This window comes from Pavona decussata, unplaced genomic scaffold, assembly GCF_977016875.1.
Source record: "Pavona decussata unplaced genomic scaffold, jaPavDecu1.1 SCAFFOLD_81, whole genome shotgun sequence".
NCBI lineage: Eukaryota > Metazoa > Cnidaria > Anthozoa > Scleractinia > Agariciidae > Pavona > Pavona decussata.
Window position 1 is genome coordinate 308198 of NW_028145499.1, and position 271803 is coordinate 580000.

Sequence of the window (271803 nt, forward strand, 5' to 3'; positions counted from 1 at the left end):
GAGAATGTCTTGAGCTGTTATCCATTTCACGATATAAATAGTGTGCAAAAATTGATTTCCAATTATGTTATTGAATTTTATTGCATGCTAAATTATTATTATTATTATTATTTAAATTATTATTATTGGTAATGGTAATGCATTTATATACCGCATTTTCTATTCATATATATTCAAATGCGGTTTTATATCAGCATATGTCCATTAGCGACCTCTTCCTACCCACCTAACCCATGAAATCATGAAACAGCACAAAGACCAGACCAACACACCAGGAGCTCCATGCCCTACTCTTTGCGATTAGTGCGTGGGTTCTTTAACGTCCCACAGGGTTATGACTGATTGAAGTGTTGTGAGACGGGGCCTACGGTTATCCGAGAAGACTAGAAAGTCTAACCATTTGCAGATGTCATTACAAAGGCAGCACTTTCTCCTCAGTTATTTAAAGACCCTGAGTGTTGGTCCGGCCGGGGTTTGAACCCATGACCTCCCGCACGGTACTCCGATGCTCAATCAACTGAGCTAACCGGGCGGCGGTTATTATTATTATTATTATTATTATTATTATTATTATTATTATTATTATATCACCTTTCCGTCATTTTCATGATAGCCTATTCATCTTAAGGCCCTACCCTTATAAACACATTTGAATACATGGGTGTTATCAAGCAACAATACTTCATACCTCATCCTTTTGCAATGTTCCATGCTCTTCAGTGCAGCTTTTGTGCCAGCCTCGTTTTCATGCAAGCATGGTCACGTGATAACCCTTACCATATAAACATGTTTGGTGACACGGATGACATCCATCTGCCATACTTCCTTCAATCTGTCTTTGTCAGGAGACGTTAAAGGGCTTTCCAGTGCAGCTTTTGCATGAGCCTCGTTTTCGTGCCAGCTTCGTCACGTGACCCCAATAATCTCTCAAAATCGCATTTTAATGTTTGAAACATTGATTTGCATAATTGTGGCGATTTTGGTTCAATTTTACGCAAATAATGGATAGCTATAGCAAATTTTATGTTTGAGCCTCGTTTCCATGTTGGGAAATACGTGTCACATTTTCGACCCCCATAAAACCCGTCTGAGCAAGTTCCAAAGTTGCCACCAAAACTTTTCATGCAATTTAGGGTCCCCTTAACACATTCGGAATAGTGGCTCGCTTTCTTCACGAAATTCCCACGGGACTTTATTTCATGACATTTACTGCCGGACTATACTCTAAGACAATCCTTTCAACGTACTTTAAATTGAGTGAAACGTGAGTGTCGAGAATAGTGGTGTATTTCAATCCCTTGCTACTGTGTATTCTTGGCCGTTCGCTAAACATGACTACCTTTACAAAACGTTTACTTTTCATTTAGAATAAGTCAATAACGACCTTCGTAACTGTTTTCTACACACTTGTTAGTACCCATGCAAGTTCATGGCATACAGTTGACCAAGTGCAAACGGGATTCTCCTAACTACCATAGAGGCAAATGATTTCACCAGACCAGCCCAAATATATACTTATAACTATAAAATGGCCCTAAAAACTTTTAACCGGAAAAAATAATTCTTAAGGTGATTCCGTTGAATTGCATTGCGCATCCTTGCTGCGCATAATTTTTCGCGTCATTTAGCGCGCGCACGAGCGCGCGCACGCACAACATTACGGGATTTCCTTGAGGTTAAGCTCGGCAGGAAAATAAATGGTCCTTTTCTTCTAAACGAGCACGGTGGCCCCCATTTTTTAATGCATCAATTTAAATGTCATACGGTTGACCACTATATATCGCGATTTAAAGAAAAGTTTAATACTCTACTTTGAGATATTTTTATTTGAATGCTTTAAAAAGCACGTATTAAGGTAGTGCTGCTTACGTGCACCCACAGCAAAATCTTTAATTTCTCTCATAATCTTTATTCCAGTTCAATTAAAATAGTTTGTTGTGTAAGATTAAAGTAAATTTTGTTGAACTGCTTCGATATTTTAATGCAAGAAATTAATTTTTATAGAAATGATAGTTCCCTTTTCTGATTACTAGCGTTCCTAATATAAACCTCGTGGGTCATCCATTTACTATAATAGCCATCCAGGTTGCACAAAAACGAGCACGGTGACCCCCATTTTTTATTGCACTTTTGTAATGCTCATAACATAGTCACGAACTGGACCAAGTCTTAGACAATTTTTAATACTCCTTCTTTTTTAACGGAATCACCTTAATCAACTCGTTGTTAAACAAGGACGACAACGTGTCTTCCTTGTTAAGAAAATAACTGATAAAAATATAAATTTATATGCAACCCTTTGGACTGAGAAGAAAGGCTGAAATAAAAACTCGATAAGTTAGATCCATCTTGTAACCTACTTGACAAGCGAGTGCTTTCCTTACTTATTCAAAGACATTCTTTAGAACTATCGCTATCTGTCGGAGTCTTACTCTATTTTGTGACCAAAATGCCGTTTTCCCGCCACAAAATAAAACAAATTAACTATGAAACCTACAAGACAACATTAAAGGAGAGAACTCAGATGGCTTGAGCAAAAATATTTGCCATCTTCTCTCCATTTGATGAAATGACGTGTGCAATTTTCGTTTGTCTCATCAAGTAGCACAATTGATAAAAAAAAAGGGACCTTGCCCTTACACTAACCTGAGTGGTTGTATTTCCTGCAATTGATGAACTTACGTGTGAAATTGCCGTTTGTCTTATCAAATAGCTCAATTGATAAAAAAAGGTTCAATTTTCATAAATTAACCTGAGATAGTCATATTACAAGCTTTTTCGCGGCAAGAAAGTTTGCGTTTAAAAAATTGGTGCTGCTATCTTAAAAAGGCACCGTGATTCGTCACAAATGCACTCACTCTTCGTTTTCCTATGCTACAGAAAAATGCCCCTCTTTGAAGAATATCAATGCGCCATGAGTGGTAATTTTTATAGACATGCATGAGGAAAAAAAAGCCAACATGAACATTCTCGTTTAGTTTCCGATGTTTGCCATGTGTATGTGTATTAAGTATGTGTAGTAAGAAATTTTATAGACGGAGGCAAGCTCGGTTTACAGTTAAATACGTCAATGTTGCCTACTGCACCTGACATTATTTATTTACCTCGTTTATGTTGATACAGAAACAAAACTAACCAACAATATCCTTCATTATTTTAAGATGCACTAACAAATAGGTGTATTTATATTGTATTTTTTAATTAGTTTACAAGAGCTGCTCTGAACTCTACAAAGCTGGTAAACGAACCAACGGTGTTTACACGATCAAACCCGACAATGGCGGTGCCTTTGATGTGTACTGTGACCACACAACAGACGGTGGGGAATGGACAGTGATTCAAAAGAGATTGGACGGCTCGGTTGATTTCTACCTCGACTGGGACGACTACAAACGAGGCTTTGGGAATCTGAATGACGAATTTTGGCTCGGATTGGACAAGATTCATCGCCTGACGAAAAACCCAAGCAAGCTTCGAATGGATCTTGAGGACTTCAGTGGCAATACAGCATATGCTGAGTACAGTTCCTTTGGTGTTGGTGATGAGGGAAGCAAATACAACATGACTCTTAGTTCATACTCTGGTAAGTATACTATAATAATTGGATGATCAGATAGAAAGCTATATTCAAACAGCATTATTTGTAAGTTTTGTTGAAAAAAAGTGTAACTATACTAATTAATGAGAACGTTCATTAATTCAAAATATTGGGGAAAAATCCAAACTCTCAACAGATACAAAAACTGAAGATAGCAATGTTCCGTTCATGAAAACGTGATCATAGACAGTATTCTTGTTACCTCTCTGATTTTTTTTAATTAACATTAACTGTCTGTTATTCATTTTATTTTACAGAGTAAGTCAATCTGACTCTTTGATACATTGATTGTTACTTTTTTTTCTCAATTCGGAATATGCTCTTTGTGTAGCAAATTCAACCAAAAAAAAAAAAAGCATATGAAATATAATATATTCTACTGAAAATGAAAGACATGGTAACCCAATTCACAGTTATGTACGCAATGTATGCAGTTGCAAAAAGAAAGTCTGGGAAACTTCAGGCTTGAATTGGATTCATACCTGTCTGAAATATCACAAAGATTTATTTAATAAACACAACAAAAGCTTACAAAGTCCGCCTTTAGGCTAAAGCACATGGTTCTCTTGTAATACGACACTGCGCATGTACCGAGTGTTACTAGGCAAAAATAAAATGTTATTATACCGCTGAATATCATGACAATACCCATGACTTGGAGTGGAGGATAAATAAATTAATGTAAAATATTTAAAATATCCGGTATATTGAATTGCTGATGAAAGATTTAAAGACCACTTATATGCTGCGACATTTTTAAAGCCATACCTTTTTTTTTCTTTTCTGGTGTTTTTTTTTTTTTTTCAAGGAACTGCTGGTGACTCACTTTCTTATTAAAGTGGCATGGCGTTCAGCACCAAAGATCGAGACAACGACATGTATTCTGAGAATTGTGCCACGCGATTCAAGGGAGCCTGGTGGTACAACGCCTGTCACAGGTCCAACCTGAACGGCCAATATCTTGAGGGCCAACAATCTTCTTTTGCTGACGGTGTAAATTGGAAGAGCTGGAAGGGTCAATACTACTCTGTTAAACGAGCTGAGATGAAAATCCAACCAATTAATGCTTAATTAAAACTCAGCACGCTTTCAGTTTTTGTGTTGGTTTTGTTGCATTCAGTTTAGAACACAGCATTATTTCGCTTGTCAGTATCGGCAGTTTTACTTCTTGCTTTTTTTTCATATATGCGTGGAAGGGTTATTGCTAAATCGGTTGAAATCTAAAATCAATCCAGTTATGTAAACGTAACGACACGTTCCTTACTTAGGTGATGTGGGATGTTAATGGTTTTCCTGAGCAAATGTAACAGTTACAAGAAGACTTAATTAAAGGGTTTGGTAATTTATTTACCGTCATTCAATTATCATTGAATTGTCATTCAATCCTTCTGCTCATTTCTAAAATCGTGTAAATTGTTTACATCCTTAAACTATCGGCCGCGTATACACTTGTTTTCAGGTTTGCTAAAAGATCAGTAGGTCATATATTGGGACTCAGAAAGTTTTTACGGCCAGTTCAATTTATTTAACAAATAGTTGATGCAACAACTGAACGAAGTTAGAGTACACGCTTTAATTAGAAGAATGGAAACCAATTAACAAAATTATATACTTGCTCTCCCGCCAAAACTAATCCTCCAACATTTACGAGAAACTTTATTCTTACTTCATAACCCCCAAAAAAGGCAGAAAATGAACCAAGAGTGTCTCAAAAAAGAATTACAGGCCTCCTTAATCTGCCGAAGCCTAACCATATAGCTTGATGTTCATGCATTTTTGTCCCTCGAGCGCTCTTAACTTGGGAGTGCCTCGGTAACCACCCGCCTGCGGTTCGTGATTCCGCCTTCGTTTTGAACATTTTGTGATGTCATTTTATGGTCTATAAAGCCTGGGCACAGTTGTTCAAAGCCCGATTAAGCTAATCCTGGATAAACTCAGACTTTGACTCAAGTTTAATTGCTTTATCAACAAAGGTTCTTCCAAAAGATTCTCGGCCGTCAGTTTGTGACTTAAACTTTTCTTTACCTTTAGCATGAAATTAGCCTTAAAACCCATTTTAACGAACGACGATGAAAGCCTCAATTAACTTTTAATCGTGGATTAGCGTGAATCGGTTTTCGAAGAAGCCGGCCCTGGACGCAAGCACATGCGCAAGTACAAGCAAAAGAGCCTCATGTCAAGTGAAATCTAACAAGACGGAAGCACAAGCACACGAGAAAGGAAAAAGTTTGATCTTTGTGCTTGTGCTACGCTTTTGCGTATGCTTGCGTCGAGGCTGTTTTCTCTGTTATGCTTGAGCTAGCGGTTGTGCTTGCGTCGCTCGGAGAGCCAGAATTAAGAGAATACTTTATAGAAAACTGCCTTCGATTTGTTAATTTTACAATAACTACCAAAATTATCGCGTGCTGCTCTGGCGTAGCTATTGTGTACAAGAGTACAATGGCGTCCGATTTAACGCTCGCGCTTTCCCAACCAAAACTATAAAAAAAATGGACGGCAGTTTTTTTATGGTTTATTCCTCGCGTAGCGAGGTTAATAAATTTGTCGGGCCGAAGGCCAGCGCTTGGGAGCTAAGCTGCGCGATTGCCAGCGGAAATATATTTACATATTTTTATATATGTATATATCTTTGAAGATGTCCGTGCTGTTGCCTGGCAACAGTGCGCAAACAAAGTATGAATGACGTCAGACAAAGGGAAGGTTGCTAGGCAGCAACAGGTTGGGAGACGTGCTGGCGTCAGAAGGAGTTTGTTGGAGCAAAATTTGTATACATCGGGAAAGTTTTCGTTCAGTGCCCGATTAAATTTCACTGGATGGAAATATCTCTGCAGAATCTTTTCCCTTTCTTCCAGAAATCTTTTTTGTGAAAGATTGCATAGAAGAAATTACACGTCTTGTGTCGGCGTGGTAAAAAAAAAAAATTCCGTTGAAAATAAATTCATCAAACATGACAACGCTGCACGCCCGTTGTACATTTCGTCGCGTCAGAAATAGATTTCAACCCCAAACGAGCCTGTGGAACTATGAAAAGACCATATCTCATCAAAATAGTTGCTTTGTTTAGAAACCTTTTAATCTCCTCATTTGATGCTGCAATACGAGTAAAGAGGGCTTTCCACCCAGCCCTAGCTTCGTGAGGTTTTGCGAGCGTTGAAGGTGTCCGCAATGTTGCCTGGCAACGGTGAAAAACAAAGTACGAATGACGTCAGACAAGAGGAAAGTTGCTAGGCAGCAACAGGCGGGAAAGTTTTTTCGTTCAGTGCTGGATCAAACTTCAACTGTTATGTTCATCAATATTCACTGAATGGAAATATCTCTGCAGAATCTTTTCCCTTTCTTCCAGAAATCTTTTTTGGGAAAGATTGCATTGAAGAAATTACACGTCTTGTGGCCGCGGTAAAATAATTTTCCGTAGGAAATAATATTCATCAAACACAACCGCACCGCACGCCCTTTGCACATTTCGTTGTGTCAGAAAAAGATTTCAACCAAGAGTTGCTATGTTCAGAAACCTTTTAATCTCGTCATTATTCAATGCGAGTATCAAAAGAGCCGCTTTCTACCCAGCCCTAGCTTTGCGGGGTTTTGCGAGTCACGTATTTCTAGTTTAAACGTCACTGAAATGTCACATTTGTCCCCCGTGTTCGGTTGGACGACACTCTTCCTAAAGGGCCAGTTTCGCCACTGGGTGTTTCAATATTCCAAACTTTGTCTTCACTTCAGCTGATCTTAAACATTGTCAGAACAAAGGAAAACTTTCACAATCCTGCCAAGGTTCCAGGTGCCCGTTTCTCGAAAGTCCCGGTAACTTACCGGGGCCGATAACTATATTTTTAAATGTTTTTCCGCCGATTACACAGTGATTACAGACATGGTACTTGGCCAATCTTTTCATAGAGTTTAACTGGCGATTTTCACATTTAGTGTTCAAAGCTAACAAAATTTGACTTCTGTTAAGAAATATTTATCACCAAAGACACTCATCGGGCCCGGTAAGTTACCGGGATTTTCGAGAAACAGGCCCCAGAACCCTTTTGGAGTTCCATAGTCAACTACAAGCACCAGATCACTAATCTTAACGTTAGGTGCAGCTTGGAGCCATTTCTTTCCGGAAGTTAAGCCGGGTAAGTACTCACGTTACCATGCTTTCCAAATGTGAGTGGTAATAACGTGCACTTATCGCCAACACTTTTGGCATGATATCTCCTTGTCAATGAATATTCCAGGTAAAAGGTTAAGTGTCGCTCTCCCAATGATGAAATGATTAGGAGTTAGCGCTTCAAGAACATCTGCATCCGAACTCACTTCATTTAAGGAACGACTGTTGACAAGGGATTCAACTTTCGCAATAGCAGTTAACAACACTTCCCATACTCAAACGTTCCCATACTCCCCTCATGAGGGTTGTAGCAGGAGGGTTGAATACCCATTAAATTTCTGTTTCCTGGTTTTGCTGGTCGGAGATTTCAAGCTTGAAATTTCCTTTTTGCCATCTTTCTTCTGAGAGGCTTAAAAAAGCGGGACCATTCAGCAATCTACTCTCTGATGTGATAGCTGTAACTGGAAGTCATTTGCTACCATCGTCGGCTGGATTAAGAGGACCAGGGCAATGATTCCACTGGATTGATTCAGTTGTGTCCAGAATCTCACCAACTTGGTTCGCAATAAAGGCAGGGTGACGCTTAGATTCGCCACGAATCCACTGGATCACAGTGCTACTGTCAGTCGATAGGTAGGTAAAATCTACCTTGTAATCATGTTCCTTGACTACGACACTAGAAAACCTTGCACTTAAATCTGCAGGTTGCAGCTCAAGTCTAGGGATGCTCAAAGGTTTCTTGGGCGCTGCACGCGTCTTTGCTAATGTTTAATGCTTAAATTGCGCTTTTTACATCTAAATATGATCAAAAGCGCATAACAGTAATAAAATTATACATAATAATCTAATAATAATATATAAATAACGACTATATAAGAATTGAAACCCTTATAATATTACAATATATCCATCGATCTTTTAAATACTTATAAAGAAAGGAAAAAGCTACAACCAAACTTCCACAACCAGAGACGTATATACCACCTACTGACGTTCCACAATTCACTTGACTCTGAAGATGACTTCCGCTCAGGTTGTCGAAACGTCAGTCAAAGTCACCACAAACAGTCCTTCTCAGGACTACACTCACCCGGATGATCATAATTTACGTACTTATGACATGACTCCTGGGTTCAAACCATTTACAACCAAACTTCTATAACATACTACTGAACGCCTCATTACAATAATAAGTCTTTAACATGGTTTTGAAGGTGTTGAAGTCAGTCTGACTTCTTCTCCCGAGTTGTCACGCGTCCCTTCGAGTATAAGCGGGAACTTGAGCGTGTCCCTAGTGGTCACGCGTTTCATTTTATAATTAACAAAACAGTTCTGCCATTTCCTCATCTTCAGGGGTGTATCAAACATAACTGTATGGGTACGTTTGGAAGGTAGAAGGATGAACCACGCGCTTATTATACACCAACTGATATTTCTTGACTTGGCGGGTTGTTTCAATGGCGTACAGTTTGGCGTCACGGACGATGTGATGGCTCCTGGTGACGTTGGTCTGGCACGCCACCTCTTCTAAGGGATTCTGGATGTCGTCCAGACGTTTTGGCCCAGAACCTGATAATTCATTTGACGGGACCCTTCACTGTTGATGGACAGACCGCGCACTTTACCCTCTTCTTTACCCTTTTTTTAGCTTTATTGTTCAATTAGTTAACAGCACATTATAACTATCAGAGAAAGAAATATGAAAAGAAAGACCAAAAGGGTTAGCACGAAAGGGATATGATACCCATGCGAGGCGTAGCTATTAATTGTAGTTCAAAATAGCACGATAAATTTCTTACATTTACTTGAGTAAAAGTCGTCGTTTGTTGCAGCTGTTGTTTGTACTTGCAACAATTCTTGAAAGAAACTCCGAAGTAGAGTTAAGCCCATGTGTTGACTTGGATGAGGTAGGAATCAACTTTTACATCGTTGCTATATATTGGACGTTAATAAAGCACTGTTCGCTATACGCCTACTAGTGCTCGTCGCGATGATCTTACAGCCACAAGATATTCTTACACACACCATATTCTGTCTAAGATTACGTGGCGGCCAAGGCCATGTAATTTGTGGAGGCTGTTGTCCTTAATCTCATTGAATAGTCGCTCCGTCAGCCATTGGCGCCGTTGATGGAGGGTGGTAATGTTGCACTCTTTAAAAGCCTCTTGGTAACCTAAGTCTGGGAAAATAATTCTAAGTGCAAGGCGCGGAATTTTCTCTAGCTCGTCAGAGAGATACTCAGGCAGACCATTTTGGAAAACTTGGCAAGCATATTCAGACACGTGCCGGATAAACGTAGTAAAGAAACAAAGTAGCTGCGCAGGATCTCCTTTTGCACGCTTAAGTTGCCTTAACAGATAAAGCCTAGAGGCTCCTTTTTTGATAACATTCTCTATGTGAGCGTTCCACTTTAGATTGCTTGAAATTGTGAGACCAAGAAGTTTTCCGCTAGTTACAACCTCCATTGGTTTGTTGTTAATAGTAACTGCTTCGAAGGGATCTACAGACTTTGAGAAACTTATCTGCAACTCTTTACACTTGTTCTCATTCAATTGGAACTTATCTATTTCGGCTTGCCTAACTAGGTCGTCTACAGCGCCTTGTATTCCACTTTGTTGGCCCTTGTGGACTGTCTCGGCCATCGATGTATCATCGACGTACTTCCAAAGGTTGACGCCATTGACACTGATGTCGTTTATCATGACCAGGAAGAGCCAGGGCCCCAGTTTGGTCCCCTGCGGTACACCAGTCCTGACATGCAGGACCCCAATCCGAGAAGCAATCATGGGCGAGTCTCACTCGTTGCTTCCTGTCAGAAAGAAAATCTGCAATCCAGTCCAGCACCCAAGGTGGGAGCTCATAATCCGTAAGCTTAGCCGTGAGAATGGTGTAGTCGATAAGATCAAAAGCTTTCCTAAAGTCGAAGAGCACCACGCGCACTTTAGAGCCGTTGCTGTCGGTATCCTTATACCAGTTGTGAAGCATGCTGATTAGGGAATGTACAGTGCTGGAGTTTGGGACAGTCACGTATTGGTTCTGGTCAATCTTTGCAAGGACGGCAGGCTTGATGTAACCGACAACAAAAAAATCTTCCCCAACTTTAGAAAGAATTGGGGTCAAAGAAATGGGTCTCAGGTGTTTGTTCACATTGCTAACAGGTGAAGTCTTCGGGAGGGGTGTAATGTCCGCTTTCTTCCACGAAGTTGGAAGGCGACGCTCCAAAAAGGAAGAATTCAAGATGTCTGCCACTGGTGCAGCCAATAAGTCAGCGTTTTCTTTTAATACCCACGAGGGGATTCCATTGGGTCCGGATGCTTTGTTCTTATTAAGCACCGATAGTTTCGTAAGACTGAAAACTCATATATAGGACAGGGAGGATCTTGTTGGCATGTATACGCGTGTGCGTGTGCATCAGGGGTGGCTAGAGGAGTAAAGGCGGTAATTGGTGACAAAAAAGCGTCGTTAATAACATTGGCCAAATGTTTAGGATCTTTCCCTTCATCGGCAAGATGTTGAAGGTCTGCGATGGGGCTCGCGCGCTCGACCTTAGAAAAACCACTTACCTGTTTGATTTCCTTGCACCACTGGGCAGGTTTAGAAGCCTTGAGATCTTTGACTTTGGCATCATAGTACTTTGCTCGACACGCTTTCCGATCTCTGTTCACTTTATTCTGGAGCTGGTTGTACTCAACCAGATTGTTGTTGGCCAATGCCTTTTGCCGGCGGCGAATAAGGCGTTTAATAGAGTAATTCATCCATGGCGCCTCGTTCGCTGATATCGATTTTACTTTCAGGGCATCATTGCGTCCATTCCGGAAATGATAGCTTCTTCCATCAACTGTGCTTTCTCATCACATGTATCTTTGTTCTTTACAAGGTCGGCGATGTTGACTTTTTCCAAGTATGAACTCAGAGCGACCCTGTAACTTTCTCGCTGATCTCTTGTAATGATAGATCGTTTTGGTGGTTGTGATTTACAGCGAGACAAGGGCTGGAGTTCAACAGATGCGCGATCTGACAGACCGAAGGCTGGGCGTTTTATTGGCTCCTCGTAAAATTCTTTGATGTTGGCCAAAACGAGATCTTAAGTCTGATTTCCTCGACAATTTGTGTCAGCTTAAAAGCGTTTCTAAAACTCAAAGTATCGAGCCTGTTAAAATCCCTATGATCAAAACTCCACAGTTCGAAAACCGCGATTCAATTGTAGACATTGAGTCGTGGAGATAGAGCAAGATCTCAGAGTCAGAAACGCCCTTGTCTGTCTGTGGATGGTAAACATTGGCAATAATTATACAAGCTAATCCCCAAGGGAGGCGTGAAGGTCGTAAATGAAGCCAAACTGCTTCAATTTTTTCATCGTGTAGATCTTCTAGAATGGCATACTTCAGCCCTTTCTTGATGTAGGTACAAACGCCTCCGTGTATAACGTCTATCCTGTCCCTCCTCACTAAGTTATACCCAGGAATACAGACGATATTGTCGTGAATGTGGTCGCGCAACCAGGTCTCTGTTATGCAGGCAATGTCCAAATTTGCATTTGTAATAACATCAGAAACTTCATCCATTTTGGGGGCCAAAGACATTACGTTCGAAAAAAAAAAAAAAACAGACGGAACGTAGACTTTCCTCGCTTCTTGTTGGTTTTGTTGTGATGGAGAAATGGTCACAAAATTAGCTATGCTTCGGTGTCATCGGAAACTTCCTGAATGATTGATACGGTTGGTTAACTGCACTTTGATGGGATAGCGATATTTGTTTGCTCTTTCCCTTACTTGGCGGCCGGCTCTTGTCCCTCTAAAACAGGGCCACATGTACCTAACATCCTTGCAAAGGTTTCGAAACCGGTAAAACACCATAAGACTTAAAAATAGAAACAAATTTCCGATAAAATAAACGGAGCCAGGAAGTGAAGCCAAGCACGGCGCATAACAAAGCAGAACATTTCATATCTGATGAACGTGATGGTTTCCTGTCATAAAAGACTTGTATGTTAAAGCAAATTTAAAATGGCTGAGTTCCTTCATATTTACAAGAACTGTTCATCAATGCAGTCCTACGACTAATCTTCGCTCTTTCTCCGACACCACTCGACTTCAAAATTCAACGTTAAATCTAATACGGGTATTGTTGTTTTTTTTCCAGAAGTGTGGAACTTAGTTGTTACCGATAGACATCCGACCTAATAAGAGCCAGGACAGTTTTAAATCAAGACTGAAAACATTCCCTTTTAAATAAACCTATATAAAAAAGTGTCAGTTTTTTTTATACAGGTGCAAAGCGCATTGAGTAGCAGCGGTAATGTATGCGCTGTACAAGAATGTTAAGGCTAATTTTTTTGTCTCCTGCAGAGTGCAAGAGACCAATTTTACAACACACCACTTTACGGAAAAGGAGGAACCACTACCTATATGGCGAGGGCGGTGGTCAACAAGCCTCTGAGAGGGAGCGCATGCGTAAACTCCAACCCTCAGTGTTAGGTCAGCTGAGGAGCAAAGGCGCATGCGTGTCATCCAACTGTTACCTGAAACACATGTGTACAGTTGAACTGTTATGTCAGCGAAAGAGAGGACGCGCACACGTGTCATCAAACTGCCACGTTTGCTGTGGGGATAAGACGAGTGTGTGTTATCCAAAGGTTAAATCAGCTGAGCAGCTAATCGTCCAATCTCCGAGAAATTAGTGTTTTAATAGTGAGCGAATTTCGCGATGTTCAGCGCTGTATATCATCAATACTGTTGTCTTTTCAGTAGCACAGGTTTTCAATGAAATCTTGGCACAGTTATGCGCCAAACTATGCTGTACCCTACGAGCATGGGTTCATTGGTCGCCCTAATGTGGCGGCGCACGAAAGAGAAACTACTGAAAACATCTGATTCAGCCGTCCACAAACCTAACGTATAAGTTAAATAATTCTGGTTTTTAACCGGCTGCTAACTGGTTTGACTGGCTTGCACAAGCTCGCCCGGAAAATGGCGGGAAAGAGATTTTGTTACCTAACTCGTTTTTGCATGAGCAGAAAGTTTGTTTGAAAAACGTTTGCAAACGCTTTATCCAACGGTTCGCTATTTGATCGGTAAGATCTGCCGTGAGGCGCTTAAGATTATTCGAAAGCTTGAATGTGTTTGTTGGCGTTTTTGGCGAGACATTCGTTTGAAACGTTCGGATGAGGTTGTTGACGTAACGTGCTAAAATGTTGGACTGGAAGTGACGATTCACATGACGTACGTCGCGAATGTACGATAGGAAATCGGCGAATGGTTGGAGCGGTTTTTTATTCGCCCGGCGACGGACAGGGTGACCAAGAAACCTCAGCTCTCAGGGTAAAGTGCTGCTTTCCAAGTCAGGGAGTTAAAGGTATTCATGTTTATAATCCATGAAGTAAAACTTATCTCGCAAACCATTCGTAAGCAAGCTGAGAAAAGAGGGATTTCCAGTAAACAGAATGTCACCCTCAGAACCTCAGATTCCTTTGCAGAAAGATGCAAATTTCCCACCAGAATTTGGCGAATATTTTCTTTTCCGATCGCGTGCTTTTTTTGTCCAAACATTTTCTATCACGTTATTAAACAAGAAAGAGAAACAGAGAAATGCAGTATGAGATAAAATGACCATCTGAAGATAGCCTAGGTCAATGGTTTCACCGAGTCGCTAAAACATAGCATTTTCTCAACAACCTCGCTAACTTTGGTTTTCGTGAGCGCGTGCATTGATTGCCCAGATTTTTTATTTCGTATTATTAAAGACGAAGATCCAAACTTTATCACAATGTTCCTCTCGAGCCGATACCTGACATACCAAGATTCATTTTAAACCTTCAAACTTACTCAATTTTCGCCTCATTGCAAAGTCCTCAAAATGTCAAATTTTCAAAGAACCATAAGCCCCTCAAAAGTTTTACAAAAGTTAACATAGGTCCCATTGAGAGAAAGTAGGTGAGTAATGCTCTTATTCAAAACTTACCTCGCTTTCTAGCGTTGCAGACTGCTTCAACACAAGCGTATTGAACTTGACTAATTTTGAATGAGATTTTTGCATAATTAACGAGGCAAAACCCCTACTGTTCGTTTCTCCACATTTCTCGAAAACTATAACTTTCCAGAACATTCAAATTATCTTTTTGAAGATAGTTCCCCAAAAGTAAACTTCAGGCAAATTATCAGGAGTTTCGATTTTTCAAGCTTGGCCAGCGATTCTCGAAAGTTACGGTCAGGCACTCTTAAGAGCGGCAATCTAGAAATTTCGCCTGGAGGTGTGCAAAATGAAAAAAATCGAAAATTCCCAAACTTTGCCAGGACATAGGTCTAGATAAAGTATTACTACAAAAAATACTTTGAGTTCCATTAGATTTTTATTTTAGGCGAACGGCGACAAAGTCAGTTTGGCTGCTCCCACATCGGTTTTCACGGCGTCCACACCATACGTTACTTGAAAGTCAACAGTGAATCAACAAAAAGAATGCATATGTAGGAACAGTCTGAACTGTTATTTGTTCAATTCCATCGCGAACTAAATATTTTTTGGATTTTTAATTTTTTTCCATATTTCGCCGATTTTGGCGGAGCAAAAACATGGCAACATTGGGAGGGTAAAATCGCTCCTTGGTACATGGCGTGGTTTTATATTAAGTACATCGAGCGAATGATTAAGGTTTCATCTTCAAAAATCTCCAATAACATTTTTTGGCTACTATTGTAACACAAAGCAATAAACAAAAACATGTGGCAGAACACAACTATGTATTTCAACTGTCCTCCATGGTTGGCGAGCACATGCTTTTCTCAGTCATGTGCACAACACTATAGGTACACAATGCGTATACAACATCCCCCCTCTTCTATGAAGGCATGGACGGGTAACAGAAAACAAAGGTTGCATGACTAAACTCAACTAGGCTCACAAATGAATTTGAATAAGCACAGTTTCTAAGAAACGTTCTAGCTCAAATGAAAGTCATTAAACACGCTGGGTATTTTTTAGTCAAATGGGGCCAAAAACTTTCTCCTCCTTAGGGTTTTGTGGTAGCAGCCTCAAACTTTGCAACCAGACAAAACAATATTTTCTCTACAACTTGTCCGATTCGGATTTTTGAATTTCATTTTTCTAACGGTAAAATGACGTCATCAATTTGGCGGGAATTTTTTTTTGGAGCTACGACACAGTTGTTCCTAACATAAAAAACAACACGAAATGAGAATAACAAATCTGAAAAAAAATTTGGAATACCTCATTGGAGTCAAGAGTTATGGGAAGTTAAGCGTTCAATTTAAAGCTATTTTTAGTAACAAAATGGCGGAAAATTCAAACTTCAGAAGCCCAAAACTTTTGATTCAGTTTAGATATTTCAAATCTTTTTTCAGTTTTGTAATCCTTAATGTATGTTTATTTAAAAAAATGTGATTGACCATGTCGAAGCTCTAAAAAAAATTTTCGCGCCAAATTGCTGACGTCATTAATCCGAATCGGCCAAGTTGTAGAGAAACCATTGTTTTGTTCGCCTGCAAAAATTGAGATTCGTACAATAAAACTCTAAAGAGAAGAAACTTCTTGGCCGAATTTGACTAAAAAAATCCCTAGCGTGAAAATAACTGGGAACACGGCGTTCTCGGAAAGGCCTGCCAAGATGTTCAGTGTTCTCTAAGGTAATGTTCACATGAGAGGGGACGCTCCCTCCTTGGGTGGGTCTTCCGACGGGTTCGGTGTTCCTTGCTGTGGGAATCACTTTCTTGACCATGGATACGTTTCTAGACAACCGTGTCCCTCCTCTCGCAAGTTCGACGCTGACTCACTTTTTTTTGACAACGGTAAAGGGCCTAGGGTCATATCTTGTGGTAAGCTTGTTTTGACGCTTCTGAAGCAGTAGCACTTGATCTCCCTGGCAAATGTCTGAAGGGGTTGCTTTGTGTCGTCTATCCATGTATGACTTTGCCTTTGACTTTCTCAAATTGTCATTGGAGCGTGCGATTTGGAGGAGCTTAGAGGGGCGAGAGAGATCCAAACAGGGAATCTTGGTACGAACATAACGATTTATCAACAGGGATGCAGACGATACCCCAGTGGAGGAATGGGGAGTATTTCGGTAATTCATTAAAAACACAAACAGTTCAGAACGCCAGTTCCTCCCTTCTACCAAAGCAATGCAAATGGTCTTCTCTAAAGTTTTGTTGAACCGTTCCACTTGGGCATTGGCCGCTGGCCACAGGGGTGTAATTTTACGATGCTTGATGCCTAATTGCTTACACCATGCTGTAAACTCCTCTGACCCGAAAGGGACATTGTCAGATGTAATGACTTCGGGGATGCCGTGTGTTGCGAACGTTTGGGTAAGGTGTGTAATGGCTGTGGCTGCCGAATTTGAGCGCGTGATGTGGACCTCTGGATACTTTGATGTTTCATCAACAGCAACAAAAAGATACTCTCCTGATGGAAATGGGCCACAGTAGTCAACATGGACTGTGTGCCATACTTGTTTAGGTGGATCTGTCATTCGGAGGGGCTCTGGGGGTGGGGTGGGGCCACAATTTGGCAACCAAGGCATTCGCGTACATATCTCTCAGCTTGAATGTCTATGCCAGGCCACCAAACTCTTTGTCTAAGATGCTGTTTAACTTTAGTGATGCCTTGATGCCCCTCATGTGCTAACTGAAGAATGCGAGGACGCAGTGCGTCGAGGATAACAATACGATTGTTCCGCAGAATCAACCCACGTTTCTGGCAAAGTTCATCCTTTACATCTGCAAAGGGCTTTGGTGCAGCTGACCAGTTGCCAGTGTCCAGGGCCTCCTTGATGGTGTTCAAAGTAGGGTCACCTTCGGAAGCGAGAAGAAGCTCTTGAAGAATGATGGCTGAAGGAAGGGAGTCAACTATAATGGAGTTAACGTATTCCTCAACAGGATCTCTGGGTGTGTTGGTTGTAACAGGTTTGTGCGACAAAAAGTCAACATCATTTTGGATACCAGGTTGGTAGACAATGCGTGGACTGTAGTTCTGAAGCCGTAACCACCAACGTTCGATTCTTGGGGAAGGGTTCCCACGGCCATTGAGGAGAACTTCCAGAGGTTTGTGATCGCCCACAAAGTCAAACTGGCTGCCATGGATATAAAAATGAAACTTCTCACATGCCCATATTCCGGATAAGGCTTCTCTTTCAGTTTGGCTATATCGCTATTCAACGGGTGACAGACTGCAGCTTGCATATGCAACAGGTCGTATAGAGCCGTCAGGATGCTTCTGAGTCAAGGCACTACTAATTCCAATTTTGCAGGCATCATGACGTACCTGGGTGGGGAGGGAGAGGTCAAAATGGGCCAGAACGGTGTCGCTAGAAATGAGGTCACGCAGTTTGTTAAAGGCTTCAGATTGCTCCGGGCCCCACATCCATGGGTGGTTCTTCTGTGTGATTCTTCGTATAGGCTCTGTCATAGCAGCGAGGTTTGGAACAAAACGGGCCACAGTATTTACTAATTCAAGAAAGCTTCTTACTTCTGTGGCTCTGCTGGGCGGTTGCATTTGCTTGATTGCCTGTATACGATCCTTGTCGAGGGTTACACCTTGTGCTGAGATGTGAAATCCATAATAGTCCAGTACAGTGACGCCAAATAGACACTTAGCTGGGTTGACTGTGAGGTTTTTCTCTTGGAGACGTAGCAATTTGTGGGTTTTAAGGATACCGTTTTTGAAGCACAGATCGCCTTATATGTTGCATAGTCAATGGTGTTCGCTGTGGCACCAGAATCAATGCAGACTTTGACTGGGGTACCTTCGATGGTAACTGTGATATCTGACTTTTCTTGGTTAGGGTTGAGTTGGAATGCTTCGTGACTTTCATCGTCATCCGAAGAGTAACAAACATACCAGGCCTTAGGTAGCCCTGCCTGTTTGCCATTTGGGCGACCTGGATGTGGGGTTCTTTTCATACACACGCGTCCAAAATGGTGTAGGATTCCGCACTCAGAACATGTCTTACGAAAAGCAGGGCATCTGGGGGTTCGTGGCTGGTGGTCGGGCTGGTTACCGCAATGTGTACATTGTTGCCGTTTGTCTGAAGTAAAATTTGCTTGTTCTTCTTCGCTGATGGTTGGTGTTGTCAGTTGGTGAGCGAATTCCGAGTGTTCCTGGGACAAAGCATTTTCAATGTTCGCCGCCTGAAAATTGGCTGACTCCATGGAGCGAGCAATATCTAACAAGGAACTGAGAGAAACAGTGGATTTTTCACAAAGGAGGCGTCGGCGAAGTGTATTGGAGTGACAATGTTCAATTAGCTGGTCCTTAATAACCTCATCGAGCGAGTATTTATCGAAGTCACAGTTCTCTCCCAGTCGACGTAGACGTGTTACGTATTGAGAAATCGATTCATTGGGCGCTCGATGAGCCTGGCGAAAGGTGTGTCGTTCGAATTGTAAGCTCTTCTGAGGAGTGAAGTAAGTGTTCAGCGCGGTGAGTGCTTCCGTATAGCTAGTCCCAGTGTCAGATAAGGAAGCAAAGTTGTCTTGGACAGCCGGCCCGGTAAGGTGAAGTAACAACGCTCGTTTGCGATTGTCAACAGTGATTCCACGGGCATCGATGTAATATTGTAGTCGTGTTTTCCATCTGTCCCAGCGGGGACCCACACTGCCGGTCTGTTCGAAGAGATCGAACGGTGGTATTGATGTGATCTCGGCCATCCTCGTCGCCAAAATATTGTAACACAAAGCATTAAACAAAAACATGTGGCAGAACACAACTATGTATTTTAACTGTCCTCCCTGGTGAGCGAGCACATGCTTTTCTCAGTCCTGCGCACAACACTATAGGTACGCAATGCGTATACAATAGCTCCGTTAAATATAAAATTTTAGAGCGCCAAACAAGTCACCCAACGGTCAAATTACGCAGTTCCTTGTCACGCATTTATAAGCGTAAATGAATGATATGCTCGGTAAAAGAAATAATGGGTCAATTTTCGCCAAAAATCACTCCTTTTGCGAAGATAATACTAATTTTGAGTATTATCTCCCTTAATTACTGCTTAAGCTGTTTGAAATTTCAACTTTAAGCGGCTACTTCGAAAGATTAAATTCAAATTCTACTTGTTCTGAACGTCCGAGAACCGATATAGTTATAAATTACCTGGTCTTGAAACAAGCCGTAAAACAGGATAATCAGTCATATTCACACTTCTGTTGGAAGACTGCTATTTGCAGATCTGTACATACCAAACTGAGAGCGCTTAGCATGAAGATAGGTATCTACGTTTTGCCTCGCAAGTTGCAGACGGCCACCCTCCGACGCGTTCAAAGCAAAGGAAAAGATTGCGTGACAAATACCCAGGCGTTCACGCGGCTACGCAGCCACGCGTCCAAGTTATGCTTTCTCTAGAAGTTTGTGGAGCTTGTTTGGAATCTTCAAATAATACTTTAATGTTTCTTTGTTTGATCATTTTTACGAGACTTTTTTGAATGTACCAAAGTTAAGCGGGTATATATAATATACAGATAATGCGATTCAGTGTGTCAGTGGGGGAGGGGGATGATTTAAAACTAGGAATACAGTTGTAGTTTAAGTGTTAAAAGTGGTGACTCGCAGTGTTTCTGAACACAAGGCCAGGATAACAAATAAAGTAACCAATAAATAAATAAATAAATAAATAAATAGAATAGAATAGTGTTTAAGAAAAAATGCGGACTTCTTTTGTTATTTGTCAAGTTTCATACCAGAAACAAATCGGACGTCAATAGATGCAAAGGGAAAAAAGGATAATCCTGTTTGTCTGTTCTTTCATATTTATATATTTTTTTGAATAAACTTTCAATATCAATGTTTTAAAGTTGGCGTAACCCCCGACAATCCTGTCCGTGCAAACTATTCTCCTACCCCACCCCCACAATCCTTTGTCTGTTTGTTCTGTAACGCATTACAGTGCATCCGATGACGCCTCCGGCTTAAGACTGGAAGCCGTTTCTCTTCAGTTCCCAGGTATTTAAATTTTACACATATATTTATTTCGGCCACCAGAAAAAAATTGACCTTTATGTTGTCTATTGTGATTCAGAAATGATAGAAATTCATTGTTCTTTACGGCTTACATGTATAAACCGTTCGGCCTTATCACGGTTTTCGACGCCATTTTGACGAGTAGGCAAACACGTCTGAAATAACAGTGTTTGTATGGGAATCCGATGTCAAATAATTTTCATAAAACATCGCTTCTGAAAAATTCATCAATTGGAAACGTTTAGCACTAGGAAAAGGATTTAAGAAAAAAAAAATTGGAGGGATGTAGCTGTGCCAGAAAGAGTCCAATCGTGTTTTGACCTTTCCATACATTTCCCTGTAATTTTTTCCCGCGAACTATTTTTAATAGTAGTTCACGGCTGGTTCGCTATACAGACAAATGTATGGAAAGTTAAAAACACGACTGGACGCTTTCTGGCACAGCTACATCCCTCCAATTTTTTTTCTTAAAATCCTTTGCATAGTGCTAAAAGTTTCCAATTCATGAATTTTTCAGAAGCGATGTTTTATGAAAATTATTTGACATGGGATTTCCATACAAACACTGTTATTTCGGACGTGTTTGCCTATACTCGTCAAAATGGCGTTGGAAACCGTACCCAACAAAAATTAACCGCTTGAACTGTAAAAAGTTCAAACAAACTAAGAAGTTAAAATGAAAAATAATGTTCAAAATTAGCATTATCTTCGCAACAGTAATGATTTTTTGGCGGAACGTTGGCCCACTATTTTTTAAGAGCACTCAGTGTTGATTTTACGCTTTTGAATGCGTGACAAGGAACTGCGTAATTTGACCGTTGGGTCACTTTTGTTTGGCGCTCTAAAATTTTATATTTAACGTAGCCCAAAAATTTTATTGCAGCTATTTAAAGATGAAACCTTGCTCATTCGCTTGATGTACTTGATATGAAACAACGCCATGTACCAAGGAGCGATTTTACCCTCCCAATGTTGCCATGTTTTTGCTCCGCCAACATCGGCGAAATATGGAAAAAAATTAAAAATCAAAAAATATTTAGTTCGCGATAGAATTGAACAAATAACAGTTCAGACTGTTCCTAAATATGCATTCTTTTGATTAAGATGTTTAATGATCGGATTCACTGTTATGTTTATTTTTAGGTGACTTTCAAGTAACGCATGGTGTGGACGCCGTGAAAACCGATGTGGGAGCGACCAAACCGACTTTGTCGCCGTTCGCCTAAAATAAAACCTAATCGAACTCAAAGTATTTTTTCTAGTAATACTTCATCTAGACCTATGTCCTGGCAAAGTTTGGAAATTTTCAATTTTTTTCATTTTGCACACCTCCAGGCGAAATTTCTGGACTGCCGCTCTTAAACGCCCCAGTCACTACTGTAAGGGAATTGTCAAAATTCCTGGGCCTCCTATCCTCTTCCATACAAGCAGTCTTTCCAGCACCGCCTTACTATCGCTATCTCCAACCACATGGGGCCCACACAATGTGTCTGTGTAGCCGATTGTTATTAAATGCACTGGATTTACCGTTTGCTTCACCTATAGCGATATATCGCTAACTATGTATATAAATCAATGATAAATAACGTTGAATTACCTTATCTGTGGTATATAGTCGTCCTTTTACCTAAAAAGCGGTTTTTTGAGCGATTTTGAAGGCGTTTGAGTCCGCTGTTGACTGTTCCAATGAATGAACAGCGATAGCGATAAATCAATTTCAATCACCGATACAATTCAGTACAATTGTACAATTCTGACTTTGGGATAAAGGGTAACTTACCAGACTTAAAGAGACACCAATATTTGGTCAAAATTCGTTCCAATTTTCCTCTTTTTGATAATGTTTCCCTCCTCGTTTGCGTTCAGCGTGGACATTTTTTTCTTTGCATTTAAAGACTATAAACCGATCAGTTGGAAATGGAGTATTTGAATACGAAACAATCTGTTCCCCTGTTCATTCATTTTCGGACGCGAACAATGATCGGAAATGTAAGTGGCTTCCGGTGACCGTCAAGACACACGACCCGAGTCTGGTGGGTAAACAGTTGAAGGGTTACTAAAATTCCTGTGGTTCCCAACCCTCGTTAAGTATTTTGAATAGGTGATTGTCTAACGTCGAACAATCAGAAAGGGGCAATCAGCGGGACGGTTTGTAGTTGGCACGTAAGGATCTTGCTACGCATTCCAGTCGCTCGGATACTGTGGGTAATTCAACGTTTATTTATCATTGATTTATATACATAGTTAGCAATATATCGCTATAGGTGAAGCAAACGGTAAATCCAGTGCATTTACTATATAATAACAATCGGCTACACAGACACATTGTGTGGGCCCCCTGTGCTCCAACAAGCAAAAACTTTTGTCCTTAGACTTCACAAATCTTACGCGGCCCTGGTCTGTCTAGACTCAGAGTGCCTCCACGAAGTACAGTGGTGGAAAGACAACGTAGTAGCACGGAATGGGAAAGCCCTCCACCAACAAACAACAGACTTGGTCATCGTCTTGGGGTGTCAACAGGAGGCAGGTGGCTTACAGAGAAGACTTCTTACCACATAAATTGCCTAGAACTGCTAGCCGGCTCACTGGCTATAAATGTCCTTTACAAAAAACAAAGCCAAAGCTCAGGTACTACTGTTGATAGACAACATTTCAGCAGTAACCTACATAAATAAAATGAGAGGGACTCACTCCCTCATGCTGTCCTACCTAATCAAAAATCTGTGGGATTGGTGCTTCACCCACAATGTCTTAGTGACAGCCCAATACATTCCAGGAGTACAAAATGTAGATGCAGACAGGGCATCCAGAGTATTTCTGGATTTCAGCGATCCATCGTCTTCTTCACAAGTGGGGTCCCCTGAACATCAACCTCTGATATGCCGATGCCTCCACCAAATTCAGAGCCAACGGGTGACACACATGGTGTTTGTAGCACCAGTTTGGCCAGCCCAACCTTGGTATCCTCTGCTGTTAGAACTGTGCATAGACTTTCCCCTACTGCTATCAGTACAGGAAGAGACCTACTAACATCGGGAATCAGACCAACCCTCTCAAACACCTTCAACTGGCTGGGTGGCTTCTGTCAGCAGAGGTTACCAAACGGCAGACATTTCTGAAGAGATTAGAAAAATTCTCTTCTCGGCATGGAGGAAAAACACAACTAGTGCCTATTCCTCCGCATGGACAAAGTGGAATAGATGGTGTAGTTAACGAGTCAATGTTGATCCCTTTCACCATCTTTAGATAGTATTTTGGATTTTCTTGTATTACAGTTCCGTGAGGGTAAAGAGTACAGAACTATTAATGTCTATGGCTCTGCCCTTTCAGCAGTTTTGCATTTAATTGACGGTCACAAAGCGGGATCTCCTGCCTTAGTATGCCAGATGCTCATAGGGGAGTATCAGCTCCGCCCACGACAAATATTCCCGCTATGCTACAACGTGGCTGGTATCGAAAGTAGTATAATTTATTGCTTCCTTGGCTTCAAGTGCCCAGTTATTCACAAAGCTTTTATCTTACAAGCTTGTTGGGTTACTTGGTCTTACTGCCCCAAACAAAGCCTCGGGTCTAGCAGCCCCTGATCTGCGCGTCAGATACTCTTATCCTGATGGAACTCAGTTTAAACCCCCAGACCTGACTAAAATTGCCAGACAAGGCCGTAACCAAATTCTTGTTTTCATGCTAGCTTTCCTGAAAACGGGCTCCACTGCGTATGTAAGTCTCTGTAAGAATATGAGGCAAGAACACTGCAATGGAGGCTACATGACCCCTCAAAACCTACCTACAGGGCCCCTCAGGATAACAGCCCCGTAGCTGATTGGGCCACCCTGTCTAAATAAAGTTCACTTACTTACTTACTTACCAAGCTTTTCGTATCTCATATTCGCCCTCATAGCCCAGTTACCCCTACAACATAAGCTAGGTGGTTGAAAGAGCTGATGAATCTGGCTGGCATTGACACTACTATCTTTAAGAGTCACTCTATGCGTGGAGCTGTTGCTACGGAGGTGGCTAGTCAGGGTTTCTCTACCCCTGAAATTTTGCAATTTGCTGACTGGCCTCAAGAGAGCACCTTCACGAAGGTTTATGACAGGCCTCAATATACGCTTCTGCAGGGAGAGCGGTTTTATCGAGTGCCACCCAGCTTTAATAGAAGTACGGCTTTGATCATGCATTGTTCAATTGAGGCAAGTATTTCGAAGTATTACCGGGCATCATGCAAGGGTGTTTACAGCCGAAGTATAATCTAGATTATACGAGACATAAGAGACGAGATTTAAAACAATGCAATCCCTCCCTTGCCCCTCCCTTCCCCTCCCCTCCCCCCGCCACTGTTTTATTTTATTCTGCTTTCTTCCAGGTTAGTTTTCCTTCATGAAAAAGACAAGAGCCAGAGGTGGGCCAGTGGCTGATATTTGTTAGAAGTTAGCGTTGTGTTATGTTTACTTTTAAATCACTATATTAAATTTGAGATTTTATACGGCAAACGCCAAACGGGAAACGTCAAGCCGCTGTTTGTTCTAAAATGCATAACGTGTGTTTCTCGTACTCACTGTCATAATGTGTTAAATACTTTCGAGTGCATGCTTCAATGTAATTTATGCAGTTTCAATTCAATTTATTATTCTGGAAAGGTGTTATAGCGTCAGTTGTAAGATAAAGGTTCGTAGTCAACATCTCAAGTATTAATATAAAAGGGTTTTATTCCGAGTTTACAACGTTTTCCTGTGCTGTTATAGCTTTGTGGCAGCGTGTGTTTAACTCTGTGTTCTTCGTCGACAACGTAAACCGTCTACGATGCCAGGAGATGAAGGAAATTCCGGTTCAAGCCTCGGTGCAACGGCTCAGCCTCAAACGTCGCAATCGACAATGTTTCACCAGATCTTGCCGCCCCAGCATTTAGATTTGAGGACTACAAGAGAAATCGCTGAGAATTGGAAGTTTTGGAAAGAGAAGTACAACAATTATTTCGTCATTTCTCGGTTGGAAAGGGAAAGTCCAGAGTATCAGCTCGCAATGTTCAAGCACGCAATCGGTGGCGGTGGTCTCAAGGTGATCAAAACTTTCAGTTATTCCGAAGAGGAGAATGCGAACGACTGGCGAGTAGTAATGGGCAAGATGGAAAGGCATTGCATCGGTGAAGTAAAGGAAATTTATGAGAGACACTGTTTCAGCAAGAGGGACAAGCTTCCAACGGAAACGGTTGACAATTTCGTCGCTGAACTGAAGAGCTTGGCAAAGACCTGCAATTGTTGCGATTATTTGCGGGACAGTCTCATACGTGATCGTATCGTACTGGGAATCAAAAGCGAGGAAACCACTAAAAAGCTTCTTAGGATAAGAGACCTTACCTTTGACAAATGCGTTGATGTACGTCGGAGCGAAGAGGTTACCGCGATGCCAATGAAGTTGACATCGCGGTCAATGAGGTTGACATCGCGGTTGACATCGCGAAGAGGTTACCGCGATGCCAATGAAGTTGACATCTCTAAACTGGTTGACAGCGTTAATCAAGTCAAGTCAAAATCGGAAATAATTTCAGATAGCAAGTCGAACTCGCAATCGAAGAAGATTTCTTGAAAGTTTTGCGGATATGAGCATCCAGCCCGAAAGAGAGATTGTCGGGCGCGGGAGAATGTGTGCAAACAGTGTAATGAAAAAAATCACTTTGCCAAGAAATGCACTAGGAAAACACCCGTTTACAACATTGAAAGCGAAGAAGAGCTTGAAGAGATCAGTTTTTTGAGGATCCAGGCCGTAAGAGAAAGAGCTGTATTCGCCGAGATGTTAGTCAAGCAGCAACCAAAACGATTCCAAATAGATCGTGGTGCAAGCGCGAATATCTTACCTCTCAGATATGCCGAAGGCGAGGAGCTCGCTACGTGTTTGCAAACTCTGGTTATGTAGAATTGTACCAAGGTTAAGCCCGTTGGCACCTGTGCTATGTTAGTCGTGAATCCCAGGAACAATGAGAAGTTCCAGGTCAGGTTCTTGATCGTTAAAGAAAATCTGACACCTTTGCTTGGTTTAAACACCACGGAGAAGATGAAGTTGTTGGCTATTCACAAGGAGAATTTCGTACATGTTGTGGAGAAGGTGAGCGGCGGTTCATAGAAAAGTATCCAGATGTTTTCGATAAGGCGGGCCTCATACAATACAATACAATACAATACAATACAATACAATACAATACAATACAATACAATATTTATTTTGCCATATACACAACATTTACAGATGGAAAGAAAATTGAAGAAAATTGATGAAGGAAAATAAATGGCGAGAAAACCAGAAAGAAACCACTAGGCTTATAACAAGTTAGGCTTTCATACTTAAAATAACTTGGAACACTTCCTGGAAAAGGGCGTCGCCAAGTTGATCCTGACGCTAAGCCTGTAATTCCTCCGGCCCGGAAAAGTGCCTGTGTCTATAGAGTGTGTGCGCGACGGCCATGTTGGAGGACCGAAACAATAGAATGATTTTCCTTTGGGAAATAAATTCTATTTTTATGCAACTATCTTCTATTGTTTTGGTCCTCCAACATGGCCGACGTGCACACACTCTATTTGGGAGAAGTTTAAGGAGGAGCTGAAAAGGCTGGAAGGTCTCAAGGTTATTGCTTCTGTAGAAGAACCGACCGAGTGGGTTAGCCAGATAGCGGTTGCTGTAAAGAAGTCTGGTGAGCTGCGTTTATGCATCGATCCGAAACCTCTAAATGTTGCTTTGAAGAGAGAACACTACCAAATCCCTGTCATTGATGATCTGCTGCCTGATCTCACAGATGCAAGTGGCGGTTCACTAAAGTCGATTTAGCGTCAGCCTTTTGGCATTTGGAGCTAGATCATGAATCTAGCATGCCCACAACTCTCGCTACACCATATGGGAGGTATCGCTGGCTTCGTTTACCCTTTGGTCTCAGCGTTTCGGGTGAGATATTTCAGAAGCGTCTCCACCAAGAGCTAAACGGTCTTCCTGGTGTTAAGTGCATCGCAGATGATTTTCTGATCCATGGTACGAATGAGGCCGTGACAGCAATCTGGAGGTGTTCATGAGCAGGTGTCAGCAGATGGGCATCAAGCTCAACAGTCAGAAGCTGGAATTTAAGTGTAAGGAGGTTCCATTCCATGGACATTTGCTAACCACCGTGGGCCTCAAACCAGATCCTGGGAAAGTAAGGGCGACCGTGGATATGCCACGGATATTTATGCCATGGATTGACTGAGCTGAATCTTCGTACGGTCAACAGCAACTTACCACGTGGTGTCAAGATGGCCGCGAGTAATCATGGCAGCGAAATGCTTAAACAAGAGGAAATATCTTCCCTAACAGTCAAACAACAACGCGAAGGCTTAACGAAAAGGGTTTGCCGACGACTGGAAAGAAGAAGGTCTTATTTGAACGGATAGTAAACGCTCAATATGTTTTGCACTCGAATGTTGATGTTAAGCCAGAATTGCAAGAGAGCTCGAATTTCACTGAGGTTTCGAAAGAGTCTCCTTGACCGGTTAATGAGGAACAAGCCCAGGAAATAAGTTCCATTAAACGAAAGGCTAAGACATTGCAAACGGATGTGGACGATTTGATTCGTGACATTGTAGAACTAATTTAAAACGCCAATAACAAGATTAAAGTACAGCTCAGAATCGAAAGATTAACCCAGTATCGAGAGAGAGCTATCTTCAGTTGAGAAATGAGATAATCGCTTTGATCGCAGATGAGAATGTTGAAGAAGAGCTTCGCAGTTGGAAGGGTCTTTTGGATGTCATAGATAAAGCTGTTGATTCCGCCCATGAGTAAGGAAAGTAAGGAAAGCAAAGTAAAAGATCAAAGCTTCCAAGAAAGTGTACATACTGAAAGTCGCCAATCATCAAACCTGAAATTGCCCAGGATTGAGCTACCAAAGTTTATTTGTGATGTGTTGAAATTCCAAAACTTCTGGGATCAGTTTGAAGCTGCAGTGCACAACAATGATGACTTGCCAAACGTTCAAAAGTTTACCTATCTGCGTTTAGTGCTGACTGGTAATGCCTTGCAAACTGTAGAAGGGTTTGAGGTGACAGGAGCAAACTATCAACCAGCGGTTGAATGTCTCAAGCACAGATATAGAAGAAAGCGAAATGTGAAATCTGTCATTAAGATGCATGCCAAGTCTAGTGTTAGTGCATCTTCAATCCGAGATCTCTATGATACACTAAAGAACAGAACTAGAGCTTTAGAAGTTCTCGGGGAAACCCAGTGAGCCTCTGATTTATCCTATTGCCAATGTTCGAGACAAAATTACCCCCTGTGTTACTGGAAAAGTGGGAGTTAGAGCTTGCAGACACCCCTGAGGACGAAATTGACCTCGATTTGTTCTTTAAATTTCTTAATCGACAAGTTGTGTCCAAAGAGGCAGGAGAGAGAGGCCTTCACAGAAACACTTAGCCAAATAATCGTAGTTCCAGTAAGGGTAGAAATGAAAGCAAGAAGTCAGCGTACACTCATACAAGTGACCGTGAACGAGTGTCAACTGCTTCTGCTTTGTTCAGTGAAGCACGACCACCATTAAATAATCCAAGTTGTAGTTTTTGTAAAGCAGATCATGGTTCACCAAACTGTCCATTATTTAATGGGAAGTCAGTGGAAGAAAGATGGAAACTAGTCCAGGAAAGCAAGCTGTGTTACAATTGTTTAAAGCCTAGCAACTACAAGCCTTTCTCCAAAATTTCCAAGTGTTCAGTTGCAAATTGTAGTCGACATCATCACAAGTTTATTGCATTGCCAGCCCCTAGCGACCACACCCCAGTACTCAATTACCTCTACACTTCAGCATGTACCCAGTACTTTACCCCAGCACGTGACCAATAGCACCCTCAGTGGATTGGCCTCAACCCAAACTACCTCGCATGTGAAGGAGACACTTCTTCAGACAGCGGTAGCAAGGTTATCTGTGAATGGTCAGGAAATGACAGTTCGTATTCTTTTAGATTCTGGAAGTCAACGCTCGTACCTACGCAAGAACATTGCAGAGTCTCTTGGCTTGCAAGGTCCCACAGAGTTATTGAGTGTCACAACATTAGGTGGGGAAACCAGTGAAACCAAGAGATTACAAATAGTACGATTCGCTCTCTTACCAATTAAGGGAGAACGAACAGAAGCTGTAAAAATGGAAGCCCTTACCATACCCAAGATCTGCAACCCCCTTGGTCCTGTCAGGTTAAATCTTCAGAACAATCCTCACTTACTAGGTTTAACTCTTGCTGACTCCTACCCTCGTAATTCAGTCCAAGTAGATGTTCTCATTGGTGCAGATTACTATTACTCATTTGTAACTGGGATACACAAGAGAGGATCAACTGCTGATTCGTTGATTGCCGTAAAATCTCACCTTGGCTGGATTCTTACTGGACCCATTGATTGCTTTTAATTATATTCAAAGTACTCAACATCTATGTTGACAGTGATAGAGAACAATAAAGTCACTGCGAGTTTAAAACGGTTCTGGGGACAAGAATCAATTGGCATTACTGAAGCTGAAAACCCAACCATGTCTCAAGAGGAAGAATATGCAGTTGCTGAGGTCAACAAAGGACTGAAATTTGATGGACAAAACTATGAAGTTCAACTGCCCTGGAGGAAGGATCACCCCAGACTGGAGAACAATTATGCACAAGCTGTGAGACGACTCGAAAGCATCGAAAGGAGGCTGAAACGAGATCCTGTTAAAGCTGAATCTTACCGTGCCACAATCAGCCAATATGTAGAGAAAGGTTTTGAAGAAGAAGTATCTGAGCAGAGAAATGAAGATGGTATTGCCGTTACTTACCACACCATGCAGTGTTCCGCGCAGACAAAAGAACAGCAAAGTGCAGAATTGTATTTGACTGTTCTGCACGAGAAGAGGGTGGAGTTTCTCTCAATGATTGCGTCCTTCCTGGTCCTGCATTACAGCCTAACCTGGCATCTGTTCTCATCCGTTTTCGTACCCACAGAATCGGCCTAATGGCAGATGTTGAGAAGATGTTTCTTCAAGTGAAGCTTGCGCCAGAGGATCAAGATGTACACCGGTACCTATGGAGAGATTTGCAGATCAATGAACCACCCAAAGTCTACAGAATGCAAAGACTGACATTTGGAGTGAACTCTAGTCCATTTCTTGCAATTGCAACTGTCCATAATCACGCCAAGAAGTATGCAGAGACATTCCCTGATGCTGCAAGGGAAATCCTACCAAACATGTATGTGGACGACTGCTTAACAGGAGCCGAGACAGACTGCTCTGCCTTGAAACTCCAACAGGAGATGTCAGAAATCATGTTTACAGCAGCGTTTAACTTGACAAAGTGGGCAAGCAACTCAGAGCTTGTAATGGATAGCATAGATCCAGCTAAGAGAGCCTCGTCGCCACTAGTAATGTTTGATACAATTGAGCCACTCAAGGCACTTGGTGTGTAGTGGGACTTAACCTCTGACTGCTTAGATTCCTGGCACCAAACGGCATCATCTCATGTCATGACCCAATGACGAAGAGAAGCGTACTGAGCCTAGCATCGAAAATGTTTGACCCAAAGGGAATGATATCGCCCTTCACTGTAAGAGGAAAAGTCCTTTTTCAAGAGCTGTGGCGGAAGGGACTACAATGGGATGACCCATTGGACAGTGACACCAAAGAGAAGTGGTCATCATGTAAATCAGATATGTAACAGTTGAAAGACGTTACCATTCCCCGTTGCTTTGGAAATGGTGTCACCCCTGACCATAGGATCGAACTACACGGTTTCGGAGATGCTTCCCCGAAGGCGTACGGAGCCACAGAGTACATTCGAATAACCGATAACCAAGGTCAGGTGTCATCACCGCTAGTTATGTCAATATCCAGAGTTGCACCTGTCAAGACAGTGTCGCTTCCAAGATTAGAGCTTCTAGCGGCAGTAGTGAATGCCAGATTGTTGAAATATGTTGCAGAGACTTTGCCAATCAAGATGGATAGCGTTGTTTGTTGGACAGATAGCATGGTACCTCTTCATTGGATCTGAGGACGGAGTTCTTGTTGGAAGCCATTCGTAGCAAACCGAGTAGCAGAAATACAGTCAACATGGAACCCTGAATACTGGAAGTATTGTCCTAGCAAAGAGAATCCTGCAGATTTGTTGACACGCAGATTGACCTGTGGTGATATGATTTCAAGCACGCTTCGGTGGAATGGACCCCCATGGCTGTTGCATCCTTGTGCGTCTCAACCTACTCAGCCGCGAAGTCAAGATACCGTTCCTGAATCTTACGAAGAGGAAAGAAGAGTTACCCATGGTTGTGCCGCAGTTGTAGTAGAGCCATTGCTTGATATGTTACGGTATGGAACGTGGATGAAGTTGATCAGAGTAACCGCTTACGTACTGAGAGCCGTAAAGTTTTTCAAGGTAAAACTGAGGTCTGAAGAGACCGAATTGTCAGCTGAGGAGATAAAACAGGCAGAGTTGAAGTGCTGTATGTGGATTCAAGAAGAGGTCTATAAAGAAGACTACGAGAAGTTGAAAGCCGGAAAAACGTTACCCAACAGTAGCCGCCTCCTAAAGCTAGACCCTTATTATGACAAAGGAGATAAAGTGATTAGAGTAGGTGGAAGACTACAGTTCACCGACCTTCCTGAAGAGAACAAGCACCAAATAATCTTGCCGCATGAACATCCAGCAGTTGCAAGGTTGATACAAGATGTACACAGACAGATGTTGCATGCAGGTCCAGAAACTGCATTATCAGTCTTACGATAGACGATTTGGCTTACATAAGGACGACGTGATGTCAAACGTGTTATTAAAAGATGTGTGCCTTGCCAGAGACAGCGAGTCGGACCTTGCACACAGAAGATGGGATCACTACCCGAGGAAAGAGTGTCAACCTCCTTACCATTTGTACACATTGATACTGACTTTGCTGGACCCTTATATGAAAAGAGGGCTCAAGTGTCAAGAAAGCATATGTATGTGTGTTTACATGTGCATCGTCGCGTATGGTTCACTTGGAGCTTACAAATGGCCTAACGACAAATGAATTTCTGCAAGCCTTCAGTCGCATGACAAATCGCAGAGGTCTTTGCCATACAGTGTGGTCAGACAATGCAAAAACCTTCAAAGCCGCAAGCAGAGAGATTAAGAAGTTGTATGACCAGCCAAAGTCACAGAGCTAGTCGCTGTGGAACACTTTGGATCAAGACAAGATCGAATCAAGTCAGAGTTATCAGCTAAAGGGATTAAGTGGAGATGATTCATCACAGAACCCTCACCATGGAGAGGTGGATGGTGGGAAAGATTTTGTAGAGCAGTTAAGGAACCACTGCGCAAAGTTGTTGGAAGAGCACTTCTCTCCTCCAGCGAGCTGAATACACTTTTCATCAAGATAGAAAGTGTAATCAACTCCAGACCTCTGACCGCAGTAAGTGAGGACAACAGAGATCCATTACCAATCACACCTGCTCATCTTGCCATTGGCAGATCACTTAAACAGTTACCTGACGCTGAAGATGATCAATTGGAATAGTCTAGTAAGCGAATAATGGAAAGATATCTCTATCTCCAACGATTGCTTAACCACTACTGGAGAAGGTGGAAGCAAGAGTACCTTTATCAGCTTACAGTGAAAAACAAGTGGCAGAAGGAAACAGCACCCATTCAAGTAGGAGATATTGTGCTGGTCTCTGAAGATAACGTTTCTCGTGGAAAATGGCCACTAGGTAGAGTTGAAAAGGTCCACCATGGCAAAGACAGACTTGTACGAACTGCAACAGTGAGAGTACAAAAGAGCATCCTAACTAGGCCTGTACAACGTCTGCATAGATTGGAAATAGAATCTGCCACCCTACAAACCAGTCAAGAAGAGGAAGTTCCTTTACATGGTGGGGAAAAACTGCAGTCGAATGTTGTTCCCGATCAGAATGTTCCTGTTCCTGAACCGAGACTCAGTGTTGTCCTCCCCGAAGGAGGACAAGGTGGGGAGGATGTTACAGCCCGTCGCACCAGATCAGGAAGGGTGGTCAAGAAACGTGAAAGACTGGACTTATGACTACCCTACCCTACCCTAGTAAATTAGCTTTCTAAGTCGCGTGCCCTTGTTCATCTCGCTCGTATATCGAAAGTGTTGTAATGTCGCTAGATCGGACGTCAAAAGGTTGTACATCAATGTCTAATAAGCATTAAACGTTGTGTTCAAGAGGAAAGCTGTGTTGGTCGAGTTTCCTAACACTGCTAGAGGCGAACTACTCAGGAGGATTCACAACTCACACCTGGGAGTTAATGGTTGCCTTAATAGAGCGCGCGAGTGTCTTTATTGGCCTGGTATGACAGGTGACATTAAGAATCATGTGTCGACCTGCGAAGCCTGTAGGGAGTACGAGCGAGACCAGACCAAGGAAATACTCAGGAGTCACGAAACGCCAAGTCAGCCCTGGCAGTACGTTGTAGCTGACCTTTTTGAGTTAGAAGGAAAGAGCTACCTGGTGACGTCTGACTATTTCAGTGATTTTTTCGAACTTGATCACCTCAGAAGCACATCGTCAGTGCATATAATCAGGAAGCTAAAAGCCCACTACGCAAGCCACGGTATTCCAGAACAGCTTGTCACTGACAACGGACCGCAGTTTGTGTTTCGCGATTTCCTGAAATTCTCAAAAGAGTGGGATTTTGATCATCGTACTAACAGTCCTCGTCACAGTCAGTCCAATGGAAAAGCAGAAAGTGCTGTAAAGGAGGCAAAGACGATCCTCGTGAAATGCAAGAAGGCTGGCTCAGATGCGTTTCTTGCTGTACTTGACCATAGGAATACACCGCCTACAGGAATTCAGATCAGCCCAGCTCAGCGTCTTCTTAACAGAAGGACAAGAAGTCTTCTACCCATGTCTGCTGGTTTGCTAAGGCCGTCAATTGCTGATGACCTGTACCAAGCTTCGCACACGCCAGCAACAGCAAGCTCGTTATTACAACAGAGGCGCCCGCGACCTAGATCCTTTGGAGAAAAGCGATCCTGTAAGGGTTAAGCCTTGGCAGTTTGGAAAGAAGAAATGGCAGAAAGGTGTGGTTAAAAAGCGTTTGGACGAAAGGTCGTATGAAGTGGAACGTCCCCAAGGAGGTCTGCGAAGGAACAGGATTCATCTTACGAGGACCTACGAATCTGCTCCTGCTGCAGCTGACACTCGAGATGCGCTGCCTAACGAGCCACAGCCTCAAGGCCTCGTGTCTGAAACCAATGAGTTGCCGTCCCAAACTACGACCGAAGCACCGTCTCAAGTTGCGACTGAAGTTCATCCGCCCGCTGCTCCTTTGGAAGCATCTGAGCTAAGAAGATCTCAGCGCGTCCGCCGAGTCCCAAAACACCTCGAGGACTATGTTTTGGCCTAAGTGCCTAAGTCGTGAACTGCTAGAGCTTTAGGACTCTCTTTCGTTATTTTACGTGTATAATTTCTTTTCTTTCATGAAAGAGAGAGTGTCATAATGTGTTAAGTTCCTTCGCGTGCATGCTTCAATGTAATTTATGCAGTTTCAATTTAATTATTATTCTGGAAAGGTGTTATAGCGTCAGTTGTAAGACGTAGGATCCTAGACAACATCTCAAGTATTAAAACGCTTTTCTTCCGAGTTTACAACGTTTTCCTGTGCTGTTATAACACCCACCTCTCTCTTTTTCGTGTTTGCTCGATAGCTGTCGCCGACTGGGTGGAGATAAGCTTAAACCAAAAAAGCTTCCCTGTTTTTCATCAAAGAGAAAATTTTAGCCTGGCGTTTGCCGTTTGCCGTAAACGCGATGCTAAATCTCTCTATTGCATTGTTATATTGAGGCGAGTATTTGAAAGTATAATCGTTATATTTCAGCTTTAAATAGTCTTGCATAACCCCGATTATTTACTACGAGTTTTGATTTTGTCGATAATTCTCCCTTAGCGCCTTGTAATTTTTCGTGTTAAAACTGCGCGCAGAAACCGTTTAAAAGGAAAGATGAAATTTGAAGTCTCCACTTTCATTTGTGTTCGAAGTGTTTTGTAATAGATCAGTCTACTATGTCTGGCATACACATTTTTGCATTGCCTAATTCTTCAAGAAATATTCTATTAAATATTTCATTCTTCCTACATTTTCTTTACATTGTACAGCTATTTCAATTAAAGTTGTCGGATCAAAGCATAAAACTACAATACAAGACCGCAAGTTTATATGGAATTTTTTATTAATAAATTAATCAAAATCAGCTATGCCTCGCTTGTTTACTGAAGAGCTACGCTGGCGAGCCATTTGGATGAAAGAAATGCTAGGATATCAAGTGGATGAGCTGGCAGCTGCTTTAGAGCTATAAAGCGTCATATCTTAAAAGTTTTAAATTTCGAAGAAGTGAAAGCAAACACCATTGGAAGACCAATAAAAAGTGTGGCCATGCACCCGCACGTGGAATTTTTTATTATAGAAGAAGTACCTAAACAAGCCGAAGAGACATCACAGAACTCTTAAAAGCAACGACGATGGCAACGGCAACTACCGGCCAATTGCCCTACACGTGCGTTTTAAATTTTCGTACAATTTGGTCCCTGGGTAGTTCACAATTTTTGTACAAGTTGGAGGGGTTGAAATAATCGCGAAGTAGCACAAAATTAATGAAATGGAGTTATATTTTCAAGTGACGTTTTCGTTAATGAAGACGTTGTCGTTACTTATTCCCCGCTGTCAGTCTGTGTATACTGCGACTCGCTGTTTTTCGCTTTAAAACACGCAAACAAACGTTTATATTGTTTTCTTTCATCCTACTTGTCGCGCCTCCAAAAATATATTGAGAACTACCTATATAACCTTCCGCCCTTGTTGCGACAACGTCAATTGAAATAGCGTATACATTTTGCGTTCAAGGTTTAAGCTACTGCATATAACATTCGTAAGCTCAAGTGTCCCAAATTTCTAGCGATGTGTTCTATGGTATTTCTGTTTTAATTTTTCGTTTTACCTGCTTGGCATTGAACATTACTTGAGGCCAGACGTGCACTTTCCTGTAACTGCAAATTTGCTAAGCCACACAGGAAGTTTCTGATGAACTCTCTTACCCTAAATGGAATGCACTGAAATGCTGTTCTCTGAGCATAACTTTCCTTCAGAGGTTCTTTGTTTTGATTTTTTTTTTTGATCATTTTTTCTCGACATTAAACATTGCTTGAGGCCCAATGGGGAAATCTCTTGAAACTCCACGTTAACGTAGAAATGGGCAGGGAATACGCTTGTTTAATGTTAACCAGGTACTTCTGTGTTCTACCATACCATTCCTATCGTCCGTAGAATTCTAATGAAATAAGCGCCTTACTCAGTCTAAACAAATAAACCCAGGCGCTCAACCTCAAAAAGAAACGCTACAGAAAGTTCTGCTAAGAGAACACCTCTTTCTCATTTCCATTCCCTTTGGGCCAGAGAAAAGCACGTCCACTGTTCCAATTTCTATTTTAGCAGCCAATATGCAAACTCAGTCAGTCACCACGACAAAATATCCATTATAATTCTGTTCCCTAGTAGAGTAGTTTAGAACAAAACTAAACCACATGTAAATTAAAACCTCCCGTGAGCCAACTGGTGAATGCAGAAGTAAATAATGGCATGGTATAAAACATTGAAAATTGCTTGTGTCTTTGGTTGGCCAAGGACTCGAAATATAAACCGTTAAGGCTTACTGAAGGGGCCTTAGGGGCATTTGATTCCGCATCCTACGCCGCTTAGACTATTTGCCGTCCTTTCAGCAAGATTGAGCTCCTTGAATAGTTTTGTATTTAAAATAAAAAGTTTTAATTTTGAAAATTATTTGGAGCCTTTAGGGGTGGTTGGCTTTTAAAGGTGTTTCTGTGAAGGGGGCACAATCAATACAATATCTAGTGTTTCTTGAGCGTGCGTTAGAATTTGTTCTCAGAGATGCGTTTATGATCCTTTTGTAGACCAGAGCACATCTATCGATATATACTTCATTGTAACTGAAGGGAAGCCAATTAAGGTGATTGATTTTTGTTACCGTTCACTCTATGAATTTGCCCTTATCTTAAATCCTCCAGTGTCTCTGCCGTATCAAATAATCTTTAGACTGACTCTGCTTTCCTGTGGTTTGACTTGATTCGGATCATCTGGCATCTTTATTGCGTCCATATTGGAGTTTATACTGCCCAACTTTTTGTACTGGCTTCTTCCCGACATCGTTGATTTTAATTCTTTGGCTAAATCCCCTGCATGGAAGAAAGAGAATATTCTAAGTTTGTATTCATTTTTTTTTAATCATTGTGGCTAACCGGTTAAAGGAAGCTTCTACACCATCGATCCTTCTACATGTTTCTAAGCTGCCGTGTTGCTTAGATAGAATGCAAATAAGAAGTCAGTGTTCTCGGAGTAGTATCACTTCCTTTGTTTTGTTTGGCGCCTTTTTTATTTGTTTTGACTTCTTAAAACAATGGTTTGGCAGGAATAGAAGCACGTATTTATGGCAATGCAAGGATGGGAATTGTTCAAATCGAAAAAAATAGTTGCAGTGAGCCGAAGGTTCCCACAAAAAAAAAAAAAAAAAACATTACTTACATTACAATGAATGTTTTGTCCTTGTGACTTACTTTTAAGCTCAAAGGCTTGCATATTGGCTGGTAAACTAGAAATTGGAACAGCGACGTGCTTTTCTCTGGCCCTTAGGAAATGGAAATGAGAAAGTGCCGTTCTCTGAGCAGAACTTTCTTGAGCGTTTCTTTGTGAGATTTAGCGCTTGGTTTTGTTCGTTTAGACTGAGTATGGCGCTTGTTTCAGTTAAATTTTACGGACGATAGCAATGGTATGCCAGAAACAGAATCACGCGGTTGACATTAAACAAGTGTTTTCCCTATATATTTTTCATTCCTGTATACACATTTTAACGATCGCATTCGGTTTTACGATAATCGTTGATTATAAACTAAGAGTTTTGATTTTGTCGATAATTCTCCCTCTACGCCATGTAATGTGGTTTATGTTAAAACTGCTCGTAGAAACCGTTCAAAATGAAAGATGAAATTTGAAGTCTCCACTTTCATTTGTGTACGAAGTGTTTTGTAATAGATCAGTCTACTATGTCTGGCATACACATTTTTACATTTCCTTATTCTTTCAAAAAATATTGTTAAATATTTCATTCTTCATACATTTTCATTACACTGCACAGCTATTTTCAATTAAGGTTGTTGGATCAAAGCATAAAACTACAAGACAAGACCGCAAGGTTATATGAAATTTTTTATTAATAAATTATCAAAATCAGCTATGCCTCGCTTGTTTACTGAAGATCTACGCTGGCGAGCCATTTGGATGAAAGAAATATTAGGATATCAAGTGGTTGAGGTGGCAGCTGCTTTAGGATGCCACCAAGACCTATAAAACATTATGTCTCAAAAGTTTTAAATTCGGACAAGTGAAAACAAACACCATTGGAAGACCGATAAAAAGTGTGGCCATGCACCCGCACGTGGAATTTTTTTTTATGGAAGAAGTGCCTAAACACCCCGAAAAGACATCACAGAACTTTTAAAACAAAGACGATGGCAACGGCAACTACCGGCCAATTGCCCTACGCGTGCGTTTTAAATTTTCGTACATTTCCTTGCGTCCTCTGCAAAACAACAAAGTGAAATGACCAAATTCAAGGTTCTGTGGAGAACGTGAACATACGACGGTGAATTTTTCATTCTTTTTCCTAATGCATCAGTCAATTCTAGCGATGCCCATCCCCCCTCCCCCCGGGCAACCCCGGGGCATTTGCTTACGTTGCCAGTCCCGGGGTTTGGGCATTCGCAATTTTATTGCGGCCCGGGGGCTGGGCGTTTGCCTACCCCGTGGCGACCCCCGGGCATTTTACACATGTGTTTTCGAAAGTGCCATGGAGGAATTCATCGGCAAAGACGAGGCGTTTGTTGAGGATTGGCTTGTCCGTCAGGGACTATACAAACTTGTGGATGTTTTTAAGGGTATGTTTTCTCAATTTTAGATATTTCTCCTTTTTGTAAACCACTTTTTAGTGAAAAAGTTTCCTCATTAAAGATTGTTATTATTATTATTATTATTATTAGTTGTAAGCATATAAATATAAAAAGCAACAACTTGAACTATATTTTGTTTATCGCATATCGAAAAATTGGAAACAATCAACGTGAACACGACCACAGCTTTATTTCGCATTTTGCATTCAAAACTAGCCTAGCATTTTTAAATTCACGAAAGTCAACCTAGAGTGCACTTTAAGATACTTTAGGTTTGCGAATTCAGATGATGCGATCTTCAAGACAGATCTTAAAATGCAATGCATCATAAATAAAAACGAAGCCTGCGAAAACAGGTGCCTATCATCGCTCGCGGCAGGAGGGACGTCCTGCAGTGGTGTTCGAAGGCGACGATCCCGGGGGCGGGGCATTTGCCCTCTTCATTCATCCCCACCCCGGGGCATTTACACAGCTTATGTGTCCCCACCCCGGGGAATTTGCCCATTTTTTTAAAAAAATGCTAATGCCCGGGGGTTAGCCCGGGGGAGGGGATGAGCACTGCTGGAATTGACTGACGCATAACTCGCATGACACGCCTACCAATTTGGTTCCTGGGTAGTTCACAATTTTTGTAATGAAATGGAGTAATATTTTCAAGTGACGTTTTCGTTAATGTCAGCGTTGTCGTTACTTATTCCCCGCTGTCAGTCTGTGTATACTGCGAGTGTTTGTTTTTCACTTGCAAACACGCAAACAAACGTTTATAGGGTTTCCTTTCATCCTACTTGTCGCGCCTCCAAAAATATATTAAGAACTACCTATATCACCTTTCGGCCTTGTCTTTAAGCTTGAAACTTTGATCCGACAACGTTAATTGAAATAGCGTGTACATTTTGCGTTCAAGGCTAAGGCTACTGTATATAACATTCGCGGGGTCAAATGTCTCGAATTTCTAGCGATGTGTTCTATGGTATTTCTGTTTTAATTTTTCGTTTTTCCGGCTTGACATTGAACATTGCTTGAGGCCAGCCGTGCACTTTCCTGTAACTCCAAATTTGCTAAGCCACACAGGAAGTTTCTGATGAACTCTCTTACTCTAAATAGAATGCAGTGAAATGCTGTTCTCTGAGCAGAACTTTCCTTCAGCGCTTTTTTGTTTTGATTTTGTTTTTATCATTTTTTCTCGACATTAAACATTGCTTGAGGCCTAATGGTGAATTCTCTTGAAACTCCACGTTAACGTAGAAACGGGTAGGGAAAACACTTGTTTAATGTTAACCAGGTACTTCTGTGTTCTACCATACCATTCCTATCGTACGTAGAATTCTACTGAAATAAGCGCCTTACTCAGTCTAAACAAATAAACCCAGGCGCTAAACCTCAAAAAGAAACGCTTAAGAAAGTTATGCTCAGAGAACACCTCTTTCTCATTTCCATTCCCTTCGGGCCAGAGAAAAGCACGTCCACTGTTCCAATTTCTATTTTAGCAGCCAATATGCAAACTTAAGTCAGTCACAATGACAAAACATTCTTTATAATTCTGTTCCCCCAGTAGAGTAGTTTTAAATAAAACTAAACCACATGTAAATTAAAACCTCCTGTGAGCCAACTCTTGAATGCAGAAGTAAATAATGGCAAGGTATAAAACATTGAACATTGCTTGTGTGTTTGGCTGGCCAAGGACTCGAAATATAAACCGTTAAGGCTTACTGAAGGGGCCTTAGGGGCATTTGATTCCGCATCCTACGCCGCTTAGACTATTTGCCGTCCTTTCAGCAAGATTGAGCTCCTTGAATAGTTTTGTATTTGAAAAACAAAAAGTTTTAATTTTGAAAATTATTTGGAACCTTTGGGGTGGTTGGCTTTTAAAGGTGTTTCTGTGAAGGGGCACAATCAATACAATATCTAGTGTTTCTTGAGCGTGCGTTAGAATTTGTTCTCAGAGATGCGTTTATGATCCTTTTGTAGACCAGAGCACATCGATCGATATATACTTCATTGTAACTGAAGGGAAGCCAATTAAGGTGATTGATTATTGTTACCGTTCACTCTATGAATTTGCCCTTATCTTAAATCTTCCATGCAGTGTCTCTGCCGTATCGAATAATGTTTAAACCGACTCTGCTTTCCCGTGGTTTGACTTGATTCGGATCATCTGGCATCTTTATTGCGTCCATTTTGGAGTTTATACTGCACAATTTTTTTAACTGGCTTCTTCCCGACATCGTTGATTTTAATTCTTTGGCTAAATCCCCTGCATGGAAGAGAGAGAATATTCTAAGTTTGCATTCATTTTTTTAATCATTGTGGCTAACCGGTTAAAGGAAGCTTCTACACCATCGATCCTTCAACATGATGTTTCTAAGCTGCCGTGGTGCTTAGATAGAATGCAATTAAGAAGTCGGTGTTCTCGGAGTAGTATTACTTCCTTTGTTTTGTTTGGCGCCTTTTTTATTTGTTTTGATTTCTTATAACAATGGATTAACAGAAATAGAAACACTCAGCTATGGCATGGATGGGAATTGTTCAAATTCAAAAAAGGAGTTGAGCCGAAGGTTCCCACATAAAAGAACATTACGTAGTTTACAATGAATGTTTTGTTCTTGTGACTTACTTTTAAGCTCAAAAGCTTGCATATTGGCTGGTAAAATAGAAATTGGAACAGTGCATGTGCTTTTCTCTGGCCCTTGGGAATGGAAATGAGAAACTGCCGTTCTCTGAGCAGAACTTTCTTGAGCGTTTCTTTGTGAGGTTTAGCGCTTGGCTTTGCTCGCTTAGACTGAGTTTGGCGCTTGTTTCAGTTGAATTTTATGGACGATAGCAATGGTATGCCAGAAACAGAAGCACGCGGTTAACATTAACCCGGGCATTAAACAAGTGTTTTCCCGATACGTTGCTACGTAAACGTGGAGTTACAAGAGAATGCAATGTCAAGGGAAAATGATAAAAACAAAGAAGCGCTAAAGAAAGTTCTGCTCAGAGAACAGCATTTTTCATTTGAATTCCATTAGGGTGAGAGAATTCATCAGAAAGTTCTTGTGTTGCTTAGCAAAATTGGACGTACAAAAAAATGCGCGGCTGTCCTCAAACAAAGTTCAATGTCAAGGGAAAACGAAAAATTAAAACAGAAATTCCAAAGAACGAAGTAAAGGCTGATGCCATGGATACTGAGAGACATAAAGTGGATAACATCTTTGCTTTGAGCGATCTTATTGCAGAGGACTGCAGAGGATACGGAGATTAAAAACCCGACACCAAGAAGCAGTTACTACAGATCAAGACTTCGTCCTTCGTCAAAGTGAGCTTTTTTTTTATTTATTTTTTTTTTTTATAAATTTTGAGGTATAAAGGTTTAGCTATTTAGGTTTTAATACAATTTTGTTGACCAAGTTGATCACTTTCGGGGCTCTATAAAGTCCACGTTTTCTCATTGTTGCCAGTTATGTAACCGATTGTCCTTTCAAAACAGTTTTTGTTTCCAGCTAGTTTTCCGTTAGCTTCTGTGCATGGGGTTTATCAGCTGAGAAGTTTGCTTTCCTAAACCGTTCGGGTTTCTCGCTGTTCCTACCAGTTTCTTTCAATTCCTGAGAAGATAGGAATCTTACCAGATTTGGTGTGTCTGGTGATGGCCACGAAAACATGGAAACTAACTTATTACTAGCGCAAGTGAGGGCCGTATTTTGCCTATTCGTTTTCTAATTTCAGATTTCATGTTATTGGTTTTTTTATTTTATTTTGTTTTTTTTTTTCACGGGGTTGCCAATTCCTATCTTCTCAGGAATTGAAAGAAACTTGTAACACTGGCTTATTGATTTGAGCCGTCGCTGCTAAGAACGATCACTCAAAACAACACGGCAGGAACAAAGTCACGCGTTTTTCTCCATTTTACTGATCGACTGCTTCATTTAAGAAGATAAAGGAGCTGTAAAGTTTGATTTGCACTACTTTTGCCTGCGATCTCGAAATGATATGCAAATTTGCTGCACAGGTTTCGTAGGCTAATTGACCGGAATAAATATATATTTTTAGAGCAGAATAGGAAAGAAATCTGGGATCGAAAGACATTGAATGGCTGTCTTCAGTCAGTCTGATTAGTTTTAGGGCCCAATGTGTGATTTTTGTAAAGATTCACGGGCTCCAGATGTCAAATGTTTGTGAATCGGTTTTGATCTCATAATTCGTGACGTGAATTGAGAGCCGTAAGTATCGCACGCTTATTCGATATTCCCTGAGTGGGAAAGAGTTTGAATCAGTTGTTTTTTAAGAAACATTTTTATTTTAATGAAAAAAAGAATTAGTTTCAAGGCCATTTCAAGTAGCGTGCAAAAAAACCTGCATGCTTTAGATAGTACCCAGCGAGTTTGAAATGTTTATTGTATTAATTATCTTGTTGGATGGTTGTTCTTGGTTTGTGTAAAGTTTAAATTTCATTGGGTTATTTTTCACCTTGATCTGAGTGGAAAAGACAACGGATTTATGAAAGTAGTCTTTTCATGTCTTCTTTTAATACCACTGAGTTACTCTAAGACAATCCTTTCAACGTACTTTAAATTGAGTGAAACGTGAGTGTCGAGAATCGTGGTGTATTTAAATCCCCTTGCTACTGTGTATTCTTGGCCGTTCGCTAAACATGACTACCTTTACAAAACTTTTACTTTTCATTTAGAATAAGTTAATAACGACCTTCGTAACTGTTTTCTACACACTTGTTAGTACCCATGCAAGTTCATGGCATACAGTTGACCAGGTGCAAACGGGATTCTCCTAATTACCATAGAGGTAGATGATTTCACCTAACCAGCCCAAATGTATACTTATAACTATAAAATGGCCCTAAAAACGTTTAACCGGAAAAAATAATTCTTAATCAACTCGTTGTTGTCTTCCTTGGTAAGAAAATAAGTGATAAAAATATACATTTATATGCAACCCTTTGGACTGAGAAGAAAGGCTGAAATAAAAGCTCGATAAGTTAAATCCATCTTGTAACCTACTTGACAAGCGAGTGCTTTCCTTACTTATTCAAAGACATTATTTAGAACCATCGCTATCTGTCGGAGTCTTACTCAATTTTGTGACCAAAATGCCGTTTTCCCGCCACAAAATAAAACAAATTAACTATGAAACCTACAAGACAACATTAAAGGAGAGAACTCAGATGGCTTAAGCAAAAATATTTGCCATCTTGTCTCCATTTGATGAAATCACCTGTGTAATTTCCGTTTGTCTCATCAAGTAGCACAATTGATAAAAAAAAAAGGACCTTCCCCTTACACTAACCTGAATGGTTGCATTTCTTGCATTTGATGAACTTACGTGTGAAATTGCCGTTTGTCTTATCAAATAACTCAATTGGTAAAAAAGTTCAATTCTCATAAATTAACCTGAGATAGTCATATTACAAGCTTTTCCGCGGCAAGAAAGTTTGCGTTTAAAAAATTGGTGCTGCTACCTTAAAAAGGCACCGATTCGTCACAAATGCACTCACTCTTTTCGTTTTCCTATGCTACAGAAAAATGCTCCTCTTTGAAGAATATCAATGCGCCATGAGTGGTAATGTTTATAGACATGCATGAGGAAAAAAAAGCCAGCATGAACATTCTCGTTTAGTTCTCAGGGTTTTTGCTCTTCACATGAGCAAACATTCAGCACCCCTAAGAGGGCTTCAAGAAGAAATCCAAGCAGTTGCTATGAAACATGTATTCAGCAATATCTATCAAGAATTGAAAATTGTTGCGTACATTTAAATTCACAAAAGTTATATTTTATTGCAAGGTTTAGAACGTTGTAAAATTGTTTTAAGTGTTCATCATTTAACAGTCCTGCCACAAGGTATTTTTAGGCCGGCAAAACATTCCATTTGATTGTTTTTATACAGGTTAAGGCGTCAAATAGACTACATAAGATATATCTCTAAATAATTATTAAGGACCTCTTAGACTCCTAAAAATACAGTCCAGAAATGTCAGTTACACATATCCTTCTCTCAACCCTTTGAAAAAGTGAAGAAATTAAGTCAGTGATTGGATATTATCTCGACACAAATTAAAATGCTACGTTTATGATATTGTTCACAAATAAACCGAATCAATAAAGCCATCAGTTTAATTTCGGCTAAAGGAGTGTATATTTTTGTTTTGTCGACCTAAACAAGTTGAAAGGACAACCAAGTAAGTTCTTCATTTTCGAAAAGGAATACTGTAATCGGAAGTCTGTAAAGAAATTTCTTTTAATTTTGTTTCGGGTGATTGGCTATTAAACGGGTATAAAATTACAGAGGCGTTCTTTCTGCCCGATTTCAACATAATACAAATTTAGAGACAAAATCCTCAGTCCAAAAGATTTAAATACCTGTATTGGGCGAATTAAAACCGCTGGTAGATTTTACCAAAAAAGGGCAACCATCGTGAAAATAATAATAATTCTTGCATAAAAAGAAAAGAAAAACAATACAAATTTCAAGAATGTTGAATTCAGGAGAAATCTGAAAGGTTCATTTCGATGCACATCGATCTGTTTTGAAAGACATTAATCACCTGGGAAAATTCGGATTTTGTATTACACCTTCTGAACTCACATGCCTCTCAAATTCAATGAACGCTCAGATATTTCTCAAATATGGCAGTAGCGACTTTGGAACTTCACATAATTCCCAAAACACAGCCAGATCAACCGTTGACGCTTCAGCCAGGAGTAGAGAGAAGTAATGTCTTTGACAAGAGTCGATTTTCAGTGAATTTGTGCTCGGACCAAGGTTTTCCTCCCTCAGTATCAGACATTGTTTTCTCCCAATGAGAAATGAGATGGTGCATGAGGAGACTTAGGAAAATATGGACACATTGTGCGTTTAAAGTAGGATTGTGTGCCTCTCCTTATCTGGTCAAAAATGGAGCTATTTGGTTAATTGAAGAAAGGGACTGGGGCCGAAAATAACACCATAGCAACGTTAAACACATGGTTGTCATTTTGTTCCTTACCTGGCGTATATTATTGGTGCCAAGTTTGAGCAGCATCAATCCAATATTTGCTGAGATATTCTTGATTTTGTGATTCATCTTTACCGAAACGATTTGTGACTTCATCAATTTTGAACAAAAACTTAAATATCTCTGGAACGAGAGAAGATATTCAAAAGAAGTAAATGCCATTCTTGTTCTCTTTGAAAGGCCTTTCAAATAACCTTAAGTTATTTTTTTACTTCATAGGCTCTTTAAATTACTCTGATATCTATATAAGCCCTCATGACGATTGTCCGAACATTTTTTTTTCTAAGAGTGATAGCTTTTCGTCAGAAACTGGTAATCACGGGGATATACAATAAAGGCGCGATTAGTTTTATGTATTTGTCAATCTTTCTTTTCGAAGTGGAAGTGAAGTGGCTACATTGGTTGTATCAAACATTTCAGTTAAACAGCTTTTAGATGAATTTGCTTTAAACAAATACCATGTCAAATCAGTATTTTGAAAGTATAAAAGAATACACATTTTGCCATGAGATAAGATTCGTTTCCGCTACTACATCATCCAAAATCATCAACATGTAAACCTTTTAATCTGTTTTCAAAAACTTATGTGAACACCGCGGAAATAAGCTGGCGAAGCTAATTCATTGGTGCCTGATCATTCATTTGCAGCAAGACGATTTTCCTGGTGATTGAAAAGCTGATCATGGCTAGCTTGCGTGGCGTCTGGAGCCTAGTTTATGCTCTGCTAGTGTTATCCACACTTGGTGCTCCCGAAACTCCCACAAAGTGTAAGGGAGTGTACGAGGCCGCCCAGGCACTACTTCAGGAAGTAGAGAACAAACTCGGGGAGCTAACAGAGGAAATCAAGTGTCTTAAAGGTATCTAAAACTTTGTTTCTAAGTTGACTAGTTACCGACGTTTGCCGTGTGTATGTATGTGTGTGTGTGTTTTTTTAAAGAAATTTTATAGACCGAGGCAAGCTCAGTTTACAGTTAAATACGTTAATGTTGCCTACTGCACCTGACATTATTTATTTACTTCGTTCATGTTGATACCGAAACAAAACTAACCTACAATATCTTTTATTATTTTAATATGCACTAACAAATATGTGTATTTATATTGTATTTTAGTTTACAAGAGCTGCTCTGAACTCTACAAAGCTGGTAAACGAACCAGCGGTGTTTACACGATCAAACCCGACAATTGTGATGCCTTTGATGTTTACTGTGACCAAACAACAGCCGGTGGGGGATGGACAGTGATTCAAAAGAGATTGGACGGCTCGGTTGATTTCTACCTCGACTGGGACGACTACAAACAAGGCTTTGGGAATCTCACTGGGGAATTTTGGCTCGGATTGGACAAGATTCATCGCCTGACAAAAAATCCAAGCAAGCTTCGAGTGGATCTTGAAGACTTCAGTGGCAATACAGCATATGCTGAGTACAGTTCCTTTGGTGTTGGTGATAAGGGAAGCAAATACAAGCTGAGTCTTGGTTCATACTCTGGTAAGAATACTATAATAATTGGATGATAAGATAGAAAGCTCTATTCAATAAGCGTTATTTGTAAGTTTTGTTTAAAAATGTGTAACTATACTAATTTATGAGAACGTTCATTAATTCAAAATATTGGGGGAAAATTCAAACTCTTAACAGATACAAGAATTAAAGATAGCAATGTTACGTACATTAAAAAGTGATCATAGACAGTATTCTTGATACCTCTCTAAATTTTTGTTTTTAATTAACATTAACTGTCTGTTCAGTATTCATTTTATTTTACAGCGTAAGTAAATCTGACTCTTTGATACATTGATTGTTACTTTTTTTCTCAATTCGGAATAAGCTCTTTGTGTAGCAAATTCAACATAAAATAAGAATAAGCATATGAAATATAATACATTCTGCTGCGAATGAAAGACATGGTAGCCCAATTCACAGTTATGTACGCAACGCATGCAGTTGCAAAAAGAAAGTCTGGGAAACTTCGGGCTTGAATGGGATTGATACCCATGACTTGGAGTGGAGGATAAATAAATAAATGTAAAATATATGAAATATCCGGTATATTGAATTGCTGATGAGAGATGTAAAGACTACTTATATGCTGCGACATTTTTAAAGCCTTATTTGTCTTCTCTGGTGTGTTTTTCTAGGAACTGCTGGTGACTCGCTTTCTTGGCATCGTGGCATGGCGTTCAGCACAAAAGATCGCGACAACGACATATCTGACGGGAATTGTGCCACGCGATACACGGGAGCCTGGTGGTACAAGGACTGTCACCAGTCCAACCTGAACGGCCGCTATCTTGAGGGCCAACACTCTTCTTTTGCTGACGGTGTAAACTGGAAGCACTGGAAGGGTTATTACTACTCCTTAAAACGAGCTGAGATGAAAATCAAACCAGTTAATGCTTAATTAAAACTCACCGCGCTTTCAGTTTTTGTGTTGGTTTTGTAGTACGCAGTTCAGAACACAGCATTATTTGGCTTGTCAGTATCTTCAGTTTTTTCTTCTTGCTTTTTTTTCATATATACATGGAAGGGTTATAACGTATCGACTGAAATCTAAAATCAAATCAGTTTTGGAAACGTAAGGTTCCTTGCTTAGGTGACGTGGGATGTTAATGGCTTTCCCAAAAAAGTGTAACAGTGACAAGAAGACGTTAATAAAGGGTTTTGGTATTCAGTTATTTACCGCGTTTATCATTCAATCCTGCTTCTCAGTCTCTACTGGAACGTATAAAATGCTTACATCCTTAAATTGCCGGTCTTCGAATACACTTGTTATGAGGTGAGCTCAAAAGATCAGTGGGTCATATATTAGGACTCAGAAAGTTTTTAACAAAAGTTGAGGCAACAATTGAACGAACTTAGAATACATGCTTTAATGAGAAGAATGGAAACCAATTAACAAATTAAATATAACTGCTCTCGCCCCCAAACTAATCTTCCAACATTGACGAAAAACTTTATCCTTACTTTATAACCGCAGGACAAAGGTAGAAAATGACAAAGAGTGTCTCAAAAAAGAATTACAGGCCTCCTTAATCTGCTGAAGCCTAACCATATAGCTTGATGTTGATGCATTTTGTTCCCTCGACCGCTCTAAACTTGGGAGTGCCGCGGTAACCACCCGCCTACGGTTCGTGGTTCCAGATTATCTTTAAACATTTTGCCACGTCATTTTATGGTCTATATTATGCTTTTATGATCCAAAAAAATATATAAAGAAAGAAAGAAAATAAAATAAAAATATAAAGCCTGGTTTTCACTAGCGACGCAGGCAGATGCGCAAGCACTAGCATAAGAGCCTCATGTCAAGTGAAAAATAACGCGACACAAGCACACGACAAGGAAAAATTTTGATCCTAGTCCTTGTGCTGCGCTTGTGCGTATGCTTGCGTCGCTAATGAAAGCCAGGATTAAGAATATACACTATAGAAAACTGCCTTCAATTTTTTAATTTTATTATAACTGTCAAAATTTTTCGCGTGCTACTTTGGCGTAGCTATTGTGTTTAAGAGTAAAATTGCGTCAGATGTAACGCTCGCGCTTTCCCAACCAAAAATAGAGCCAATTCTGCTCGTACTTTTTCCATGTTACTGTAAAAACAAAATCGACGTTAATTTTTTTTATGGTTTATAATGCTACTGTTCCCAAAACCAAAACAATGATAACCAGACCAGAACTAGGAACAATTTTTGGACTGTATTTCCAAATTAGCACTTATGGCAGTATACTGAAAACCATCCATAATACAAGAACCAAACCAAAATAACCATGTACTTACAAACGGGTTTTGACCAAATGTTAGTTTTATTTAAACGTCACTGAAATGTCACATTTATACCCCCGTGTTCGTCTACATCGGTTGGACGAACAGTCTTCCAAAAGGGCCAGTTTCGCCACAGGGCGTTTCAATTCTCCAAACTTTGTCTTCACTTCAGCTGATCAAACAACATTGTCAGAACAAGGGAAAACTTTCACACTCCTGCCAAGAGGCCAGCTGGGGCCCGTTTCTTGAAAGTCCCGGTGACTTACCGGGCCCGATAACTAAATGTTTTTCCGCCGATTACACAGTGATTACAGACATGTTACTTGGCCAATAAGTTAAAAGGGTTCAAAATTTAATGTTCAAATCCAACAAAAATTGACTTCTGTTAAGACGCTCATCGGGCCCGTTAAGTTACCGGGATTTTCGAGAAACAGGTCCCAGGACCATCTTGGAGTTCCATAGTCAACTACAAGCATCGGGTCACCAATCTTCACGTTAGGTACAACTTTGAAACATTTATTGCGGAAAGTTAAGCCAAGTAAGTACACATAACCATCTTTTCCAAATGTGAGTGGTAATAACGTGCGCTTGTCGCCAACACTTTTGGCATGATATCTCCTTGTCAATGAATATTCAAGGTGGAAGATTAGGTGTCGCTTTCCCAACGATAAAATGATTATGAGTTATCGCTTCAAGATCATCTGCATTTGAACTCACGTCAGCTAAAGGACGACTGTCGTCAAGGGATTCAACTTCCACAATAGTTGTTAACAACACTTCATCGGTCAGAACTTGATTCTGCAGGAAAACAATGAAAACCTGTAGGATCTCACCAAACGTTCCCATACTCCCCCCATGTGGGTTGCGGCAGGAGGGTTGAATACCCATTAAATTTTCTTTTTCCTTTTACTGCTGGTTGGAGGATTCAAGCTTAAAATTTCCTTTAGGCCATCTTTCTTCTAAGAGGCTTAAAAAGATAGGACCATTCAGCCATCTACTCTCTGATGTGATAGCTGTAACTGGAAGTCCTCTGCTACCATTCCACTGACATTCCACTGGCTTGGTTCTGTCAGCTGTGTCCGGAATCTCACCAACTCGGTTCGCATTAAAGGCACGGTGACGCTTAGATTCGCCACGAATCCACTTGAACACAGTGCTACTGTTAATCGACAGGTAGGAAAAATCTACCTTGTAATCATGTTCCTTGACTACGACACTAGATAACCTTGCACTTAAATCTGCAGATTGCAGCTCTAGGGATGCTCAAAGGTTACTTGGGCGCAAGACGCGTTTTTGCTAACGTTTAATGCTTATATTGCGCTTTTTACATCTACAGTGTAAATATGATCAAAAGCGCATCACAGTAATAAAATTACACATACTAATCTAATAATAAATAAATAAATAAATAAATAAATAAATAACGACTATGTAAGTACTGAAACCCTTACAATATTACAATATATCCATCTTATAAATACTTACAAAGAAAGGAAAAAGCTACTAACCAAACTTCTATAACATACTATTAAACGCCTCATTACAGTAATAAGTCTTCAACATGGTTTTGAAGGTGTTGAACTCAGTCTGACTTCTAATGTTTGCCGGCAGGGCATTCCAAGTCCTAAGGGGCAGACGCTGAAAAAACCCTATCTCCTAATGTACACTTTTAAAAAATCTTAATGAAGGATCTTGCAGCAATACCTCTAAATCAATTGAGCGTAATGAATAGCGCTCGCTATGTCTAAATTGTATAAGATTACACAAATATGCTGGTGTAGAAAAACGAATTACCTTGAATTACAAAGGCACACCTGACGGCACCATGAGCATAAATGAATCTGACATAGACTACAGAACAAAATGCCTGTTCACTCACGTCCCCAAACACATGCAGCTGTATAACTGACGGTAGAATTGAGGGACTAAGAATCTGAAAGACCATCCAACTCTTTCTCCCATTTCGACCACTCCAATAGGAATCCTTGTAAAGGCTTCTAATCCCAGCCAATACCAAATTGCTACACTTGTTGCAGGAAAAGTTTTGCTCTCACCAGGAATGGGGCCAGCCGGGAAATCAGTTGGATCAAACAATGACGCTATCAAACTCGGGTTCTTACGCCGCGTGTCTGCTAAATCTCTTTTCACCACTTTTTCAACAAAACAGTCAGATTCTGTGTCCCAAATGACACCAAGGGCACGTCCCACAGGCATAACAATTTTTTCTTCTAGCACCTTGATAGACTCTTTCTGATTCTGGGATGCGTTTTGTCACCTCTTTCACGTTCGAAACCCAGTTGGTCAAGATAAATCCAGCACGTTTCAGCATCGCAACAAGCTGCTGTTGCACTTCCAGTGCTTCAACGTACTGTCGTTTAAAAAAGAACAAATCGTCCATATAAAACTTGCGCTTTAGAACTCAAGCCCAAATAAGGTTTTCCCTATTAAGCGGAAATGGAAAGACTTTTTCCGCTATGCCACTTATTGGATACAGTGGTGTTTACGCGATGCAATTTCAAGTATTCATTGTCTACGATTAGATTAAATTTAGATTAGATTAAAGATTAGATTAAACAAATATTTGCGCAATAGCGGAACTACGTAAAACTTAAGTCATTGACCGTATAAAAGATGAAGCAAATGAAATAATAATAACAAAAAATAACAAAATAATAAAAGGAAAAAAGCTAGTAAATTTCTTCGCGAATATTGAGGCCATGTGGAAGACGTGTTCTGCCTTTTGAGATTAAAAAGGCTTCCCTGGTCTTAAGGATTGAATCTCGGTTAGAATAGACTTTTTCTATGGGGATTAATTGCATGTAGTTAGCGGTGTGGTTAGGAGCGGTGAGGAAGTGCCCTTCGGCTATGGTGGGTTTAGATTTACAGGTCAGGTTAGATTTGATAGGGCGTGTTTCACCGGCGTTAAAAAGGCGTAGTTAGTGAGACCATCGCAAATGTGTGGGCAAGTGGCGCAATTTTTACCGCAACGATAGGAGCCGGAAGGGAGTTGTAGGTGGGGAATAGCCGAGTTAGAAGAAAGTTTAGCCGAAACCAATAAGTCACGTAGGTTAGAAAAATCGTCTGAAGGCCACAACAGGTAAATTTGGAAAAACCTTTTTGCAGCGGTCAGACGAGAGCAGTAAATGGTAATGTTTTTTAATGATGTTGGAAATGTGAGGAAGTGATGGGTTAAAAGTCGTTATGAAAGGTACACGGTCTTGTAGGTTTGTTCACGTCTTTAGTTTGTAAAGCGAGTCTGCGTGGGATGTTGGCGGCACGTTGAATTTGTTAAGTGACAAAGTTTCGTTTGTAGCCTCGTTTGAGTAGGTATGTAGTAAGTTGAGCAGTGCGTATATTAAACGTTTCGTCAGTATAACAAATGCGTCGTAAGCGGAGTGCTAGACTGAAAGGAATAGCGTTTTTGGTATGTAGAGGATGGCAAGATGAATACAATTAGATGTTGGTGTTTGTCTGTAGGTTTAGTGTATAGGTCAGTACTGATGTTACCGTCGTTAGTTAGAGAAACATTAACATCAAGGAAAGATACGTTAGTAGAAGAGTGTGAGCTAGTGAATTTAATGGTAGGGTGAATGTTGTTAAGATAATCGATGAAGATTTTTAAATTATCCAGACCTTCAGTCCAGATCATAAAAATATCATCAATATAACGAAACCACGTGTGAGGGTGAAATGGGGCATTTTTCAAAGCATTCGCTTCGAAATGACCAAGAAAAAGGTTAGCAAAAGAGGGGGCCATTTTAGCACCCATGGCTGTTCCGTGGATCTGAAGGTAGTGGTTATCGTTAAAAGAAAAATTATTCATGGTAAGAATCATGCGAATGAGGTCACAGAGTGTGCTAGTGGGAATGTTATTATGAGGGCGAGTACGCAGGAAATGGTCACAAGCATTAATACCTTCGTTATATGTGGGATATTAGTGTATAAAGATAAGACATCAAGTGTGACTAACAATGAATTAGAGGGTAGCTTTCCGATGGTAAGGGGTTTGTTAAGGAAGTCATTAGTGTCTTTAACAAAGGATGGTAATTTGTGAACTAAAGGTTGACGGTGGTAGTCGACAACTCGTCCTGGGTTACCGGGTTTGTTTATTTTGGGTAGTATGTAGAAGTGTCCTGGTTTTACATCAGTTTGTATGAGGTATTTTCTAGTTTTCTCGTTGATAAGTCTGTCTTGATACATCCTGTTAACATAACAAATATTACACGTTTTTGTATGTCAGCAGTTATGTCTTCGTTCAAGCGTACATCACACCACAGTTCTTTTAAAAGATAGAGGTCTTCGTAGAGACGGACACGCGCCCAGGAGGTAGTAAAGCATGCCACGAAGAAGTTTAAATTTTGGGGAGACAGGATCGTCTTCAACTTGATTCTTGTAATGAATTTCCACCCATTTCCCTGTCACCTAAGGTCATGGCGGTCACTTTTGTGAAACTCATGGAATTTGACTGGGTCGATGAATTCGACGACTTGGGTCTTGTTGGTTTTTTTTGTCCGAAGTTGCCCCACGTGGGACACATGAACAGAGACCAGGACATCACCCACACGACCAAAAGGACCAATCAGAAGACTGGATCCATCTTGCTGTCTACTTCTTCCTTTTCCTCTTCCTCTTCTTCATCAGGGACCTGAGGCTTCTCGAAGTCTGTTCGACAAAATTTTCCTTTTATCCCCGGCTGCTTCCGCAGCTTCTTCATAACCCATAGTTTAGATTAGATAGATGTTAGTTCTTGCTGTTAGGTGATACCTGCGAAACCAGATTTGAGGCGAAGAGAAAGTAATACCCATACTAGCATATCCCTAAAATTCCTCCTCTTGTTATAAAGGAAAATCTATCAACAGCTATGGTTAAAAATAATTTATTACATTATTTTTTCCAGTTTTAAATTATGATGTCATGTATCCAAAAACAACTTCAGAAACCGGTCAAACCGGTGATACCGAACATGACGGACAACAGATAAAAATAGAGCATGACATCGTTGATAAACCTGTCAAACCGGTTAATAACCTGTTGATAAGGCTAAAATATAACATGACATCATCCTATTATAATGAATGTAAAAAATATGTTCTGATATTTCAGTAGCCATTCTGTGTTATTCGATAATCGCCACGAGAAAAAAAAACCATCGGCTTACACTAACATACTTTTACGCTATTAGAGGCTATTGTTTAGGTGAGAAAACTAAAAAACAACTCTAAATCTACGTACAGTATGTTTGATGAACTGTATCTCCAGGCTTAAAAATGCCGACATAAGTGAAGGTTTTAATTGGTGTGGGAAAACTAAAGGTAACGATTGCAGTTTCTTTTTATATACGATCCAATGGACTTCTGAGTGGAAAGTATTTAATCACGTTGCCCTCTAATACAGAGGTATAATTGTACAGTTTATGACTATGCGGGAAAAGATCTTAGCAAAGGCTATTGGGTCACGATTTTATAAGGGATAATTTTCGTAACAATAATTTTAAAAAGCTTAACGGTACATAACAATGGGTGGACGTTTTCTCCAAATTGAACCTTAATCGTCTCAAAAAATAGAAATGAGGGCTGTAAGTAATCGTCATATCAAAACCCCCAAAACACAAAATACAATAATAAACACCGCGGCGCCTGTTCAGGCAAATACAGTATTTAAACATAGCGACATTAGTTTCTTTGTACTGACACTGGAGCAATAAATATGCCGGTTTATCTAACAGAAAAAATATCTTTATTTTATTGGGCATAATGCGAGATGTACAGTGTTTAAGTGGAAATCAAAGTAAAAAGGTCTCAGCGATGTATTGTGGTCATAACCCCGGTGAAGCTGATTTTCGTTTCGTCTCAAACTCTATCACCTATAAAGACAAAATATAAGTTTCAAAATATAACCGCAGTTTTCTAAGGTCTATACTCCTATAGACCATAAAATGGCGTCGTAAAATGTTCAAAACTCAAGTTCGTGGTTTCACTGCCAAGTTTTGGAACGCCCTGAAAAAGTACGAGCGGAATTGGCTTTATTTCCGTTGAGAAGGCGCGCGCGTTACATCTGACGTCATTCTTATTGTCTGTACTCTTATAGACAAAGGCTCCGAGCCAATCAGCGCGTGGGAATTTTGACAGTTATTGTCAATTTACGATAGTGAGATAACGTTCCCTAACAACATAAAGGGTAACCAATAGCTTCGAGGACACGAGCTCCTTTAATTCTTTCTTGCCCTCTTCTTGCAACAATCGTTCGCAGTTATTCAATAATCAGTGAGACCACGTGACTTAGCTGCTCTTCAAGGAAGCGGATAGAGGACCCATTGATGGAGAATGTAAACTACGGCTTTACATGGAATTATTGCTCATATACCTGTTGAACGTTACTCTTTGCGAGTCTTTTCATCTCTTCGTTTAAACCATGAGAAGATCGAAGATCCTGATGGAAAGAAGCAGCAAATTCAGTTTAGAAATGATGAACTAATTGGACGGGAATAATATTGAGCGGAGCCGAATAGCTTATTTTTCGCCTGGAATCTGATTAACATTTGAATTAGGTTGGAGTTAGACATTTAAGGATAAAAAATAGCGAGAAAACACAACGTTTTGATGTCGCCATAACATCACGGTGCATGGCATGTCTCAAACAAATGAGTCCGCGTTATCGCTTCCTAGGTTTCCAACTAAAGCGATAACACGCTTAAATGGCCTTAAATCAGCAAAAGAAGCAAACAGACAGTAAGAAATACAGCGTAGAAGCAAGGTATCTCATTTTTATTTAGAACTTCCCAGTATTTCTATCTCCTAAACCCGATCGGTGAATATTCCCATACAAACTCTTATATATGCGCCGTGACCGCTAGTACGCTTACAGCTTGGCTTCGGCCACCTGTGCTGTATCGGACTCCCACACGGCAAATATATAAACCAGTTAATGGTATTATGTTCTCTATCGTAAATACTAATATTTTACCATGTGTAAATGATTTGTTGTTGTTGTTGTTGTTGTTGTTGTTGAGCGAAGGAGAACAACTCACCTTAAGGAAGCTCTTACACAGAGAATATAATCTGTCTGAGCATGATTGGTAGAATTCGTGATTACAGTCAATACCGTTGTCTTGAAGCGTTTTCTGTACAACTTGACGTAGGCGCTGCAAAATGGCAAAGGCGAAAGTGTGGTCATCTAAAACGACTTCTGCCCTCCAAACTATCGACTGTTCAAACGTAACGTTACGTTCGTGGCATTTCTAGTATAAATATTATCGGACACCAAAGCTCCCTATAAGGAAACAGTTCGCTAGGAGACTTCTAAGCAAGAGCTATAGAAGTAACCGCCCAACTGAAAATAGCATATCGACTTAAGAGTTAGGCACAGCTCGTCCGAAAACCAACTTGTTGAAGTCTACTACTGTCGATAATAAAGTTTTAAATTTTATTATAGACAACCCAAACTGAGTGATCTCGCATAGCTTCATTGGGAAAGTTCCTGTGTTCCCTCCGAGCCAAGCAGATTGAGCAGCTTAATGTAATCGATGAGAAAGGGATTGATGTTCAACTACGCATTCCCTCCTCCCCTCCCCGCCCCCCCTCCCCCCCCCCCCTCCCGAAATCGCTGCTAATCGAAAGTTGAGGCTTGTTACGCTTGCTAATCCCGAGTGGCATTAGCAGTTCTTCCCCATCACTGCTCATGCCAGTCCTTTCCGGTCAGAAATTACAACATCTTGAGCCTTTAAGATTCAACGAAGTAATGTACAGCAACTCTTTAAGCTAGTGATCGACTTCTTTGCCTTTCATTATGTGTTGACGAAATATAGTAAAAAATAAGGGACCATGCGACAACTACTTCATGTACTTACCCTCTTGTGTCTTTCGGATCGAGTTTCCTTTTGTGCGACTTCTGCCCCACTGAGTTTGGTTTCTATAATAAAACAAGACAGTACTTACCAAGGAAAAGATACGACCGTAAAACATTACCTTGGCTACACAACCGTTACTTTGTGGCATTCGTTTTTTCAGCATTGCGTGACCAGGCGGACTGAAAAATACTGAGGAAGCAGTAGTATAATGCACTGTAAAATGGTCAACAAACCTTCCACAGTTGGCTCCTCTCGTTTTCGTTTAATAGCAGCAGACGGCTTTTTCACTAATGGAGATTTCCTCTTAAGTGGCCTTCAAGGAAACAAGATAAAAGTATTACCACCACAAATCAATGTCCATCACAATTTCACGGCAATTTTCAATCTATTTTATTTAGAAGTTGTAAAACTCAAGCTATAAAGATAGTAATCTGGCCAACGTTCATCACTTAGAGACGAACTCAGAACTAACAGGTATTAAGCGCGGGAAAACACGCGTGCAACTCATGACTGATTCTGTTCCGATCAACACCAACTTTCTCCTTACACTGCAATCACATTTGATCAAAGATACAAGTCATGAGAAAAAAATTCTGATCATCACAGATGAAATGTCTTAACGTTTGCACATATTCTCTCAACGAGTATCACAATAATGAGGAGAATTTACTTGTTGATATTGGAGTTTTAACGGTGGACGGTTGAAAAAGTGTGTTTACTTTTGGCTGATTAGATCTTTCACAGATCCTGTGTTCTTGCAGCATTTTCGTCCGCGGTCTTTTGTAGTTAGGTATTCTTACACTTGAAAACATCTACAAATTTAAGGTGGCCCTTTTCACACATAAAATTATTAACAATACTACTAATATTCCTAACATTTTCAAAGGAACCCTAACTCTTGCTTCTGAAGTTCATAGCTATAACACCAGTTTTGTATCAAACCTTAATTTTCATCGGCCGAGGATAATGAATAACTACGGAGCTGCCACTTTAGCATTTGCTGGGTCAAAAATTTGGGAAAAAATTCCCACTAAATTAAAAAAGCTCTCATATAATAGCTTCTACAAGCAGTACAAATTGTACCTTTTAAATGCCCAATGAATATTAAGTATTTAAAAGGTATTGCCCTCACTATTAATTATCATTCCGATTGTTTTTTATGTAAAAATTGTAGTATGTTTCTATTATTGCACTTTTATTATTCTTTAATTTTTTTGCTGTTTAGTTGCACGTTATACGCCAGTTAATTGCACGTGGCAGTGACCAACTCGAAAGCCTAAGCTCCTTTGGTCACTGCGCACATTTTACTTTTTACATTTATGTAATTTAATGCTATCTTTATATTACTTTCCTTATATATTGTAATTTCCTTTTGTTGTGAGCCATTAAAATAGTGCACAATAATAAAAAACCTTAAAAAACCTTTATTCTTTGCAAGAACAGGCACGTGGAATTAGGGTCTAGTAGAAATTGAAAGCGCTCTCAGACAACAAGACGCGCGGACCCTCGGACATAAACAAATTTATAGCAGATATACGCTAAGTTGAACAGCTAGTTTACAGCTATTATAAGAGAGAGAAACAGATCGGGTGGCTTTTACAACCTCGTTTCTTTTTCTTATGACGAAAAAAACGTTAAAAATACTTTAGGTGATTGCCATTTAACAATTACTCCCCGATTTACGTGAAAAAGAAAAGCTTTATTTATTTGTTTCTCTAGAACTTAAGTTGTAAATTTGTTTACCGAAATCTAACTATTTTTATTGATTATCCTGAGATAACGTTTTCTTCGAATCACACATCGTATCACAAATGTGCCTTTTGGTTCATTCGTCTTACCTTGCTAAAACAGCAGGTTTTCCAGATTTTGCGACTACTTTTGTTCTAACAAGTGGCACGTTAAGCTTCATCAAATTGTGTTTTTGCTCGGCTTTTTTCGAGGCTCTGGTCACAGCCCTTGCGGGGCGGCTTTCCACTGCTTTGTGATCTCTCGCTACATACGATGATAAAGTCTCTAGTTTAACATGTGAACACTGAAGAGATGCGAGATGGGAATCTTTAATAAGGGACCCACGATCATCCAGGCAGTACCTTAAACAAAACACAAACATTTTCTACGTTAATGTACACCTGGATGTATCCTGTTTAATCGAGGAGGCTAAATAAGTCATAAGTCCTGTATAGTTTCCTTTAAGATTCCTTGGCACAGTGAAAAAAAAATTCTATGAAATGAGCTGTTAACTATTCTCTTCAGAAATTTTAATTAAAATTCCTGTTTTTGGCAAATGTTCCATAGTCCTATTTGTTCAAAAATACATAAATTACCATATTTCAATTCTTCGTTTCTAAAGAACGAGCATGGTGACCCCCTCTTTTTATTTCAATTTTGGAGCAAACATATTTAGATTGGTAGCTTGATGAAATATGACCAGAACACAGAGAAATCTTGGTTCTATGTTGCGGCTATACCAAAATGACACACTTTTGTAATCTCTGGGTGTCCGTGCTGGATCGATTCTTAGTAGGAATAGGTTTACCATAAACATATTAATGTGGTATGGCTGTTCGTAATGTACTTCTTGACAAAAATTATCTCGCAGCCAAGGGTTCCTTTTATCAATTCTAGCCTTATAACTCTCCCTGTAAATACACTCGTAAATGTTCCACACCTCACAACGGAATTAAAGTGAACACCAAAAGCGATAGCCTCCCTCGCGGACGCTCTTTTTGCTCGTCACGCAATCTTTCCTCCCCAACCAGGAAAGATTGCGTGACAAGCCAAAACTCCCAAAAGAGCATCTACGAGGAAGGCTACTATAACAGGGACCAAAGGAAAGCCATAAACACATTTTCGCGGCGTAATTGTTTAATGCGAAGAAGAGAAAATACTAAAAATCAAGAAGAGGTATATACTTACTCAATGCCGTGATATGACGCCGCAAGGGCCTCTGGGTAATTGTCTCCCCTTATGTCATCGACACCTAGAGAGATGATGGACAAGGGAGAGAATTCTTAATATTCTACCTAAATTGCTCTACGAAGCTCTTTAGTCTTGCAGAAATGTTTGAGACTGTGAAGAACAACAATTGCTCACATTTCTACAAAGATTTGTACAGTAAACTACTGACCAATGAAACAGGGAATTGTCAAAGTTGACCTGTAAGTTCTGGAACTTAATCAGCATGACTTTACGTATTGTGAATAAACACAAAAGGTTATTTAAGACGCTTCGGCGGCGACGGCAACGAAAACGTCACAAAAATAATAGGACTTATTTTAACGAGAAAAATAATCGTCTTGTGCGTGCATTGCCATACTCGGCCAAACAACAACGTGAAATGACCAAATTTAAGGTTTGCGGAGAACGTGAGCACACTACGGTAAATTTTTCATTCTCAGTCTCAACTTGAACGCCGTTTCAACCTGTTCTGTTACTGGATTGTTCGGCCACATTGTACAAGTTGAACGAATTGGGATAATTGCGAAGTAGTACAAGTAACGAGAACTTGTATTTTTTAATTGACGTATTTGTTGGCGTTGCCGTCGTGGTTTTTTAAGTTCCCCAAATAACCAACAAGTTCAACAAAACACTTACTTCTCGACGTATTCACTTGAATATGTCTGTCTTGCAAACTTTGTTTCTAAATGGTAAGAAGGCTAAAGTCATTTTTCTTTCAATCAGATTAGTTACAACTTAGAGTTAGAAGCTTGTAACCATAGAAAGATTGAGAAGGAAAACTCGCCAAGAGATGCGTGTTTTAACCTTTCTGAATAACAGCAAAACGTACTTATACTTACAATAGGCTGCACTGGACAAAGGTCACGTGTCACAGGAGTCCCATCCAAACGGAATTTCTCCACGATATCCTGAATACTCAGCGCTGATACTTGAAAGCAGAAGAGAATCGCTAAGACACGTTACAAAGGATAAGCAAAACAAACAAGAAATATATCGCTTACCTGAAGTTGATAACGGAAATTGCGTTGTGCCGCCTACAGTCGCACTGTTTGCTCTGTTAAATCAGACAAGGGAGAAATAAAAATACGCACAATAACAGCAAGTTTAAGGTGGCTCACAATGGTTTCTAGCACTTCCCAGAACTTATAATTTGATGAATCCTTATTACTACTTTGTATCGGTTGATACTACAATAATGGTATTAGACAAATGTCTCAACATTAATGAGCGAGCGAGGATCACTTTTTTCGACTTCATAGGTTACGATATCAACAATAATATAACCTGTTAAAATCAGCCCCTCATAAATGAGCACTTGAGGTGACCACCGCTTTTATCGAATAACGATCAACGTGATAAGACGTAGCTTTTGGCAAAGTTTAAAAATTTTGTAGGGAGGGGTTCAGAGCCGACAACCCCACACTGAATGAATTTTACAGCTGATCTTGGTACGCAAAACCACCGGTTGAGAAGGGAAGACTGAAACTCCGTCCTCCAAATTAGTGGCTACATGCATGTTAGTCTGTCCAATTGCAGAACTACTACAGGTTTTCCCAACTTCTCGACGTCCAAGGATTGAACATAAACTAGTGAAATGGAAAGCCTTACTTCCCCTAATCAATAATTCCAACTGTTGTGAGGCTACTGTAAGTTACATACAGGGGAGGAGGCCGTTAGTAGAGGTTAAACCCGTCGTAAGTCTCTTTTTCCATGCTAAGGTGTTCTGTGTGAACTACATTGTAAGAGAATCGAATTTCTTCACTTACCTTGCACTTGGATCGTTTCTAATTAACCAAGCTCTCTCTGGCCATCTGCTTGGAGACATCAATAAATCTGTGAATGCATCACAAACACAAGCCAGCAAAATTACTGGTCAAAATTTAATTGTTGAAGGGTGTAAATTAGAACGGCTTGTTAAAATACTGTAATCTATATCAAAGAGTTAAAGGGAAAATACGATAACAATACATTAAATTTTGGCAGCCATTAGAAAACTACAAATAGCTAAAGGTTTGAGTCGAATTTGTTGTTTTTCTTTTTGTCATTACCTGGTTTTTTGTGAAGTAAAGTTTCTCGTTTCACAACTTCAAGTTCAAATTCCTTTCCGGCTCGTAACAGCTTTTCTCTGTAATAAAGAAAGATACGCTGATTTTACGTTCTGCCAAAACTGAACATCTCTTAGGGTTCGTTCGATTGACCCTATTCCGGAATAGGAATACATACAATGATTACTAGAAATCCTTCATGAGAGGTTTTTGGAGTTACTAAAACAAAAAATGGCTCTTAAATTATCGTGAATCGCCAAAAGTTTGTGAATACGTCTTTCCTAATTTACCTAACATAAGAAATCTAACAGCTATTCCGTCTATTCTTATTCCTGAGTACGGTCAGTCGAACGCAAACTCAGTTAACAGCTTTCTAAGGGCTTATGAATTCGTGAAAGTCACGTGACATTAACAAAACCTGAGATTAATACAAAATTTCCAGCCATGAAATAAGTACTACTGATAACGACCTATACAATTTTCAAAACAACAGCTAACAGTGAGAGAAAGTACCACTCAATACTCTGTATTCAGGTAAATAAATGAGTAGGTAGAGCCAAAGTATTCATTCTGGCCAATCACAACAAATGTAAACAGCCCAATAAACCAATCAGAACTCGAAGCAAATACACGTAACAACACCAAGCGCGGGAAATACCGTGCGAGCGAATCACGATTGGTTATGGCTTTGCATCTTATTGGCTGAGAAAATGGCGTGAGTTTTGTTAACCAATCACAGATCTAGAAATGCAAAACCAAACAAAACTTCTCTAAAGTACGAGATCAAGAAACAGCTCAACAAGGTACCTTTCCTCTTGCAATAATTTCCACTTTGTTGAAACTAACTGATCCAAAAGTTGAGGATCCAATCTATAGGGATCAGGACAATTGCCTGAAACAAACAATTTTTAACATTAATTTATAGTTACAAAAAAAATATTTAAGTGCGTCGACGTCTGACCGGGACTATTTCATCAGAAAGAACATCAGATTTACTTCCATAAGCCACGATGACGTTCAAAAACGTTGCTTTGATTATAGTTCAACAAAACGTTCCCTAAAAGCAAAGCTCCAAAGAAACAGCAAACGGAAAATGGTTCGTTTCGGTTAATAACTGTTCGGAAAGACATTATCCGCCTTAGAAATTTGGATTAAATTGTGGGGAAAAAACTACGTTTTCTTTAGCGAAAGGTCACCTGAAACATAATTTTTTCTGAAAAAAACAAAAAAAAACACGTCCTCCAAAATGAGAAAATAAAAAAAAGGCCAGCTAGATGTAGCTCTTAAATTCGGGAAATAACATTCCGTTCCCTAAAATTTTCGGAAATTTAAATTTTTAGCTAAAGGATTCGAACGTATCAAACTGGGACTGAAAAAATTTGTCTTTTAAAAGGCCGTAAAATGACGTGGGAATGTAGGAAACAAAATTGTAAATACACTGTTTTAATGTTCTTGTTGGGTTCCCTGCTACAATCTACCTCCTTTCTTACATTAGGGAGCTTAAGCAACGACGACGGCGACAGCAACGACAACGCCGCAAAACAAAAGATTTAATAAGCAAAAAACAATCGCTCTGCACGTGCGTTTTACATTTTGGTATTTTTTTGCCGTCCTCTGCAAAACAACAACGTGAAACGACCACATTTAAGGTTTTGTAGAGAACGAGAGAACACGACGGTGAATTTTTCATTTTCTTTCTTAACTTGTACGCCACTGCAACCAATTTGGTTCCTGGATAGTTCGCCATTAATCGCGAAGTAGCACAAATGAAATAACGATATATTTTCGGGTGACGTTTTCGTTGCCGTTACCGTCGTCGTTGCTTAAGCTCCCTACTAATATCCCCGCACAAGACGCTATTCACATAACTGATCCGCGCAGTATGCAGGACGCAAGTCACATATTAACTTAGTAAACGGCCAAGCTCGCCACCACTCTCCCAGTATCTTAGTGGGTATAGCATCTGACCGGTGTATGAAAAGTCCTGGGTGCAACTCCCGTGTTCACATTTCATCCCTCTTATTTCTTCTGTTAAGAGTGGGAAAACGTTTAGCCACTTCTGCAAGCTCTTTGCTGGTTCTGGTCATACAACATTCTTGTCTTCAAATGATCAAGTATGATGGACTGGGGAATGCATGTAAATTGTTCACAATCGCATCACCTGTAATGCCTTTCACCATCCTTGCGAATAAATACAGCGTAGATAAGGGTATAATGATGGGAGAGTCCAAATAAAATACAACAGCGAGGGGGGGGGGGGGGGGGTCATTTTAGTGAGAAGATAGGGGAATAGGTAAACGCCTGGTGCAAAAACGCAGGCCTGGTGCCTCATAGATACCGTAACACTTTCAACCACCACATCAATTGACGTGCAAAAACTATTCTCCGAGAAAGGGAAAAGTTAAGTACATTGAAATAACTCACTAAGTTCTTTCTGCAGCCTGCACAGAAGGACTTCATTAATGTTCTGTTCTGTTTTTACGAAGCTATCTGTGAGATCAGGAAATCTTAAAGGTCCACCCTCTGCGAAGAAATCACAAACAAGTGCTGTGAGAAAAAACTTTGATATAATCTTATATTATATATACTTATTAGCAATCACCTGACCTGATTGGTCAACTAAGTCAAGATGTTGTTATTGCTCGTTTGCTAGATAAGCCGACCAATAACATCTCGACTTCGTTGACCAATCAGGTTGACCAACAACCAGAGACGTTTATACCATCTACTCAGACGCTCCACAATTTCCTTGACTCTGAAGATGACTTCCGCTCAGTTTGTGGTTGGCACCCGGATGGTTATAATTTACGTAGTTATGAACATTGGCAACGTGATGATTTTGACTGAAGCTTTATTGGGTGATGACATTACAACAGATAAAAACAGTTAGGTACCTTCTTGATCCTTTGAAATGGGGAGAGAGGAATGCACCACAGCCAAATCATGCTGTATTTTGCCATTCAAATGTTCAGATCCTCTCAGAACAAACAAACTGAGTTCTTTCTCAGTTGAACCACATATGAGACAGATGCGTCTATGGGAGTCAAGGTCGTCATCTTCAGTCTTAGAATCTACAGTTGTATCTGAAATACCGGAACAAAAACATACACCATCATCACTAGGACCAGTTCATCCAAGCTCGATGGGATTTTGCTCAACCACTTTCAGCTGGATTTATACCAAACGAAACCAGTGCAAGTGGTTAAAAAATTGATCAAATAATCAGAAAACGAATGTCTTGCAAACTAAGCAATCCATACCTGAGAAAGTTTCCGTTTTGACAAAGTCGAACCATGCTTCTTTAGTTTTTTCCTTCAAGCAGTTTGAAGAGGGTGCAATGAGTTTAATACTTCCAATCAATGCAATATCCTTCAAGGAAAAATGTATAATTTAAATCACATGGTACAAACAAAAATAGTTAACATGAGGTAATGTATCAGTAAAATAATTATGTCAATCGTGAACAGTAAATATGGGGGCGGGTCGAAATGGTACTCTACATAAATTCACATAAATTATACAACTAAAACACATGATTCTTGTTAAACAACTGATAAAGAATGACAGAAATGTAGGAATTCATGGAAGTTACGGACTAAAATTAATACAGTGACTTAAGCTGTTGAAAGTTATAACTTTGCGTTAAAGTGTTTTAAAAATAATAATGTTGTACAACAAACAATGTAGCATGTTCTGAAACTGACCTCATTATTTGCCTCAGAAAGCCATTCCACAAGCCTTACTGACAGTTTGGTTGACAAACCAGTTAGGTTACTGAGCAGGGAACAAACATCAGTTAAGGAATAAAGTCTTGCATTACCTCTTTAGGTCAATTCATTTGATTAAAATAAAAATTCAATCATCTGGTAAATTTATTGAGTCATAACAAGCTCCTTGGCTAATACCCTTTATTTACATCACTCTTTCCAAAGTTTGCTGAACTGTTCAAAATCTTAATGAAACCCCTACAAGCAAACACAGGTGTATTTCCAGCTGTAGAAACAACAGCTGGAAATACAAAAAATGTCTTCGTTCACAGGCTGTAATTAATATACAAAATTCAAATACTTAAGGTCCAATCATCCATATGCATCATCCTCAAGACAATTTGGTCAGTGTTGTTTCACCTGAAGGAATTTAATCTGTGAAATGACCTCATAGGGCTGAGGTTTATGTCTTGTGATTTGCATTGTTCCCTGAACACAGTTTGAGCTGATTTTTGTGGATTGTTTGTACTATTCTGTCCTGCTTGTTATTATTATTATGTTTCCACTAAATTGCTACAGTATTATATGGTGCCTGTTGGTAAGCTGCTAGGTTCCCACCCACAGTGTTGCTATGGTTACTTCTGTCCTGTGCTTGGACTGTGTCAGCAAGCTCATCTATAGAACCTGGCTATAATATTTTATTATATCTCTCAGTTAGTACATGTGGTGTAACTGGTGAATTTTGTGGGCAGCATTTCACAGTACGGCCTGCTAAATTTGAAAGTTTTAATCAATCTCAAAGATATGCTAAATATCTTACTAACCTCGTTTTCTCTGTTTGTAAGTACTGCAAGTTACAGACCCTCGTTTTTTCCCGTTAAGTTGTGGCTTGGGTGTTTCACGTTTGGGCCAGGAATCAATGGGGAAAAACTCAGACCGTAACTTAGAGTATGACCTCGAACTCAGTATATACACTGTACTGGCCATTTTAATTAATTACACTCACCACTATAATCCTTGTAAGTATATATTAATAAAAGAAACAACAATAAGGATACAGCCCAAGTTTTACAGGAACAAACATGAAAAAAGGAACTGTGGACTTGTGAACCTTGCACAAGATAGTTATCTCTGATCCAATGCAGAGATCAAAGCTCATGACTTCAATGGAATCTTTTTTCGGTCTGATCACAAAAAAAGAATGTAATAAGATTAGTGAACAATATTTAACTACCTGTAATTGAACGTAAAAGTACTGTCAAACAAGCTATGTATTAATTAAAAGTGCCTATGAAGCGAAAATTGTTTTTAGGTACAGTGTAGTTATAAAATTTACCCCTTCAAACACGCGATTCAGTTCAAGATTGCTGGGGTAAAAATTGCCGATTTTGTGAGCGTTCAAAGTTGGGCTATTTTACCCTCAAAAATTGTATTCAAATCGTGCGGCCAAAATGCCACATGACAATAACCGCTGACGACATGTTGGTGCCAAGAATTGCAATTCATCATGGCGGAAGAGAAGAAAGAATATTTCTTCATCGTTGCTGCTTGATGTGTCAGAGAAGCTGCTCATTTCAGAATCGCTAGACATGCTTTTCCCTTTCTACAATCCTCTTTGGCGGCAAGAACGGAATGAGAGTAAACAAACTTTTGGCACCAACGTGATGTCACAACTTGGAATTCAGCATAAAACTCGACCCAGTCCTCTGACCATTTTTTAACCCAGCACTCTAAAACTTTGGAATCATATATTTCAAAGTGCAAATACAAAACAATTTTCGCTTCTTAGGCACTTTAAGTTCCTCACTTTTTTTTTAACATAAAATTATTTTGGGTGACACAAGATACAAAAATTGGTACAAAAATTGAAAATTAAGCGTTTTATTATTTAAACCTCACTGGGATTATTTACCAGTACATGTATGTAAAAAAATTTAATGAGAAAAGAAAACTACAGCGAATTACAGTGTACAGTAGTTGTACACTGTAGTAAAATGCATGGCGCTATTTCATTATTATTATTATTATTATTATTATTATTATTATTATTATTATTATTATTATTATTATTATTAATGATGCTGCCTATTATAATAATATTATGTCGTAATAAAATTAAGGTTACCATATACATGTACCTTTAGAGGTGCGGCTCGCGTTTAAGCGATGTAGCACGTTTGGTTTAAACTGTAGATACCTAAACCCCTATATCAAATTAAAGCTTATAGAACTGGCCATCAAACTATACCAAGAATTTTGAAATAAAATGAATTGTCAAATTTCTTGGCGCTGTTATTTCAATTCAATTTTTTCACTTGAAGTGGACACTTTAAAGAGCTAAAACTCAAAGGGAATTTATTTGTTCGCCTTCAAATTTGGACAGTTTCTAGTTTAACATATAAACAACAAAAAGGTGTCTGTGAATTTTTTCATTTGGAATATTTTTTCTTTGAGAGCGATTTTTGTACGATCACTCCACATTTTTAAATCCTATTTCAAAAATATTCTGTAACTTTTCATTGCAATTGAATATGGCAAAATGCATGCAGACACTTTTTTTTTTTTTAAGAGCAATTCTCCAGGAAAGTGAAGCAAAGTTGGAAATGAAAATTTTTAACCCGCCTTCATTTTTTGTGTGGAGGTAGGTTACCTGGAGGGATGAACAAAAACAGCCATATTTGGATCGGCAGGTGCGTCGTTGCCATGGAAACCGCACTTGATCACGTCGGCCTGAGGTCTATGTTTTGACCGAAAAATTCACTCTCAAATAGTAAAAATAAACGAGTCTGGTTCTCAAGTACATGTGAGCCAATTCAAATGAAATTTAAACAGCTGGTAGAACCACTCTCCCAGTTTATAAAATTTGCTGTTAGAGTATTTTGGGTTCTATAATCAAGAAGACCTTGGTCGTATTACTATGTTGCCTGTCAGCCATTTTGACAAGAAGGAAAAACAAGCACAACCATATTCGTTATTTCTCCGAAAGTACTCCTTCCACATAAACCAAATTAGCAGCAGGGCTTACATAGATATTGAAGTTTATAAATATTATAAAATCTATTTGGGGAAAATTATATTCTGGCCATGGGTGTTGAAGACATCCGAGGCAAGTTGCAAAAAATTGCAAAATTGGAAATGTTGAGGGCTCCAGTATTTGGTTCAAACAGGCTTTAGATAGAGAATATCGGCTTCAGAGGTTTCTTCATTCATCTGATCTGTTATCTACATTTGATTGATTAGGTTTTGGCGAACGAATTTGATGAAATATAAATTAAAACAAAGCCTACATGTACCTTGCAACTTTTGGGAATTTCTTTAGGATGCTTTTGTCGTATAGGATGGGTCTCTCCTCACTTCGCTCGCTCCATTTTTTTGACCAAATCTTGCACAGACTCTAGCGGAAAGGACAAATCTAACTGCCTAGCCTCGCCGAACATCTACTTTTAGACCAAAGATGATGATGCATTAACCCAAATAAAGAACAGTCGAACAGGTCAAACACAGTCGTGTGTCGAGTATCGAAATAATTCATCAATACAATCCATCCAGGAAGTTACATAGATGCATCAAGATCACAGCTGAGCAAATGCATGTCTGCGACGATTCTGAATAACGTCTTTGGCTAAATCGAGCCATACATTCCGTGGTGCATGGTTGAGAAGCGAAGAAATCATTGTTTACGACCTGTTTACGACCAAACGTATGTAGACCGGAAATGCCAGTAGCAAAACTGCGGACCGGATGTAGTTTTAAATGCGATATACGCGCTTTTTGTTTGTTTGTTTTTGTAGCTTCGGCTAATTGTCGCAATGGCATTATCTCTTCTAGCCTCGCCGAACATCTACTTTTAGACCAAAGATGATGATGCATTAACCCAAATAAAGAACAGTCGAACAGGTCAAACACAGTTGTGTGTCGAGTATCGAAATAATTCATCAATACAATCCATCCAGGAAGTTACATAGATGCATCAAGATCACAGCTGAGCAAATGCATGTCTGCGACGATGCTGAATAACGTCTTTGGCTAAATCGAGCTGTACATTCCGTGGTGCATGGTTGAGAAGCGAAGAAATCGTTGTTTACGACCTGTTTACGACCAAACGTATGTAGACTGGAAATGCCAGTAGCAAAACTGCGGACCGGATGTAGTTTTAAATGCGATATACGCGCTTTTTGTTTGTTTGTTTTTGTAGCTTCGGCTAATTGTCGCAATGGCATTATCTCTTCTTTAGATATTTTTGGTACAACATATCATTGACAGGGGGATAAAAGGACGACTTTTGATCTGCTTTTATGACTGTTTTAAAGTGCTGAATAAAGAGGACAAAATAAAAGCGCTTCACCAGTCGTTTTACGCAACCACATAAGCCGCCCATGTTTCCTGGGTTTGTTTTTTAATTCATTGCTTATTGGATGTTAAGGATGGCCTGCATGTAAGATACGTCGCTGATCTGGGGCATTAGCGTACAGATTAGAAGTTACACATTCAAATTTTGGCATTCTTTCTGTTTATTTATTTTTTGCTGTTGTTTTTTTGGTGGGGGGAGGGGTGACCGGACGTAAATTTGTGCCGTCGATCAAAAACACTGTGAGGGAAATTTGCATATCGTCACACTGTATCGTCGTGCAAAGGAAAATATCCTGGTCGGGACAATGAAAAGTTGGTCTCTTTCAAATCCCAAAAGGGACGTTTCAGTTTGTGAGTGCAGTGGAAACAATATAAAACTCAGTCAATGTCAAAGGGATATTTCCAGGCACGTGCAAGCCTGCGGACTTAGTATAAACCGTGATGAAATCAGCAACGAAATGGATCTTATTCTTTGTCGTGCAGGTAAATAATTATAACATTTCCCGCGCAAATTTTTCATTCTCTTGTCACGAATAGTTTATCATAACTGAATTTGTAATTGCATTTTCACAGTCTAAAGCGCAATATAAATATTTTTTTCTTTTTTTTTTTTTTGGGGGGGGGGGGGGGGGTGTGCGGCTGTTATGATCATGCGTTCAATTTTCACCCAAGCTTCAGTTCAGCTTCATTTCCTTTGTTTTAATTTTCATTCAGTTATTCCGTTTTTTTTTTTTTTGGCTTTCTTCACCATTGCCATAGTGAAACAACCCCATTACAAGAGGATATCATTACACATACATCCGGTGTTACATCCCATTACATTGTGTTAGTCATCCGGTCAGCAGTCGTGCTTCTCGGACTTCCGGCCTATGCGTTCAGTTTATTTACCATTCTTGGCTTGTCGACTATCGCAATATCTGACTCGATTTTAGCCAAAGACGTTACTTTGGATTGTTGAAAGGCATGCATTTGCTTTGTACATCGATCTCGACACAATTACGTTACTTCCTGGCTGAATAATATTGATGAATTTAGGTGCTCGACGGCAGAAATCGCAAGCATTATGACCATGTTTTGGACTTTGTCAACTATTCTTTGTCAGGTGTATGCGGGCTACTTGTATCATCATCCCTGGTCTGAAACACAGCAAACTGGATATTCGATGGGAGTAACTGTTAGTCTGCGCTAGATTTGGTCAAAAAGACAGAACGTGCGAAGGAGAGATACAGGAGAGAACCACGCGACGAAAGCATCCTGAAGAGATTCCCAAAACCCTCAAGGTGGGTTTTGTATCAATTTATATTTCATCAAATTCGTTAGCCAAAACCTTATTTACTAAATGTAAGTAGCAGACAAGATGATAAAAGATACTTTTGAAGCTGATTTTCTCTCTCTAAAGCCTGTTTGAGCTAAATACTAGATCTCTCAAAATTACCAATTTTGCAATTTTTTGCAATTTGTCCCAGGTGTCTTCAGCACCCATGGCCAGAGTATAGTTTTCCCCAAATTGATTTTATGATATTTAAAAACGTCAATATCTATGTAATCTCTGCTGCTAATTTGGTTTATGTGGAAAGAGTACTTTCGGAGAAATAACGAATATTGTTGTGCTTGTTTTTCCTGCTTGTCTAAATGGCTGACAGGGAACATAGTAGGACGAGCATTTTCTTCTTGTTTATAACACCCAAATTATTGTAACGGAAAATTTTATAAACTGGGAGAGTGGTTCTACCATCTGTATGAATTTCATTTGAATTAGTTTACATGCACCCGAGAACCAGACTCGTTTACTTTTACTTTTTGAGAGTGGAACTTTTGCTCAAAACATGGTCCCAAGGCCGACGGCATGTAGTGCGGTTACCATGGCAACGATACATCTGCCAATCCAAATATGGTTGTTTTTGTCTATCCCCCAAGGTAACCTACCTACACACAAAAATTGAAGAGGGGTTAAAATTTTTCATTCCAACTTTGCTTCACTTTCCTGGAGAATTGCTCTTAAGCGCTTTGGCTTTGGAAACTGAGGGGCAAATTAAATTAGCGAAAAACAAAATTCGCTTTGACTGGTAACTTTCAAAAGGTCATTTGGACGCTCGCATTTAGAGGTCATGAAAAATTCAACATTTCCTTTTATATCAAAATTCTTGGTATAGTTTGATAGCCAGCTCTGTAAGCTTTAATTTGATATATAGGGGTTTATAATCTACAGTTTAAACCAGACACGCTACATACATTGCTTGGATGCGAGACACCTCTACAGGTATATGGTAACCATAACGATTAACTTTAGGAAGGTACATGAAAGAACTGTATTCACAAACCTTTTGAAATGAAGTTTATTATTTTTCTTGCTTTTTTCACTGCACAAACGGAAACCAGGTAGCTTTATTCTAGAGTGATCCTGGAAATAACAGAATATTCTGATAAGCAACACACTGCAAAATGTATCACAGAATCTTACTTTTCTCAACTTTATCCATTTACATTGACACTGAAAGAGCTATTAGTATGAAGATCAAAAACTAATTTCAATTATTAAAATACAGTACATGTACCTCATTTAAGACCAGAGAACCTTGCCAAACAACTGATGGACTGATAAGGTTCAAAGCTGCATCACTTCCACTGAGATGTGTTATGGATATTTTCAGACCCTTCTGCCAGGATTTCAAAAAGGAACTTCTATAGCTACAACATAAAAAGATGTTGTACTCTTTACATACCTGGTAAGCTTTTTCCAAGTCAATTTTACTTTAATTAGTAACAGAATGAATGAACTGAGTCAAATCAACTGAGTGAACATACAAGATAAAAGTGCATAACATTATTCTTTGCTACATATTCCCAGCCAAAGCTTTTACTGTTTTGTGAATCACCCTGCAATTACAATGTACCTGCAGTTTGCTCAGTTCGCTTTATAAAGTAATCGCGCCTCGCACTGCAACATTTTCCCCCATCGCATGATAACATTAATTTATGACGTCATCGCTTGAAAAAAAAAAGCCATTAGACTCACCTGCTAAATTAACACAAGACTGATATGCGACCGACAGTTCACCGATATACCACCAACAGCTGACCAATATAATTATTACCAACAGTTGACCGATATATCACTGACAGTTCACCGATATACCCCTGACAGTTGACTGATGTACCACCGACATATGACCGTTACTCGGTCGAGGTGAGTCTACAAATTATTGACCGATACTCGGCCGATAGCCTATCGCTTTCTCAACCGATTATCGACCGACTATCGACCAATTTTCAACCGCTACATGTATATCGGTCGACACTTCACCTGTACCTATAGTAAACATGATCCCTTATTTTTGTCCAAAATTTTACACTGATTGGATCTCTAATTAACATTTGACAAAGTGAGAGAAGCTTTCCTGTCTTCAGTAGCTTTAGGTTTCATTAATTTTGAGGTACAAGCATTAAAACTGCAACATTGTTGAATAATAACGTCCTTGCCTTTGCTCCCCCTGAGCTCCAGGTTATTTTGAACCTCTTCCCTAAATATCCTCACAAAGTTCAAGATAACATAACTCTACAGTAATGTTGATGGCAGTACATACAGGTAATATTAGTAAAATATAAAAGAAAACTTGCCTATCAGGGTCACTTCTATAAAGAACAGTAATGTTGGCATTATGCCACAGCTGCAGCCTCTTCAATGCTCCAAACAGATTCAAATGACACCTAAATTAATTATCAATTTATTAATCAAAAAATTATTTACAATAATACTGATTCACAGCTGAACAATTATTTTAATTTGTTTCATCCTTCTTTAGATGATATGATTTAATCAATTAAAGTGTATATGACAGATTTTTTTTATTTGCTTGATCGAATCTTCTTGTTGTTCTCGTATGAAAATCGAAAAAATAAATTCGCTATTGATTTTTTCCCCCTTGTTTGAGGCGGTCAAAGACATGAAATTTCACTTCCGGTTGTGTACAAAACCGCGCAAGGCGGGAGACTAGGGATAGTGGACCTGTGACATCAATACAAGAACGCTGCTTTCGCGGATTCTCTGTTTCAGTGTTTTTCTTTATGCAAAGGAAGAAAGATGGTGCTGCGGTGTGTTGTTTACGGCTGCAGCAATACGAAAGACGTAAAAAGAGCGAAACAGAGAATCGGCGAATGCAGCGTTCTTGTATTGACGTCACAGGTCCACTATCCCTAGTCTCCTGCCTTGCGCGGTTTTGTACACACCAGGAAGTGAAATTTCACGTCTTTGACCGCCTCAAGCGAGGGGAAGAAAAATCGATAGCAAATTTATTTTTTTGATTTTCATACGAGAACAACAAGAAGATTTGATCAAGCAAATAAAAAAAATCTGTCATCTACACTTTAAAGGGTTTCCAGTGAAAAGAGCCTTATATCACTTTTTTGGCCATTAAGAGTTGACCAGAAAATACTCCAAACTTGTTCAGTCTTAGCATGAAAGGAAATTTTGTGTCCTCAATGCGATACATACACTGTATTTTACATTTTCCCTAAAGGTTAAATTTTGAAGGATATTTTGCATTATAACATGAAACTGCCAAAACGTATTTAGCTTGCATTTGGCACATGGTGCACCACACTCAAGGCAAATAAGGAAGGCATCTGTAGACATGAATGCATATCTATGCACCTCCCTCTTTAAATAAAGTCATTGCATTAAATAATGTATTGACAAAGCAAGATGCTTATTTGATATTTAATAAATATTTGAGTTGACTATTTCAATTAAAAACTAACACTGGAGCTAATTATGCAGATTTAATTTACGTAAATGAAAATGTAACTGACTGGACTATCGAACTTAATTTAATCTCTTTAACTCAAGAAGCTCTTCCTGTTCACCTGATAGGCATGTTGTTTCTTCCACACATAAACCAAAAGACATCAACAGGAACCCCAGCTTTAAAAATACAATTATAATAATATTATTAAACCATAAATCCAGATCTACACATGGAGTTACATGCATCCATTTATAACGTTTAATTTACCAATAACCTACGTAAACCCCAACTGTGGCACACTATTATATTCTCAGCCTTGTTGAACCATGTAAATTATAAATAGAAACGTACATACATGTAATCATACATTTTAAAGATCTAACTTCATCAAAATTTTGATGTTGCAACAGTAGAAAAATACAGCTAAATACAAGTCAGACATGCACAAATGGAAAAAGTAGACAGCCAGAGCTCAACCAGTTCTAAAACAAAAATTATTAATAAATATAATTTTTTTAATTATTAATTTACTATGATGGAAAAGAGAAGGTATACAATGATGTTTACCTTGATGTGGTAAATTATCTACAAGTTCATGTAGCTTTTCTGAAATTTCAATATCCTTGTCAGACCTATTTTAGAAAAGAGAATAATGACTGTGTAAGAAACATCATTTAGCTGTACGTATAAATAATGCAGTTGCTACAAAACCTACATGTAAGACTATACCTGCCAACTTTCATGCCTTAGGCGTGAGTCTTGCGTCTGCAGGTTGAAAACTTTGATCTCACGCCAACACATGATTATGCGTCGGACCAATTTCTCATACCTGTTTGGAAAATGTGAGCTATTACATGCTTAACTGACACACTCTCCACAAACCAACGTGGGAAAATGAAAAGTCCACGTAAAATAAGTATTACTGTAAAATAAAGATACTTTCCTTGAAATCTCTGATTTTTGAAGGTTCGTATGGAGAATTATTCAGAACGTCTTCAGACGGAAATCTTCGGATGTACACTGTACTTGCATTGTCTTCGAAAATCATGGCACTCCCAGGATAAAAATCTCACGCCTTTGAGTCAGAAAAAGTTGGCAGGTATATACATGTAAGGCCCCTGATAACTAAGACCCAGGCCTAAGACAATTTTCTTTAAGACCTGGGCCTTATACATCATTTTTGTTTTAATCAGGGTCTTAGTTTTTTCGTTTTTGCAAAACCTTAGACCCTCTAAATAAAATAATTTTCTTCTCTTTTTCCATCTGCTCACACCAATTTTCCCCAAGACCTCTTTGGACCTACAGTACATGCAGCTCTTTGTACACCTGTTATAATAAATATTACTTATTACTTCTAAACTAGAGCATGTAGAGAGGATTGACTTACAATATCTTTAGACTAATATTAGTAAAAAAAAAATGTACCTTATTCCATTGGCATCTTTGTTCTGGTTTTGAACAATTCCCTTTTCAAGCTTACTTAACACTTCCACAAGATGTTCTCCTTTCTGCCACTTTGAAGAAAGCTAAAAAAAAACAAATAATAAGTGAAGTTCTTACTTTCACAATGTAAGGAACATGACTCATGCTCTAATGCCTTGAAAAATTTCTGACATTTTGAGAAATTATAAACTACAGAACTAAACTGTACGTAACACAGATCTCTAGCAGTCACTCATTTTGTACCTACAGTGTAAGGCTATCCTTTTGCCAAACTTTCTCCCTACACCTCTCCACATTCCACAATGATGTATAATTTATACTTAAAATAATAATTTTTTTACAGTATTGTCAGATCCAGTTGTAAGTAAAGGCTCTTTAGCCTGACATATTTACCTTGTTTCTCTATATAATACCCTTTACACGCCATTACTAACAGTCTGTACTTTTAGAATCAATCCAAATACAATGCACATTCAACAAATTTATCAAGTCAATGTGACGGAACAAACTGCCATGAAAATAAAAGCTATCAATTTAAGATCAACTTTTCTGTGTTGTTAAGGATTTTAAGCAAATATGGCTGACATTTTTATATTCTTTTGTCTGCATTCAAGTTACAGTACAGTACATGTAGCCCTACTAGACTCATTCTAAGCAAAATAATTTATCCTTTTGATTCTTGAACTCAAGGACGAGGCTAACAGAGCCAATTTGAATGTAAAAAAAATTATTAAAATGTCAGTATTTTGCATAGGGTCAGTATAAGCTGGAGTCATTTTTAGGGGAGTTAAATTATGATACATGTAGGAGGGTAATATGACACTGCTAATTAATATTTGGGAGGCTATAATGATGTTGCTAAATTGCTCTTTACAATATAAATCATTAATTTTGGAAAATTAAATTTATTCAGACCTTTAGATGCTGTCAGGAAATGAAAAGTTTAATGGCACTTGTATTACGTCCACACTAATTAATCCTTTTAACAGATCAACTCCAAAGAGCAGTGGTTGAAGATGAAGATGACTTCCACTGCATTTGTCAAAATGTCAGTCAATAATCCACCTGAAACAGTCCTTCTCAGGATGACATTCACACGGATGATCATAATTTACATATATACATGTATTAATGACCACAGCTACTGCACTGCATCCCAGAACTTTGAAAAATAATTACATGTAGATACCTCAGGGACATGTTGATCTGAAAACAGACTGTCCTCCACAATACTGAAGTAAACTGTAGGCGTTGCATCTTTTAATGCCAAAAAAGGATCTAAGATAAAAAGAAAATGGTCAACTTGAACTTACGGTATACCAATTGTGAAGAGTGCTTCTAGCAGAGAAGCATGAAACTAGGCCTCAACATTTAGTTTTCATTGTATTCTGTATTGTTGGTCAGTTTGACTTACAGCTTACTAAAACTTGATGTAATCTGACTGACTGCTGAACACTTTATATCACCCAATCAATCAATGATTCATTTGCTCTCATGAACAACTATCTTTAATAAAATTATAGTTTTATTTTTCACCACTGATTACATAATCTTTATTATTCAACGAAGCAATGTCAGATTTCACTCAGATAATTTCAAGGTCTTTGAGTTTCACACTTACAACACACTAAAATCTCACTAAACCATTACCCCAAGAACTAACAAAATAATCTGTAAAACATAATCTTCATTTGCGTGCAGTTAAGCCAAAGAATGGCCATAAAAATAAGTTAACAACAGTAAACTCACCAAATGATAGATAATGACTGTTCTGAAGATCTTCACAAGTGTTTTTATCCTGAATACAGAGCTCATGAATATTTTTAGCCAAACTCTGTAGATTGGGAATCACATCTCTGGGGCATTGGCAATCTTTGTGATAAACAAAATCAGATAAGAATTTGCTAACATTCAAGAATATTAACATGAAGCATTACTACTGCAGTAGGAGTGTACAGGTATAATTATATGTGACCGTGCACGGGAAAACGTACCTTAACGCTTATCCGTTAAACGGGCAAAAGCGTTAAGCATCCGTTAGTCATCCGTTAGAAAGTTTTCTTAAGAACGTTAGAGGCGTAAGCCCAACCGTTAGACATTAGCATCGGGCCGTTAGAATGGATAGTGTAGCTGTTAGCAAAAGACATGTATCCGTTAGCCGTTAGCATCAGACCGTTAGACTGGACAGCATAACCTTTAGCAAACAATCTGTATCCGTTAGCACGGCTAGAGAAGGCGTTAGGATCCGTTAGATAAACCAGCACCCGTTAAACGGGTAACGATTCCGTTAGAATGGCAAGACACGCGTTGAAGTAGAATGTGGTCGCCTAAACACAGTGTGAAATGAGAGCCTAACGGAGGGTGGCTCTTGTAGTTGGCTTCCATTTAGTTCAAAAAAATCATGAGATGTAGCTAGGAACGCGGGAACTACCTTTACCGCGAAATCAGACAGTTTTGTAAACCAGGAACGGAAGATATCGTAGCTCCGGATCCATGAAATTAAGTCACAAAAATAAATTATGATCCGGAATAAAATCAGTAAACTCAACAGACTTCTCTCCTCCAGCGCACTTCGGTTCATGAGCTGGTTCACACTGGTGATAAAATCAGAAGCGTAAGAAACCTTCCATTCCAGGCAGTGTGAATTATAGAAAAATGGACACCGAATCACAATCACTTTTATTATTTTTAGTGAATTATCTCATTTTCAGTTTCCATATAATTATGTTTATATGTATGTTCATTAATTTATTTCGTTCTTTTTCAATTTTGATGTTCCAGGATGTTCTGGAATGTTCCCAGACGTTCCCAGAGTGCAGTTTAAAAAAATGTTAATTTCTTTGCTTCTGGGCTTTAATTATTTTACTCAAATAAAAGCTTATTCATGCCAAACTAATTAGTCTCAGATAAGTCCTATTTGTCAGTATTGTGGCAGTGGCTGACATAGACATACTGTAGTCAATCTAGTTAATCTAGAATGTTGATGAATTTATCACTGAAATGAAGCAACAGTCAGTATACAACATAAGTGGTTTGCATTGCTGCCAGCCTGCCATGTTGGTGGACAAAAAAAAAAAACCAGGAAATTTGTTTACAAAGTTTGCATAAAAATGGCAGTAAACTCCCAGAGGAAAAAAATCTTATTGTTGATTGCACTTTTCATGGCCGCCATGACATTACATGCAAACCATCAATTGTGAGGTGAAAATCATGAGGCTGTCAAATTTACAGGGGTAGGCTAATTCCCACCCCCCCCCACCCCTCCAACCGTCAATGTTTAAAATCTGGCACGAGGGGGGGAGGGGGGGTGGTGGGGGGGGGGGGGGGGGGGACTGCTGGCCCCAAACCGTCTGATTATCGATACTCATCAATTATCTTGACTAATCGATTGACAATTATTATTGAGTAATATCGATTAATAAGGTTTTCGATGATCGTTTGCGGTGGATTTGTTTCATCCCGTTTTGAAAAGCCCGGTTGAAAAGCTGTCCTATCAACGAAAGCACAAGTTAATTAAAGCACTATCAGTGATCTTGATGTTTTATCGCTTACGCCTCAGTATGCTTGGTGAAAACCAGGCTTAAAATGGATTCAAACGCTTAGCAGTTCATGTAAGCTTAACAACTTTAGACCACGAAGACTAGCTTTATCATCCTTCATGAACAAGATGAGTATACATGTACAAGCTAATTAAGTCTTAATTATTAACAGCGAAACTTTTCACCAATAAAGATATTGGTAAACCACATGTAAATCTTACCTTCTCGCTTTACATCACCATGTACAACAAGAAACACAAAATATCGCTCCATATTAACATTCTGCAAGATGAAATTGCGATGGAAGCGCTCCTGCGTCAATTTCGCGGGCTTCTCAGTTATCCGCTGACCGCTAACATTTGCAGTGTTCCCGTGTAGCAACCGAGTTAGCCTGGGTCGAGCGGGTGTACCGTAATTCCTCTCAAAATGGCGGTGACCTCTCTTGTCTTCTCGGCTGAGAAAACTTCGTTTGATCCCCAAGCGAAAGGATGTTTGATTATTGGACAGCCTCGTCACCTTCAGTCTGTCTCATTTGATGATTTTGCTGAAAAGCTATCGCCAAGAGTCGACGCTTCGGTAAGAAAACGACTTATTTATTTAATTCGATTCCATTTGTATTTTATTTTCGATTTTATTTTATTGTCAGCTCAGAATAAGTCAGGAATCTTCAGCATATCTGTCATCGTGTAATTTGCAAAACTTCACATATATACTATCGTTATTTCTAAATTTATGCCTATGAATTAAGGTGCTTTAAACCTAAATTGATGTTTGCTAGCCGTAATTGAAACTTCGTTCAAATTTGGCTACTTGGTATTTTTAATCAGTTAAATATTTTACACTTTAATAAGCTTATTGTTTATGAGATTTAAACCCCTTGGACCGATTTTACTCGACCAGGCACTCAGTTACTTTCAATTTTTCTTCTTGCGAAAAAAATCAATGTCACAAGCGTCAAGTTAGACCCTTTTTTTTGGTTAAAGAGTAAAACAAATTTCCTGATTCAAGGCAATACAATACTTATTTAAAACATGACAACCTTGAGAGGAGTTACATGGAAACTTGTTTGACAAAATTAATGTTGACAAGTGTGTGTTCTGTCAGTCAGTCAGTCAGTCAGTCAGTCATTGATAAGATAAGATAAGATAAGATAAGGTAAGGTAAGGTAAGGTAAGGTAAGGTAAGGTAAGGTAAGGTAAGGTAAGGTAAGGTAAGGTAAGGTAAGGTAAGGTAAGGTAAGGTAAGGTAAGGTAAGGTAAGGTAAGGTAAGGTAAGGTAAGGTAAGGTAAGGTAAGGTAAGGTAAGGTAAGGTAAGGTAAGGTAAGGTAAGGTAAGGTAAGGTAAGGTAAGGTAAGGTAAGGTAAGGTAAGGTAAGGTAAGGTAAGGTAAGGTAAGGTAAGGTAAGGTAAGGTAAGGTAAGGTAAGGTAAGGTAAGGTAAGGTAAGGTAAGGTAAGGTAAGGTAAGGTAAGGTAAGGTAAGGTAAGGTAAGGTAAGGTAAGGTAAGGTAAGGTAAGGTAAGGTAAGGTAAGGTAAGGTAAGGTAAGGTAAGGTAAGGTAAGGTAAGGTAAGGTAAGGTAAGGTAAGGTAAGGTAAGGTAAGGTAAGGTAAGGTAAGGTAAGGTAAGGTAAGGTAAGGTAAGATGAGATAACTTTATTATATCACATTCAGGATATCTAACAAAAAAAAAAACTATTTACAAAATTATCACAGTCACAGGTAAAAAATAAAAATATATCAGTGTAAGCTAAGAAGATCTATAGGCTATAAAAAACAAGAAAGTGATAGAATTAAAACAAGATATTTTGCCACATGGTAACATCGCAATTAGCCAATAAGTAGTATTTACATGTTCACTTTTGTTGCTTATTCTATTAAAAATTTGTTCCGACAGTTCCCAGGTGATTCAGGCTTAGATAACTTAAAGCTGTTGAGTATTGCACACATAATGGTAACTGGTTCCAATATTTAATAACTCTATTATTAAAGAAGTCATGCGCTGATCTTAAAGGATGATGCGAAGTGACTATAAGATAACGAGTTTGATAAGCTGTATAATCCCAAACATGTGGTGACTTTGATTTTGAAAGACTCAATCAAGTCACCATGCATTCAATGTTTCAGTGACGTTGTTTATCTAACCTTCGACGATAAGGGAGTTAAGTTAAGGTCCAGAGAACATCCATCTCTACCCCTCCTTGTAAGGATTTTTTTAAGAGTCTCCCTTTCTCTGAGGGAAATTGTTATTTAGTATGCATTTATCATATTTAGCATTCATTTATCCTTGGTTTAAATTTCATCTTTTTCAAAAGCGTTCTTGGGTATGGTAATATAATGATGACGTTCACTATGAGTTTGAAAGAATGGAAAATAAGATTTAAACCATGGATAAAATTGAACCACAACATGTACATGATGTATATATGTACATGATGTATTTAATTTTTTGGCCTTAAAAATCTCCCATTCCTGTGGAATTTTAAATCCTTCTGTATAGAGAGGGGTATGGATATTTCCTGGAACCACACACACCTTCGTTCATTCATCCAGTCATTCATTCATTCACTCACTCACTCACTCACTCACTCACTCACTCACTCACTCACTCACTCACTCACTCACTCACTCACTCACTCACTCACTCACTCACTCACTCACTCACTCACTCACTCACTCACTCACTCACTCACTCACTCACTCACTCACTCACTCACTCACTCACTCACTCACTCACTCACTCACTCACTCACTCATTCATTCATTCAGTCAGTCAGTCAGTCAGTCAGTCATTCATTCAGTCAGTGAGTCATTCTTTCGTTCGCTTGTTGTTTGTTCGTTCATTCATACATACATCCATTTATTTCTTCATTATCTGTTTGCTCTTTAACAGCTTTGCGTGTTAAAGCAACCATCATCTAAATGAGCCTTTAATAAGACTGCCTTCAAACAGACGTTGGAGTGATAACAGCTCATTGTAAAGTGGCATGAGGACATAACTAAGGATCACTTGGAATGCTAACTTATTTGTTGATATTTCTTTCCATTTAACTATTTTCCACTATGCATCAAAGATAAAATTTCATACAGAGTGAAAAATCACCAAATTATCACATGATTTTCTAAATTTTATCAGACTTTCAATCTTGTCCTTCACACCATGGCCGGGTCAGATGCTTGTCCAGTATGGTTAAATCAAGTGGTTATTGGTGCCTTGCCTGTCTCATTCAGTCGACACAACTCCCCTGCCCACCCTCATTTCCTCAACAAACTTGTTTGCAGTCATCTACCAGGTGGTGATGCCTGTATTGTGGTGAGTGTCATTAACAATAATATTATATCATTAAGATGTTTATAGCAATAAATTATTATTCTTGTTTAATATTATTTTGTTTTATTGGTACAGCTGTAGTTCCGATCATATTTCCATACACCATGATAACCTCATACATTTTTGATAATTTACCGTTATTATAATAGTCATTACGAGTGTTTTCATGGCAGCTATATTGGTAGAGTGAAACAATACATGCAGATTGATTTTCCTTCAGAAAATAAATTTTATTTTTCTGCAAATACATGTACAGTATATAATTTTTTTGTTGTTGTTCAGTGCGTCCAGTATGGCCACCATTAAATCACTCTATATACATGTATATGCCAGGCTTTTAAAAATAAACACCATCTTGATCAGGCCATGTTTAGTTTACTAAATTAGACAACAAGTGAGAACCTTTATTTCTTCTCTCAAAGGATTTTGTGAACAGCCCTTAAGGCTGGTTGACACTGGCGATGGAATAGGAATCATAGAATTCGTTTTTCATTCGGATCTGTCGTCTGTGGAAGGATTTACCGCGTAGTTTAAGAGAATCAAATACCTTGTCAATTTTCCGTAAGAATTTGATGAACTTTTATTATGACAAGTTTAAAGTTGATTTCTTTTTTACTTTACATTGTATTTTACCTGAGTGATCCATTTGTGTAACTTTCAAGATAATTTTATTACTTGATTAATTCTATAGATTTGTTTATGACGTAATAATAGGTGGCTTATTTTTAAGGGGTCTGGTACTCTGTTTTAAGCCTACCTCAGATTGATTTGATTTGATTGTAATCTGAAACTTGATTAAATAAATAAATAAAATAAATAGTCAGAATCAGAAGTGTAAGGAACCTTTCATTTCAGAGTGAATAAAAAAACCAAAACAGAATTTACAATCGCAAGGATCAGAACATTTCCTTTTTCATCCAATAGCGCTTCTAATTAGGTCGCTTGCAATCAAGTGTGAATTGGTTGATCAAAATCGTAAGCACAAGTAGAAGAATCAACCAATCACATAGTTCCTTCCCAATCCCTTTGTGTGCAATTCAGAACAGAAAACGTGGCAGCCTTCCACCATTTCGAAAGTGACGCTTCTGTTTCTGCTTCCAGAATATCAATATTATTCACACTAGGTCAAAAGATACTTCTGATTCCAACTCTGTTTCCAAATTCGTTTCTATTGCTTCTGTCACTAGTCTGAACCAGGCCTTAGGCCAGGACAATATTAACTTGCATGTTCTCCTCATTGTTCTCTTGATAGTACTGTATATCATTCTTATCTTTTGTGATCATTTCCTTGAGGAGAAATGAGATGTTCGTCACTGTTGGGGCTTAAACAGGAAGTTTGGGTATAAAAGGGGCCTGGCCTGGCCATTCTCACCCTCAGTTGTCAATCAACCATCAGAGTGTAAACAACTGACAAACAACATGTGTCTTTTCTACGGCCCTTACCGATAAAATTGGCTTCGTTTTCAGAATAAACCCTGTTAAACAAATTAGAACTTGATATCTCGTAATGCTGTGGTGATATTATCAAATTTTGAGGCATACATGTATTTTTTCAGAGGATGCTTGAGTCAACAATTTGCCAAGACTGAGCGGCATCTTAATTGCATCTCACGCCCACAAAGGAGTGAAATGAAGGAGGGGCTTTGCCTTTTATAGCAGAACTTCTTGTTTAAAGGGAGTTGGAACCCAGTTACACTGACTAGCCATAAATGGGATTTTGTTTGCCTGCGTTGGGAATCTCAACCAAGCTTTTTCTTATGAAAGATTTAAGCTCAAAATATTTCCCCAACTGCAAAAATCAATCGCCATTCTCCTACATGCAGAAACCTTATTGAAACCCCTGCTTCAGGATAAATTCTTGTTTGTTTGTGCTAAGTACTAGTAATAAATTAATTCTTATTTATTTAGTTATTTTTTGTAACAATTTTTTTCATCACCATTGTACTGCACATTTGGTCATATTTACATGTACATTATGTCTATTTTATTGAATAACTTTTCAGTTTACAATTTCTTCTGAAACCTGCTGCGGACAGTGTCTAGGCAACAGTTCTTAGACTATTATTATTATTATTATTATTATTATTATTATTATTATTATTATTATTATTATTATTATTATTAGAAATAACAACGTGATAAGTTTTTGCATCAAATGGAAACTAAAAAAAATCTGAGCTCCAGATGGGATTTGAACCCACAACCCTCCGTGATCTACTGTAGTTGGATGCTCTAACCACTGAGCTACTATGATAACAAATAATTATAATGGTTTATTGATTTGAAGAATAAAATTATAATTGTTATTAATGATTAATTTTGTCTTCTTCCTGAAGGTTGTCTGTGAAAGGAGTAAAGCTTTTGCCTCTGCCTGTGCAATTGCAAGAGCCTTTCCAACATTTTCCAGAAAATCCTCCAAGGCCAAATTGCCATCAAAAACAGTAACTGTTGAGTTTGTTCTCATTGGAGATGATAATACACCAATTTCAAGTGAAGATGCCAAATGTATGTCAACAGTTGCAGACAGCATTCGGCTCAGTGCCCGACTGGTTGACATGCCATGCCAGGATATGCACACAAGTGCATTTGTTGAGGTGACAAATTATCACTTAACTATTAGTTTTGTAGCTCAGTTATTAGTTGTGGTTACACACACCTTGGGTTTGGGGCTTTCCAGAGGGTAAATGGCTTGGGTTCGGTTTAGCTCAGGTTTCATGTTTCCCTTGGGGATGCGGTTACACAGTGAAAGAACTCCCCTCGGGGTAAAATATAATTACATATGATTTCACAATGACCATGCAGTTTGGCGGGAAACGTAAAAGGAAACATGGATGACACGAATCGAGATCTTGTAAGCTTAATTTCAGTGATTCTCCTGATAATTATTCGACAATCCTCAATAAATATAGCAATCCAACAGTTTTTTGCGAGAAGACAGCGAAGAAGGCGCTTCCAACTACGTTACCTGCAAGGTTTGTCGGTGTTTTATTTATCTTTACGAGTTCGTCGAGAACTTGCTCGTCAGCCAAGAAGGGCTTGGGTATTTCCACGACCACAGAATTGGTTTGAGCAGCTTCTAAATAACAATGCACTCTATCACTGGTGGAAAGAAAACTTTAGAGTTTCTCGCGATACATTTGAATATATATGTCAGCTCGTTGGACCGGCGCTTCAGCGACAGAACACTAGGATGCGAGATACCATTCCAGTTCCAAAGAGCGTTGGTGCAAGTCTCTGGCGACTAGCGACTGGCGAGTGTTACCGCTCGTGCGGACTGATGGTTGGGTTGGAAAAACCGACTGTCGTAAAATGTTGCCATGAATTTGTCCAAGAAATCTGCCGACATCAAGACGAGTTTATCAAGTTTCCATCTACTACAGCAGAGATAGCTAAAAAAATTGAAGGTTTTGACAATAAAAGTAAAATACCTAATGTAGTTGGAGCAATAGACGGAAGCCATGTTCCTATTAAGGCCCCGAAAGTTAACCACGAAGATTACTTTAACCGTAAACATTTCTACAGTTTTTTAGTACAGGGAATAGTTGATGCCTCTGGCTTATATTTATCCGTTGCAACCGGTTTTCCTGGAAGCCTACATGATGCTCGGATGCTACGTTTAACTGACTTTTATTGGGCTGCTGAAGATGAGAATATCCTAATGGCACCCACATTTGACTTAGGCGGAACTGTAGTGCGCCCACTTATCGTGGGAGACACTGCTTATCCAAATAAAACCTGGCTTATCCGACCATTTAAGGATAATGGTGGTATTACGCGAGACCAGAGGAAGTTTAATCGAGAGGTATCTAAGGCGAGAATAGTATCCGAACACGCATTTGGTATGACCAAGGGAAGATGGAGGGTTTTACTTAAGCGCCTAGACGAAGACAGCGACAGAATACCCGACACTATCATTGCATGCTGTGTGCTGCATAACATTTGTATTTTACGAGGAGATGAAGTCGACATAGATGATAGTGATGATGATGACAGTGACGATGATGATAACGACAGTGGCCCCCCCTCCCAGGCCGCTGCTGCGGTTCTACAAGCCCTTGTTCGATACGTTGCAAATCAATAGACAGTACCCTCTTGATTTTGTTCTCGTTGCGTTCTAAATTATAGAAGGTTGCAAAATAAGTATATATTTTTGATTTGCAATTTATTTAAACAATTATATATTTGATCGGATTGATCCGAACTTGAAAGTAACAGGAGATTGAATATATAGTACTGTGATATAAAATCAACGAAAATAGCGTAAAATGTACAGTCACGGGATAATTACAGGAAATCAGGCTTGTTAAAAACTGAAACGCATGTTATACTAAAGAAACAGCAGATGTATAATTTTAGAACCTTATTGTGCTCTGTCTTTCGATTGTAATCATTTCACAGCACTCTGTGTTTCAGTGTCCACTGAATGATATTCAAGATCAATTAAAATTTCTTAATACAACAATCAATAAACTGTTCTTTTTTTTCCTTTGAATGAAAACTTTAAGTTAGAAGCTATTTTTTGGAAGCAAATATGTCCCCAAGTTTTCCTAATACAGACACAACAAATTCTTGGTGTTGTCGTCGCGCTTCTGACTGAGATTTGAGAAGAGCTTCTAAAACTCTCTCGTCGTTCTCCTCTGATTTTTTAATGGCTTCTTGCTGAGCCTTCATCATGTCAAGGATTCCTAGCTCCATGTCATCGCCGCTAAGCCTTTTCTTCTTCTTTTTGGGTCCTTTCTCCTCCTTTTGCCCAGTTTTTCCAGTTTTCTCTGCATCCACACTTTCGCTTTCAGCTGTGGTGGCTGGCCGTTTCTCTGGTTTCTTACCACAATCTTGATTTCCGGTCGATAAAATGTCGTCGGTATCCTCAGAGTTATAATTTGTTTCCTTGACAAATCTTGGATTGACTTTGTCTGACGAAGCCATAAATTCGTCTATGTCCTCGTAGTGTGTGAAAGTTTTCCGTTCCCTTCCCGTCCGATTGTTGTGGTCGCATACATTTTTGTATTTATCCAAGAGCGCCCGCCACTTCTCCTTTAGCTGTGCTAATGACTTTTCCGACTCCACACCATTGCTCAAGCACATACTTTGAAACTGTTTCAAGATATCTTCCCATATGTTTTTCTTGCCTTGACTGCTTTTTGTAGACTTAAGTCTACCGTAGTACTCCTTATAGGCGGCAATTAAGCATCTCTCTTCGGTTAACGACCAGCTACTGCGCTTGTTGCGATCGTTCGAGGTTTCACTTGGACTTGGACTATCACTGTCCATGTCTGGTTCAAACATGCTAGCACTGGGCAACGGGTTCTGGTATATGGGGTACGGATTTACCATGGCTGGATAGTGCGGATAGTGCGGTAGAGGCAGATCATCGTACAGGGGATTACCGGTAAGATTTCCCTGCTGCCTTGTTTGGTTTCTTGATTGAAATAAATACCCGTTGTAGTACGGATCTCCGTTTTGACTAGCGTTCCTATAACAGATAAACAAAAAGATTACAACTTGATCAACTTCGAAACTGATAGTCTGAAGAGAAAACTCGTGAAAATAGAGAAATCAATACTCACAGTGATGCGCGAAACCCTGCCATGTCGCGTTGTGGTACCAGTGAGCGCGAAATTAGCCAAGCGTATCAGAGGTCAACTTAGAGCATAGCAGGCGACTTCCTGTGTTAGCTACGTTCTGCATGATGATTGGCCAAGCCACCTCAGGGAGCAGATAAACCGTACTTTTCAGTTCGGGAACTGTCATGGGAAGTTCTTTTGTTCTCTTTGACGTATCCATGGAAATAACCCAAAGGCAGTTTCGGTTTGGGAAAAGCGGTTACACACAAAAACATTCTTACCTGTGGGAAAATGCTAGTTACCCACGGGTAAAAAGGCTAGTGTAACCACAACTATTGAATCTGTTCTTTTCTAGACCAGACAGCATAATTCATCACATCAATTCAACACTTTACTCCAGTTTGCAGTCATGCAATTGATTGAACCAAAATTTTCAATTAACAAATCAAATGTGGTTTAGCGTTGTCTGCACTCTTATCGACAACGATATTCGTCATCACAGTGGTCAAAATTTGTTCTGGACTCACGAGGCGCACACAACATTTTGACCACTGTGATGACAAATATTGTTGTTGATAAGAGTACAGACAACGCTAAACCACATTTGATTTGTTTTTTACCACAATGTCAATGTCAAAGAAAATTTTTACAATAACTGTCAAAATTTCCGTGCGCTGATTGACGTGAGCAGCGTTGTCTAGACTCTTATCGACAACGGAAAATTAGCCAATCAGATTGCGAGATTATAAACAATTGTGGTACAAATGGGATTACCAAATTTTGTCTGGAGAGTTTTTCATTCAGTTTGATCCAGAAGATTACAAAACCAGGAATTTGTTCAGTAGAATGGCAAATTATTAGTTGGTAATTATACATGTACATCTGCATCCCCACGTAATGCTGCTCCTTCAAGCTGCCTGCTTTTAATGTTATTTGCTCTGTAATCAAACCTTGATTTCTGCTTGCCCATTAACAGATGTATTAAAATTTGTTGTACTCTGTGCCCTTTATTACCTCTACTTTTTAGGAAATAACTAAAGTTGGTGAAGAGCTGGGTATCGTACCAGTGATAATCAGGGGAGATGAGCTTGATCAAAAGGGGTTTGGAGGTGTGTTAATTTTTTACACTTATTTTCAGAAGGAATGAAATTTAGAATTAAGCTTATTCTATCTCAAATTCTGTCTTGATATACATGTATTCAATGATTATTTTTGACATTAAAGAGATTTAGAATCGTTTACAGCAAAAGGCAGAAATGACCCGCTATTTTCAGTTTCTCAATAAATTGAGTAGCTAATGCAATTAATAATTTTTGCACTATTCTCATCTGTATACTATGTTTTTCAAGAAAACATAAACACATGCACTGTATCTCACATTTGCCATTTGCCGTAAACACAATTCTAAATCTGTCTATTTTCTTGCACTAAATGCAACATCAGAACTTACTTTTCTGTGGCCAGTAAAGTAGATCATAAGCCAAATTTTGTGGCTTTTTTTCTTTCTTGTTGTCTTAATTTGTTGTTTGTTCAGGACTCTTCGGAGTTGGAAAAGCTGCAGACAATCCTCCAGCGCTCGTAGTGTTAAGCCATACACCAATGTCAGCCACACGGACAATAGCATGGGTTGGTAAAGGCATTGTATACGACACTGGAGGGCTGTGTATCAAGGCTAAGGTACAATATATTTTGTTATTTTAAAAAAGAATTGCCATTACTGTAAGTGTCACCAAACACTTGTCACTCGAAAACTCATTTCATGTGGTCCAAATATGCTTACTTACCCAGCTATTTTCTTTTTTTTGGGGGGGGGGGAGGGGGGGTGGGGGGGGCGGTGCACAAAATCAGAAAAGTCAGAAATTGGCTGGGATTGAAACTATATCAGAATTTCAAAGGTTTTGCTCATGGAAGCTAGATTTTTTACTTTTTTTATTTTTTGTATTTTCTAAGAAATGGTGTGGAACATTGATGTGTTCTTTAAAATGCTTCTTAGACTCGATACTTTGGCTGAAAAGGAATGAACCTTAATATAATAATTAATTAATCGTCTTGCTTTGAAATTTTCTTAAGCTCCTCTGACTAATACATGTACATGTAGTTTAATATTAAAGTTAATATTATTTTATTCTGAATACATTTTGTTATTGACTATTATATTTTTGTACTTACAGACTTCAATGCTTGGAATGAAGAGAGATTGTGGAGGGGCAGCAGGAATTCTTGGAGGCTTTAGAGCTGCTGTCAAACAGGTTAGATATCTGTCAACATCCATGACAGTCCTAAAATGTTTGTCGTCATGTAGCACAAGCCACATGTATGATCACAGCTGTGCCATGACTATTATCGAAAAGTGCTCAGAGATCAACATAATGATTGCATACTGTACAAACCATGCTGTGTCTTAGTCATATATTATTATAACAACAGTTCATCTGTAATTGCTATCATTTCTCAAATACAAACAGTTTGCCATGTTTTGGCGCAATCATGTCAACAAATCTAAGAATTTTTTTTCACCAGTTGCAGGGGCCGCAGTACTAATTAAGATGGAAAACCTGCACAACATGGTTATACACAGTTAACAAACCTTTACATTTGTTCTCATTTGCAACCAAACTTCAGTCATACACTGTATTCAAATATTTAACAATTTTTAATTTAATGATTGATAAGAAATAGTTTTTGTTCATGAAGAATGCATATGAACCACTTCTATAGAACCAAAGTAATTTGAAATTTCATTACCAAATTACCATAGACTCATGATCAGGAAACATACATGTAGTGCTGTCTTTTTTCACTGACTTAAATTCAAAAAATTCTCAGCTAATTAAATTAGTTGAACTAACAAAAACTGATAGACTAATTCTTGAAAAATAGTGTTAATTTCTTGAAAGATCAAATTTTAAGCTAAATATGGAACTGTGATGATTCTAACATGATCATCCACCTGTATACCAAACTAGAACTTGTTTGAAGCAATTTGTATTTCACATCCAAATTTCCACTGAGCATATTCATCAACTTGGCTTGTGCCGCTGATGGAATCAACCGGCGCCAGTAAAAACTGTCTGCAAATTAGCACCAAAATCCTCTTGCTAGGCCCCCAACGAAAGGAAACGAAAATACTGAAAACACTTTTGAAATTGAACAATGATCTTCAAACTGCAAAGGCGAATTGCAGCGTGTACTCAGATGCTGGTACCCTGTTGGGGGTCAATAAGGATTTGGATGCTATTTCACAGACGATATTTACGGTCCCAGCGGTTGATTCTGTCTGAGGTGTAGGCTATCATCAACCATGCTCTTCATTTGTGTCTTGCTGTGCAGGGCTTCAGTGAGAACCTTCATGCTGTGTTTTGTATGGCTGAGAATGCTGTTGGTCCTAAGGCTACAAGACCTGATGATATACTGACGTTGTATTCAGGAAAGTAAGTACATCCGTCATTTTGTATTAATTTGAAGGCAACTTGGATTGTAATGAATTTGTTTGCTTTCCTGCAATTTGTCTCATTCGTATTTTTTATGTACTGGACAGTGCATTTTCAATGAATGACATCATAAGCCACAGAAAGTTCTCTTACTGTATCCCTTCTTCGTAAAATTTCGCAATAATAAAGGTGGAAGATTGTTAGCCCAATCACAAACCTAATTAGCTTGCGTTAGCCAATGGGCGTGCTCTTTTGTTATAGATCATAATTGACGTAATAAGAGCCGTGTAAATCATCGCTATGACGACTTTTGAAAACTGAACGTTTCTAGTTTTGTGCGGGATTCTATTTTGCTGTGGGTCTGTACTCTGATAACGCACAGAGGACGTCAAAACGTGGTAAGAACATCAGTCACGCTACTCGCCTGCTGCTCCTCGCGTCGTTCTTTGCTCCTACAAGGTTTTGAGGTCATCTGTCCATTATCAGAGTACAGACGCACGGCAAAATGAAACCCATTTGTTTATTTTATGAAATGGAGAGGAGCAGAGGTTTGGGAAGCTTGGAAGAGACTGTTATGAGAAGTGTAAAGTCTTCTATCACGCCTCGTCCTCCATTGTCAAAATGACCACACTTTTTTTCCATATTACAGTCTAGCATGTCATGTTGAGACGTAAAAAATGTTGCTACCAGAAAGGCAGTTGGCATAGTTTGTTTGTCTTCTGATCGATATAGTTATGAACACATTGCAGCTATTTTTGTGTCACTATAATTAGCTTGTCTTTTATTTGTTGTTAGAACTGTTGAAGTTAACAATACAGATGCTGAAGGTCGTTTAGTACTTGGAGACGGGGTAAGACAGTTTGTAGGCATTTGAATGACTCACGCTTTTCACCCCTCCCCAGTGGGGCAGAAGATGTACAAAGGCCAAATGGAATGTCATCAATTAACTGGCCACAGAAATTCATGAAAACGGGGAAGCGCCAAGTTGTTATTGCGTGCAAAATTCTTAAAGACAAAAAAAATCAACATAGAAGGCAGCATGAATTAGAAGGTGTAATAAGTTACAGACTGATTTAAAACTAAAGATATCTATGGAAAAGAATGTTTGGTTTTGTCAGCAGTCGAATCTCTTTACGGTGGCTAAAATACCGAGTATCAACTCTTGACAAAACCAAACATTTGTTTCCAATCCTCATCGACGCAGCACCACTAACCACCTTATCTAAAGATAACTGTGGTTTGGCTATATATGTTGGTTCTATCGTGGGAGCCACTGTGTATTTCTAATCAATCGCTATTCATGGATTAAATTGACACTGAAGCACTCCAAGCTGCCTCAGTTACGAGTTGTTAGTTACGCTACAAAACAATCCTTTTTGTCCCCTTATATACATCAACGCCTGATCAACAAATGGCTTCCGAAATCGCGGTAAAATGCAGACTATTTTGCAGTGTCACACATGGTGAAGCGTTTTCTTTGACACGCTTCTCAGTATATTTTATTTACATATTTCATCAAAAGGTTGCATATGCAAAAAAAGACCTGCATGCTGACGTCATTCTAGACATGGCCACTTTGACTGGTGCCCAGGGTGTCGCCACTGGAAGATACCACGCGTCTCTTTTAACCAATGATGAGGACTGGGAACCGGTTTGTGCTGTGGCAGGAAAAGCCAGCGGAGACCTGGTGGTGAGTGGTTGGCATGGGTCTTCCTGAATTATATATTTTACGAGCGTATTGAGTTTCGTATTGAGAGACATTGAAAGAGAAAAGGACAGACCGTATGGCCTCAAGATTGCGAGGACATTTTTTGAGGTCTTGCCTGTGGACCGACGTGTTGCTTTACTAGAGAAAAAAAATTAAATTGAACATTCCCCGTGCCTTTTTTGTCAAACCACGCAAATGGTCAATGAAATGTTATGCTAGGAACGTTTGTTTACATTGTTTCGCATCAAAATAGTTGTACAAGAACTTTTTGTAGCGTAACATCCCCTTCAATGGGCAATCTCTCGTTTACATATATTCTTGTTGCCGCATTTGTTTGACAACGTAAAAGCTATTTCTATTCTCACACCACTGACGTCCGTCGCAAAACGTGGGAAATGGCCGTTGCAGAATGTGTTGCGCGAAACATTAAGAGCGTTGCCAGGTGGAACATTCATGTTCCTTGAAACGACAAAATGTTTGCTATACAAACCGGTTTCATAGAGAAGAATCGTGTTGTTCTTTCTTATAGTAATATGTAGAATCACAGGAATTTTATCCAGTCCGGATACTTTGAAGCCAAAATAGACAACAACAACATCAACCTTAATGACCTCAATAAGACAAGTATCTCTGTATTAATTCTGTCACCGCCCTAACTAATTATGATGTTTTCTAAAACTTTACAGTTTCCCGTGCCTTACTGCCCTGAGCTTCATTTCTCTGAATTTTCAAGTGCCTTAGCAGATATGAAGAATTCCGTTCAGGTTTGTTGTACATTTCTTTCTCTTGCATGTATTTTTCTTCAGTAATTCACGTTTGCTTGTCCAAACTAATCGTGTTTTTCCCTTTTTTTTTTTCTTTTCTCTGGCCCGTACTGCTACGACAGTAATCGGCTATTATCACCATAAATCACCAACGTATTTTCAAAAAGCAGCAATAACCGCAAACTATAGAAAATGACTTTTTTTGTACCGTTCGACCTTTTCTGTCCATTTAGTTGAAAATGCTCGTGTCACGTGCTCTCACTAGCCAATCAGAGCAAACATCTTGGCTTGGCATGTTTTCTCCGAGCTGTGGTCATTCCAGTTAGTCAGACTTCTCAGACTTAAGACATTTTTCAAATAAACCCTGACGTCATTCTCCTTGAAATAAGGGCAAACAATTGTATAGTTTTGTGTATAAACTGTAGTTGCAAAGTGCATCAATAATTTTTCCGGATTCCCGCGACATGTTGCGCCGATTTCATGTTTCCTCACCCTTGGTACCTGTTGCTTGTCCAAATGATATTTTCGGTCTTCCAGCAGCCTTAATATGACCTTTGATTCTGTAATTATCAGCTCAACACCCAACAAATAAAGGGAATGACTGGGACGCCATCGTCATCAATCTCGCTCGACCCAGACTCCCTATACTCGGTCGTGCAACAGAGCGGTAAGACTTTAGCAGGACATAGAAAATGAGGGATTCAAGCGAATCTAAAAAATGTCTCGAAGAAATACTTTGAATAACAAATAGATTTATTTGAGCTGAAAAAAGTTGGGTGTTAGGTGCACTTAAAACAATCTTTATCAAAAATGTAACTAAAAGTGCATTGCTTTCTTTATAGAACCGTGATAATGCTCAAGTTTCCTGTGCTGGCCTGTTTATTGGTACGTAGTCATTGGTGTATTGGGGGCTGTATATATGGGTATCGGTGAAAAGGTTTTGGGGATAACCCTGCGGCGGACTAGCATTTCATCTAGGGAGAATAGTAGTTGCTCCAATCGTGTGGTCGGCCTCCTTTACGCCAAGGGCGACTGATGTTCCTGCAGTTCATGCTCGTATACTAAGGATCGTTCACACGGTGGATGCAGTCTTAATCTTTAATCTGAAAGAGTGACCACTAAAATTGACTTTGAAAAAGCCTTATCTGCACTGTGACCCTTTACTTTTGCCAAGGTCGCCTTCATTTCTTTTTGCTGTTGTTGTTGTTGTTGTTGTTGTTGTTGTTTCGTTTTTTTTTTTTAATTCTCCTCTTTAACCTCTGTCGCATACAGTCATGCAGCTCAGTTAACCATAACCTGCCCCTTGCAGTGGTGTCTGTTGCACAAAACAGCTTGCTAGTCGAGCACAAACTTTCCCTTACATTATACTCATGCCTGGATGGAGAGGAACAATGTGAGCCAAGTGTGTTGGCCTGAGATCAGACTAGAATCCTAAGAACTGTCCCTCAGATCCGATAGCCAACTCACTACACCATCAGCTGTCCTTATTTCTTTACAAGCATCAGAGTATTCCTCTTGCTTATCAAACCTTGACTCGTCCCACAGTTAGGTTTGGTAGCCATTTCTTTGACCTACTTTCTTTTAATCTTTTTATCATCACCCAATGTTTCTTTTGCCCATTTTGTTGCCTTTTTAGGTTCTCATTTAGGATTTGATTTCCCTGGAACTTGGCTTCATGTTGACATGGCCGCTCCAGTCCACATGGTAAGATATTAAGACATTTAAGAAGCTACTACAGAGTGAGCGCATAACGGTAAATTTTCCATTCTCAGTCTCAACTGGAACGCCGTTCCCACTTGATCTGTTACTGGATAGTTGACGGGCATATTGTGCAAGTTGAACGAATTGGAATAATCGCTATAAAGTAGTACAAGTAACGCGAACTTATATTTTGAGGTGACGTTTTCGTTGGCGTTGCCGTCGTGGCTTCTTAAAAGTTATCTTAAGCAGCGACGTCGACGACGCAAGCGAAAACTTCAGAAACTTTAGTTTTAACTGCAAAAGCAACGTGGTTGACAAAATTCAAGGTTTGCAGAGAAGGTAAACACACGAGGTGTATTTTCCTTTCTCTGTCTGAACTTGAAAGCTGCCCCCAGGAATTCATTTCCTAGTTAGGTCGGCACATTACGCCAATAAAATTAGTCGGAGTAATCGCAAGTTAGTTAAAAAAATTTAATTTAATTAATTTCATTTTCAACTTACGGTGACGTCGTTTGTAACGATCAGAGTGATATTTCTAAAGAAACGTTGTTGCTGCGTCGGTCGGGAGGGGAAACGAATGTTTGCGGGTTTTATCAACAGAGTAGTGATAAGGTAATTTAGTCATCGCAGAGATTCGAGTGCTGACGTTTCAAGCGTTAGATCTTCATCAGAGCGATCGTTCTCACGAAGGAGTAACGCTCGAAACGTCAGCACTGGAATCTCTTTGCGGTGGCCAACTACTCTGTTGTTAGGGAATTGGTCATAACAAGTTTGTTCGAAGAGGACCCACCTTGTCTAGGGTAGGAGGGTTATCGAAGGCACCACCTGTCTCAAGGACACTGCCGACAAAATGTTATTGGCTTTAAAATTTGAGTTGACACAGAAATAGTCAGCTTACAAGAGTCAACATAGCTGGATAAAAGAGAAAAGTGGGGTTTGAATCTCACTGTCATTTTTTACTGCTGGATAAAGGTGTAGCTATGCGATAAACACACCATCTATTGAGGTTGAGGAAAGGGGAGGGGGGGGGGGGGGTTTGCAGGCAGAGACTACCATCTATTTTGTGGTTTAGTGGGTCTTGCTCGAGTGTAGTAGTTTTGACCACTTCCCTTAAAGCCAATAATTTGTATCGCATGTGCAGAGCCATTTTTGTCATTAATCTTTTTCGTTTCCTGGCGTTGTAGTTGTTTTCGCCGTCCTCGCTGCTGAACTAGAACGCTTTGGTAGTAAAATAATTAATTCGTTAAAATGGTTCTTTGGTTGCCGTTGCAGGGTGAAAGAGCAACAGGTTATGGTGTAGCACTTCTGGTAACTTTATTTGGAAAAGCTTCCTCCAGCAAGCTTCTTCAGAGTATTTCACCAAACCTGCCGGCAAAGAACAATGGAATTATTTTCTGAACAAATTGGATTTTTCCTTGTCAACGGGCATGCGCAGAGAACATCGCTTGAGCAGACAGCAAGGAGACTAAACATACCAATTAGTCTAATATTTGGATTTAATATGAAAAAAAAATAGCATTCCATTTTAACGGAATATAATTCCAAATACTAATAGTCACTTCACCCGTGGAACTTCTTGTGTGTAGAATCTATAAACTGAAACATTAATTAACTAAGCAGTTTTAGTCAAAAACATACGGGGCGTGGTATATGACAAAGAAACAATAGCTTTTGCCAAATCAATGCCGTAGTGCAGGCTTATGAAAGAGTGTACAGCAAGTTGGTTACTCCCACGTATCCTTCGGCTCTCAAATAGACACTGACGCACATATACATGTAACAGTTAATGAGGCTCCAGCTGTACCTTGAGGACTTATAAGTCGTACTTTATTTCATCTTAAAATTGAACTACGGCATCAAAAGAAGAATCTTGAAACTTTTAGGCTTCCCCTCCCCCTTCCCCGTCACTTTTAAATAAAATTCCCAAGCATTGCCTGTTAGATTCAGCGATGGTTGATTCAGATGACATACTTCTGTCAAACCTATTTCGCCGAACAGTAATTAAAGTTACAGGGTAAACAGGGTAAGTTTGGTTTAAACTGGTTCACTTTTTTCCTAAAAAAGCAATTTTTACAGTCGAGAAATGTTTTGGATTAAACTTTTGCGTGGCGTTTTCTAATAATTTCACCCGTACTGAAAGTCCAAAGAAAATCCTGCGAAAAGCTGGCCAGCTCTAGTCTGGTGCCCAGGCAGGCTTCTTTCCTTCAGTCGAACGTGACTCGCTTGATTATCAGGCTTTTCGGGAGGTGGTTGGGGGGGGGGGGGGACGGGGGGTACTCAGGTAATTGGTGTTGTGAGGTTTCAATCCTTGAGTATTATTAGTTTGTGTAGGCATATATATCCATGAACTAAGACTCTGTATGTCTGCACAGTCCATTGTGATATACTAACCGACAATAACACGCGCTTGGATAGTTCTGTATTGGATGGAGAAGTTTCCACATCTGGTTATGTTCTCGAAAGGAAGGATCGTAATAGAGCTGGAGGTGGGGTTACAAATTCAATACATTTGTACGATTGTGTACACTTGAAAAGGAACCGCGCCGCAAATGATCCCCGACAGGCAATGATCCCCAAATTGAACCCGTGTGATCCCCTGAGTGGACGGAAAAATAATCCCAAAATTGAACTCGTGTGATCCCCAGAGTGGACAGTAAATAATCCCCAAATTGAACCCGTGTGATCCCCGGAGTGGACAGAAAATAATCCCCAAATTGAACCCGTGTGATCCCCAGAGTGGACAGCAAATTATCCCTTGAAAAAAGGAAGGAATGGCGTAGACCTTTTGTGATAGGAATGTTGGTGAGTGATAAAAAGGAACCAAAACTCAAATCGCGTATGAGTCAAAATAATATTAGGGGACATACGCCAAAGTTCGTATCTATTAAAAAAGAAAAAAAAAAAAACATTTAATTTTTCTCGAGTATATTTATAGGTGTTGCAGTATCAGTCACTCGCGAGAGCCACTGTGAAATCCGAGTCACATCCAACCCAGAAATCCATGCAGTCATAAAAGACCTAGCCCCTCGGTGAAAATGAAAAACAATGTTAACACTTTATCCGTGGTTTCATTTGTTTTTTCTTTTAATTATTTTGCCACACAAACAAATTAAAAGCAAAACATTGGACTTTATCCGTGTATATGCATTTGGAGATAATAACAAACACCCAAAAAGTGTAGGCGAAAGGAAAAACGAGGTAGAATTTGATCTTAAATAGATGTTCATCGTGGCTATTAAAGCACACGGCAGATTATAGTTGCAGAAAGCTACGCGCTTAATTTCACACATGGTGCACTGATACATCCTGAGAGATCGAGGACCCGGTCGACAATGTCTTAACGGCGGTGAATTCATAACTTGTGATCGAAAGGTTCTTTGACATGTGGCTATATAAGGTATATAAAACAAAACATTAAAATTCTAAGAAATATTTACCTTAAGGAAAGTTGGAGCTTTTTTTTTTTTTTTTTGCAAAATGTCAGCTTAGACTTTCGGAACACTCAACACTGGTGAAATAATTCCTTTTCGTTCACGAATGGGCAAATATGCCGCTAAAGTCAACTACAGTGTACCATTATTTTTCGTAAAACAAACAACAGCTCGTAAATTCAGTGAAAAAACTCCTTTTCCTAAAATTTCCTGTCATTCAAATTGTTGGCTAAAGCATCCGAACAGCTCAATCTGTGTTATTTTACCCTATTATGGCTTTAAAAGGATGCAAAACGATCTGGGAATCACAGGACATTCAACATTTTACGGATTGTAATTATTTTGCTTAAATTTTCCCGTTGGGTTCCCTGACAAATGAAATCACTATTTTTATCGCATCTACCAAGGTCCGAAGAAATGAACCGATATTTTAATAAATTAAATTTTCTCTGTCAACGTATCGGAAGGAATGTCTGATTTTCGCGGATTGCAGGTCGTGGAAAAATGTTGCGGAAAATCTCGAGCTAAATTTGAACTCATTAAATGTTTTTCCTGGTTCTTATTCTCCAGTATAACAATAACATGAAACAGTATAGCAAAACTTTAGCGGTCGAGGAAACATCAAACTGCTGGTTAGCAAACCGACATGTTAAGGAAATGTTAAATTTTCCTTCGGCAGATTAAGGAGGGCTGTAAGTTCTTTTTTCAGGCTCTCTTTATTGATTTTTTGCTTTTGTCTTGGGATTTTGAAGTAATAACAAAATTTTTCTTTTGATATTGAATGAAGGTTTATCACATAGTAGATGGGACAAATTTTACACCGGCTTTGGCGGAGATAAAGTTTGTGGGTTCTTTTATTTATAATTCTGTGTTCCATCTTCCCGTTTTTCTAACGCTGCATTAGCTGTTTGTCCAATAATTTGAACCGGCGGTAACATAAATAATCCATCTTTTTAGCACACCTCAAAACAAGTGCATGTATTCGCCAACCGGTAATTTAAGGATGTAAGCAATTTACATCGTTCTAGGACTGAGAAGCAGGATTGAATGACAAACACAGTAAATAAAACACCCGTACCTTTTATTAACGTCCCCTTGTAACTGTTACATTTGTTCAGGAAAACAATTAACATCCCACATCAACTAAGCAACGAACGTTACGTTTATAAAAACTGGTTTGATTTTAGAATTCAGCCGATTTAATAATAACCCTTCCATGTACATATGAAAACAAAAGAAAAAAAACTGCAGATAAGAAAAGCCAAATAATGCTGTGTTTAATTGAGCACAACAGAAGCATTACTGAACTGGTTTGATTTTCATCTCAGCTCGTTTAACAGAGTAGTGATAACCCTTCCAGTGATACCAGTTCACACCGTCAGCAAAAGAAGAGTGTTTGCCCTTAAGATAGCGGCCGTTCAGGTTGGAGTGGTGACACTTACTGTACCACCAGGCTCCCTTGAATTGCGTGGCACAATTCCCGCCATATCTATCGTTGTCTCGATCTTTGGTGCTGAACGCCATGCCACGTTGCCAAGCAAGCGAGTCACCAGCAGTTCCTAGGTAAACACAAAAGAGAAGTGTATGGCCTAATAAAATGTCGCAGCATATAAGTGTTCTTTAATCTTTCATCAGCAATTCAATATAACAGATTTTTCAGCTCCTCATTCACTCCTAGGTAGCTTAGTTGCACTTGCATCGCACAGCTCATAGGTTTGAATCCCACTCAAGCCTGAATTTTTTCAGACTGCTAAACGTCTTTCATTCGCAGTTCAAAAGATGATATTTCATATGCTAATTCTTATTTTGAATTAACGCTACTACACGCAGTCTTTTTTTTTTCTTTTAAAATACGAGAAATAAGTAATAATCAGTCTATTAAATAAGCAGCCTTTTGTTGCTTAATCCGCAAAATAAAGTAAATAACAGGTTTTTAATGTTAATTTAAAAAAAAAAAAACGTTCAGAGAGGCATCAGGAATACTGTCTATGGTCTATGATCATTTTTTCACGCACGGAACATTGCTGTCTTTAGTTCTTGTACCTGTAAATTTTTCCTTTAAACAAAGAGAATATTTTGAATTAATTAACGTTCTCATTAATAAGTATACATATTTTTAAACAAAACTTACAAATAACGCTGATTAAATATAGCCCTCTATCTGATTATCCAATTATTATTGTATACCTACCAGAGTATGAACCAATACTCAGCTTGTATTTGCTTCCCTCATCACCAACACCAAAGGAACTGTACTCAGCATATGCTGTATTGCCACTGAAGTCTTCAAGATCCACTCGAAGCTTGCTTGTTTCTTTTGTCAGGCGATGAATCTTGTCCAGTCCGAGCCAAAATTCCCCACTGAGATTCCCAAAGCCTCGTTTGTAGTCGCCCCAACCGCGGTAGAAATCAACCGAGCCATCCAATCTCTTTTGAATCACTGTCCATCCCCCACCGGCTGTTGTTTGGTCACAGTACACATCAAAGGCACCGCCATTGTCGGGATTGATCTTGTAAACACCGCTGGTTCGTTTACCAGCTTTGTAGAGTTCAGAGCAGCTCTTGTAAACTGAGAAATAAAGAAAATAAGGAGAAAGTTATCCGCACTGTACCGAGATTGTGTTACAAAGAGTAGTCAGGTTATTTCACGTACCTTTTAAACATTTAGTCCCATGCCCCAGTTTACTCAGCTCAAGTTTGATCTCACGAAGCAGACCTTTTACTGTGGTGTTTGATTCTACGGGGAAAAAAAGTTAAATACAGAGAAGCAACTGACTAAAAGCGACGTAAATGGTACGGAAGTTAAGAATGGTTTAACTTTTCCACAGTTTACTGTAATCTGACTGCGTAAATCCTTTACCAAGCGTTTTTCTTTTCTTTTATTTTTTTATTGTTTTTTATTTGCAAATTTTGAATTCCTTTCCGCAATTCACCGAGTTCTCTTATCAGAATATGAAATGGTGAATTGGATGGTGTCATTTGGACTTCCGCAAGAGTTTTCAAAAACTTTAAATTTTGACCGGTAAGCTAATTTCAACGATAATTAATTATTATAGACAACTAGAGAGACAGTAGTTATGGACCACTACGATTTTCAGAATTTAGGAAAAAAAATACCTGCGCTATTTCAAACCCAGCGCCTCGGTGGGATTTTACTCAGCCAAACATCTTCACCTACCTTGTCCAATTGTTTTGTTTTCTTTCAAGGATTTGATTTCATCCCTCATCTCTCGCAGTTCATTCATTACTCCATCAAGCAGTGTTTTGATCTTGTTGTTTACTGAGAAAGCAGGCGTAAAAGAAAACTTGGTTTATTAGGACTACAATAATTCTTAAGCAAAAGAAATTAAAGCGAGATCGAATATCTCATGATTTTTATGTCAGCAATAAAGCACTTTGTCATTTCTTGAATAAAATGACATTTGTGAATCCAAATCGATCAGCTAAATAAATTCTCTATACCTGTGTCGGCAGTTATGTTTTCCTTCAATGATTTGATTTCCTTCTTGATCTCGCCCAGTTCGTTCTTTATTTCAGGAAACAGGCCTTCGACCGTTTTGTTGGAGCCTGTATAACAAAGAGAAATACATCTAACAGTTTCAAGAATAACAAGCTAACGGTTAAAAAAGAGCTATTAGCAGAAGGCAAGTAATCGACAGCGATTGTGATTAAACGCCGCTACACTCGCTTTGTGCACCTTTGCAAAGTTTTGGGCTTCCATTCATTTCCTTTAGCTCATGTTTCACTTCACGAAGCAGGTTTTCGACTTTCTTGTTGAGCCCTGCGTAAAAGTTACTGTTGTAAGTGTAGGTGCTATGACATTTGGACACCGTCGGGCGGCCTATACCAGAGTTGTTAGAGTTGGGCGTTCGGTTAGAGTTGGCAGCGCGCACAACTATCACAAGAAACACGAATGTCAGAGTCAAGAGAGAACGTGGGCTCGCCATGTTTATCTTCACCAAATATCCCAAGCAATTTAGCGCCACTAAGAGAAGAGTCTCACTGAAACTGCGATGATAAAACTAATTTGTTTCTTTTAACGTTATTGTCGGCGTCAGGCAAGAGTTTTCACGTTTTCGAAATGAGCATTTTCAGAATGTGTTTTGCATAATATAACGCAGGAGAAATCACAGATCTAATCTGAAACAAAATATACTTTCAATTTCTGTTTTCATCAGCTCCTTTCCTATCTATCTCCTATCGAAACATTGTTTCTCTTTGTTGAAGTTTTCAGCCTCATAGAAGTTCTAAGTTGGAACCGTAAAGTTTGAGAAAGAACTGGAGTGGTTTTGGTTTAAATGGCGAGGTTTTCAACTCCTAAAACTGATCTACATTTCAATTCTCAAAACAGTATTATTGCAAAGTCGGGCGGTAGTTAGAACAAAGAAGCTCGTCATTCAAAAGATTGTGTTGATGAAACACCAAATTGACAGAACTACAAATATTATAAATGAGTGACAGCTACGTAGTAATAGGAGTTACTATTTTGAGCTTTACAATTTAGAACATGTACGTAAGAAGTCGCGGTGCGCTGAGCAAAAACTAAAATATTTTGTCCACAAATTGCTGAATTTTGTGAAATTAATTTTTTACGCAAATCATTGGGTTTGTGCCAGCACAAAATGAGAATCCCATGAGAATATTTGTTACGTTTTCTCGCATAATTGTGCGTATAGTTTCCTTTGAGAATGTTGCCGGTTTGACACTGTAATACTGTAATAGATTTGAAAAAACATTGACTAATAATTAATCTTCTTTTTTCCCGATAATTTATAGTCATACTACAGATTTTTTAAACATGACGACAATGTCTCCATCGAACTCCGATCAGTGGTAGTTTTACTGCTTCAATTAGTTCGTCCAACGCGATCTGTTTACGCTGTTTGTTGATTTCTTTTCTACTTGCTTTTGTTGTATGAAAACAGTTGTCAATGAACAAATTAGCATTGTGGAGTTCACTCATTTTGAAATGCTAATTCTAAAAAGCGATGTTTGATAGAGCTCATAGCGCGGGGGATGATTGTTTTCCGTTTTGAATAAAACATTTCTGCCCATGAAGAGAATTGGCGATCTGAACGGACATCAGTAAACTACGTATATCAGCAAGGAAAAGGAGTACTAGAACTCAAATGCCAGATCATAGCAATTTGTTACACAATTTGGTTTTGGCGTTAGAGTCGATCTACTCTCCGTTTATTTACTTACCGAACGAAGTGCCTGTGCCTACGCCTGCTGTTGGCTGTTGCGGTGGAAGCATGATTCGCACAAATGCTGAAGTATTAACTCATGTCGGCGTGGATGGAAATGTTGGAAATTCTTCTTCTTAGCAGTGCAGCCATAAATTTTTTTCTTGATGCTGAGCACAACCAGTTTTTAATGGTCGAGAGTGGCGGAAGTAGTGTTTACTTAAAATCAGACGAGAACCGTTTTCATGTTAGTAATATTAATGATCTGAGGATGAAAAATATTAGACAAACATTAAATTAGACATCAGTATATATAAACATTTAAATAACCAAGGAGTTTTCTCTGTATAGTCTGCTCAGTAAAAAGCAAAAATTTTAAAATCTTTTTACGGAAGCCAGGCTAAATTTGCGAATTGATGGCGCTTAATTTAACTGGCAAAAAATGCCTAACGAAAAACTGCCAATGATAACGTTGACATGTTTGTTATTCATTTTTCATTTCCATTGTGAGTCATAAATATGTGATATCATTGGCTCACTTGCTGGCCTTCAATAATGGTGGGAATCATTTTGGATGATTTGTACTGCGTCACTAGCTACAACCAGTGTCATAAGCAAGTAGAAAAAAAATATTTAAAAAAATTGCCGGGTGAAGCTCATCGCATGATAGCATCAGTGAAATAAACTATATAAAATATATTCGGATGAATCTGTCTCTGCGTGAAGAATGGCAAGTTAATTGCAACATCAAAATTCGTAAATTCCTAATGGTTATGTTTAAAAATGAGAATGACTTTATTGAGTGTACCACGATAATCAACAGAATAGCCATGAACGGTGCTCAAACCTATCGCTTCATTATTGTTTAATTTATCCGGTTTAATTTATTTTCTTCTTAGCTATTCTGTTATGTCTCTTCCATGCATCCTATTTTAAAATTCACGATTTTTAAGCTTGCCATGCGTAATAAAACTGTTGAATATGAGGTGAAAGATAGCCAACGAGGCGCGTAGCGCCGAGTTCGCTATAATCATCTCGTATTCAACAAGCGCGAGTTGAATAATTGTTTTATTGAAAACCGATCAAGAAATATCGCCAGATCTAGCTGAGTTTGCTTTTGCAAGAACAAATAGAAGACAATTTAATGGCCACTATTTCTCGGGCATGGTGTAATGGCTCACATACCATGGACGCGAAGCCAATCAAATCCCTGGAAATGCATTATAATGAAGATTCGCCAATCATGAACCAATCATGATATGCATATGCCTGGGTGATCTGTGGTCTATTTATCCAGCTGCGTGATTTAATTAAGCGAACACACAGTTTAGGAAGTATGAAGTTTCTGGCTAGAACTTATTTTTCCCTTTTTCCCTGCATTGTGAAATTATACGCTTGTCCCACAGGTCTTTTTAATAGAATTACATAACGTGATTACTACTTTGTAAATTATCTCTGACCAAAGTTATCTGCAAATCAAAGAGTTGGACGCCATGTTGTGGAGTCAGTGGAGGTCATTTTTGCGAGCTGTTGGAAAGGTAGGGAAACATATTGTAGTTACTGCCAAAGCCCTGCTATTCGAATTTACTGAGGCAAACGCCAACCTCACGGAACATAATGCATTTCAGACTGGTCAACATTCAGGGACCATTTTGAATTCAAGATGTTTTCATCGTCCACTTCCACTGATGTTGGTCCGAAGAAATGAACCGATATCTAATTAATTCTATCACCGATATCTAATTATATCTAATTATATATTATATATTATACACTATAATTAGATTTATGGACATTACTGAAAGGGAAAACATTGTTGACATAGGTTTGGCAATGTGTTGTTCTGATTGTTTTTTCAGTCACCACTATAGGCTCTAAGCCTGAAGCGCGCAATCAACTCGCAAAACTCTTCATTTTTATCGTTGAACATGTTGTTGATGAGCCACAAAATTCACACCACGAGAAACAAATTAAAAGTGTTGATAAGACAGTAATCCCAAGCCTAGCAATAAGTCAATGAGAAGCAAGACGTTTGACTGTCCGTAGATATCATTTTATGACATTTGCTTTTCTCTGTCAACGTCTCGGAAGGAATGCCTGATTTTCGCGGATTGCAGGTCGTGAAAAAATGTTGCGGAAAATCTCGAGCTAAATTTAAACGCATTGAATGTTTTCCTTGGTTCTTATTCTTCAGTACAACAATAATATGAAACAGTCATGTGTATATCGATGAGTATAGCAAAATGTTAGCGGTCGAGAAAACAGGTTTTTAGACTACAAGCGTTCATTGTAATTCATTACTTTGCTATAATAATTTTAGGTGTATACAGGGCCCCTCAGGATAACAGCCCCGTAGCTGATTGGGCCACCCTGTCTTAAATAAAGTTCACTTACTTACTTACTTACTCACTCACTCACTCACTCACTCACTCACTCACTCACTCACTCACTCACTCACTCACTCACTCACTCACTCACTCACTCACTTACTTACTAACATGAGCAAACTACAAGTTAGCAAAACACATGTTAAAGTTTTCTTCGTCAGATTACCGAAGGAGGGCTGTAATTTCTTTTTTCATACTCTCTTTATTTATTTTCTGATTTTGTCTTGGGATTTTGAAGTAATTATAAAGTGTCCTTCTGATGTTGGATAAGGGTTTATCACATTGTAGCTATAAGTAGATATATAGGACAAATTTTACTTCGGCTTTGGGAGATAAAGTGTGGGCTCTTTTGTACATAACTCTGTTAACTGGTTCCATCTCCCCATGTATTCTAACGTTGTATCACCTGTTTGTCCAGCAACTTCAACGGCGGTAAAAGTATTCTGAGTCGACATAAATGATCCATCTTTTTAGCACATTTCAAAACAAGTGTTTTCGCCGACCGGTAATTTAAGGATGTAAGCATTTTACACGGTTTAAGGACTGAATAGCAAGATTGAATGACAAACACGGTAAATAAAAACACCAAAACCTTTTATTAACGTCTTCTTGTAACTGTTACATTTGTTCATGAAAACAATTAACATCCCACATCAACTAAACAAGGAACGTTACGTTTACAAAAACTGGTTAGATTTAGATTTCACTCGATTTAATAATAACCCTTCCATGTATATATGAAAACAAAAGAAAAAAACTACAAATAAGAAAAGCCAAACAATGCTGTGTTTAACTGAGTACAACAAAACCAACACAAAGCTTAGTTTTAAGCATTAACTCGTTTGATTTTCATCTCAGCTCGTTTAGCAGAGTAGTGATGACCCTTCCAGTGTAACCAGTTCACACCGTCAGCATAAGAAGAATGTTTGCCTTTAAGATAGCGGCCGTTCAGGTTGGAGTGGTGACAGCCTTTGTACCACCAGGCTCCCTTGAACTGCGTGGCACAATTCCCGCCAGCTTTGTCATTGTCTCGATCTTTGGTGCTGAACGCCATGCCACGATGATCAGAAGAAAGCGAGTCACCAGCAGTTCCTAGGTAAACACAAAAGAGGAGAAGCGTATGGCGTAATAAAATTAGTGTCGTAACATATAAGTGTTCTTTTAAATCTTTGATCAGCAATTCAATATACCAGATTTTTCAGCTTCTCACATCCACGCCTAGGTAGCTTAATTGCACTTGCATCACACAGCTCATAGGTTCGAATCCTGTTCAAACCTGAATTTTTTCAGACTTCCTTTTTGAAACTGCTAAGTGTCTTGCATCCGCAGTTCAAAAGATATTTCATATGCTAACTCTTATTTTGAATTAACGTTATTACACAGTCTTTTTTTTTCTTTCAAAATACGAAAAATAAATAATAATCAGTCTATCAAATAAGCAGCTTAATCCGCAAAATAAAGTCAATAACAGACAGTAAAATTTATGTTAATTAAAGGAAAAAAAAAAAACGTTCAGAGAGGTAACAAGAATACTATCTATGGTCTATGACAATTTTTTCATCTACGAAACATTGCTATCTTTAGTTCTTGTGTCTGTTAAGAGTTTGAATTTTTCCTTTAAACAAAGTGAATATTTTGAATTAATTAACGTTCACATTAATATACATATTTTCATACAAAACTTCCAAATAACGCTGATTGAATATATCCTTCTATGTGATTATCGAATTATTATTTTTATACCTACCAGAGTATGAACCAAGGCTCAGCTTGTATTTGCTTCTTTCATCACCAACACCAAAGGAACTGTACTCAGCATATGCTGTATTGCCACTGAAGTCTTCAAGATCCACTCGAAGTTTGCTTCGTTCTTTTGTCAGGCGATGAATCTTGTCCAATCCGAGCCAAAATTCCCCATTGAGATTTCCAAAGCCTCGTTTGTAGTCGTCCCAGCCGCGGTAGAAATTAACCGAGCCGTCCAATCTCTTTTGAAACACAGTCCACCCCCCACCGGCTGTTGTTTGGTCACAGTACACATCAAAGGCACCGCCATCGTCGGGTTTGATTGTGTAAACACCGCTGGCTCGTTTACCAGCTTTGTAGAGTTCAGAGCAGCTCTTGTAAACTGAAAAACAAAAAAAACAAAAACAAAAACAAAAAAAAAATAAGGAGAGATTAAATTATCCGCACTGTACCGGGATTGTGTTACAGAGAGTTGTCAGGTTATTTTAAGTACCTTTTAAACATTTAATCCCATGCCCCAGTTTACTCAGCTCAAGTTTGAGAAGTTTGATCTCCCGAAGCAGACCTTTTACTGTGGTGTTTGATTCTACGTGGAAAAATGGAAAAAAGAAAGAAGAAATACTTAAAGCGATGCAACTTTTCAACTGTTCCTTAGTTTACTGCAATCTTACAGTGGAAAGTATTTACCGATTGTTTTCTTTTCTTTCAAAGATTGAATTCCCTGTCTTGTTCCACCACCGAGCTCTCTGATCAGAATATAAAGTGGTGAATACGACGGTGTCATTTGGCCTTGCGCAAGAGTTTTCAAGAACTATAAATTTTGACCGATATTTCAACGTTAAATAAAGTAAGTATAGACAACTAAAAAGAAAGTATTATGTATTAATGTGATCTTCAGCATTTCGGCGTAAAAAAGGTTTAAAAAAATCTTGTGCTATTTCGATCTCAGCGCTTCGGTGGGATTTTACAACGCAAAACATCACCTACCTTGTCCAGTTGTTTTGTTTTCTTTTAAGGATTTGATTTCATCCCTCATCTCGCGCAGCTCATTCATTACTCCATCAAGCAGTGTTTTGATCTTGTTGTTTTCTTAGAGGGCAGACGTACAAGATAACGTGGTTTATTTGGGCTATAATAATTCTCAAGTAAAATAAAGCGAGAACATCTCATGACTTTTATGTTAGCAATAACGTACTTTGTCATTTCTTGAATAAAATGACATTTTTGAATCCAAGTCTATCAGCTTTTATCCCGGCATTAAATTCTCTATACCTGTGTCCGCGGTTATGTTTTCCTTCAATGATTTGATTTCCTTCTTGATCTCGCCCAGTTCATTCTTTATTTCAGGAAACAGTCCTTCTATCGTTTTGTTGGAGCCTGTATCACAAAAGGAAAATATATAGTCAAGAATACTAAACAAGCGGCGAAAAAAGAGCTATTAGTGGAAGGAAAATAATCTGCGACAGCGATTCTCATTAAACATACAACAGGTCGTTTTATGCACCTTTGCAAGGTTTTGGGTTTCCATTCAGTTCCTTTAGCTCATGTTTTACTTCACGAAGCAGTTTTTCGACCTTCTTGTTGAGCCCTGCGTAAAAGTTACTGTTGTAAGTGTAGGTTCTATGACATTTGGACACCGTCGGGCGGCCTACACCAGAGTTTTTAGAGTTTGGCGTTCGGTTAGAGTTGGCAGCACGCACAACTATCACAAGAAAAACGAATATCAGAGTCAAGAGAAAACGTGGGCTCGCCATGTTTATCTTCACAAAATATCCCAAGCAATATAGCGTCACTAACTGGACGGTCTTACTGAAATTGCGATGATAAAACTAATTTGTTTCTTTTAACATTTTTGTCGGCTTCAGGCAAGAGTTTTCACGTTTTCGAAATGAGTATTTTCAGAATGTGTTTTGCATAATATAACGTACAGCGGAAGAAATCACGAATTCAATCTATTCCAAAAAATACATTCTATTTGTGTTTTACCTCAGCTCATTTCTTGTCTAGCTCCTAAGTAGTGGCCATTTTGTGGATTTTGACTCACTCAGTATTTTAGTTCAGCAATTCATCAATTCAGTTATAGAAACACAGGACACAGACAAGTCACGCACATAAAATATGCTTATAAAGGGCTTCGTGTGCCACTCTTTCAGTAATTCAGTCGTAACAAAATTGAAAAAGAGATTTAAAAATATACAAATGGACAAAATTGAAAACATGGTAGAAGTGTTGCCGACGAATCTCCACAGGATCACCATTGTTTAGTAGAAGAATCTTGCGATCAAAGACGAACGGATTCAAAGGTAGTCTCTGCAAGGCTGAACAAATCAGGCCTTGTCAAATTTTTGCAACAAACGTCATCACGACGGGAACATTGAGACAAAATCACAGCAACATATAAACACTAAAGCGATAAATTTTGATACTCTTTATACCTGCAAGATCACATGCAGTTGATCGCTCTTGCAAGAAAAGAAGGAGTGAAACATTGCGAATACAAAGCAAGGGACATGTAATGCGTGGGAGACTGTCGAGAGAAACTCGTTTTAAAACCTTCAGCATTGCGCGGAGATTCTTTCGAACTTACGCGTTCAGGTTAACAGATTTACATACCTGGAAAAACATGGGGAAATCGATCTTGATGGCGTTGTTTACATCTCGCCACAAATTCCGAAACTCTTGACATGTCAATCTGATTGTTTTTAGCCAACGCGCTACTCACGCGGAGAGAGAAGCAGTGGCGAAGTCTGACCTCTAAATGGTCTAAAATCGAGATTTTATATTCCATTTGAAATTAAATCACTCCTTGAAGTAGAAATTTTTGATGTGAATTAACATCTTTGGTTTGTCAAAATGCGTCCGGAATCGGCCTCGCAATCGCAATTTTTTAAGTTTATGTCGGCCGTGTGAAACATGTGAGCACGTTTCAACCGACATCAAGCGAATTCAACCGAAATTAGGCGAATTTGAGCGAATTAAAGTCAGATTCGAAGCAAAATATATTCTGTGTGGATTGTATTATTCAATGAAGCGTTGCACATCTCATTTGATCAATATTGTTGAAAAAACAATGGGTATGCATTCATGAAGCGTGATTTTATTTTATTTTATTTTTTTATTATTATTTGTCTTTTTTTGAAATATGGTTTACCACATGTGCGAGAAAAGCACAATTGTGTGAAATATAATATGTGATAAAAGTTCTTGGGTGTAAGGTTAGCCATCCTTTGATCCCGTTTATTTCCAGTATATGGCCGTATATTTCCTCGGGTGAGCCCGCCGGGCCCTAGTGGATAAACACAAATTAGTTTTCCAAAACAGAAATCAATTTCCTGACGCACAAGTCAATTTTGGACACAAATCCATATTGTTAAAAAGTAAGAGCCTCGAAACCAAAGGTGCTATAAAATCGTTTCCAGGGTTTTCCGCTTTCAACATGGCGACTGTTGTTCCATGTGGTTACTTGAATTGTGTAGCTTGTTGGCGTACTTCTCCTCGTTTATTTGGTAAAGTAACCATACAGACGCACGTATCTCGGACTGTAGTTCTTCTTCGCAAAAGTTCGCAATAATTAAGGTAGAAGATTGTTAGCCCAATCATTAGCCAATAGGCGTGCTCTTTTGTTGAAGATCATAAAGGACGTAGTAGAAGCCAAATTTGTCAAGTTAATACGATCCGTGAATATCATCACTATGACGAGTTTTGAAAACGTTTTTATTTTGTGCAAGATAACTGACATCAAAGTTATGTATAAAACAAATAGATTCCATTTTGTCGTGGGTCTGTACTCTGAGAACGCCAAAACGTGGTAAGAACATCAGTCACGCTATTTGCCTTCAGCTTGTAGCGTACATGTATTTCTTTGTCTCTACCGCGTTTTGACTTCAAACTTACGGCCAAATGAAATCTTACCAGAAATTTTGTTAACTTTATGAAATGAAGAGGAACAGAGGTGTGGGAAGCTTGGAAGAGACTGTTATGAGAAGTAAGGCCCGGTTCATACGTCGAACTTTACATGAGCCGAACCTAATCATTTGGTTCGGCGCATGTAAAGATCGACGTATGAATCAGTTAGGATCGACAGATTTGTATTTGGGTCGACCCGCCGTTCTATTCGACTGCACCAGTCGAATAGAACGGCAAAAGTTCGACTTCGATTCAGACGTCGAACTTTTCATGTGCCGAACTGTGCATTCCATCAACTTGGCATGTGCGCAAAGGACTTCATTCTGAACAAGATGGCGGGAAAAGAGGAATGTGCTTGTTCTTCTTGTTTCGAAACAACTAAATATACTTGTCTGAGATGCGAAAGATAAAAAAAATCTATTCTTGATGTGCACACGCACTTCTAACCGACAGAAACTTTCCAATACAGGCTATATCAAAGGCGAAGCGTCAAGACTTCTCAGAACAAAATCTTCAAAACCAACATTTGAAGAAAACATTACTCTATTCAAACAGAGATTACGCAACAGAGGTTACCTCGATAACCTTATAATAAAACTCTTTCAGAAGTCAACCTCCGCGAAAGAATGTCGGCACTACAAAACAAACTAAAAACCCGCAAAAACATTTTGAGGTTTGTTATGGAATATTGCCCTTCTGTGCCTAACCTAAAACAATTCAGATGAGTAAATACAGGAGCCATAATTAGGGATGGAGACCGTAAGCGTGGGGTCCACGCATCCCCATGAGTTGTACCAAAAAAATCTATATTTAGAAAAAATCCCCCCCCCACACATCATATACCCGCGTGAATACACGCAAATTTGCGTGGGGCTACTACCTTATATGTGATACAGAAAGCAACTGAGAAAAAATTCACTAAAGATAAAAAAAGTCCTTACCTGTCTGAGTACATGTCCGTAGAGTGTAAGCTTTTTTCATTCATTCAACAGTAGCAACGCACGCAGCGCCACCGTTTTGGCGCCTTTTTTACTTTACTGTGAGAGTCAAGTGATCAATTGGCCGCTTATTCAAACTTTTCCCGTCTTCTTTGAATTGTTACCTTTTCTTTGTGAGAGTTTAATTCCTTAAATGTGGGCACTGAGGAGATATTCCCTGTCAGAATTTTAAAATTTGGACGCCCTTTTGAACGGGTGGAAAAAAATTTAATTTCTCCACGCGCGATCCTGGCCGTTTACACGCGTGCGCGCACGCGCTTACGGCGCGATTTTTTTCTAAAATTAGATTTTTTTGGTACAACACATGGGGACAGGCCCACAAGTCAAAATGGCATCTCGTTACGGTCTCCATCCCTGATTATGGCTCCTGGTAAATGACACTTGATAGAAAATCTGCCTCTGCTAAGGGAGATCTACAAAGACCCTTCCTTACTTTCGTACAGAAAAGGGAGATCTTTGAAAGACGCACTCGTAAGAGCAAATTAGCTTTGAAGGTCATATTCTTCCTATCTCGACCAGTAGGAGCCGTGTTTGGCCTGTCTTTATTATTTTACCAAACAAGCTCTTCCATGTCAGAATTCATCTTTCCCGCCATTTTAAATCTTCTTGAGTAAAAACAACAGCCGCTGACCACGAAAATCTACTTTCTCACTTTAGCTTGAATTAAGTTCGACTTCAGTTAGGTTCAACGTCTGAATCAACTGCCGAACTTAATTATTTGGGTCGACCTTAATAGGTATTAGGTTCGGCTCATGAAAAGTTCGACGTATGAACCGGGCCTTAAAAGTCAAACACTCCTCTAACACGCTTCGTCCTCCATTGACAAAATAATCACACTTTTTTCTATATTCGCATGTTACGTTGAGACGGTCAACTGAAAAATGTTGCTAGCAGTGAGGCAGTTGGCATGGTTTGTTTGTCTTCTATTCGATATAGTTATGAACACATTGGAGCTATTTCTGTGTCCCTATAATTAGCTTGTCTTTTATTTGTTGTTAGAACTGTTGAAGTTAACAATACAGATGCTGAAGATCGTTTAGTGCTTGTAGACGGGGTAAGACAGTTTGTAGGCATTTGAACCCCAGTGGGGTATAAGACTGATGTGCAAAGGCCAAATATGGAATACCATCAATCTGACCACAGAAATGCTATGAAATTTTGGTTGTGTTAACGGAGAAGGGCTAAATTATGATTGCGTGAAAAAAAAAAAAGAAATTCTTGCAGAGAAAAAAAATCAACATAAAAAGGGAGCACGAACAAGAAGGTGAAATAAGTTACAGATCGATTTAAAACTAAAGATAACTGTGGAAAAGAATGTTTGGCTTTATCAACAGAATTTATAAGGTCACGGTAATTTGGCTACCGAAAAGAGATTTGATGAGAGCTGACGTTTCCAGCTTTCGCCCTCAGTCGTGCTTTGCTCTGACGAAAGGCTAACGTTCAAAACGTCAGCACTCAAATCTCTTTACTGTGGCCAGATCACCTTACCAACTCTGTTGATAAAAGCAGACATTCCTTTCCACTCCCCCACCGACGCAGCACCTCAGTTTCCTTAGAAACTAAGCCCCTTATGTAAAGATAATATGTTGTTTTCCAGTTGTCATGAGAGCCATTGTGCGTTTCTAATGATCTATTTATGGGGTAAATTAATAAACAAAGGAAGACTGAAGGACTCCACACTAGTTAGGCTACAAGGCACTCTTTTATTTCTCCCGTTATATCAACGCCTGATCAGCGAATGGCTGCTGAAATATACCTAGAGAAATCGCAGTAAAATATGAACTGTTTTGTAGTGTTATATCTAGTAGACAGCATATAGTAAAGCGTTTTCTTTGACACGCTTCTCAGTACATTTTATTGACATATTTTATCAAAAGGTTGCATATGCAAAGAAAGACCTGCATGCTGACGTCATTTTAGACATGGCCACTTTGACTGGTGCCCAGGGTGTCGCCACTGGAAGATACCACGCGTCTCTTTTAACCAATGATGAGGACTGGGAACCGGTTTGTGCTGTGGCAGGAAAAGCCAGCGGAGACCTGGTGGTGAGTGGTTGGCATGGGTCTTTCTGAATGATTTATTTTGCGAGCGTGTTGAGTTTTTACGGGAGACATTGAAAGAGAAAAGGACAGACCGTATGCCGTCAAGATTGCGAGGACATTTTTTGAGGTCTTGCCTGTGGACGTGTTGCTTTACTAGAGAAAAAAATTGAACATTTCTCGTGTCTTTCTGTCAAACCACGCAAATAATCAATGAAATGTTATGCTAGGAAACGTTTTGTTTACATTGTTTCCCATCAAAATTTCGACGCTACAGCTGGAGTTGTACAAAAACATTTCTTAGCGTAACATCCCCTTCAATGGCCAATCTCTCGTTTACATATATTCTTGTTGCCGCATTTGTTTGAAAACGTAGAAGCTATTTCTATTCTCACACTACTGACTTCCGTGGCAAAACGTGGGAAATGGCCGTTGCAGAATGTGTTGCGCGAAACATTAAGAGCATTGCAAGGTAGAACATTCATGTTCCTTGAAACGACAAAATGTTTGCTATACAAACCGGTTTCATAAAGAAGAATCGTGTTGTTCTTTCTAATAGTAATATGTAGAATCACAGGAATTTTATCCAGTCCGGATACTTTGAAGCTAACATAGACAACAACAACATCAACCTTAATGACCTCAATAAGACAAGTATCTCTGTATTAATTCTGTCACCGCACTAATTAATTATGACGTTTTCTAAAACTTTGCAGTTTCCTGTGCCTTACTGCCCTGAGCTTCATTTCTCTGAATTTTCCAGTGCCTTAGCAGATATGAAGAATTCCGTTCAGGTTTGTTGTACATTTCTTTCTCTTGCATGTATTTTTCTTCAGTAATTCACGTTTGCTTGTCCAAACTAATCGTGTTTCCCCCTTTTTTTTCTTTTTTCTATCCCGTATTGCTACGAAAGTAATCGGCTATTATCACCATAAATCACCAACGTACTGTATTTTCAAAAATAAGCAATAACCGAAAACTATAGAAAATGACTTTTTTTGTACCGTTCGACCTTTTCTGTCCATTTAGTTGAAAATGCTCGTGTCACGTGCTCTCATTAGCCAATCAGAGCAAACATCTTGGCTTGGCATGTTTTCTCCGAGCTGTGGTCATTCTAGTTAGTCAGACTTAAGACATTTTTCAAATAAACCCTGACGTCATTCTCTTTGAAATAAGCGCAAACAATTGTATAGTTTTGTGTATAAACTGTAGTTGCAAAGTGCATCAATAATTTTTCCGGATTCCCGCGACATGTTGCCCCGATTTCATGTTTCCTCACCCTTGGTACCTGTTGCTTGTTCAAATGATATTTTCGGTCTTCCAGCAGCCTTAACATGACCTTTGATTCTGTAATTATCAGCTCAACACCCAACAAATAAAGAGAATGACTGAGACACCATCAGCATCAATCCCACTCGACCCAGACTCCCTGTACTCGGTCGTGCAACAGAGCGGTAAGACTTTGGCAGGACATAGAAAATGAAAGATTCAAGCGAGTATAAACAATTACTCGAAGAAATACTTCGAATAACAAATAGATTTATTTGAGCTGAAAAAAATATTTAGGGTTAGGTGCACTTTAAACAATCTTTATCAAAAATGTAACTAAAAGTGCATTGCTTTCTTTATAGAACCGTGATAATGCCCAAGTTTCCTGTGCTGGCCTGTTTATTGGTACGTAGTCATTAGTGTGTTGTGGGCTGTATATATGGGTATCGGTGAAAAGGTTTCGGGGATAACCCTGCGGCGGACTAGCATCCCATCCAGGGAGGATAGTAGTTGCTTCAATCCAGTTTAAGCTCCAATCGTGTAGTCGGCCTCCTTTACGCGAAGGGCGACTGATGTTCCTGCAGTTCATGCTCGTATACTAAGGATCGTTCTCACGGTGGATGCAGTCTTAATCTTTAATCTGAAAGAGTGACCACTAAAATTGACTTTGAAAAAGCCTTATCTGCACTGTGACCCTTTACGTTTGCCAAGGTCGCCCTTATTTCTTTTTGCTGTTGTTGTTGTTGTTGTTTTCTTTTGTTTTTTTAGTTCTTCTCTTTAACCTCAGTCGCATACAGTCATGCAGCTCAGTTAACCATAAGCTGCCCCTTGCAGTGGTGTCTGTTGCACAGAACAGCTTGCTAGTCGAGCACAAACTTTCCCTTACATTATACTCATGCCTGGATGGAGAGGAACAATGTGAGCCGAGTGTGTTGGCCTGAGATCAGACTAGAATCCTAAGAACTGTCCCTCAGATCCGATAGTCAAACCACTAGACCATCAGCTGTCCTTATTTCTTTACAAGCATCAGAGTATTCGTTTTGCTTATCAAACCTTGACTCGTCCCACAGTTAGGTTTGGTAGCCATTTCTTTTACCTACTTTCTTTTAATCTTTTTATCATCACCCAATGTTTCTTTTGCCCATTTTGTTGCCTTTTTAGGTTCTCATTTAGGATTTGATTTCCCTGGAACTTGGCTTCATGTTGACACGGCCGCTCCTGTCCACATGGTAAGATATTAAGACATTTAAGAAGCTACTACAGCGTGAGCACATAACGGTAAATTTTTCATTCTCAGTCTCAACTGGAACGCCGTTCCCACTTGATCTGTTACTGGATAGTTGACGGGCATATTGTGCAAGTTGAACGAATTGGAATAATTGCTATAAAGTAGTAAAGTAACGCGAACTTATATTTTGAGGTGACGTTTTCGTTGGCGTTGCCGTCGTAGCTTCTTAAAAGTTATCTTAAGCAGCGACGTCGACGACGCAAGCGAAACCTTCAGAAACTTTAGTTTTAACTGCAAAAGCAACGTGAGTTGACAAAATTCAAGGTTTGCAGAGAAGGTAAACACACGAGGTGTATTTTCCTTTCTCTGTCTGAACTTGAAAGCTGCCCCCAGGGATTCATTTCCTGGTTAGGTCGGCACATTACGCCAATAAAATTAGTCGGAGTAATCGCAAGTTAGTTAAAAAAAATGTAATTTAATTAATTTCATTTTCAACTTACGTTTTCGGTGACGTCGTTTGTAACGATCAGGGCCCAGTTGCTCGAAGCATGGTTAGCGCTAACCTGGGTTAAATGCCATGACAACCTACAGGTTTTAATACCTCTTAACCAATGGTTAGTGCTAACCATGCTTCGAGCAACTCAGCCCAGAGTGATATTTCTAAAGAAACGTTGGTGCTGCGTCGGTCGGGAGGGGAAACGAATGTTTGCGGGTTTTATCAACAGAGTAGTGATAAGGTAATTTAGTCATCGCAGAGATTCGAGTGCTGACGTTTCAAGCGTTAGATCTTCATCAGAGCGATCGTTCTCACGAAGGGCTAACGTTCGAAACGTCAGCACTGAAATCTCTTTGCGGTGGCCAACTACTCTGTTGTTAGGGAATTGGTCATAACAAGTTTGTTCGAAGAGGACCCACCTTGTCTAGTGTAGGAGGGTTATCGAAGGCACCACCTGTCTCAAGGACACTACCGACAAAATTTTATTGGCTTTAAAATTTGAGTTGACACAGAAATAGTCAGCTTACAAGAGTCAACATAGCTAGATAAAAGAGAAAAGTGGGGTTTGAATCTCACTGTCATTTTTTACTGCTGGATAAAGGGGTAGCTATGCGATAAAGGCACCATCTATTGAGGTTGAGGAAGGGGAGGGGGGGGGGGGGGGAGGCAGGCAGAGACTACCATCTATTTTGTGGTTTAGTGGGTCTTGCTCGAGTATAGTAGTTTTGACCACTTCCCTTAAAGCCAATAATTTGTATCGCATGTGCAGAGCCATTTTTGTGATTAATCTTTTTCGTTTCCTGGCGTTGTAGTTGCTTTCGCCGTCCTCGCTGCTGAACTAGAACGCTTTGGTAGTAAAATAATTAATTCGTTAAAATGTTTCTTTGGTTGCCGTTGCAGGGTGAAAGAGCTACAGGTTATGGTGTAGCGCTACTGGTAACTTTATTTGGAAAAGCTTCCTCCAGCAAGCTTCTTCAGAGTATTTCACCAAACCTGCCGGCAAAGAACAGTGGCATTATTTTCTGAACAAGTTGGATTTTTCCTTGTCAACGGGCATGCGCAGAGAACATCGCTTGAGCAGAGAGCAAGGAGACTGAACATGCCGATTAGTCTAATATTTGAGCATGGATTTAATATGAAAAAAAAAATAGCATTCCATTTTAACGGAATATAATTCCAAATACTAATAGTCACCTCACCCGTGGATCTTCTTGTGTGTAGAATCTATAAACTGAAACATTAATTAACCAAGCAGTTTTAGTCAAAAACATATGGGGCGTGGTATATGACAAAGAAACAATAGCTTTTGCCAAATCAATGCCGTAGTGCAGGCTTATGAAAGAGTGTACAGCGAGTTGGTTACTCCCACGTATCCAGATTGTTAACAGGGATATATTAGGCTCTCAAATAGACCCTGACTCGCATATGCATGTACCATGCTTGGGTAGCCTTTGCCATGTGGGCTTTTGCTCCGTTCTGTACCAGCGTCATCTGCTTGTTAGAGCTGAACAGTTTTCGCTTGTCTACAGCTTCTGTTGTACTTCTGCGGTGTGGCAGAGGCTTTAGTTCTTTCTTAAGGATGTTTTCAATGTAATAATCGGCAGTTACAGTTCTATCTTGTGGTACAAAATGAAGAGCAGTCAAGCTGTTCTTAACTTGGTAAGCTGGCGGAACTTTATCCTCTTGTGAGCCCCATATAATGTCATTCTTGGGGTTTGGAAATTGAAAGAGGTATTTGGGGCATTCATCTGAAAATAGGAAATCCTCTTAATCTTCTGCAGTGAGATGTTTAAAGGCCTTTGCGGATTTCAGACGCGCGGTTCGCTGCTTTGTACTGAGAAGAGGCTTCTTTGGCCGTCCAAGTGCCCTCCATCCGTGGTTTTTCATGTACCTCCAGACAGAGTTTTTACCACCATCAAGGCTTTTTCTTTGGAGCTCTCTTGCAAGTTGTCTTGTCGAATTCCCTCTCTTGTATTTAGCTTTATTCAAAACTTGAATTGCTGCATCTTTGATTACCTTTGGCCTTCCACTTCGTTGTTTATCTTTGAAATTTGCGGCACTTCTCGCCGACCATTTCACAACCCAACGCTTAGATTTTTCTAGCTTTTTAGCGATTTCTTTGACTGTGAATCCGTCAACTCTTAGTGTATAAGCTTGGACCCTCAAATACGTAAGCTTTTTACGATTTAAAGGGTTCATTTTCCATACAAGAACAAAAAATGGTTCGATGAGAGCAGCAGCTCAACTAAAACTGAAACTGCTGAAAAAGTGATCACAGTTTTGGCGGAAAATTAGACGCGTGCGAGCAAATTTGGGGGGAAAATACAAATAAATTAAAAATTTTAGAAATAAAGTAGCGCAAATGTAAGGTAATAGTCTTGCAAAGTATTAGTCTTATTGTGTATTTGAAATTATTCGGTAATCGAGTAAAATTGCGTTTAAATGCAGGCTTTTAAAGTAGAGAAACGAACTTTTGGGACACCCTGTAGTCTCGTGCCCAGGCAGGCTTCTTTCCTTCAGTCGAACGTGACTCCTTAAGTATAAGGCTTTTCGGGAGGTGGTGGGGGGGGGGGGGGGGGGAGGGAAGGGACGGGCGGTAATCAGGTAATTGGTGTTGTGAGGTTTCAATTCTTAAGTATTATTAGTTTGTCTAGGCATATGTATCGATGAACTAAGACTCTGTATGTCTGCACAGTCCATTGTGATATACTAACCGACTATAATACGCGCCTGGATAGTTCTGTATTGGATGAAGAAGTTTCCACATCTGGTTGGTTATGTTTTTGAAAAGAAGGATCGTAATAGAGCTGGAGGTGGGATTGCCCTTTATGTTAGAAATTCAATCAATTTTGTACGAATGTGTACACTTGAGAACGAACCCGCGCCGCAAATGTTCCCCAAATTGAACCCGTGCGATCCCTGGAGTGGCCAGAAAATAATCCCCAAATTGAACCCGTGTGATCCCCAGAGTGGAACTGAAGCAAATAATCCCCAAATTGAACCCGTGTGATCCCTGGAGTGGACAGAAAATAATCCCCAAATTGAACCCGTGTGATCCCCAGAGTGGAAAGCAAATAATCTCCAAATTGAACCCGTGTGATCCCCAGAGTGGAAAGCAAATAATCCCCAAATTGAACCCTTGTGATACCCAGCGTAGACAGAAAATAATCCCCAATTTCAGTGAACCGGTGTGACCCCCAGAGTGGACAGAAAATGATCCCCAAATTGAATCCGTGTGATTCCCGGAGTGGACCGCAAATTATCCCTTGAAAAAAGGAAGGAATGGCGTAGACATTTTGTGGTAGGAATGTGAGTGATAAAAAGGAATCAAAACTCAAATCGCGTATGAGTCAAAAGAATATTAGGGGACATACGCCAAAGTTCGTATCTATTAAAAAGGAAAAAATAATGTCGGTCGACTATGTCTTAACGGCGGTGAATTCATAACTTGTGATCGAAAGCGTCTTTGACATGTGGCTATATAAGGTATATAAAACGAAACATTAAAATTCTAAGAAATATTTACCTTAAGGAAATATGGAGCTTTTTTTCCACAAAATGTCAGCTTAGACTTGCAGAACACTCAGCACTGGTGAACTAATTCCTTTTCGTTCACGAATCAAGAATGGGCAAATATGCCGCTAAAGTCAACTACATTGTAGCATTATTTTTCGTGAAACAAACAACAGCTCGTAAATTAGGTGAAAAAATTCCTTTTCCTAAAACATCCTGCCTTTTAAATTTTTAGCTAAAGCATCCGAACAGCTCAATCCGTATTATTTTACCCTATTATGCCTTTAAAAGGATACAAAACGATCTGAGAACAAATGAGACAACATTTTACGGATTGTAAGTATTTTGCTTAAATTTTCCCGTTGGGCTCCCTGACAAATGATATCTCTATTTTTATCGCATCTACCAAGGTCCGAAGAAATGAACCGATATTTTAATAAATTAAATTTTCTCTGTCAACGTATCGGAAGGAATGTCTGATTTTCGCGGATTGCAGGTCGTGGAAAAATGTTGCGGAAAATCTCGCGCTCAATTTAAACTCATTAAATGTTTTCCCTGGTTCTTATTCTCCAGTACAACAATAACATGGGAAAACATCAAACTACTGGTTAGCAAAACACATGTTCAGGAGATGTTAAATTTTCCTTCGGCAGATTAAGGAGGGCTGTAAGTTCTTTTTTCAGGCCCTCTTTATTCATTTCTTGCTTTTGTCTTGGGATTTTAAAGTAATAACAAAGTTTTCTTTTTGATGTTGAATAAAGATTTATCACATAGTAGATGCGACAAATTTTACCCCGGCTTTGGCGGAGATAAAGTCTGTGGGCTCTTTTATTTAGAATTCTGTTATTAAACTGCTTCCATCTTTCCATTTTTCTAATGCTGGATCAGCTGTTTCTCAAATAATTTGAACCGGCGGTAAAAATATTCTGAGTCGACATAAACTCATCTTTATAGCACACCTCAAAACAAGTGTATTTGCCGACCGGTAATTTAAGAATGTAAGCAATTTACACGGTTTAAGGAGTGAGAAGCAGGATTGAATGACAAACACAGTAAATAAAATACCAAAACCATTTATTAACGTCTTCTTGTAACTGTTACATTTGTTCAGGAAAACAATTAACATCCCACATCAACTAAACAAGGAACCATGGTTACGTTTAAAAAGCGGGTTTGATTTTAAATTTCAGCCCCATTTAGTAACAACCCTTCCACGTATATATGAAAACAAAAGAAAAAAACTGCGGATAAGAAAAGCCAAATAATGCTGTGTTTAACTGAATACAACAAAACCAACACAAAAACGGAAAGGTTGCTTTGTTCTAAGCATTACTGAACTGGTTTGATTTTCATCTCAGCTCGTTTAACAGAGTAGTAATGACCCTTCCAGTGATACCAGTTCACACCGTCAGCATAAGAAGAGTGTTTGCCCTTAAGATAGCGGCCGTTCAGGTTGGAGTAGTGACACTTATTGTACCACCAGGCTCCCTTGAATCGCGCGGCACAATTCGTGAAAAATCTGTCGTTGTCTCGATCTTTGGTGCTGAACGCCATGCCACGCTGCAAAGACAGCGAGTCACCAGCAGTTCCTAGGTAAACACAAAAGAGAAGAAGCGTATGGCGTACTGAAAATGTTTCATCAGCAATTCAATAAACCAGATTTTTCAGCGCCTTATTCACTCCCAGGTAGCTTAGTTGCACTTGCATCGCAGAGCTCATGGGTTCGAATCCTGCTCAAGCCTGATTTTTTTTAGAGTTCCTTTTTGAAACTGCTAAACGTCTTTCATTCGCAGTTCAAAAGATGATATTTCACATACTAATTTTTATTTTGAATTAACGTCATTACACGCAGTCTTTTTTTTTTTCCTTTCAAAATACGAAAAATAAATAACAATCAGTCTACCAAATAAGCAGCCTTAATCCGCAAACTGATAAAGTGAATAACAGACAGTTAATGTTGATTAAAAAAAAAAAAAACGTTCAGAGAGAGGTATCAAGAATACTGTCTATGGTCTATGATCATTTTTTCATACAGGGAACATTGCTGTCTTTACTTCTTGTACCTGAAAATTTTTCCTTTAAACAAAGCGAATATTTTGAATTAATGAACGTTCTCATTAATTAGCATACATATTTTTAAACAAAACTTGCAAATAACGCTGATTAAATATAGCCTTCTATCTGATTACCCAATTATTATTGTATACCTACCCGAGTATGAACCAAGAGTCAGCTTGTATTTGCTTCTTTCATCACTAACACCAAAGGAACTGTACTCAGCATATGCTGTATTGCCACTGAAGTCTTCAAGATCCACTCGAAGCTTGCTTCGTTCATTTGACAGTCAAAGAGTAGTCAGGTTATTTTACATACCTTTTGAACATTTAGTCCCATGCCCCAGTTTACTCAGCTCAAGTTTGATCTCCCGAAGCAGACCTTTTACTGTGGTGTTTGATTCTACGGGGAAAAAAGGGAAAAAAGAAAGAACAAATACTAAAAGCGATGCAACTCTTCAACTGTTCCTAAGTTTACTGCAATCTGGCAGTGGAAAGTCTTTACCAATCGTTTTCTTTTCTTTCAAAGATTGAATTCCCTGTCTAATTTCACCGAACTATCTTTTCAGAATATAAAGTGAGGAATTCGATGGTGTCATTTGGCCTTGCGCAAGAGCTTTCAAGAACTATAAATTTTTACCGATATTTCAACGTTAACTGATAAAGTAAGTATAGATAACTAGAGAGAGAGTTGTTATGAATTAATGTGATCTTCAAAATTTTGGGAAAAAAACTTGTGCTATTTCGAACTCAGCGCTTGATCGGGTGGGATTTTACTCAGCCAAACATCTTCACCTACCTTGTCCAATTGTTTTGTTTTCTTTCAAGGATTTGATTTCATCCCTCATCTCGCGCAGTTCATTCATTACTCCATCAAGCAGTGTTTTGATCTTGTTGTTTACTGAGAAGGCAGGCGTAAAGGAAAACGTGGTTTATTTGTGCTACATTAATTCTCAAGTAAAATAAAGCGAGAATATCTCATGACTTTTATAATAGCAATAACGTACTTTGTCATTTCTTGAATAAAATGACATTTGTGAATCCAAATCGATCAGCTTTTATCCCGGCATTAAATTCTCTATACCTGTGTCGGCGGTTGTGTTTTCCTTCAATGATTTGATGTCCTTCTTGATCTCGCTCAGTTCGTTCTTTATTTCAGGAGACAGGCCTTCGATCGTTTTGTTGGAGCCTGTATAAAAAAAGGGAAAGATATAATCAAGAATAGAAAACTAGCGGCGAAAAAAGAGCAATTAGTAGAAGGAAAGTAATCGACAGCGATTCTGATTAAACACCGCTACAACAGGTTGTTTTGTGCACCTTTGCAAAGTTTTGGGTTTCCATTCATTTCCTTTAGCTCGTGTTTTACTTCACGAAGCAGGTTTTCGACCTTCTTGTTGAGCCCTGCGTAAAAGTTACTGTTGTAAGTGTAGGTGCTATGACATTTGGACACCGTCGGACGGCCTACACCGGAGTTGTTAGAGTTTGGCGTTCGGTTAGAGTTGGCAGCACGCACAACAATCACAAGTAACACGAATATCAGAGTCAAGAGAGAACGTGGGCTCGCCATGTCTATCTTCACCAAATATCCCAAGCAATATAGCGTCACTAAGAGAAGAGTCTCAATGAAATTGCGATGATAAAACTAATTTGTTTCTTTTAACATTTTTGACGGCTTCAGGCAAGAGTTTTCATGTTTTCGAAATGAGTATTTTCGGAATGTGTTTTGCATAATACAACATGGGAGAAATCACGGATTCAATCTACTCCGAAAGATGCTTTGTATTTCTGTTTTACCTCAGCTCATTTGCCGTCTAGGTCCTAAGTATTGGCCATTTTGTGGATTTTGACTCATTCAGTATTTCAGTTCAGCAATTCATCAATTCAGTCATAGAAACATTGGAGACAAACAAGTCACGCACATAAATATGCTTAAAGTGCTTCGTGTGCCACTGTTTCAGTAATTCAATCGTGGCAAAATTGAAAAAGAGATCAGACTTAAAAATATACAAATATGGACAAAATTGAAAACATGGTAAAAATGTTGCCGACGAATCTCCACAGGATCACCATTGTTTAATTGAAGAATCTTGCGATCGAAGACGAACGGATTCAAAGGCAGTCTCTGCAAGGCTGAACAAATCAGGCCTTGTCAAATTTTTGGAACAAAAGTCATCACGGCGGGAGCATTAAGACAAAATCACAGCAACATATAAACCCTGGAGCGATAAATTTTGATACTCTTTATACATGCAAGATCGCATGCAGTTGATCACTCTTGCAAGAAAAGAAGGAGTGAAACACTGCGAATACAAAACAAGGGGTGTGCAATGCGCGGTTTTGGGAATTAATTTCAACCAAAGCGGTGACTGTCGTGGGAGACTGTCAAGAGAAACTCGTTTTAAAACCTTCAGCATTGCGCGGAGATTCTTTCGAACTTACGCGTTCAGGTTAACAGCTTTACATACCTGGAAAAACATGGGGAAATCCATCTTGATGACGTTGTTTACATCTTGAAGGAGACAACGCAGCAAATTCCGAAACTCATTCCAATCTGATTGTTCTCAGGTAACGCGCTACTCATGTGGAGAGAGAAGCAGCGGCGAAGTCTGACCATGAATGAAGATGTGATGAGTTTAACCATCGCCACAAGGTGAAAAATCCTCCAAATGGTCTAAAATCGAGATTTTATATTCCATTTGAAATTAAATCACTCCTTGAAGTCGAAATTTTTGATGGGAATTAACATCCTTGGTTTGTCAAAATGTGTCCGGAATCGGCCTCGCAACTGCAATTTTTTAAGTTTATGTCGGCCGTGTGAAACATGTGAGCACGTTTCAACCGAAATCAAGCGAATTCAACCGAAATCACGCGAATTTGAGCGAATTAAAGCCAGATTCGAAGCAAATATATATTTTGTGTGGATTGCATTATTCAATGAAGCGTCGCACATCTCATTTGAAAAACAATGTGTATGCATGCATGAAGCGTGTATTTTATTAATTTATTTATTCATTTTTATTTGTCTTTTTTTAAAATATGGTTTACCACATGTGCGAGAAAAACACAGTTGTGTGAAATATAATATTTGATTTAAGCTCTTGGGTGTGAGGTTAGCCATCCTTTCCAGTATATGGTCGTTTATTTACTCGGTTGAGCCCGCCGGGCCCTAGTGGATAAACACAAATTAGTTTTCCAAAACATAAATCAATTTCCTGACGCACAAATCAATTTTGGACACATATCTAAAAGAAAGAGCCTGGAAACCAGTGCTACAAAATCGTTTCCAGGGTTTTCCGCGTCCAACATGGCGACTGTTGTTCCATGTGGTTACTTGAATTGTGTAGCTTGTTGGCGTACTTCTCCTCGTTTATTTGGTAAAGTAACCATGTTTTGCCAATAAAATAGTATGATTACCATGATAAAGATGATAAATGAAATGATAAAGGATCGCAGACTGCATGGATTCTGCTTTTGTTCATGAAAAATAGACAGATTTTGTCCTTGAAAAGGTTTGTAAGGTTGTGAGTAAGGGAATAAATAAAACAGAATTGTACTGTGACCATTCAATAATTACTGTGTTGAAGCGAATCTCAGTGTTCACAACTCAGGCTCGTTACTATCAGCAGTGTACGCAGAGAGTGACAAGCCCTCTCGCACGTGTGGAAAGATGGATTCACCTGGTCACTCAGCTATCAGAGTAACTTTGAGGGGACTTGAAACGCTAAATGACAGCGGGCTCAAATAAACACGAAGGTGTGCGACCTACTCAAGAGAGTATTAATTGTTTTAGTGGGTATGTTTTAATGGCATACGTGGAAGCCTTAACACGCTAGCCAAATTTTTCGGCGCAAAGAAGCGACAGCCGAAAAGACGTCTGTGTTCGCAGGCTATAACACGCTGGTAGCGTCGTTTTTTAATTATGAGCTCACATTCTATTCAGTGGTTAGTCGGGTATGTTTTACTGACATACTATGGAAGCTTAATGACGATAATCTCAACTAAGATATTAACAGTGTCCGATATGGCGTCCTCATAGGATCAGTAATGATCCAGAAATAGAATTAACATGATTTAGAAGGCGAAAATGATCGAAATGGAATGAGAGTGATTTGGAACCTCAGCTCAAAAATGAGAGCGAAAAATCGAGTTACGCAATCGAACAAATAGTCTTGAAATGCGATGAAATACTATTTACATCGACTTGTCACATTCGAAATCTTGCTTATTTCATGAAATTAATTTTCCTATTCATATATGGAATTATGGAGCTCAATATTTTTACTTCGCGAAAATGAACTGTTTGCTGGGGTGTTACTAAACAGAGTAACGCAGTAACGAGTAACGAGTAACGGAGTAACGAGAAAGCGAGTAACGGCAAAAAAATTCCACAGGTTTAAAAATAATAATAATAATAAAAAATAAAGAAAAAATGGGTAGCGGGAAATAAAATTCGACGGGAAAAAATAGATTAGAAAAGAAAAATTTTAGAAAAGTAAATTAAATGTGAAGATCATTTTAAGATTGTAGCGCGAATCACTTTTAATTTACTCACATTCTTTCGTGTACTGATCAGAAGCCCCCAAGCATGCGATAGGCATGCGGTTACAAACCAAAAACTGCCGCCTCTTGAATGACAAATGTACTTTAGATATTGTAAATATTTTTTATTCGGACGACAAATAAAGAAAGAAATTTAAAAAAAGCAATAGGGAAAAATTTCACAGGTTAAGCGAAAAAAAAAAAAGACAAAAGAAGGTTTCAAAAGTGGTTTGACATTTTTGCTCGGTGTCATATGTAAAATTTCTAATTAAAGATCTCAGTCAAGTAAATAAGCGAACTTGCAGGCGAAATAAATTGATGTATATTTTGAATCATGAGTCAATTGGTTTTCTCCATTTCTACAATCACATACAATACTTCGATAACAAATCATTCAGCCGTGATTACAAGCCATATTGCGCTATATTTTTAGAACAAATTGAAATGGCAAAGTTCGATTTTTTTGCCACAAAATCACTGAATCTGTTCGTTACTTGAGAAACATTTTCTTGCTTTTTTGCTTCTTACTCTGTCTACTAAAAGATTCGAAAACTTGCCCGCAAATGTGTTTGTGCTCTATGAGAAAAACCTTGCCTTGAATTGTCCGAAATGACGTACGATATCGCACTTATCTGTTTGGCAGGAAAAATGCATAAATGAAGCAGCGAAAGAAAGAACAGCAACAAACAAACAACGTTTATAAGCTTACTTCTTCCGTAACCAAGGCTCCCTTGTTTTCAGTTATAGTTGCTGGCGTAGCTTTCCTCTGTTAAACAAATCAATGCGATACAAGAGGAAGAAAACCTCTCAGGGGCTTACCTTCCATGACACCAGCTGTGATCGAGGAAGGACCCCAGGAAGAATTGGCCACGCGATATTTTTGACGCGAAGATATATCTTCGATTCCTTTCCACGCAATCTACGTTGGCAATTTATGTTTAATTAATTTCTTATTTTTTTGTTTGTCTTGTATAATTTTATTTCCCGTTGCTCGTTTTCTCTTCATTTTTTATGACTTTTTTTTAGCCTGTGGAATATTTTTGCCGTTACTCGTTTTCTCGTTACTCGTTATTGCGTTATTCTGTTTAGTAACACCCCCGTTTGCTGCCCCTGACAAATCGGAGGCCGGCATCCAATGGTTCGGATGGCCTTCATCGTTTGAGGAATTAATAATAATAATAATAATAATAATAATAATAATAATAATAATAATAATAATAATAATAATAATTATAATGAATGATAACTTTATTATTTACAAGAATAAAATCTACTAGATACAGTTTGATTCTATTAAAACCTGAGTGATAATAATAATAATAATAATAATAATAATAATAATAATAATAATAATAATAATACACAATAGCTCTGCAGATACAGAAATCAGTTATCACAAGCTCACTCAACATTGCCAGGCGCTTTAAGCTTTTTAAATAATGGACAGTAGGCGTTTTATTATACTTTTATTTTTTTTATTTTTTAAGTGTTTTCATCGCGATGAACAGAACTTTTAGTATTTAGATTTAGGATTTTATGGATGATAAATAGTTTTAGCATTTAATTACTAGGATTTTTATGATTAGAAGTTCGGAGGTTAATTGTAAATTTGTAATTTGTAATTTGGTCGTTACATTGATTGGCTACGGCTGGCCGCCCAATCATTGTTTAAGTAATCTGGGCATCCAGAAGTTTTTACTGCCATTTTATAATAATAATAATAATAATAATAATAATAATAATAATAATAATAATAATAATAATAATAATTAAAAATACTTTATTAGTAGAAAAACACAGTTTCAGAGCGGAGCGACAAAAAAACACACAGCCGTAACTTAAGCGGCCTTTAGCCCTGAATTTAACGCATTGCATAGCTTTCAAAGAAGCTACAATGCTTAAGAACGGATCAAGGGACAAATAACCGTGATAAGAAGCACAGCATCTTGCAACACAAGCAAATAGCCGGGCCCGGCAATCTGACAAAAGCTCCAAGATAATGTATAGTTATTACACGGTTCAAATCCTATCCTTACAACGATAAAAAGAGAGGCTATACTGTCACCAGACGCAATGAAATGAGCCATACCAAGCCTAAACTAAATGCCACAAACGGCATAAGAACTACAGTCGCTAAACGGAAACGTAACAACAAGAGGTCAAAATGACCTTTGAGATCAATTACAACACATGCGACAGTTAAACACATGGCTTTGTTCAGTGTCTATCGCGTAAATCCTCCAAATCATAGATGGCATTTAATAAGAAGTAAATCCAGCGCTAAAAGAAAATTTTACCGGGAGCACCGCTCTTTTCATAGAGAAAAGGGTCTTCTTCGGAAGACATAACCCGTGAGGGCAAAACTCTTATTTAGGCTAAACACGCACGTGAGAGTCGCGCAGGCCTGTCAACCCCATTATGCCTAATAAAGTATTTTTAATTAATTAATTAATTAATTAATTAAAAATACTTTATTAGTTAATTAATTAATTAATTAATTAATTAATTAATTAAAAATACTTTATTAGTAGAAAAACAACCAACAAATACACAAAGGTAATAAAAATATCGGTATCGGAAAAAAAAAAAAAAAGAAAAACGCTTCATAATTCTGCAGTTCATGCTAAGAATATCCATACAAAAGCTTTTCGAAGACGTTGATCGATCAATAATATATACAAAGTTAAAAATCTTCCAAAAAAAAAAATAAAAACCAACAACAAATGGAAGGCTACCAAGAAAAATTAGAAAAAATAAGAAATAAAATTATGTCCTCAATGTTTTTAACGAATATTTGCATGTCCTTTCTCGATGTCAAAGTCAATGTCCTCCTTGTAGCTCGCGAACCTCTCCAGCATAGTAATACTGATCTCAGCAACGCAAAGGACACCCTTGCCCTGATCCATGACATAGTAGTCGCATAATAATAATAATAATAATAATAATAATAATAATAATAATAATAATAATAATAATAATAATAATAATAATAACAATAATAATAATAATAATAATAATATAAAGTTTTACATTATAATTCTAGGAAATGTTCACCTTAAGGAAAATTTGGAGCTTTTTTCCTGCAAAAAGTAACTGAGTCAACGCTGGAAAACTAATCCCTTTTGTTCTATGAAGGGCAAAGATATTAATAAAAATGCAGAAATAAGTCAACAAGTATTTTCGTAAAACCTTGAAAATCATTTCGTAAATTCAGGGGAAAAATTCCTTTTCCTAACATTTCCTGTCATTTAAATTTTTAGCTTAAGCATCCGGACAGGTTAATCTGTATTACCCTACCCTATCACGTCTTTAAAATTAACTGAGATCACAGGAGACAACATTTTACGGATTGTAAGTATTTTGCTTTGATGTTCTCGTTGGGTTCCCTGACAAATGACATTTCTATTTTTATCGCATCTACCAAGGTCCGAAAAAATGAAATAATTATATATTATAATTAATTTTGTGGACATAATTGAAAGGGAAAACATTGTTGAGATAGGTTTGGCAGTGTGTTGTTCTGATTGTTTTTTTTTTTTTTGTCAGCGCTTGGCTCTGAGCCTGAAACGCGCAATCAACTCGAAAAACTCTTCATTTTTATTGTTGAACATGTTGTTGATGAGCCACCAAATTCCCACCACGCGAAGCAAATTAAAATTGTTGATAAGACAGTAATCCTAAGCCTGGCAATAAGTCACTGAGAAGGAAGACGTTTGACTGCCTGTAGATATCATATTCGTTATGACATTTGCTTTTCTCTGTCAACGTCTCGGAAGAAATGGCGGAAATTGCACTTTCTTTTGCACCTCTGTTTACTTGTTTTTGTCTGCTAGTCGATCAATCTCCAGAATTTTTTACCTCAGTCTCCAGATTTTCGGTGTTTTGAGGTCGAGAGGTCTGGTATTCCCAATTTACACGGAGAAATAAATAAATTTACATCTTCTAATATCTTCTAATATTTACATCTTCTAATATCTCAATAGAGCTCAGTGTCATTTCCTTTTTTTACTTTAAAGTAGGTGGTGGTCAACTAGAAAGTCTTTGCTACTTTGACCACCACACACATTTTATAATTTGTACTGTATTTATTTTTATCTTGTAATTATCTGTTGTAATACTTTTCTTTCTATGTTAATGTTGTGTAAATAGTGTGAAATAAATGAACCTTGAACCTTGAACCTTACCCGGTTTAAGGACTGAGAAGCAGGATTAAATGACAAACACGGAAAATAAAATGTCAAAACCTTTTATTAACGTCTTCTTGTAACTATTACATTTGATTAGGAAAACAATTAACATCGCACATCAGCAAAGCGTTACGTAAACAAAACTGGTTTGATGTGAGATTTCAGCCTATTTAGAAATAACCCTTCCATGTATATATGAAAACAAGAGGGAAAAAACTGCATATTACTCAGAGACAAACGAAGTAATGCTGTGTTTAGCTGCCTACAACAAAACCAACACAAAAACTGAAAGCGCGCTTAGTTTTAAGCATTAACTGGCTTGATTTTCATCTCAGCTCGTTTAAGAGAGTAGTAATGACCCTTCCAGTAATACCAGTTAACACCGTCAGCAAAAGAAGAGTGTTTGCCGTTAAGATAGCAGCCGTTCAGGTTGGAGAAGTGACAGCCATTGTACCACCAGGCTCCCTTAAAGTCCGTGGCACAATTCCTGCCATATCTGTCGTTGTCTCGATCTTTGGTGCTGAACGCCATGCCACGATGATAAGAAAGTGAGTCACGAGCAGTTCCTAGGCAAATACAAAAGAGAAGAAGTGTATGGCGTAATAAAATGTCACATTATATTAGTGGTCTTTAAAATCTTTCATCAGCAATTCAAAAAAACAGATTTTTCATATATTTTACATTTATTTATTTCTCCCCCACTGATTTTTTCACAAACGTTACGTCACAAAAAGACCAGCTCCCCATTGACTAGGTAGCTTAGTTGCACTTAATCTCGTACCCAGATCTCAGTCGGTTCGGGAATGCCGAAATGTGAGATCTGGTAAAGTTCGATACAAGACCATTTCTGGTTGGTTACCAGAATTAAGAATGCCTCATTCTAATCTGTTCTGTGATTGGCTCTTTCCTTCTGTGTTTAGTTTTCGCTCAGTTCGGGGAACTAAAGCACAGTGGACGCTCTGATGAAGATTGTCAAGCGACGTTTTAATATGTACGTGCCGTTTGTGTGGGAAGAGAACAGTGAGAAATTTTCGGACGACAACAGCTGCTTTAGCCGAAAAGAGTTTGCAGTAACGTTCAAACAGCCTTTTCAAATTACACAAGTTTCCAACACGATGGATATGCTTACAGTACTTACTTTTGGGAAAAAATGGAGGTAGGTCATATTTTATTTTTTTTTTTTTTGTATTTCTTAGACAAAAAATGATTTTGTTAAGATTATCATTTATTTCGAAAACGCCAATTAATTTCCCCAAAATACTTTACCTTGGGCTCCTGAACACGCAATTGCTAGCATATTTTTAGTTTTTGCCTTCTGCTAAAAGACTATTTTTCTTCTATAAATTGAACTGGACTTTGAGTAAGAGACTTCACAATGTTAGTCCTTTCAGGCCAGCGTGCTTATTCCTTCAAGATCCATACAACATCTCTCATAGGACTACTTTGGAGAAATTGATAGTGTCCACACAATAATATTGTTCATCTGGTGATATCAATATCCCTCCCACCCGCCCAGCTAAGACAAATGAAAAATGTCTATGACTTATGACCACCAAAATAATAGTAATGAAACCGATACCACAAAAGAGAACACCTTGTCTGAACCGATTAGGGCTCTTTATGTATGTGTAATAAGTTTAATTTTATCCCCCCCCCCCCCCCCCCACCTACTGAGTTAAAAAGAATTTAGGACCCCAAATATAAAACCAGCCTACCTCTAAAATAAAAATAGGGACATTGGTTTACATGTCTGCACCACCTAATGTTTTGCAGGTCTACACTTGTGCTAGGCTTAAGAAAAGAAGTAGTCTTAAAAGGAGGGCATGCCTCTTTGGATTTGACATCACTTATGGTTTTTAGAATCTTTTTGCCATGTTCGTTTCTTCAAGGTGGGGGAGTTTCTCCATTATTATATCATTAATATGGAGTCCTTGAAGTGCTGAACACACTTCGTTTACTACTTCCATTGTTAATCCTGAGTACATTCTCTGATACAAATAGTTATCACTGGCCTCAGTATCTCCTTTATTTCTTGTTAGCTCTGACTTAATTTCTTCCACCTGAGTTCCAGAGAGAAGCAAGTTCCTGAAGTTCCTATCAGTGATGTGAATATCTTCAAGGGCTAAAACAGCTGGACACAGATCAACACACATGACAGTCCAAAGTGGTTAAGCAAAAATTTTCCCCTGCACAGATGTCTGGGTTGTTTACACTAATCTGTCACAATGGGTTGCATTTCTTCAATATTTGCACCAATATCATTGTTATTAAAGTAAAGTTTTGATGTAGCAGGCTTCCCATCTCTTCCAATTTCTTGGAAAAAAAACTTTCCATAGTTTGGGGAAGACCAAAATGAATAAACTATTATCCTTCCAACACAAGGAGAATCAAACCCCATTCCCAAAGCCGTTGTGGTAAATAATATTCATTGTGTCAGTCTGGTAGAGAATGAAGCTGAGTCAAAAGTCCATTTTGAGAAATTTGGGAAGTCGCAATGAGGCAGAACTGGTGATCCCCAAGCCAAAAAGGCATACCCAACTCCACACAGTACTAATGATGGGTAAATAATAGACAGGCTTAATTTTTAACATTGGTGGTGATAAGTTCATCTGCGATGGGCGAAAAGATTTCATCAAACTGGTCAATATTACTTTGTGTTAAGATAGGAGGGCCTTTGTAGTACTCCATAAATCTTTCATATTCAAACTTTGTGTGATTGTAGTTTGGTTGTTTTCTGTTGCTGTTGTTGTCATGACAACAATCTTAGCTGTAGGGAATACTGAGGAAAGTGTTGAGGCTGTTCTTCAACATAAGTCGCTGATCCGCTCCGTTCCAAGTTTTTGTAGTTGCGTAAGACCATAATGCCTTAGTAACGTGTCTCTTTTTCCCAAAGCATGTGGTCAAGCGCTCGTGAACAATGTGTTCGGGTTGTGATTTCTTACCACTTACCGTGTCGTCTCAATCATATGGTAAGGTTGTTAGCTTGTTTTAGGTTATCAGAATTTTGCTTTCGGAGAGTAATGTTAGCTGTTGTATTTTGTGTAGGTTATTACGGCTTGCCATAGGATGAGATTCGACTCGGTTTGTTTTGCTGTCGTGAGCAAGTGACATTAAACTCGTTGTGTTCAGTTTAAAGACTGGTGTTTTCGCTGTGGTTTCATCGCTTTGTATGTCCGACCCGGACAGAAAGTGTTCCTAGTTTGCTGTACTCTGAAGTTGTGCCCCCTGAACAAAGATGCAATTAATTAAGAAAAAACTGTAGTCATTCACTGGGACGTTGTTATTCTTTCCATTAGAATAAGACGATATGATTACCAGAAAATGGATAATGAGAAGGCTGAATCAAAAGGGATTCTCAAGTAACTAAGCCCTTTTTGACGCATGGGGTGGTGGAAGGACGAAGCATAAAAGAAGCTGTGATAATCACTAACAATATATTTATTAGATTTTAACCTTTAAGCCTCAGTGTCAACATACAGTTTCTCTTTACTGGTCTCTACATGTCCATTTTCGATAGTAGCATTATAGGGAGGTTTGCTGAAATATCAAGAAATTTCACCACTGGTGATCTCATGACCTCTCCTTGATTGTACATTGATATTATTAGGAGAAATTTGATACTGATCACTACTGGGACTTAAAGGTTAAAGGTTCACTCAATTTATGACTTGACATGGTTGCAACTATCAATACTTTTTTTTTTTTGCCCAAGGAATTTTCATCCAAGACAGACACCGTTTCCAAAGTTTTCTCCCCACCACTTTTCTGCAGTGGGTTTGTGTCTCACAGTTTGATTAGATTTTGTTTCCTGGCTATGGAAGACCATGGTTATAGAATACTTAGGGATTCATGGTTACTGAAGATCAGCTTACTGTGGAAGCTGTTTTGCTGCAGAAATGGGTGACAGTTCATTTGAACACAGAGACATGCACAGGAAAAAAATAGCGGATTTTTTTATTTCTTTTTTATTTATCTTCCATATTGCTACTTTTATGAGCCCAAAAGACCATCACACCTTCTATTATTTTTTTGCTGAAATCAAGGACCCCATCAGCGGTGAGTGTCCTAGCACCAAGATAGCTGCTTTGGACATTTAGAACCTTGTATTCTTAGTGTGTCATCCTCCATGCATGTACAAATGACAATGCTCAGCACAACAATGATTATTTAAGCAGCTCATTGTGCCTTGCAAATCAAATCCAGATAATGACCTTTGTTCTTCATATCAAGAGTCAAATATTATTAGACTTGTGTATTATGTGCTTCTAATTCCACTGAAATGGAAAGCTCATCACTACCAAATAAAAATCGAATGGGAAACTCATGCATAGGGACTCACTGTGTTTGCTCACATGTTGCAAGTAACCAAAACATTCTTCAGATCCCAAATCCAGATGTGGATTTCCAAAAAAAAAATTCAAACTTCCATCTTGGAGAAAAAAAAAACATTAAGGGTGTAGTCGGCGTTTCAACGTTGGACATAATTGGGTGCCTACCATTTACACGGACAGGTCTTTCTGTCTTGCTGGTAGATAACCAAGAGTATAGCATGGTGTTAGGGCTAGGAGGCCCCGTTTAGCTGGTTCATATACAATAATATCATTACAGTGCCCTGAAGTTGTGTCCTTTGACCTGTAAAAGAAACCTGCCACAATTACACGAGCCATTTGGGTTGGAAATTTAAACCGTTAACTTATGAAAAAAAAAAAACATTAGTGTGGTCAAATCAGCTGAAGAGACTACAAAGAAAAGTAATAAGTTTTATGTATAACTGGTAGACCACAATTTCTGAAGCTTGGCAAATGAAATTACAAGAACCATTTGACTTTCCAATGCGAATCTTAACAGCAAGATGCCAATCAGTAACTCTATTGTGTCTCATCTACAACAACGGCCACAAATTTTTTCTGATAAAGCTTCGACAAAAATAACTCTCTGCATTGTCTGGGGGGAGCGGGCGTCTAATGAGTGACTTTGCGCATGTATCGCAATAATCAACACCTTCAAAAGCCTATTTAAGGCTTCTAACACCTTTCATGCTTTTCAAGTTTTGATAAAGATGGCTGACAGTCATCGAAACTGTCAGCATAAATAAGACTTTAATACAAGACTGGCTATGTTTTAAGAACATTTAAATCGACTGTAATTGCTAACTGTTACATTACCTTGGGGTGCACAAAAATGATGTGACATTTTCCTACCTGTAAACTACAGTATCTTCAATACAGTTCCCATCTAAGGCAAAAAACTGCTACAGCTTACTCCGGTTGAGTTAAGCCTTTTTAATTGATCGTCGATAAGCTCGTTGATCTTGAGTGGAGACAGCACATTTACGATGGATTTGTTCTCGGAACAGTTTTCATTACAAAGATGGTCATAAAGGGTAGGAACTAATCTTAGTAAAACAGTGATTTACAGCGCTTGTTGATTGCAATCTCTCCTAGTGCCTTTTTTCGTTTTAGTTTAAGTCTCAAGTTTTGTTGTCCTCTGGACCGAAGAACGTTCCGAAGAGCACCCTCGAAAGCGAAAACTTCACCAGGTATGATCACAGTTATGAGCAGGCGGCCACTCACTACGGTGGACAAAGGATGATGGGCAGTCCCGTATTCCGGGACTCAAATCGAACTTTGCCAGATCTCCCTTTCGCCTGATCGTGGGAGATCTGGGTACGAGATTAAGTTGCACTTGCATCGCAGAACTCATGGGTTTCATCCGCAGTTCAAAAGATGATATTTCATATGCTAATTCTTATTCCGAATTACGTTACTACACTTAGTCTTATTTTCTGTCAAAATAAGAAAATAAGTAATAATCGATCTATCAAATAAGCAGCCTTTTGTTACTTAATCCGCAAAATAAAGTGAATAACAGACAGTTAATGTTAATTGCAAAAAGAAAAAAAAAATTCGGAGAGGTATCAAGAATACTGGCTCCCTATGATCACTTCTTCATGTACAAAACATTGCTATCTTTAGTTCTTGTATCTGTTAAGAGTTTGAATTTATCCTTTAAGCAAAGCCAATATTTTAAATTAATGAACGTTCTCATTAATATACATATTTTTAAACAAAACTAGAGAAAAAGCGTATGGCGCAATAAAATGTCCCAACATACAAGTGTTCTTTAAATCTTTCATCAGCAATTCAATATACCAGATTTTTCATATATTTTACATTTATTTATTTCTCCCCCACTGATATTTCACAAGCGTTTAGTCACAAATAGTCCAGCTCGTCATTGACTAGGTAGCTTAGTTGCACTTGCATCGCAAAGCTCATGGATTCGAATCCCGTTGAAGCCTGAATTTTTTTTCAGACTTCCTTTTTGAAATCGCTAAGCGTCTTTTATCCGCAGTTCAAAAGATGATATTTCATATGCTAATTCTTATTTCGAATTAACGTTACTACACGCGGCAATACTTTTTTCTTTCAAAATAAGAAAATAAGTAATAATCAATCTATCAAATAAGCAGCCTTTTGTTACTTAATCTGCGAAATAAAGTGAATAACAGACAGTTAAACATTCAGGGAGGTATCAAGAATACTGTCTATAATCGCTTTTTTCATGTACGGAACATTGCTATTTTTAGTTCTTGTATCTGTTAAGAGTTTGAATTTATCCTTAAACAAAGCGAATATTTTGAATGAATGAACGTTCTCATTAATTAGTATACATATTTTTAAACAAAACTTCCAAATAACTCTGATTGAATATAGCCTTATATCTGATTATCCAATTATTATTGTATACCTACCTTTGTATGAACCAAGACTCAGCTTGTATTTGCTTCCCTCATCACCAACACCAAAGGAATTGTACTCAGCATATTTTGTATTGTTCCTGAGGTCTTCAAGATCCACTCGAAGCTTGTTTGGGCTTTTTGTCAGTCGATGAATCTTGTCCAATCCGAGCCAAAATTCGCCATTGAGATTCCCAAAGTCTCGTTTGTAGTCGTCCCAACCGCGGTAGAAATCAACCGAGCCGTCCAGTCTCTTTTGAAACACAGTCCACCCCCCACCGGCTGTTGTTTGGTCACAGTACACATCAAAGGCACAGCCATTGTCGGGTTTGATCTTGTAAACACCGCTGAATCGCTTACCAGCTTTGTAGAGTTCAGAGCAGCTCTTATAAACTGAAAACCAAAAGAAATCAGGAGAAAGTTAACCGCACTGTACTGAGATTGTGTTACAAAGAGTAGTCAGGTTATTTTACATACCTTTTAAGAGCGCCTGTCCGTAAAAATCAAACTCATCGCGGCGAGGGTGGAAAATTAAATTTCTTTCATATTATAATGTTAGATAGGCTAGGATATAACTGAAATTACTGCCTAGTTTTTTTCTGTGAAATATCCTTTTATATCAAAGAAAAATGCAAATAACGAAAATCTGTTAAAATCGTCATTTGAGCGCTAAATTTTTATACGGGTTTGAGAGCCTCGCGTGGGAAAACAAATTATTCCACCGCCTTTAAAACACTCAAATATAAAAAAGGCAGCGTTTACACGAACGCGGTTTCATTTGTAACCGCATCGCTTTCGATGCGGTTACACTTTCTTTCTACACGACGCCGGTTGAGACTGTTACCGAAACTTGGTCGATTTAAAAACGCTGACAAAAGTGGAGCGTTTTCAAAACGATACGTTTTCATCTGTAGTGTAAACGGCGAAACCGCATCGATTTGAATACGGTTACTATTATGGCGAGAAATTTCACTTGGGCGCGAAGATTCAAAATGGCATGACGATATGTTTATGAATTAGTGAGTAACACGGACTGGTTTTACACCAATCTCCTCCCACGCGCTTTCCCCACCCCACTCCTTCCCCGGTCCATGAGTAGTAACATTAACTAGTCCGTAAGTGTCGCCCATCAGGTTGAAAACAGAGCACTCTTTCACATTTCATACTGCATTCATTAGTCAATAGGAACCGATTCTGCTCCTCCCTTTAGTTACGTTAACAGACCACCATAACCTGTTACTAGCCCTATCCACCCGTCAACAGACAGCACACTTACCTGCAGCGTTATGTCTATCTATCTATCTATCTGCCAGTATGTCCAGTCCATTAACTTACCGGTCAAAATTTATAGCGTTTGAAAACTCTTGCGCAAGGCCAAATGACACCATCGAATTCACCATTTCATAATCTGATAAGAGAGCTCGGTGAATTGAGGAAAGAAATTCAATCTTTGGAAAAAAAAAAAACATCGATTGAATCTTCGGAATCTTCGGAAGTCTAGTCGTGCCATGAGCCAAAACAAGCACATTGCACCTGCAACATAACTCGTGACGCATAATTTCATACGTGTTCCACATGATAAAAACTTTCATCCATTTTTCAATTGAGAATGAAGCTCCTATGAACAGTCTTTTATATAAGGTTTTCAAACTCAGTGAAACTACATTTGCAGCACTAACAACATAAGAGTTGCACAGTTTCAAGGTGAAATCAGTAAACAGTACAAGTGCGCAGCGTGAATCGTGAACTTGTAAACAAAGCCGGATATGAAACTTTATGCAAAGATTTTTCAATAAAAAACAAACGCGCATGATAATATCTCGTTGCATTCAGTCATAGTACATTTGAATAGCTTTATTTTGGTGTAAGAACGATAATTTTCCGTTGAAGAAAACCGTAGTTATTGATTTTAGAACATTTCCCAACTTAAGTATCACCATTGCACATTACCACATTGACATGGAGAGAGGTACACGCACTGGAAATGTAAGGAAATCTAAAAGTGTAGCTACTTTCGGTAGTATGTTTTCAAATAGTATAATAACTAAGGTTTTAGAGTGTGGTTTTGTCTTTCAATCCGTTCAATATTTCGAAAGATACGAATTTTCAACACTTTAGTTACACGTAAATGACTTTCGCCTCATTTCATATCCACGCAACATGATAAAAACTCGCTTCCAGTGTTGATATAAAAATGAACTTCTTATCAACATTATATTATACAACATTGAAACTAGAATATGTAAGGATTTCAATTTAATAAAACTATATTCCTAGCATTACAACGATGGAACTTAAAGACTTTCAAATTTGTATCAGTGAACAGTAAAATTCCGCAGCATGACCCGCGGAACTTTATGCATATTTTTCAATTAAAAAAAACTGCAACGCGCATTATAATATCTAATTGCATTTCATAGTAAATTACATTAGCTTTAGTTTGTTGTAAGAACGAGAATTTTAATATGATTCAAACCAGATTTATAGATTTTTGAACATTTTGCATTTTAAGTACCACGTAGCGCGCATCAACAGAGAGGCCGTTACGCGCACTGGAGATGTAAGGAAAACTAAAAGTGTAGCTACTTTCGGTAGTACATTTTTAAATAGTTATTAAATAAGGTTTTAAGGCATGATTTCCGTCTAATAGTTCAAAAGATATGAATTTTCAAGCTTTTGGTTACACGTTAATGACTGACGCACTATGTTAAGCCTGGTGAAAAAATGAGAATGATGAATGATTTTTTTTTCTCAAATCACCAGGCTTAACATTTTCCATCACATTATTTCCATTGCGCATATGCCACATATTGACATTCCAATCCTAGCAGTATGCAGGATGTTTGTCCCATGAACCCAGTTTAATGGCCTTAGCTCCCACGAGTCTCCTGTAGCTCAGTGGTAGAGTATCCGAACTAGTAATCAGAGGGTCTTAGGTTCGACTTCTGATAGGAGCACTTGGATATTTTCCGAGTATGCCTGTGTCATTTACTGATGAATACATCATTCTTATATGGAGGTTATTCGCTCAAGGATAGAGCATCCGAACTAGTAATCGGAAGGTCTTAGGTTCGACTTCTGATAGGAGCACTCCGATATTTTTCGAGTATGCCTGTGTCATTTACTGATTAATAATTAATTCTTATATGGAGGTTATTCGCTCAAGGACAGAGCACGACAAACTGTTACTCAACGACTACAACAGAAGTTTTCATTGTGGGAACCAAACAACAGTTATCGCAAGTTAATATCTCTCGTATCAATATGGGTAACTCTACTGTTTCTAGATCGCCAGTTATCAGAACCACTCCACTCACATAACTAAACTGTGTAGCGCATCATTCTATTATCTTCAAAACATTAGGCGAATAAGGAGATATTTATCACGTGACCCCACTAAGACTTTAGTTCATGCTTTTATCTCAAATCGATTGGATTATTGCAACACTTTTGCTTTTTGGACTGCCTCATTTACAAATTAAGAAGCTGCAAAAGGGTTCAGAACACGGCTACAAGGCTCATTTACAAACATTTAAAGTTCTGTTAGTTATATCACGCCGTACTGGCTACCAATTAAGAAGCACATCGAATTGTAAAATCTTGCTCGTTATTTTTAAGGAAATAAATGGTATTGCACCCAACTACATGAGACAGACGTATTAGACGTAAAACACCCACTTGATGTGAACTCAGGTGTAATCATAGTATTAGGTTGGTCATTCCGTCCGGTTAAATGCTTTCCACCCTAAGGGCTAGAACATTTGCTTCATCTGCGCCCAAACTTTGGAACAGATAGCCAGATCAAATATGTAATCTTCAATCCTTATGAGCTTTTAAAGGAAATGTTAAAACATACCTTTTTTAAACGCGCTATTTTAATATAAATTTATAATATATTCTCAATTTTATTTAATTTGGTGATGTAAAGCGCATTTGATCAATTTTAACTATTAACATTCATTAAAGTAAAATCTTATGGCCTGAGATTCTTACAATATAACAGACGTTAAAGCCTCAAGTAAAGGACATAGTACCAACCAACAGACAAACCAACAATCAAACAAATCATGCAACCTTAACCTTTACCGTTTTGTCCGTCTCCTGTCAATCCAGCTTTGCATGTGCAATTGAATCCTCCCTTGGTGTTATTACACACGGCATCATTACTACAGTTGTGTGTTCCTGTCACGCATTCATCTATATCTGAAATGAGGTGAAAAGGATGGCAAAAAATTATTTAACGGAATACCTCTCGCACCTGTGGGTCCATTCCCAACTACAGCATCTCCAACAACACTAAAGAAACATTACGTGTGATAGCGGTACCTAAAAATTACCTTCAAAGTTGAGAATGTATTAGCTGTAGCACTCGGGCGGACAGTGGGAAGTAATGCCAAGCCCTATCTCAGATGTTCTAAGGGAGATTTTGCAATTCACCTGACATTTTAAGCAGTCGTTTGACCGTCTTTTTAACACAATTTTTCTGGAAATTACTTGAAAGGTTGCGGAGATGTGTTTTGACAAGTAATATAAGGTAAAGTAATTTTTTGGAATCAAAGTGACACTATCATTAACTCGCGGATATGGCGATGGAAGTGGCCGCTGATGCTATGGGTTTAACTAAAATGTTGCTTTAATTTATAATAGTTTGGAATGGTCTTTGAAATGTAATAGTGACGGTGATGTACTTGCGGAGACGCTCTAAGGGATCTTCACGCGTTTGTCCCCCACGGGGAGTAGGGGGGGAAGTAATGCGTTATGAGCGCAAGGAGGGTCTTCACCATTACATTACCGCAGGAACGCTTGTTGGAAATTTTGAATGAAACGCCTAAACCAGCTGTGAGTGGCTTGAGTTTTGATACTATTTCTTATCCTTTTAAAAAATACATTTTAGATTTGATCGCGGGCAATCCTAAACGAAATCTTTACGAGCAAAAATACTGGCTTTTTAGCGCGGAAGACCGTAAGCGAGACCCAAATCTGGAATTTACACCCTAAGCGAGACCAGCAACGTAGCTCTTAAAGGAAATATACGAAAAATGCCGGAATCTTCACCTGTACAGTTTTGTCCTTCTCCGGTGAATCCAGGTCTGCACGTACAATAGAATGCCCCCTTGGTGTTATTACAAGCAGCATCGCTACTGCAGTTGTGTGCTCCTGTTAAACACTCGTTTATATCTGCAAGAAGTTGAAAAGCTTACAATTAAGAAAAAAAAATCTGTTCAGGACAACGAATTCCATCTCTAACGATACAAAAGACAAATAGTACATTACCGTATGTAATAAATTGCAACCGATTGGATGATACGTAAGTGTGTACGTATCTAATCTGTTTTCAGGAGCCACTCCTCAATCCCTTTCATGCAATTTCTATTAACGTCCTTCTTAAGTAGTTTGGAAGATATTTGAGATGAGTTTTAATGCAAAGGGTGAGATGAAGCGACTTTTGAAATATTAAGGTGAGTTTAAACCCATGTCAATGTAATTGAAAATGTGCCTGAGAAGTGCTAAAGTGATACATTGTGTGACTTTGGGTAATTTGTTTTTCAAAAAGGCGTGTTCTAAACTTTCAAAGCCTTTTATATTGGTTCAAAAAGTCATGCAGTGTTGCTAATGAAACCTTAATTTGGGATAATCTTTCTTTAATCAGGAACGGTGTTCCAATAACACCCAGGATGGATTGTTTGTTTTCTTTGAAGCTTTTCTAATTAAAAAATTGTCAATCTAGGGCCGCCTCTTAAAATATTATCATGTCATAGCGGCTGTACTTGCGCAAATACTAACCAAGGCTAAATTATTGGTAACCGACAACATCCCGAGATAAAGCAGTTGGAGGATAAAACTAACCAATGTAATGGCTGAAGAATTCTGTTGTCTAATAGTTAATAAAACTCACGTAGAAAGCCAGACTGGTTCTAGAAGATTGGATAAGTGTGTTGCAATATAACGATGGGACTCGGAAAAAGGTTTTAACTCGTTAAGGACAAATGTTATGGAGCCGACGCTCAGTGAATTCCAACTGAAAATTTATACACAAAGTGACAGTGAAGAAGAAAGGCCTTTTGAAATTTGGAATAAGATCTGTTTCTCAATTTTTTTAGCGTAGCAAGCGGGATTCTATATATCATACATTTGTCCACTGAAAATTTACTTAAATTATCTCCGCAAAGTGGCAGTTTGGTTTAGTGATTACAATTAATCAAAGTTTTACCGAAATATAGAAGAAAAAATCTTTTCGGAATCAATGATTCTGTGCGAGTAACCAAAAAAATGTTAAATTACACCATGCTTTTTCTTTCATCATTACATTTGTAAGAAAAAAAAATGAATGAGCAATGTTTGTCACTCCCTGACTTTATTTACAGAATAGTGAATAAGTAGCGCATTGAAAGAATGTCAAGCTTATGTTTCCTTGCTCAATTTTACATCCGTTAAGATATAATATTAAGTCCTGAGAATTATTACTTCACAGAAAATGAAGTCTCCTACAAAGAGCACAATTCTCAGGGGCATAACAAACAAATTATGGAACCTTAACCTGTACAGTTGTGCCCGTCTCCTGTGAATCCAGCTTTGCACGTGCAATTGAACCCTCCTTTGGTGTTGTTGCACACGGTATCATTACTGCAGTTGTGTATTCCTGTCACGCATTCATCTACATCTGAAACGAGATTAAATGGATGACGCATGCTCGCAGATAATCAAAAAGTGCACTGTCTTGCAGATCATCGAATATAGCTGTCAAAATGGATAATGCTCGCCCGGCTGCAGCAGAGAATTAGGTCTATTAACTGGGCAAGTGGGCAAGTCAAAATATTACCAGTAATCCCCAGGCCCAGGTTGTTTAAACAGCGGATGTGTCTATCAACAAAAACAACAGCAAAGTTTATCCAGTGGATAAATCACTATCCAGTGAAAAAAATGTACTCCAACTATAGGGACCTATCCGCTGGATGAAGTTAATTGCTCATTGAGCAACTGAGGCCTGGAATACTAAATAATCAGTAACGAAACGCAACTTGCAATTATTCTAATTTCGTGTACTAAAAAATGTAGGATAAATTTGATATTGGCTTTAATTATTCAGAAAGTGCAAAAATATTGTAATTATGCTCCAGAAGTGCTTTTATTTAACATTATGCTCGTTTTCTCCAATAAAGCTGGTGCGATGCTGTCTAATTTGTGAGTTATGTAAAATGAAACAAACAAGCAAACAAACCAACAACAACAACAACAAACTTTGCTACATTTGCCCGTTACGGAATGGACACTGGTTTTGACTTTTAATCCTTAACGAACAAAGTCCTGCCATTTTTACCTGAACAGTTGTATCCGTCGCCAGTGTACCCTTGCTTGCACGTGCAATTGAATGATCCTTGGGTGTTGTTACATACGGCAAAGTGGCTACAATTGTGTGTTCCCGATGCGCATTCGTTAACATCTGCAGTAATAAAGGGAAACACCGTCGTAGAAAGATGAAAACCGAGGGAAAAGAAAACTAGTAGACCATCAGTGTCCGTTTGGGAAATGAAATAAATTAAATCTAATTTTTTTTTTATTGCTGTACTAAATTGCTTTTTGTTAAGATTTATGAGTGGCTGGTCTTAGTTAATTAGTTAACGTATTTGTAGTAAACTTTTAAAGTAATAGAAGCAACAAGACTGTCAATTATGAGATCTTCAGGAGGAGCAATTTGCCCGACGGAATCCGGCTGTTTGCGTCTTTAGCGTGTTAGTTTCATTCACGTCACAAAAGCAATGATATTTCACTTCCATGCATGGCAAATTATCCAATATTTGCTACTATTTCTACAAAGAACGTGTTGGATTTCCAGAAGAAAACTACTAGATGATTGAGAAAATCCCCCCCCCCCCCCTTACCCTGTTTGCAGTGTGCAGACATAAATCCAGGCGGACACAAACACCGATATCCTTTGTCTGTGAACCCAGATTGGCAGGTACCACCGTTATCGCAATGGGCCCTATCACAAGCACTCTAAAAAATAATAAAAATAAAGTATGAATTGTAATTTTAACAGAGATGAACCATACTCGTTGCTCGATAAAAAATTGTAATGAGCAAATATTTAGGAGGAGCACTCTAAAGAATAAAAATACTTTAAGCTTAGTATTCGCTTACAACAAAATTTTCAAAGGCGAAAAAAAAGAAAAGGGACAATATTAGGGAACCGGTTATAACAAGTTTGTTCGAGGAGGACCCACCTTGTCAGCCGGATAAAGGAGTTATCGAGGACACCACCTATCTCATGAACATTGCCTACAAAATTTTATTGAGTTGATACATAAATATTCAGCTAGCAAGAGTCATCACTGCTAGATAAACAATGACAATGAGGTTTGAATCTCATCCCCAGGATAGAGGGGTGGCTATGCAATAAAGCACCATCACTTGAGGTTGAGAAAGGGGGTGCAGGCAGAGACCACCATCTATTCTGTAGTTGGGTGGGTTGTGTTCGGGTATAGTAGTTTTGACTACTTCCCTAAGGCAAAGTACGAAAACCTGGAAAGAAATAACGGGAAAATAAAGATGATGATGAAGAAGAAGAACTTACATCTGCCCCACGGTATGAGAAGCCCTTTGTGTCTACAAACTCCCCATCATGTCCTCGATGAGTGGCGTTATTCAAGTCACATCTGTATGTTCCCTTGGCACTTGCTGTATAGTTAAAATTAATACTGACGCAGTTGGGTTCATTGTAACAACGCAGTTCACAAGCATCTATGTCTCGGACTTTGACAGTGGTTATGTTGTGATTCACCAGACGCTTGTTAGCAAAGAAGAAAAAAGAAGGGAAGGCCAATTCACGACATTCACCTGAAAGATTCCAATTAAATTGAAACTGATGAGACAAAAAGTGAAAAGTATGATTTTTTTTTGGAAGGACCTAGATCAGAAAAAGTTTGTCCTCACAGTGGTTGGGCGTTTTCAAAAAGCCTACGTGTTGAAATACTTGCCTAGAAAAACCAAACGAGACATGCGTTGAAAAAATTACAGCTGAAATAGTCAATCTTTGGAATGTCCTGCTTTCTTTGACAGGATTCTTTCACGTTTCTCTTAAGGTTACTGTATACCTTTAGAGGTGTCTCTCGTCCAAGCGTTGTAGCGCGTGCGGTTTAAACTGTTGATACTAAACCCATATATCAAGTTAGAGCTTATAGAGCGGGCTATCAAACTATACCAACAGTTTTGAAAAACAAAAATGAATTGTCGAATTTTTCGCCTCTAAATGCGAGCAAGCTAATCACCTTTTACAAGCTATGAGTCAAAGCGAATTTGATTTTTCGCTAATTTAATTTCCTCCTCAGTTTCCAGAGCCAAAGCACTTAAAAAGCGTGTCTGCGTTTTGCCATATTCAATTGGAGTGAGAAGATACAAAACATTTCGAAATAGGATTTAAAAAATGTGGAGTGATCGTACAAAAGTCGCTCTCAGAGAAAAAATATTTCGAAAGAAAAAATCGTAGGCATGTTTTTGTTGTTTATATGTTTAACTAGCTACTGCCCAAATTTGAAGGCAAACGAACAAAGTCTCTTTGAGTTTTAGCTCTTTAAAGTGTTAACTTCAAGTGAAAAAATTGATTCGAGAAAACAGCGCTAAAAATCGACAATTCAATTTATTTCAAAATTCTTGGTACAGTTTAATACCCCGCTTTATAAGCTTTAATTTGATATAGGAGTTTAGGTATATACAGTTTAAACCGGACACACTACATCTCTTGGACGCGAGACACCTCTAAAGGTATACGGTAACCTTAAGGTGTCGGGGTAAGTATACCTACCTTACCAGAAATTAGAATAAGATGAAAAACTATCCCAGTTACATATATACACAACTCAAGCAGCCATAAAACATCAAAAACAAACAAAATGCAAAAAAACAACAACAACAACAACAACAAAAAAAAAACAAAAAAAAACAGGAAATAAAAATGGAAAAAAAAAAAACGAAAACAAAACGTACAAATTCCAATCCCAAATGCTGTATTTCAAATTGATTTACAGCCTTTTAAAAGACAAAATGGAATTTCTGGCGTTTGATTGCCAATGAATTAGCCAGAAATTTTAAAAATACTTCTGCGGCACGAGAGCAACAGGGTTAGGGCCTGGGCCCTTTAGTAAAGATGCATCACAGGTAAAGTGATGTGAGTATTTAAGCTGTTGATTGCACGACGGCAATCATTCTAGGCCGGCACCATCTACGCTGTTGCTCAGTTGATTTCTCGATGGAGCAATCCCAAGTTGAAAGAATCGTGGATGCTGCTATAACTAAAAACAACGAGAGCCTTCTCGACTCGATGAAGGAAATTCTCAATAGTTCCTTGTCCGATATCAAGAGAGCAAATACTGACATGGATGATTCGCACCTTCGTGAGATTGAGAAATTAAAGTTCGAAGAACCTCGTCGGTTCAAGAAGAAAGCCAACGAAGACCAATATAGATTTAATTCGAAGCTTACCGATGTACTAGGGGAAGCGAAATCTTCGTGCTCTGCTCAAAACTTGGATAAGGTCAAAGAATCACTTGATAAAGGTGAGAACTTGCTAGCTGAGAGGCAAAAGCATATTCTATTAGCCGATAAGTCAGACTACGGCTGGATGGTTATCCAAGAGTACAAAAAGAACGATCTTGCTGATGATTCTGACGACGAAAAGAACTGAAATAATCAGGGCAGAGGAGAGGGCGAGAACCAAGCAGAATTCGCTGAAAACCAAGTCAAGAATGACTGCTTCAAGACGCGAGTTTCCTTAAAGCCAACCTGTCGCGGCTGTTTCCAATACGGCTGTATTGGAAATAACTTTATATATCCTTTGAGGCCAATTCCAACCATTGACATCCAATTCAGAAACCAAACGAAGCCAGGATGTTGTTTTGCTTGTAACAAGCCAGGCCACTGGAGGGCGCAGTGCCCGCTGTTAGCTGCTACGCCCCGTGCATATGGCTGGTATAAGAACGCTAAAAGAAAGAAGAAAATTCCAGACCCTAGTTTTGCTATATAAATGTATTAATAAGGAAGCCCCAAGGTACATAGAAGACTTTTTTGAGATTAAAATCTGAAACTATAATTTAAGAGGGTCGGGGACACTTTTAACGCTACCCAATTTTAATCTAGAATGGCGCCATAAGTCATTCTCATTTCTAGCCGCAAAACTTTGGAATTCGTTACCTACGTATGTTAGAAATGCCAAGGATATTTCTACTTTTAAATGTCTTTTGAAGAAGCAGGTTTTTAGATAGATTTAAAATTTAAGTAATTTAAGCAATTTTTAAATTATTTCTTTTCTTTTTGATGCTTTTCGTTTCACGCACATGTTTTAACGAGTTTTTATCACTCCTAGATGTAGCGTGGGTAAATAAAGTATTGTTGTTGTTGTTGCAGGTCAATAGAGACCTTAAGATCGAGGTTTTGTGGCATTTCCTGCGCACCGCGAACGTCAAGAAGTCATGTGACCAGTGCCTTGCCGTCAGGTTTGCGGTTTGAGGTTCACGCTTGTACGACAAGACCACGCTCTAGAGGTACGTGATTTACCGCAAGTTTTTTTGCACCCTAAAACATCACTATCCCACGTTTGAGAGGAAATACTACTTTTTAGAACTATTTCGCTTATTAATTATCGAGTTCTTTTTCATAGAAACGTAATTTTGAAGACGATTTATTATTACTATTTTATTTTTTGACTATTCCTGTAAAGTAGCTGGTTAGCTAAGTGTTTAGTCACGTTAATAAACTTACTTACTTACTTTACTTACTTACGATTTCTCAAGTGAACGAACGAATGAATTGAAAACAAACATGGCGGCCGGCCGGCTATTTGTTGCTGGAACTGTTTTACCAGTCGGATTACTTTGTGGTTAAACTACGATAAACAAAGTAAAATAAAAGCAGATTTCTGATGATATGTGAATGCATACTAGAAATAAGAAATCGAGATCTTCATTACTCGAAGATGAGCCTTCAGAACTGCTATTATCCGGCTGCATAACGTCCAGCACATCTTTGTAGTCTTGTCTGATTTAAAGAGGGTCAGTGATTTAGTGTTCTGCTCTCATTAATCAATAAAATCCAACAAACACATCAAAATTCACATCTCACCTTCGAGCATCAGCCATCTTGTTTTTGTACTAATTTCTCATAATTCACCAGTGCTATCACCCGTGGATCTTAAATCCCAAATATGGGCAGACAGCTAACGTGAAAACGCTAACCGCAAACCGCGGTTTGGCGTTTGCGGTAAGATGGCCAAACCTCGATCTTAAGGTCTCAAATGACTAGCCGACCACGACGACGGAGAAGATCAAGGTGTAGTTGTTTCTAATTTTTCCAATGCTTCTCCTAGTTCTTCAAACGCAGTAGGCAATGTTCTTGAGGGCGATCTTCTTGATTCAGATTATTCATCGTCGCTTGTTACTGTTAAGTCTTTGACACTTAGTGAATTTGATTCATGCCAGTCTAAGGTTTGTTCTGTTCGCGGGAATCTAGGTAGGTGTTATCAAGAATGGCAGAAAATTGGTGCTTCAGGCTTTATTTTGAGCGTCATACGTTATGGGTACAAAATTCCTTTCATTGATTTTGCACCCCTAAGGTCTGCCCAAACAATGGCTCGGCACTGAAGGAAAAAGATTTTGTTTCTGAGACTATCTCTGATCTTCATAGGAACAAATGTGTAGAGGCTCTTGAGCATCCAGCCGCTATAATTAATCCACTTTCAGTTTCTATTCAGTCTTCAGGCTAGAAAAGGCTAATTTTAGATTTAAGGCATGTTAGTTTGTACATTTCAAACAGAAATTTAAGTGTGAAGATCTTAAAGTGGCCCTCAAGGTTAGGTCTAAAGGATTCTATTTGTTCAAGTTTGATCTTAAGTCTGGTTATCCCCAGGTAGAAATTTTTCCAGATCACAGAGAGTTTTTGGCGTTCGCCTGGGATTTCGACGATGGAGTATTGAAGTATTTTTCAGTTCGCAGTTTTACGTTTTGGTTTGTCGTCTGCTCCCTATTTATTTACTAAATTGTTACGTCCTGTAATTACCTCATGGAGGTGTAAGGGCATACCTATGGTAATTTTTCTAGATGATGGGTTAGGAGGTGGCGCAAACACTATGAGAGGATTTGTTAAAGTTTGGTTTTGTTGTTAATAAAGAGAAGTCCATATGGGAACCAGTTCAAGTTATTACCTGGCTGGGTACTGTTTTAGACACTAATCAATGCGTTATTTCTGTTACTGAACAGAGAATTTCAAAGTTAAAGGCCAATATTTATTCTGTTCTCAAGGGAGACTCTATGATTGCAAATGTGAGAAATTTGGCAACTGTTGTAGGCCAGATTATATCATTAACGCCTTGTGTAGGTAGCGTGACAAGAATCTTGACTAATTCATTGCACGCTGTTGTAAATACAAAAGTGTCGTGGAATTCTACTGTACAGTTGACAAAGAAGGCTTGTAACGAATAGTGTTTTGGAGTCAGAATGTCGACTCTCTTAATCGCCGTTATCCTTGGCTGCCTTTGTCTCAGCCAACCAAATTAGTTTACTCTGATGCGTCTGATCACGCATGCGGATCCTTCATTCAAAGTGAAGGCTAAATTTTTCATCAAAATTGGTCTGCTATTGAAAAAAAGTAAAGTTCCACATGGAGAGAGCTAAAAGCTGTAGAGTTAGGTTTGATCAGTTTTGCTCCTAGTCTGTTAGGTAAACAGGTTGCGTGGTTTACCGATAACACGCACGTTGTTAGCATTGTTCATCCTGCGAGTAAGGTTACAGAGCTTCAGGATCTAGCACTTAGTATTTTTTACGTTTGTGTTAGTTTTGGAATTTAGCTCGAGATGAAGTGGGTTCCCAGGGATTTAAATTCATATGCTGACCATTTAAGTAGGACTATTGATTTTGATGATTATACAATTAATGATGATGTTTTCCAAATTCTAGATTTTCGATGGAGGCTGCATACCATTGACACATTTGCATGTAGCTATATGCTAAGCTTTCCCGCTTCAATTCCACATTTTACCAGCCAGGTACCGAGGCTGTAGATGCGTTTTTACAAAACTGGGAGTTTGAAAACAATGGGTTACTCCCTTTAGTCTCGCAAGTTGCGAGAGTTGTTGATCATTTGAAAGTGCTTGTTGTTCCTATGTGGATGTCTTGGTATTTTGGGGTATTGCTGTGTAATGATGGACGACACTGGAACACCTATGTTCATGATGGGTTGTGCTTCCCAAATTTAAGCAACTCTTTGTGAGAGGTAAAGCTAAAAATGACATCTTTTGTTGTTAGAGACTTGTCCTTCGTAGTTGTCGCACTGTGCACTAGTTTTAAGTTGCCTGAGAGGAGAATTCTAACTGGATTCTGCACTGATGACAGCGGCTGTTGCTCCGTATGTCGCAATGGTTAGAGTCTTTGGTACATTATAAGTTGGAGTCTTTTGTAACTCCATGGTCTGAGTTCATGTTTGTTATTATTTGTACCATTTTGTTACCATTGTATCAAATGGGGGACAGCTTTATCTTTTGATTTGTAACTTTTATTTGGTAATCACAATAAAGTTACTTTGTTGCTTCTGATTTCTCCGTTTGTTTTGTTTTGTCTTTCGTATAGAGTTTTTCCATGAGGGTCTGTGGAAAGAATCTCCGTTTAAGGATCCAGATTTACAGTCCCTTGGCTCCAGGCTCCAGACGACCATTTTGCCAGCGAGGGCCCCTGGGACGGTTAACTAAGTGCCTCTCGTGCCTCTGTGGATTCCGCTTTTTATAGTATTAAGTGGGCCCGCGAGTCAGCGGGTCTTGTGTCCCCCACGGGTAATCCTTTAGTTAGCATGGTACGGGACGCCGCTAAGAGAATTTTAGGTACTAAAAAGGGTAATAGGAAAGAACCAATGTCTATTGAAATTCTCAAGGATGTAATCGATGGTTCTGACTTGTCCAATACCCTTCAGCTCAGGGATGTATGTCTTTATGTGCTTTCTTACGAAGGTTTTTTTTAGGTCGGAGGAGGTCACAAGGATAAGAAGGAGTCATATTAAGTTTTTCGAAAACCATATGATAATTAAGGTTGAGAAGAGTAAAACTGACCAGCTAAGACCAGGAGATGCAGTTGTTCTTGCGCGATCAAGGGGTAGCGTTTGTCCAGTTTCCATTCTTCAAGAGTATTTGAGTAGGTTGAACATTGATCCACACTCAGATGATTTAATTTTCAGGCGGCTGGTCAAAACCAAGTCATCTTATAAGATGCTCAGCAAAGACAAACCGATTAGTTATTCCGCTTTCAGAGATCATTTATCAAAGAGTTTACATAATGGAGTACCTTACCCTTCTGTTTACGGCACCCACTCGTTTAGGTCGGGTGAGGCTTATAAGGCTGCCAATAGCGGGGTAAACGATAGTGTTTTTCAGAGGCATGGGCGATGGAAGAGTGTTTCAGCCAAGGATGGTTATGTTAAAGATGATATTGCATCTAGGATTTCAGTCTCCAAATCTTTAGATTTTTAGCTTCAAGAAAAATGTCTACCTCTTCAAGCTCTTTCGTTGGCTTCTATGTGGTTTTCCTTTGTACATGTACATGTACAATGGTGCCCGACCGAAACATGCAAAATAAACCGAATGGTTCAATATTTTAGTTGTCTGTTGTGGAGTGAAGTTGAAATATGGAATTTCTGGCGTTTGATTGCCAATGAATTAGCCAGGAATTAAATATTTCTGCGGCACTAGAGCAACAGGGTAAGGGCCTGGGCCCTTTTATTAGTAAAGATGCATCACGGGTAAAGTGATATGAGTATTTAAGCCTATGATTGCACGTGGGCGTGGTTTTTTCTGGTACCGTTCTAACAGCAATGTTTGTTAGTGGTTGCTAAGCTCTCGGTATGTCTTATTTTCATGTGCTGTGATGGCGACTACGGAAAATGTAACGGTTCTGTATTATGCGTGGTTATATGGTTTTCCATATTATTTTACATATACGCTGGTACCCGGCAGAAGTATGCAAAATAAACCTAATGGTTCAATATATTAGTTGTCTGTTGTGAAGTGAGGCTGAAATTTGTATTAACTATTACCGTCGGGTCTGGTTGGATTTTTTAGCTGAGATTGATTTTCCGATAATGCTAGGCTGGGCTATTTTGCATTTTAAAACAACACATGCCTCTGTAAACATGTGTAAACCAAAGGGGACTAGTTCTCCGGTGTGAATTTGGAATGGCATTTTGGGAAAGGAAATGATGATTAAGTCCCTCCGAGAAGAAATTTCACTAAAACGAACCTTTGTGTGCCCCTGTTGTTATGTAAATTAACTTTACTATATCTGGCAAAAATATCGCAACAGTGTTTGACAATCATGTTTGAAGCTTTACTTTAAGCAAAGGTGGCATTGGTAGTCTGGGTTGGTAGATAAAATTTTGGCCAGAAAATGTTTCTTTATTTTTTTTCTTGAAATTTGTATCTTTGTGGGTGTACCGTTAACATAAACGTCTGGATAACTGGGAAAATGCAATTCCAGAGTTGACTGGCTTGCAGCTTTGCTTTAAGCAAAGGTGGCATTGGTAGTTTGGATTGGTAGATAAAATTAAATCGCCTTCGTCAACATTTCTTTGCTTCTTTAACATGCACGTAACAATTATTTTATTCGCGTTTGTTGGATATACAATAATTATGATAATTTCGTCGGACATCGCGGGCTACTTTGCGGGCTAAAATGGAGAATTCAGCGGGCTAAAATATATTTTAACCCTGTGCTCTAACCCTATAAGAAAGAAGAAAGTAGCTAGGGGCTATGAGGTTATGTCTTCCATTTTTCATGTTTTGTTAATATGTTTTTGAAAGTGAGATGGACTATCAAAGTCAGTTGGGTCTTTGGAGTGCAAAACAATAAGAACCTAAGAAAAATGTTTTGTTTTGTTGAAATCTGGCTGCAAAGTTCTCGGAGCATAATTTAAATTTTTACTGAGCTTGTTTATTAATTGAAGTCTACATCGTGAAGAGACAATGAATTTTTAGAAGCGATGTTTTATGAAAATTATTTGACATCGGATTTCCATACAGACACTGTTATTTCAAGACGTGTTTGCCTACTCGTTTGAGGTTTTGGGGGTGAAAAGCAGCAACGAAACATAATATTGGTAATATTAGCAAAATACTGGTAATATTGGTAAAATGTGGTGACGGAAAGTTAATTGTCAAGAAGACGGCCAAATAAGCAATTACCTGTCGTAGAGTTTTTTCCACCTGTCAACAGAACTCCTGAATATTTTAGAAAATGTTTTTATTTTGTCCATTTTGAACGAAAATTAGGTTAAAAGCAGGAATTTGTTTTCAACTTAACATTTCTAACACTCACAATAAAGGTATTTCAAGATAGGATGCACTATCGTCGATACTTGCGTACCTATAATATTTTAATACAAAACTGTAATAAGTCTAGATTATGCATAGGTGATGAAAAAATATATCCAACTGGTAGAATATTGCGTGAGTTTTGTAACAGCTAATAATCTCAACAACCATTCTGGTAAAAGAAGAAAATGAAATAAATAACAAACCTTTGTTGCTAACTCGGATTTGAAATTATGACATAAAAACTTGCCATATACGGTCTGGATAATTACGAATTCCGTTTTTGAACCATATCAATTTGAGCAGAATTTTGGGTAAAAGTCGAGTATATTATGGAAACTCTTAAACTGGAATATTTCGCGACTCTTTACTTTTCAAAGGAAAAAAAGGAATGAATTTTGAAACGTAATTTTTTTTAACCATGAAGGCTTTGCTATATCACAGCTTTCTTCTCTCAAATACGCAGTTGGTGCGAATTTTATCACTGCGTAAAATTTTTGAGCAAAACGCAGAAGCTGAAAAACAAAAAACAAGACAACTGCCAAAGGATTTGAGGAAATGAAACTTACCATCGAAGCAGGCGGAAACAACTCTCAGGGATAAGATCGTTAGAAAAACGTAATGCTGGGGCTTGGAATCCATGATTTTTTTTTTGTTTCTATCGTAGTGGCAGCGACAACTCGTCGGCTACAACTGTTGATTTTTAAAAGGAGAATGCAAACAGAAAGCTTGTCGATAGCAACTTATTGTTCTCAGCACCAGTAGCGTTTTAGCGTACCTGTCATTTTAAGCCAATAGAAATGCGATCAGCTCGCATCCAGGAAGTTCCCTCGTCCGTTGCAAACAGGAACTTGTCATTAGCTAACTTAATGACGCTATTCAAAGATGTTTCTTTGAATGTTAGGAGGAAGACAGCTGTGTCTGTTTTCGAATTTGTTTTGCAAAAAAAGTTGCGAAAAAAATAAGAAATATTAGAAAGAGAAGGAGAAACGGAAGGACACTCTACTTCATCACTATTTGAAACACTGTATTCAAGTGATCATTCCTCGGGAAGTGAGAACCGAAGGCCCGAGCGTAGCGAGGTTAATAAATTCGTCGGGCCGAAGGGCCGAGCGGAGCAAAGCTGCCCGAATTCGAGCGAAAAATATATTGATATATATATATATCGTTGAAGATGTCCGTGCTGTTGCCTGGCAACGATGGAAACTAAGTTTAAATTGACGTCAGACAAAGGAAGGGTTGCTAGGCAGCAACAGGTTGGAAGACAGGCTGGCGTCAGACGAGACTCATGTTTATTCATTGAGGGCTGAATGTGTTGATTCATCGAGCAGCGAGAAATGTTTACTATTGGTGAAACACGACCAAATTGTGATGGAAATGAAATGAACCACAGGAGGACGTACTGAGAGACAAGACAGTTCACCAAGGGAGATTGAACAACGAAACTCAGCGCGAGCAGCGAAGAAGAAGGAGACATCCGGAAACCACAGAGCAAAGACAAAAGACAACATCACTTCGAATCATCTGTCCACCCAGCCCTAGCTGAGCGAGGTTTGCGAGTCACGTATTTCTAGTTTTATGGTTATCATTGTTAACTAAGGTTGTTGGTTAATTGAAGGCTGCACTTTGAAAACAAGCATGGTGAATGTCGTAATTTTAAAGCATGCTAGTTCGTCTATACAATACAGCCTCGAAATTAGTTCGTTGGGTCGAAACAAAATTGGTCAAACTAAAACGACAAAACAAACGTGTACTTGACGTGAAAGTTTTTTTTCCCTGTTAAAGGACTCCTCAGTTTTTTGGTAAATACATTTATGTAGGTAATGAACCCAGCTTTTCCCTTTTCTCATCAGAATGGAATGCAAGTTTACTGCATGAAAAACTAAACTGACTTTTTTTTTATTAACACAGTAAACTGGTATCTGCTACATTAAGTAGCTGTTTGCGTGCTTTTATTTAAGGACGGTGCCTACTATTGTTACTGCGCATACGTTCTGCGCATCACGAGATACTCGGGTTTCTATGGGTGGTGCCTACTAATACAGGGATATTTTTTCGCGGTTTAAATCTATGCGGAGAAAACGGAACTTACCAAATGCTCTTGGTATCTCAAAAGAAAATTGGGGGTAGCCATGCATTTTTCAGAGATAATTAAGGTTCAATTTAGGAAAAAATCCCATACATTGCTTTATATTTTAGCGTTTTTTAGAGATATTGTTGCTTAATTTTCTCTGAAAAATGCGTGGTTACCCCCAATTTTCTTTTTGGATTTCAATAGCCCTTGCTAAGATCTGCTTTTCCTGCATAGTGGAAAACCGCACAAAAATACTTCGGTATTAGTAGGCACTGTCCTTAACGCTGGTATTTGTCTTGATACCTGTTTAAATAAGTAACGGTAATAAATCCTCTAAGGAATGAATATGGCGTGAGTTCACGAACAGTTATTCTCAACCCCCTTGTACACAACAGTGGAATTTTTCTCTCTCACGAATAGAAATATGCTTTTCCAGTGGAATCTATCCGTGTCCAATGGATACAATGGGCTCCATCGGAACGACTTTCAACCCCCCCCCCCCCCCCCTACCCCCTCCCCCGTACAATATGAGTGAAAATTTTCTAAGTCTCTCACGAATAGAAAATATACTTTTACAGTAGAATCTATTCGTGTCCAATGGATCACCTACTCTTATAGGACTTTTCACCACTACACTTCCAGTTTTCCAATTGAAAGCGAGGGGATACGAGTGGAGTCTAGTTGACAGTATTGGACAGCCCTCAGATGTCTTTCCCTTTTTTATACAAATGACAAAGTACGTTATTGCTGACATAATAATCATTAGTTATTCTTGCATTATTTTACTTGAGAATTATTGAAGCCCCCCCAACCACGTTTCATTTTACGCCTGCTTTCTCAGCAAACAAAAAGATCAAAAGACGAAAACAAAACAATTGGACAAGGTAGGTGAAGATGTTTTGCGTTGAAAATCCCACCGAGGCGCTGGGTTGACGGTTGTCCAATACTGCCTTAGTTTTAAGAATATAACAAGGTAGCGGCGAAAAAGGAGCTATTATGAGAAGGAAAATAATCAACAGCGATTCTGATTAAACGCCGCTGCAACAGGTTGTTTTGAGCACCTTTGCAAAGTTTTTCGTTTCCATCCATTTCCTTTAGCTCCTGTTTTACTTCACGAAGAAGTTTTCGATCTTCTTGTTGAGCCCTACGTAAAAGTTACTGTTGTAAGTGTAGGTGCTATGACATCTGGACACCGTCAGACGGCCTACAACATATAGATTACTTCATGGAAAGTGCACGCGTACGGTGTTTACGCACGAGTTGTTGACGTATCAGAAATCGAACGAGTGAGCGCAGCGAGCGAATGAGATTTCTGATACAAAACAGCGAGTACGTAAACACCGTACAAGGCACTTTCCATGCCGTAATTTGTTTATTTTATACACGCTGAGATTTTTCCGGGCTGAACAGGTTTGGTAAACATGTACACATAGCTCTCAAGTGTTTTATTGTTATAATGAAAGTACACAAAATGGAAGTACACGAAAATGTCACGTTATTTCAAAAATGAAAACAACAACAGCAAAATGGTTGGAAAAAGACAATTCATACGGTAATTTTCGTGTCTTAAAGTCATTTTAATCATTTTAGAAATCGAATATCAAGAATTTTCACACAACAAGTACAAAAATAAAATATACGAATAAGAACTGAGGATATGTAACCGCGCTAAAATCGTCTATTGCAAGGGAGGGCTATCTTTATCCGAAGAATCTAAAATGCGTTTCACACGCTTGAAGGCGTGCTTTCTTGTTGCTGAGTTTGCATTAGGTGACTGATTTACTGTGTTTATGGAAATGTAAAAGTGTCCTCCATGAAAGACTGCTCCACTAAATACACTTGCTTCATGCATTGTAGTACTGCTTGATGACTGAAAACTACAAGACAGAGTTTCAGCTTCACTCTCTGTAGCCAATGCTCGATGAGGTTTTGTAGCACGTTCAGTCGAGGTCGCAATCAGTATTTTAACATTTTTTTTTTTTGCTGTTGCTGAGATATGTGGCTATAATTGTTGATGCTTTGGGCATTTCTGTGGCCTGTGAGCTGCATTATGTGACTAGAAGGTATGTCGCTGTCGTTTAGTTTTTGTATCATGCGTTTACGAGCGCTGTGATTTGTCAGTCGTTCACTTGAAAGGCCTCCTTTTTCCGCCATGGTTTTCATCAAACTGTTCAATTTGTTCTGACCCATTGCACTTGATTTAAACCACAGTTTATTTGACGAAGGTCTTTTTGTGTAATTTATTCCGAGATAGTATGGCGCATCAGGTTTATTCATCGCGTCAGGTCACTTTTCGGAATAAATCTTGTAAAACCGTTTGCTGCTGCAAAAGCCTTCGGTTTAACAGCTCTGACATTACGAGGTTCCACTCCCGTTCTAGTTTTCGTTTGCCGTTCACAATACTCTAAGTATTCACTTCCGTCAGCTTCCATGTGAAGTTGCACGTCGCCCCAAGTCATCTGCCGATGTTTTTCACAGCCTCTCAGGCCAAAATGCACCGAATTGAAAAGCCACACTGTGTTTAGCAAAGCTTTGGCATTTGAGATTCCGAGTAAATTGTTTTCGTAAAGAATGTTTTCCTCCACATCAGTCAAAGCTTCAGCTCCGTTGGGTTTGTTCCCTTTTTCCTTCTTTTTACAGTTGTTTGCTGCGAGCTTCCAGGCATTTTCTCGCTTGATCAAACACAATGTCTTCGCCATAATACTCGCCGAGTACTTGCGTTCTTTTAAATACCGGTTGAAACTTGAAAACAACCCTCGAAGGCTTGATGATTCATAGTCTTGGCCATCTTTTCTTTTCACACTAACAATGAATTCACTAACGTAGCGGTTGAGCTCTTCTGGTTGAATTTCTTCAACTTTTCTTCGTTCGTTTTTCTCCAGCAGAAATGTTGTAAGCAGCTTCACATACCGCGAACTGCCTTTTTGCTCGAGTGATTTTGTTTTCTTGGTCGGTAATATATTCTTTGATGGGTTTATCCAACGGTTTCAACCTACTGCCAGAACATTCAGCCATCAGTAGTTGTTTATTACAATGTTTTAAACTCTTCTAGAAGTGTCCTGCGAAAAAGCCGAAATCCCGGCGAGCGAGAAGTTTAGAGCCGTAAAAAAGCTGGCGCCATCGACAAACCTACCACGTACATTGGAAATGTTGATGCGTTTTGACAGCCGCTTTCTGATTGGACGAAACGGGTTTCCCATATGTGAGAAAGTCGTTTCGCTGTTATCGTTGGCTGGGAGATTTTTTTGAACCGGGTTTTCAACAGATCAATTCTATCTGTAAGTCTCAGTATGTGTGAAATAAAGAGTTGTTCGAGTTAGGCGTTCGGTTAGAGTTGGCAGCACGCACAACTATCACAAGAAACACGAATATCAGAGTCAAGAGAGAACGTGGGCTCGCCATGTTTATCTCCACCAAATATTCCAAGCAATATAGCCGGTCACTTAGTGAAGAGTCTCACTGAAATTGCGATGATAAAACTAATTTGTTTCTTTTAACAGTTTTGTGGGCGTCAGGCAAGAGTTTTCACGTTTTCGGAATGAGTATTTTCAGAATGTGTTTTGCATAATATAACGCAGGAGAAATCACAGATCTAATCTGAAACAAAAGATACTTTCGATTTCTGTTTTCCTCAGCTACCGTTCCTATCCATCGCCTATCGAAACATTGTTTCTCTTTGTTCAAGTTTTCAACCTCGTGGAAGCTCTAACTTGGAACCGTAAAGTTTGAGAAAGAACTGGAGTGGTTTGGCTTTAAATGGCGAAGTTTTCAATTCCTCAGACTGATCTACATTTCAATTCTCGATACATTATTTTTTTTTTTCTGAAGCATCTCCGCGGGCCAGAATCTCAAATCCTCCAATCTGATTGGCTAATCGCGCGCTCGTAACCGGTCCAGCTTTTTACGATACGGACCACGGTCCGGATTTTTATCCGCGCTATTCGCGGCAAATTGAAATTATTGCGAAAGTTTACAAACAAAGGCAACAGTTACGCGTAAACAACTTCCCGTGGAAATATGTAACGAAAATATAAATTCTGAAGAAAATGGATTTAGACGAGAGTGTACACAGCGAAAGTGAATTTTACTACCCAGAAGAAGAAACCCCCAACGAAACGACGGCATTAAAATATGAAGAAGTTGAACAAGACAGGCAATTTAGAAAAATTCATTATTTTATTCACTCACTTCGCCCTGATAACACCAAAAAGAAGACAACTTACGATCTGAACATTTGGCGAAGATACTGTTCCTCAGTTGGAGAGACAAGAACCCTGGAAAACATTCCTCCTAACGAGCTCAACATTCTGCTGTGCAGATTTTTCATGGACGTCCGTAAAAAAGATGGCCGAGTGTACGAGCCAGGCACACTTGCATCCCTCCAGAGAAGTATTCAGCGCTAGTTCATTTGTATCTAAGTTCTCCAGCCATCGTCCTGAAGAAATGAAGAGACCCGAGGCGCCTTTCATCCTGGCAATAAACCACAAAAGAAAGCCTGCAGATCCGGTGTGGTACAGTCGAGCTCCTCTCGGAAAAAACAAGATCGGAGAATTTTTGACGAAGGCTGCGAAGAATGCAGGACTGCCTGAAAATGTAACCAACCATTCTGTGAGAAAAACCTGCATTTCAAGGCTGATGGATGCTGAAATTCCTGTTAATTATGTAGCTCAGCGGAGTGGACATAATTTAAAAAGCTTAGATTCCTACAAAACTGCTTCCGACGAACACCAGCGCAAGATGCTACTAAGCAGCGGAAAGAAATCTCCCGTCTCTTCAAACGATGCACCGCTTAATCAAGCAGTCGAAGCCTCGCAGCACCCATTCAAGCCGAGAGAAGACAAGCAAGCTTCTTCAGGCGAGGATCCCTTCACTGGTTTTTTTGCTGGTTCGAACATCAGTAAATTTGAAGGCTGCACGTTCAATTTCTCTTTCAATACAGCGCCTTGCAGCAGTAGTGAAAGCTCGGCTCGGTCAAAGCCGCGAAAACGCCACATTATCATCTCAGATGACTCAGACTCAGATTAACTTGAACTTGCTTTTCGAAAGTTAGTTTTCACAAATCCAGGGACGTTTTAAACATGTATCGAACCGTTAAGAAAAGTAAACTTCGCCGTGTTTGAGTCTTCATTCATAATTTTTATCATTCGATCGATATTTTTAGACCTTTTGGACATGCGTGTCATCATTTGCAGCGTGTCAACATTCATCCACTTTTGACGTTTGACAGATGATTGTCATTTCAATGACTCTTTAATGTTTTTTTTTTCTTTTTTTACATGATGACTTGCGAGTGAAAATAAAATTAAACTTCCTATAAACATGTCACTTAAATTGATGCCCTATTTACATTTGTTTCATAGGATTTTGTTACCACTTTCCTCCTCCAGCCTTAAACTTACACTCTTACAAACGTCCCAGCGAAAAAAAAGAAAACAAACTGAAAAAAATAATTAACTTATTTACCGGTCTAGGTCGGTCCGTACTCAAGACCTCGGGCACAGTTTTTTCCCATACGGACCTCCCGCCCGGTAAATAACATATATGTATTATTACAAAGCCGGGCGGTAGTTAGAACAAAGAACCTCATCAGTCAATTAAGGAAACTGATTGTGTTGATGAAACACCAAAGATTGAAATATTTTGTCCACAAATTGCTGAATTTTGTAAAATTATTTTTTTACGCAAACTATTGGGTACGTGCCAGTACAAAATGGGAATCCCATGAGAATATTTGTTACGTTTTCTCGCATAATTGTGCGTGTAGATTCCTTTGAGAATGCTGCCGGTGTGATACTGCAATAACAGATTTTTCTTCAAACATTTGGTGAAGGGTAGCACATTCTTCTCCAGCCTTTGAACCGATATCCTCATTAACTGATTCAGAACCACATGGAGCAGGAATTTCTTCCTCAATAATGTAATTACTGCTTTTTTGGGCTTCATCGATTAGATCTTGTTTGACAAAAGAGGACAACGGTTTATGTCCTCTCACACAATTCGAAAGATTGATGTTTTGTGATTAACACTGTGCAGCTACATTTTATCATAGATCACGGTTGACGGAATGGCGTTCGGAAATTTTACTGTTTGCTGTTTTCCCAAACAAGCTTATAATTTTATCGAATTTTGCATTTAATACCTTTTTATCGATATATAGATTGTGGTGGTTTACCAAAAAACAGCGGCGTACGAATTTTTTTCGGGAAGGCACCTGCGAAGATTTGAAGTAACCTTAAAACGCAAACTTTTCCAAGCGTTTTTCCTCATTACTGTTCAAGTCCGGATATTTACAGGTTTGGACAGAAATGATTTAAAGTAAATAAGAATTTCCGAGATACTTCTCTTTATGAATGCCAAAGTCTTATTTATAGTCATTTGTCTTGCATCCGCCATTTTGTGTGTGACACGTCATTTGGTCATATACAAAGTCTTATGCATTATCTCTTGGATAATCGCCCACCCCACCCCCCCCCCCCCACTCCAAAAAAAATTGAAATAATAATAATAATAATAATAATAATAATAATGATAATGATAATGATAATGATAATGATAATGATAATGATAATGATAATGATAATGATAATGATAATGATAATGATAATGATAATGATAATAATAATAATAATAATAGTAATAATGATAATGATAATGATAATGATAATGATAATGATAATGATAATGATAATGATAATGATAATGATAATGATAATGATAATAATAATAATAATTATAATAATAACAATAATAAAAAAACGCGACCGAGAACTTAACTCGATGCCTCACGGCCCTATTAAAAAGATCGCGACCGAGAACTTACATGAGCACTGTCATGTAGATTTTTCTGTATGTTGGTCAAAACTGCTCAAATATTTGACTATTTTTCTAACATATAATTACTCTCAGAGCACCTGGAGGGAATATGAAATGATTTCTCCGAGGATGAATAAGCTAATAATCAGGTTTTGGCCATTTTTCCAAAATACTCAGAATGAACTTGAAAAAATTGGCCAATTTTTTCAAGTTGCAACCCATTTCTATCCAAGCAATCCGCAGCCGAAGATGAATGATACTAGTTCCTGTGGACTAGTCAGGTTATAATTAACAAAACTGAACCATTATTTTAACGTTTACTTGGATATAAATATATTTTTTGGCAACTCAAAGTGACACTAAAAATAGGTAACAATGCCCCTTTAACTCGGTGCCTCACGGCTCGAGTAATAATAATAGCAATAATGATAATAATAATAATAATAATAATAATAATAATAATAATAATAATTATAATTATAATAATAATAATAAGATAAAGTTATACATGAAAATTCGATGAAATTTTCTTTTAGCTCAGACTTTCGTAACTGACTCAACACTGGAAAACTAATTCCTTCTCTTCTCTGAAGGGCAAAGATTTCGATAAAACTACTGAAATAAGTCAACTAGCATTTTCGTAAAACCTTGAAAATCATTTCGTAAATTCAGGGGGAAAATTCATTTTCCTAAAATTTCCTGTCATTTAAATTTTTTTTAAAGCATCTGGACAGGTCAATCTGTATTATTTTACCCTATCATGTCCTTAAAATTAACTGAGATCACAGGAGACAACATTTTACAGATTGTAAGTATTTTGCTTACATTTTCTTGTTGGGTTCACTGACAAATGACAAGTCCATTTTTATCGCATCTACCAAGGTCCGAAGAAATGAACCAATATTATAATAAATTATATCTAATTATATATTATATATTATAATAAATTAATGGACATAACTGAAAGGGAAAACCTTGTTGAGATAGGTTTGGCAGTGTGTTGTTCTGATTGATTTTTCAGTCACCACTTGGCTCTCAGCCTGAAGCGCGCAATCAAGTCACAAAACTCTTCATTCTTGTTGTTGAACATGTTGTTGATAAGCCATCAAATTCAAACCACGAGAAACAAATTAAAAGTGTTAATAAGACAGTAATCCCAGGCCTGGAAATACGTCAACGAGAAGCAAGACGTTTGACTGCCCGTAGATATCATACTCGTTATGACATTTGCTTTTCTCTGTCAACGTCTCGGAAGAAATGGCGGAAATTGCACTTTCTTTTGATTAGCACCTGTTTTTACTTGTTTTTGTCTGCTAGTCGATCAATCTCCAGAATTTTCTACCTTTGTCTCCAGATTTTCGGTGTTTTGAGGTTGGGAGATCTGGTATTCGCAATTTACACGGTTTAAGGGCTGGGAAGCAGGATTGAATGACAAGCATGGGAAATAAAACACCAAAACCTTTTATTAACGTCTTCTTGTAACTGTTACAGTTGTTCAGGAAAGCCATTAACATCCCACATCAGCAGAGCGTTACGTTCACAAAACTGGCTTGATTTGAGATTTCAGCCTATTTATAAATAACCCTTCCATGTATACAGTATATGAAAACAAAAGAAGAAAACTGCAGATCACTCAGAGACTAACGAAGTAATGCTGTGTTTACCTGCCTACAACAATACAAACACAAAAACTGAAAGCACGCTTAGTTTTAAACATTAACTGGCTTGATTTTCATCTCAGCTCGTTTGGCGGAGTAGTAATTACCCTTCCAGTGCTTCCAGTTCACACCGTCACCGACCGAAGAGTGTTTGCCCTTAAGATAGCGGCCGTTCAGGTTGGAGTGGTGACAGTAGTTGTACCACCAGGCTCCCTTGTATCGCGTGGCACAATTCCCAACATATCTGTCGTTGTCTCGATCTTTGGTGCTGAACGCTGTGCCACGATGATAAGAAAGCGAGTTACCAGCAGTTCCTAGGCAAACAAAAAAGAGAAGAAGCGTATGGCGTAATAAAATGTCGTAACATATTAGTGGTCTTTAAATCTTTCATCAGCGATTCCAAAAACCAGATTTTTCATACATTTTACATTTATTTATTTCTCTCCCACTAATTTTTTCACAAATGTTACGTCATAAAAAGACCAGCTCCTCGGCCTCATTCACGCCTAGGTAGCTTTATAATAGTTGCACTTACATCGCAGAGCTCATCACTGGATTCGAATCCCGTTCAAGCCTGAATTTTTTCAGACTGCTAAACGTCTTTCATCCGCAGTTCAAAAGATGATATTTCATATCCTAATTCCTATTCCGAATAACGTTACTACAAGCAGTCTTTTTTTTTTTTTTTTTTTTTCAAAATAAGAAAATAAGTAATAATCAATCTATCAAATAAGCAGCCTTTTATTACTTTAACCCCAAAATAAAGTGAATAACAGACAGTTAATGTTAATTGCAAAAAAAAAAAACAAAAGACAGGTATCAAGAATATTGTCTGTGGTCTGTGGTCTATGATCACTTTTTGTGTACAGAACATTGCTATCTTTAGTTCTTTTATCTGTTAAGAGTTTGAATTTATCCTTCAAACAAAGCGAAAATTTTGAATTAATGAACGTTCTCAATAATATACATATTTTAAACAAAACTTCAAAACAACGCTGATTGAATATAGCCTCCTATCTGATTATCCAATTAATGTTGTATACCTACCAGTGTATGAACCAAGACTAGTCAGCTTGTATTTGCTTCCCTCATCACCAACACCAAAGGAACTGTACTCAGCATATGCTGTATTTCCGCTCCAGTCTTCAAGATCCACTCGAAGCTTGCTTCCTTCTTTTGTCAAGCGATGAATCTTGTCCAATCCAAGCCAAAATTCCCCATTGAGATTTCCAAAGCCTTGTGTGTAGTTGTCCCAACCGCGGTAGAAATCAACCAAGCCGTTCAATCTCTTTTGAAACAAAGCCCATCCCCCACCGGCTGTTGTTTGGTCACAGTACACATCAAACGCACTGCCATTGTCGGGGTTGATCGTGTAAACACCGCTGGTTCGTTTACAAACTTTGTAGAGTTCAGAGCAGCTCTTGTAAACTGAAAAACAAAGAAAATAAGGAGAAATTTATCCGCACTGTACGGAGATTGTGTTACGAAGAGTAGTCAGGTTATTTTACATGCCTGTCCGTAAAAATCAAACATATTGCGGCAAGGGTGGAAGCTTGATTTCTTTCAAATTTTAATGTTAGGATATAACTAAAATCACTCGGTATAGTTTTTTCGGTGAAAGCAGTCCTTTTATTTCAAAGAAAAATGCAAACAACGATTAAAATCGTCATTTGAGGCGCTAAATTGCAGACAAACTTACACTGAACATAACCAAGACCGAGCGTGTTTTCTTATCGGGTCCAGACAAAAGCCAAGCACTCTAACTGCCACTCCTATTTTAACCTTCAATGGTACCCCCATAAACCAAGTTGTAACCTCTAAATTCCTGGGGATACTTATTGATTCAAACCTTACCTGGGGGAACCATATCGTTAAGCTGGCTAAAAAGGTGGCCTTTGGCATTGCAGCAGTCAAACGGGTTAGACAATTTGCTCCCTCATCAACGTTGCATCTCATTTACAAGGCTCTAGTTCAACCCTATTTTGATTATTACAACGTTGTCTGGGGAAACTGTGGCATAAAATTAGCTGACAAACTTCAAAAGCTCCAAAATCGCGCAGCACGGGCCCTAACTTTCTCAAATTATGACACTGATGATCCTCAACTGTTTAAAAGATTAAACTGGGAAAATCTCAGCACACAGTGTGACATACAAAAAGCCATAATGGTTTTTAAGTCTCTTAAAAACCTTGCCCCAGAATGCCTAGGGTCCAAATTTACAAGTCGATCCAGGACTACTCCTTATACTTTCCGAGCTTCTGAAAATAAACTAGCCATTCCACTCCCACGCACACGTAACTACCTTCGAAATAGTTTTAACTACAGTGGTGCTGTCCTATGGAATAGTCCTCCTCAAAACTTAAGGCCAGTGAAGTAGAATCTCTGAGTTATTTCAAAACACTTTTAAACAAACACTACAGGAAAAACTAAGGCACGGCATTCATGGAAAACAGGTTTTTATTAGTATAAGTAAATTTTAACATTGTAATTAGCATAGTATTTATATGATGTATTTTAGCCTTAGATATTAACAGTCTTTTACTTCTGTAGTTTTTCAGACCTGATGAATTTTTACCGTGTAGAAATAAGATTACTTACGGGTTTGAGAGCCTTGCGTGCGAAAACGAATCATTGTACCGCCTTTAAAACACTCAAATCTTGTTTTACAATCTCTAAATATCTGTCCGAATGACTTTGGGAAATATAGACATACAATTTACTGCAGTAAATGTACTTCGTGAATAAAATTAACCATGCGCGAAACCTTCAAATCGATTAAGCTTCCGGTGGTTGAATGGGTGTATATATATAAGTGAAAATTTTGCAATAAATGCATTCTACATATATAAAAAATTTTAGCCGAAAGCTTATTCAGTATACAATAGGCCTTATCACGGTTTTCGACGCCATTTTGACGAGTAGGCAATCACGCTTGAAATAACAGTGTTTGTATGGAAATCCGATGTAAAATAATTTTAGTAAAACATCGCTTCCGAAAAATTCATGAATTGGAAATTTTTGGCACTAGGAAAAGGATTTTAAGGAAAAAATTAGGGGGGATGTAGCTGTGCCAGAAAGCGTCCAGTCGTGTTTTGAAATTTCCATACATTTGTCTGTATAGCGAACCAGCTGTGAAGTGCTACTGATAAAAAGTTCGCCACATCCCTCCAATTTTTTTTCTTTAAGTCCTTTTCCTAGTGCCAAAAGTTTCCAATTCATGAACTTTTCAGAAGCGATGTTTTATGAAAATTATTTGACATCGGATTTCCATACAAACACTGTTATTTCAAGCGTGTTTGCCTACTCGTCAAAATGGCGTCGAAAACCGTGATAAGGCCTATTAACTGAGTAACTGTAATTATATTTATACTATATACAAACCAAATTTAGCCGTTAATTAATGGTTAAATTTGTTCCATATAATATATGTGGACCCCAATTTATCCGGTGTCATTTGTTATTTCATTGGCTTTTGTTTGTTCTTTTGTCATGGGAGAATTTAGGGCAAAAAATTGATTAATTATTCTCTTGGAAGGGGATGGGGGTTATAGTTGTCTTAAGCTTGTGGGTATATTTGGTTGTATTGGTCTTGAATGAGAAAATGTATCTCGTTTAACAAGTCATGACCAGCTCAGTAGCCAAGGAACAGTGAAAATAAAATGAACTTTTGTTTAGTTTAGAATCATACAAGATTTTGAAGCATCTTTTGAACAACGATCTTAGTAATTTCGAGCATCGGTTTTAAACTGACTAATTCTTGTGATGGTCTCCAATTCTTGATTAAATGGAAACCTTAAAACTTGTGCTCAGTCTCCATTTGAACTGAGAAGGAGGCGGTCGGAACGGAGGGAGGGGTGTTGGTGGTGGGTATTTATGTATTGATTTTCAAGACCACAAATATCCGGAAGCGGTAGTTAAGGAGATGAGGGGTTATGTGTTCCGAAGGTCAAAACTTATCTTTAAAACTTCGGAATTTCTCATAGCGCAGCAAATGAGTTCCTTCTTTTCGCGTCCTGTTTACGACAAAAACCCGCGAAACGATTCATCCTCTGGATGACGACATCTAGGCATCTCAAGGAGAAGCAAATACCACGGCCCGACAAGAGATCCTTTCACGGCTCTTGCTTGAGGGTCTGAATGGAGGCACCTCGATAACACTAAACACTTAAGAGCAAGTTTTCCTAACCACCGCGTGAGGGGCGGCACAAGGTCGGAAAAATGGACCCCTTGATATTTCGTCCAGAGATAACCTATGGTATGCTAAGAATCGTGATATAAGTTTTAGGTTCTAGAGTTTTTGCATTTTTGAGAAAATTACGAAAAACCGTCGACAACCGGTGAAGCCGACAAATCACAGGAATGAGGTCAAATTTCATGATCAGATAATCGAACTCGCGTGAAGGCGCATAGCAAATTATGGTTTTTCTTAGTTTATAATGTTAATCAGGAGGTATTGCTAAGCTGCTTTGATGATAGTTTAGACTTACAATTGTAATTTCGAATTCCTGGAGAGCAAGCGAAGAGAACCGAAATTTGTAGACTTTGAAAATCAAAAATTCCATATCGTTTTCAAATATCTCAAAACATACTCGGTATTATGTAGAATTCTTTCAAAATTCAATTCTAGCAAGTAAAAGAGCTGTTTGTGAACGTGATATAATTTTTTCTTGGCAAAAGTTATTTATGAGGCGAGCGGCCCCATGCAAGTTGACCCAATTTGACCTTTTGAGGAGATCTTGTTTAACCAGGAAATGTAAACAATTCTACTATCCTTAGCTCGCTTTCTGAGCAAATCATTGTAAAACCTTGCCATTTCCCATTAAAACTACCCAGTTAACCTGAGATAATACTTTGGTTACAGCTTACCTTCCAAATGGGTGTTTGAAGGCAAATAATTTTGATGTTCTTCGCTAATTTTCCCGTGTCTTGCTGCCGTGCTTAGCCACCGGCCTTTTCATCACTACGGCATTTTCTAAGCGTCACCTCTTTCTGGGTTGTCCAATATTTTTGTAGGACCTGGATCCATGTCTTGCATATAAAGCATCCTCTGGGTATCTACTGAGTTTTGTATTGAATATTTCTAATGAAAAGAGGCAAGAATGTGAAGGAACTAATTGAACTGAAAAACAGAGGCAGATCGATGTCACGCAATCTTTACATCCAAGTGATCACGTGCCGCAAATACATCTGCGTGGATATTTTTGTCTTGCTCTTGCTCATTTCTTCATTTTCTTCCTTACTAGCATACAATGTTTTCCTTTTGATTTTTTGTAACTTTTTTATTTGTAAGCACAAGCCAATTTCGAAGGAGAGTTCTTTGTATGCAATACTTTGAGTCGGTGTATATACACGCAACACATTTACTTTTCCCATTTATTTCGAGTGACTGTGCAACAAACTAGAAATCCTATCTAGTTTTAGCTCCAAAAGTCAAATGCCTGGGAGGGTCCATTGCTAATGATTTCCTAAAGCAGAAGAAAGGGAATAGTAATATATATCTGAAAAAGGGCTAGTTCCTGGCCGCAAAGCGAGTTTTTGTAATTTGTATTAATTGTATTTACCGATTTGCCCATGGCAGGTGAATACGCAAATAGGTCCCCTTCGTGGCGTATCTAACTTTTTAGGATTATGTTCGACAAGATACGTTTTGAGAATGATGAATTGTTCTAGAAAGTGACACAGGCACACTCGCAAAAAAGAAATCCGAGTGCTTCTCGGATTTCTTTTTTCCGAGTATGCCTGTGTCACTTTCTAGAATAATTTATCATTCTCATTCATTCACCGGGCTGGAAAAATACCATCACATTTATTTCATATACGACACGTTCGACATTCAAATCCTAGCAGTATGCAGGATGTTCAGGGCTGTACATAGCGCGGGGGCAGAGGGGGCAGCTGCCCCCGCCAGCAAAACTGAATTTTTTTTTCTTACACAGTGTTTGAGTTTGCTGAGCTATTTATTGTAGCTATATTGGTCCAAAATCACAAGAAAATCGACTAACTGACCGAAAAATCTCTCTTCAATGCGAATTCCAAATAATTATTTTGGAAAATCTTTCGAGGCAAAGGCCAGTACAAGTTTTCTCGTGAAAATAATGGTCAACAATGATTTTTGTAATTTGGGCTGTCTGTGGTTTAGAATTGTGTAAGCAAAGGGTGACAAGCCTACTTGACTCCCTCGGGCATGTTTTACTCTTTTTAAATTCAGCTGACACGAGTAGGTTTTTTCAGAGTTAAATTGAGCGTTAACTGGTTTTTAAAGGCCTGTTCTACTCCCAAGTCTTTGTAGCGGATTTGGACGATCTGCTGTTCACACTATGGTATATAAATCATCATTATGTAGCAGAGACCTTGGAGGCAGTTTCGTGCTAAACAAGGTGTTTATGCTATAATAAATCATGAAAATTTAAGCCAAAAAGTATCAGTGCGTTTTGATTTTTTTAAAGATCTTAGACGCGATAACTTTCTGTGTAGGGGTAAAAACAAAAACGTCCAACTAGAAACCCTGTCTATATACAGGAGACACCTGTGGATGGGTGTGCGGAGTTTGCCCCCCCCAGACAAAAAATCCTACGTACGGCCCTGATGTTTTTCCCGTGAACCTAGTTTAATGGCCTTAGCTCCCACGAGTCTCCAGTAGCTCAGTAGTGCAGCATCCGAACTACTAATCGAAAGGTCTTAGGTTCGACTCCTGATAGGAGCACTCGGATTTCTTATTTCCGAGTATGCCTGTGTCACTTTCTAGAATAATTCATCATTCTCATTCATTCACCAGGCTGGAAATATACCGCATCACATTTATTTCAAAAAGGCAGGGCTGTCAACTCTCCGGGATAATCCGGGAGTCTCCAGATTTTGAACCTTATCTCCCGATCTCCAGATTTATGTCTGTAATCTCCAGATTTTGAGCGGTATCTTCTGGTCTCCAGATTTATGTCTGTAATCTCCCGGATAATTGACGAAGTTTTCTATTTGTCGTAGTAGATAGATAAAGAGATACTTGGGACATTCTCAAACTACCCTCAGTTAAGCATAAAAAAAATCACAATCCCACCCAAAATCAAAATACTTTCTTACACTAAAAAAATCAGCATAAAAAAATCCAAAAAAATCAAAAATCCGACCACTTTTTTCAAAAAAAGTGGTCCAAATCAAGTCTCCCTTGATTTTGCGTAAAAAATTCTGGTAAATGCAAAATTCAAAAAAAAAAATTCCAAAAAAAAAAAATAAAAGGGACTTTTCATCTGCTTACGCGGAGGCCGGTTAATGAGAAAAAATCAAAGGGACTTTCCCTCGGCTTAAACTTCCGGTTATTAATGAGAAAAAAAATCAAAGGGACTTTCCCTCGGCAAGCCGAAATATTTTCACAGAAATTCTGTAAAAATCATTCATTCTCTTTTGAAATCATACTTAACTCCCTCTATAACTATTCCCCCATTTTTAATAGCATCAGCAACTCTATTAGCCGATATTTTCAGTTTCTACAAGGCTTCCTTTCTTGTGTTGAACTCAAGCCTTTCATTTGAAGATTCAAAAACAAACTTTCTCAATTTTTTACCTTTGGAAGGAAATCCAAAAGCTTTTTTAAGCTCCTACACAAAGCGAGTTTAGATTGACAGTTTGTTCAGCTTTGCTCAATAAAAATGGTACAATGTTTTATTGTCAACATTTATGGCTGCTGTTTATTTGTCATTGCTGCTCGGTCATTACAAAAATATGTGTTGGGAAACAGCGTTTCCCAAAATGTAAATTTCACTTATCTTATTAATATGCTTGTCAGGAAACGCCGTTTCCCAAAATGCAAATTTCGCTAACATAATTAATATGCTTGTCGGGAAACGCCGTTTCCCAAAATGCAAATACCACTAATCTTATTAAATATTCTTGTTTGATGTCGGGAAACGCCATTTCCCAAAAGGTTGCATCTTCTTCATGCTTGACATAAAACGGATTGGAACTGCACAACAAAGTCTTGAATATTCCTCAAAGAGTTCGTGCAGTCGCTTCGGGTAGTTTTATCAAAAGTTCTTCTCCGTTGTTTGCCGTTTCATCAATGAAGCCTTCAAGACATCCCCAAATATTTCATGCCCATGAACTTGGTAAAGCTTCTTTTTTCTTTCTTCTTTCTTTGGAATGGATTGCTTCATGACATTTTGCTTGATCTTGCATTTTTACAGATTCGATTTCTCGGATATTTCTCACCAAGATTGGCAAAGCTCTGATAAACGTCTTGAAGCATCTGACTGTTGTCCATACTTTTTTAGCTTGGCAAGAATCACTTACGTGTATGATTTATATCATACACGTGTATGATTTATTATTGGCTGAAAAAAGTCATGTGACAGTTAAGGTCATTTTCGAAAATAGCACCAAAGTCCAATGTCCATGGCAACCACCTTGATTTTGACAAACAGGAAGTTCTAAACGGGAAAGCCTCTGTTGCATAATAATTTCCGAGAAAGTGAAATTATTTCACAGAATTGTTTTATCTCTTGAAATAAACAACGAAAAACCACCCGATCTCTTCTCAAATTCAACTCTTAACTCGCTACGTCGAGAAGGGATCCGAGTTTTTTTTGATATTTTTTTTTAATCTCCTCTTTCAAGGCATCAACATCAACTGCCTTCGTCGGTTGGCTTTTGACTGTTAAATCCTTCCTTTGTTTATTTCGAAGACGCTCTTTCATCGAAAAATATTTTTCAATCTCTCGCAAAATCGAGTCAAACTCACCATCAGAAATGAATCCATCCTTCAAAGCTTTCGAAATCAAACGACTCACTGACAAATGCGACGATTCAGCGAGAGAAATAGTCTTTTCATGTTTTCGCACTTAATTCTCGCAATTTTGACTTACGGCCATTGAAGCCGATGAAACGAGTGTCGTAATTAATGCAGTCAAACTCAAAGGAACTCCGACAGCAATCCCGATTCCACTCAATGAAGTTCCAACACTGCTTGATGCAAACAAGGTTGTCAAAAAAACTGAAACGGATGTTATTTTCGAAGCGACTGATTTTGCTCTCTTGTACTTTTTGCTGACTCGTTTGTAATGAGAAATTTCATCCTCGAGTTGTTTTTGACAATCACAAATCTTTTTCAATCTGAATTGCGCAACGTCGCTTCGAGAGAAGGATAAAGTTGTGGCGCACTTGGGGCTACGCCCCGGTCCCACTCCGTGGGGCCTGGAATAATATTTTGTTCACTCATATTTTATTAAAAGATCTTAAAATAATTTCAAATTCAAATCTCAACGGAAGCCCATTAAAATCGATGACCTCACCATTTTCTTCTGTCACTGTGATCCGCAAAGAATTGATAACTTTTTTTCCACCTGCTATTTTTCGAAACGGAATAATTTTTGAATAGTACAATTCTCTTTCGTAAGCTTCTCCTATCATGTCAAAACACGCCAAAACAATTGAAGGTTTTCCATTGAAAAAATTATTGTTTTTATCCACGAGATCGCAGCTGATGAGGAAGTTATTGAATGAAACCAAACGATTGATGATGGTATCTCCTTTTTTCAGAGTGTGCCGTTGGTTGTTCTGACTGAGGCCAAGAAGAAAAGACAGTTCACGATCAAAAATAACTTTTTTGCCAGGATTTTTAATCACAATTAAACCCTTTTCACCACGAAAAATTACTTTTATGTTTTCTTTTTCAAGAATAGTCTTTATTTCTTTTCCAATTAATTGAATATCGTAAAATCCAGGATAGATTCTATTGACAGAATGAACGTCTTTATCATCAATCATGGTGATTTCTCCTCTCTTTTTTAAATTGTGCCAAGAATTATACAAAGAGCAACTGATCATACGGATGAACTCAAAATTTTCGATTGGCTCATCAAGCCAAATTGTTTCATCATTTGAATTTAATAAGAAAGATAAAACAACCATTTTATTTTCAAAACATAAAAAATGGAAAACTTGTTAAAATGGATAGATTCCCACCCAAAAGAAGCAAAAAGACTTTCCGAACAAACAGAAGAAAAAGCATGGCGAAACTTCAAAGCCAAATTTCCCAACGCTGACCTCAGCAAATTCGTTGCACAAGTGGATATGACCGACAAAACACACGCAACAGCTCAAATAAATTTGGTTATTGTTCCCGGTCAACATTGGCAAATTGTTTCACCCAATCCCAAAGATTGGTCTGTTGAAATGAAGAAAGCTCTTGGATTTGGAGGCTTTCCAATCGAGCTAATTCTCAATTCAAATCCTTCAAATCCAGTTCCAGCTGTTCTATTTTCAGACAAAATCCCCGAATCTTTTGGGGAAATCCTCAACCAACCAATCAAAATTTTTGTCAAACCAAATGAAAGCTTCACAACAAAATTCAGAGAAATATTCACGAAAACAAAGATCTCTCACAAAACAGGAAAAGAATCAAGAAAATGGCTGAATCAACCAAACATGGACCATTGGCCGCAACAACTCAACTTTGCCTTTTGGTGCGCAACAACAGCTTCCGGAATCTCAAGACATCTCGTCAATTCACTCCCACCTCAAATCAAATCCTTTCTTCTTTTCCACATTTATTTCACAACAAGAAGGATTCTCTTCGAAATGGGAGGAATTCAAAGTGAATCTGCTCTCCCAGGTGATCCCACATTCAGTCAAACTGAAAACAAATTCGACATTCCTTCATACAAGAGAATCTGTGCAGAATTTCAAATCTCGCCAAACGCAGATTTCAGATTCACCTTTGGTCAAAATTTTGGACTTGGATATGTGAACATATTTTATCCAGGAGAAGGAGACTTTGCACAAAAGCATTGGACTTATCCTCCAGCAACCCTTCAAAACCCATCAAGTCAAAGATTCTCCGATGAAGGCGGAACTGACGCAAAAGGAAACAGAATTGATTTCATCACAAACGATCAAGGAGCTGACAAACAGTTTGAATTTTTCATGTCAAACGGACCTCTCAATGGACTTTCTCAAGCAGGAATGGCAAGACTCAATCAATCAATTGAAGCATTCGTTTATTGCATTCTTGGAGCACAAGTCAACGTCAGATCATCAATCCTTGGTGAATTTGGAGGCGCAAAGGAAGCTCAAAGAGAATTTCTCGTCCTCATGGAAGATGCAATCAGACAGCCTGACTTGTCAAAAAGCATCCAAAGATTTCAGCTTGCTATTGATGAGGCAAAAGTCAGGCTTGATCTTGCCATCTCGCCAGGAACATGGTTGATGCCTTCAAATCTTGTTCTTAACACTCAAAGCACAGTCAAATACAACAACAATCTGAAAAAAGCAACTGGAAACATGAAACTCGGAGTCAACTCTGATGTCAATGTTGACTTGAAAAAAGTTGGAGCCAGGAATATGGATGGAGGACAATCAAAAAACAACAGATCAACTTCGCATTCTTTAAATCAAGAAAATGAAAACAAAAATACAAAACCACCGTCTTTGGATTCACAACAAGTCACAAAACAACTTCAGGAAGCGAGTGAAAACCAAGAAAAAGAAGAATCAAGTCAACACGAAACTTTCAAATCTGGCGTCATCATTGCAGCATCACTAGGAGCATTTGCCATTTATCGGATTTTTCGTTGAGTCCAATCCAATGGATTAAACTCAATTTTTAACTCGCTATCGCGCGCTCGCTCCGCTCGCTTTCTTTTGAATCCTTTCAACCATGAAAACTGCAACAGCAAGAATCAACAGCCAAGCGTTTTTTCCAAGGAATCCAACAACTTGTCCTGCAGTTTTGAAGATGAAACTGACGATTGAACCAATTAATCCAGGAAGAAGTTGACCAAGCTTTTTTCCAAGATCTTTCAAAGCATTTCCAACTCCTTTGGCAACAGATTTGAGTCCTTTTGAGAGCGCATTCACAATCACACCGATTGTTGAACCAACAGCAAGGAAAACAGCAAAAACTGTGAATCCATATTTCTTGAAAATGTTTTTGATTTTCTCTCGAAGAGGCCTTTCTCTTTCTATTTCTTCAATTTGTGTTCCCAGCCTGGCAAGCTCCTCTTCATTTTCTGCAACTCTTGCCTCAACTTCTGCTCTCAGTTGGGAAGAAGTGTTTTCATCTTCTAGGATTACTTTATCATTTTCAATTTGTTTTTTTAGTTCAGCCTCTCTTTCATTCAGTTCATCGATGGTTTTTGTTGTGTTGAGCCTTTCTTCAAGAGTGTTTCTTTCTTTTTGTTTTTTTGCAAGATCAGATTTGATTTTGTCAACCTTTCCTTGTTCTTTTTCTTTCGCTTTCACTTGTTTCTGCAAATCTACATTTTCTTTTTTTGCATTTTCAAAATCTTTTTGCAAATTCTTTTTCATTTGCTTCAGTCTTTGCAATTCTGTTTGATTTTCAAGACTCGAACCATGTTCTTCTTCCAGTGCATCAATTTTTGCTTGCGTTTTTTCGAGTTTGTTTCTATAATCTCTGATTTCTTGAGCATTTTTGTGGAGTTCTTCAGCATTCTTTTCTGCTTGTTTCAATTGTTTTTCTGCTTCTCTCAGTCTCTGCCGGTTTTCTCTTATTTCAGAATTTTCTTTAGCGATCAAAGATTCAGCATCAGTTCCCAAAGCAGATAATATTTCTTTTGGCAATTGTGGGTTTAATCTTTCTTTTCCTGTTGTTTGCTCTTTGGTCATTAATGGGTAGAATTTTTTCCCACTTTTTTTCATCCTGACTTCTATCTTATCTTTGAAAAACGAAACTTCAAGTTTATCATCTTTTGCATTTGGGTATAATATACTGAGATCATCCCATGCATCTTTTGTGAGGGATTGCGAGTTTCCCCAAGTTTTTCGACCTTGAGTTTCACCTTCAATGAAAGATGTTTCTGCAGTTTTTGGTCTTGCTCCTTCTTTTCCATAATCTCTGTTCATTGTTGTATTGGGAGTACTTTCACTGGGATTGTTTATTTCTTGATCAGAATCTTCATCATCATCATCATCTTTATCTTCATTTTTATCTTCTTCATCAGGATCAAGATCTTCTAAAGGAATGTATTCTGCCATTTTAAAAATAATATATTAAAATGGAAGTCAGTGAAAAAATCAATCCAAATTTTGAGAAAAAAACCTCAAACGCTCTCAAGGCAGACAGAACTGTTCACAGAGTCACATTCAACCCAAACAAAGCTTCCCCAGGTGAAACACTCAAGATTCCAGTCCCAAAGCTTCATGAGGGAACAGTCTTGGTTCCAGATTCACTCGCGTTGATTTTTGATTTGCTTGTGAGTGGCCATGCAAATAATTTTCTGGTAAACAATGTTTCAAGAGCGTTGGTTTCCAGATTGAAAATCAAGTTTGCTGGAGAAATTCTCGTTGACACAGACGGTTGGGATCTTTTTAAGCTCTGGGAAGATCTCTTTTTGACAAAACACGAACGAGAAAACATGTTGAGTGAGGGAATTCAATCTGAGGCTCTCTCAAAAATCAGATCCAATGCTGGAGACAAACCAACTTCTTCAGTCGTGAAGGAAAACAAGCTCAATGATATCTTCAAAAGCAAATACAGAATCAGACTTCATCACGAAATTTTGAAAGATCACGGAGTTTTTTATCCAAGACCCTTGTCTGATGAACTGGTTTTTGAATTGACCCTTGCCCCTGCAAGCGGTGTTGTGAAGGGATCTGACGCAACAAAACTTGCATATGAATTGACAAACATTCAGCTTGAATATGAGGTTATTCAAAGCAAAAAGCTTTCAGATGAAGTCAATTCAAATCTTCTCAACGGATATCGTTTCATGTTTGAGCATGTCACTCATCACAAAACAATCACATTTGCAAAGGGAACAGACTCAATTATCAAAGAGTCAATCAATGTTCCGAGAAGATCAATGAAGGGAATCCTCCTCCTTTTCTTTGAACCTTACTCAGCTGGAGCAAGAGATTCAGAAAAAACATTCAATCCTGACATCACAGAGGTGAAAGTTGACGTGAATGGAGTTCCAAACAAGATTTTCAGTCAAGGCATGAAAACGAGAGACATGTTTGATGAAGTTTTCAGAAGATTTGGAAAGGAAAATTCTTCAATGAACGCAGCTGAATTCTTTGCTGGAGACAAGTTTGCATTGTTCATCGATCTCAGGAGCATGAAAGACAATGATCTTCATGGAAGTGGAATGAGATTGGTTAACACAAAGGATGGTGTTTATTTGTCAATCAAAAGAAAAGCAAGTGGATCAGGAAATGTCAAATGTCACATCTTCATCTTGGCTGATGCACAATTCAGCATTTTGAACAAAGAGCTTGAGAGTGTGGCATACTGAATTTCTTTTGAATTTTTCAAAAGAAATTTTAAACGGGTGGTAATTCAGTTCCAGGAGGAACAATCATCAACTCTTCTTTGACGAATCCTCTTTTTGGACCATCTTTCAAATAATAAAGAACCGGTTCTTTTTCATTCACAATTGCCCTGTCAATTGAATAATCTTTCAGAGACCAATTCGGATCAGTTGCTCTTCTTTGACCTCCTTCAAGTTCACCAGGAGCAAAAATAAACCTCACATTCACTGAAGAATCGAGTCTCTTTTCATTTTTTCCAACAGGTCTTGAATAATTTGGTTTCTTTGAATCAACCACCTTTTCTTTGATTGCGTCAATTGGTTTCCATGTTAAGCCAGAGGCTCATTTTTAATGCACGCGCCGGGGGCTTTTGTTACCACGGAAACGACCGCAGTTTTGTCTCCAGTTACGGGCAAGGGTTATTTGCATAATTAAGTTCACACATTCTTTCGGACGCCTTTTGGACAGGGGAAAACCGCTTCTGTCAATGTAGAAATGTACAACTGGTGAATCTTAGCAGATATCTCGAGTTAATTTATAGCAAAACACTTCATGGGGTCAGACTATATTTGGTTAATCCTTCCTCGTGGTAAATATGAATTCGGGAAGCGCGCTAAAAGTGATTCGTTCTTCGTGGCTCTCGTGGATCGTACCGTCGATCTCACCCTCTGTTCGAAGGATGATTCATCGAATTTTCTCGCCCTCCTTGGATCCGCAGAGAATATGGTTCGCCTTAAACGACGAGTTTTGCGTGGCTCCTCCGAGAAAATTCTGCAGTAATTTTATATTTGACATGTTTCCCGAGGAAGTTTGCCGCGTAAACATTGTTGACCTTCAGGACGAAAATGGCGGGCCTGTACCTTTGTCGTGATTTAACAAGGGGAGCCAAAGCTGCCGAAACCCTGTATGCTGGTACTACTTTCGCTGTACTCGTTGGAAATCTACGCCGAAAAAAACCCTGCCAAAGGAGAATTTTTTAAATCTGAGTTCGTCCAACATTTGAGAAGGGCACTAAACAGAGCAGACTTGTTGTCTCGAGCCTACGATCGCGAATTTCAGAGTTCTATTCTTGACTCTACTCTGAGAAGTAACGAAAGATGCATCAATGCTATGGATGATCTGGCCCCAGTTGATTTCAAGCCTGAACCTTCCTCTGTAGATCTCTCGAATTGCTCTCTGGAAAGCCCGCCAAAAGCCGATGAAAGCCCGCCAAAATGCTCTACTCCTTGCATCTCTAGTAATTCTTCAACTTTGAGTATCTTCATGAATAGAAGCAAACTTGGGAAAAGTGGGGTAAGTCGCTTATCCTTTAATTTTTTAAAACTATTGTTTTTTTTTTCTTATTCAATTTGTATTGGTTTATCAGGTTAATTAATTTATCAGTCATTGTAAACAACAACAACAAAAGTTTATTTCCTTTTCCAAAGCTATTCTGTAACTTATTTGGATTTTGCTTGAGTGGAGGAAATAATCTATAGTACAATTAATTTTTATTTTATCACGGTCGACAATGGGTGACCCCAATTCTAGCTTTGTGTTTACATTTGGCTGCCTGTGCAAATGCATGCGGAACAAAGAGAGCCATTTTGTTTCTCTTTCACACAAATTTACCTCCTTTGATACAAGAATCTGGCCTCATTTTCAGGTGAGACATATGGTCTATCAAATTGGCATGTCAACGGCACTTTTTAATCTGTTATTACTATTACTAGTACAGTTGAACCTCCCGTAAGCGACCTGACCCATAATCTCAAGGATATGTGGTTGCTTACGGGAGGTGGTCGCTTACCAGAGGTCAGACCACAGGGGGGGGGGGAGGGGGGGTCTAAATTTCCGGTAATTTACGTATGGTAATTGCGGACACCTAACCCTTTTTCCAGTGCTTATCGAAACCCAAAGTAAAAATTTTACTTAGACTGCCTGATTTAGGAGCAAACAGTAAACGGCATGTTTGCAATGTTACATTTCAAGCGTAACACATCAACAACTTTGGCGTTTGTTTGTTACATAATCCAGTTGACGTTATTTATCGCCACAATTTTTCTGTTGGATAATACAAGGTTGAGAGAGTCATCACCGGTCGTGCATGTACATGCATGCTATTTACAAGATAAGAGAGTTTCTTTCCTATAAGGGATTCAACCTGATTAAAGTTTATTTCAGTGTACACTATAGTGCACGTATATGTTATCATTTGTTTCAATGTCGGGAGACTAGCTCCGGCTGTGAGATTTTAATACGACATATCTGCTGTAATGATGTGGGCCAATATGTTATAGTCAATTTCCGCCCGTGAGAGAAACAGCAGATTGTGTGTCAAGTGGTCGCCTACGGGAGGTTAAAAACAATTGAAAATTTTAAACAATCATCTCTAAAAGTGGTCGCTTAAGGGAGGTGGTCGCTTACAAGAGGTGGTCGCCTACGAGAGGTTCCATCTATAGTGATTTGACTCGAAAACTTTGGTATTTTGAAAAAGTGGTCGCTAATGAGAGGTGGTCACTTAAGAGAGATGGTCGCAAAGGGAGGTTTGACTGTATATATAATACTGCTATAAATGCATGCTAGCTAGTTCTTGTTTTCTAAGTGGAAACATGTAATTGACAAATTCCCAAAGCAGCAAGGAAGCAATTAGTCTGTGTCAAGATATTCCTGGCTTTCAAGTTGCTCTTGTTGAGAATGCAGCCCCAATCAGCTAACATGCATAGAAATTAGAGCAAATAATCTAATTGTTTTAGTATAAATCTGCTAGTTGTTCAAAACTAAACAAGTAAATTAATTATATCCTCGTCACAGACACTTCGAAAACGCGACGAAGAGGCCGCCATTTTGTTGAAAACCACTACTCACTATCTATAACAGAATAGATAGCAAGTAGCGTAGCCAATCAGAGAATGGCATTGGTGATAGAACACTAGTAGATTATTTAATTTATACTTATCACTAAATAAATAAACTGTAATATCTTATTATCACAATTAAATGCTAAACATTACTAGGAAACTCACAAAATCCATGATTGTAGCTGACATTACTGTAGCCACTGTCCTTAGAAGTCCTCCCAAGGACACTTAAGACTAATATTTTATAATATAATGAAGGTCTGTGGGCAAGCTTTCCTAATATGAACAAAATGTGTTTCCATCTTAAGGAAAAGCTTGAAAAAGCTAATTACAAATGTGAACAGGCAAAAGGACACACTGAAAAACTGAGTGGAATTCTTGTGGATGGACAAACCTACACTGTGACTTTTAAAGGTAGGAGATTGAAATTCGTCAAAAATTGTTGTTATTTTTTTCTTAACTGTATCTGCATGCTTATGTGTCTGGTTATAATTTAAATTGGGAGACACTGTGGTCGGATACTTAGCTGGACTGCTATATCAAACTTTATGGGTTTGAGCTCTAGCTCTGGTATTGGCAATTTTTATCCTGGGGGAACCCTGCGAAGGAATAGAACCTCATAGAGGGGGGTGGGGGAATAGTAGAAATACCCCTTGCGGTTTCATGGTACAGAAATCTAGATCAGCTTGGTGTTTACCACTTCACCACTTCGCCTGATAGAGACTTTAACTTTTTTACTGCTGATTATTATTAACAGTCTACAATGTTTGATGAGTGAAACTAAATAAAGAACAGCAATAATTCATTAATAACAATTTACTTAAGATTGCTATATTAATAATATTGTTTTTTGCAGTTATACTGGACTTAAAGGCATTCTATCTGCTGCTTGTGAAGGACGATGATGACAATTTTAAACTTGGCAAGCAAGGCATTGATGTTGAGTTCTGCTTTATATGCAATACCATAAGGGTATGTAGATTATTTAACTTAGAAGGTATGTGTTTTAACATTGTTTGCATTATGGTAGTTGTTAGTTGCAAAGTAATGAAAATGTTGCATCAGGAAGGCCATGTACTTGTAAAGTGTTGGATTTGAAATCTGGAATTTCGTATATTCCATCCAACCACTATCTGGATTTGTTTCAAGTTCTACTCCTTGACTGTGTTATGTAAATGGCCAACTGGCCAGCTTTCTACCTTTTGGAATTTTGAATAGTTTTTGTTTAATTTGCAGTATTTGTTTTTATCATTTATACTGTCTCCAACAAGCCCATCCGAGCGTTAAATCAAAAAGATAGATTTACGTTTGTTCAGTAGCGCCTAAAACCATATGCACATTTGTTTCAACGCATTTCTATAAAATGTACATAAACCTAGACCAATTTGTCAGGCTATCCTCTCCTTCAGGGTTTACAGGCGGCGCGCCCAAACCCTGAGGTGACGATAGCCGTTTTGTTTTTTGTTGTTTAGTCATTATCCAAATTAGTCTTTTTGAGTTGACTTTTGTTTTATTTTATAAAATGTTGCATAAACCTAAGCCAATTTGTCAGGCTATCCTCTCCTTCAGGGTTCACAGGCGGCGCGCCCAAACCCTGAGGTGACGAGAGTCTTTTTGTTTTTTGTTGTTTAGTCATTATCCAAAATTAGTATTTTTCAGTTGACTTTTATTTTCATACAATGAAGCATTAATCCTAGGTCAATTTGTCAGGCTATCCTCTCCTTCAGGGTTTACAGGCGGCGCGCCCAAACCCTGAGGTGACGATAGCCTTTTTGTTTTTTGTTGTTTAGTCAATATCCAAAATTAGTATTTTCCAGTTGACTTTTATTTTCATACAATGAAGCATTAATCCTAGGCCAATTTGTCAGGCTATCCTCTCCTTCAGGGTTTACAGGCGGCGCGCCCATACCCTGAGGTGACGATAGCCTTTTTGTTTTTTGTTGTTTAGTCATAATCCAAATTAGTCTTTTTCAGTTGACTTTTGTTTTTATAAAATGTAGCATAAACCTTGGCCAATTTGTCAGGCTATCCTCTCCTTCAGGGTTTACAGGCGGCGCGACCAAACCCTGAGGTGACGAGAGTCTTTTTGTTTTTTGTTGTTTAGTGAATATCCAAAATTAGTATTTTCCAGTTGACTTTTATTTTCATACAATGAAGCATTAATCCTAGGCCAATTTGTCAGGCTATCCTCTCCTTCTGGGTTTACAGGCGGCGCGCCCATACCCTGAGGTGACGATAGCCTTTTTGTTTTTTGTTGTTTAGTCAATATCCAAATTAGTCTTTTTCAGTTGACTTTTGTTTTTATAAAATGTAGCAAAAACCTAGGCCAATTTGTCAGGCTATCCTCTCCTTCAGGGTTTACAGGCGGCGCGCCCAAACCCTGAGGTGACGATAGCCTTTTTGTTTTTTGTTGTTTAGTCAATATCCAAAATTAGTATTTTCCAGTTGACTTTTGTTTTTATAAAATGTAGCATAAACCTAGGCCAATTTGTCAGGCTATCCTCTCCCTCAGGGTTTACAGGCGGCGCGCCCAAACCCTGAGGTGACGATAGCCTTTTTGTTTTTTGTTGTTTGGTCAATATCCAAAATTAGTATTTTCCAGTTGACTTTTATTTTCATACAATGAAGCATTAATCCTAGGCCAATTTGTCAGGCTATCCTCTCCTTCTGGGTTTACAGGCGGCGCGCCCATACCCTGAGGTGACGATAGCCTTTTTGTTTTTTGTTGTTTAGTCAATATCTAAATTAGTCTTTTTCAGTTGACTTTTATTTTCATACAATGAAGCATTAATCCTAGGCCAATTTGTCAGGCTATCCTCTCCTTCTGGGCTTACAGGCGGCGCGCCCATACCCTGAGGTGACGATAGCCTTTTTGTTTTTTGTTGTTTAGTCAATATCCAAAATTAGTATTTTCCAGTTGACTTTTATTTTCATACAATGAAGCATTAATCCTAGGCCAATTTGTCAGGCTATCCTCTCCTTCTGGGTTTACAGGCGGCGCGCCCATACCCTGAGGTGACGATAGCCTTTTTGTTTTTTGTTGTTTAGTCATAATCCAAATTAGTCTTTTTCAGTTGACTTTTGTTTTTATAAAATGTAGCATAAACCTAGGCCAATTTGTCAGGCTATCCTCTCCTTCAGGGTTTACAGGCGGCGCGACCAAACCCTGAGGTGACGATAGCCTTTTTGTTTTTTGTTGTTTAGTGAATATCCAAAATTAGTATTTTCCAGTTGACTTTTATTTTCATACAATGAAGCATTAATTCTAGGCCAATTTGTCAGGCTATCCTCTCCTTCAGGGTTTACAGGCGGCGCGCCCAAACCCTGAGGTGACGATAGCCTTTTTGTTTTTTGTTGTTTAGTCAATATCCAAAATTAGTATTTTCCAGTTGACTTTTATTTTCATGCAATGAAGCATTAATCCTAGGTCAATTTGTCAGGCTATCCTCTCCTTCAGGGTTTACAGGCGGCGCGCCCATACCCTGAGGTGACAATAGCCTTTTTGTTTTTTGTTGTTTAGTCATAATCCAAATTAGTCTTTTTCAGTTGACTTTTGTTTTTATAAAATGTAGCATAAACCTAGGCCAATTTGTCAGGCTATCCTCTCCTTCAGGGTTTACAGGCGGCGCGACCAAACCCTGAGGTGACGAGAGTCTTTTTGTTTTTTGTTGTTTAGTCAATATCCAAAATTAGTATTTTCCAGTTGACTTTTGTTTTTATAAAATGTAGCATAAACCTAGGCCAATTTGTCAGGCTATCCTCTCCCTCAGGGTTTACAGGCGGCGCGCCCAAACCCTGAGGTGACGATAGCCTTTTTGTTTTAGTTTTTTTTCGCCTAGGGCTGTCACCTTGACGTGGTGGTGAAGCTTGAGTGTCTCAACTGCCCCAAGAACATGTTCCCTGAGGCTTTGGTCCCTAGTGAAGGTATTTCCTTTGGTTTTTTTAACGGAAAGAGACCAGACTAAGTACAGCCTTTAATCTAACAGGGAGTTCTGTGTTATCCAACCTTTCAAACATGTACTATATTTGCACCAGGTTTACCTTATCCATTCTTTATATAGGCGGTTGAGGGCAGCAGTGTTACCCTCTTGAAGGCTGCAGCAACAGGCGTTATTGCGGATGTTAGCGAGTGCACAGAAATTCTAAGGCAGATTTGTGAAGTGTTGTTGTTTATGCACAAAAGAGGATACCTGCACAACGACCTAAAAGGGAACAATGTCGTTTTGGACGGTGCCAGCCATAAAGCCTTCGTTATTGACTTTGGCAAAAGCAGATAAATTGCCAAGGCGAAGCTGATGAAGCCGAAAGTCAACATAAAGGATGCAGCGAAGAAGTATACACACGCAGCGCCTGAAATTCACCGAGGAGACAGGCAGTCGACCGCTAGCGACGTATATTCTTTTGGAGTGCTAGCCGTGAAAGTTTTACAAGATGGGAAATTTGTCAACCCTGCCTTGAAGACAGGGGCACCCAACGGTAGTTTTCTCTCAGATCCTTTGAAACGCAATTTTTGGCTATCTGGAGTGCCTTTAAAGCTCTGTAGGTTCATTTCAGGCCACCCTATAATATTTTTATCTCTTTAGTCATTCTAGGGGAACTTGAGTCTTTTCGAAATTCCTAGCGCATTTTTGTTTCTTTCCCGAAAACCTTAGGTCTTATTTCCTTTCCGAAAATCTTAGCTGACCTTTTTTCGGTATCCAAAACGACATTTTTATCTATCCGAAAACACTAGGACTTAAATTTCCCGTATCACGAACGTTCGAGGTGAAAATTCCCTTAAGAAAATTGTAGGGGATTAAGGACCTTCCGAACAGATAATTTACCAAAACGATCCGTTGGGTGCCCCGGTGAAGAGTACTGCCAAAAGGTGTCTCTCATCTAATCCGGGAAAACGCCCGAAACTCGAAGAAATTTTGGAACACATCACAATTTAACACTCTCTTTGAACGGTGTCGGGTCGTTTCGCTGCAAAGTCGTTTCGCTACACCGTTAAGTATGAAATGTGATTATTTTTCGTTCTTAAAGTGAGTTCGGGTGAAAAATATCTTAGCTGTTTATTCGTTTCACAGTGTTTGCATGAGGAGTAAATTGAATTCAAATATTACAGAATATGTCAATTTTAAAACGTAGCGAATCGACTTAACTGCAGTGTAGCGAAATGACCGGTCAAGGAAAATTAATGTGCACTCACGGAAATTTAGACTAGTTTAGATTTAGCATTTCTACACTTGAATCGTTTTCACATGGACCACTTAAAAACTTCATTGAGATTAATAGAAGTTGAATTTGTCAGTGTAAACAATTTGTAAAGAATTTTGACCAATAATTGCGAATTTCGCACTGTAAAAAACGATTGCATAAATGGCGCCGAAATTTAATAACAATACGTTAAAAAACCTTAGTCGCTTTCTTTTGTTTGATTTCTCTCATTAATGCGAAACTACGGTTTTCTGACGTATGGTTATTCAAATTCGGCATAATTTAATAGTCCGGATTCCTTCGCTTGTTGTAGTAAAATAAAATAGAGTTTTAGGGTCCGTTCGATTGACCCTATTCCGGAATAGGAATACATACAACGATGACAAGAAATCCCCCCCCAAAAAAGGTTTTAGGAGTTACTGGAGTACAAGACCGCTCTTAAATTCTCATGTGTGAGCGATAGTTTGCAGAATTGGCCTCCCAAATTTCTTAAAAAGAGAAATTTAACAGCTCTTCCGCTTATTATTCATCCGGAATAAGGTCAATCGAACGCATTCTTAGCCGCCTTATAATGAAGAGAAAACTAAGAGGCTTTTTCCCAGTTAGCCGATAGTTTCGGCTGTGTCACGTAAATGTATGTGTCCGCATTTGTTTGAATTATAGGACGAGTTACCTACGCCAACGTTTGCCGCGAGATTGAAGAATTGAATACGCAAAACCAATAAAGTGAGGACTTGGCCACTCATTCAGGCAAACTGATATTTGTACGGTTGTTGTACAAGGATTTCAATTTAGCGTGGTTCGGGTTTTGTTATACGATGACAGAATTTAATTAAAAAACACAATGTTGACAGCTACAACACACGTATCATAGTCTTCAGGCGAGAATATCCTTCTGAGTTCAAAACAAAAGATTCGCACCTAAAGGCGATCTTAATCCGCCACAAACATCCGAAGAACGCGTCTTTCAAAGGCGTCGAGGTCCTAAAATCTGGCCTCTGGCTTGTCATGTTCCTGTAAGTCGAGTTGTTTCATTGTTCAATGCTTTCACAACTTCTGGAAGCCTTTTCACCCATTCCGTGGATCTTTCACCCGATTTCAAATTCATTTCTTTGGAATATTGAAAACTGAAAAGTCTTTCCCCCAAAGTTCGATTGAATCTCTCAACAATTCCTTGATCACGGTGAACATTTGGATTTCCTCTTCTGATTCTTGTTTCATGTTTTGACATTTCCTTTGTGACATCACCCATGAATTCTCTTCCTGGATCAACTTGAAGAATTTTTGGCCATTTCAAAGGTCCTTTGTAAATTTTTTGAAAAGCCTTTGAAACTTCAGAGGAATCTTTTGAAGTGAGAGGTTCAGCGGCTTTGAATCTGCTTGCAACATCAACAACAGTCAAGGCATATTTGAAAATCTTTCTCCCTCTTGGGAGTTTGTCATGCGGAAGAAAGAGAAGATCAGCTTGATGAACTGCATTGGGAAGTTCAACATCAAATGTTGGTCTTTGGATGTTTTTTGGAACAGGCAGATAGATTTGCCAAATTGCTTGTTTCATCAACCAAAGTTTCGCTTCATCTTCTGGAACATTGGCTTCTTGAGAAAGTTTTTTCGCTGCTTGAAAGCCTTTCCAATATCCTGTTGGGGAATAATAAATTTTTGACAATTTTCTGTTTGACATTTTTAAAGGAAATGACTTGCTGCAAATCCAATAGCCAAAGCTGATGTTCCAACAAAGATCAACTCTCCCTGTTTTTGAGATTCACTTGGTTGGTAAAAGTCTGAAAATTGGGGTTCCTTGAGATGCTCAATTTTTTGTTGATGAACCTTGTTATAATGCTTCAAAGCATAATCAGTGTTTGTGAAATTTTGTTTTGCTTCATCTTTCATTCTGTCATTTGTTTGAATCCAAACATTCAATTTTGCACGATTTTCTTCGTATTTTTCGAGTTCTTTTTGATATTTTTCAACTGCCAGGTTGTGTCTCTTTTTTTCCTCAAGTGAGGCAGATTCTGAATCTCCAGAAATAAATTTTGCGAGATATGATCCGCCAACAAAGGCGGTTGCATTGATTATTGCTCCTCCAATCATGATTGCGATGCTTGCCATTTTAACTTGGCAATATTTTTTGTTTTTCAAGATAATCATTTGTTGCTAATGAGGCAGCAATGATGACAGTGAATTTCACATAATTCATGAGATTTGAGGAAGGATCAGAAGTCATTGGTTCTTTGATTACTTTCTTTGCAAGCCATCCAAATCCTGCAGCCAATCCAGTGATTGTTGCAGCATCAGTCATTGTTTTCACGAGTTTATTGTCTGACATTTTATTTCAGAAAACAAATTAATCCATTTGTTTTAATTTTGGGGATTTTTTTTGTTGCAGCTTCAGTCACGTTTTGCCTCTCAACTTCTACCATGGTGCTTCGCACCGACGCCTGCGGCGTAATGTGATCAATCAATTGTTTTTGTGCTTTTTCGCTTCCCACTTTGCTTTTATGTTTGAAAAGATGTTTCAATTCTTCCCTCTTGTAATACAATCCAGCAAGTGAAACAATAATGCTGGCAACAGAAAGCACTTGAGTCAATGAAAATGAGCTTTTTTGTTCGCTTTCGTTTTCAGTTGGAGGGTTTTCTTTTTGTTCTCCTCTTTTAGTGTCTGTTCGCGTGACTTCTTTTGCTTTTTTCTTTGCTTCACGTGCTTTTTTGTTGTGTTCAGCAAGTTTTTTTCCAGCTGCAATTCTTCCTGGATTTTTCGGAACTGTTTGTTTTGTTGTTGTTGTGATTTGTTCAGAATCAACTTCTTTCTTTTCAGAACTTGTTTGAGGTTCTTTAATTTTTTTCAGGTTCTTTAACTTCTTGAGTCTCCATTTTAAATGATTTTTCAATTTCTTGTCATTTCATTTAAAATGGAAAAATTTAACAGAGAAGAACTTGAAGTGCTTTTGGAATATTTCAAAAATGAATCAGAAGAAAACAGACAAAGGCATCAGCAATATCTTGAAAAAGACGATCTTCAAGAAAATCATGAGTCAACATTTCATTTCTTTCGAAACCAAACGGGAGAAACAAAGACAAGATTCATGCAAGTCTTCAATGACAGACTCAAACACGAGATGAGGTTGAAAAAGGATATCTTGAAGGATGTTAAAGAACTTGTTAAAAATGAGAAAAAAACTCCTTTCTTTCACAAGTTTCTTGGTTATTCCTTTCTCTTTTTCTTTTGTTAAAATCAATGCAAATAATAATGAAATAATTTTTTTTATTTTTTTATTTAAAATATGACTCTTGAACCTGAAAAATTCAAATTGATACCATCAAGTTACAAAGGCAACAATTTCGAAAAAATTCAATACGATGGCAAAGATCTTCTCCAAAAACTCAGGGGTGATTTTGTCATCACAAAATATGGTCAAAGGCTGCAACTTTGTCTGAAACCTGTCGATTACGAGATTTTTGATCGGATCCATCGTTTGGCTGGCAAAGAAAATGTTACTTGTTTTGGTGGCATCGGCATTTCGATGAACAAAAATACTCCATTTTTTGATGAGTTCAACAAAAGAATGGATCAAAGCAAATGTTTCAATGAAAACAGAGAAATCAAGATGCGTGGTTGTGTTCTGGCGTGTTTTTCATCATTTTCAAAGAACGGTGTGCTTCTCAACCTTTATGCAAAGCAAGTCAAAGTAAATGAATTTTTGATTAATGATTTGACGAATGAAGAGATCGAGTCATTTTTTGATCTTGAAGATTAATTTCATTTGGTTTCCAAATGAAATCAGTTTTTTGGAAAAACTCAAATAAAAAACAATTTTTTTTCCAAAAATTCTTTTATCATTTCAATTCCATCCAAATAATCTTTTCCAATATAATCACCCAATGAATCTTTAATTATTTCAATTTCTTCAATTTCAATCAATTCTTTTGCTGCAATATTTTCGTTATACCCATCTTCATCCAAATCTTGATAATCATTATGAACTTCATCAAATTTCAAAATTCTTTCTTCAATTTTTTTTCCTTCGATTTTTTTTCTTGAACTTTTTTTTAAATTGATTTTTCGTTTTCTCTTATCCAATCAAGAATTTCAATTGACTCATTTAAAAATTCTCTGATTTCATCAGGATCTTGATAATTTTTTTCATAATTTGGTTCTAAAATTTCTTCAATTTCATCAAACAAATCATTATATTGTCCATTTGTTGCTGAAATAATAAAGCTATAATATTTTACGGAAATTTCATAAGTGTTATCAAGGATTTTTTCAATTTCCAAACATAAATTTTCATAAACACTGAATTGATCGAAAATTTCTTGTTTTTTTGCATTTCTGATTTCCCAATGACACATGAGTTTTTTATGAAAAAAATTCTCGTTGAAATCATTTTTTGCAAGAACTCTGGCTGATAATGATTGAAGACTTTCCATTTTATTTAAAAATAAAAATAAATTTTTTTTGATTTTTTTTTGAAATTTTTTCAAGTTATTTCTCAGGTTCTTATCAAGTTCTTCTTCAATTTCTTTCACAGGTTCTTTTCAAGTTCTTTTTCAAGTTCTTCTTCAATTTCTTCTTCAATTTCTTCGTATCTTTTGAAATATTTTTCAACATCTTTCTTTGAAAGTCTTTTGATTTGATCTTGTGTGAGTTCAACTCCAATCATTTCCTTGCATTGACCACTTGCTGTCAAAATGGCAAGATTTTCTCTGTGATCTGTTTCAATGGGTTGGGGTTCAGTTTCAAGAAGCGCCATGACTTCATTAATTGATTCGTTCGCTTGGATTTCCATTCTAAATGAAGTGGAAATTTTTTCAGTTCAAAGAAATTTCAAAAGGATGTCTGAGGGAGAAATCAAGATGAGAAAATTTGACTTCTTTCAACTCTTTCATGTATTTTTCCTTTTCATCTTTTGTCAAATCTCCTGCGAATTCTTCGAAAACTGTTTTCATGTCTTTTGCTGACGGGGTGAAAAAAAGAATCAAAGAAGCAATGTTTTCTCTGAAAAGTTTTGCGATGCTTGACATTTGTTGAGTGAGAACCCAAACGCTGATTCCTGAATGTCTTGCAGAAAAAGCAAGTTTCACAAGTTCATTTGTCCTTTTTTTCACGTCTTTTGATGAAGCGCAATCATCGAGAATGATCAATGTGTTTGTTCCTTCAAAGGCAAAAGAGATTATTTTAAGCCAGTCATTGATTTGATGGTGTTCTGGGATGATAATGAAAAAATCTTTGTCATTCTCAGCAAAATTATCCCAGGTTTTGTTGTTGACGAAGGTTGGACAAAGGAGGAAAATGAAATCAAATTTTTTATTGAATGTTTCTTTGAGAAGATTCACAATAAAAGTTGTTTTTCCTGAATTTGTTGGACCAACAATCAAAGCATTGAATGGAATGTTTCCTGGATTCATTTTGTTATTTTATAAAGACTCGAAGAGTCGGTCGCCAAAGGCGGCATACCCATGTGCAAACGTGTGAATTCCATCCTCTCTGATGACTCTCTTGTCATCATTTGCAGAAAGAGCAATCTTGTTGCCTGTTTCTGTGAAAATTTCGTGTTTATGTGATCTGATGATATCCATTGATCTCATTTGTTTTTTTCCTGAAATGAGACAATCTTTGTAATCTTGGTGAGTGATTGTTTTTTTGATGACTGATTTTTTGATTCCTTTGCACTTTTTTTCTTCCTTTCCTTCATACATTTTCACAGAATAAAGTTTTGCTCTGAGTCCAACAAACTCTTCAATGATTTTTCCTCCAGCTTCGTCTTTCATCATTCCAATGACTTTTTTGTTGACTCCAGTTTTGATTCCTGATGGGTGAATCTTTGGAAAATTTGATGTGTCAAACTTTTCAAAAACATCCTGAGAAATATCCTTGAAAAAGTCCTCTGTTTCTCATAACAAAGAGAATCAGTGTTGGTGAAAAGGAGTTTTGCTTTTTCTTTGAACTTTGGTTTGATGTAATCATAATGAAAGTCAAAAACAAGAGTTTTTGAGACGTCAAGAATCGACATTCCACAATAAACTGGTTTGTTGAAAAGAAGTTTCACTCTTTTCATGTGAATTGCAATCAGATTTTCATCAAAGATTGTGCAACTTTCAAAGTTTGGTTTTGCTGCAAATCGCAATGCTGACTTTCTGTTGTTGACCAATTTGATATCCGCCCTCTTCCTGATGTTTTCCATGGTTTTTCCAAAAACAGAATGTTCATGAGTTTGAAGAAATCTTTTTCGAAATCATTTTTTCCATTTGCTCTGAGTTTTGTGTTGAGTTCAATATAAGATTTCAACCAAGGTTCTTCTTTGAATTTGATGATTCTGTGAATCTTTTTGAGTTTGAGTCCCATTTTGAGATATTGTTTGAGATTTCTGTGATGAATCACATAATTTTCTTTGTTGTTTAGAGTTGGAATTAGTTTTTCAACTCCATTAACAATTATTCTCTCAGGAGCAAGTGGAAGATCATTGTGGAGGTCATGAAGTTCTTTTGGGTAATCTAAGTCAACTTCAAGAATGCAGGGGAAATTTTGCCAATTTTCAAATTCTTTTTCATCAACCCATTCAAATCCTCCAACAGGCAAAGGCTCACACATTGCCCAGCCATAAAGGTTGTTTGCGTCAAGATAAGGGATAAATGTTGAAAGTTTTTCTGGGTTGAAATCTTTTCCCATGTATTTGTTGTTTGCTTTTCCAAGTCTGTTTGAAATCACTGAAACGCCGCCTCTGGTGCCTTTTTCAATCATTTGAAGCATGTCAATGTCTGTGAGAAGTTCGAGTTTGACTTTGGTTTTTTTCAAAGCTGCATCCCATGCAAGGCCAGGGGATGTGAAATACCATGCTGGATCGAGTTCATAGTTTTCAAGGCAAACATTCCTGAATTCCTCGAAAACATCAGCAAGAAGAAGAACATCTGTTTTGAGATAGAGATCGTGATAATCTCCCATGTTTTTGCAGTTGAAAGTTTTCCAAACTTTTTGCGCATGCTCAAAGTCTTGTTGTGTGATGTGTTCATCGTTGAGTTTTGAATAAATTTTTCTTTTGGGGGAAGATTTGTTTCTTGAAATTTGTTGAAGTTGTCCATGAAGTCATAAGGATAAACTCCTTTTTTTGAAAGAAGATCCAGTTTTTCACTGAGTTCTTCTTTTTCTTCTTCAGAAAGTTGTTCTTCTTTCAAAGTTTTTCCTCTTTCTTTCAATTTTTCTCTCAAAAGACTTTTTTTTGTTTCAATCTTTTTGTCTCTTTCCAGATTCTTGACCAATGCATCAAGAGAAGATGCCATGAATTTGAAAGAATCAATGAATCTGATGTCATGTCGGATCAAATGTTCTTTTCCTTCTTTGTCAATCCAGCTTCCCACAATAATTTTTTTTGTGAATGAAATGTATTTTTCCTCGTTGTTTGGAATGCACCTGATGTCACCTTCAGTTTTTCCAAGATTTTTTATGAAAAGATGAGCATCATAGTTTTGAAGATTGTGAAAAATTACTGGAGTAAACCATGGCTTTCTGAATTGGAGATTGCATGAATTGTGAGCTGCTCCACGGAATTTCCCAGTGAAGTGACAGTGATCTCTGACTTTTTTATCATCTTCTTCGAATTCTTCTTGGCAGATCCAACATTTTGTTGATTTATTGAAATCTTCCCAATCATTTTGTGTCATTACCAAGGGTTTTGGTGGAATATTTTGAATCCTTGTGATATCATCTTCAATCATTTCAACAAATATTTGAGAGATATCTTCTTCCTCATTTTTCATTCGATATTCCACAGTTTTTGAAAGCTTTTCGTTAAAAGAGCATTTGATTTGATAACAAAACCCACAAGGTTTGTGCTTTTGAAACTGGTTGGTGAAACATTTTTCTGGATTCGGTTGACATCCACTGATTTGTTCAACAAGAGACTCAAAATCAGCATAAATGACAAATGGCATTTTTTGTGAGCGAATGTGATTTTTGAATTCGATGAAAGTTTCCTCTTTTGGCATTACAATGAATTCATTGCTTTGACAAATTTCTTTGCGTTTTTCGAGTTTTTCATTTGTTTGAAAAGCATTCAAGCATCTTAAACAAATATGAATTGATCCATTGTGTTTTGTGATTTGACTTGACAACAGCTTGCTCATGTCTTTGATGAGACAATAATGCTTTTTTTCTTCATCAGCAATCAAAAGAAGATTGATTTGGTGTTGCCTTTCTGGAGCTTTGAATATTTTAAGAGGATAAACAACTTCTTGAAATCCAAAGACATTGATTGAAATGTTTTGATTTGATTATTCAAAATGTGTTACTTGTTTCACATCAATTGGGAATTTCAGGCCATTCCAATTGAGTCTTTTTGAATTTTCCCTGAGATTTTTGTCAATTCTTTCAGGATGTTTATCTGCAGGAAAAAGCGCCCTGGTGACCCACCATTTGAAACATTCATTATCATTATTTTTCATGTTGATAATTGCTTTTTTGTTTGCTAGAATTTTTGGCAATGGGATATATGATCTCCCTCCTAGGGGAATGTATTGTGTCATTTGAACGTCAAGTGACAGAACTCTTTCAAGAACCCAATTTGATCCTTTATTATTAAAATTTTGAAATCTTTCTTCGATTGTTTCAATCATAGAGTCAATGATTTCTGATTCATTTATCCCTTCCAAATTTTCAATTGTTTGAGAATGAAAATATGGATAAGCAGTTATAACATTTCCGTTGGTCAAATCAGTTCTTGTCATATAGCAATTGAGAATGAGTCTCACCCTTGTTTGCTGATTTTCTCTCATTATTCCCAAAACATCTGGTTTGACAAATTGCAAAAATTCTCTTTCATCAAAATTTCCTTCTGTTTCAATTCTAAATTGCCTTGCAAAACCACTCAATGCTGTTGCTGTTTCTGTGATTTTTGCTCTTATTCTATTTATTTCTTTCAATTTTGAGATTTTTTCCTCTTTTTCGATTTCTTCGGGTGTTGATATTTTGATGTTTGGAGGTGGTGGTTGCGTTGGCCTTCTCAATCCAAGCATTTCCTCGAGTTCTCTGATTTCTCTTTTTGTTTCTTCATTTGCCTCTTTTCGTCTTTGTCTTTCTTCTGGATTTTTTCTCACTGCTCTTGTTGGTTGGATAATTTGTGAATTATTTCTGGAACTGGTTCATCGAAAATAGGTGTGAGATTTCGGACTCTTTCGCGTTCTCGTTCATGAGCTTGATTGATAACATTAATTAATTCTGCTTTTCTCAATCTACTGTAACTTCTGAGTCCAAGACTTTTTGCTTCAGCTTTTAATTCTGGAACTTTCAGTCTGTCCATTTTATATATATATTTTTTAAATTTTTTTTAAATTTTTTTTTGAATTTTTTTATTTTTTTTTTATTTTTTTTAAAAATATATAAAATGGAAAAAGAACAAATTGAATTAAAAATTTTTGTGAGTGGAAAAGATCTTATTGACATTTCTTTCAATGGTTCATCATTGGATTATTTGAACCAAATAATTTCAAAAAGTGATGAAATCACAGTTTATCCAACTCATGCAAGTCTTTTGAAAATGGCAAATAAAAAAAAAATTCAGAACAAAATGGCATACACAAACGATGAACTCAAAATAGCTTTTGGTTTTCCTTCAAAACAAAAAAAATTGAGAAAATTTGTTTTTGAGTCACCAAATAAAAGACTTGAATTCGACACAAGAAAACAAGCGTTGGATAAACTGAAAATATCAGCAAGCCGAATTGCTGATGCTGTGAAAAATGGAAAAATTGAGATTGAGGATGTTAAATATGATTTCAAAAGAGAGTGATTTTCAGAGAAATTCTGTGAAAATCAAAATTTCAGTTAATTTTTTATCTCATAATTTTCCATGAATTTTTCCAAATATTCTTTAACTTTTTCAGGATTGTTAAATTGTATTTCATCGAGTTCTTTCTCTTGTTGAACTGTCAGAATATCTTCGTAGTTTTTTCTTATCATTTCAATAACTTCTTGGTTTTCTCTGCAAATTTGAACCAATTCAAGCCATCTCTTTTTTTCCCATTGGTTTTTCAGATTTTCTTGATTTTCTTTGCCTTTCTGAGTTTTGCATTTTATTTGAAATTTTTTTTGGAATTTTTTTTTTTTAATTTTGCATTTACCAGAATTTTTTACGCAAAATCAAGGGAGACTTGATTTGGACCACTTTTTTTGAAAAAAAGTGGTCGGATTTTTGATTTTTTTTGATTTTTTTGGATTTTTTATGCTGATTTTTTTAGTGTAAGAAAGAATTTTGATTTTGGGTGGGATTGTGATTTTTTTTATGCTTAACTGAGGGTAGTTTGAGAATGTCCCAAGTATCTCTTTATCTATCTACTGTCGTAGACTCGAATTTGCTGACAAGAATATGTAAAATGTTTAGCGTTGTTTCTGTTAGTGATTAATGTGACTTTGAACCCTGAACCCGTGACTTTGGCCTGGATGGGACGCCTCTGTAAGGCTCTTTGTTATTGCTGTCCGGGGAAGTCATATTCTCCATATTTGAAGACGTTTGAGGTTGACAGCCCTGTAAAGGTGCCTTTTGATGCAGAAGTAGACGCACGCTTTTATATGATTCTCGAAAACTATCCCTTTGGAAACTGAAAATGATTTGCTTTTGGGTTCGCACAGTACAAGACATGTTTCTTTTTGCACGAGTAAAGAGCACGTAAAACTGTTTTGAGAGTTGCCATCGAGAGAGATCTGTGGCAAACGGTTTGTTTACCTCTATTAATAAGGTTCTAAATATAGAATTCTCACTTATTGATCGTTCGCCCGATAAGCAAAGCTACGTAGCACGTGCGAGGCTCCTAACTTTTTCTTAAATTCGGCAAACCGTATTACGCGGACAAACTCCACTAGATTAAAATCTTTTCAACTTACAAAGATATGTGCAGGAAAATGAGTTTAGGTCTTTTAAAGTGCATTGTATAACCTTGAGCGCTCACTTTGTCAAAAAAAAAATTCCTTTGAAATCAAACATTATTTACGATTCGGCAACAGTAATTAGGACGCATGTGTTTACTTCTGCCGAAATTGAGTCATTTGCTTTTGACCGCTTTGGCTACCAACTAGCCGCTGAAACGAGCAATTTCTCTCCATCTTCCAATTTTTCAACCGATGACGCAGAGCAAATGACTCAATTTCGGCAGAAGTAAACACATGCGTACTAATTACTCGGAATGCCGAATTGTAAATAATGTTTGATTTCAATTTTTTTTTTGGACAAAGTGAGCGCTCAAGGTTATACAATACACTTAAAAAGACCTAAACTCATTTTCCTGTACATATATTTGTAAAGTTGTAAAGATTTCAATCCAGTGGAGTTTGTCCGCTTAGTAAGGTTTGCCGAATTTAAAAAAAGTTAGGAGCCTCGAACGTGCTAGCTTCGCTTATCGGGCGAGCGATCGGAGATCACAGCTCGAACGCCGTGAGAATTCTATATTTAGAATCTTTTTTGTGGAGGTAAACAAACCGTTTGCCACAGATCTATTTGTGTTCGGTAATTATCGGTTTTAAACTTACAAAAAAGATCTCTCTCGATGGCAACTCTCAAAACAGTTTTACGTGCTCTTTGCTCGTGCGAAAAGAAACATGTCTTGTGCGAACCCAAAAGCAAATTATTTTCAGTTTCCAAAGGGATATTTTTTGGAGAATCATATAAAAGCGTGCGTCTACTTCTGCATCAAAAGGTATCTTGTTGAACATATAACTCCTAAAAAGTTAAATGCGCCACGAAGGGGACCCATTGGCGTGTACACCTGCCATAGGCAAATTGGTAAGTACAATTAATACAAATTACAAAAACTCGCTTTGCGGCCAGTAACTAGCCCTTTTTCAGATATATATTACTATTTCCTTTCTTCTGCTTTAGGAAATCATTAGCAATGGACCTTCCCAGGCATTTGACTTTTGGAGCTAAAACTAGATAGGATTTCTAGTTTGTTGCACAGTCACTAGAAATATATGGGAAAAGTAAATGTGTTGCGTGTATATACACCGACTCAAAGTATTGCATACAAAGAACTCTCCTTCGAAATAGGCTTGTGGTTACAAAGAAAAAAGTTACGAAAATCAAAAGGAAAACATTGTATGCTAGTAAGGAAGAAAATGAAGAAATGAGCAAGAGCAAGACAAAAATATCCACGCGGATGTATTTGCGGCACGTGATCACTTGGATGTAAAGATTGCGTGACATCGATCTGCCTCTGTTTTTCAGTTCAATTAGTTCCTTCACTTTCTTGCCTCTTTTCATTAGAAATATTCAATACAAAACTCAGTAGATAACCAGAGGATGCTTTATATGCAAGACATGAATCCAGGTCCTGCAAAAATATTACACAACCCAGAGAAAGGTGACGCTTAGAAAATGCCGTAGTGATGAAAAGGCCGGTGGCTAAGCACGGCAGCAAGACACGGGAAAATTAGCGAAGAACATCAAAATTATTTGCCTTCAAACACCCATTTGGAAGGTAAGCTGTAACCGAAGTATTATCTCAGGTTAACTGGGTAGTTTTAATGGGAAATGGCAGGGTTTTACAATGGTTTGCTCAGAAAGCGAGCTAAGGATAGTAGAATTGTTTACATTTCCTGGTTAAACAAGATCGCTTCGAAAGGTGAAATTGGGTCAACTTGCATGGGGCCGCTCGCCTCATAAATAACTTTTGCCAAGAAAAAATTATATCACGTTCACAAACAGCTCTTTTACTTGCTAGAATTGAATTTTGAAAGAATTCTACATAATACCGAGTATGTTTTGAGATGTTTGAAAATGGTATGGAATTTTTGATTTTCAAAGTCTACAAATTTCGGTTCTCTTCGCTTGCTCCCCAGAAATTCGAAATTACAATTGTAAGTCTAAACTATCATCAAAGCAGCTTAGCAATACCTCCTGATTAACATTATAAACTAAGAAAAACCATAATTTGCTATGCGCCTTCACGCGAGTTCGATTATCTGATCATGAAATTTGACCTCATTCCTGTGATTTTTCGGCTTCACCGGTTGTCGACGGTTTTTCGTAATTTTCTCAAAAATGTAAAAACTCTAGAACCTAAAACTTATATCACGATTCTTAGCATACCATAGGTTATCTCTGGACGAAATATCAAGGGGTCCATTTTTCCAACCTTGTGCCACATTTTTTCAATCTCACTCGGTCCCTATAGAGAGTCGCTCTTAATTTTTTGACTCTTTAACATGCAACAGTTAAATTTTAGGCATTTTAACACTAACAGGAAAAAATTCACTGTTACAGTAAAATTTTCCCAGAAAAAAACAAAAACGGCTCAAAAAAGGCCAATGTTATTTTGTTTGATGTCATTTTTCTTAATAGGACTTTTCACCACTAGACTTCCGGTTTTACAATGGAAGGCAAGCAGTCATTTTCATCGTTTCCGAGCATTTAACTGTGGATAGGTGAAAAAATAAGAAAACACTAGTGTGAATGAAAATATTTTGCATTGTTTTCGCCGAGTTGAAAAACGCATTAGTGTGGATGGGGCCTATAACTTGGCTCCAGTAACGTACTTTTGGAAAGACAATACAATGATGGATTCTGCAATGTTGTCATGGCAACACGTTTGTTTCCGAATCTCTTTCATGTGAAAATGGCGTGCCCTTTTTACTTTGGGCTTTCCAAACAGCAACCACTCCTTCTTTGTCCTTATATTGTCAAAATAGTGGCAATGGCTCAGAGCGGAAAAGACTGGAACCAAGAGTGTTGCCATAGCAACATCACAATATGCACTGTCTGGTGTCTTTCGTAAGGGACAATACTGCTGCCAAGTTTCCAGCACCATAGCCCATTTTTTCCAGAGATCTTCATTTTGTGATTTATCGGCATGCTCTGACCACTGTTACGGGATATTTTTCAGTAAAAATAGATTTCACTCAGTTTAGGAGATATCGGAGCCTTTGAAACTGTCAAGTAAAACACATAGGTGTTGAACACCCGCTGTTCTTTCGAATAAGAATGAGCTTCAGTTTGCAACGGCGAGAAAAATAATTTCTTTAGAATTTCCTCCATTTGTTAAGCTTACGCGTGTGAAATTGAGTTGTCGAAATACTATTGGCTACGGGTCTTGTGACAAATGTTCTTCATTTAAAGGTCTTGAGTTCTGCCTGTAAGAGAATGAGTCAAGATCTGCAATAAACGCTATGTTCCTGTGAAGAAGATCTGGTCCACTTGATGTTAAAGATCCCAGTAGGTAGCAGTACACCTCGAGCTCTCGCTGAGGCACAGAGCCAAATTTCTCCAAAGCCCATGTTACACCACTAGCGCCATCATCAAATTTTCTCATAATATTGGAATATCAATGCAACCATGCAACCAGAGAAAATAAAAAGAGCGGCATGACTAATCGATGACATCAATGAAATCAACGAGTAACCAATAGACAATAGGTAATCGATGGAAAAAAGGAAAACATATTTGTTCCTCTTTTACAATGCCTTTTTGATAAGCTGAACTTGTTTTTCACTTCAGGCACTTTAACCAATTTGAGGGCCAGTCAGTATTACACACGGACTAGGGTGAGGATATAAAGCGCGGAATGGGTATAAATTAGTAAGGATCCGCACTGCAAACATGAAATCTTGCTTTATCTCGACAAAACACCAGGATTCTTAATGCGAAAGGTCGCGCTAAAAGAGTGTCAGGAATTTTAGATCTTTAGCGTTCGTCCCAGGGTTTAGCCTGCGCCGAAGTCGAACAACCTGTAATGTATTTAAGCTATTATATACCCAGCCGGCGTTTTACAACTAGTCCGTGGTCCGCAGTCAGCGTTCTTATTTTCCTCAGTCCATGTTTTGTACCCAGTCGGCGTTTTGCACCCTATTCCGCGCTTAATACCCAGTTCGTAGTCCGCAGTCCGTGTTTTACACTGACCGTTTTGGGGCAAGAGGCATTGCGTGGAAGCTGCAGTAATTTTTCTGCAATGTTAGTGATGTTTCTCTCCAAATCTAATACTTATATTTAAAAAGAAAACATTAACGTTCTTTTTTGAAACCTTATTTTTATCAGGTCCATGGATGCAGAATTAGGGTCGCAGTGACTACCCCAGATAAGGAATATGTTAAGCCTGGTGAAAAAATGAGAATGGTGAATGATTTTTTTCCTCAAATCACCAGGCTTAACATTTTTCATCACATTATTTCCATTGCGCATAAGCCACATATTGACATTCCAATCCTAGCAGTATGTAGGATGTTTGTCACGTGAACCTAGTTTAATGGCCTTAGCTCCCACGAGTCTCCTGTAGTTCAATGGTAGAGCATCCGAACTAGTAATCGGAAGGTCTTAGGTTCGATTTCTGATAGGAGCACTCGGATATTTTCCGAGTATGCCTGTGTCATTTACTGATTAATACATCATTCTTATATGGACGTTATTCGCTCAAGGATAGAGCACGACAAACTGTCACTCAACGACGACAAAACAGAATTTTTCATTCTGGGAACCAAGCAACAGTTATCGCAAGTTAATATCTCTCGTATCAATATGGGTAACTCCACTGTTTCTAGATCGCCAGTTGTCAGAAACACTCACATAACTAAACTGTGCAGCGCATCATTCTATTATCTTCAAAACATTAGGCGAATAAGGAGATATTTATCACGTGACTCCACTAAGACTTTAGTTCATGCTTTTGTCTCAAATCGATTGGATTATTGCAACACTTTTGCTTTTTTGGACTGCCTCATTTACAAATTGAGAAGCTGCAAACGGGTTCAGAACGCGGCTACATAACTTATTTACAAACATTCGAAGTTCTGTTAGTCATATCACGCCGTACCAATTAAGAACCACATCGAATTATAAAATCTTGCTCATTACGTTTAAGGCAATAAATGGCATTGCACCCGACTACATGAGCAAACGTATTAGACGTAAAACACCCACTTGATGCCGTGAACTCAGGTGTAATCATAGGATTGGGTTGGTCATTCCGTCCGGTTAAATGCCTTCCACCCTAGGGGCTAGAGCATTTGCTTCATCTGCGCCTAAACTTTGGAAAAGATAGCCAGGTCAAATATGGAATCTTCAATCCTTATGAGCTTTTAAAGGAAATGTTAAAACATACCTTTTTTTAAACGCGCTATCAATTTGTCACTTTCGTATTTACTACATAACACTATAAATTTATAATGTATTATCAATTTTATTTAATTTGGCGACGTAAAGCGCATTTGATCATTTCTTTTATGAAATTTGAACTTTATTAATTTTAACTATTAACATTCGTTAAAGCCCGACGTAACTAATCGAACAGCTCGGTAATCGAACTTCGAAAGTAAAATCTCATGGCCTGAGATTCTTACAATATCGCAGACATTAAAGCCTCAAGTAAAGGACATAGTACCAACCAACAGACAAACCAACAATCAAACAAATCATGGAACCTTAACCTTTATCGTTTTGTCCGGTCCCGTCTCCAGTGTCTTCAGCTTTGCACGTACAATTGAATCCTCCTTTGGTGTTATTACACACGGTATCATTACTGCAGTTGTGTGTTCCTGTCACGCATTCATCAATGTCTGAAATTAGATAGAAAGGATGACAAAAAAGTATTTAACGGCATACCTCTCGCACCTGTGGGTCCATTCCCAACTACAGCAACTTCAACGACACTAAAGAAACATTACGTGTGATAGCGGTACCTAAATATTACCTTCAAGGTTGAGAATGTATTAGCTGTAGCACTCTAGCGGAATGTGAGAAGTAATGCCAAGCCCTATCTCAGATTTTGTAAGGAAGATTTTTCAATTAGCACCTGATATTTTAAGCAGTCGTTTGACCGTCATTTTGAAACAATTTTTCTGGAAATTATTTGAAAGGTTGCGGAGAAGTGTTTTGACAAGTAATAAAAGGTAAAGTAATTTTTGGAATCAAGCTGACACTATCATTAACTCGTGGAAATGGCGATAGAAGTGGCCGCTGATGCCGTGGGTTTAACTAAACGGTGGCTTTAATTTCTAATAGTTTTGAGTGGTCTTTGAAATGTAATAGTGACGATGATGTACTTGCGGAGACGCTCTTAGGGCTCCTCACGCGTTTGTCCACCCACAGGGAGGGAGGGGGGGGGGGGTGGGGGTGAAGGAATGCATTATGACCGCAAGGAGGGTCTTCACCATTACATTACCGCGGAAACGGAAATTTTGAATGAAATGCCTAAACCAGCTGTGAGTGGCTTGAGTTTTGATACTATTTCTTAACCTTTTAAAAATATATTTTAGATTTGATCGCGGGCAATCCTACGCGAAATCTTTACGAGCAAAAATACTGGCATTTTAGCATGGAAGACCGTAAACGAGACACAAATCTGGAAATTACACCCTAAGCGAGACGGGCATCCCCCTGCATTTCATATGGGAGTTTGTGACCTTTCATGCATTGTTGAATAATCCGGAAATTTTCTTTTACCACAGGTGCAAAAGATATTTACGAATAATTCCGCTACGCTCAAGACGAAATACTTGAAAAATTTCTTTAACGCTTGCCTGTTGCGTCGGCCTACGGAAAAATAATTGTTGACCATTGTTATCAGCGATGTAATTACCACTTTCTCCTTCATTTTCCTATAAAAAAAAGGAAAAGCCACACTTAAAGAAATAACAAAGAGATTTGAGGAACACAGTTGCCTTTCAACACCGTACTTCCGCCTGTACCGAATTAATATTAATATCGGTGGAACAAATTTGCACCGTGGTTACGGTAAAATTGCGCGTCTCCGATTTCATTTCGTTTGGCAGATTTTCATTTAAATCAGGGAATCTAAACCTTCTTTTGGATTTCAGTGAACTAGCCCTTTTCCAGAGCCGTTAGCTATCCGGTCGGTATCTGTCCGTTAATTGATGGATTACTTTTATCTTACGAAGCGAAATCATTTATTGCATCGAAATCACTTTCGGTAAGCTATGCAAACTACGAGTGAGGGACACTAGCATGTCCTCTGGTGAAGTCACAATAATTTTTTTAATTCATGAGCCTTTTCACGTCATGAATTTATTTATTTTTGTGTTTTACCAAAACGGAGCAAGCTCTTAATAAGCTGATATCATTTTCTGTTGCTGCTTTAAAATGACCAAGATATAAAAAATAAATGCTACAGCAGTCGGAAAGCTCAACCGCATCGCTCATCCAAAACGATACAGAGGTGCATGCCTTGAATAGGAAAAAATAGACCGGTTTTGATGGCAAAAACTTCACTCTTTGTCTAGGGAAATGTTTGAAGAAAAAGGTGTCTCAGTGTGTCTTAGTTGGGCGCAACTCTTTCCCGATAAGTATGTGAGATAAGTTTGAACACAGAAGTATTAATAGCTCAGCAACTATCATATTGTTATTAAAAAGTGAAAACGACCTGAACAATAGCATTGATACAACCATGTTCACCTCCTGAAAATCATGGCAAGAGCTCAGGAGTTAAACCTTTAAATAATTAACGTAGCTCTCAAAGGAAGTAAACGAAAAAAGCCGGAATCTTCACCTGTACAGTTTTGTCCGTCTCCCTTGAATCCAGGTCTGCACGTGCAATAGAATGCCCTCTTTGTGTTATTACAAGCAGCATCGCTACTACAGTTGTTTGCTCCTGTTAGACACTCGTTTATATCTGCAATAGGTTGAAAAGCTTACAGTTAAGAAAGAACAAATAAAATATGTTCAGCACAACGAATTCCATCTCTAACGATACAAAAGATAAATAGTACATTACCGTAGGTAATAAATTGCAACCGATTGGATGATACGTACGTATGTACGTATCTAATCTGTTTTCAGGAGCCACTCCTCAATCCCTTTCATGCAATATCTATTAACGTCCTTCTTAAGTAGCTTGGAAGATACTTGAGATGAGTTTTAATGCAAAGGGTGAGATGAAGCGACTTTTGAAATATTAAGGTGAGTTTAAACCCATATAAATGCAATTGAAATTGTGCCTGAGAAGTGCCAAAGTGATACATTGTACGTGTGACTTTGGGTAATTTGTTTTTCAAAAAGGCGTGTTCTAAACTTTCAAAGCCTTTTATATTGGTTCAAAAAGTCATGCACTGTTGCTAATGAAATCTTAATTTGGGACAACCTTTCTTTAATCAGGAACGGTGTTCCAATAACACCCAGGATGGATTGTTTGTTTTCTTTGAAGCTTTTCTAATTAAAAAAATTGTCAAACTAGGGCCGACTTCTTAAAATATTATCATGTCATAACGGCTGTACTTGCGCAAATACTAACCAAGGCTAGATTATTGGTAACTGACACATCCCGAGATAAAGCAGTTGGAGGATAAAACTAACCAATGTAATGACTGAACAATTCTGTTTTCTAATAGTTAATAGAACTCACGTAGGAAGCCAGACTGGTTCTAGAAGATGGAATAAGTGTGTTGCAATTAACAGTTGGTCTCGGAAAAAGGTTTTAACTCCTTAAGGACAAATGTTATGAAACCGACGCTCAGTGAATTCCAACTGAAAATTTATACACAAGGTTACAGTGAAGAAGAAAGGCCCTTTGAAACCTGGAATAAAATCTGTTTCTCAATTTTTTTATCGTAGCAAGTGGGATTCTATATATCATACATTTGACCACTGAAAATTTACTTTAATTATCTCCGCAAAGTGGCAGTTTGGTTTAGTGATTACAATTAATCAAAGTTTGACCGAAATATAGAAGAAGATCTTTTTGGAATCAATGATTCTGTGCGAGTAATCAAAAAATGTTCAATGACACCATGCTTTTTCTTTCATCATTACATTTGTAAGAAAAAAATGAATGAACAATGTTCGTCACCCCCTGACTTTATTTACAGAATAGTGGATAAGTAGCGCATTGAAAGAATATCAAGCTTTTGTTTCGTTGCTCAGTTTTACATCCGTTAACATATAATATTAAGTCCTGAGAATTATTACATCACCGAAGTTGAAGTCTCCTCCAAAGAGCACAATTCTCAGCGGCATAACAGACAAATCATGGAACCTTAACCTGTACAGTTGTGTCCGTCTCCTGTGAATCCAGCTTTGCACGTGCAATTGAACCCTCCTTTGGTGTTGTTGCACACGGTATCATTACTGCAGTTGTGTGTTCCTGTCACGCATTCATCTATATCTGAAACGAGGTTAAATGGATGACGCTTGCTCGCGGATAATCAAAAAGTACACTGTCTTGCAGATCATCGAATATAGCTGTCAAGATGGATAATGCTCGCTCGGCTGCAGCAGAGAATTTGGTCTATTAACTGGGCAAATGGGCTAGTCGATATATTACCAGTAATCCCCAGTCCCAGGTTGTTTAATGCACTCGGGCGGACAGTGGGAAGTAATGCTAAGCCCTATCTCAGATTTTCTAAGGGAGATTTTGCAATTCACTTGAGATCTTAAGCAGTCGTTTGACCGTCATTTTAACGCAATTTTTCTGGAAATTACTTGAAAGGTTGCGGAGATGTGTTTTGACAAGTAATATAAGGTAAAGTAATTTTTGGAATCAAAGTGACACCATCATTAACTCGTGGAAATGGCGATGGAAGTGGCCGCTGATGCCATGGGTTTAACTAAAAGGTGGCTTTAACTAATAATAGTTTGGAATGGTCTTTGAAATATAACAGTGACAGTGACAGTGATGTACTTGCGGAGACGCTCTTAGAGCTCTTCACGCGTTTGTCCGCCACAGGGGTGTAGGGGGTGGAGAAGGAATACATTATGAGCGCAAGGAGGGTCTTCACCATTACATGACCGCGGGAACGCTTGTCGGAAGTTTTGAATGAAACGCTTAAACCAGCTGTGAGTGGCTTGAGTTTTGATACTATTTCTTAACCTTTTAAAAATATAGTTTAGATTTGATCGCGGGCAATCCTAAACGAAATCTTTACGAGCAAAAATACTGGCTTTTTGGCCTGGAAGATCGTAAGCGAGTCCCAAATCTTGAATTTACACCCTAAGCGAGACGAGCATCCCCCCCTCCCCTTGCATTTCATATGGGGGTATGTGACCTTTCATGTATTGTTGAATTATCCGAAAATTGTTTTTTACTACAGGCATATACAAAAGATATTTACGAATAATTCCGCTACACGGCTCAAGACGAAATACTTGGAAAACTTCTTTGCCGCTCACAAATATAACAAATAATACTGATAATAAGAATAATAAAATAAATAATAAAATAATAAAATAAAATTATGAATGAAGAAGGACTACTCACTGTATCCACATAAGTGCTTCTAAAAGACATTAACGCAATCAAACTTCGCATAATTCAAAAGCTTGCATCGCGAAAAAACACTTAATATGTAAAACAAACTACGAATAAGGGACTCTCTACGGTCCATGCACCGAAACTAAACGTATATGTGGAAATAATTTCAAACATCCAAATCACTTTCCTTTACACATGTGTACACAAGGGCGAAAGATTAAAAAAAAAAGACTTTATCCTTGACGTGCGCACGCACTTCAAACCGACAGAAACTTTCCAGTACAGGCTATATGAAAGGCGAAGCCTTAAGACTTCTCAGAACAAAATCTTCAAAAACAGCATTTGAAGGAAACATTACTCTATTCAAACCGAGATTACCCTACAGAGGTTACCCCGATAACCTCATAGATAAAACTGTCTCAGATGTCAATTTCAGCGAAAGAATGTCGACCCTACAAAACAAACAAAAAAAGCGCAAAAACATTTTGCCGTTAGTTAAAAAATATCGCCCTTCTGTGCTCAACCTAAAAACCATTCAGATGAGTAAATGGCATTTAATAGAAAATCAGCCTCTGCTAAAGGAGATCTACAAAGACCCTTCCCTACTTTCGTACAGAAAAAGGAGATCTTTGAAAGGCGTACTCAAAAAAGCAAATTAGCTTTGAAGGTCATATTCTTCCTATCTCGACCAGTAGGAGCCGTGTTTAGCGTGTCTTCATTATTTTAACGTCATACGGAACGGCACTATCACTCCTGGATGCTAAAGCATATGCACGTGTAAAAGGGCGTTTTAGAACCTAAGTAAAACCTTTCAAAGTGAACAATTCAAAACGTACCGAGTCCATTTATATTTGAGGTTTCTCAATGAATAATTTCCTTGCTCTCTAGCCATGACCATCGTGGAAAATTTAGAAACTATTTGACATGAAATATTAGAAGCCAATAAATCGTGCTACATTGCAAACGTTATTGGTTTAAAGCAGGACAATCTTTAATTCTCAGTCATAATATTAACCTTACGCTGTAAAGGAAATAACAGAAATAACCGAGTAGTGCTGTCCAGTAAGCCGCATTGTCCAATGAGTAAGCCGAGGGTATATCTTTGCAAAAGGCCTGCAGGTTAAGAGGTCAAAGGCCCGAGACTTTACCTGTGCAGTTTTTCCCGTCTCCAGTGTTTGCTAGCCTGCATGTGCAATTGCACGATCCGTTGATGTTGTTACAAACAACAGTTACACTGCAGTTGTGTTTTCTTTGTTGACACAATTTTAAATGTTTAGTAAATCTCTGCGCATTTAAACTGAATATAAAAAGATTGAATCGAACAGCCTCCTCGCTCATCTAAAACGATACAGGTGCACGCCTTGAATAAAAAAAAATAGACCGGCTCTGATGGCAAAAACCTCACTCTTTGTCTACGGAAAAATTTGGAGAAAAATGTTTCTCTGTGTCTCTTCGTTGGGCGCAACTGTTTCCCGAGAAATACGTTAGATAACGTTGAACACAGAAGTATTAATAGCTCCGCAACAACCATATTGTCATTAAAAAGTGAAAACGACCTGAACAATAGCATTGATACGACTATGTTCACCTCCTGAAAATCATGGCAAGAGCTCAGTAGCTAAACCTTATTAACGTAGCTCTCAAAGGAAATAAACGAGAAATGCCGGAATCTTCACCTGTACAGTTTTGTCCGTCTCCGGTGAATCCAGGTTTGCACGTGCAACAGAATGCCCCCTTGGTGTTATTACAAGCAGCATCGCTACTACAGTTGTGTGCTCCTGTTAGACACTCGTTTATATCTGCAAGAAGTTGAAAAGCTTACAATTAAGAAAGAACGAATAAAATATGTTCAGCACAACGAATTCCATCTCTAACACAAAAGACAAATAGCACAATACTGTATGTAATAAATTGCAACCGATTGGATGATACGTACGTATGTACGTATCTAATCTGCTTTCAGGAGCCACTCCTCAATCCCTTTGATGCAATTTAATTCTATTAACGTCCTTCTTAAGTAGTTTGGAAGATACTTGATATGAGTTTTAATACAAAGGGTGAGATCAAGCGACTTTTGAAAGATTAAGGTGAGTTTAAACCTATATAAATGCAATTGAAAATGTGCCTGAGGAAGTGCAAAAATGATACATTGTGTGACGTTGAGTAATTTGTTTTTCAAAAAGGCGTGTTCTAAACTTTCAAAGCCTTTAAGATTGGTTCAAAAAGTCATGCACTGTTGCTTATGAAATCTTAATTTAGAATAACCTTTCTTTAATTAGGAACCGTGTTCGAATAACACCCAGGATGGATTGTTTATTTTGTTTTGAAGCCGTTCTAATAAAAAAAAAAAAAGTCAAACTAGGGCCGACTTTTTAAAATACGGCTGTACTTGCAAATACTAATCAAGGCTAGATTATTGGTAACTGACGCATCGCGAAATAAAGAATTTGATTTTGTAATCTTAGCTGTTAAAAGCAGTTAGGGGATAAAACTAACCAATGTAATGACTGAACAATTCTGTTTTCTAATAGTTAATAAAACTCACGTACGAGGCCAGACTGGTTCTAGAAGATGGAATAAGTGTGTTACAATTAACAATTGGTCTCGGAAAAAGGTTTTAACTCCTTAAGGACAAATGGTATGAAACCGACGCTCAGTAAATTCCAACTGAAAATTTGTACACAAGGTTACATTGAAGAAGAAAGGCCCTTTGAAACCTTGAATAAAATCTGCTTCTCAATTTTTTTATCGTAGCAAGCGGGATTCTATATATCATACATTTGTCCACTGAAAATTTACTTAAATTATCTCCCCAAAGTGGCAGTTTAGTTTAGTGATTACAATTAATCAAAGTTTGACCGAAATATTGAAGAACATCTTTTTGGAATCAATGATTCTGTGCGAGTAACCAAAAAAAATGTTCAATTACACCATGCCTTTTCTTTCATCATTACATTTGTAAGAAAAAAAAATGAATGAACAATTAACAATTATTCCACGAGCGCGCGTTGGATATGAGATGATAGATAGCCAACGAGGCGCGTACCGCCGAGTTGGCTATAATCATTTCATATCCAACAAGCACGAGTGGAATAATTGTTTTATTAAAAACAATCAAGAAATAATGCTACATTTTGCAGATTTCGCTTTGCAAGAACAATTAGAAGACAATTTATGCGCCGATCAACTCGAAACTTCAACATCCCCCCCCCCCCCGGGCAAACCCAGGGCATTTGAACTTTTGAAGATTGGTTCGTTCAAATTCCCGCCCCCTCGGTCCAAAATGGTGTTCAAATGCCCAACCTTATCGTCGGATTTGTCTGTCAAATGCCCCACCTAAAGAACAATCATTGCGGCTCCTGCCATGAGTTAAATTACTAAAAAAACCACAACTTTAACATTGAAACTAATGACTGGAAATTGAGTTTATCAAGTCGGACAACGTCAATCAGCAAGTGTAAGCTACTCTAACTCCGAAACACGGCAAAGGTTGTTTAACGGGTCTTAAACGAAAAATACATAATAACACATTTAAAATGAGTTAGCCGGCAACGTAGACTGTTCGAGTGGCAGGGTATTCTGCAATTCAAGCCAAAACGGCGGATTTTCATTCGACAGTGTTTATTTCTTTCACTATTCACTGCGGGGCAAAGCCGCAGCTTGACTCATTGTATAAAAAATCTACATCGTTTATATACAATCTATAAAAATAATTAATATTTAAGCACTCTCACTTTTGAAGACCTTTTTTTGTAAGCTTTTTTTGTAATGCTGTATCTCTTCCTTTAAACTCTTTCATCTCGTCCAAACACGTGTTTATAGCTGTTAGCGACTTCGGCGCCCCCCCAAAAAAGCGATTTGAAACCTGACACTTCCGGTTCAATTTTCCCCACCCCACCCAGGCAAGGTCAAATTCCCCACCCCCGGGAAGGCCTTACCCGTCAAATTCCCCACTCTCGGGCACAGAAAATAGTCAAATGCCCGGGGGAGGGGGGGATGTTGAAGTTTCGATTTGATCGGCGCATTAATGGTCTCTATTTCTCGGGAATGGTATAATGGCTCATATACAATGGCCGTTAAGCCAATCAAATCGCTCGAATTGCATTATACAATGGTCCAGTTTTTAATAATGTTCGTTATCCCCTAACTTTATTAGCAGAATAGTGAATAAGTAGCGCATTGAGAGAATATCAAGATTATGTCTCGTTGTTCACTTTTACATTCATTAAGATATAATATTAAGTCCTGAGAATTATAACATCACCGAAGTTGAAGTCTCATACAAAGAGCATAATTCTCAGAGGAATAACAAACAAATCATGGAACCATAATCTGTACAGTTGTGTCCGTCTCCTATGAATCCAGTTTAGTAGTTAGATATTTAGGCATATTGGCTCACTTTTGAAAATTTCACTGAATTCATACCTGATTCAACAATGAACTCAAAAAACATAAATCCTCGGTTTTTCAAAAACCTAAATTTTTATCCTCGGTTTCTCAAAAACCTAAATCCTCGTTTTTCATAAATGACACATAATTTGGCCCCAACTCACAAACAATCATCGATCAAATCCAACCAACTCATCAATCGCTGATTTGAATGATGAATACAATATTTTTGAACACCAATTTGGATATAATTAACCTGTAATGGAGAAAAAAATAATCGTAAATAATTCAAATTTATGGTTGTTGTGTGACTGGATGCCGTTACTGTCACGCGTGACGTTGTGTGACTTGTCATGAAAATGGACAAAACCCTAGACGTGGGGTGCTCGGCTGGCTGTTTACTTGCCTGGCCCCAGCCAGGTCTTTTTCCCGCCGCTGACAAGGCGGCTGTCCCTTCCCAGTTTACCTCTGGGACCGAGGTTGAGTCCTGGGACGAACTCTGAGCACCCTGCTGTAAACCAGTAGGGCCTGAGCGGGCCCACCCTGGAGGTACCGTCTACTGGAAGACATCCCACACTACTCAGTAATTCACCATCTGCACAAGCCGTCAAACAGGTTTCAGTCAGGGGCCAACTGACACCACCCTAAAGCTTCACCAGAGTTTGTGAACTAATATAACAATGGCCCGATTACCTATATATTACACTCAGTTCTGAAATTTTTACACTTGTGGTGCTATTTTTCTGTATATTGCGTAATATTGCTTGATTTGGATTAACACGCATGCGCTTTCATGCATGTTCACGATGACACAACCCAAAGGGGACTGGACAATAGTTTGTTAATACACGTGTCGGCCATTTTGTCGCCATTTTGTGAAGAGCTTGTGTTTTGATGTTTATCGTTCATGTTTTGGGATTTTTTGGACATTTATTTCTCCACTTTCATCGTTCTGATGTTTGTAGACGCTTTTTGACGTAAGAATATCATTTATCTTGCACCCAACAATAGATTTTTTTATTGGATCGACTCGCTATCGAATATTCGTGAGGCCGTGACTGTATCGAATAGAATGAGCTTATTATTTTTGCACATCGACTAAATCCTTGATTGGGATCCAGGAGTTGAAGGCATCATTGTATCCTTTCCACTTTACCAAAGCTTGTTTCTTCTTGTAATCTCTCCTGATAACTTTATCGATTCTGAATATCTCCTGTTTAGCTTTCAATAATTCCGGTTCATAAAAGCTCCCTGTAATCTGTTCATCGTTTAGATCTTTCAGTTTATAAGTGATTGGTGTAGTGAATTGAATTTTATCGATAATGAAGACCTCTTCTGTCCAGTTTTCTGTATAACCTCGATCAAACAGCTTTCTTTTATACTTTGATATTCTAACCTTTTCACCAACTTGGAATTTTGCTTGGGATGACAATTGCTTCAAATTGCCATAAAGATTGAAGTAAACAGTTCCTTCATTCTTTTTCTTAGATGCTTCTGTCGGTGTCATTTTTATTGAACTGTGTTTAGTGTTATTATACTGATTCAATATTTCAGGCAAAATATCCAGATACATTGTATTGCCTTGGGCAGTGAATCGTTTCCACATTTTATTTTTAATCGTCCGGTTCCACCTTTCCACCACTGATGACTTTTCTTCATTTTCAGTCGAATACAGTGTAATGTTATGTTTATTGAGCAAGTCTTTGAAATGTTTGTTGTAGAACTCTGAGCCTTTATCAGTCCACAGATACTTTGGTTTTCGACCCTCTTTGAATATGCTTTGGAATGCTTTAGTTATGGTCTCACCTTTTTTATCTTTTAATGGGACAATCCAACCGTATTTACTGAAAACATCTATAGTCATGAGAAGATACCTATTACCTTTATTCCATTTACTGAATTGTTGCATTTCAACAAGGTCAGCAGCCCATATTTCATCAATATTATTTACAATAACACGCCGCCGAGTAAAGTTACGCCTTATGGGTTTATGCAGCTCATTAGCTAATTTTTCTTGCCAGTTTTCCTCTTTACCCGACGGCTTTTGACGTTTTTTGGAACCCCAAGACCCAGTTTCTGTTTTGTATTTATTGCATTTCTTGCCAACCAATGTCCCCATTGTCGTTCGGAATATGGAACAGCATCCAATGATTTAACCATCTTTTTATCAGCTTTGTTTTTACATTTTTTGTCATCTTTGCAGACTGAATAATCAACATCATGTTGCATGGCTATTGCATCTGTTTTGCCTGCTGGTTTATCATATATTTCCAATATTTGCCTTGTTTTTGGATCCCACTTGACTTGATTTTCGAGATCATTATATGGCCCAGTATATTTATGACCAGGTAATACCCAACCAGCTTTTGGGCGCGGTAATTTACCAATCATTTTATGTATATCAATTGAACCACCACGTTTTGGTCGTCCTTTCATTCCTTTCTCATATTCACCCCAATTTGGTGGATGCCAACCAATTGCATCATAACTTGAGCATTTCGGTGTGTTGTGATATTTGCTTCCAATCTTGACCATGCTTTCACAAGGATAATCTTTGTATTTTTCTAATGTCTTTTTCCCAGCCTTGCCAGACCAAAATTGACTCGACAATATGCCAGTATCTGTGCTAAATGCACTTTTGGCAATGTCTCCAGATTTGTATCTATCAAAGACTTCCTTTGTTGATGGAATTAATGTTCCAACAACATCCATCGACTTCGATGGAACCTTACCTGGTGTACCGAGTTGTTCCAAAATTGTATTCAAATTACCACCATCAAGTTCTTTTCGGTCAGTTTTGTACCTTCTTTTTGGTCTTACTTTGGTTGATAATTTATCAAACATCTCTGATCCAGTCTTTTGAACAAAAGGTGTTGCTTTAGAGATAGCATAATCAATAGCTTTCTTCTGCAATTTAGGGTTTCTAAGTGCTTCAGACCCATAATATCGACCCATTTCAACTGCTTTCTTTCCCATCCATGGTATTGCATGTTGAATTAACATATCAGTACCAGTTGATGCTAAAGTATCCATTATGCCCGCCCCTTCGAACGGGCTATTTAGTTTCCCTGTTTTTTAACAAATTTGGTTTTAGTTATACCACATTCAGCACATGTACAGAAGAACATGAGCCGACCATTTTTGCAATAATTTTATATCTTCATCTATTTTATCAATTTTGTCTTTATCCTTGGTCTTTCCTTGGCCCTTGGATAAAGGACCCTTCTTTGTTCCAAGTTTTTTCAACATTTTGCCAATATTAGCATCATAATCCTTGATGTCAATATCTCCTTGCATAGAAGCTTGGAGAACAGAACTCGGAGGTGCAAGATCGTATTGCATCAATTTTTGGAACTCATCATCATCAAAACCAGCATCCAAATTTGACATTGCTGGTTGATAATCTATTGGTAGCTTTGATTCTGGTGATTGTGGTTGTGGTTTTGTTTCTGGTTGATAAGTTAACATAGCAATGTCTTCCAAACCTGAAGTCAACGCTTTTTGGTTTTTCTCCAATTGTTCAATCAATTTGTCTTGTTTTTCATCAATTGTTTGTTTTGTTTCCTCTTGAGCTTTAATAATTGGTTTGAAAGTTTCTGATAAACCTTGTTGTAAATCTTGTTTATCATGCTTGTACTCCTTCAATGTATCTCTAACTTGTTTGGTTATTGTTCCAGCCTTAATCTTGGCTTCAGATAATTGTTTTAATCTCTGTAAATCCATTATATTATTAACTTATATTAACTTTTCTCAACTTATATAATGTATTGATATACATGGAAATCCCAAATTATGACAGACATGATAAAAACACTAATTTCAAAAGATTGTATGGTTACATGCCAAGTGACACGTTTCGGATGTTAATATGTGGTAATTCAGGATCTGGAAAGACAAATTTATTGTACCATATGCTGATGAAACCCCTTTTGTATTATGATAGAATACATTTATATGCCAAAAATTTGGAGCAACAAAAATACAAGGATATGATTCAAACATTGACTGATATATCAAATAGTGTCGGGTATAATGTCCTTGTTTGTAGCAATGATGATATAATTCCAGTGGAGGAATTGAAGGATGATGATGCCCAGAAGATAGTAATATTTGATGACTTTATTTGTGAAAAAAACCAGAAACCATTGATTGATTATTTCATTCGTGGCAGACACAAAAACTGCTCTGTTATTTATCTGAGCCAATCGTTCTACAAAACACCAAAAGATATTCGACTCAATTGCTCTCATTTCGGTGTCTATGACTTTCCTAGCAGCAATGAAAGAAGTCTGATATCTCGTGAGTTGGGAGTCGACAAGGATAAATACATTAAAGCAACAAACGAGCCATTTTCATTTCTATATGTTGATAAGCCCATGAAAAGAATTAACAGGAATTTTTATGGAACAATATAACCAAATGATATAAATGGGAATATTCAACGAACATAGTTCATCGTCTTCTTTCACAACGGGAGGATTCAGAACGGTTCCTCTTCAAGGAGCCGCTGGGCCTCAAGGAATAGGGTTTAAATTGACCCAAAATGGCAATTATGATATACAAAACAAAAAACTTGTTAATGTTAAACAAGGAGCTGATCCCAATGATGTTGTCACAAAGAGCCAAATACAATTGCTGGATAATGCTCCTGGTAATGTACAAGCTGATAAAGCAGTAATTTACAGCAATACTGGTAGTGTTCATACCAATAGTATTTATCTACAAGACACGCCAGACGGTGCTGGTAGCTCCAATGATGTTCGATTATTGACTGAGCATCAGTCTTATGAAAACATTCATCTTAATATACCAGATTTGAAAAACTTTGATGGCCATGGTGGACGAGCTAAAAGCGAAATAATGGTTACATCAACAGAACAACATATTAGTGGACGGAAAACATTTTTTGATATTAGTGTTTTAAAACCTGATAATAACGATCAAGCGGCGAATAAAAAATATGTCGATGATGAGATTAAAAAAATACCATCACCTGATTTATCTACATATTTGAAAAAAGATGGCACTGTTGAAATGACTGGAAATGTGGATATGGGTAATCAACAAATTACTAATCTTGGAGCCAATATACAAAATACATATGATGTCGTTAATTTAGGTTTCTGTGATACTAAATATTTGCAAAAAGTCTCCAATAGTGACCTCGATATGGACAATCATAAAATCAAAGATATGGCTCAACCAACTGATGATAACGATGCTGTTAATAAACACTACGTTGATCATAACTTTCTCAACAGGTTAACACCCAATGCTCTTGGTGGTGAATTAGATATGAGAGGTCATAAAATAATCGTTCTTGGAAATCCTTCCAATCCCAATGATGCTTCCACTAAAGCATATGTTGATACAGAAATAGCTAAAATACCATCTGTTGGAAGTGATTTGAGTGTATATTTGAAAAAAGATGGAAGTGTTGCAATGACTGGAAACCTTGATATGAATAATAAACAAATCAAAGATATGGCTCGACCAACTGATGATAATGATGATGACAAATTGGAGCAAAGTCATCTTGTCAGCAGCCATAAAACAAATGAATTCAAATATCTTACAGATACCGATGAAAGCAGTTCAGAATATAATATCACAGTGTATGGAATAGCTGCTTTCAATCAATCCCCACATCAGAATAAAAAAGCTTATGATATCACATTGATTAAAGACAGTGGAAGTAATGATTACAGATCAAGGATAGGATTCAATATTTATATTCTTGCTATTGGAACATACACAATTGTGTTTGAATTCTACCCACCAGAAATGACTAATATTCAATTATCATGTGATGCTTCTGAAGCATACATTCACAAAGCTGTACAGCGTGATTTCACTGCTTATAGCAAGCTATTGGTTCAACTCAATAACAACAGCAAACAAACTCCAAATTACATCTATTTGACGATGCATGGAACAGCTACAGCGACTCCAGTACAATGTCATCTGGTTGTTTATGGGGTAAAAGATTGGTTAGATAGCGTTTATCCAGGAGTGTATGATGGCTTGGACAATGTCATGTTTGAATATAAAAATGGAGATATGGAGATGCGAGTCAATTTGGATATGAATAATAAGATTATTTCTGGTTTAATAAATCCGTTATATGATTCTGAAGCAATGAATTTGGGTTATTTTACCAACTTATTCAAAACGAAATACACTGGAACTATTGCCAGTGGTGTTTTTCACAATTTCGGTATTCTTGTCTCAGGAAATATTTATTTCAATTTGTATTCAGTTGTTTGGTAAGCAATATTTAAGTTTCAAATGCACAAATATTGATTAGGGGGAAACTGCAAGGACAAACATCAAACACTGACACATATGACAGAATAGGAAACATAATCAATGGAAGTAATACGTTTAATATGCCCAAATCAAGGAAATTTGTCAGTATTGATTCTATGTCATAATATTGGATAATATTGGAGCAGGAACTGCTGTTAATGGAACTTTTGAATTGAAAGTATTATACTCTGATTTTTTTGAAAGATATCATGCTGACAATAAAAGTTGGTTGTCAAATATTGAAACTTCCAGTGTTGTTAACGGCAACATAAAAAATGAAGTTTTTGAAATGTACATGGTTACAAATTTGGAACATTAGGCCCGGTTAAAATAAAAAATATTGTAATTAATACAAAAAATCATTACCAAGTTTCTTTTGTCGCCATTGCTAACAGTAAAACTTTATTTTCCCATTTAATACAATTTAATATGAAAATTGGGAGAAATTTTGTAACTACAAATACAACAATCAAACCCATGATAATTCAAATGGGGATTTTTAAAAGAATTTCAGGGTTTACTTCTCCAATTATAAACCAAGAAGTCACAGGAACTTTTGAAATTTATTTATCAACACTATTAATATAATGCCATACGTTGAAGACGAAAATGGAAACCATATTCTTGATGAAAATGGAGATAAAATAGAATTCACAGTCACTTATGAAAATTTACCAGATGGATTCAAATACAGAGAACCAATACATCTGAATGATGATGGTCATCTGGATACAGAAAACAGACATTTGGTGATAAAAGATGGAGTTAATTCAAATCATGCAATTTCACTCCAACAATTAATTAACAACAATGAGGACATCATCAAACCATATGTTGAAACACAAATACAACAAGCTCTGGCTCAGTTTAAAGCTCAACAAGCTCAGGAAGCTGTAACGTTTCTCAACAATCAAGTTGCAATGAGAATAGGAAGAAAAAGTGGTACAATACCAAAAACAAATTACACATGGATAAAATTATTGAGTAAAGATGACATTAAAGGAATCAATACATTGCAAGAGATTATTGTGACAAACACATATATCAGGAGAAATGACAGATATCATCATTCCAAATCCGATTTGGTGTCATCATCATTTGATCAATTGGAATTCTTCTTTGATGTGTCATTTGAAAACTATTATTGCTACTTCAACAATCATCCATCTGATTGGGCAATGAAGTATTTTGTTGAATATATTAGGATACAATTACCTGACAATAATGACCACTAGGTCGTGGACTCCGTTACTTTATTTTATAAAATAACTAAATAAAAATATTGTAATCAAATTGTATAATGAAAGAATTGTCAGAATTGCAAGAACACATTCGAACATCGATGATAGATTTTCACCGTAAATTGAGTCTTCCAATATTGCCCAGACAGGAATGCAAGATAAAAAGTATCGTAATATTCACATATTTGCATAAAAAATATTACAACACAGGTTTGCCTGATGAAGTTTACAAAGAGTTAATTCATGATGGAATCGGATTAATTGGACCTGGAGATGGATGGTTAACAGCTATTCTCCATCGATTATTTGGTTGGCAACCATATATCAGGTCTCATGGAATACTACATGATGCTTATGGCCAATTTTACAACAGATATCATCATGACAAAGGATACATGTACACCATTAATGAGAAAAAAACATATCCTTGGATGAAAAAATGCATGTTTTAGGGTCAAATAACTGGTCTCTATTATTGCATCAAAAATAAGGTAACCATATAATATATGCAAAACAATTCAAAACAAAAGAAGAAATTAATAATTGATTTCAATCATATTTCAAATCGATTATCAAGAGAAGAAATTGATGAATTGAAAGCTTATTACATGTCATATCACAAAAAGATGTGGATGTACAAAAGTGCATACAAAAGATTAAAAAAATGGGAGTTTGCTGGTAATATTTCATCCATTGTGTTTGCAACTGGTGGTATTGCATCATCAATTGCAACCAGTGGAGCTTCATTATTGGCAATATCATCAGTTTCTGTCGTAATTCAAGCTTATATCAAACATAAAAATATTGAAATAAGGTTGTATCAATGCCAATATGCTTTTCAAACTTACGGACATTTATTAAATGAAATAAAAGAAATAATGAGAAATGGACATTTTGATAGAGATGATTTGACAAACAAGCTTACTCAAAATGATGATTTCATTTTGGATAATTCGCCGATTGTCGATAAATGGGGTGACAAATATGATAAAAAATATCAGTTATTCACTTATGTATGATTAATAATGTGCATGATTTGGGGGCCAATAATGTCCATAACTTTATCCCAATAAACATTGTATAATTTCATTGTTTTTTTGGATTTTGTCAATTCAATTTGGGAAGAATCAATTTTCATCAATTGCAATATTCTATGCAAAAGATATTTCAAACTGATTATTCTCTTTCTTTTACCATTGATTTGTGGCAAGATTTTGTTTATTTCGACGAATATTTTATGAATTTTGAAATTGGTTGAACAACTGATTTCAACTTTGTTTTTCAAAATAATTTGATCTAATGTATGCGACAAATGGTATTTTCTATTATACACTGTTTTCTTGTATATTTTGAACAAATTGGCATGAAAATTGATGTATTCTGTTTTGAAATCCTCACCAATCACTTGTCCACAATTCACACAAGTCAATTGACCAGAGATATCTCGAATGTTTTGATTTTAACAACAATATGGCATATTTGATGTTTTATTGGATGATTCTTTGTGATAGTTGCAAAAGAAGCAATAATCATAGCAATGCAGGGATTGACAGACAGATGAATCCACCTGCATGGAATCATCTTTGATGGGGATTGGCATGTGTCTGGCACCCATCGTACCATTCTTGTTTTTTGTTTTATGGGGCATACACCCAACAAAACATTCGAAAATTGATGAAAAAATAGTTGAAATATAGATAAAAATACAAAAATGAAATTGAATGAAAATTGAAAACCAAGATTTAAACACAAAGTTTGAGGCACAAGTTTTGTCACAAATTTTGTTTACAAACGAAAATGTCCATAAGCATATGAATCAAGACCATTCGGATGTAGATATCGTTTATCATCAAAACATGACAATGATGTTTTGTTGAACAAAGCTTCCAAGTTCATGGTTATTACTTCTGATTGTTTTCATTTGGTAATGTAATTGTTTCTCATTGAAAAGAACATCTTTGTAATCAGAGTGTTGAATTTCTTTTTTAATCACATTCTTTTTGATTCCTTTAGCTGTTTTACCACCATTATTGTTGTCTTTGATGTATGAGTACATCTTGGATCTCAAACCAACAAATTCAGTAATGGGTACACCAGCGGCTTCATCTTTGAACTTGCCAATGACTTTCTTATTTGTGGCATCAAAGAATTGATGATTGGATGGATAATCTGAATTATCAAACATTTCTTTTTTATTCCAAAAATCCTGATACACATCTTCGGCTTCAATTTCGTATGTCAAACTATCAGTATCCGTGAACAATAATTTGGCTTTGTTACCATATTTGTTTTTAACGAAATTGTAATGGAAGTCATACATCAGAGTTTTACTCAAATCAAGGATACACATACCAACATATGCTGGTCGATTGAGAGTCAATGATTCCTTGATTTTGTGGACTGCAACCAAGTTTTCATTAAATATTTTGCTATTGATGAATGTTGGTTTGGAAGTCATTTTTGATAATTGTTTTTCATTGGTTACCAGTTTGATATCTTCTCGTTTTCTGATATTCTCCATGGTTTTACCAAATACTGAGTTATTCATTAGTTTGAAAAAGTCTTTCTCAAAAGCATTTTTTGCATTAGTTCTTTGTTTTGTATTGAAATCAATGTATTTCTTCAACCATGGTGATTGGTTAAATGATAAAACACGGTAGATTTTCTTCAATTTCAAACCCAATTCACGATACAATTGCAGATTACGATAATGCAAAACATATTTTGATTTGTTGGCCAATGTTGGAATCAGCTTGGATACTTCTCCACTTTTGATTCCAAATTTATCTGCAATTCTTTTACAATAATCTGACAGCATATCTTGTGTTACTTTGATTTGTTCAGCAGCACATGGATAATCGTTGTGTAAATCATGTAATTCATTGGGATATTCCAAATCAACTTCCAATAAATACCCAGTTTCATTATTTGCAGGAACTGTTTTCCAATTGATTTGTTTAATTTGTTGTTTTTTCAACCATTTGAAGTTACTTGTTGGAAGATATTGTGACATTGCCCATCCATAAAGATTGTTTGCATCCAAATACATAAGATATTTGCTGGCTTCATTTTGTTTCCAATTTTGCATGTATTTGTTGTTTGCCTTGCCGTATCTGTTGGCAATATAACTGATTCCACCACGCATTCCTTTTTCAATGAATTGATACATATCAACATCACTGATTAATTCAAGTTGGACTTAAGTCATTTTCAACATTGCATCCCATGATAATCCCGGAGATGTGTAATAATGACAGGGATCCAATCTATAAAATTCCAAACATGTTTTCCTAAAATTTTCAAATACATCAGCCAACAGCAGAACATCAGATTTGAGATACAAATCATGGTATTCACCCATTGTTTTCAATCCAAATGTATTCCAAACATTTTGTGCATGTTTGTATTCATCATCAGTAATATGTTCATTGTTTAGTTGACTGTAAAATTCATCTTTGGTTGGTAGTTTTGTATCATTGAACTTGTCAAACTTACTCATATAATCGTACGGATAAACTCCTTTTTGTTTCATCAATCGTAATTTTTCATCTTTGAAGACTTCATTGGTGTATTTGAATGCATCTTCTGGAAGATTTTTGACAAGATTTGCCAATGATTGATTCATAAACTGAAGACTATCAATGAATACTAAATTATAACCCAACATGAAGGCCATGTATTTCTCCATATTATTTGGGATTACATTAATTTTGTGTTGTCTGGTTTCACCTTTTCTATCCACATATGTATTATTTTCAATAATTTTTCCAATTTCTTGCATTATAAAATGACTATCATATCCTTTCAAATTATGGAAAATGACAGGAATTTTGTCGGATATTGTAAAATCCCTATTACATTGATTATGGGCTGAGCCACGGAATTCGCCATTAATATGACAATGATCTCTGACACGTTTATCTGTTTTCTTGTATTTTTTACCACAAATATGACAAGATGTTGCTTTTTGGAATTTGTCTTCATCTTCTGGAGACATAACTAATGGTTTATTGAATTTGTATTTAATAGTTTGTCTGCAGTATTTGACTTCAGCAAGCATTGCCTCCATGAATTTGTAAACAGCTTTTTCTCCACGATAATATTTTATTGGTTTGGAATATTTGTCATCATAGCAGCAAACAACTTTGTATCCATAACCACAATCAGTGTGTTTTTGATAAGCTTCAGTAAAAGATTGTTGGTTAGATTGATTACAACCATGAATTGGCTCAGTGATTGCTTCAAAATCTGCGTATATCACGAATGGCGCTTGCATTTGTTTATTATAATTTGTGAATTCTATTTTGGAACCAACTTCGGGCATTTTGATAGCTTGTTCACCATTGATTTCAATACATACTTCCTTATGCTTGGTTAAAACTCGTTCTGATGAAAAACATTGCAAACAATGCATACAAAAATGTTTTCTATGATGTGATTTGGTTTTGTGGTGCATAAATCGATTAAAATCTTTGATAAGACAGTAATGTTTATTTTCATCATCTGAGATTAACAGCAAATTCAATACATCATCAAACTTTTCTTTGGACACATAAATTGGATAAGCTTGTTTGTTCTCATATCCGAATACATTGATGTTGATATTGTTTTGAGTTTCAACTTTGTTATAATGTTTGACTGAAACAGGGAATTCAATGTTATCATAATTCAATTGTTTGACAAATGCTTTATCAGTTTTCTTAATTCTTTGTGGATCTTTAATTTGTGGATTTAAATGTCTGACATGACACCAACGAAAGCATTCATTGTCTTTATTCTTGAGATTGATTATTCCTTTTTTATGATGTTGAAGTTCAGTTGGAAGTTGAATATAAGAACTTCCAGTAAGAGGCTCATATTTGATAATATTGATGTAATGTCCATTGATTGATTTAATTATCCAAGCTGAACCTTCACTAATCCATTTGTGAATATCATTCATAATTTGTTCAACATTAACATCCAAAGATTCTTGAAAATCATTGGCATTAGTTATTGTTTTTGGTTTACTATTAAAATATCCAATTCTGGAGACAGTTTGGTTTCCTTTTTGTTGTTCAAAATAAATTGTCAAAGTTTCAATAAATTTAATTCCTTTCATTTGAGTTAATAATTGTTTCATAAAATGAGCAATAGCTAATCTGGTTGAACTCATTTGAATCAAAGGATCTGTTTCATTTTTAATTCTTACTTCATAAGATTTTGTATATCCCTTGAATGCTCTTGCAACTTCTGTGATTTGGGTTCTTTGTGTTGGAACTGGAGCCATTTTCTTCATTCTTGGTGCTGCTTTGGGTATTAATTGATTATCAAATGATACTTTTTTCACTCTGGGTGCAGCTTTGGGTTTATCAGCCAATTGAATCGGAGATGGAATTATGTTGTTTCTCGGCAAAGGTTGAGGTCCATCTCTAAATTGAACAGGTGGTTTGATGATTGTATTCTCATAATCTTTTACCATTTGTTTGACAGATTGTCTAGGCTTTGGAATTGGAACCATTTTCTTAGTTCGAGGCTTTGGAACAGGATGTTGTTTTTCCAATAATAATTCAATTAACTGATTTTTCGTTAATTTGGATAGATTAGATTTGTTCATAATATTATATGTTAGATTATTTTTTCCATTGCGGTTATTTTGTGTGTGGATTGTGTTTGGTGCCAAATTAGCTAATAAACGAGGACTGGCGGCAACGTTTATGTCAGATATCAGCTGCACATCTGACGGGTGCATTGGGTTTGTTTTGTTATTGCGGGAATTCATCCCTGTATACACTCATTTGAGTATACACAGGAAATATATACAAAAATTACCAAAATTCAACATCTGGAAAATGTTCCTGTAATTGTTTTTTGTATGGAAAGTCACCATTTTTGATTTTTGCAACAATTGCATTGTATTTATCGTTAATTGACTTTTTTTCTTCATCTGTAAAATCATCATCAGATTCCTTCAATTTAATATCCAATTTAATTGATTCAATGGGCTTATCAGTTGTAATTTCAATCTTTGTTTTATATTTCTTAGATTTGTAAGCATGTTTTATATTTTCTGAATGAGTCATTAATTCCAAATTATTGATACAATTATTTTGTTTATTGGAGTCAATGTGGTTGATTTCATAACCTTCTGGAATTTGATCTTTAATGCATTCAAAAACAAGTCTATGAACATAAACAATTTTATGTGATAATCCAATTTGTGATAATTTTATCAGTCTATAACCAGTTGATTGAAGATTACCAGTTGAACATCTCTTGGTTTTTTTGTTATATATTTGCCCATATTTATTAGCTCCATAGTTTGTATAAATATGATGATAATGAAAAACTTCACATTTTATTGGAACATTTTGCTTTTTTGATATTGTTTGACCACGTCTTTGTTTTCCAGCATATATCATGTTTTGTTTTCGGGTCACAAGCTCCAAATTCTCAATTGAGTTATCTTGTTTATCACAATTGATATGATGTATTTGATAACCATCTGGGATTATTTTTTGGTTAACAGATTCCCAAATCATTCTATTAGATGTAAATATTTTAATTTTATTATCATTCGATATAACAGTTGTAAACAAATAACCATTTGGATTCAATCTTCCTTTTCTTGGTATTAATCTTTTACGATTAATTATGTATCCATCAGTTGAACATCCATAATTTTCATAATCAGGATGACAGAAATATGTTTTTCCATCATGAATAATAGTCTTTGTTGTTGGGTTTGTCATAGTAGAATGAGAACCAACTGTCTCAACCACATCCAGATTTTGCAATGATGGGATACTGGATCGGTCCCTTTTTGCTTGTTTCATTTTTTATGGCATCAAGGCCTTCAATTCCATTTAATTTTCATGAAATTGGAGGTCTCATATATTTTCTCTAATTTTTATTTTCTCACTTTTTTTACCAATAATGTATACTATAATTATCTCTTCATATAGTTTAAGAATTGACTTTGTACCAAAACTGTCTTCCAAAACCACATCATTCATAGTCAAATCTAAATTTTGATTAAATTAGCCTTGTATTCAACATCATTAATCACGATACAGTGGAAAATTAATGTCATCCAAATTGTGACACAACCTATAATACATCTTATTGATAATCTTGTTTTCCGTTCTTGTAAACTCACAATCATTGTCTTCCATTGGTGGAAATTCCATTAATCTATTGACAACTCTCAATTCTTCTTCAGAGTATGAGCTGTTCAAAAATTCTTTTCTGGCTTGATGCATATATTTGATATTTTCAGATGCTGTGACCAACGAAAGATTTTCACTTGAATTGTCTTGGCGGTCACAATTGATGTGATGAATTTGCATTCCAGGTGGAATTATTGATTGATTAACAGCCTCATAGACGAATCGATGAGCGGGGCATGTATTGTTACGTCCCGGAGAAATTATATAATACCCGTTCTCAGACAAATATCCTTTTCTTGGTTCCAATCTTTTTCGGTTGATTATGTAACCATCATCTGAGGCTCCGTAATTCTCAAATGTTGGATGAATAAAATATGTTTTATCATTATGATCAAATTGGTTGTTCATATAAATTAGATTAGATAATTTTTTTATCCAAATTGGTGTTCAAAAATATTGTATTCATCATTCAAATCAGCGATTGATGAGTTGGTTGGATTTAATCGATGATTGTTTGTGAGTTGGGGCCAAATTATGTGTCATTTATGAAAAACGAGGATTTAGGTTTTTGAGAAACCGAGGATAAAAATTTAGGTTTTTGAAAAACCGAGGATTTATGTTTTTTGAGTTCATTGTTGAATCAGGTATGAATTCAGTGAAATTTTCAAAAGTGAGCCAATATGCCTAAATATCTAACTACTCAGTTTTGCACGTGCAATTGAATTCTCCTTTGGTGTTCTTGCACACGGTATCATTACTGCAGTTGTGTGTTCCTGTCACGCATTCATCTAGATCTGAAACGAGGTTAAATGGATAACACTTGCTCGCGGATAATCAAAAAGTGCACTGTCTTGCAGATCATCGAATATAGCTGTCAAAATGGATAATGCTCGCCCGGCTGCAGTAGAGAATTTGGTCTATTAACTGGGCAAGTGGGCAAGCTAAAATATTACCAGTAATCCCCAGGCCCAGGTTGTTTAAACAGCGGATGTGTCTATCAACAATAACAACAGCAAACTTTATCCAGTGGATAATCACTATCCAGTGAATAAAATGTACTCAAACTATAGGGACCTATCCGCTGGATGAAATTTTTTGCTTCTTGAGCAACTGAGGCCTGAAATACTGAAAAATCAGTAAGGAAATGCAGCTTGCAATTATTCTAATTCAGTGTACCAAAAAATGTAAGATAAATTTGATATTGGCTTTAATTATTCACAAAGTGTAAAAATATTGTAATTATGCTCCAGAAGTGCTTTTTTTTTACATTATGCTCGTTTTCTCCAATAAAGCTGGTGCGATGCTGTCTAATTTGTGAGTTATGTAAAATAAAACAAACAAGCAAACAAACCAACAACAACAACAAACTTTGCTACATTTGCCCGTTACGGAATGGACGCTGGTTTTGACTTTTAATCCTTTATATAGAATGTTTTCACATGACGTTACGGCGGCCATGTTGGTGTCCCAATGCAAACTAAACCCCTGGGAATTGACTTCTATTTTTATGCAAATACTTTGTTTTGTTTCAGTTAACCAATATGGCCGGTAGTCACGTGAATGAAAACAGTCTATAACAAAAAGAGAAACAAAGTCCTGCCATTTTTACCTGAACAGTTGTATCCGTCGCCAGTGTACCCTTGCTGGCACGTGCAATTGAATGATCCTTTGGTGTTGTTACATACGGCAAAGTGGCTACAATTGTGTGTTCCTGATGCGCATTCGTTAACATCTGCAGTAATAAAGGGAAACACAGTCGAAGATAGATGAAAAACGAGGGAAACGAAAACTAGTAGACCATCAGTGTCCGTTTAGGAAATGAAGTGAATTAAATATATTTTTTTTTAATTGCTGTGCTAAATTGCTTTTTGTTAAGAATTATGAGTGGTTTGGTCTTAGTTAATTAGTTAACGTATTTGTGGTAAACTTTTAAAGTAATAGAAGCAAAAAGACTGTCAATCATGAGATCTTTAGGAGGAGCAATTTGCCCGACGGAATTTGTTTGCGTCTTTAGCGTGTTAGTTTGATTCACGTCAGAAAAACAATGATATTTTACTTCCATGCATGGCAAATTATCCAATATTTGCTACTGTTTCTACAAAGAACATGTTAGATTTCCAGAAGAAAACTACCAGATGATTGAGAAAATTCCCCCCTTACCCTGTTTGCAGTGTGCAGACATAAATCCAGGCGGACACAAACACCGATATCCTTTGTCTGTGAACCCAGATTGGCAGGTACCACCGTTATCGCAATGGGCCCTATCACAAGCACTCTAAAAAATAATAAAAATTAAGTATGAATTGGAATTTTAACAGAGATGAACCATACTCGTTACTCGATAAAAATTGTAATGAGCAAATATTTAGGAGGAGCACTCTAAAGAATAAAAACAGTGAGCTTTGAATCTCATCCCAGGATAGAGGGGTGGCTATGCAATAAAGCACCATCACTTGACGTTGAGAAAGGGAGTGCAAGCAGAGACCACCATCTATTTTGTGGTTCGGTGGGTCCTGTTCGGGTATAGAAGTTTTGACCACTTTCCTAAGACAAAGTACGAAAACCTGGAAAAAAATAAGGGAAAAAAAAAAGGTGATGAAGAAGAAGAAGAAGAACTTACATCTGCCCCACGGTATAAGAAGCCCTTTGTGTCTACAAACTTGTCATCATGTCCTCGATGAGTGGCGTTATTCAAGTCACATCTGTATGTTCCCTTGGCACTTGCTGTATAGTTAAAATTAATACTGACGCAGTTGGGTTCATTGTAACAACGCAGTTCACAAGCATTCATATCTCGGACTTTGACAGTGGTTATGTTGTGATTCACCAGACGCTTGTTAGCAAAGAAGAAAAAAGAAGGGAAGGCCAATTCACGACATTCACCTGAAAGATTCCAATTAAATTGAAACTGATGAGACAAAAAGTGAAAAGTATTATTATTATTTTTTTTTTGGAAGGACCTAGATCAGAAAACGTTTGTCCTCACAGTAGTTGGGCGTTTTCAAAAAGCCTACGTGTTAAAATACTTGCCTAGACAAACCAAACGAGTCATGCGTTGAAAAAATTACAGCTGAAATGGTCAATCCTTGTCGCTGATGACAATTTTTTCCCAATCGTAGCCTACTTGGGGAAACGAAAACAAACTTACAGGGGGTATGTCAACAGGTTTGACTAAGTTTTATCGCACCGCGCGCGCATGTTTCGGCCTAACTCAGCCAAACTGTACTTTACTTTTATTTTGGTCGTCAAGGAAGTATTATTTGTTTAGCTCATATTTTAGCAAGCAAGTGGCGATAAGTAGCTGGAAGCGATAAGAACGGGGCGGCTGCTACGTTTTATCTCAGTTTCACCTTGAAAATGACTTCTGTTTAAAATTCGTGTATGGCTTAATAATTATTTAACCAATTGCGCCTGGATCTACGAAAACGATGAACGAAATCATAACTTTTGTCGATCGGCAAGAAGACAAGGTTTTCTTTTGCACCCTTTTCACGTTTAAATGATTTGGCATTGTCGCCAATTGTTCCACTGCTAAAAACAACTCAATAAAGAAAGAAAAGGAAGGAAGAAATACAATGAAGACACATCGCTTTATGTCGAGAGTGCGCGAAAAGGCGGCTTTACTTAAGCTATTGTTAGGCCTCGCGTTTTTGTTTTTTGGTCTATTGAACTAAGTAAACATCGCTGTTGAAGGTGAAACAATTGGTGCAATTTTCGCGCCTTCTCTATCTTAAACTTGGAAAACATTTTCTAGAAACTGAAACTTCTTTCTCGACGATCTCTTCTGATTGCGTGAGCAAAATGGTTCTTGTCAAGTGACAATAGCGGAATGATTTTTGTCACGTGCACGCGTACCATTAGCATAACTAGTACTCATTGACCATTTATGACAACAAGAAAACAATGGAGTCAACTAAGCGCGAATTTCAAAGAAGCTCAGTTGCGCTAAAAAATGTTATAGGTCGGTAACTTTTCTCTATAGGCAATTCGCAGAACAAGCTGAAGAAAGGTCATCGTTAGAATTTCATTCATGTCGCCCACAAGACTTGACAAACGTTGGCGGCACGCGCTTCGAAAGTAAAGTAAAGTTTTTGTCAATTAATGGTTTTTGACGATTAAGAGACAAAGACGAGAAAACAATGCGCAACAGCCATGAAAGCCTTCACGTTATACATACACTAGTGGAACTACTGCACATAATTGATAGTGGCGTAACTATATACGGTAGTTCTTTGCTGCAGGTAAGCTACCTTCCTTGCAGCGGCTTTGGCTTTAAAAGCACCCGGCCTATTTCCGGTCATTAAACAAACCAGAAAAAAATCCTTATTACTTCTCATAAATTTTCAGTTTCTTATCCGATGACTGGGTCTTGCTTGTAATTGTTTTGCGCTTTTCCATTTGTATTTTAGAATACAAACTCTAGCCCTTTTAGCGTGCTTCTGAACGTTCACATTCGCCGGATTGCGCGAAGAAGGGAAATACATTGAAACGTCAACAGCCCTCGCGTCATGTAACAAATTTTCCCTCCCGTACCCCGGTAAAATTGTCGTTGTTCTGAGCGACATTTCCCTTATCCCACCCCCGAGAAGGGTGATATTGTCAACATGTGGTCATCAACGAAGATTTGAATCTCGCGGTCGCAAATTTGCTAAGCGTCGGTTCTTTCATGCTTTTGTTCTAATAACAAAAGAGCCTCAAAGCTGCAAACAATAAAAATGCCCATAAAGGGAAGTTAATCCAGTGCCATTGTCTGCCAAAAATTAAACACAAAGTTTGATATGTTTGTTTGACAGGATTCTTTCACGTTTCTCTTAAGGTTACTGTATACCTTTAGAGGTGTCCCTCGTCTAAGCGATGTAGCGCGTGCGGTTTAAACTGTTGATACTAAACCCATAAATCAAATTAGAGTTTACAGAGCGGGCTATCAAACTATACCAAGGGTTTTGAAATAAAAATGAATTGGCGAATTTTTCACCTCTAAACGCGAGCAACCTAATCACCTTTTGAAAGCTGCAAGTCAAAGCAAATTTGATTTTTCGCTAATTTAATTTCCTCCTCGGTTTCCAGAAGCAAAGCACTTGAAAAGCGTTTCTGCGTTTTGCCATATTCAATTGGAGTGAGAAGTTACAAAACATTTTCGAAATAGGACTTAAAAAATGTGGAGTGATCGTACAAAAGTCGCTCTCAGAGAAAAAAATATTTCGAAAGGAAAAAATCGTAGGCATGTTTTTGTTTTTGCTTTTGCTGTTTATATGTTAAACTATCTACTGTCCAAATTTGAAGGCAAACAAACAAAGTCCCTTTGCGTTTTAGCTCTTTCAAGCGTTAACTTCTAGTGAAAAAATTGATTCTAGAAAACAGCACTAAAAAATCGACAATTCAGTCTATTTCAAAAATTCTTGGTACAGTTTAATGACCCGCTCTATAAGCTTTAATTTGATATAGGGGTTTAGGTATCTACAGTTTAAACCGGACACACTGTATATAGGCAATGTTCTTGAGGACGACCTTCTTGATTCAGATCGTCGCTTGTTACTGTTAAGTCTTTGACCCTTAGTGAATTTGATTCATGCCAGTCTAAGGTTTGTTCTGTTCGCGGGAATCTAGCTAGGTTTTATGAAGAATGGGAGAAAATTGGTGCTTCAGGCTTTATTTTGAGCGTCATACGTTATGGGTACAAAATTCCTTTCATTAATTTTCCACCTCCTAAGGTCTGCCCAAACAATGGCTCAGCACTGAAAAAAAGTTTTGTTTCTGAGACTCTCTGAATCTGAATCTCTGATCTTCTTAGGAAAAATTGTGTAGAGGCTCTTGAGCATCTACCTGCTATAATTAATCCACTTTCAGTTTCTATTCAGTCTTCAGGCAAGAAAAGGCTTATTTTAGATTTAAGGCATGTTAGTTTGTACATTTTCAAACAGAAATTTACAGTGTAAATGTGAAGATCTTAAAGTGGCCCTCAACGTTATGTCTTAAGGATTCTATTTGTTCAATTTTTATCTTAAATCTGGTTATCACCATGTACACATTTTTCCAGATCACAGAGAGTTTTTGGCGTTCACCTGGGATTTCGGCGATGGAGTATTGAAGTATTTTCAGTTTGCAGTTTTACCTCTGGTTTGTCCTCTGCTCTCTATTTATTTACTAAATTGTTACGTCCTGTAATTACCTCATGGAGGTGTAAAGGCATACCTATGGTAATTTTTCTAGATGATGGGTTAGGAGGTGGTGCAAACACTATGAGAGCTAAGATTAATAGTTTAACTTTTCATGCGGATTTGTTAAAGTTTGGTTTTGTTGTTAATGAAGAGAAGTCCATATGGGAACCAGTTCAAGTTATTACCTGTCTGGGTACTGTTTTAGACACTAATCAATGCGTTATTTCTGTTACTGAACAGAGAATTTCAAAGTTAAAGGCCAATATTTATTCTGTTCTCAAGGGAGACTCTATGATTGCAAATGTGAGAAATTTGTCAACTGTTGTAGGCCAGATTATATTATTAACGCCTTGTGTAGGTAGCGTGACAAGAATCTTGACCAGGTCATTGTACGCTGTTGTAAATACGAAAGTGTCGTGAAATTCTACTGTACAATTGACAAAGAAGGCTTGTAACGAATTAGTGTTTTGGAGTCAGAATGTGACTCTCTTAATCGCCGTTATTCTTGGCTGCCTTTGTCTCAGCCAACCAAATCAGTTTACTCTGATGCGTCTGATCACGCATGCGGAACCTTCATTCAAAATGAAGGCTAAATTTTTCATCAAAATCGGTCTACTATTGAAAAGAAGAAAAGTTCCACATGGAGGGAGCTAAAAGCTGTAGAGTTAGCTTTGATCAGTTTTGTTCCTAGTCTTTTAGGTAAACAGGTTGCGTGGTTTACCGATAACACGCACGTTGTTAGCATTGTTCATCCTGTGAGTAAGCCGGGTTACAGAGTTTCAGGATCTAGCACTTCGTATTTTTTACGTTTGTGTTAGTTTTGGAATTTCGCTCGAGATTAAGTGGGTTCCCAGGGATTTAAATTCATATGCTGACCATTTAAGTTGGACTGTTGATTTTGATGATTATACAATTAATGATGATGCTTTCCAAATTATAGATTTTCGATGGGGGCTGCTGATACCATTGACACATTTGCATGTAGCTATATGCTAAGCTTTCCCGCTTCAATTCCACATTTTACAACCAGGTACCGAGGCTGTAGATGCGTTTTTACAAAACTGGGAGTTTGAAAACAATTGGTTACTCCCTTTAGTCTCGCAAGTTGCGAGAGTTGTTGATCATATGAAAGTGTGTTATGCGGAAGGAACGCTTGTTGTTCCTATGTGGAAGTCTTGGTATTTTGGGGTATTGCTCTGCAATGATGGACGACACTGGAACACCTACGTTCATGATTGGGTTGTGCTTCCCAAATTTAAGCAACTCTTTGTGAGAGGTAAAGCTAAGAATGACATCTGTTGTTGTTAGAGACTTGTCCTTCGTAGTTGTCGCACTGCGCATTAGTTTTAAGCTGCTTGAGAGGAGAATTCTAACTGGATTCTGCACTGATGACAGCGGCTGTTGCTCCGTATGTCGCAATGGTTAGAGCCTTTGGTACATTATAAGTTGGACTCTTTTGTAACTCCATGGTCTGAGTTCATGTTTATTATTATTTGTACCATTTTGTTACCATTGTATCAAATGGGGGACGGCTAACTTTTATTTGGTAATCACAATAAAGTTACTTTGTTGCTTCTGATTTCTCTGTTTGTTTTGTTTTGTCTTTCGTATAGAGTTTTTCCATGAGGGTCTGTGGAAAGAATCTTCGTTTAAGGATCCAGATTTACAGTCCCTTGGCTCCAGGCTCCAGGCTCCAGGCTCCAGGCTCCAGACGACCATTTTGCCAGCAGGGGGGGCCCCTGGGGCGGTTAACTAAGTGCCTCTGTGGATTCCGCTTTTTATAGTATTAAGTGGGCCCGCGAGTCAACGGGTCTTATGTCCCCCACGGGTAATCCTTTAGTTAGCATGGTACCGGATGCCGCTAAGAGAATTTTAGGTAGTAAAAACTTAAGGGTAATAGGAAAGAACCAATGTCTATTGAAATTCTCAAGGATGTTATCGATGGTTCTGACTTGTCCAATACCCTTCAGCTCAGGGATATGTGTCTTTATGTGCTTTCTTATGAAGGATTTTTTAGGTCGGAGGAGGTCACAAGGATAAGAAGGAGTCATATTAAGTTTTTCGAAAACCACAAGATAATTAAGGTTGAGAAGAGTAAAACTGACCAGCTAAGACCAGGAGATGAAGTTGTTCTTGCGCGATCAAGGGGTAGCATTTGTCCAGTTTCCATTCTTCAAGAGTATTTGAGTAGGTGGAACATTGATCCTCACTCAGATGATTTAATTTTCAGGCGGCTGGTCAAAACCAAGTCATCTTATAAGATGCTCAGCAAAGACAAACCGATTAGTTGTTCCACTTTCAGGATCATTTATCAAAGAGTTTACGTAATGGAGTACCTTACCCTTCTGTTTACGGCACCCACTCGTTTAGGTCGGGTGAGGCTTATAAGGCTGCCAATAGCGGGGTAAACGATAGTGTTTTTCAGAGGCATGGGCGATGGAAGAGTGTTTCAGCCAAGGATGGTTATGTTAAAGATGATATTGCATCTAGGATTTCAGTCTCCAAATATTTAGATTTTTAGCTTCAAGAAAAATGTCTACTTCTTCAAGCTCTTTCTTTGGCTTCTATGTGGTTTTCCTTTGTACATGTACATGTACAATGGTGCCCGGCCGAAACATGCAAAATAAACCGAATGGTTCAATATATTAGTTGTCTGTTGTGGAGTGAAATTGAAATATGCAATTTCTGCCGTGTGATTGCCAATAAATTAGCCAGGAATTAAATATTTCTGCGGCACTAGAGCAACAGGGTAAGGGCCTGGGCCCTTTTATTAGTAAAGATGCATCACTGGTAAAGTGATATGAGTATTTAAGCCTGTAATTGCACGTGGGCGTGGTTTTTTCCGGCACCGTTCTAACAACAATGTTTGTTAGTGGTTGCTAAGCTCTCGGTATGTCTTATTTTCATGTGCTGTGATGGCGACTACGGAAAATGTAACAGTTCTGTATTATGCGTGGTTATATGGTTTTCCATATTATTGTACATATACGTTGGTACCCGGCCGAAGTATGCAAAATAAACCTAATGGTTCAATATATTAGTTGTGTGTTGTAAAGTGAAGCTGAAATTTGTATTAACTATTACCGTCGGGTCTGGTTGGATTTTTTAGCTGAGATTATTTTTCCGATAATGCTAGGCTGCGTTATTTTGCATTTTAAAACGACACATGCCTCTGTAAACATGTGTAGACCAAAGGGGACTAGTTCTCCGGTGTAAATTTGGAATGGCATTTTGGGAAAGGAAATGACGATTAAGTCCCTCCGAGAAGAAATTTCACTAAAACGAACCTTTGTGTGCCCCTGTTATATAAATTAACGTTACTATATCTGGCAAAAATATCGCAACAGTGTTTGACAATCATGTTTGCAGCTTTACTTTAAGCAAAGGTGGCATTGGTAGTCTGGGTTGGTAGATAAAATTTTGGCCAGAAAATGTTTCTTTATTTTTTTTTCTTGAAATTTGTATCTTTGTGGGTGTACAGTTAACATAAACGTCTGGATAACTGGGAAAATGCAATTCCAGAGTTGACTGGCTCGCAGCTTTACTTTAAGCAAAGGTGGCATTGGTAGTTTGGATTGGTAGATAAAATTAAATCGCCTTCGTCAACATTTCTTTGCTTCTTTAACATGCACGTAACAATTATTTTATTCGCGTTTGTTGGATATACAATAATTATAATAATTTCGTCGGACATTGCGGCCTACTTTGCGGGCTAAAATGGAGAATTCAGCGGGCTAAAATATATTTTAACCCTGTGCTCTAACCCTATAAGAAAGAAGAAAATAGCTAAGGGCTATGAGGTCATGTCTTCCATTTTTCATGTTTTGTTAATATGTTTTTTAAAGTGAGATGGACTATCAAAGTCAGTTGGGTCTTTGGAGTGCAAAGCAATAAGAACCTAAGAAAAATGTTTTGTTTTGTTGAAATCTAGCTGCAAAGTTCTCGGAGCATAATTTAAATTTTTACTGAGCTTGTTTATTAATTGAAGTCTACATCGTGAAGAGACAATGAATTTTTTAGAAGCGATGTTTTATGAAAATTATTTGACATCGGATTTCCATACAGACACTGTTATTTCAAGACGTGTTTGCCTGCTCGTCAAAATGACGTCGAAAACCGTATTGAGGCCTTTGGTTTTTTGGGGGTGAAAAGCAAAATACTGGTAATATTGGTAAAATGTGGTGACGGAAAGTTAATTGTCAAGAAGACGGCCAAATAAGCAATTACCTGTCGTAGAGTTTTTTCCACCTGTCAACAGAACTCCTGAATATTTTAGAAAATGTTTTTAACTTATTCATTTTGAACGAAATTTAGGTTAAAAGCAGGAATTTGTTTGTCAACTTAACATTTTGTAACACTCACAATAAAGGTATTTCAAGATAGGATGCACTATCGTCGATACTTGCGTACCATTAATATTTTAATATAAAACTTTAATAAGTCTAGATATGCATACGAAATGAAAAAATATATCCAACGGGTAGAATATTGCGTGAGTTTTGTAACAGCTAATAATCTCAACAACCATTCTGGTAAAAGGAGAAGATGAAACAAATAACAAACCTTTGTTGCTAACTCAGATTTGAAATTATGACATAAAAACTTGCCATATACAGTCTGGATAATTACGAATTCCGTTTTTGAACCATATCGATTTGAGCAGAATTTTGGGTAAAAGTCGAGTATATTATTCTTAAACTGGAATATTTCGCGACTCTTTACTTTTCAAAAGAAAAAAAAAGTAATGAATTTTGAAACGTAATTTCTGTTTTAACCATGAAGGCTTTGCTATATCACAGCTTTGTTCTCTCAAATACGCAGTTGGTGCAAATTCTATCACTGCGTAAAATTTTTGAGCAAAAGGCAGAAGCTGAAAAAAAAAAAAAAAAACAAGACAACTGCCAAAGGATTTGAGGAAATGACACTTACCATCGAAGCAGGCGGAAACAACTCTCAAAGATAAGATCGTTAGAAAAACGTAAAGCTGGGGCTTGGAATCCATGATTTTCTTTTGTTTCTATCGTAGTTGCACCGACAACTCGTCGGCTACAAATGTTGATTTTTAAAAGGAGAATGCAAACAGATAGCTTGTCGATAGCAACGTATTGTTCTCAGCACCAGTAGAGTTTTAGCGTACCTGTCATTTTAAGCCAATGGAAATGCGATCAGCTCGCATCCAGAAAGTTTCCTCGTCCATTGCAAACAGGAACTTGTCATTAGCTAACTTAATGAAGCTATTCAAAGATGTTTCTTTGAATGTTAGGAGGAAGACAGCTGTGTCTGTTTTCGAATTTGTTTTGCAAAAAAAGTTGCGAAAAAAATAAGAAATATTAGAAAGAGAAAGAAAAACGGAAGGACACTCTACTTCATCACTATTTGAAATACTGTATTCAAGTCATCATTCCTCGGGAAGTGAGAACCAAAGGCTCGAGCGTAGCGAGGTTAATAAATTCGTCGGGCCGAAGGGCCGAGCGGAGCAAAGCTGCGCGAATTCGAGCGAAAAATATATTTATATATATATCGTTGAAGATGTCCGTGCTGTTGCCTGGCAACGATGCAAACTAAGTTTAAATTGACGTCAGACAAAGGAAGGGTTGCTAGGCAGCAACAGGTCGGAAGACAGGCTGGCGTCAGACGAGACTCATGGTTATTCATTGAGGGCTGAATGTGTTGATTCATCGAGCAGCGAGAAATGTTTACCAATGGTGAAACACGACCAAATTGTGATGGAAATGAAATGAACCACAGGAGGACGCACTGAGAGACAAGACAGTTCACCAAGGGAGATTGAACAACGAAACTCAGCGCGAGCAGCGAACAAGAAGGATACATCCGGAAACCACAGAGCAAAGACAAAAGACAACATCACTTCGAATCATCTGTCCACCCAGCCCTAGCTGAGCGAGGTTTTGCGAGTCACGTATTTCTAGTTTTATGGTTATCATTATTAACTAAGGTTGTTGGTTAATTGAAGGCTGCACTTTGAAAACAAGCATGGTGAATGTCGTAATGTTAAAGCATGCTAGTTCGTCTATACAATACAGCCTCGAAATTAGTTCTTTGGGTCGAAACAAAATTGGTCAAACTAAAACGACAAAACAAACGTGTACTTGACGTGAAAGGTTTTTTTCCCCTGTTAAAGGACTCCTCAGTTTTTTGGTAAATACATTTATGTAGGTAATGAACCCAGCTTTTCTCTTTTCTCATCAGAATGAAATGTAAGTTTACTGCATGAAAAACTAAACTGACTTTTTGAGGATTTTGAAGAACAAGCTTTGACTTCTACGCCTTGTATGCCTAAGATTTGGAAACGCTATGTGGATGACACCTTTACCATCTTGAGTCGAGACAAAGTTGACATTTTCTTGCAACACTTCAATAGTCAACAACCAAGGATCCGCTTCACTATGGAAACTGAGACCAACAACACCATACCCTTTCTTGACACGTTGGTAACTAGAGATTCGGATGGCTACTTCTCTACCAGTGTTTACAGAAAGCCTACACACACTGACCAATACCGAGCGTATGATTCACACCACCCGCAATCTGTAAAACGCGGTATTGTCAAGTGCCTGTACGATAGATCAAAACACCTCATAACTAAACCATCAGTTATCTCGCAAGAAAAGAAACACCTCTCATCAGTTCTTGTTTCTAACGGTTATCCATCTTCCTTTGTGAAAAACATTACGAAAACAAAGAAACAAACAGCCACAAAAGAACCTGCGCTTGAAATTAAATCTTCTGCGGTGCTACCATATCGCCGTTGCCTAGAACAGCAAGGCATACGGACAGTTTTCAGATCTGACACAACACTTAGATCACACCTAGCGCGACGTAAGGACACTGTCGACCCTGCAAAACAAGACGGAGTAGTCTACAAGATTCCCTGTGAGCGTGGCAAGGTCTATATTGGAGAGACGGGAAGATCTATGCATGAAAGGATTTAGGAACACGATAGAGACATACGGCTTGCTCGAACCCAATCCTCCGCCGTTTCAGAACACAGCAATGCGACGGGCCACTATCCGCTCTGGGATGAGGTTAAGTTTATTGACCGAGACCCACATTGGTACACCCGTAGGGTTAAAGAGGCTATTCACATTAGACTTCACCCTGACAACATCAATAGGGATAATGGAATTTAAATTCCGGAAGCGTGGATGCCCACGATCAAACAACACAGCAGCCGATCGGTACCAAGGCGGACGGCCGAGGGAACAATTTCTAGTCTGAACGACGAGGATCGAAATCCTCCAATCAACGCAAACCAAGGTGCTACTTATAATGTCACGCAATCAGTCGACACCATCGCCTGATGAAGACCAGCAGTATAGCGGTCGAAACGTCGCGATCCACATCTTTGTGACTCAATCGTGAGACAAACGATTAACTCATCTATCATTTTAAACCACGATGACAAACACCTTTCATAATATTGATTTTTTTTTATTAACACAGTACACGCTGGGTATATTTTTAGTCAAATGTAGCCAAAAAGTTTCTCCTCCTTAGGGTTTTGTGGCAGCAACCTCAAACTTTGCAACCAGAAAAAACAATGATTTCTCTACAACTTGTTTGATTCGGATTTTTGAATTTCATTTTTCTAACGGTAAAATGACGTCATCAATTTGGCGGGAAATTTTTGTTTTGGAGCTACGACACAGTTGTTCCTAACATGGAAAACAACATGAAATGAGAATAACAAATCTGAAAAAAAATTTGGAATACCTCATTGGAGTCAATAGTTATGGGAAGTTAAGCGTTCAATTTAAGGCTATTTTTAGTAACAAAATGGCGGAAAATTCAAACTTCAGAAGCCCAAAACTTTTGATTCAGTTTAGATATTTAAAATCTTTTTTCAGTTTTGTAATCCTTAAGGTATGTTTATTTAAAAAAAATGTGATTGACCATGTCGAAGCTCTAAAAAAAAAATTTGCGCCAAATTGATGACGTCATTTTACCGTTAAAAAAAATTAAATTCAAAAATTCGAATCGGCCAAGTTGTAGAAAAACCGTTGTTTTGTTCGCCTGCAAAAATTGAGATTCGTACAATAAAACCCTAAGGAGAAGAAACTTCTTGGCCGAATTTGACTAAAAAAATCCCCAGCGTGGTAAACTGGTATCTGCTACATTAAGTAGCTGTTTGCGTGCTTTTATTTAACGCTGGTATTTGTCTTGATACCTGTTTAAGTAACGGTAATAAATCCTCTAAGGGATGAATATGGCGTGAGTTCACGAACAGTTATTCTCAACCCCCTTGTACACAACAGTGGAATTTTTCTAAGTCTCTCACGAATAGAAATATGCTTTTCCAGTGGAATCTATTCGTGTCCAATGGATCACCTACTCTTAATAGGACTTTTCACCACTACACTTCTAGTTTTCCAATTGAAAGCAAGGGGATACGAGTGGAGTCTAGTTGACAGTATTGGACAGCCCTCAGATGTCTTTCCCTTTTTTATACAAATGACAAAGTACGTTATTGCTGACATAATAATCATTAGTTATTCTTGCATTATTTTACTTGAGAATTATTGAAGCCCCCCCTCCCAAAAAAAAGCGTCACCTACCTTGTCCAATTGTTTTGTTTTCGTGTTTTGATCTTGTTGTTTACTGAGAAAGCAGGCGTACAAGAAAACGTGGTAAATGCCACCGAGGCACTGGGTTGACGGTTGTCCAATACTGCCTGAGTTCTAAGAACATAATGAGGTAGCGGCGAAAAAGGAGCTATTATGAGAAGGAAAATAATCAACAGCCATTCTGATTAATCTCCGCTGCAACAGGTTGTTTTGAGCACCTTTGCAAAGTTTTTTGTTTCCATCCATTTCCTTTACCTCCTGTTTTACTTCACGAAGAAGTTTTCGACCTTCTTGTTGAGCCCTACGTAAAAGTTACTGTTGTAAGTGTAGGTGCTATGACATCTGGACACCGTCGGACGGCCTACAACATATAGATTGCTTCATGGAAAGTGCACGCGTACGGTGTTTACGCACGAGTTGTTGACGTATCAGAAATCGAACGAGTGAGCGCAGCGAGCGAATGAGATTTCTGATACAAAACAGCGAGTGCGTAAACACCTTACAAGGCACTTTCCATGCCGTAATTTGTTTATTTTATACACACTGAGATTTTTCCGTGCTGAACAGGTTTGGTAAACATGTACACATAGCTCTCAAGTGTTTTATTGTTATAATGAAAGTACACAAAATGGAAGTACACGAAAATGTCACGTTATTTCAAAAATGAAAACAACAACAGCAAAATGGTTGGAAAAAGACAATTCATACGGTAATTTTCGTGTCTTAAAGTCATTTTAATCATTTTAGAAATCGAATATCAAGAATTTTCACACAACAAGTACAAAAATAAAGTATACGAATAAGAACTGAGGATATGTAACCACGCTAAAATCGTCTATTGCAAGGGAGGGCTATCTTTATCCGAAGAATCTAAAATGCTTTTCACACGCTTGAAGGTGTGCTTTCTTGTTGCTGAGTTTGCATTAGGTGACTGATTTACTGTATTTATGGAAATGTAAAAGGGTCATCCATGAAAGACTGCTCCACTTAATACACTTGCTTCATGCATTGTAGTACTGCTTGATGACTGAAAACTACAAGACAGAGTTTCAGCTTCACTCTCTGTAGCCAATGCTCGATGAAGTTTTGTAGCACGTTCAGTCAAGGTCGCAATCAGTATTTTAACATTTTTTTTTTTTTTGCTGTTGCTGAGATATGTGGCTATAATTGTTGATGCTTTGGACATTTCTGTGGCCTGAGAGCTGCATTATGTGACTAGAAGGTATGTCGCTGTCGTTTAGTTTTTGTATCATGCGTTTACGAGCGCTGTGATTTGTCAGTCTTTCACTTGAAAGGCCTCTTTTTTCCGCCATGGTTTTCATCAAACTGTTCAATTTGTTCTGACCCATTGCACTTGATTTAAACCACAGTTTATTTGACGAAGGTCTTTTTGTGTAATTTATTCCAAGATAGTATGGCACATCAGGTTTATTCATCGCGTCAAGTCACTTTTCGGAATAAATCTTGTAAACGGCAACTGGATCTCTTTCAGGTGGACCGTTTGCTGCTGCAAAAGCCTTCGGTTTAACAGCTCTGACATTACGAGGTTCCACTCCCGTTCTAGTTTTCGTTTGCCGTTCACAATACTCTAAGTATTCACTTCCGTCAGCTTCCATGTGAAGTTGCACGTCGCCCCAAGTCATCTGCCGATGTTTTTCACAGCCTCTTAGGCCAAAATGCACCGAATTGAAAAGCCACACTGTGTTTAGTAAAGCTTCGGCATTTGAGATTCCGAGTAAATTGTTTTCGTAAAGAATGTTTTCCTCCACATCAGTCAAAGCTTCAGCTCCGTTGGGTTTGTTCCCTTTTTCCTTCTTTTTACAGTTGTTTGCTGCGAGCTTCCAGGCATTTTCTCGCTTGATCAAACACAATGCCTTCGCCATAATACTCGCCGAGTACTTGTGTTCTTTTAAATACCGGTTGAAACTTGAAAACAACCCTCGAAGGCTTGATGGTTCATAGTCTTGGCCATCTTTTCTTTTCACACTAACAATGAATTCACTAACGTAGCGGTTGAGCCCTTCTGGTTGAATTTCTTCAACTTTTCTTTGTTCGTTTTTCTCCAGCAGAAATGCTGTAAGCAGCTTCACATCCCGCGCGCTGCCTTTTTGCTCGAGTGATTTTGTTTTCTTGGTCGGTAATATATTCTTTGATGGGTTTATTCAACGGTTTCAACCTACTGCCAGAACATTCAGCCATCAGTAGTTGTTTATTACAATGTTTTAAACTCTTCTAGAAGTGTCCTGCGAAAAAGCCGAAATCCCGGCGAGCGAGAAATTTAGAGCCGTAAAAAAGCTGGCGCCATCGACAAAGCTAGCACGTACATTGGAAATGTTGATGCGTTTTGACAGCCGCTTTCTGATTGGACGAAACGGGTTTTCCATATGTGAGAAAGTCGTTTCGCTGTTATCGTTGGCTGCGAGATTTTTTTGAACCCGGTTTTCAACAGATCAATTCTATCTGTAAGTCTCAGTATGTGTGAAATAAAGAGTTGTTCGAGTTGGGCGTTCGGTTAAAGTTGGCAGCACGCACAATTATCACAAGAAACACGAATATCAGAGTCAAGAGAGAACGTGGGCTCGCCATGTTTATCTCCACCAAATATTCCAAGCAATATAGCCGGTCACTTAGTGAAGAGTCTCACTGAAATTGCGATAATAAAACTAATTTGTTTCTTTTAACAGTTTTGTCGGCGTCAGGCAAGAGTTTTCACGTTTTCGGAATGAGTATTTTCAGAATGTGTTTTGCATAATATAACCCAGGAGAAATCACAGATCTAATCTGAAACAAAAGATACTTTCGATTTCTGTTTTCCTCAGCTCCCGTTCCTATCCATCGCCTATCGAAACATTGTTTCTCTTTGTTCAAGTTTTCAACCTCGTGGAAGCTTCAACTTGGAACCGTAAAGTTTGAGAAAGAACTGGAGTGGTTTGGCTTTAAATGGCGAAGTTTTCAATTCCCCAGACTGATTTACATTTCAATTCTCGATACAGTATTATTACAAAGCCGGGCGGTAGTTAGAACAAAGAACCTCGTCAGTCAATTAAGGAAACTGATTGTGTTGATGAAACACCAAAGATTGAAATATTTTGTCCACAAATTGCTGAATTTTGTGAAATTATTTTTTTACGCAAACTATTGGGTACGTGCCAGTACAAAATGGGAATCCCATGAGAATATTTGTTACGTTTTCTCGCATAATTGTGCGTGTAGATTCCTTTGAGAATGCTGCCAGTGTGATACTGCAATAACAGATTTTTCTTCAATTATTTGGTGAAGGGTAGCACATTCTTCTCCAGCCTTTGAAACGATATCCTCATTAACTGATTCAGAACCACATGGAGCAGAAATTTCTTCCTCAATAATGTAATTACTGCTTTTTTGGGCTTCATCGTTTAGATCTTGTTTGACAAAAGGGGACAACGGTTTATGTCCTCTCACACAATTCGAGAGATTGATGTTTTGTGATTAACACTGTGCAGCTTCATTTTATCATAGATCACGGTTGACGGAATGGCGTTCGGAAATTATACTGTTTGCTGTTTTACCAAAATAGCTTATAATTTTATCGAATTTTGCATTTAATACCTTTTTATCGATATATAGATTGTGGTGGCTTACTAAAAGACAGCGCGCGTACGAATTTTTTTCGGGAAGGCACCTGCGAAGATTTGTAGTAACCTTAAAACACAAACTTTTGCAAGCGTTTTTCGTCATTACTGTTCAAGTCCGGATATTTACAGGTTTGGACAGAAATGATTTAAAGTAGTAATAAAGAATTTCCGAGATACTTCTCTTTATGAATGCCAAAGTCTTATTTATAGTCATTTGTCTTGCATCCGCCATCTTGTATGTGACACGTCATTTGGTCATATACAAATTCTTATGCATTACCTCTTGGACAATCGCCCACCTCACCCCCCCCCCCCCCCTCCCCCACTCCAAAAAAAAATTTCAATGGTGATAATAATAATAATAATAATAATAATAATAATAATAATAATAATGATAATGATAATGATAATGATAATGATAATGATAATGATAATGATAATGATAATGATAATGATAATGATAATGATAATGATAATGATAATGATAATGATAATAATAATAATAATAATAATAATAATAATAATAATAAAAATAAAAAAAACGCGACCGAGAACTTAACTCGATGCCTCACGGCCCTATTAAAAAGATCGCGACCGAGAACTTAACTCGATGCCTCACGGCCCTATTAAAAAGATCGCGACCGAGAACTTAACTCGATGCCTCACGGCCCTATTAAAAAGATCGCGATCGAGAACTTAAAGGAGCACTGTCATGTAGATTTTCTGTATGTTGGTCAAAACTGCTCAAATATTTGACTAGAATCTCTTTTCTAACATATAATAGGGACCTTAAGATACCCTGGACGCGGCCTAGGAGGACGGCAACCGGAAGTAAATTCGCAAGGTCTTGAACTTAATTTGCATAAATGTCACGCCACTTGACGGCCTCCACCTCCGTTGCGGCGGCGACAAAGTTCATTTTGGCGGCCTCTCAGAAAGGTGAGTTAGTTTTGCGACTTTTTCCTATAAAAAACATGATTTGCACAACATTTGTAAACCTTTTTATAAGAAAATAGATTCCTAAATTGTTTGGTTCAAATTAATTTTAAATTGTTTTCATAATTCAGGCTTTTCGCGTGTTTATTGAGGGAAAAGCATCGAGTGTGAAGGAATCCGAAAAGCAGGTAAATTTCCTAGCACCAGAGTATTGCTTTATTTCTTGTTTTCAACTTCATTTTTATCTTCTGAAACTAATCAGCGGCAGGTTAGGACCGCTCTAGAAAATAATTTTGCATTATTTGTCAAAAACACACACACACACACACTGTGTGGATTTTATACTCATTATCTTCTTCAACTCGTGTTTTTATTTACCATCTAAAAATGGCGCCAAAGGCTTGATTGAAATTCTCTTTTTCTTCCTTTAGTGCGGTTATGGAATGGACAAACAACCACGACCTTGCTCTTGCTCGGGAGGTTTTTTTATTGGAACCTTTACGTCTAAAGGCGAGGACAATTGAAAGAGGAAAAGGGTGGCAAACAATAGCGGACAACCTCAATTCGCACGCTACATTGAAGTTTCTTGTCACAAAGAAATCGGTGAGGGAGCATCTTAAGCTTTTACTGGACAAGTATCGTGCAAGAATGCAGAAGGAACGGAGAGATAGTGGAGTGGAAGTAGAGCAAACAGAGCTGGACCAAGCCCTCGAGGAGATCAACGAGAAGTGGGAAGCAGCGAAAGAACAAGATATATTGTTGCTGAATAACAGGTAAAAGACAGAGGAAGACAGAGCGATGGGAGAGGAGGTTCGAAAGAAGGCGTGCGAAAAGCTGGGCGAAACGATGAAACGGAAAGAAGAAGGTGAGGGCTCATCAGAGCCGAAGAAGAAAAGGGCAAGAAAGGGTGGAAATGACACAATAGAGTTTCTGAGGGAAAAGGCAAACATTGATGTGGCAATGAAACAAGAAGAACAGAAAGCGAGAAGGGAGGAGCATGAGCGGCAAACAAGGCTGTATGAGCTAGCACTTGCTAATCAACAACAGCAGCAACAACAGAGCAATCAACTCATGAGTGTGATGATTGGCATCATGCAAAAAATTGCAGAAAAATAGGACGGTTAATTTTGTTTCAGATGAAAGCATTCAAGAAACATACTTTATTGTTTACTTCAGATTGCTTGTTTCTACTGTTCTACACTTGCTTTCATATATGATCCATGTCATGTTTTGAAGTTATAACAACTTGTTAAATTTGAAACGCTTGGTAGTATTTTGGGATAGAAATCCCTTTGTGTTCTTTGTTTTTTACATGTATGGTAACAGCAATAAAAACCATTGGTTGTTTTTTCATTGAGGTGGTTTTTATATAATTAGCCCAAAAAACTACTTTTCGAACATTACCATGAGTGCTTTTAACATAGAATGAAATGCACCAAATACATGATGAAGGTAAACTTATAGGCCAAGAAATAATAAACTGTTTAATTAGTTTCCTTCAATTTCTTTGAATATTTCATGGCCACAGAGTGAAATGGTAGGGTGTGTGTGTGTGTGTGTGTGTGTGTGTGTGTGGGGAGGGGGGGGGGGGGTGGGAGGGAGGGTTATTGAGCATAGTAGCCCCTACTTTTCCCTGGAAATGTTTAAATTGTTTGACAAGCATTGCCGTAAGACTTGAATGTTTTTGTTACCATTACCAAAGACAAAAACACAGGAAATAAACAGTAAACCAAGTACAAAATTAAATCGTCACGTGCACATGTTCCTCAAACCTTGTGTTTGGGCAATTACAAGTTACAAGCATAGCCTTACACATAACCTAGTACATTCTCATGCAAAATACTCCTGTAGTGTAGGTGGGGGAAGATCAAAAAACTCTGAGGTAAGATTGCCATATAAACAGGTGAGGGCATTTTGTAACGCAGCACATACTATGTAAAGTTTACCAATGTTTTTTTTTTTTTTTTATTGACAATATCTATATTACCCTTACAATACGTACAAATAATACTTACAGTACACTAGGATACAACGAAAGAAAAAAGAAAATACAATTACATTCACTACTATGGCTTGCTTATTTCCGTTACATCTTACAAAGTACAAAGAAAAGTAATATACAGCTCTAGGTCACAAACTTTTTGTCAATTAAAGGTTTCCATATATTGTTATAACGTTCATTTGTATTAGTTCTTGTTGATATTTGTTTTTCGATTTCAGCTTTGCTTATCACTATTGTTAGATAAGTACTAAAAGACAACGGTTCTTCATTAATACTGGAACAATATATATAGTATTTCGCAATTAGTAGGAGGTGATTAGTTAAATTACAAAGGTTGTCGTTATCTATGATACCATATAAGATTTTTGCGGTTGACAATTCTAGTTTTATGGTAGTATGAGTCTCATACCATTCCAGAAAGATTTTCCAGAACTCTGATACCACCGGACATGAAACAAGCATGTGTTTTAGATCTTGTTTTGTTTTTGAACATAAATAGCAAAGATCACTGCTCACTAGTTTAGCTTTAAATAACTTGCTTCTAGTAAAAACTATATCATGTAAGGTTTTGTACTGGAACATAGTTAACTTTATTTCTATAGTGATAGAGAAAGCTAAGTTAAAGTATTTGCTTATTTGGTCCAGTTTTAACCCATTGGCAATAAGGCGTTGTTTTGCGGTGGGTTCTTCAAATATATGCTTCACGAAACTTTTGTGTATGGCTTTGGTTGTTAGCGCTTTCAAGTTATCCCACGGTTGTGTAGGATGCTCTTGCTGTAGCCCCGTTCGCTTTATTGCCATTTTATATTCTTGTGGAATAGCGTTTATTAGTCCAAAATAGGTCAGAAAATTGGTATGTAGCTGATAACGGAGTTTAAACTCTTCATAACTAAGGAAATCTAGATTCGGGTCGAGAAGGTCTTTTAAGGTGTAAACTCCTTTATCAAACCAAGTACGGAAAAAAATCATCTTGTTATCAATTTTAATATCTTGGTTATTCCATATAATTGTTTTCTTTGTGCATGGCATTTTATTATTCTGCACATTCTTAAACTCAAACCAGTATTGTAACATTCTCTCATAAAAGAGTGGTAGCTCTTTGATGTTAAGATCCTTACTGTTACAGTTACAGGTTGAGAGGAAGGTTAAGCCTCCCAGGTGTAATGTGGCTTCATTTGGAATGACCGACCATGCTGAATTCTCGCTCAGGTGAAGTCGCTTTATCCAAATGGACTTTAGGGCTTTGTTCATTAAGGTAAAATCAATCATATTCAGACCCCCATTTTTGCGTTCGCCAATAATTGTGTTTTTTTTAATTTTGGCTATTTTGTTGTCCCAGATGAAATTGAAGGTGATTTTGTTTACCTGCTCACAGAAGTTTTTAGGGACTGGCAGTACGGATGAATTGTAAATAAGCTTTGAGAGACCCGCAGATTTCACAATGTTGATCTTGCCTAACAGAGTTAGTTTCCGTCTCTTCCAATTGTTTAAGGTCTTTTCCAAAACATCTAATTTTTCATAGAAATTAAGCTTATTACTAACCTTTTCCGAGTTTGAGAAGTATATACCTAAAGCATAAACTGAGTCTTTCGGCCACTTAACATTGAACGGGGTATCTTCTCTGTTTTTCCATTTTCCCAGCCACATTGCTTCTGACTTCGTGTGGTTAATTTTTAATCCCGAGCATCTTTCAAACTTTTCTAGGAGGTCAAGCAAGTGACTCATTGATTCCGGGTTTTTTAGAAAAACTGTTGTGTCATCCGCATACTGTGTGATTTTTATCTCGCGTGCTCCAACTCTAATGCCTTCAATGTTCGGGTTTTTTTTAATCGCAAGTGCAAGAATTTCAATACCAAGGACGAAGAGTGTGCCTGATAGTGGGCAACCCTGCCTGACGCCTCGCTCCAGCTTGAAGAAATCAGAGGCATAACCATTGTTTGTGACACAGCTAGTTGTGTTGGAATAAAAAGTTTGTATCCAGTTTTTGAAGTCAGGACCAAAATTAAGTTTGTCAAGAACCTTAAAAAGGAAATTCCATTCTATAGAATCAAATGCCTTTTCAAAGTCGAGGAAGACACCAAGACCGGGGAGGTTTTTTGCTGCGGTGTAGCTAATAATGTCACTAATGAGTCTGACGTTTTCACCAATATAACGTCCTTTGATATAGCCAGTTTGATCAGCGTTTATCAAAAGCGGCAGGACGGCTTCCAGTCTTTTTGCGATTGCTTTCGTGGCAATTTTGTAGTCTGTGTTTAAAAGTGAGATAGGCCTTAGATTGCCAAGGAGATTGGTCGGTTTGTCTTTTTTCGGTACTAGTGTTATGATACCTCTTCTTTGACATATTGATAATTGGCGTTTTTCGAAGCCATAATTTATGCTTGCAATAACATTTTGTTTAACGTAATCCGAGAAGAATTTGTAAAATTCGCACGTGAAGCCGTCTGAGCCTGGGCTCTTTCCATTGTCCATGTGTTTTAAAGCTTGGTAGCATTCTTGTTCGGTTAGAAAGCCTTCACATTTCTTAGATTGATCCTCATTAAGGGGTGTTAGCAGGTTGTTGTTAAAGAAAGCATCAAACTCGAAGTTGTTGGGATTAACATTTCTAGTAGAATACAGATTTTTATAAAATGTTTTCTCTTCTTCGAGTATTGTTTTTACGTCGTCAGTTTCTTCACCATTAGATAGTTTCAGCTTTGAGATCTTTTTCCGTAAGAAGTTTCTCTTTTCTAGATTGAGAAAGTACTTAGAATTTTTTTCTCCGTGCTCATACCATCGCGCTTTACTGCGCAATATTGTACCTTTAATTTTTCTGTTTGATATTTTTTCTAATTTTGCTTTTAGTGAATAATACTCGTTCAGCAAATTAGGGTCATTTCTAGAGGAACATAGTTTTTCTTGTAGATCATTTAGATTTTTTAGTAGTTGTTTTTCCTGGTCTTTTTCTGATCTAGCTCTTCTCTTGGAGTACTGCAGTGTGAAGCCTCTGATTTCCATTTTGATGACATCCCATTTCAGGCCAAGATCTGTGACATCCTTGTACTTTTCTATGAGAGCCGGAATGTTTACACACATTTTTTCTACATATTCTTTATCTTCTAACAAGCTTGCGTTAAATTTCCAGAAACCAGGGCCTGATTTTTTGCGTTGGTCGACCGATTGTATATTCAACATAATAGCAGAGTGATCTGAGAAAGGAGTATGCATAATATTACTTTCTTTTGTTAGATCAACTAAATCAGCTGTGATTAGGAAAAAATCAAGTCGGCTTTGAGACTTGAATGCTTTGTCATGCCATGTAAACGACAGAGCTTGGGGATTTAATTCACGCCAAATATCTGTGAGAGCGAAGTTAGAGCATAGATTTTCAATTTCGTTTATGACAGTATGTTTGTTCGAACGTTGTTTCACACTTTTTCTGTCTTTTGGCGTTAGCGCGCAGTTGAAATCCCCTCCAATTATCAAGTTGCACTCTGAAAATCCACTTAGAGTTTGATTTAAATCTTGATAAAACTTGATTTGCTGTGAAATGTCATTCGGAGCGTATACATTGGCAAGGACGAGGTTTTGATTATCTAGCTTGATTTCCAAAATTATTGATCTTCCGTTTTTGTCTTTGATACTTCTTATCACCTCTAATTGGTATCTTGGGTTAACAAGAATCATCACACCTTTGCTATGATTTGATCCATGGCTGTAGAAGATATTTCCACCCCATTCCGATCGCCAGATGTTTATAGATTGTTCGGTACTAAAGGTTTCTTGGAGGAAATAGCAGTGAGCGGTCTGCCTATGAAGCCACTTAAAGACTTTTCTACGTTTGATAGAATTATTTAAACCTCTTACGTTTAGCGAAACGATTTTTAAATTAATCGATGAAATTTCGTTATCCATCCTGCATTAATGTATTAAAGCAGTTACTAACTGACCTGAATTTGTTTGGACTTATCTTAAACCTAGGCTGTCGTATTTGAATAGCTTGCTGTAAAGCATACCTGTATCTATAAAAGTAGAATGTAAACACGGAATATATGCAATTGCCAAACAAAGTGTTTTTGTTACTTCTATACATAAAAGGAAAGTACGTACGAGACAATAACAAAAAGATGACAGCTATTATGTAAAACGCTCCTGAGGGAGTGCTGGGGTTAGCCGGTGTATGCAAATTCAGCTCTGTTTAGGTTTTTTAGAGTTATATATGAAACTGTACAATGCTCTTTTTGTTGATAAAAGTAATTGTAGAAAAACAAGGAATAAAGCTTTTGGGTAAAAGCATAGTTCCAAGAGGCAGAAATTGACTTACGTTGTGGTTTCAGTCTCCATTGGGCTCTCTTTTAAGTGCTCCGGTATGGTTCCGCAGGTAAATCTTTCTTCGCCTACAACAAGATGTCGATCAATAACTTTGGAATCAAATCCGAGTGCTCTGGCTTTTTTCATTACCTTGATCAAAAAGCGACGTTCCTGCTGAATTGCTTTAGCATAGTCCTGCGTAATGTAAGCATCTTGATATGTTGTGGAGTTTTTCAGATCTTTCTTCCTTGACCATACCAAGTCCCTGTCTTCGCGACACACAAATCTCGCAATAATTGGCCGCGTTTTTCCGACTGCAGGCTTTCCTACCCTGTGAACGGCATGAAATCTGACATTGGTGACATCTATTTTCAGTTCGTTTCGTATCAGATTGATAATCATTCCTTTGCAATCTTCCCCGCGATTCTCTGGTAGATTCATGAATTTCAAGTTTTCGCGACGCGTGTAGTTCTCTAAAGCAATGTTGTTTTCTTTTTCCACATTTAGAAGCAGCGTTGTTTTCTGTAATTCAGACTTCAGCTCGTCAATTTCCTTTTGTTGAGAGTCTTTGACGTCTTTGTGGGTTTACCAATGTTACTTAGCCCAATCTTCAGGTTTTTCTTAAAATCGATAAATTTAAAGTAATTTACAATATCACCAAAGAGCCACTCCACACAACTCCTTACAGAGCTCATTGAAGAATTGAATGCCTGCATTTGTGGAGTGAGAACTGCATTTCTGAAAGGAGCTTGAAGTTGTACCCTTAAGGGGTATGCAGGGTCCCCATAGATGCACATAGGATGTCCTGCTGGAGAATGTGCATACCACTGTAGCTGCTGAAGCAGTCCAGAATCACCCAACATGCTGGTATCATGCTTCTTTCCCTCTGAAATTCATAACAGTGAAAAGTTCTGAGTTTTTCTTATAATAACAAGGCTCTTTAGGTATTGGTTAAAATTGGTTTAAAAAAAAATACCCACCTACAGGTCCATACATATTTGCTATGATACCATTAGGTAGCGCCACAGACTGAAATTTCAGGGCATGTACCCTTTTGTGCCCATTGTACACAACTCTTTGATTTTCATCTGGACGTGCAATTGGCCTAACAGTACCGTCCACAAATCCAAAACAATTTTCAAGGGGTGCACCCTTTGCATACACAGCATCTGCATAAGTTTGTAGACGTGCAGGACTCAGAAGGTCGTGATTCCATTCCTTGATTCTCCGTCCATGGGTGTCATAGATAAAATCGAGTACCTTGTTGGTCACCATACTCAACACGGGGGCTGGTCTGCCAAATCGCGGTATCATATCTGAGTACCTGCAAGGGTACGAAAGCCTTCGAAGCAGAATACAGAGAGCTTCCATACCCTCACAAATGGAGCCCTGGTTACATACAAAAGTATCAGGTATTTGTAAACACTCTGCTAAAAGCGGCAGGTCGCTTTTATTCACGCGGAACTCTGCTCTGCACTCTGAATCTGCCATTTCTTCGAGGTTAGGGACCGATCGCTTATTACGTCCTAGGGGGGGGGGGGGGGGGGGGGCGGTGGTTTTCTAAAAAATCGAGTGTATGAAAATTTTGCCCCCCCCCCCCCCCAAAATCTTTCAAACAAAAGTTTTACTCCCCCACTGCGATGACAGTTTGGCCATAGTTGGCCTGGTGGTTGAATTGTTGAGAAGTTCCTGGGCACAACGCTTGGTTACATGAGGAAATCGCTAGCTCTCTGAATCTGAACTGGCAAGAGAAACAATCAGAAGTTAGGCGAAATTAAGTACAGGCGTAAGGTAATTAAGGTAATTAATTAACTTCTAAGTACATTGAACTTACTTAAGGTACTTACTTAAGGTAAGTAAGGTAATTCACGTACCTTAGATCATCTCTTCAATGTCTTGATAATAACGATGTTTTGTTATTGCTGGAGTCTATCCTCCAGTCGTCAAAAGAAGGTACACAGAAGGTCAAAGCAGCACGGGGTTTGAGAGCAGTACAGGAGCATTTGATGTATGGATGTGGATATATAGATTTTGAAGAAGCCTACAATCTCTATTCGTCTTCTAGTCAATTTTTTTGCCCAGATAAACAAGCCTTCAGAGATAAACTGCTTGATGGAATACACGGTTTGCCTGTCTACGTCATTACTCAACCTATTACGTGCAAGATCTTTGTCGCTCTGAAGAATAGTAGCGATATGGAGAAGTTTCTAGTCGATTTTACCAACTCTATGATTGATGAGAAGAATAATTGCTAAATACATTTAGTTGGTACCTTTTGTATGTCTTAAAATTTTACCCCCCTCACTTTTCGTACAAGGTAAAAAATTACCCCCCAAAAAAGAGCTCTTTTAAAAAAATTACCCCCCCTCAAAAAACACCGTCCCCCCCCCCCCCCCCCCCTAGGACGTAATAAACGATCGGTCCCCAATAAATCTTTCATACTCTTCATACGGTATTTCTAAGTTCTTTCAAAAGCTGCAGTCATAGAGAAGCACGAATTCCTCGTCAGAAATGATGTCGGCCAAATAGCATCCTGCTAAAAGCTCTCGGGTCTTCTTAAACGAAGTCATAACAGCGAAACCCCCTGGATCTCCGACTGAATCTGTTTGTTGTTACTCGTTTTGGCCACCGCTCGCACAACGCAAATCTTAAGGTTTGTTTTTTCCGCGTAAAGGTGGTGGTCACGACCCATGCCCTCTCGGATGTGACCGCGTTCTTCAAGGCCGCCGCGTCCAGTATCTTAAGGTCCCTAATTACTCTCAAAACACCGGCAGGGAATATGAAATGATTTCTCCGAGGATGAATAAACTAATAATCAGGTTTTGGCCATTTTTCCAAAATACTCAGAAAGAACTTGAAAAAATTGGCCAATTTTTTCAAGTTGCAACCCATTTCTATCCAAGCAATCCGCAGCCGAAGATGAATGATACTAGTTCCTGTGGACTAGTTAGGTTATAATTAACGAAACTGAACCATTATTTTAACGTTTACTTTGATATAAATATATTTTTTGGCAACTCAAAGTGACACTAAAAATAGGTAACATTGCCCCTTTAACTCGGTGCCTCACGGCTCGAGTAAAAATAATAGCAATAATAATAATAATAATAATAATAATAATAATAATAAGATAAAGTTATACACGAAAATTCGATGACATTTTCTTTCAGCTCAGACTTTCGTAACTGACTCAACACTGGAAAACTAATTCCTTTTCTTCTCTGAAGGGCAAAGATTTCGATAAAAATACTGAAATAAGTCAACAAGCATTTTCGTAAAACCTTGAAAATCATTTCGTAAATTCAGGGGGAAAATTCCTTTTCCTAAAATTTCCTGTCATTTAAATTTTTTTTTAAAGCATCTGGACAGGTCAATCTGTATTATTTTACGCTATCATGTCCTTAAAATTAACTGAGATCACAGGAGACAACATTTTACGGATTGTAAGTATTTTGCTTACATTTTCTTGTTGGGTTCACTGACAAATGACAAGTCTATTTTTATCGCATCTACCAAGGTCCGAAGAAATGAGCCGATATTATAATAAATTATATTTAATTATATATTATATATTATAATAAATTAATGGACATAACTGAAAGGGAAAACCTTGTTGAGATAGGTTTGGCAGTGTGTTGTTCTGATTGATTTTTCAGTCACCACTTGGCTCTCAGCCTGAAGCGCGCAATTAAGTCACAAAACTCTTCATTCTTGTTGTTGAACATGTTGTTGATAAGCCATCAAATTCAAACCACGAGAAACAAATTAAAAGTGTTAATAAGACAGTAATCCCAAGCCTGGAAATACGTCAACGAGAAGCAAGACGTTTGACTGCCCGTAGATATCATATTCGTTATGACATTTGCTTTTCTCTGTCAACGTCTCGGAAGAAATGGCGGAAATTGCACTTTCTTTTGATTAGCACCTATTTTTACTTGTTTTTGTCTGCTAGTCGATCAATCTCCAGAATTTTCTACCTTAGTCTCCAGATTTTCGGTGTTTTGAGGTTGGGAGATCTGGTATTCGCAATTTACACGGTTTAAGGGCTGGGAAGCAGGATTGAATGACAAGCATGGTAAATAAAACACCAAAACCTTTTATTAACGTCTTCTTGTAACTGTTACATTTGTTCAGGAAAGCCATTAACATCGCACATCAGCAGAGCGTTACGTTCACAAAACTGGTTTGATTTGAGATTTCAGCCTATTTATAAATAACCCTTCCATGTAAACAGTATATGAAAACAAAAGAAGAAAACTGCCGATCACTCAGGGACAAGAGAAGTAATGCTGTGTTTAACTGCCTACAACAATACCAACACAAAAGCTGAAAGCACGCTTAGTTTTAAGCATTAACTGGCTTGATTTTCATCTCAGCTCGTTTGGCGGAGTAGTAATGACCCTTCCAGTGCTTCCAGTTCACACCGTCACCGACCGAAGAGTGTTTGCCCTTAAGATAGCGGCCGTTCAGGTTGGAGTGGTGACAGTACTTGTACCACCAGGCTCCCTTGTATCACGTGGCACAATTCCCAACATATCTGTCGTTGTCTCGATCTTTGGTGCTGAACGCCATGCCACGATGATAAGAAAGCGAGTCACCAGCAGTTCCTAGGCAAACAAAAAAGAGAAGAAGCGTATGGCGTAATAACATGTCATAAGATATTAGTGGTCTTTAAATCTTTCATCAGCAATTCCAAAAACCAGATTTTTCATACATTTTACATTTATTTATTTCTCCCCCATTAAATTTTTTCACAAACGTTACGTCATAAAAAGACCAGCTCCTCGGCCTCATTCACGCCTAGGTAGCTTTATAATAGTTGCACTTACATCGCAGAGCTCATCACTGGGTTCGAATACCGTTCAAGCCTGAATTTTTTCAGACTGCTAAACGTCTTTCATCCGCAGTTCAAAAGATGACATTTCATATCATAATTCTTATTCCGAATAACGTTACTACAAGCAGTTTTTTTTTTCAAAATTAGAAAATATGTAATAATCAATCTATCAAATAAGCAGCCTTTTATTACTTTATCCCCAAAATAAAGTGAATAACAGACAGTTAATGTAAATTGCAAAAAAAGCAAAAGAGAGGTATCAAGAATATTGTCTGTGGTCTGTGGTCTATGATCACTATTCATGTACGGAACATTGTTATCTTTAGTTCTTGTATCTGTTAAGAGTTTGAATTTATCCTTTAAACAAAGCGAATATTTTGAATTAATGAACGTTCTCAATAATATACATATTTTAAACAAAACTTCAAAATAACGCTGATTGAATATAGCCTTCTATCTGATTATCCAATTATTATTGTATACCTACCAGAGTATGAACCAATACTCAGCTTGTATTTGCTTCTTTCATCACCAACACCAAAGGAACTGTACTCAGCATATGTTGTATTTCCGCTCCAGTCTTCAAGATCCACTCGAAGCTTGTTTCCTTCTTTTGTCAAGCGACGAATCTTGTCCTTTCCAAGCCAAAATTCCCCATGGAGATTTCCAAAACCTTGTGTGTAGTTGTCCCAGCCGCGATCATACAAGATTTTAAAGCATCTTTTGAACAACGTTCTTAGTAATGTCGAGCATTTTTTTTAAACTGGCTAATTCTTGTGATGGTCTCCAATTCTTGTTTAAATGGAAACCTTAAAACTTTTCCTGAGTCTCCATTTGAGCTGAGAAGGAGGCGGTCGGAACGGGGGATGGGGGGGGGGGGGGGGGGTGTTGGTGGTGGGTATTTATGTATTGATTTTCAAGACCGCAAATATCTGGAAGCGGTAGTTAAGAAGATGAGGCGTTCGGTGTTCCGAAGGTCAAAACTGCTCTTAAAATTTCGGAATTTCTTATAGCGCAGCAATTGAGTTCCTTCTTTTCGCGTCCTGCTTACGACAAAAACCTTCGAAACGATTCATCCTCTGGATGACGACATCTAGGCATCTCAAAGAGAAGAAAATACCACGGCCTGACAACAGATTGCTTGGTCTTGCTTGAACAACCCATAAAAAATGACCAGTGCGGCATCTGCGCCATGATTAAGAACGGCATAAGCCTGGAACTAACGTGAAATTCTTCAGTTGCGTATCAGAGAACTTTCAACTAGAGAATTATGAAACTCCGAAAGAAACCCAGTTTGTCCTATAAATAAGGGTCAATAAGAAGAAACACCCGCTTATTCCCCACCCCCCCCCCCCCCCCCTTTTTAACTGAGCCCATAATTAAAGGGAAAAAAGGAGATTTTTAAACTCAAAAACTGTTTTTCAGTTAGGGTTTAGTTCACTGGTGGGAGGCAACAATTTAGTTGTATTCCCCGCGCTACCGGAGGCGTTCTTTGTGTCACGCTAATCACAAACGGCATCGAATGAAAACGACCGTGCGGCCGTGAAATCTCGAATAAAAAGCTAAAAAAAATACTTCCAATCGCCGTAAAGGATTGAAATTTGGTAACATGAGTAAGAAGGTCATATTCTACACGAAAATGCAAAAAGATGGAAAACGAAATTTTCGTCCTAGGGGAACTTTAAGGTGGCCGAATACAGTTTTTAGTGTACAGGTGTTAGAAGACGTTATTTGGAAACTTTGCACTTCTGGACGCCCAAAATTGATATGGTGTAAGACTTATTAAGAAGGAATGTATTTTCGTTCGTCTTGTTGACCTAAGTACCGTTTCCATGGCAACGCAGCAAACTATTAAACGTCCATAAATAGTAGGTTTCCTTTATTTTTAGAAGATATACTCATTAGATTTTTTCCATTGTTTGTATTCAGAAAAACTCACAAAACACTGACACATTTGCACTACTTTCATATAATTTTAACAGAGAGATCTCCTGTAAATATTGATTTTGCATTTTAATGTTTTGTGAAGATACCCTCTGTTAGATTAAGGTTTCTCTTTGTAGGAGAGTTACGCTTTTAGGGAACTTTTTTCATGCCAAATGTCACGAAATTCTAATGAGCGGTTCCTTAGAAAACAGTTCATTTCCACGAAAACAACCAGTCACAATTTTTGGGTCAAATGCGCATGCGTGGCTTTAATTGGGTTTCATGGCAAATACGAAAAGCATGCAAAAGGTCTTGGTGAACGACTTTTTTGCTCGGAAAGAGAAGAAAAAGAGTCCAGAAACGAGAAACTTAGTTATTTAGGATCAAAACTTAACTTTATTATCCATTTCATGTAAAATCGAGGGATCACTTTATCGACCGCCGTATTTGCGTACCACAACCCTGGCGCGCGCTTAATAGCATCACTAACAGCATCTGTAAAGCGCGTGCAAACTGTGTTCGGCCACCTTAAAGTGCCCCTAACCCTTCAATTTGTTTTCTTTTGGTAGATTTCCATATCTTTCAAGAACTCATTTTCGAAAAAATTTTTGAGAAATATTGAATCCTTTTTTTTTTACGAGCGCTAGAAGTGAAGGCAGTCTTGTCGATATTTTCACCTATCGTTCGCATTAGTCCCCCACTCGGCCAAATATGGAGCGTGACGTAAGAAAAGGACATCGTGCAAAAATATCCGAAGATTCGCGGTAATGCTTCAATTGTAAACAGAGAAAATGGTTGAAAAATGTGTGGTTTTTGGATGCAGCAATTCTCGAAATGTAGAGAAAGGAATCAGCATGCATAAGATTCCTTCTGAATCCTTCTGGTGTCCTTTTCTTACGTCACAGCTAAGAAAATGTCAAATATCGGACGCTTCTCATTGGCTCGTTCCTAATGAGCCCACAAGAGAAAAATTTGTCCAGCGGGGCTTAAAGGGCGCAAAAATTTAAAATTTCAGTAACTTTTAACGCTCGTAAAATAAAAAGGATTCAATATTTCTAAAAACTTTTTTCGAAAATGAGTTCTTCACAGACATGGAAATCTACCACAAGAAAACAAATTGAAGGGTTAGGGGCACTTTAAGATCGTTGGAGAATAGATGGTGACGCCGAGGATTTTTGCGTTTTCAACCACGGACAGATCTTTGCCATTAATCAAAACTGGATCGAAGCTGTGTTTGTTCAATTCTGATTTCCTTGTATTTGTCTTCATTAAGATGCATACGTTGATCCTTGGACCGATCCATTTCTTTATTGGCCGCTTTTTGGATCTCACTAGATGCACCGTGTTGAACTATTTCCGCAACAGTGGTGTCGTCAATGTATTTCCAAGTGAGAACGTTAGGTATGTTGAGGTCATTAGTCATGAGTAAGAAGAGCCATGGTCCAAGCTTAGTCCCCTGAGGTACATCTGCTGGAACTTGACCCCATTCTGAGAAACATTGTTCAGAGAGTTTGACGCGCTGTTGTCTGTTGTCTGTTGTTAGGTCGAACGCCTTTCTGTACACTCAATTATGCCGTTTTCAAAAAGAATATTAACCCTTTTGAAGGGACTTAGTCGAAAGAATAACTTCTAGAAAGCACTTGACAGTTGAAACAGTGGAAAATGGACAGCTCGCGGCGAAGAAAATTTGGTTTAACTAACCCAGGGGCGGCGGAGAAGACTCCTCAAATTTTGGTACCAAAATCATCCAACAAAAATTGACGTCACATCCACTCAAATTGGCGCCCAGCAGCCTGTCTCGGCGATGTCGAATGATGGCGTCTGGGTCGGTCATGATTTCTTCGGATTTTTTAGCCATTAGTATCGGGAAATGTGAACTGTGGATATGAAAGATGTTGTAAAGATATTGCTTCGACTTCATGAGCAAGGGTTTTCCAAAGAAGTGATTTTTTTCTATTGTTTTGACGGAAAATACGAGACAGCTAAGCGTCGTGTCATGGCGAAAATTTCACACTTTTAAAACGAGTGGTGTTCAGACGTTTGGCTCTTGCGGTTTCTGGTCGTTCGAAAGCTGAAATTATAATAACCTATCCCGTGTGCAACATAATGGAGGAGACATCGTTGGTCATAGTTTGCACTGTTAACATCGGGAACCTAATTATCTCTAGCCTCGACGTGAAGTGTTGGCGCCCTTTGTCATTGAAGCTGTTCCAGTTGTCTTCGTTGTAAGGGACTCGTAATCTATGAGGTGAGTAAATAGTTATCTTCATTTCCAGTTCTTTTCTGATGTCGTGAGTACCTTTACATTTGGGCTTTAGAGTCATAAGTCGGTTTTGTGCTTCGTAGTTCTTTAATAAAGAAAAGTTCAATAACCACACAAACAGTTCAAAAACTTCACATCAGTTTAGTGATAGTAGACCTCAATATTATTGTAATAATAGTTGTAGGTGAAATGTTTTTTTATTATTAATATTTCACTGGGAAAAGTAAGAGGAGAGGGGAGGGCAAGTACCGCAAGGATAAAACAAATGCGCTGGTAATTCAGCTGAATGAAATGAAACAACAACTTGTCAATTTGACAACACGGTGCGACAATTTTGAGAAGAAATCTTTCTCTTTAAATCGGTTTAAGAATGATAAGTCTATGGGATTTTACACTGTATCCGCCGATGGCGAAATATTTGAGGCGTTGTACAATTTTTGTGACTCTGGTGAGGATGGCGAAAATATTCTGAGATAATGTCGCGGAGACTCTTGCAAAGGAATGTCAACGAAGGCACAGCTCGCGCAATTGAGGTCTACTGTCACTGAAGTGATGTGTGGTTTTTGAACTGATTGTGTGGTTATTGAACTTTTGATTTTTCATTGAATTGAACAGAACTCAATTTCCTTGTCAAAATGAACTTTGAATTTCATTGGTTCAAAGGAGACATTGTTATTAGAACTTAATGCATGGGTCCATTTCTGCTGCTAGCAAACCTCTATGAATTCACAATATTTTTTACTTTATAGTACAAATGTATAAAAAAGCCTTAACCCATGAGCACCCTCCAAGTGGTAAGAGTGCAGATGAAGTTAAGGGTGAAGGTGTTGTTTCTTTCAATACTTGAGAAATGATGTCATTCACAATTAAATGCTATTTAATTTAGTGTTTAACAACTGTCTCACACTAGCAACGCGAACCAGGCCACTCAGATACATTTTTTGACTTAAGCCCCTCCTCAAGCCCGCACTTGCAGGACAACATGATATGATTATGAATGCATTTCAGATAAGAGAATTGCTATTTATTAATTAAACGTCACTTGCGTCTTTATTAAAGAACTACGAAGCACAAAACCGACTTATTACTCTAAAGCCCAAATGTAAATGTACTCACGTCAGCAGAAAAGAACTGGAAATGAAGATAACTACATTTACTTACCTCGTAGATTACGAGTCCCTTACAACGAAGACAATTGGAAAAGCTTCAATGACACAGGCTTCCAACACCTCACGTCGAGGGATAATTAGGTTCCCGATGTTAACAGTGCAAACTATGACAAACGATATCTCCTCCGTTATGTTGCACACGGATAGGCTATTATAATTTCAGCTTTCGAATGATCTGAAGCCGCAAGAGCCAAACGTCTGAACGCCACTCGTTTTGAAAGTGTGAAACTTTCGCCATGACACGACGCTTAGCTGTCTCGTATTTTCCATCAAGACAATAGAAAAAATCACTTCTTTGGAAAACCCTTGCTCATGAAATCGAAGCAATATCTTTACAGCATCTTTCATATCCACAGTTCACATTTCCTGATACTGATGGCTCAAAAATCCGAAGAAATCATGACCAACCCAGACGCCATTATTCGACAAGGCCGAGACAGGCTGCTGAGCGCCAATTTGACCGGATGAGACGTCAATTTTTGTTGGATGATTCGGATACGGAAAAAGTGCCAGGTGAGTTCCAGGTCGTTCCAGGCTGTCCTGAGTGTTCTCAGCCCCTCCCCTGGACTAGCCAGATTGTGTTTGCAATGCGGCAAGGAAAGGTTAAGCTTAAGCTTTAAAAAATTAGCTGCGCTGCAGGCTTTGTCGAACTGGTGTCTAAACGTTACTGGAGATCCACTTAAAAAAGTTAAAGGTTTGAATGTCAATTTCTTCTTAAAGTTTTGGTGTCCATTTAGGAAAACGTTTTTTGTCTGTCTTTAATTTTTGTCTTCAACAACAACATTGTCCCTCTGAGTCAGATATGTAATCTGGCCCGGGTCATGACGTGTACCAAAAGCAATTTCCGGCATGATCTTGAATAATGTAATGCAATCGATAAATAGAAAATATAAATAGCCCTGAATAGCGCGTGAGTCAGATATGTATCTGCCCCGTCATGACGTTTTCAGAAAGAAACTTCCGGTATGATCTCGAGTACCGTAACACAATATCAGTATCAGGCACAGCATCACGCGTAAATACCACTATAGGCATCTTGTTTAGTTTTTTCTATTTTTTTTTTCATGGTAGCTTCAAGTCTGTACATTAATTGATTCATTAAACTCTACTCTCACCTAGAGGGGATCTATTGTTCTGATTGTATTTACAACAAAAACGGCCCAATCAAAATTTGTTATCAGCGCTTATTTTTCAGTTGGCTCGGTTTCCTTTGTTCTTTCCGGTTGAATATATTCAATAGCCCCTGTCAATTACTAACTGTCTGAAAAGCTGGGTGCGGCCTTGGTTGTAAAAGGGGAGGGCGGAGCTGAAAACAATAGCTGATAACAACGGACGAGGGAATTATGACGAGGGGGGAATATATATCCCCCCCCCCCCCCCTCGCCATATACCGCTCGACTTATTCTCCTTATTTAGTAATCTCAAACATTTCAACGAGTTCTTAATCGTTTATTATTAAAGAACAAATGAACAACATAACTTTTACTCCTGCTACTACTACTAGTAATTAAATAACAGGCGCAACAACAAACTCAAACTTATCTTCTTGTCGACTACTAGTTGGAAGGGAGGTTCTTTCATCGGCGACCACTCATTCCATACTCGTACTGTCCCACTGGTAGCTTTCTTTACAGTTGCAGGAATACGACCACTAATCCGTTCGGCAAAGACAGTGTAAGAAGTTTTCGGTTAAAAAGACTTCATCTTAACAATCGCTCATCGTTGTTTCCTCGCGGAACGATAGCCAACTGCAAACTATTTCGAAAATTTAACAGCAGTCGCTCAACCACGTGTAGTGTACTGAATGCAGTGATAATGCAAGAGTGACAAAGATGTTTACCACGCATGCCAGCAGACAAAAGCAATTGTTTATCCAAATTGTTGTGTGAATAATCCAAAGTTCAGAAAACAGTTGAGAAAAACATCTTTACGGCCGAAATCTCACTGCCTACTACTGCCATTAAAAAATGATATGTATTACACTTCCACCTAGTATAAAAGGTTTAAGGTCCTTGTTTCTATCAGGAATCCTCACCAACCTAATACATATCACATATCCCTCGGGGATATGTGATATATTCCCCTCGTGGCGTGCCCTCGGGCTACGCCCTCGGGCACGCCACAAGGGAAATGTATCACATATCCCCTCGTTCCAGGCCAATAACTCTTACGTATATCACGAGGGAGGAGACCGCCTCATCCCTACCTGTGTGACGTCAAATCATTATTTGATTTATTCATCAAACGTGGATTAAATTCTGCTCTGTCCTAGTGGCGGCCATATTGTTTACATGTTTTAGACTTAATTACTAGAGTTGTAGCTAACTCTAAGCAGCCAACGAGCTTAGAAAACAGATGTTACCTCACGTGGCTCTTTTTTCTTTTCTTTTCTGAAAGAACTATAATACATTGGTCAGTGAGGTGTGGGGGCAATGTAAGCGTTTTGAATATATCAGCCGAACGTCTTACTTATGAATATGACAGAAGGATTGGTCGTTATTATTAATTTTACCTTTCCAATTTACTTCAGAACATTTATTGACGGGTTAGGGGAATGGTTTAATCTGAATTGGCTAATTGCTCGACGCAATTGTAATTTTAAACAAGGTAGGAAATTGTTCTGATTATTTTCAATCGTGGAAGCGCAACATTTCTGAACAGGTATTGGTTTGGTTAGAAACAATACATCCTACAACGTCGTGATTAAGGCGTTGCACATTTTCCAAGAGATTACCAACAATAGCTTTTATCAGGGAGCTTTTACACCCGCAAGTGAAGAGTATAATTAATTCGAAGTTGAACGAGCCAAGGTCTAATGTACACGAATATCGTCTTCTTTAAATTAAATGGCAGACATTTGAAACAGATGTTTATGTAAGTAAATTAGGTTGGAATGAAACTTAAATTACTTAACCTTTCCTTTTTAACTCGGCCTAATCTATATCGGGCTTTTTATTGCCCGTCGATCTGGGTTAAGGGGAAGGGCATAGAGTAGGATGGGAAACTTTCCTTTGAAACCTGCATTAGCTGACGTAACGTGCGAATTACGTCATAATCTTCAAACAGCCGCCTTCGTATCACGTTGATCAACCTATTTATATTTTTTATTTCCCCGAAATCAGATATCAAGCAAATCTGACCTAAAAATTCTCAAAACCAATAGCGAAACACTAAATAATCTAATGGTACAAAAATTACCGTAGGAGATTTGTTGTTTATTCAAGAATGGTCCAATTTCTGAAAACCTGCCGGTCAATATAGTTTATGTCAACGCCATTTCATTAACATAATTACCCCATCACAACCAATTCCTTACAAAGTAATTTCACGAACAGTTGCCAAGTTTAGTGGCTTTTGCCCACATGTTAAACAAAGTCAGGAGCCCTTATTGGAAGAACTCGGATTTCTTTTCAGTGGCGGATCCAGGAGTTTTGGAGAGGGGTGGCTGACCTGACAGAGCGATAGCGGAAATTACGATTATAAACAATAGCACTACAGTCGAACCTGTATATAACGGCCACCCTCGGGACTTGAGTAACTGGCCGCTTAATACAGGTGGCCGCTTAATACAGGATCACTTAAAATACTCACTGAGCGTGGTCTAATTTCAATTTTAAAGGAGTATCATACAAAAACACTTCATGCAAGGAAACAATAGGACAATCAACACTCTTTCAAGTGATCAATACTTTAAACAAAGTTCAGTGCCAACTTGTAGCTTAACGGTATAATATACGTCACATTGTGTAGAAGCACTATACATTAAAATTGTCCTCTACTCTCCTACGGTATACAGTGCTCTATTTCTATGACTTACAGTTCACAACAAAATATCCCATTCCGTCATTTCATAGTTGTTACGCTCAATGTTCAATGTCACAAGAGGAATTTCTTGCTAAAGAGTGAAGCATATTCAAAACAAACTTTTTTTAGCGTTCGTGATATGGTACTGTACTTCAGCACATTGCGGACATCTGAAAAGCGCTAACTATATTAAACGGCCGGGTATCAGCTTACAGTAGCTTTGTACATGTTATTTCTTTCTAGTGATGCTGGATCGCATTTTAAACACTAAAATACCGCATTAAATAACATATGGCTTAGTTTCCATTCAGGGGTGGCCTCTTAATACAGGTAAAAATAACAAAGAAAGACAAACATAGGACTGCTACAGGGTGGCCGCGGCCACTTAATAGAGGTGGCCGCCTAATACAGGTAACAAATACAGCGTTTGTATGAGCAAACATTCGGTACTTTAAAAACTGATCGCTTAACAGAGGGTGGCCGCTTAGTACAGGGCCGTTATATACAGGTTCGACTGTATATCGTGATTTTATTTGTAGAGTCAAGATATATTT

General features: G+C 38.1%; 11 protein-coding genes and 5 pseudogenes across 22 annotated transcripts in view; 6 read left to right on the plus strand and 10 right to left on the minus strand.

Moving 5' to 3' along the window:
- LOC146476069 (ficolin-2-like) overlaps nucleotides 1-49305 on the plus strand; it is a 60581-nt gene extending 11276 nt beyond the window's left edge. The window contains exons 1-4 of one of the 2 annotated variants that reach the window (XM_085115031.1): nucleotides 42713-42940; nucleotides 47277-47485; nucleotides 47741-48118; nucleotides 48769-49305. In XM_085115031.1, coding sequence (XP_084971157.1) covers nucleotides 47311-47485; nucleotides 47741-48118; nucleotides 48769-49031 — 816 coding nt within the window. In that variant the 5' untranslated portion in view covers nucleotides 42713-42940; nucleotides 47277-47310 and the 3' untranslated portion in view covers nucleotides 49032-49305. Of the gene's footprint in view, nucleotides 1-42712; nucleotides 42941-47276; nucleotides 47486-47740; nucleotides 48119-48768 lie in introns of those variants that run through there. The other variant, XM_085115032.1, reaches the window with a different exon arrangement.
- Nucleotides 2885-4965, plus strand: LOC146476070 (fibroleukin pseudogene; annotated as a pseudogene). Its single transcript, XR_014865729.1, has 3 exons — nucleotides 2885-2921; nucleotides 3206-3583; nucleotides 4407-4965. The product of XR_014865729.1 is annotated as a fibroleukin pseudogene (transcript).
- A 6385-nt stretch (nucleotides 49306-55690) lies between the features above and the next one.
- Nucleotides 55691-81334, minus strand: LOC146476071 (mdm2-binding protein-like). Of its 2 annotated transcripts, none has more exons than XM_085115006.1 (27): nucleotides 81245-81334; nucleotides 79234-79356; nucleotides 78674-78762; nucleotides 77467-77567; nucleotides 76609-76673; nucleotides 76160-76217; nucleotides 74915-75004; nucleotides 73852-73978; nucleotides 73618-73697; nucleotides 68005-68130; nucleotides 66944-67013; nucleotides 66500-66608; nucleotides 66134-66322; nucleotides 65664-65762; nucleotides 64047-64131; nucleotides 63243-63319; nucleotides 62961-63027; nucleotides 62196-62248; nucleotides 62034-62122; nucleotides 61831-61876; nucleotides 61153-61216; nucleotides 60075-60326; nucleotides 58470-58549; nucleotides 58237-58298; nucleotides 57418-57531; nucleotides 56754-56819; nucleotides 55691-56253 (listed from the first exon to the last, which is right to left on the minus strand). In XM_085115006.1, exons 1-27 carry the CDS (start codon nucleotides 81294-81296, stop codon nucleotides 56206-56208), a joined length of 2481 nt encoding a protein of 826 aa, XP_084971132.1. In that variant the 5' UTR covers nucleotides 81297-81334; the 3' UTR covers nucleotides 55691-56205. The 2 variants fall into 2 exon arrangements, with proteins under 2 accessions (XP_084971132.1, XP_084971131.1); XM_085115005.1 differs by having other exon boundaries at nucleotides 73852-73984.
- Nucleotides 81335-81435: 101 nt separating this feature from the next.
- On the plus strand, nucleotides 81436-121631 carry LOC146476072 (putative aminopeptidase NPEPL1). 2 transcript variants are annotated; one of them, XM_085115016.1, is made up of 13 exons: nucleotides 81436-81599; nucleotides 84155-84331; nucleotides 86686-86943; nucleotides 90941-91022; nucleotides 91448-91590; nucleotides 92085-92162; nucleotides 93244-93344; nucleotides 94140-94194; nucleotides 117046-117213; nucleotides 117924-118001; nucleotides 118839-118881; nucleotides 119638-119705; nucleotides 121101-121631. In XM_085115016.1, the coding sequence occupies exons 1-13, from the start codon at nucleotides 81450-81452 to the stop codon at nucleotides 121224-121226; spliced, it is 1527 nt and encodes a 508-aa protein (XP_084971142.1). In that variant the 5' UTR covers nucleotides 81436-81449; the 3' UTR covers nucleotides 121227-121631. The 2 variants fall into 2 exon arrangements, with proteins under 2 accessions (XP_084971142.1, XP_084971141.1); XM_085115015.1 differs by lacking the exons at nucleotides 117046-117213; nucleotides 117924-118001; nucleotides 118839-118881; nucleotides 119638-119705; nucleotides 121101-121631 and adding exons at nucleotides 94867-95034; nucleotides 95739-95816; nucleotides 96659-96701; nucleotides 97453-97520; nucleotides 98790-99903.
- LOC146476073 (uncharacterized) lies at nucleotides 88641-89939 on the minus strand. Its single transcript, XM_085114988.1, has 2 exons — nucleotides 89917-89939; nucleotides 88641-89822 (listed from the first exon to the last, which is right to left on the minus strand). The coding sequence occupies exons 1-2, from the start codon at nucleotides 89937-89939 to the stop codon at nucleotides 88862-88864; spliced, it is 984 nt and encodes a 327-aa protein (XP_084971114.1). The 3' UTR covers nucleotides 88641-88861.
- LOC146476074 (microfibril-associated glycoprotein 4-like) lies at nucleotides 102013-242914 on the minus strand. 5 transcript variants are annotated; one of them, XM_085115011.1, is made up of 9 exons: nucleotides 242756-242914; nucleotides 234289-234551; nucleotides 233829-233943; nucleotides 233278-233400; nucleotides 211373-211495; nucleotides 209885-210007; nucleotides 207807-207935; nucleotides 170160-170540; nucleotides 102013-102507 (listed from the first exon to the last, which is right to left on the minus strand). In XM_085115011.1, exons 1-9 carry the CDS (start codon nucleotides 242826-242828, stop codon nucleotides 102248-102250), a joined length of 1590 nt encoding a protein of 529 aa, XP_084971137.1. In that variant the 5' UTR covers nucleotides 242829-242914; the 3' UTR covers nucleotides 102013-102247. The 5 variants fall into 5 exon arrangements, with proteins under 5 accessions (XP_084971137.1, XP_084971139.1, XP_084971138.1 ...); XM_085115010.1 differs by lacking the exon at nucleotides 102013-102507 and adding an exon at nucleotides 134362-135059; XM_085115013.1 differs by lacking the exons at nucleotides 170160-170540; nucleotides 207807-207935; nucleotides 209885-210007; ... (3 more) ...; nucleotides 234289-234551; nucleotides 242756-242914 and adding exons at nucleotides 103140-103517; nucleotides 103602-103685; nucleotides 104127-104228; nucleotides 104411-104515; nucleotides 112878-113304.
- LOC146476075 (microfibril-associated glycoprotein 4-like) lies at nucleotides 108991-127450 on the minus strand. Of its 2 annotated transcripts, none has more exons than XM_085115019.1 (6): nucleotides 127085-127450; nucleotides 126852-126956; nucleotides 126567-126668; nucleotides 126087-126170; nucleotides 110269-110646; nucleotides 108991-109613 (listed from the first exon to the last, which is right to left on the minus strand). In XM_085115019.1, the coding sequence occupies exons 1-6, from the start codon at nucleotides 127332-127334 to the stop codon at nucleotides 109348-109350; spliced, it is 1185 nt and encodes a 394-aa protein (XP_084971145.1). In that variant the 5' UTR covers nucleotides 127335-127450; the 3' UTR covers nucleotides 108991-109347. The 2 variants fall into 2 exon arrangements, with proteins under 2 accessions (XP_084971145.1, XP_084971144.1); XM_085115018.1 differs by lacking the exons at nucleotides 126087-126170; nucleotides 126567-126668; nucleotides 126852-126956; nucleotides 127085-127450 and adding exons at nucleotides 110758-110850; nucleotides 111252-111353; nucleotides 111537-111641; nucleotides 111769-112272.
- LOC146476076 (uncharacterized) lies at nucleotides 141009-159219 on the minus strand. Its single transcript, XM_085115043.1, has 9 exons — nucleotides 159137-159219; nucleotides 149805-150067; nucleotides 149113-149227; nucleotides 148551-148673; nucleotides 147771-147893; nucleotides 146288-146410; nucleotides 145319-145435; nucleotides 141248-141625; nucleotides 141009-141091 (listed from the first exon to the last, which is right to left on the minus strand). Exons 1-9 carry the CDS (start codon nucleotides 159207-159209, stop codon nucleotides 141009-141011), a joined length of 1398 nt encoding a protein of 465 aa, XP_084971169.1. The 5' UTR covers nucleotides 159210-159219.
- On the plus strand, nucleotides 151476-152001 carry LOC146476077 (uncharacterized; annotated as a pseudogene).
- On the minus strand, nucleotides 161986-163656 carry LOC146476078 (uncharacterized; annotated as a pseudogene).
- Nucleotides 183713-192169, plus strand: LOC146476079 (uncharacterized). Of its 2 annotated transcripts, XM_085115036.1 has the most exons (5): nucleotides 183713-184664; nucleotides 186520-186625; nucleotides 187068-187183; nucleotides 190036-190135; nucleotides 190273-192169. In XM_085115036.1, the coding sequence occupies exons 1-4, from the start codon at nucleotides 184278-184280 to the stop codon at nucleotides 190048-190050; spliced, it is 624 nt and encodes a 207-aa protein (XP_084971162.1). In that variant the 5' UTR covers nucleotides 183713-184277; the 3' UTR covers nucleotides 190051-190135; nucleotides 190273-192169. The 2 variants fall into 2 exon arrangements, with proteins under 2 accessions (XP_084971162.1, XP_084971161.1); XM_085115035.1 differs by lacking the exons at nucleotides 190036-190135; nucleotides 190273-192169 and having other exon boundaries at nucleotides 187068-187700.
- Nucleotides 242915-247532: 4618 nt separating the features above from the next.
- LOC146476080 (zinc finger MYM-type protein 2-like) lies at nucleotides 247533-248610 on the minus strand (annotated as a pseudogene).
- A 2202-nt stretch (nucleotides 248611-250812) lies between these two features.
- On the plus strand, nucleotides 250813-252490 carry LOC146476081 (uncharacterized; annotated as a pseudogene). The gene is made up of 3 exons (XR_014865723.1): nucleotides 250813-250964; nucleotides 251093-251149; nucleotides 251393-252490. The product of XR_014865723.1 is annotated as an uncharacterized LOC146476081 (transcript).
- Nucleotides 252491-252640: 150 nt separating this feature from the next.
- On the minus strand, nucleotides 252641-258754 carry LOC146476082 (uncharacterized). Its single transcript, XM_085115042.1, has 3 exons — nucleotides 258231-258754; nucleotides 257844-258136; nucleotides 252641-252911 (listed from the first exon to the last, which is right to left on the minus strand). Exons 1-3 carry the CDS (start codon nucleotides 258739-258741, stop codon nucleotides 252792-252794), a joined length of 924 nt encoding a protein of 307 aa, XP_084971168.1. The 5' UTR covers nucleotides 258742-258754; the 3' UTR covers nucleotides 252641-252791.
- Nucleotides 258755-261551: 2797 nt separating this feature from the next.
- The window catches only part of LOC146476083 (uncharacterized), a 90832-nt gene continuing 80580 nt past the window's right edge, over nucleotides 261552-271803 (minus strand). The window contains exon 12 of the mRNA XM_085115008.1: nucleotides 261552-261857. Within this exon, the coding sequence (XP_084971134.1) occupies nucleotides 261763-261857 (95 nt within the window). The 3' untranslated portion in view covers nucleotides 261552-261762. The remainder of the gene's footprint in view (nucleotides 261858-271803) is intronic.
- LOC146476084 (uncharacterized) overlaps nucleotides 270475-271803 on the minus strand; it is a 3570-nt gene continuing 2241 nt past the window's right edge. Inside the window, exon 2 of the mRNA XM_085115039.1 lies at nucleotides 270475-271803. This exon is cut by the window's right edge and continues 932 nt beyond it. The gene's annotated coding sequence lies outside the window, so the exon portion shown is untranslated.

Coding starts and splice junctions, on each gene's coding strand:
- LOC146476071 (XM_085115005.1), bottom strand. CDS start 81,296: ATGGAGCGATATTTTGTGTTTCTTGTTGTACATGGTGATGTAAAGCGA. Junction 77,568..78,673: donor CAGATCAACATGTCCCTGAG/GTATCTACATGT, acceptor GTTTTTTTTTAG/CTTTCTTCAAAGTGGCAGAA. Junction 73,698..73,851: donor GTTCTCTGGTCTTAAATGAG/GTACATGTACTG, acceptor TGTTATTTCCAG/GATCACTCTAGAATAAAGCT.
- LOC146476072 (XM_085115016.1), top strand. CDS start 81,450: ATGGCGGTGACCTCTCTTGTCTTCTCGGCTGAGAAAACTTCGTTTGAT. Junction 118,882..119,637: donor CTGTGCTGGCCTGTTTATTG/GTACGTAGTCAT, acceptor TTGCCTTTTTAG/GTTCTCATTTAGGATTTGAT. Junction 119,706..121,100: donor CGGCCGCTCCTGTCCACATG/GTAAGATATTAA, acceptor TTGCCGTTGCAG/GGTGAAAGAGCTACAGGTTA.
- LOC146476073 (XM_085114988.1), bottom strand. CDS start 89,939: ATGGCAGGGTTTCGCGCATCACT. Junction 89,823..89,916: donor GCAGGGTTTCGCGCATCACT/GTGAGTATTGAT, acceptor TATCTGTTATAG/GAACGCTAGTCAAAACGGAG.
- LOC146476075 (XM_085115018.1), bottom strand. CDS start 112,018: ATGGCGAGCCCACGTTTTCTCTTGACTCTGATATTCGTTTTTCTTGTG. Junction 111,642..111,768: donor AAACCCAAAACCTTGCAAAG/GTGCATAAAACG, acceptor TTTGTGATACAG/GCTCCAACAAAACGATAGAA. Junction 111,354..111,536: donor AAACATAACCGCGGACACAG/GTATAGAGAATT, acceptor CTGCCCTCTAAG/AAAACAACAAGATCAAAACA.
- LOC146476076 (XM_085115043.1), bottom strand. CDS start 159,209: ATGGATTCCAAGCCCCAGCATTACGTTTTTCTAACGATCTTATCCCTG. Junction 146,411..147,770: donor AGACGGGCACAACTGTACAG/GTTAAGGTTCCA, acceptor AACTTCTTGCAG/ATATAAACGAGTGTTTAACA. Junction 141,626..145,318: donor GACAGGAGACGGACAAAACG/GTAAAGGTTAAG, acceptor TTTGGTTTTCAG/TTTATAAGAGCTGCTCTGAA.
- LOC146476079 (XM_085115035.1), top strand. CDS start 184,278: ATGCTGGTACTACTTTCGCTGTACTCGTTGGAAATCTACGCCGAAAAA. Junction 184,665..186,519: donor GCAAACTTGGGAAAAGTGGG/GTAAGTCGCTTA, acceptor TTCCATCTTAAG/GAAAAGCTTGAAAAAGCTAA. Junction 186,626..187,067: donor CTACACTGTGACTTTTAAAG/GTAGGAGATTGA, acceptor TGTTTTTTGCAG/TTATACTGGACTTAAAGGCA.
- LOC146476074 (XM_085115010.1), bottom strand. CDS start 242,828: ATGGATTCCAAGCCCCAGCTTTACGTTTTTCTAACGATCTTATCTTTG. Junction 233,401..233,828: donor GTCTGCACACTGCAAACAGG/GTAAGGGGGGAA, acceptor TTATTACTGCAG/ATGTTAACGAATGCGCATCA. Junction 210,008..211,372: donor AGACGGACACAACTGTACAG/GTTAAGGTTCCA, acceptor AACCTATTGCAG/ATATAAACGAGTGTCTAACA.
- LOC146476082 (XM_085115042.1), bottom strand. CDS start 258,741: ATGGCAGATTCAGAGTGCAGAGCAGAGTTCCGCGTGAATAAAAGCGAC. Junction 258,137..258,230: donor AAATATGTATGGACCTGTAG/GTGGGTATTTTT, acceptor TATGAATTTCAG/AGGGAAAGAAGCATGATACC. Junction 252,912..257,843: donor TGAAGATTGGGCTAAGTAAC/ATTGGTAAACCC, acceptor AAAAAAAAAAAC/ATTGGTAAACTTTACATAGT.